This window comes from Pseudopipra pipra, chromosome 17 (genome assembly GCF_036250125.1).
Source record: "Pseudopipra pipra isolate bDixPip1 chromosome 17, bDixPip1.hap1, whole genome shotgun sequence".
NCBI classification, from domain to species: domain Eukaryota; kingdom Metazoa; phylum Chordata; class Aves; order Passeriformes; family Pipridae; genus Pseudopipra; species Pseudopipra pipra.
Window position 1 is genome coordinate 12,699,522 of NC_087565.1, and position 285,189 is coordinate 12,984,710.

Sequence of the window (285,189 nt, forward strand, 5' to 3'; positions counted from 1 at the left end):
TACAACTTTTCCCTCCACACATGCCCTGCACATTCATCCCTCTGTCTCTTATGGTCTTGCTTGAAATTCATCTCATTTTCTGGGAAAATGCAGAGTTTGGACATGCCCAACCCACTGCACTGTGAGTATCCTCAGCTGGCAAGGGAAAGGAAGAGCTTAACAATTAACCTGACCTCTCTGCTTTATGTAGTTGTCTTCAAAAATAACCTCAAAACCACCTCGAAATCATTCTGTAAATCCATCCTGAAGACTCCCCTTTGCCCTGGCAGCAACCCACAGCTCCTGGGTGCATTAAACCCACCAACCCTTTAACTAATAAAGTCAGGCTGTTTGCTTGTATTCCCTCCTCTTTCTGTATCCCCTATTTTATTTTCCCTTGGTTTATGATTACACTGTAAGTTTCAGAGGTGTTGTCTTCTAATCAGATTCCCAGACGCCATAATAATAATAATAATAATAACAATGATGTTGATGATACACATTTCCAATTAGTTGTGACAGATTTTTGCTTGGTGATTCCAGACTGGAGGAAGAAATGTTTAGATTACTTCCCAGTGGAATCACTAGGAGATTTTCCTTTGTTTTTTCACAGGTGCTGGCTTGTTTTGTAATATAATTTGGGGACACAAGCAGTGAGCCCTGTTACTGCTGAAACAACACTGCCATGCCACAGTTTTTTGTGGACTATGGCCAAAACAGTCAGGTCTGAGAGCCCAAAGGCACTTTAACTCAAGACACTGATCATCCCAAACCACTATCCATGTGCAAAGACATGTAATAATTAATACAAATGTGAGCTGAAAAGCTGCAGGAATTTGAGGGTAAGCCCAGCACTTACCCTGTCATTAATTAAGGTTATCTCTTTATTAGTCATTTCCCTTGTGGGGTCTCAGACAGCAACAATCCAAGTGAATAGAAGACTCTCTTAACCTTTCTCTTCTTGGCAGTTTGAGAAACTCTGGCTTATTGATTGCAAAGAAATTCCTACAACTGGTGCTTTAAGTTAACACGGGTAAAGAAATGAACTGCTGCAGCTCCAGAGCTCCCAGGTCCCTTTGTGTGCTGGGGGTATCCAGCCCCTTCTCATAAAATATGCTCAGGAACCAGCAGAGATAATGTTAGAAGAAGTGATGGATGGGTTTACCAACAACAGAGAGTGTGACTGATTTGGTGTTTTTTGGGCAGTGTTTGTTGAGTGAGTGTTTGTTGAGCACGTGGGAATGAATAGAAACAGCCACTGACTTTGAATGGCAACTGCTGTATTCTAACATTTAACACTTTAATGCTTGAATGCTCAGAGGTGTCAAGGTGCTCCTGGTTCTACCCAGGCTGTGAGAAGTAGGGAATGTGTAAAGAATTAGGGGCAAAAAGGGCAAAATTGGTTCCCAAGGTCACCATCACCCAACAGTGCTGGTCTCTTGCCTCGTGGTGAATCTCACCCAGAAGTGTGATTGTGAATAAGAGAAGAATTGCCCAAGAGGATTCCATGCCCAAGAGAGGGCATGGCTGCTGTGATTTGGAAAGGGGGAAGGCTCAGGAGCACCCACGGATTTTGCCCCTGGAGTTACCGTGGTGCCTTCTCAGGACAAACAGCTTGGTCACTCAAAGCAAAGTTCAAGGGCCTCTCAAGTTTTCCATCTTGCTAAAGGCTGATTCAGCCACAGAAGAAATAAAATTTTGGCTGTTGGCTGCTGGTCACTCCTTGCTTGGTGGTTTCATCATCCAGCTATGTAGGAGGATCTGTACTGTAGCACAGAGGTGAACCAGGACTAAGTGAGTAATGGGGAGCAAAGAGTGTCTTTGGATAAAGTTCACAGGATGAATTAATAAATGATTTTCATAGAGAAATAGGAACTATATTCTCCAAGGAGATTACTCACAATGAACAATTCGATCAGCTCCAGCCTGAAGAAAGGAAAAGGGTAAGAATAAATAGCCCTTCTCCAAAAGGAAAGGCTATTAATACTGCAGTGTCTTAATGGCTCACACGAGGACCATTGTTATCAAGTGTTTTTATTAATAGCCTGGATGCCTGAGTATTCATCTCAATGCATGAGCAATGAAAAGAAAATTGGTGGATAAATATGAGACTACAAGTAACGGTCGAGTCCTGAAAGCTCAGTTAGGAAATTCTGCAAGTTCCACCATGGGGCAGTGCAGGGGCTGGACAAATTTGGTGCATAAAAGGCAGAGTAATGCGAATTGAAAGGGACAATCTGAACTATTTATGTCCATTAATGGGTTCTAAATTGGCTGTAACTGCTCAAGAAAAGCCCATCATCGATGTGAAAATGCAGTGAGAGCATCGGCTTGGTGTGGTGTGCAGAACCTGTGAGCTTGGAAACGGAGCAAGAAAGACATGAAACTCAACAGGGTCTTGGAGGGTCACACTGCCAGAGACCTCTGTGCTTGGAGGTTTATGCATAGCTCTCACAGCCCTGTGCTGCAAACCACTCTTGTCACCTTCCCTGGAGGAGAGATCAGCCCCAAGTGAAGATGTTCTAGACCTCAGTCCAACAGGTGGGAGAGGTCCCTGTTTTCCAGCCTTGGCACAAGCATGTGTGTCTCTGCTGTAAGGTCAGATGCCCTCCTGCACAGTGGGAATTACTTATAGAATTATAGACTCATTTAGGTTGGAAAACACTTCCAAGGTCATTGAGTCCCACCATTAACCCAGCACTGCCAAGCCCACAATAAACCATCTACCCCTGGTGTTTTTCATCCTGATCATCCATAAATCAGCTCAGGACAGCAGCCACCAACCCTGTGCACTGTTGGTTCCACAATAACATAGAGGGAATGGTCCATAAACCACATTTGGTGTTTCCTCCCTCACCCTTGTCATTGGGGCCCAGCAATGTCCTTCAGCAATCCAGCTGCTTTGTCATCCTTTAATAGCACTAATTACCTGCTCACACCCCTTGGTGAAGCATTTTAATGTTTTAATCTCCCCTTCCCCATTCATTTTCCTTTGGAAAATGAATACCTGTTGCAAAGAGGGGTGATTGTTGTGATTGTTGCATGAAAACCCCTCCCCAGGCAGCAGCAAATCCCAGGTGGCAGCACTGACTTTGTGTCTCACCCCTTTCCACATGGATTCCTCCATCACCCTTTCTGCTTCTCTCCCTGCCTGCAGAGCTGTCTCAGCTTGTGGTTTTCACAAGTCTTTTTTCCCCCCTCACCTCAGCCAACAATAAACTTCACATTTTCTGTAGGAGCAGAGGCTCTCACCTCACCTGCCCTGACCCCCCAGTGCCCTGGGCTTGCCTTCACACCAGCACAGTCTGTCTGATTTGGGTGTTTGCAGCTGTTTGGGGGATTTGGGTTACGAAACTTTTACATTTGACTTTATCAGACCCTGAACTTGGGTGCTGGCTTTGTGTGCTGGCTGTTAGAGCACCTGTCAGCAGACAAGGAAAGTTCTCCAAGTTTCCTGCTTCAAAACCTTCCCTTCTCCTGATCCTACCACTGTGGCCATGGATGTTTGGCAGAACATCATCCTTGGAGCACAGCTTGTCTACAAGCACCTTCCATGCAGTGCAGCACTTAATACACACTGTGTAGCTCTCTTCCTTTTCAGCTGCTCCATGGAGTAAATTAAAATGCAATTTTATGCCAATTCCATAAACAATCTTCCAGCCAGTATCCTCTTCCTAATGTTCTCTACTCCCTGTTTGGGTATTTAAAATCTTCCATTACTCTGCTCCTTCTACATATTTTATTGTTTGCTCAAGTCACCTCCCAGTCCAGTTTTTTTCTCCCATCTAGGAAAGGAGAGATGGTTTTGCCATCTTTCCATTTATTGCATACTTATAAAATGTGTGGCTAAGCATGATTGAGCCCAACAAATGAAACACACACACACATACACATATATATATATAAGATACTGTACAGGCAGCACTGATAAATCCAAAAAGGAGGGTCCCAAATGTGCACGATTCCACTGGCTACACTGGAGCAGTGTAGTTTCACACAAACTGGGATAGATGGAAAGTGTTTCCAGCATTGGCCACATTAGAAATTGTTATTTTTGGGTCCTCTTAATAAGCTTGCAAAATGTTGTCCTTTGGGCTGAAATTGCCTATAATCAGCACCTATCCCATGGTGATTTCTTCCTTGTTTCAAAAGTTTCAGCAGAATTAGGAGACCTGCTTTTGAATACAGTAAAGAGGAAATTTTTTTTTATTTTTTTTTTAAGTCTTTCTGACCTTTTTTTCTTGGCAGCTCTACAGCTGAATTGGCTGTGGTTTGAAAGATGCAATTTGGCAGGAAAATAGTCCTCACTGGGGAGCAGTGCAGGGCTTTGTATTGCAGGAAATTGGGTTTGATTTGCCCATGCTACAAGCATTAAAAAACTGCAATCTGACCATATGCAGTGGAGGGCTTTTGCTAAGCTGATTAGAGGACATGGAGACCAGGGAATAAGACTCTGCATGTGTGCTGAGCCAGAGCAGGAGGAGTTCCTGAGGGATGGGCAAGGAGACTCCAGTGTGGTGGAGAAGGATGCTCAGCTCCTTCCACCCCAGAAGAATCCCAGAATGGGTCAGGTTGGAAGGGACCACACTGGGGCATCTGGTCCCTCCTCCCTGCTCCAGCAGGGTCACCCCAGAGCACATGGCACAGGATTGTGTCCATACAGTTCTGGAATACCTCCAGTGAGGAGACCCCACACCCTCTCTGGTCTCTGTTCAGAGCTCAGTCACTGCCCAGCAAAGAGGTTCTTCCTCATGTCCAGGTGGAGCTTCCTGGGCATCAGTTCCTGCCCGTTCCTCCTGTGCCATTGCTGGGCCCCCCCGAGCAGAGCCTGGTCTATCCTCTGCCCCCTCCTGCAGCCCCTGACACACCCTGGGGAGGGCCCCTCTCAGTGTCTGCTCTGGAGGCTGAACAGCCCCAGCTCCCTCAGCCTTCCCTGCTCCCAGAGATGCTCCATCCCTTCGGCATCTCCGCAGCCTGTGCTGGCCCCGCTCCAGGAGCTCCGTGTGTGTCCTGTGCTGAGGAGCCAGAGCTGGACACAACATCCCAGCTGTGCCTCCCAGGGCTGAGCAGAGGGGCAGGATCACCACTCTGCAGGAGGCAAGAAGGGCTCCTTTGGGTGATGATGGGATGAAGATGGGCATGAACCAAGAGCCACCCACAACCTGCCTTTAAGTCCTCAACAGCATTTCCCCCCAACTCGTACCTATGGTTTGATTTTCTGTGCTGAACAGTCCAATCTCTGCAGCCCAGTGAAAGTACAGCCATGCTATTCCCATGTATGGGAGCTACTCCACTATTTTCAATGGCTTTTTACTGGTTATTTAAGATTTTGTAGGATTAGATCCATACTGTATGATGAAATAAAACTTTCCTAGGCTGCCTCCAAGTTTGAACGTTGTGAAAACTGAGTCTGCAGCAATGAACAGAATCCATACTCCTGATCCATTTTAAACCAGAAAGGAGATTTTTCACAAACTTCCCCAGCTATAAGGATTCTTCAAATCCTCTTCAGTCCCTTTAAATATTAAATCATTCTCATGCACACACCAGGCATAGCCCATCTCAAAAAACAGGAAGACTGGCAAATCATATTCACATGCACATTCTTTGGAGTAGTTGTTAAACTTTGTGGGTGAGCTGACTGAATTAGTGGAACGGAATATTTGACTAAAATAAAAATATCTTTGGATCTGGCAACTGGAAATCAGTTTGCAACAGTGATTTCTGATAGACAGTTGTACTGCATGAGCAAATTCCATGCTAAGGGAAAAAGGATCAAGAGACAGGATGAATAAGAGATATAGTTAATAATAACTAAGTGTGAAAAAACATGGTCCTTCTGAAACATGGTGCTGGCCATCCTGGACTGATCTGATGTGGCTTTGCTCACTTTGATACAGAACTGTGTTTTCCTAACAGAAGCAATTATTTTTTAATTCAGAGAAAGCTTCAAGAACCCTCCTTCATGCTGGTTTGTAACTTACACTGAAAATCTCCCTGCTGAAACCAGAGTGGAGGGATAAACTAACTAGTGACCATATAAATATATACACGGAGAGAGGGAGAGAGTTGATTAAATTGAGTCTTTGCATTACAAACACCTTCTGTTGTGATTTGCTGGGGAGAGGAGGATGAGTTGTTGCATACAGTTCATCTGATCCATACCCTGCCCACGGCCTTCATCATTCATGGCCACTCACTAAGATGTGCAATTCATACATTTTTCCATTCTGCTTACCAATCCTTTCCTCCTTCCTTGCAGCATGGGAGTGCACAAAGCACAGGGAGGGAGGCAGTGCTATTTCTGCCCTGCACTGCAGTACAGAACCCATTAATTGCATTTTTGGCAATGAAGCCCAATGAGGTACGTGCATACAGGACCCAAATCTCTTTAAATATGCAGGAAATGTTCCCCTAATGAGGAACCTTCACTACTTTGGAGCTGCTCTGTGGAGTGACTTCTCTGGGTTCAGTGTCACTGGGATGGGTGACCGGGCATGTGAGAGCTGGGGCTGCCTTTTAATCCAGTTGTTAGGAAACCCTGTACCTCCAGGAGTGCTGATGATGTTGGAAAGGTGGATAGCATTATGCAGCTCGATATAAGTTATAACTCAATGAAAAACCTCCATCAGGCATCCCTGAGACTACACAGATGGTCATTCAGCCCCTCACGTTAATGCTGGGTGAAGCTGCCTTTGCTGTGTGGCTGCACGTTGTCTCTCCCATGACAAGGTAACTCACAGCAGGTTTGCTCTTCCTTTGCAGCCTTCCTTGCAGCCCCATGACAGTGGTCACACAGAGACAAAGACATGACATGGCTTCTCCATCTATGTCCTCTAATTTGGATCCACTATTCTCTTTTATTATCTGTCCTCAGTTCTCCCCATGGCGCAGATAAAGAGCTACAGGTTGGGTTTCAGGGTGAAAGAAGGTAACTGGGGCTCACAGCCAGACACAGGTCTGTGCAAGGCCACAGGAGCTTGGGATCATCTGGTCCAGCTTCCCATGTCCATGCTGTGCTTCGGGATCCAAATGTATTGTAACAGAAGGTGGGTTTAGGAATGAAACAGCAGCTCTTAGAACCAGCTAATCCTGGTTGTATTAAATTCAGAAATGGCTGCTGATCCAGAGGAACTGGGAAGAAGAGCCCTTAAGAGAGTGAATTTATATTCTGAGCTTTTACTTCTCACTCACAGCTGTCTGAAAAACATCACTCCCCCCTCCCCGAGCTACTCAATGAGAAGAGCACAAGGAGAAGGAGCAGCTCAGATCTGGATGGGCTGTTTGTCAGGTATGAATTCTCTCATCCAGCCACTCTCACTTCTATTCAGCACATGTAATGAATGTCTGAAAAATCTGGAAATTTATGTTCAGATCAATGGGAGCTGATTAATTACCTAAGATGTATTCAGATAACAGAGTTGAGAGGAAAAGCAAAGGCAATGCTTTCAAAAATGCTCAATGAAGTAAACCAAGTACATTGCAAATATGTTTAAAGGATAAGTGCAAAGACGACCCAGGCAAGCGGGGTATCAAAGAAAAGAGACATCCAAAAGCCAGTCTTACAATCAACAACATAGACATGAAGGAGAAAAGAAACCTCTAAAGCTATTAAAAATCTGGAAGCCTATTAAAAATGGATTAAAAAAGGTACAAGGAAATCAAATCAAGAGACATGGAGTGGTACTTGCGAAAGAAACCTTTAACGGAGTGGAAAAATTACTCTGTGATCCAAGTGAATTTAAATAGTGGCTCCAGTGATGATGGAGAACAGCACTTCCTCATTTCACAGAGAAGCAATTCACTGATGGAATGTTGGTGTGCCACCAGTCCATGGGAACACTCCAGGGGGTTCATCCTGCGTGTCCAGCCGTGGTGTCCCCACCTCAGCTGATCAATGATACAACTGATACTCAAAAATCCAGGCTCTGCTCTGCCTCCTGCTTCAACAACAGCATCAGCTAACCCTGCTCCTGTGTCAGGGATGTGTTTGAACTGGGAGGATCACCGTGAAAGCCAGCAAGAGCAAGGGGAGTGCAAGTGGAAGCTGAATCTGTTCTCCCAACTCCTTCCTGCACGAGTAACCCTCCCAACACCAGGATCTGCCAAGGGCCCCTCAGGGGTGTTGTGCCCAGCCTGCAGTGCTGGACACAGCTCAGCACTGTGTGGGTTTGAGCTCTTTGTCCAAGGAGCTGACTCTGGGCAATGGAAGGGGGAGAAAGCCAAGATCATATTCACACAGAGAATGGTTTTATGTCCGGTCTCAAAGTACAGCCCTTCTGCAAAGGACTAACATTTCATCCAAGACATGATGGGAAATCCCTTCTCCTGCAGCATCAGCTGCCACCAAACCCATCAACACCAGACCCAAGCACCAACACCTTGGATGAAAGCAGGCACTTGTTGAGGTTAAAAAGGACTTTCCCAGCCCTGTCCCTTCCAGGTAGATATTGCCCAGGTCTGACTTCCTTGTCTCTCCCAGATGAAAATCTACTGGCAGCTCTATTTTCCCCACTTTCTCACCTTCAGTTTTATTTTGTCAATAGGAACATCAACACCAACACCCACAACTTTACCTCAGTGGTAGAGGAATAAAAAAGTTTCCACAAACCAGGTGATTTTTCTAACGGAATCATGGGGTTTTATGTGAAAGGTTGAATGTGCAGGGACACCACGTGGGGGGGACCATCATCGCTGCACCTCCAGGAGGAGCAACCAGGAAAGTCTGACTGCAGGAGCACTGCCCCACACCTTCCACCTCCTGCCCAGCCACTTCTTTCACATCCCCTGCCCTAACTGTGAGACCAGAGGGGGAGAAAAGACCTCCATCATCCACACCCCAAAGCCCACCAAGAATGTCTCCATCTCTTCTTCAAGCTGAGGTTTGGTTTCCTCCTTCCTCTCATCTTCAGGAGACTGTTCCAGATCATTACAGCTCTTCTATTAAAAATCTCCTTATAAGTTCCTAAATGCTTTCATGGCCTGCCTGTTGCATTTGTTCCTGTTCCAAGACAGTCCTTTAGCTTAAGTAGCTTTCTTCCTCCTCTCTGTTTATTCCCTCTTCTCTCACTGCACTCAGGTCTCCCTTGGCCCTTGGTTGTTCTATTGCTCCAGCCAACGCTCCCTCTTTCCTGGCAGATGAATTCTCAGCCCACAGAGCCCCTTCCACAGCCTGTCTCTGCACCTCCCCGTCGCTGCCCTTCAACAGAGGTGGTGAGAGCTCTGGTTCTGGCTGTGGTCACACCTGGGCAGGGATGCAGTGCTCATATTCACTCATTCCTAGTGGGAAAACATTGCCTGGGATAAGCCTTTTCCCGAGCTGCACCGTGCTGGCAGCCCACCATCCCCTGTGACAGATGAGTGGCAACAACTTTCTCTCCTGCTCTGTCGTTTCCAAGTGATGAGGCCCAAGTTTCAAGCAGGAATTCACGTTATGAGTCCCAGCGTGCACAGCTCTGCACTTTGTACTATTACATTTCATTCTGCTTCTATTACTTCCCTCATCAGGATCATCCAAGTGTTTTATTTGTTATATTTGATCCGATTTTCCATTTACCTTCGGGTCTTTAATTATTCTTTCCTTGCAAATTTATTCCAAGCTTTGCATACCGTTGATGTCTCTAGTTGCCTGGATCCTTTATTTCTTTTTTTCTTTTAAACAGGAGAACTGGGTTTGCCATTTTTTCTGCTCAACTTATGTATTAAAAATCCTTAAGAGTGGACTCATGATTTCATGTGCCAGTTCTTTTAGGAGTCTGGGTTGGATTATTTGTTCCCCCTGGCTTCAGTGCATTAAAGCTCTTTCAGTTTTGCTTTCACCTTGGATGCTGAAATTTCCATTTTTATAAATCTCACGCCCATTAGCGATTGTCCCTGTGCCCTTGTGTCCTGAAGCAGCATCTTTATTGAAAACTGAAGCAAAGCACTCATTTAGGGTTTTTTTTCTGTAAATACATTTATTTTTTTATTTTATCCATCTTGCTTTCTTTTTTGTCTGGGTGACCTAAGATTTTTTTACTTAAAATATATATATTTGCGAGTTGTAACTCAGCTTGAGTTTTGATAAACCTCATTTTAGCCTTGCAGTTGCTGCACTCTGGGGGAATTCGTTGATCCATCTCTTCTTTTGTCCCTTTTGGGCTCTCTGCTTTCTTGCAATCTCTCTTCCAGGCCACCATTCCAGCTGTACATTAGCTCCCTTTGCCTGGGATGTGCCTTCCAGATAGCTTTTGTGCTTCTGACTTCCCAAGGTCTCTGCTGTAAAGAGCACCAGGACAGGTGGCTGCACTTTGCTCTGTGTATCCAACTCTTGCCCTTCCCAAATATAGACCAAGTGTTTCTCTTTAAATTGAACCAACCTGTGATCACCCCATCCCAGTTCTTCTCCACATCCAGCTGCCCTATAATCTCCTCCCTGGCTGGCCCAAACTATCAGTGAGGCCATTCCCCCAGCAGACCTCCCCATCTCCCAGGGCTCAGGAGTAGGATGGGAAGCTGCAGCTCTGGCTGAGGAGTCGGGGGTCTTCCCAGACTGGAGCTGGCAGCTTGGCCAGGAGAGAATCATGGAATGGTTTGGGTTGGAAGGGATCTTGCCATCATCTCATCCCACCCCCTGCCATGGGCAGGGACACCTTCCACTACCCAGGTTGCTCCAAGCCCCATCCAACCTGGCCTTGGACACTTCCAGGGATGGGGCAGCCACAGCTTCTCTGGGCAACCTGTGCCAGGGCCTCCCCACCCTCCCAGGGAAGGATTTCTTCCCAATATCCCATCTAACCCTGCCCTCTGGCAGTGGGAAACCATTCTCCCTTCTCCTGTCACTCTATGTCCTTGTCCAAAGTCCTTCTCCAGCTCTCTTGGAGCCCTTCAAGTGCTGGGAAGTGCTCTAAGGTCTCTCTGGAGCCTTCTCCAGCATCAGGAACATCTGCCATAAAGTTGATGGGACAATCCAGATTCACTGTCAGCTCATGGTCTCACCTGAGGAACATGCATGGCCAGGCCAGGAGGGGGGAATCCAAGGTCCAGAAAGTTCTTTTCATAGGTTCTGCATGTCACCACGACCCCTGTCCCTCTGGGAATACTCAGAGCACTTTTGACACCACTGGATGGTTGAAGAATAAGAAGCCAGATTCTCTTCTTCTGTTCTGATTTTGTAACAGTAAGAACAACCTCATTCTTCTGCTCACCCCACAGCTGTTGTCTCATGGCAACAATAGAATAAAAAACGACACGAGAAACTTTTCTAAGAAATTAGGGACCTTTTCCCCCGCTCATGTGGTTCCTGTGGTTTGGGTAATATTTAAAAGGGTTTGTGTTACTGGTATTGCAGGTCTGACCTGAGAGAAAAAGACCCCTCTGTCAAAAGCTGAGGTTCCTCCTCTGCATTTCCTCTACTTGAAGATTTCTCATGCACCTGCATGGTGGTTTTCAAATGACCAGAACCAACCAAAGAGAGAAAAAAGCAGTTTTAAGATGGGTCAGTGTTAAAGAGAGTCTGGAGAGACTTGTTCCACGCTGAGGTGTTCTGCAGCAAAACGGGGCATCCTGCAGCAGCCACCCCCATCCTCTGTTAAAGAGAACATGTACTGTGGAACATTGCACTTCTCATCTGCTTTGGGGGTGTTTGTTTCTGTTTGGTTGGTTTTTTTGGTTTGGTTTTTAATGAGATCCATTATTTCACTGAAATATTGAGGCTAGGGAGAGACAGCAAGCTCCACTCACTGTTAGAGTCCAGTGGGAAGCATTGCCCATCCCAGTGGGAATGTTAAAGACTTTCCTAATTTACACTGGGATGAAATCAAAAAGAATGAAGCATCATATCCCTGAGTTTAGGGGCACACAAATCTGGGCCCAGCTTTGGCTTTTCCCTGAGTTAATCCAGCAGCTCATGCCCAACATGATCCCGTGTTCCCTCAGGAGGCTCAGGGCTTGCTGTGCCCAACAATTATTCAATGTGCCAAGAGGGACAGAAGTCTCCACGTCCCCCACAGAGCCAGGGGAATGGAGGTGTGGGGTCAAACAAAGGGAACAGTGAACACCAGTGAGTGTGGGACTGGGATGGATGGGAGCAAACACCCCAGGCAGAAGAGGGGGCCATCAGGGTGGTGGTGATCCCCACAAAGGGGTTGCTGAAAGGAGGGGGAGGATAATATAAATAGGGGAACACAGGCACTGGCCAGCTCTGATGCCCAGAGATTTCCCAGGTATTGATTTTGCATATGGGGGATCCTCAGTGATGAACCATTCTGGGGGGGCAGTCCAGCCCCAGCACTCCTGATGGGGTGTAGAGGAAGGGTCCCCTCCTGCTTGTTCCTGCTGGATGTGTCCTGCAGATCCCATTTAGGGAGTTACCAAAGGCTGAATCCAACCCATGGCATAAAGCAAGATGCTGTTAGAATAACATCATAAATCTCTGTCTCTGGAACAACGAGGCAGCTCTAATGGAAGAGGGAAGAACAAGAGAGATGATTTTTTTAAATCCATTTGGTCAAGTAAAGAGTTTTAGTTTTTGTTCAAACTGTCGACTTTCTTCAGAGTGAAATAATTCCTTTACTAACGAGATCCAGCCTAAGGAAAAGAAAATTAGTTCATTCAGCCTTTGTTACTCCTTGGATTACCCAAAAACATGATTTCTAGATAGTGGTTCTTTCTTGTCAGATCTCCCAGATGCAATTATTTACCATGTAATAAAAGCTTTTTCTAATGAAATCCAATGTGCACTAATAAACACTAGATTGGCTTTGACAGTGACACCTTTTGCTCCAGTTCATGCAAAAAGTACCAGAGAATGATCTTAGGAGTGCGGGGAAGTTTTGGTGAGGGCTCTTTGACGTGGCTCTGTGCAGCAGGATTTTCCATCGGCTGCATTAGTGGGACTGAGCCAACACAAAGGCTCAGTCTGAGAGCTCATCACACACTAATTCACTGCAGGTCCTGCTATAAATAATGCATGCAATGGGGAGCTCAACAGCCCTTAGTGGAGTAATGCACTCAGGCTCCTTCCTCCCACAGAGGCCAAACTTCATGTCTGTGCTGGTACCACAGGAGAACTTCTTCAAATCACCTCGGTGACTTGGGATCAGGATAGGGAAAAACTCAGGGATTTAGCCATCTTCCATCTCAGTCAAGATATTTATGTCTCTGTCATTTATATCCCTGTATTTATATCTTCTTCCTTTATTGACAGGAAATGCTGGCTGACAAGCAGAAAGCAGTGCAGAAGATCTGTTTGGGTTTTTCTCGGGGAGGCGACGTGGGTTCCCTGCAGGGTTTTCCAGTCACTCCAGAGAGGGCCCTGCAGTGGAGGGGAGGACTGCCCCTAGTGCTGCTGGAGAGGCTGGTCTGAGAGCCCAGGATGCTCTTGTCAGGGAAGGAAAGGAGGACTCTTCCTAAACTATGTCTAAGCCCTGGGAGACGAGAAAATTATTAGCCAAAATTGGTTTTGAGGAACGTGGCTGAAAGATTTTCTGGAAATCCATCTGAATGCCTTTTGCCCCATCCAAGGGGAGCATCCAGGTGATCCAGTCTTCCTGGTATTGCGTTGCCTGTGCAGTCAGGGTGGAACCTGGAGCTTTCCCCCAGAGCTGTGCAGTCTGTGACTCTCCAGGTTTTCAGCACAGGGGCGGTTTTAGTGACAGACTGGATATTTTTGGCTTCTGTTCCAGCTCTTCTTTCTGTAGGATCTTAAAAGATCTTGTCTGACACCTTCCCTGCCTTGTGTGCTGTTTTGCTGGGTTTTTCCTCCTTATTCCTTCAGTTAACTCCCCCTTGTGTCCCCTTACAAAACCCTGATGGAATTTTGGCCTTTCCACCCACGAACAGGCCATGGCTGTGTGGGGCTCATACTGTTCATAATAAATAATGTAGATTCCTTATACTTTTCATTACTTCCCTTCCCTTTACTGGCGTTTCAACAGTGCCACAAATCCTATTGCAGACTTCCAGTCTGACAGAACAGGCTCTCTTGCTGCCTGTTTTATGGGTGTCTGTTTTGGCCCCAAGTCCCTGTCCCCTCTTAACCTGGGTTTCAAACACACCTGTTGCCTGCCATCCTCAATGCTCCTTTTTATTGGGCTAATTAAAGTTGGATTTCCACTTCCAGCAGGATGACTGTGGTTTAATTATTTCTTGAACTATCTCACTAAGTTTGGTGTTTTCTTCCTCCTTTGTTCCGTTCCTGCTTTTTTTCCCCATGAGAAGTTAAAGGATTTATGTACTTCTGAGTTATTTTTTTGTTGTTGTTGATGGTGGGGTTTTTTTCACTTCTCTTTTCCCCCTGTAATTCTGCTCTTCTTGGGAATGGCCCTGGGTGAACTGATGTGGTGTGGCCACATGGCCAGTGGTTTGGTGCCCACCTGGCAGTGGTGATCTCCACCCTGGGATGGTGTCCCCTGTACCACAGATCACCCTGGGGTGGTGCCCCCTGTCCCACAGCCCCCTCAGCCTTGCACAGAACGTGGCCCAGCAGGACATTGGGTCTAAGGTGCCACAATCAGCAGCTCTCCCTTGGTGTTCACAGTGTTTAGCTCCTGGCACAGGGCACAGCCCCGCTCACCACTGGCTGGTTTGAGCAGTTTTGGGGTGAGGACTGTCTGTCTCGGAGGGTTTCACCCCTGTGCAAAGGGCTGTGCAGGTGGGAGCACCATCCATGGCACCCATAAACTCTTCACTCAACACATGGATTTTCAGTCCTCCCTTTTTCATGAATTTCCAATTCCCCCATCCTTCACAAGGGTGGTTTGTTCTCTCCATGAAGTTTCCATGGGGCAGAAGAGGCATTTTCCCAGGCCAGGAATCAGTGGTGGATGTGAGGCCCCTACCCCAGGCAGGACTGCCATCCTCATCCCCATCCCCTAAACATTGATTTTCCATCACCTCCAGGGTGTCCCTAAGGCATGGAGGCTTCTTTTGGGGAGGGCTGTGAACTTGAAAAGCAAATAATGAGGGAGTTTTGTTGCATCTTCTACGTTGCCTTCATCCTGGAAGGGTGTTGTGCACATGCCTGTCATGGTGCAGGTGAAGGCACCAGGTGCCCAGAGATGGTGTTGATGGGCTTTTTGGGTCAGACATCCTCAAACCAGGGTCACCCTGGTGCTCTGCTGTGCCTGGGCAGTGCCCAAGCCCCTCATCACACCTTGGTGGCCAAGGGAATGAGCTGGATCCCCCAGACTCAAGCCAGGAGTGGTCCAGCAGATACACACAGAGGATCAGCAGGGCTGAGCCTGGGGCAGCAAGGGGTGCCAGGGGGTGCACAGGGTCATCACCTGGTGATGCAGTGCCTGAAGGTCATGCAAATATTCAGAGGTTATTTTTTCCTCCTGTAAACCCAGTTGCTCCGAGGAAAACCATTCAAACTCTCACAAAAACCAACAAATATCCAATACAGCTTCTTGGAGCCCTTAAGATGGGTCTTCTGTTTGTATGCCAGCATGCTTGAATAACAGCATATCCAAAGACCCTGAGAAACAGCCTCTTCACTGTTTCCCTCGGGGTCTAGTTTGAGATGTAGGCACACTGGGGGCCCACCAGCCCTGCAAGTTGCCCTGAGTATCCACCTGCACCCTCCAGGCTCCATGTCCACTCCCACCTGCCTCATGGCTCATCCTACCCCACAAGCTCCCCGTCCCCACAGCAACACTTGGGCCATGGGGCAAGAAGAACAAAGGTCCCACACTGGGAAGGGGCCAACTGGTATGAAAATCCAGCCCCTGAGAACTTGGGATCGAGTCAAATCCCTGGTTGCACCATCAGAGTCCCCAACTTATTAACCACCGAAGCAGCAGCCCAGCTTTGTTTGAGAGAGGATTTAGGAAATGTAACAAGCTGTTTTGCTGTTAGATGCTGAAAGGGGAAGAACAGAGCTGTAGTAGTCGTGTTGTGTTTGGTTGTTTTTTTTTTTCTGAGTCCCTTTTTATCTTTTGGCAGCCCTTTGTACAATTAAATAGCTCCACGGGGATGCCATATGTTGCCAATAGTTTTACACTTCTCAGTAGTGGGAGGCTGGAACACTTTCCAAATTGACATGATAGGAACCCATTACAAAATTCTTCTCTAAGAGGAACGGCTAAATGTTCTGTCAAGGAACTGAATTAAAAATAGACCTACTGGTATTGTTATCTCCCCAGAAGAATGCTCTTGGCATCACACAGAACCTGGTACATCTGGTGGTGCATCTCTCATCTTGGGGGCCTGAGCATGAGCCTGGTAGGGCCATGAGTGGTGAGAGGGCAGGGCTGGGTCCAGACCCCAGGGGCAGGGTGGTGGCTTTGGGATCTGTCTTCTATTCCCCACGGCAGGAACAACATGGTCCTGCCAAATCCATTGCCCTGGGCAATGTGCCCTCCCAGAGATGTCCCTGCCCGCCACCATGAGGGACAGCACAGGAGGACCTCATGGGACTTGCCTGAGTATTCCCTGCCCAAGCTCCCAGATAAGCCTTTTCCTGATGTGCTGGGGAATAAATTCACCCAAGTGCTCCTCAGGTCACAGCTAGAAAGGGCCAAATCCAACCACACTCCAGTGCAGTCTTTTGGTGCAGCACATAAAACCTTCTCCACGTGAATTTTACTTCCCTGTGAGGGTGGGGAGGCCCTGGCACATGGTGTCCAGAGAAACTGTGGCTGCCTCATCCCTGGAAGTGTCCAAGGCCAGGTTGGATGGGGCTTGGAGCAACCTGGGCTAGTGGAAGGTGTCTCAGCCCATGGCAGGGGGTGGAACAAGATAGGCTTTAAGGTCCCTTCCAACCCAAACCATTCTGTGATTCTACGAATTTATTTTCTCACCATTTGTTGCCTCCATGAAAACAGACATTTTTGCCCTCCCCCATCTCCACCTTATCTTCGATTGCCCTGTTCTTGACTTGTTTGCTCAGTGACTCCTCTCTGCAGGGCGGGTTATGGGTTCTGCTGTGGGGCCACTGGGGACACATCCAGCACACAGCTGTGGGTGGTGGAAGGGGGACCTCATAATAGCTTGATAACAGCTATTAAGTAAATACCACATACTGGAACAAAATGCTTCACTTCAACCTCAAACAGGGTGGGGTTAACTACCAGAACTGAGTTGTTTACCTTGGGCTGAAACGCCTGAAAAGGGGGACTTTGAAAATCTGCTCCCATGAATTACTGGTTTCCACACAGGCTTCTGTTATATGGTAGTGACAGCTTAAATAAGCAGAAATTTCTTGGAAAGATTTTCCCTTTGTCTCAGTTATGCCTTTCCTACAATCCCAGAGCATCATTCACACAATCAAAAATTGCCAGTGTGCAAGGTACTACAATTGCAGTCAGAGCTGCCCCTTTATTTACTCTGATGTTGTGTTGATATTGAGTTGGTTTGAAGGAAAAAAAAAAAAAAAGCCCATGTGATTCTTATTTGAGTTTATACTGAGAAACATCGTAAAACAACAGAAAAATAGGGAGCCTACCTGGTGACAATCTTGGGTCTGACTGGGAGCAGATCAGGGTAAGTGGATCTGCTTTCGGTGTGCCTGTCCCTGGGAATGAGCTGTGCTGAGCCTCCCTGGGTCTCTGAGATGAACCTGCTCTGGGGTTGTGTTTGTAGAGTGTATTCTGGGCACAGAGAAACTCTGCTGAGAGGGAAAACATATTAACCTGACTGCATGACATCTTAATGGGGTCTGGACACTTCTGTGAGCCCAGTGAACCTGTGTCTGTGCTTATGTACCTCTATAGGTCTGTCTGAAGCCCGAGTCCAGGGGCCAGGTGCAGGAGGAGGTCAGTAGTGAAAAAGACTGTCAGTGGCCTCTGCATAATTCAGACAACTGGCCTGTTAATGGATCATTTACCAAATCAGGGTATTTTCTTGTGAGTCTGCCAAAAAACCCTCAGAGGACAGTACTAGTGGGGTAGGACATTCCCAGAACTGTGCTATAGGAATGCCATTTTGGTAAATCAAAGGTTAGAGGATAACTGGTTTTTTTTCCCTTTTCCCCTGGGGGTCATTAGATCAAATGCCACCTCAGCAACTCTCTGATGCTCCTTCTTCTTCCTGCATCCCACCACAATGTCCCACAGCTACAGGGAGGGCTGGTCCCCACCCTGTCCCCCCACTGCACCTCATCACTGGAGCCCTGTGGGCTGAGGAGGTCTTTGGTTCACTCATTTCTGGGGGGATGCCACAAACTCTCCATGTCTTTGGTGGGAGCAGGTCTGGACCACGCTTGGCCAAGCAGGTTCCCCCAATCCCTGTGTCAAGTCCAAGTGAGTATTTTTCCTTCCAGACAGGATTAAGTGCCCACAGGTTGGAGTAGATGAGCTTTTCAGCCTCTGAGACCAAATCCAACCTCAGGCAGGTGGAGGATTTTAGGTCCTCCCCTCTGCACAGGAGGTCTCTTGCTCAGAGCCTGGCTGCTCTGGCTCCTCCTTGTGATGCTGCCAAATTTGAGCTGGGCAGAATTCAGGTCTTCAAGGACTGCACAGAACTGGAATGACTTCCCCCTCTTCTCCTTCCTGGACTGACTGTGGTCCCACATGGGAGGAACAAGCCACCCTTGCAGAAGAGAGACCCTTTGTGCCTTTCCCAGGATGTGCAGAGCTGTTTGGAGGCTCATGGAGGGAAAACTGAGCTATTGCTGTGCAGGAGCTCAGGCTGGATCATGGAGTTCTATCTGCTCTGAAGCTCAATGAATCTAGAAAACCATCTCCCCTTGTCATCCGTGCTAAGAGATTCACAGCACCTGCACAAAAGTGCTTTTATGTCTGCTTCATGCATATTGAGAGTTGACATTAAAAGAGAGAGAAAGAAAGAACAATCCATTAGGCTCTGTGCACTAAATCCTAGATTTCAAACTGACACATCTAAAAATACCTATGATATGAAAGCAGATACAGCATGATAATTATATACAGCAGGTCTATTGTACTATTGTGTTCTATATGGGATTCCAGGAGCAAACCAGGCTGAATAAAATGAAGAACAGTGCTGTTGCACTGATTAATATCACTGACATCCCAAAATCTCCCAGGCCCTGGTCCTGGGCTCTTCAGTTTGGAGTGCTGGGATTTGGCCCTGGGTAGCTGTTCCTTGCCCAGGTTTGATGTATTTCTTTAAAGAGTCCTTTGGTGGCTGACCTGAAACCAGTTTCTTGTGTGAAGTGGTTAGCAACTGTGCCTTCCCACTTTCTGGAGACATTTCTCATGTCCTTGGATGTGGTACAAAGCATGTGTCACAAACTCCTGACCTCGGGTTGCTATGGGGGGAGCCACCCTGACTCTGAATCATTTAACTCTCTGAAATGATGAATTCTGTGTTTCTGGCAATTTCCTGTAGTTACAGACTCCAGTGAGAATTAAGATTAAATTGCAGTCTAATTAGTTAATGATTTAATTTTATATAAATAAGTCCAGTAAATCATGTTCATTACTGTATAATAATATAATAATAGGTTTTCCTGTGTTTAAAATAATCTCCATAAGATGCACCATCCGTATCCCTGTGTACAAACCATCTCCCAGCTTTCCCACTGTGTCTCAGTGACAACATGGGACAGATTTGTCTAAAAATCAAGTCTCTTGTTAGAAGTCTGCTGCCTGAATGAGAAAAAATGGAATATCCTCTTCATCCAGGCAAAACAGCAAGGGGCTGGTTTGGAAACAGCCCTTGAAGGAGCAGGAAGGAAGAGGAACCCATGCTGCAAAGTCCCTGGTGTCACCCAAGTGTCCTTGATTTCTGTGTTGTGTTTCCAGCTTGCGATGGTTCTGAACTCCAAGTCCTGGGCAGGTGTGGTCGGTGAAGGTCCCAGTGGATTTGTGAGGGTTTTTGGGAGCCTCTGGCCGGCACAGCAGTGGGGTTCACTCATTTCTGCCATCCTCACCTCAACTTCCACTTCCAAGCGACTGTGACGAGCTGCCTCGAGTTCTGGGCTTAGTAGGTGGAGAAGCAGGCTGGGATCCTCCAGATGAAAGACTCTATAAAAAGGCAAGTTATTCCCTGTAATTTGAGAGTACTGCCAACCCCAAATGTTAAAAGATTCTGAGGTTCCCGAACCGCAGAACCAGCCAAACTGCCACAAGGCTTTCACTTCTAATTGGAGTTCCTTCTTATTTTCCTCCCGGTTTTGAGCCTTGTTGGGTCCTGCTCTTATTTGCAGGGAAAAGTCTCGACGAAGCACAAAGTGCCTGGTTCTCAGAAGTGAAACCTGAGCGTCTCTCTCGATCACGTGTCTGTCTCCGAGATGGGGCTTCTGTAAAATGTCAAAGGGGGGGGGGGAGCATCACAACAAGAGCACCAGAGCAGGTGCCTTTTTGCTTCGAGTTCAGTCTCACGGCGCTCCTCACACCTCTGCCCCACCACCCAGCGGGGAGCGCCGACCCCAAAGGCAGCTCTGTCCTTTCCCAGGGAGAGCCCGGGCAGCCAGTTCTGTGGGAGGAAATCACTCCTCCTGCCCTCTGAGAAAACCACCTGTGTTTAAGTGGGTCAAAGCAGAGCTGTGAAGTTCTCACGTCCCCGCTGTGAGAGCAGGGAGGGCGCGGATCTCACCTCTGGTGCTGAGCCGTGCTGGCAGCAGCGGTGGCCAGGGCAGGCTGTGTGGTTGATATTGGTGCTCACTGCCAAAATTGCTAGAAAACCCCCAAGAAGAGCCCCAGAGGAAAGCAACTACTTTTCATAACTAGTTTTTATAACTAGGTGGGGTTTTTTTTGCCTAACCTCTCCCGTGTCCACCCCTCTCCTGGCAGTGACTGCCTTGTGTTTTAGGGGTACTAAAAGCAAACACCACCCAAACACTGCATTTCAAGCCTGGGGTTTGAACCTGTGGCTCTTCCTGTGCTCAACCCACAGCTCATGCTCTCAGCTGAGCTTCTGGAGGCACCACATCAGGTTTGTGCTGCCGCAGACCCACCAGCTGGGGAACACAAGTGTTACAGTGCCCTGCCAGGGAACCAAGCCCTTTTCTCAGGAAGCGTGGAAAACAGGTCCCAGGTCTCCCAAATCCTTGGCTTGTGCATGTTACTTCCAGGATGTTGAATACCTGGTGTGGGCATGAGTTGGAAATGAAACCTCCAGGGACTGAGACAGGCAATTCCACACTCACAATGAGGAAAGGGCTGGAATGGGATTCCCCAAGGTGCTGTGAAGAAGCTGGACCTCTGTGCCTCAGTTTGCCTGTCTGTAAGATGGGCACATGGGTGCTGTTTGTGGAGGCAGAGGGCTTTGACAGGCATTCCTGTGAAATGCTGGATGAAAGGCAGCAGCAGCAAAACAGAGAGGGACAGAGCAAGCCCAGAGTTGCTCAATAACACCCCTGGCAGTGCCAGGATCTGCAAACAGTTCTCCAGTGTGGGAAGAGATGGCCCTGGGGATGGGATGCTTTGGCTTTTGGGTCTGCTTTGCTTTTACAGCTCTTTCTGTCAGGCTGCTTCAGCATCTGCCTGGAGCAATGAGGTTCTTTCTCCCAGAGGAGACACCTTCACTTAGCACTGAGCAAGACCCAGGCCTCAAAGGAGGAGTGAGAGAGCAAAAGGCTACAAGGCAGGTGAAGGCAAAACACAATTTCAGTGACTGTGTAACCCTGGCTGTCTCCATATGTTCTTCTTCTTGCTAGTCCTCCCAGCTTTCAAGGATCTGTCACAACAATTCTCCTCTGAAATACCTGTCCTGGCAGAAACCTTACTTTAGATGCCATTATTTGTACAATTTCCTAAGAATATACACTGCTTTAAGGACTTTCCTACTTGTTTGAGGTCACCCACCCTGCAGAGGTTGTGTGTCTCCCCATCAGTACCAGGTCCATGTGTAACACAGAGATAAATTCTCAGAAACAGGAGCTCTGAAATCAGTCCTACGAGGAAATTAGGACAAAGGGAGGTACTACACTTTCCCTTGTTATTTTGCAGAGCAAGAAAAAAAGTTGCAAAACAGGAAGAGAAAGGGGGTTGTGTGAGTAGAAGAAAGACAAATAAAAAGTAAAAATAATAAACGCAAATCAAAAAGAAAATGGGGGTGGAGATAGACAACATATGGGCATGGAGAAGGGAAAAAGGAAGGGATGAAGGTGGGGGAAGCCAAAGCCACCTGTCCCCGTGGGCGGTGTCGGGGCTCCCTTACCCGATGGCTGCACAGCAGCTGCTGCTGCTCCCTTATCCTGCCCTGCTCCGCCAAAAACCGCCCGTGGGAGCTCTGCCAAGGGCACCTGCCTCATCCCCGGGGGGGGGGGTTGTTTCTTCCTGTCTCCAGAGGATCTTTGAGTGCACGGTCCCAGATACACATGGCTTGTAAACCACCTGTGAGCAGAGGCGTTGGGCGCTGTCCTCGCCTGCTCCGGCTGGGCTGAAGGGGGGAGGGAGGGGAATTCGGCAGAGAAATGAGATAAAAATGTCCTGTGGGTAAACTCCAGAAAGCCCACGTAGCCTGGCTTGCTTTTTTATAGGATTAGCTGTTCCTCTGCACTATCACATGGGGATAGATGTGTCAAGCGACCACAGGTTATGTCACTGTTAAGGTCACCTGCAGGAGCCACTCCGGATTCTCTCCAATAGCACAAAACCCGGGGCTGTTCAGGCAACATAAAGTCAGACAGGCTGTGACAAATTTCTAAGCTACTTCCCCACTGCTTATCCCACCTCAGCCATGAATCCCTGCCCTCGGTGTGCTGAGCACATGGAGCAAGGACTGGCAGTGTAGGCACGGGCCAACGTACGGGAAAATCAGGCGTCTCCAGTGTTTGCCGACAGGAACTGAAATGATATTTGTTTTCTGATAAAAGGCCGGTACTTTGCTCTTTCGCAAGATACTTTCAAAAGCAGTTACTCTGGGGAGTAGTTTAACTCCTTCCAATAAACTCAGTCCCTGCCTCTGCCAACACACACGTAGGAGCTGATGTAAAACCTCGGGAAGCTCCTGAATGCTCAAAGATATCCAGATCACCTTCCTGAGGGTAAAAAGATCCACCCCAAATGAAAGGTATTATTGCTGAGGCTTTTGGGAGTCTGGCCTGACTGTGTCTCACAAAGCATCTCATCCCTGAGAGAAGTGCCACTGGGTCTGGTGCCTCTCACATCTCCCCGGTGGGAGGGGGGGCCTGGAAGGACCATTTGGGATGGGAAGCCCAGCCCCATGTGGGAACTGATTCCCTGGGGATTCACATCCCAGGGGAGGAGAGGAGGTGTCCCACATCTTACTCGAGGAGTGGTGGTGCCCACACTGTTTCCTTCAGAGGAGCCATTAACTAGTTAATCGGAGAAAGTCAAATAGGAAAAAATTATATTGGTGAGCACTCTCTGCCAAGAGACAGAAAAAAGATGGTGATTCATTTTGGGGGGTAACTGCAGTTCAAAGATCCTCAGAGAAGGTTAACTACTCATGACAATATGCCCAGAAATAATTTATTTGGCAGTGGATGAGAAGAGAAAAAAATACAAAAGTTGAATAAACTATTTTTGGATAGTGCTGGTGAGCCAGGACCACGGAGCAGAACGTATTGATGGGTCCGTGCAGCCAAACCCTGGGTGGGTGGTGGATCCCACATGCACCTGCACCCACAGCACCCTGCAGGGACAGGCAGGAGCTGGTCCTGCTCGGATCCTCGTCCCCATCCCTGTCATGGAGCGCCCAGCCCTGTCCCACTCCCATTCTCCAGCCCCCCCTGAGTTTTTCCATGCTCGTGGTGGGCACGGGGCCAGTTTGCTGGAGGAGCCTTGCAGAAAGAAACCCTTGGACAAGGGGTAAAATTACTTGGGAAGTGAAAGCTTGTCATGCCAGGCAGCGGCTGAGCCAGAGCAAGAAACCCCTGATTAGTATTCCTAGAGCTCTGCACTTTTTCAGGAGAGGAGCACCTAGATTTAGCAGGCAGAGTAAATATCATGCCTTAATATTGTGTGTTAATAGACTCGCTTTTGCAGCTACTGATGACTGTAGTTTTGGAAAATTTATTGTTGCTATAAAACGAGCCTCTCTCTCTCTCTCTTCCCTCTCCCTCTCTCTTCTGCTAATTGACAAAGAGGCCCAGTAATTAAAGGACAATAAAAGTTTTCCAGTAATTAGTTTCTGTTGTTTGGTTACAGGCCATCAATTGTTCTTTAATAATACCAATCGTTAGCATGCAGTAGTCAGTGGGCTCTCAAAGGCTTCTGGGGCACAACCACTTACCAACACTACACATTCCATTCCCATGAGGGCATCCTGCATCCAGCGGGAGATTAACCCTCTCCTAGGATGAAGCACTCCTACCCTGCCGTCGTGTTTTGGGGTAAACAGCTCACATAACTAATGACCAGGAGATGGCAATTAGGGTAAGGTAATTATCTGTACCTGAGGAGGAGCAGGGGGGTGAGGAGCTCGCTTGGATCTGGTGCAGGGCACTGGCAGCCTGGGATAACACACACACCTCTGTTGGGAGGCTGCCCTGCAGCATGTCCCACCCTGCTGAAATTTATTGCAAAAATCTCTTCCAAGGTCTGATTCTGCAGAGGGGCATTCCCAGTGATTTCAACAGGATTAAAGGGTAAAATACTGAAAGGGGGTCTATAATAAAGATGGGGACAAACTTTTTGGCAGGGCCTGCTGAGATAGGACAAGGGGTGATGGTTTTAAACTAAAAGAGGGTTGATTTAGGTTAGATATAAGAAGTTTTTTTACAGTGAGGGTGATGAAACACTAATATAGGTTGCTCAAAGAGGTGACAGCTGCCCCATCCCTGGAAGTGTTCAAGGCCAGGTTGGACAAGGCTTGGAGCAAAACCTGGTCCAGTGGAAGGTGTCCCTGCCCATGGCAGGGGGTGGGACTAGATGGCTTTTACAGGTCCCTTCCAACCATCCTATGATTAATGAACATTCAGACAATAAGCATATGCCAGTTGATTACCAACTTCACCCCAATGCTGTATTTTATGCTTCTGGCTCAGCATGTTTGTGAGATTTGGTACCCACCTAGGGCTGGCATTCCCTGCTGGCCTCTTTTCCTTTGCTGGACCCAGCTGAAGCTGCAAAGGGAACAGATTCTGGAGAGCTTGTCTGCAGGAGAGATCTCAGCACTGCAAAGATGATCCTGCATAAAACTTTAGCCACAAGATCCCGGTTTAAAACAGCCAAATGAAAGGTATTATTGCTGAGGCTTTTGGGAGTCTGGCCTGACTGTGTCTCACAAAGCATCTCATCCCTGAGAGAAGTGCCACTGGGTCTGGTGCCTCTCACATCTCCCTGGTGGGAGGGGGGGCCTGGAAGGACCATTTGGGATGGGAAGCCCAGCCCCATGTGGGAACTGATTCCCTGGGGATTCACATCCCAGGGGAGGAGCACCAGTATTCCCTAGTGGTGGAAGATCCCACACCCCAGGGATGTTGTCCCTTACAGCTCCTCCTCTCCACTGGTACTGCCTGGGCAGTCAGTCTGGATTGGGCTCCCAACCCAGCCAGGCTTCCAACCACCCACTTCCCAATGTCAGGAAAGGTGGATTTGAGGGAATTTTCTAACAGGCAAAGAAGAAATTCAATCCTTCCCCTCCACGAGGTTTTTCACAGGCACCTTATTTATACATCTGAGTCAGAATAAGTTTGGAGGTTCTCCCTCAAACAAAATCCTGTGTTGGTTCTGTGACTGCTGGTTTCTACATCACAGGAGTCCCTCAGAAGCTGTGGCTCCTGGGGGTGGGCACTGCCCAGAAGTGGCAGCCACCAATAAAAAAATAACGAAATAAAATTGAATCTCAGCATTGCAGAGAAAAGATTAAAAATATGGCCTTAAAATTAAAACCCCTTCCTTATTCTTCTTCACATGGAGATGTAGACAAATACTCATGGATTGTTTCTGTAAGGTAAAATCCCAGTTTTGGGGAGATACAACTCACAATTTTTGAATCCTCGGGGTTGCAATGGAGGGGAATTTTGCAGCACCTCTCCCCAGGCTGCAGCCTTTCACTAACATTCACAGCATGACTGGATTTAATATTTCCTTTTCATGTTTCATTTTCCCCCCCAGCCTCCTGCAGCAGGTCAGACGGGAAGTAGGAGCAGTTGTTTAAGGGCACACTCCTCAAACACACCTCTCTGATGGAGCTTTTATGGCAAACTTCTCTCAGGGCTGGGCTTGAACACCAACGGAGACTGTCCCCAGGGAGCAAAGAGTTCCCTGCTCCCAAGCTGGAGTCTTCCCTGGCCTGGAGAAGCTCCTCTCCTGAGGGCAGCTGCCTGCCCTGCCCCTCCCCATCTCTGCTTTCCATCAGAAATCCCTCACGTGCTGCTGAACAGCCTGGTAGCCTCCCATGAAAAACCTTGATTTTGCCTAATCAGAATTTTCTGACATTTCCTGGAAGATTCCCAAAGAGCACTCAGATGCTTCAGTAGCCTGGATTCTGGATATGATTTCTGTCCATAAATAGCCAGGCTGAAGCTCAGTTAAATAATCATGACATCCAACCGTGTGGCCCCTGCCAGAGCTTGGCATGGGCTTGTCACCCTGGGAGGGGTTCAGGGTGGTTGTGCTGGGGTGTCAACAGCCTTCCCTGGGTCTCTCTGGCTCCTCTTCCTCGTGTGTCCTTTGCACAGGCACAGCTCTTGCCCCGGGAGGTGCCATGGGAGCCCAGCCCAGATCTCCCACAGCACTCCAAGGCACATGTGCTTGGGTAGGAGAGGAGCTGTGGAGCTGCAGAGAGGGCTCTGGGGCACCAAGGTCTCCAGGGAGGTGGATGAAATGTGGGCAAGTGCCATGAAAGGTTCCTAAGGCTGATTCATCACACCCCAGGGCAGGACCCTTGAGGGGTGCACAGGCCCTTGCCAAGGGCTTGGTCCATCAGGCTCTGCAGGCACCTTCTGACCTCTTTTCTAGAGAAGATGAACCCTCAGCACAGCCCATCTCCCATGCAGATGCCAAAACCTTTTCCATAAAGTCCTTGGCATTGGATTTGCCCACAATGAGCCCAGGTGAAGCTGCAGAAATACCTTCTGGGGGAAGAACCTTTTTCTAATATCCAACTTAAACCTGTGATATTTATCAATATGATAAAATTATAATTATCAAAGCTCTGTGGGGAAAGCTGGCAGTGCAGCCAAGGTGTGTGAGAAGCTGCTGGATCAGCCCTGAGGGGACAGGCAGGGCTGCAAAGGGTTTGGACTGAGGCTGACTCTCCCAGCTCTCCCCATTCCTTGTGATGAAGCTTATGATGAGCTTCCCAATGTCTGGCTTTGGCCCTGCTGCTGGAGTCCTATAAAAAGGCTGGACATGCCTGTGGACTGTGCAGATGGGATGCACAGCCAGGGGTGGAATGTTTTTGGCAAAACCTGAGGCTTCTCAGGCAATCCATTTCTGAGACATGGGTCTTAGGGAAAATAAGTGTAATTCAGAGTGTTTGAAGCATCTCCTAATGCTTTTGCATGTCATATCTCAAAAATGGCTTGGCCTAGAAACTTCAGATTTGTTTAATTCAAGAGCCCTTGACGTAATCTAGCACAGATGAGGGCTTCTGAGAGGCTGCACTGCTTATTTGGAGTTATTCTCTTCTGAATTACGAATATATTAGTGTTCCACCAGCAGCTGTGACAGTGAAAAGTTAAGACAGGCTTTCTAGACATTGTCAAAGCATCCTTGGAGTCCTTTTCCAGGATCCCCGTGGCAGATCTGTTTCGCTCACAACCACTTTGCAGCAAAAGGTGCTAAGGTGCAGTGAAACCAAAGCCAGCCCTGATTTCTGCATCTGCCAGATCTCCTCAAACCTGCCTTTTTCCTCTACTAACAGGACTTTCCTTTCTTCTACCTTCAGTTCCCCACTGTGGTGTCACTGCTTCCTTGCCAGATGTATTCACAGAATCATCACAGAATGGTTTGGGTTGGAAAGGACCTTAAAGATCAGCCAGTCCAACCCCCTGCCATGGGCAGGGACACTTTCCATTATCCCAGGTTGCTCCAAGTCCTGTCCAACCTGGCCTTGGACACTTCCAGGGATGGGGCAGCTTCTCTGGGCAACCTGTGGCCCAGCTTCCATCCCCAAAGAGGCTGAGAAATGCCTGCTGTGCTCCCACCAGAGCTCCTCCAGGCACAAGAGCAGGGATAACGGGATAACAGGGGCACAAGCTCAGCTCCTGCTGATCCTTAAAGAAAACCCCAAAAAACCACTAAAAATACAAGCTTAGAAATGAGGCTATGAAAAGAAAACTTCACCAGGAAGTGCTATAATAGACAGGTTTGATGCTCAGGCACAACCTGGTTTCCCTCCTCCCAAATGACAGCTGCCCTCAGGAGCTTTTCCCTGGGATCAGCCACCAGCAGGACCCACCTTTGCCACCTTGCCACGCCTGTGCCACCCTCTGTTTGTGTCCCAAGGGTGGGCTGAGTTTCCACTCCTCACCCACATCTCGTTTCAGCCAAACCTAAATAAAACCAAAAAAGTGTCAGACAACTCCTGGCAACAATTCAGCTCGGAGAAGGAGGAGTGAGAGCCAGCATGAAATTTGGGAAGAGTTCTATTTGCAGTAATAAAACTGAAAGAGGAAAAAAAACCCTCCTGAAATTCATTTCCTCTCTAAAGGCCAGGGTGACTGGGGGAGTGTGGATTTTTTTTTTTATTTTTTTCACAATTATCAGAGCTAAAGGAGAGATGTTGTGGACGGGGTGTTAATTAGACCTGATATACTTGGGTATATTGCGTTTCATTAAGAGAGTAAATAACCCCAGCAGATTTTAATCCTGCTGGCAGCTTGCCAAGCGCTGCAGAGAGATTATCTTTGAGGGTTAAAACTAGGCCAAAGAGCTAAAAGCAGCCTTTCGTGAAAGGAGAAGGCCAAGGCTCCAGGTTAGAAGTGGGTAGGCCAAAGCTCTGGGATAATCAGATTGAATTCCTCGGCAGAAAGTCCGCTAAAAAAAATGAGATAAATCCCGATTGCCTCATTTCCGTGGGCAAACAGGCACCCGGGAGGGAATCTGGGAGCTTCCTCCAAGCGGAAGGAGAACGTGGTCTGGTGTTGTTTGCCTCGTGGAACCAACAGGTCTGACTGAGCTGCTTTGGCTGTGGAGGGTGAGGAGGGTGAGCCAGCACTGCTGCCAAGGCCCTGAGGGCAGCACAGACCCCTCTGCACCTCCTCGTTGAGGTTGGTGAGATGTCCCCCATGGTGAGGTCACCCAAAAAACCTTCTGGTACCTCACAGTGCTCTCCCACCCCCCGTGTTCGTGAACCCCTCGGGGTGACAGTTGCTCACCAGCAAGGAGATGCTCGAGGGAGATGAGCAGAGTGACCCTGGTTTGCTTTGGGTGGGATTTTAGGGCAGTGTTCGACGAACTGGGATTTAGTTCTTCTGGAATGAGTTTCTCTTGTAAATGCACACGTGGAAATGAAACCCAGAGGTGTAGTTTTAAATTGTTAGGAAAACAGGATTTGCACATGAATTTAACAGTTCCCAGTTCCACCTGGTGTCTGTGATGCAACTGCTCAGAAATTGGGGTAGCTGGCCTCATGTTCCTCCGTGGTTTATCACAGAGTCACAGAATGGTTTGGGCTGAAAGGCACCTTAAAGATCATCCAGGTCCAACCCCCTGCCATGGACAGTGTCACCTTCCACTAGACGAGGTTGCTCCAAGGCCCATCCAACTTAGCCTTGTTTACTGCATCTCCTTCTCAGGAGAGATCAATGTGAAGATCAATGTAAAAGATGCAAATGAAAGGCAAGAATAAGCTTGAGCTGTGACCTGCTCAGAGCCTTCAGAAAGCAGAAAGAGTTGAAGGAAGTGAAGAGGGTCTGCAGTGAGGCTGAATGGCCGTGTCCACTCTGGATCTGATTCTTCACTGTCAGCCAGGTTTAAATGTAGAAAATAATTTCTGAAAAAAATTCAAGTTTCAAAAACTTTTCAGCCTGCAAATGAGGGAGAAATTAATTTTTTGTCCTTTTCACTTGGGAGCATGAGCTGCAAATCACTCTGAGAGCTATTTCAGGGCAGGACTGGAGTGTGGTGATCTGGTGGCTGGATCACTGTGGCACAGCCCCATTCAATTAAAATGCAGTTGTTGTATCCTGTGAAGGGACCCAGATTCCTCGCCAGTGACTGCACAGAGGCTTGCATGGAAGTAGCCACAGGAGGGAATTACACCATTTTATGATCTCAGCTGTGAGCAAAGACGGGCTAACCCTCCAGTGCCCACGAGTCATGACATCAGTGCTGGTCCCACAAGGACACCTTGCAATCAGTAGATATCTCTGGTTGGAGAAACCACGGCAAAACCAGTTTGCTAAACAAATTAAAGAACAGGAGAAGAACACAACACATAAGTATCTCCATTCACCCCACTGCAGTGGGGACGAGAAAGCTTGGAGCTCACTAGAGCAGGAGTCACAGAGGCACCTTTGGTGTCTGAGGTTCCTGATGTCCTTAACTGGGCTGGAAATTCTGCTCATTTGTCCTTAACTGGGCTGGAAATCCTGCTCATTTGTCCTTAACTGGGCTGGAAATCCTACTCATTTGTCCTTCCATGAAACGAGTCCTTCCAGTCTGGATCTTCTCTAACATGTCTGATGTGGTGATCCCTTGGAAATGAGAGGGGAATGAAGCCACCCCAAAGGGAGGAGCAGATACCAGGGATGATTTTTGTATTTCTTGAGGGATCAAGCCTAGGAAATTGTTTCCTTCCCACATGGCTGTTTGTGAGTCCCCTTTGGAGATGGTGCTCCTTAATGCCTTCAGTGCTGTAAGGTGGATATGAAACAACAGCAGAGCATCTGTTAGGAGGTCTCAAAGTACCTCATGCTTTGACATAATAATTACTTCTAAAACTGAATAGGGATTTGGAATGTTAAAATTTGGGGAAATAAATTAAAGCTATCTATGGGAAAGGCCAAACTTCAATGGGGAAGGACCCTGACACTGCCTAAGATCATGACTGGATCAAATCAAGAGGTATCTGGTATTTAATCCTGGGTGTTGTTCAGCCACAGAATATTGCTAGAAACAAAGGATCAGCTTCTCCTGCATCGTACCTATGATATAGTCAGGATAAAAAATCCCATATGAAACCTGATTTTCATGATAGTTTCCTGAAAACATCGTGATTTAAGTGCTTGAAATGCCTGACATTGATGTTGCCCATGCCCAGCACTGCTCCCTGCAGCCAAAGGGGGGGAAAAAGGAGAAAGCCACACAGCTGAAAGGACAAAATCTTAATTAGGTACAAGGGCTAAACAGTTCATCACAGAGATGTTCCTAAAAGCACCAAACTGAAGAGGTGATGGATGAAAATAATAGGGAGCAAACGGCAAAAAGGGGGGATTTAGTAGCTTTTTTCACTGGATTACTCAAAACTTTCACCTGAGAGCCCTGACTCACCTGCTGCTGGGGAACACTGGGCTCTGCTTAACAGCCAGCCCTGGGCAGAGCTTTGAGCATCGAAGAGATCCTGGAAATGAGGGTTACAGCCTTGAGCCCACATGGTGGTAAGAAGGTGTTTTATTGACCATTGTTTTTGAAGGGCTCCATCCTCTAAAATAAAAAGAAAAGTAAATATAGTGTTAAAGGGAGCAATTCTCCAGCTTTGTCAGATGTGTGTGATTCCTCCTCTTGGATACCAGGTAGGTGTAAGCTACTGACTTTCTGTTGTTTTGGGGCTATTTTATGTCTTCTGGGTTCAAGGTCAGATGATGGTGCCTGGCACAGAGAGGGGGAAAATCAGAATGCCTTATGTACAACAAATCCAACTAAACAAGAGGGGGATAGAACAGTAAGTTTGGGAGTAGGGAACTGAGAGGATAATTTATTTAATATAAAAACCCCAACTTCATGGGAGGGAAGAGGACTCTGAAGAACCTCAGAAATGTTTATTCCCTGAAGTGTCCGAGTTGGAAGAATTCCTCTGGCCTGTAAAGCTCTCTCTGCTACTACTGTTAGTCACACAATAAACTAATACTGAACAATTAGGGTTGTTTGCAGGTAATGCAAGAGTGGAAAAAGTTCTCCTGATTAAGGAATTTTGGGCATCTAATTAGAGGTAAACCCAAATTCCATGTGATTTAGGCGTCCAGTCATAAGGCTTTTAAAAATAGTCAGAAAATCACTATTATTGAGGCTGCCTGCCTGTCCAGCCAAGCCCTACACTTTTGTTCATGGACTTCTCCAAACACCTTCTGGCTTCTGTCCACACCACAGTAGCAGATCTGACTTTAGATTCAATGCCCACCTGCTACCAACCAGGTTTGAAGCTTTGCTCAGTGATGGAAAACTCTTCATCCTGTGGCCTGGCTTGGGTTGATCCTTGGTGCACCCTGTGCCAATTGGGCTAAAATCAAGTTTTCCCACATTAACTCTTTGGGAAAGGGTGCTCAGGATGAGCTGCTAAAGGTGGGATGGGACAGGAGCACAGGTACTGGGTCATTTATTGCCCACCTTTGCCCAGTACAAAGCAATTCTACTTTGCCTCCATTACTCTCAGGATGTAAATGGAGAAAAATGAAGTCAGCTTTCAGGTTACTGGAGATGGATGACATTCATTCACTCAGGCATTTAGCTGTTTCTGTTGTTTACATTTGATGCCTCTTATAAATACATTATTTCTGATTAAGGGAAAATCTTTTTTTTTTTTTTTTTTTAAGGTTTGCTTAATTTTTCACTTCAAAGTCAATCTTTAAAAACCTCTCTGCCATTATCAAGCCTGCAATGGTTTCATCCTAATCCCTCTTATGCTCTCCATTCTTATCCTTTGCTGAGGGGAAATGATAAAAATTTTTCTGACACAGAACTCGGATCCAGTGCTGAAAGATAAGCTGTTTCAAAATAAAATCATGGATTTCAATTTCAAGCATTGGTTAATATTGCCATTTTTATAGATCCTTTCCTGCTGCAGATTGAACAAAGCACATTAGCTAAAGGGCCTCTCCTGAAATAGGAGCTCATACTTTTCTAAGACTCCTTCTTCATTCTAACTTTCCACTTCTAAGTATTGTCTTTCTATAGTAATGAACATCCAGAGATCAAAACCAGACTTATAATTAAAAATTTAATCAAAACTAGGTCTTGGAAACTTCCAGAGGGTGAGAAAGCTGTAGGTGAACTTAGGTTTAATTGCTAGGTGGTTTTATTTTAAGACTGTTTTAAGACACTTAAAGCTTCCCTGTTTTAAAAACTGGCATTCAGACTGGGTCAGACACACTCCCAGGAAGATTGAAAGAGGATGCACGAGTGGCCTTGAACACTTGTCTTTGCAAATTCAGTGCTCTTTCAGTGCAGTTTGCATTGGAGTAATGGCTGTGAGTGCTGCCAGTTAACATCTGAAAAGGTCTGCCCAAGGGTTTGGAAGAAATTATCTTGTCTAATGGAATGAACTGGCCTAGTGTGACCTGGAATAGTTTCACTAGAGTCAATGTTATCACCAGCTGAAGAGTCCTGAACCAAAAATCATACGAAAATGTAGGTTCTTAACACAAATTCAGCTAAATATGTGTGGTTTTAAGGGAGCCAGAAGGTGGAAGGTCTGCTCTGTTTATGCTCTGACGGCTTCACTTAATTTCTGGGGTGAAACAAAGCATCCCTGACAGTGTGTACACATACACCAGCCATGAGCTGTGCTCACCAAGCAGGATACACTGCTTAATACAAAATATTGAGTTTACTGCAGTGAGGGAATGATGGTTCTGGGGGTTCAGCTTTCCCTCACCCTGTCTCTCCATTCCCTAATGGACACTAATATGGAATTAGAGTCTGCAAACAGCCAGAAACAAACCCAGTGCCTTTGGGCTGCTTGTTCCTTGCTCAAGAGCCAAAGAGCCACGGCAGCAGCTGGAGTTCTCCTCAGCCCTGTTTGGATTGCAGCAGGACCAGGACCAGGACCAGGACCAGCAGGACCAGGGCAAGCCAAAGCCTGCCATTAACAGCCCCACGGATCACTGCTGTGGGATCCTGCCCACTGTGAATCCCAGAATATCCTGAGCTGGAAGACACCCCCAAGGATTGACTCCAACTCCTGGCCCTGCCCAGGACACCCCAACAATCCCACCCTGTGGTTGAGAGTGTTGTCCAGCTGCTCCTGGAGCTCTGCCAGCCTTGGGGCCGTGACCACTGGCTACAACCATTAAAGCATTTTCATCAACCAGTCTCTCAGCAACAGCACATTGCAGATACAAGTGGTAAATGGTCCTGGAAACTCACACCCAGACTGGAAGCTCTTTTCTTGAAATCCAAGTACAGCTGTGACCAACACCAGGTGTGTGGAAAACTGGGAAAGTCCTGTGTGGCTGGAAATTGTTCTGGTGAATGCTGGGCACTAACATTACTGTGTAGCTCAGGGAGGAACAGCTGTCCCACAGAACCTTCTGATTTCCCCAAAATGTTCTTGCAGTGGGACAAGTAAGGGGGCTTTACTAGTGTTTTGGGCTTTAGTAATGCTGAGGCAGGCAGAGATCCCAGGAAAAATCAAATATTCACTTATAAGCTATGGGACACCTTAAGTTAGATATGTTTCTGACCAGAAATGTGGACCTAACTGATAAACAGAGCAGATGTGGGGTAGGACCTCTGGATGCAGCCTTTCCCCTAAAACTCAGTATTCAGCAGAGGTGCATCAATGGGGTGGAGTGCCAGGACTTTCAGCTGTTGGTGTGGAAAATGAAGTGTAAAGTCACCAAATCAATGAAGGGCTTATTGAACGTGTGGAGGTGCTTCCTCAGGAGATAAGGGTGGAACTACACATCAGGAGCTCCCATGTCCCACATTCTGGTGTCTGTCCTCATCCAGTGTAGCTCATGCTCTGTGTTCCCAGCTTTGACCAGAATTTTCACTGCTGATCAGAGATATCTTTTCTCAAGCAAACGTTGTCAAAACCAATACATTCTCAACACTCAGATGGCTTCAAAATGTTTGATTTTTTTTTTTTTAAAAAGTGTCATCAAAACCCCAAACCCAGGCCCAGCCTGATGTTAATGAGATCTGAATCACTGTTTTCAAAGCATGAATTTGGTGATATCTGAAGCCTGAAAATGATACATATGCAGAAAGAAGAAGCAGGGCCTGCTTAGTTTGAGAGGGGGGTTATGTTTCACAGCATTGATGTGTCTGATTTGTTGTGTTTTACACATAAAACCTCTCCACACGTTAATGGGGTGATGTGAGGCACGTCCACATCGGAGAATTTTGGTTTCAGGTGTTCCAACCATCAGTTCACCTCCATTCCTGCAATGCTCCCTGTTTTCTGGTAACCTTTGGAAATTGTTCACTTCGATTTTATTCACGAGAGACAAAATGCTAATCTGCTGGCACTTCAAATGGTGAGGGGAGAAGGAGGGGAAGGAAGGAAGACCTGTGTGATCTATTCATTCATTATTCCACGGCGCATGGGAAGTCATCTCTTTACATGATTGACCCGCCTGGATTTGATTACAACACACAGCTAACCTTTTCCAAATCTGGTTGTGTCATACAAGAAAAGGGGTTGAAGGCTGTTGCCATGGTATTAAGGTATCTCTTGAGAAAGGGGGGGGGAAGAGAGAGAGAGAGGAAATGATGCTTCTTTACTTCCTAGCCAAGTATAAACAAGAAACGCAGGCACATGTTTTTGTTTTGGAAGAGCTTTCAGCTTCTTATTGAGTCTTATCTCTCACTGTGTTTCCTCGGGAAGGGAAGGAGGAATTGTCTGCTTTGCAGATCAGCATCTCTTCAGAGTGTGGGGAGGGGGGGTGACAATTGGAGGGAGGGGAAGAAAAAAAAAAAAAGAATAAATCAGTCTTGCCACCATTCATGATTTATTCATGAGACACGTGAGTTTTGCATTTAAATGTGACATTCTCATGATCTCAATATTGTATATGCAAATCTAAAGATTTCTGCATCTCTCCACATGCCCAGCTTTAGTCTTGTCTCAGATCCACAGCTCTGTAAATGCAAAACCAGAGAGGCTCAGGCAGCTCCTGCTTCGCTCCCTGTTTGTTCTGTGACTCAAAGAACAGTAACACTGAACCACCCTTAACAGCAGAGCTATAATTTAGATGTCGTTATTTTTTATTTTTTTAATGATAGTGAACTCTCACAGTCAGGAAATTACCTGTAGGTTTATTAATGGTTTAACTTTCTGAGGTCTTGCCTTGTCTGAGCTTTCCAAGCCCTTCTGTGCCAGGGCAGATTTGGGATTAGCTGAGCAGCCCTGAACAAATAATTTACACCTTGAGCAGTGCTTGCTGCGACACCCCAACAAGAATGTGTCAGTTGTCACTCAAAAAATAAGGAGGAATGACCTTGTTTGCAGGTGCTTAATTAAGATCTGATTGATACATTGAAACAGAGGTACCAATTCAAGGCCAGGCTGGACAGGGCTTGGAGCAACCTGATCTAGTGGAAGGTGTCCCTGCCCAAAGCAGGGTTTGGAATGAGATGAGCTTTAAGGTCCCTTCCAACCCATTCTGGGATTCTCTGAAATATGCTGATGTAGACAGGACAAGCTTCCCCCAGCAGTGATGCTCAGTTTGGGATATAGCCTGAACCTGGGTAACATCTGTTGGTCTTTGTCCCCAGCCAAGATTCCCACTCTGGGGCCACTCAGCAGCATGAGAGGTGTGAATGCAGGACTCTGCAAAGGAACACAAACTCTGTTCCCAGCTAAACCAGTGTGTCCCAAGTCCTGCCCACAAGAGACCTTTGGCCCAGTATTTGCAGAAGTGATTTGTGCAGGGAAACCCCCTTGGGTTCTTGGGGCTTTGCCTGATCCATGTGGATGGAGAGCTGCTTCATGATCTTGTTGTTACTTAGTGAACAAATCACAGTATAAATAATTTTCATGGGTTTTTTGGGTCAGCTCTGTCATTGGCTGATGCAAATATGCCTCAAATATATTATTGACAGTCACCACATTCATTGATAACAGTAAAATTTGTAGTTTTTATAGCACTCTCCTACATTCAACACTCACTTCCTGTTTTCTTGTCAGATTGAAGCCAGAACTTGCTGAACTTGATGGCCTCATATTCACCTTCTGAGGTCAGGGCCCATATAAGCAAAATTCTTTGTATTAGTTTAATTATATGAAAGCCATAAATATTTCCTAACTATCCATACAGCCTAATATCCTACCTCCAGCAACGACTGCTCAAGGGAACTGCAATAGAGACAGAGCTTGTATTAAATGGCATGTTACAGGGGTGTTATCTCAGACTTAAGAAAATATGAATATAGAGACTTCCTGATGTTATGTATTCAGGTCATCCCAACTAATTGCTTTCAAGAACTTGTTCCTTTTAAACCCACCTGTACATTTGTTCCCCCAGCACCCTGTGGCAATGAGCTCCACGATTTAATTTCCTATGGGGTGAATAACCACTTACTTTTGGATAATTTAATGCTGTCAGTGCCCACTGTTTTTTTCATTATGAGAGATAATAAAATAGTTATTCCTGAGCATCTTTCTCCACGCTGCTCATGATTTTAGGAGCCTGTGTTGGAACTTCTTCCATGATCTCCTCTCCAAGCAAAAATTCTTATGCATTTACCTATCCTATTAGGAGCTGCTCCTATGGAAGCAGCTCACAACTCTGATGCTTTAAACCTGTCTTTATAAATTTTCTGCTTCTCTAATATCCTTTCTGAAAGGGGAACATTAGGGCTGCCTGCAATATTTACGAAGATGGTATGGCAGGAATTTATGCACTGGCAAAATGACTTTTTCTGTTCAGCGTCTCGTCTGACAACCCCTGGGATCCTCGTTATGTTTCTGACCATCCCTGATTGCTGAGCTGATGATGTTTTTGAAGAACTGAGATCTTTCCTGAGCGGTGTCTGTGACACAAACAGCCACAGCTCTAACTCAGGGCTGGTGTTGCTGTGCTCTCGTTTTCAGTACCTTGTGTTTCTTGCCACTGAATTTCCCCTGTCACTGCATCTTGCCCTGTTATTTGAGTGACTGTCCTGCAACACCTTCTCTCCAGCAGCAAAGCTGGTCTAGGAAAAGACCTGAATACTGTGCACTGTGTGCAGATATCTTCATAGTGTTCATTGCTCTCCTTTCCAGACAAATGATGACCATGGTGAACCACCCATGTCCCCCACAGGGCTCTGCTGGCCACCTGCTGCTCAGGTGAGACCATCCTTTTGTTCCTGTCCTTTGTTTCCCATCTCAAAACAAATTATCCAGCTCCACAAGGCAACCTGCTTTTAGCCCATGACACTGGCTCAGAGCCCACAGTGTGACTGTGTTTGCCTCTCCCACCAAACTCAAACTTGAATTCAGCTAAAGACAGGGGAAGATTAGCAGGGGGAAAAAATCTCTGGAATTAAATATTAAGAAAATGATGTATAAGGGATTTTTCCATCATTCTCACATCCTCTTTTGCCATGTCCTCAGTACTGATACAAGCACCTGAACTAGCACACTTCAAAACTGGCCAGACTGGGAGCACTGTTTTACCAGGCAGAGAAAAGAAACTCATGCAGGGGTTCTATTGTTATTTAAAGATATGCTATCAGTTTTAGCCCCTATTTAAAAACTGAGAGGGATAAACATTTCTTTGCAGAGAAGAAACCAAACCTGTGCTAAATTCAGACTGACTTTTCTTGCTTTCTTGATTTACCCATGTTTAGCCTGGGTTTAGTGGCCAGGGCTGCAGCCACGCTCAGCAGGGCTGAAACAAAGTGGGGTATTCCTGGGAATGAGCCACTGATGCACTTTGTCCTGCCCTAGGTGCTCACTCCCTTCCCCTGAGGAATGCCAGGACCTGTGTGCTGAGGGTTCTGCTTGCACAAACTCTGAAAATGGGGGTTATCAACCAGCCAGGGCGAAGCCCAGAGCTGGGTGAATTGGGTGCCCTGCAAACCCAGGCCATGAATGACTTCACTGCCATGATTTCATTCCCTAGCAGTGGATGGAGAAGGCTTCTCCATGTCTTCCAGCTCCCACAGACCTCAGGCATGGGCAGCTCTGCCTCCAAACCAGCACCCTTGGACTTCATTTGTGGCTCAATTTATGACCAATCACAGGATCACAGAATGGTTTGGGTTGGAAGTGACCTTAAAGACTGTTTAGTTCCAACCCTCTGCCATGGGCAGGGACACCTTCCACTAGACCAGTTTGCTCAGAGTAAGAAAGAAAGAAAGGGGAATAAGCAGAGCTGTTGCACACACTCAAATGTGAATTAATTGTGCTGTGCAAGTGGGTTTCACTTGCTGAACTCTGCTCATGTCTGTGTTCACACGGAACAGGGGTGTATTCCTCACACAAGTGAAGAATGCACTGCCTTGCAGACCTTGGTTTCTGCAAACGTGGCCCCTGTGAATGTAATCAATGTTGTGCAGAGCTGCTGAAACCGAAAACAAAGCCAGAATGATCATTGTGCTAAGTTTGGGTTCCTCATTGTTCGTTGAATTACATCAGTGTTTTCTTTAGTTGCACAGTCAGCTGGCAAAGGTTTGTTTGAAATCTCGAGACTCTCCCCTTTCAGGGGAAAACATGAATTTCCGGAGATGTGGGCTCTGCTCTGCATCACCGTGCTGGGTCTGCTGTGGCCCAGGACATGATGTGACAGCACAGATGCCCAGGGGCTTCCCAGCCCACGGCCCCTCAGCCAGGGCTGCAATGCAGCCACAGGAAAAAGTGTTCTGGTAGTTGTTTTAATTTGTATTTAACTTACGGGAACTATTTAATCTACTAAAAAAAAAAATATTAACCATTAAAACTTATTTTGTAGCGAATTCCTCTGCCCAGCTCGTGATCATAAAGCAGTGTTTTGTTTCACTGCCATTTTGTTTGGTAAAAATCTTGCTTCCTCCAAAGACTCCCTTGGATGCAGAGGGTGAGCAGGGGCTGGCACAGCCTGTGCTCCCAGGGCACTTCCCCCTGCAGCAAAGGAATACCAGGATGGGGTGAAACACAGAGTAGTTTGGGTTGGAAGGGACTTCTAAGATTAACCAATTCCACCCCCTGCCATGGGCAGGGACACCTTCCACTAGCCCAGGTTGCTCCAAGCCCTGTCCAACCTGGCCTTGGACACTTCCAGGGATGGGGCAGCCACAACTTCTCTGGACAACCTGTGCCAGGGCCTCCCCACCTTCACAGGGAAGAATCCCTTCCCAATATCCCATCTAACCCTGCCCTCTGGGAGTGGGAAGCCATTCCCCTTTGTCCTGTCCCTCCATCCCTTGTCCCCAGTCCCTCTCCAGCTCTCTTGGAGCCCCTTTAGGCACTGGAAGGGGTTCTAAGGTCTCTCTGGAGCCTTCTCTCCTCCAGGCTGAACACCCCCAGCTCTCCAAACCTGTCTCCATAGCAGAGGGGCTCCAGCCCTCACAGCAACCCTGTGGCCTCCTCTGCTCCTCCACGACTCTTTCCAGCACATCCATGTCCTGCTGGAAGCAGTGCTACAGGTGGGGTGTCATGAGAGCAGAGTGGAAGGGGAGAATCACCTCCCTCACCTGCTGCTCCCATGGCTGGGGACGAGCCCAGGACACTGCTGGCTTTCTGGAATGGTCCCTTCATGTACAAAGTCCTCCAGCAGCCCTGGGACAAGGTGCTTCAGCCCCTCAGTACTGATGGAGTTTGGGTGTGCACCTGTGTGCTGCTGAATGGGAGCCATTGCTCATTTAAACTTAACCTGACTTCCCTCTAAAAGTCTGATTTTCATCATCCACAGCCTAACTTCCCCCAGAATCACAGGCACTTCCCGTGCTGTGCCTCAGAGCAAACTCTTCTGGAAGTTGAAGTGGTCAGAACAGGAGCTGTAGAGAGTGGTGGGGTCTGGCTTTGGGAAAGCTGTGTTTTTGTTTAACCCAAAGGATGTGCTGAGGGCTCAGCCTGCACAGCCCAACTGATTTTTTTAACTTCCATTTTTTTTTCTGCTTTTTTTTAAACTTTGTCGAGGAAAATAGTGACAAAATGGCAGAATCTAGGGTGAAGTCTTTTTAAGAGTCAAAGCAAAAACCCAGCATGGAGGAAGCTGCACAACATCCAGGTTGTGGAAGTTCCTTAATAAGCCCATAGAGCTTAAAAAACTAGGAAAGAAATTTTGTCAGGTCTCGTGATGTTGCTTTTATTTGGGAGGAGGTCTTGTATGACCACAGAGAAAAGCTGGTCAAGGTGGAACTCCAGCCCAGAAGACCAAGGAGAGGAGGGAGGATGGAGAACAGAGCACTTGAGGGACCTTCGGGGCAGCCACAGTGGGTAGGGGAGGAAGAACAGGGACAGAGACTGAAAGGAGGAGGAGTGTGGCTTGTTTTTACCAGGATGCCCAGAGCTGAGAAACAAGGCCTGAAGCAGCCAGAGCTCATTCTGGGACACTGATGGGAGGAGGTATTGCTTGGGGAAAACTGAACCTATCAAAGTTAACCAGTTTGTGACTCGTGTTAATTTTGCAACTTCTTTCTGTGGAGAAAGAGAGGAGGGGGAACAAATTGAAAATATTCAAAATATCTCATTTCATGTTTTAAAAATGAGCCATTTTCAGTTTTCACTCAAAAAGAAGGCCTCTGTCTCCTTAGTAATGTAATTATCTCATGATAGAGAGGGCAGGAAGTAACCTGACACTTAGCTGAAAGTTTTGTTCCAGACAGAGGACGTTTTCGGGGTTAACCCGTGATGGTTCCCCGCACCCTCCCCAGCATTTCTGGACTCTTTAGTTCTGCCATTGCAATGAAAATCCATTATTTGTCCTGCTCAGCTAATAACACTGACCAGCATTTCCACGGGCAGCAGAAACCCTGGAGGAAGGCTGCCAAAAGCCCGGGGAGTCAGAGTTCCTTTTCATGTTCAAAGCTTCAGACTCTGAAATGCTTTAGCAATGCCATTACAAATGCCTAATGTTAGACCTGTGTCTCTCCTCTCCTCTCCCTCACTCCATTAGCCCTGCAAGGACGATGATAAACCATCTGAAGAAGCAGGAGTCATCCCAGGTCAGGCTGAAAGAGCTGGAAACCTCTGATAATCCCCAGCTTCATTAACATTTTTGTTTTTAAAAAGGTAACTTTCTGTCACCAGGAATGTATGATATATATCTATATGTGTGTATATATATACACACACATATATATATATCAAGTGGAAGCTGGGATATAATTTTAGGCTCGATTCTTGAGGCGATATATTTTGGGTTGTCAAGCAAGGGGTGCAGCATGTGTGGGAATACATGTAAAAACATTTTTAAAGTGTACTATATGTGCTGCACTTCAGATCAGAGGCTACCCAGGGAAATTCCCACCCTGCCCCAAAATGCCCAGCGATGATATGTTGGGTGAAAGCAAAAGCAGAGGCTTAGAAACACTAAAAAAAAAAAAATCACAGCAATGAAACTGAGCTAAAATGCATTTTGACATTTAATCCTAGATCAACTGGCAAACCTCACAATAGATATTTTTTTCTTGTCACCCTGGCAAAGCAGAGCCATGGGAAACTGGTTTAAAAAAAAAACCACAAAAAACTCAGGAATTAATTTTCTAAATCAACCACCAATCCTCTTTCTGGGCTGAGGGTGAGCACGGGAGCTCCCTCGCACTGCCGAAATATTGAATGAGTTTAGGGAAAACCCAACTATTGCAAGCTCAGGAGATCATTTATAAAACAAAAGTCACTCTCTGCTGCATGGAAGAGCCTGAGTGCTGCTCTCAGGAAGATTAATTTTCTGGGGAGAGGAGGGGAGCGTTGGCTTCGCCCCCCAAAATGAACCAACGAGATGATTCAATTGCTTCCCTTTCCGAGCGTGAGCCCCAGACACTCACTCAGAGCGTGGTTATAAGAAATGACTCCTTTACTTTGGGAGGGAGAAACTGAAGAAACTGTTAAACTTGGTCACAGTATGTGACATCCTTGAAATCAAAAGCAATACTTCTTCTCAGCAACTGCACAGTAAAATTAAAGATATGAAGCCAAATTCATCTCTGGTGTAATTCTCCTGCCAGTGGCCAGGGAAGCACCTGGGATTAATTTCCTCTATTATACAAGTGGCACAAGACCCTGACAAATTGTTTGGAGTGTTTTTTGTAACACTCAGTTAACAGAAACCTTATTCCCTAAGTGTCCCACCCATGGGAATGGAGTGGCTCTGAGTTCTGCCTGGCTGAGGATGGGACCTGGGACTGATCACAGCCCTTGTGGGTGAAAGGTGGGCAGCCCATGTGAATTTACTCACGGAGAGAAAAATGCCTCTGTGGGGGATTTGGGGATCAAGGAGAGAATGTGGACCTTGGTGTGTCTACCTTGGTGAAGGGTCAGGTCTTTGACTGAGTCTATGGGCTGGATTGGAGGCTTGCTGCCCTTCCCCAAACTGCTGGGTCATCCCTTGCCACCTTCCCCAGATGGTGACAGAGTGAGCTCACCCCTCTGTTCCTGCAAGGCTTCTCTTCTTCTTTGAGGCAGAGCTTGCAAAGCCCATCTGTGCAAGACAACACCTGTATTTATGCTTCTGGACATAACCCACTCCTTTGCTTACAGTTTGCCTGCAGAAGGCTTGCATTTTCCTGGAGGAATTACAAATGGAGCCTGGTGTGTGGGTGCTCACTGTGCTGAGGTGAGATCTGGGGCAGCACTGTCCCAAACCCCACCAAGATGGATCTAGTCATCTTCTCTGAACAGCCCCAGGTCCTCACTCCTCCCCAGAACACAAGTTCCTCTCTCCTGTGCAGCCATCCTTATCTTGCTGCCCCACATTTGCAGGAGCATCCCTGGCCAGGCTGGGTTTAAAGAAAGCACATCCCATCCAGAGGCTCCTCCTCCCAAGCAGCAGCACGAGGAAAAAGGCAAGCTGTGGAACGAGGATACCAGGCAGCCAAGCAGGCAAATAATGACCAGAGTCAAATGCAGACTCAGGACAGACACGAGTACAGAGCCCGTGGTCAGGATTTTCAAGGAAGCCCCCTGCAGCTGGCTCCAAAGTGTGATCCTGCCAAGTAAATTCATTTTCTACACAGCTTGGTGGACAGGACCTGCTTTGATGCTTTGAAAAATCAGGAATGTCTACGGGTGTGGGTTTAGGGATGTGAGGTTAAGGACAAGGTTCTCTCTGCTTTAATAGGGAAAGGATTTCACGTTGTGTGTTGAAACCTCTGGCCAGCAGAAACAGCACATATGACCTTTGAGATGAAGGCTGCCCAGAGAAGCTGTGGCTGCCCCTGGAAGTGTCCAAGGCCAGGTTGGACGGGGCTTGGAGCAACCTGGGCTAGTGGAAGGTGTCCCTGCCCATGGCAGGGTTTGAAATGAGATGATCTTTAAGGTCTTTTTTTAACCCAAACCCTTCCATGATTCTATGAAGCACCTAGTTTTGATAAATCAAGGCATCTAAGCACTTGTATCATTTTGAACACAAGAAGAAATTTGGTGACATATTTTAAAGTATTGGAACTTTTTGGTTTTAGCATATTCATATCAATGGAAATCTCTTTTTTGGGAAAATTATTTTCTTATAAGCATCAGTCAGGTAGGTATTTGACCAAAGAGGAGCAGATATTTGACCAAAGGTGAGAAATTTTCTTGAGGGCAGAAGAAAAACGTAAGTCAATGTTGTGAGCATCCTTAATGCTTGTCCAACATGTTGGAGCTTGTTTTGTTTTGTTATATTTTGTTTTCTGGTATGTTTTATCCTATCAATGACATTAATTATGGAGTAATTGCCTTAGTAGCATGTAACAACTCTCCTCTTTTTTTAAAATAGATTTTCACACAATGTGTAAACTTTGCTGTATATGTGCTACGTTTCTTGTGTCATGAAATAACGTGTAGACAAAATAATGTTTTTCCTGTCAGAAATTCAATGGGCATCTAAAGCAAAGTGACAGGTGGTTAAATAGCTGCATTTAAAGGATGTCAAGAAGATTTTTTGGACAGGTACCAAAACCCAATGCCAAAAAGAAGGCCTAATACCATCTGTTTTGTTAGCAGAGAGATGCAATTATACATCAGATTTTAAATTACGTGAAATGCCAAATTCATAACCTTGATTTTTGGGTCAAATCTAGCTTATCTAGATTGTGAGTGTTTTTATTTACTAGTGCAGTTCCTGACCCTGAGCCCACACAGGTAAACGAAGATGTTTTCAATCAGCCCCATTTTAAAGCCATAGGAAGCTCTTGAGCTGCATTTAATGTTGTTTTGTATTACATGTAAATCCAGATGCAATGTGGATTTAATTAATCCAATTTCGCCGCATTTAAATGTACACATTTGCATTGTGTTTATTGGCAATTGGTTTTATCCATTTGTTCAGCATTTTTTATGACCAATGAAACTCCTGAATATTTAGAGATCTCTCTCCTTCCGAGCGGGAGCGAGGAGTGTAGCTCTGAATTAAATCGCTCTCAGACATAAACTGGGGATAAGACTAAAATGTCAAAATATAGCTGCATAATACAGCGGGGAAATGATATCACTATTTTAAAGTAATAAAGTGCACTGTGCTAAATTATTTGAAAAATCATTTCAGCAGGCTTTCTAGGTGGTTCGTTGAGGGGAGGAGGACCACTTTGAAACAAATAATGAAACTGATATATTCAGAGACTTTTTCCTGCCTCTGAAAGGTGCCTTGGAAATTATGATTGTTCAGATTTAGTCTAATATTTAGAAATACTCACTGCAGAGTTTTCTCTTCTTTGTGAGGAGTCCATGTGGCTTAAATGGGATTGCTGAGATAATCACACTCTGCTGTTTCTGTTCCAGGGCTAATGTTAGGCATGAAATGTGAGTTGTCACGTTGGGAGCTCCTCTTTCAACGACCTGACCAAAGCAGCTACAAACGCTCTGGGGTTTGTGAGGAGTCAGTTGGGAAAAGAACAAAAGGACTGGGATCTTTCCCTGTCTGTGTGTAGCTGCTCGGTTTGGCTCTGCTGGGAGTGCTGTGGCTCAGCTGGTGTCACTGGCTCTCTTCAGCCATCCCAGACCATTCCTTTCACCTTTGCTTGGCCTTGATCCTTTGTCTCCTCACAACATGTCCTGAGGAAATGTCCCCATCTTTCTTATAAGCCCCCTTTAGGCACTGGGAGGGGCTCTAAGGTCTCCCTGGAGCCTTCTCTTCTCCAGGCTGGACAATCCCAGCTCTCCCAGCCCGTCTCCAAAGCACAGGTGCTCCAGCCCTGGCAGCATCTCCATGACCCACTGTTGATCCTATGTAGAGAGGGACACCAAAGTGTTAGAGGAGAGCAGGGATTCAGCCAAACCTGCATCTCCTGGTAGACCTCCACTTGCTCCACAGCACAGGCACCAAAGTGCCACAGGGACAAAACACGTTGAAACATGGATAAAAACAGGCTGGAGGAGGATTCAGCAGTGGGTACAAATTGGAGGCTTCCTGAACACATGGTGAGGCTGAACAGGTTCCCCCTGGGGCAGCAGGAGCTGCTGATCCATGGGCAGAGAACCGTGGAGGCTGGAGACACCTCGTTGCCCAGGCCCTGGGCAGGGAGGATGCTCAGGATGATGCTCAGCTCCCCTGGGTTATCTTCTTCTGACAGTCTGACGAGGAGAAGCAGCACTGAAGACATGAGGTGAGCTGTGAGAACATTCATCTGATGAAGAGTGTTTCCTCTGCCAGCTTCCCTCAGCATATATATGTGTGTATATATATATATATAAAAGCATTCTGGATATTAATAGCAATAACACTTTGTGACGACGGGTGTTTCAGATCAGTCTCTGTTTGAGGTCTAACGGAGGCACGTGAACGTGCAAAGTTTGACAGGGCTGATTGTTGAAAATCTGAGGAGGCATTAAGAAAACAGGGAAAAATAAGCTTTTAAATGGTCTGAAAGGGATCGTTGGGGTGTCTCTGGCACTGAAAAGAAATTGGGTTGTATCTGCCGGGGAGATGCTGCACGTTTGGTGATGAAATGTGTTAATTTTTGTAGGAAACAACAGAATTAAATCCTGCTTTTAGTGGAAAAGCCAGTTCAGCCTTAACTGCAAAGCTGCTAGCAATGACTCCACAATATATGAAATATAATAATTATGATAATTAATAAAGATAATAATACAGTAAAACCTTGCTAATGACTCAGAGGCTGCTTACTAATTACTGAATTTTGTGGATAAACAAGCCAGAATAATGCATCATAAAATACACTTTGTTCCATTATTTTGACAACTCTCATTTAGTTTTAATTATTTATACTTCATAATATACCAGTCACTCTACTTGGGAGGGTTTTACAAAAATAATGAAGCTCTAATAATGTGACATGTCAGTTCAGTATTTGCTGAAACAGGGAGAGAGGGAAACCAGTCCTTTCTGGGTGTGTGTAAAGCAGGAAGGGCACAGATCAGCTGAGCACAGATATTCAAAGTTTTAATGCAAAATATTATACATCTCTGTAATGCCTTTGACCTGGAGCCCTGGAGCAGCTTGCCTGGTGAAGAACTCCCCCAAGCCGACCTGCTTCGCTGCTAAATGGAGAGGGATCGATGCTGATTCTCCAGAAAAATCACACCGTTCGAAAAATAATAATAAATGTGAAGCAGTTTTTGTGCCCAAGTCAATTTTTATCCTTAAATCAATTTTTTTCCACCATCACGAGGGCTGAAAGCTTGTTTTTAATTTAAATGAGAGCCACGATTTTTACATAATCACTTGATTCCTGGAGCTGGCATTCCCTCGAAACCCCAGCCCGCCTCCCCCTTCCTTGAATTTGGCAGGAGTTGGCCACGCTTTTGCAATGAAAGACGCTCGTGGAAGGACTCAGCATTTATTTAGCTCAGCTTTCCAGCTACAGAGAGTCCTGTAGGGTGCACATGGCAAATATGCCTTCGGAGTCATGAGGTTCTTAAAAAATAAATAAATAAACAAACCCATTTCTAGCGGAGGTTTGCCAGAAAACTGACTCCATCACTCCTGTGAGCTCTCTGGGAGCTTATGGATCTGTCGCCGTAACTTTCAAGCGCTCCCCTCTATCTGGGGATGGGATAACGTACTGCAAAAACACTCTGGATGTAATATTCTACCCCACCGGGCTGGTTGTCTAAAGGGATCTGTTGTGAGATGTTGGAAGGGAGCGGGAGAGCGAGGAAGGGGGACCCCTGCGCCTCCAGCCTGTTCCCCCTCCCCTGTCCCACCCTCCCTCCCCACGGCCACATGTGGGGGTTCCATTCTGCTGTGCCCTGCGAGTCCCGGCCCGGGGGAGTTGGAGGGGGACGGCAGAGAGGGTGGCCAGGGATGGGTGCTGCCTTCCAGCAGCAGGGTCCATAAAGACGGGAGCGTGGAAACCCGGGTGGTGGGAGAAGGCGGCTCTCCGAGCCTTGGGGGGCCGATGCCAGGTGCAAAGGCTGAGGGTGGCTGTTCCTCCCGGGTGGCAGAGCGCGTGGGGAGGGCGCTTCCAGAAACGGCGCACTTAGGGGCTGCGAGTGGGGGACCTACTTGGGGGTCCCTGATGGGGAGGGAGAGCATCCTTCACCACCGGGTGGGCGCCAGGTGCGGAGGGAAGCGCTGGGCACCGTCCTGTGTCGGGAGAGGGCACAGCGGGCACGGCGCTCCGGAGCGGGCTGGGGGGGTGGAGGGGGGCACACCAAATGTGACAGGAGGAGCGGGAAGCGGCGTCGCCGCTTCAACCTCCCCCTCTCCGGGGCGGCCGGGCACGGGCGAGAGGGGCCGCCCCGGGCCGGCTCCGAGGGGGCTCCATCCCCTCTGCCCCAGCCCGGGAGGAGCCGCCCGGCCCCGGCGCGAACAATAGCGGCCCCGGCGCGGGGCGGCGCGGAGCGGGGCGGGCCGGGGGCCGCCGCCCGCCCCCCCTGCGCCGCCGCCCGCCCTCTCCCCGCCCTCTCCCCGCGCCAGAGGCACCGCCGCCGCCGCAGCCGGGTCCATGCCCGCTGGAGCCCCCGCCTGCCGCCGCCCGCAGCCCCGGCATGGACGTTCGGTTCTACCCCTCCGCCCCCCCCGCCGTGGGCTCCCTGCCCGGCGCAGACCCCACTTGCCTCGGCCCGCTGGATTATTATCACTGCAACAAGGTACCGGCGCGGGGGGTCCCCCCCGGGGGCGGCCGCGCTCCCGTCCCGCCGCCGCTCCGCGGGGAAAAGGGGCAGGAAAGTGCCGGCGGCGCCGGGCTCCGGCGGGAGGGAATTTTGAAAGTGGTCTGGGAGAGGAGAGGGGGGAGCCCGAGGCCGGGGCGCTGCTCGGCGGGGCGGGCCGGGAGCGGAGCGCGGGGGGAGCGGTGTCGGTGTGTCCGTGCCGGGCTCGTTTAACCTTCTCCGCTCCGGGGGCGCTCGGCCCGGAGCGATGCGCGGGCTGGGGGGGCGGGGGGTCGGTGGTGGTTGTTGCGTTTGTTGTCGCGTACTTTTTTCCTGGTGTTCTTCGCCGTGTTGTTGTTTTGCACCTTCTTCACGAGCCGGGTCGCGGCTCCTCCCGAGCGGGGGCTCCGGCCCCGGCCCCCGCCTCCGTCCCCCCACCTGCCTGCGCTCCCGCGGAGGGGACACCCAGCCCCGGGGGGGTGAGGGTGTCTGTGTGCCTCCCCAGACCCACAGCACGGCGGCGAGACCTCCCTAACCCACATTTCCCCCGCTCGCTGCAGCCGCAAAGCGAAGCACCCTCCTCTTGTAACGGGAGAGGGATGCTCAGGGGATATTTGAGAGCGCGGAGGTGCTGTAGGAAATTTCCTTCATCCTAGAGGAGGCGAAGCAGAAGGGATAGATGCTCCTTCAGGGATAAGGAGTTCTCTGCTAGTATCGTCTTCCTTGGTGTGGGTAAACACCGCTGATGTTTCAGCTACAAAGCCGTGGGATACGGATCCCTTTGGAGGGAGGGGGATCATCCGAGACAGAATCCTTGCTGCCTCCCGGGCCAAATTCGGGTAGTTGTTTTGAAAAAGTTAATAAAGGGAGAAAATACTTTCCTGCATTGGGACGGCAGCTCGGGATGCTCTCGGCTCATCTCGGTGCTGTGATAGTTTGTGATCAAACTCTTTCGACAGAAGCAGAGGTAAACCTGTGTGGCTTTCCAGACACGGCAAATTAATCTTTATGTATCAGGGTATGTATTTAACTGTTCTCCGCCGCTTGGGTTATTTATATCTTTTTATTAAGTTGTAGCAAACCTAATAGTTCTCATTTATTTTGAGATGCCAGATTATGCACAAAGGAAACAACTTTCGTTGTTTTCGCCTATATCCGCGCACTGCCGGTTTCAGACTGGTTTATTATCATTGCCGTTGCTCTTAAAATGCTAAATATGCTCTTAAAATACTTGACGAGAGCTGGGTCACCTGGCAGCAGGACACCCGCGCCACTGAAACATCAGCCCGCGGTGTGCGAAAGCCGAAATCTGGGATCATGTGAGCGTGTGCCACTGGGAACTGCGGCTGCCCTCGAATCCTGCTGGCTTCAGGAACTCGATTTTACCAAGAAGTTGTTGGGTGTCAGCACGGTTTGGTTTGCCGTCCGGCGTTCCGTGCAGGAGCTGGGGCTGGCGGCCGTGCCCGCAGCGCCGTGGGGCTCGGCGGTCCCGTGTGCCCCCGGCACTGCCCACCCGAGCCTTGGGGCACGGGGCCCCTCGTCGTCAGCTCATCCGTGGCCTGAATCCCTGAGATTAGTCCCGGATTAGGCGGTCGCGATTGATCCGCGGGTCCTCGCTGCGCCGCGGCCGGGAGGCTGCGGGGAATCGCCTCCTCTGCATCCCCGGCGGGCTCAGCCCGGGCGGGCGAGCGGGTGCGATGGGTGCCGGTGCCGGCCAGGGTGGATGGGACAGCGGAGAGGAGCACCCCAGGTACTGACCACTGCCACCAGATGCTGCTGTTGTCACTGCTACGGAGGATCTTAAGGCAGCGGGCGAAGAAAGGAAGTGACTTACCCTTTGCTGATATTCAGGGCGCTTTTTTTTTTTTTCCTCCTCCCCCCCCCTTCTTTTCTTTTCTGAGTTATCAAATGACATTTGCTTATGCACAGCCGTGCACGTTTGTCTGTGGGATGAGGCTGCTGGAAGGCAGCCAGAGACGAAATGGTTGACTTTGTTTTCCCGGCCGAGTGCAGGTACAACGGCTGTAACTTTGGCGTCAAACCCTGGAGCGGGTGGAGGTGGCTCCTGCTGCCTTTGCTCTGGAGAATTCCGGCTGGTGTGGGGTGAGATGCCACCAAGGATCACCAACAGCACGCTGTTATCCTGTGCCTGCCACAGAGAGCACTGCCTGAGCACTCCTGCTTCTCGGAGCCACACGGAATACTCTGGGAAACTCCAGAACCTCACACCAGTCCCAACCCCGTCGCTCCTGCCTGGTGCTGGCAGCTCAGCTCAGAGCTGGGCTAGAACAGTGTCTGCCTCAAAGCATTTCCACTTCAAAAAGCTCCAGAGGAGGGTAGGGTGGACTGGAAAAATCAGAAGTTCTCCCACTATTGCATACAGATATCCCAGATAAAACCCATCTCTAGGAAGAACCCTGGGCAAGTAGCATTTACAGGCCCTTCGCTGTCTTCTGCTTCACTGCGTTTAGGGAAGGGCTCTAAAACCCTTTGATTGAAAAGGTTTGTTGTGTTCAGGTTCACCTTCTTTTTTTCTTTTTTTTTTTTATTCCAAAGGGCTGCTTCATTTATTTATTTATTTATTTGGGGAGAGGCAGTGAGGCTGGGAAGGACTGTGCCATGTCACTGTGCATAAATAACTCACTGGGAGCACGGCAGAGCTCTGCCCAGCCCTGTGAGCTGCTGGGGAGATGTGCCTGAGCCCAGAGCATCCTGAAATGTTAATGGAATTGTTTTGTGCACTTACTGGACGTGATGTAGTTTTGCTGGGAGGTCTCCCATCCCACCTGTGCCCTGCAACAAGCCACAGTTTCTCTTTGCAGCTACAGAGGGCCCTGTTGCGCATCAGCATTTCCATTTCTGAAAGGACAAGGGATGTTTAGAAGGATAATGAAATGGGAATGTATGTTCAGTCAGGGCCACCCCTGAAAGGGGGTATTTGCACCTTTTCTTTAATGACTTCCCCAGCATCCCTGTTTTCCCTCAAAGGGCTGGCCACTGGGAGTGGGATTGAGAGGGTAGCAAGGGATTGGACACCCATGAGTGGATAATGGGATCCCTCCCACCCTGTCGGGCAGGGTGAGAAGGAGCCTCCCCCACTGCTGCCTGTGTTTGGTGAGGAGTTCTGATGCATCAGGAACACCAGTGGCACCAAGGCAGGGGAAAAGGGCTCCCCGTGTAAACCAGTCCCTGTCACCTGATCCTGCACGGAGCTGCCTGCCATGGCAGCTGGGAAGTGGAGCCAACCCCAAACTTCCTGGTGCTCGCAGCCTGGAGGACTGATGCTCCTTGGCAGGATTTTTAGGGCTGCAGTGGCTCAGTGCAGGGTGTGGGGGTGATGAGGAGCAGCACCTTCCCGGAGCCACCCCAAAGGACACGCTGTGAGGAGTATTTCCCACGCCGGTGCCAAGCTCTCACCTCCTTCCTGTGAGCTGCATCCAGGACCTGCTCCACCACTGGGACTGCACAGCAGGAACACCTCTGGTGTCTGCACAGTGGCCACGAGGGACTGGGGATGTTCAGCTGAAAGTGGTACCGTCTCTGCAAGGAGCCCTCGTCCAGACCGTGACACCCGTCTGTGTCATCGGCCGCCTGAACCCTGCTGAAGGAAACACTTACCTCTCTTTTGGATTTCTCATTTAAGTCTGGGTCTAAATCCCCTTTTTCTGTTCCCTCTGGCCTTTTTCCTGGGGCACTGGTGTCTGCTGCAGACCCCCTCGTGCTCCCTTGCTGTGAAAGTGGAGCTCCCACAGGATATCAGGCTGCCCGTGTGCTGTGATGGTGTTGTGAGAGGCAGCGTGTTCCTGCACCACCTAAGGGCATTGTTGGTCTATGGTGGGGTATTTTCACATCCCTCCAGTTGCTTCAAGAAAATTTGGGGATTTTTTTTCCCCACTTAAGCTCTAGAGAGACTCTTAAGCTGTATTTCACAATAAGTAAACCATGGGAAAAAACCACACAGTTCAGTAACACCGGGGCTCGTTTTGCTCTTAGCAGAGCTTTAGCAACGGCGTGCTGGCTGACATACCAGCAAGGAAGGATTTTCCCAGATCCTAAATTGTGTGTGTGAGTCCACAGAGTACAGGAGGGAGTTTTTCCTTCTCAGCTCAGGAAAAATTGCCTTGGCAAGGGAGGCACGTGGCAGGAATCTTGCCCGAGCACGGTACCCTGTGCTCTTTCACACTGGGTGTGCAGTGGTACCGTGATGCAGGAGGAGTGATCCTGCTCCCTGCTCCCCAGGGGCATCTTTAGGGAGTGAATTAACATCTCTCTATTCTTCCTGCAGAAATACATTTAAATATAAATTCTTTGTAGTGCTTCTGGTGTTACAGTGATCAGTGCACGGTGCCCAGTTTCCACCGAGGGCAAGGACTGATTGATGGGGAGGAGGAGGATCCAGCCTGGGAATGCTGAATCCTTGCAGAGCAGGCACACTCCCGTCATCCTGGAGGTGCCTGTGGGGCTTGGGAATGCTGGGGAGCCCTGTTAACCCTGCAGCATTTCTCTAGGATTAAACAGCATCGTGAAACCTTTTCCTGGATCTTTCTAGTGGGACCCTCTGTCTTTGCATCTCCAAACACACCCTCTGTCTTGCTTTTTAGGCTGATAAATTGGCAAAAACTATTTTGCCAATACACCATCATAAATTATGGATAATTAAAATCTACTAGTCATGAGATGAGTATTAATCTGCAACCAATGCTCTCTTCTTCTTTTAAGAACCCCTCAGAAATGGGATCTGAGCTGCTGGTATGAGCCTGGGTCGATGTAGCAAATGCATTTCTGTGGAACATTCTGTTTTGACTTTCACAATAAATTGTACATTGCAGTGATAAACATGGTCCCTTTTTCCTTGTTCCAGAACAGCTTTGCCATTCTGGAAGATAAAATATATTCTTTTCCCTTTCTACTTTCGAAGCCAACTCTGTTTTGAAGTAACATAAATCTTTCTTTGGAGATGGAGGGTTTTGGATGGAGAACAAAGTCCGGCAGATTTTTAATTTGAGGCCCATCTCATTCTCATTTGGCAGGCAGCTCCTGTTCATTTGCAAATGTGGATATTTTTTATTTTTTTTTAGGCCCTGAATATGGGCAAGAGCTTCCTCTGAAAAGTGGTTGAGCTGCCCAGTGGGACAACCCTGTGTTCTCTGGAGCTGTCTCTGGTGGGTTGTGAGCAGAAAATGTTTGAAGCTCCATTTTGCCTTGGGTTTTAAGTCAGGGATTGGGAGCTAAGTAATGAATGTCCATCCATTCATAGAAATTGTTGTTCTCTCTGCATGTGCACAGGGAGGGCTTTAGTCTGGTTGTTTTTGGAACAATGTGAGATGTTTTGGAGACTGGTCTGACTTGTATGTAACAACATGTTTGTTGAGGCTGGTTCTGAATGACCTTGTCAAGGGCCTGATCCACAGCAGTCCCTGTATCAGAAGAGGCATCAAGAGACCAAAAATTCAGGATCAAAATTGTACAAGTTTCTCTGATTTATTTATGATTCTTCAAATCAATGATAAACATTGTCCCCTAAACCAGTGGTCCAAAGCCTGTGGGTGTTGTGCCACTATAACTGTGGGGTAAATCCACAAACAGCTCTAGATTTGGACATCTGAGCTTGCAGTAGGTGCTGGGATCAGTTTGTGCATCCCTAATGGAGAAAACTTCTCGTTCACAAATTGCATTTTGCTTGTAACACACCAGAGCATCCCATAGCTTGGATAGTGCATGGCTGATCCTCGTGCCAGGGCAGGGGGAGAGCACCTGGGACAGAGCCCTCCCAGCTCTTGCTCCTTGTAAGGATGGGCACTGCCAGCCCTTTTCCCAGTGGTTGTTGTCACCATTGTGATATTTCTGCAGCATTTGAAGAAAAATGTCTGTTTTCATTCTGCCTTCACTTTGCATCTCTGCTGCTGGATCCAAGGAGTGGGAGGTGAGGATGCTCCACCGGGACTGGCCCCACGGGGCGGGGGGAGTGTGATCCCCTCGAGGGGCACAGTTTTTCCCTATTACCTTTGTACTCCTCTGTTGTTTTACAAAACGAGCTCTAAATGCTTTTACCATAAGTTGGGTTATATCTTGCAGCATAAATGAAGCATATAATTGTGTTTTCCTAACAGCTCTACATTAAAAATAAGTTATTGTGTTGCTAATGTGTTTTCCTTGACAATTTTCCATCCGGTGAGTGCAAGGCTTCTGTCTGAACTGTCGTTTACCACCACCTCTGCCTCTTCTTGATGTCTTACTCAGTGTTTCTCAAGTCAGGGTAAAGTGTTAGAGTGATCAGAGCTTTCAGACTATTAATTCCTAATTGGAGGTTTAAGCTCTAATGTTCCACCTTTGTGATTTTATACACCTGTTTTAATATAATTAAATTATATAGTACGTAATATATATTCTGTAATACTCTACATAAATTATATATAACATACTATATGCTGTATTCTATAGTATATATAAATTATATGTATGCTCTGATCTATATTATAAATTATGTATTATATGTAATAATATACACACTATAATTCTATATAGTATATAAAATATATATCATATAGAATATATATTATATAAAATACATATTATATATAATTATATAATATATATTATATATAATTATAGTGTATAGTCAGTTCAGCTTCAGGGGGGAGAAATCTCCCAATACAACTTACTGAAACAAGCACTGATCAAACCACTCTTAAAAAATACAAATAAAGTGATAGAAAACAGCATGAAATTGCCCGATTTTGCACTTAAATGACCAGATTTAAATATAGTAATTGTCTGCCTCCCCTCCACCTCTTCCTATTGTTTCCCTCTGGAGGTTTTGTTCTGATGGATGCCATTTCTTCTCTGAGAAATGGCCCTGGCTGCCGTGCTGCTGCAGGGGAAATCTTTGCATTATGCCACAGAATCTCTCTCCTCCACCATCATCTTTTGCATAGATTGCTTGACCTCTGCAGATATAATTAAATCTCTTCCTGACGACTGTGCGGTTGCAGCTCAGCTCGGTGGTGAAGGGAGCTGGGAGGGAAGTGCTAACGGGGGCCCTGGACCAGGAATTGTTCCTGTGGAGAGATCATTTGAGCACTGGTTTGTGCTGGTTGCTGCATGTGGCTTCTGAGGACCCTGATCTGCAGGGATCTGCAGGGATCTGCAGGGATCTGCAGGGATCTGCAGGGATCTGCAGGGATCGGGCGAGTCTTGGTCCGAGGCAGTTCCTTGACTCTAATTCTGGTCTGGACCTGGACACAGGAGGCAGGATTGTGCCAGTGTTTAAAATGTAGATGTTTGAATTTTTTTTTCTGTTGGTTTAAGGACTCAGCCTCTTGCTCTCGTGCTGCCTCTTTTTTTTTTTTTCAGTGTTTCTAAGGATCTTGTGACTTGGCAGGAGCTGGAAAATGGGGGTGGCAGTACAGGGACCTGTTCCCCAGCAGGGTGGCTGTAGAACTTGCTTCTCCCCACTCCTGATGTGCATCTTCTTCCAGGCAGCAGAGACCCCCCAGTCCTGTGGAGAAGGTCTGGGACAGCCCTGGCCCTGTGGTGCTCAGGGGAGGGGGAGGACAAGCTCTGGGTGTGCTGCCACATGCCACCCTCCTCTCTGGTGACGCTTCACTGTCCTCACTGTCACCCAGGTTGTACTTTCCCCTGTGACCCCATGGATCCCATTCCACCTTGGTGATGGCGAGGAGCACTTTTTTATCAGATTAGCTGGGTCACATGAGCAGGTTTCTCTTCCCACAAAACCTACTGATGACTCAGAGTTTCCATTCCCGTCTGGACTCATCAGGGAGGCACCATCCCCTTTCCCTTCGGCTGTCTGCCTGTGCACCATGATCCTCCTCTCCTCTCCTCTGCTCCCTAGAAAAAACCATCTTCCTCTTCTTCATCTTCTTCTCCACCTCCTGCTTGCAGGGTGGAGCCTGCACTTGCCAGTGGTCAGGGTTGGGAGAGAAGGGCTGTGTGGTGCCTCTGCCATTTATCCTCTCTGTGATCCTCTAAGTCTCAGTCTCCAGAAGCTCATTTTGGGCACCCCAGAATTATTTCATGAATAATTCGAGCCATCCTGAGCGCTGAACATCCATTGCAGGAGATCTGGGTCCTTGGAGAAGTGCAAGCAGAGCCCAGGGCATCCCAGAAGTCTTCTCTTTTCCAAAGATGTCGATCTCCACTTTTATACCTGTGTATGAGCTTCGCCTTTCCAGCCAGGTTTACTCAGCAGTCAATGCCCTGAACACCTCCTCCCTCTCCCTGGGAAGGTGGGAGGTAAGGACACCCAACATAAGAAGGATGTGGAGCTGCTGGAGTGACTCCAGAGGAGGCCGTGAAGATGCTCCAAGGGCTGGAGCCCCTCTGCTCTGGAGCCAGGCTGGGAGAGCTGGGGGGGTTCACCTGGACAAGCAAAGGCTCCAGGGAGACCTGAGAGCCCCTTCCAGTGCCTAAAGGGGCTCCAGGAGAGCTGGAGAGGGAATTGGGACAAGGGATGGAGTGACAGGACAAAGGGAATGGCTTCCCACTGCCAGAGGGCAGGGTTAGATGGGATACTGGGAAAGGAATTCTTCCCTGTGAGGGTGGGGAGGCCCTGGCACCTGTGGCTGCCCCATCCCTGGAAGTGTTCAAAGCTGGGTTAGATGAGGTTTGGAGCAACCTGGGATACTGGAAGGTGTCCCTGCCCACGGCAGAGGGTGGAACTTGGTGCTCTTTGATGTCATTTTCAGCCAAACTATTCTATGATTTTGTTTCATCACTTACAGTTACTGAACCCAAAATTTTTTTTTCTCTGTCAGTAACAGTTCAGATCCATTCCTGTTTCTCACTTTTCGTGGGTACTTCTTTGAACAAGGGGTTTTTATACAGTGAGCCATCTCAGCACAGTGTGCCTGCAATGGAAGAATGATGTATTTTTGGGGAATTACATCTCTAGTCCCTCATGTTAGAAGAGGGGCAGCGTGCCCTGGAGTCCTTAACAAAAAGAAAAGAAACTTTGACGGCGTGGAAATCAAATTTATGAAAACTTCAGGGGAAGTTTTGTATGGAAACATTTAATTGAGTTATCTTGGTTTGTCCCAACTTACTCAATGGGCACAAAAAAGCATTTGGATCTCATGTGAAGAAGAAAAAGCAGAAATACTGGGGTTGGGGGCAACATAAGACAGAGAAACTGGGGCTTGTAGCTCTGGAAAATGTTCCTCCCCCTGATAGGATCCTGCTCTGTTTGTCCATGTTCAACCCAGGGAGGCAACGTTTCCTCTGCTGCATTATCTTGTCTCTAAATAGCGTTCAAAGGAGAAGAAGAATGTGCTGTTAAAAATATCCAACTTTTGGGAATGGCTGGCAGACTTTACCACTGATAAGCGTTGTTGATTGAAGATCAAACAGCCCTTGAAGAAAAAAACCTTCCAGCAAGCGCCGTGGGTCCAACCCTGCAGCCAGACAGTGAGGTCAGGCCTCAATCTGGGGATATTTAGGGACCAGCACTGGAATTATGGTCTGGGCTCCTCTACCCCAGACTGATGTTGGCGACACAGTGGTTTAAACATGATAAATCTGTTAAAGCTGAGAACAGCATTTATCAGATGCCAAGAAAACCAGAGTCGTGTCTGCATTACTAGGTGGTTGTTTTATATATATATATATATATATATATATATATATATATATATATATATTTATAAATTCCACACACACACTTAAGATAAAGAGAAAAAGCTGCAGGTCATAATGTGAACTGAAGACTACTGGCATTGGGTTTTTAATTATTTGACGACCTGCATTTCTGTGTCAAGGTGGCAAATTAATAGTGGGTGGCCATCTGTGTGCAAAGCAGATAGTTCTGTCCTGGCTGTGCCAAACAATATATGTGGAGTATTTAACCATCTGATTTAAATCAGACCAGAGGCTTGGTTTTTTTGAAAACTATATTAAATGAGTTTTTCCGCTTAAGAGTCGGGCTTTGAAAAGGGGAAAAATATCAAAATGGTATTTTTAGCTTCATAAGCTTTCAGCCCTCTAAGTGAGTTAGTTGGCATGTAGTGGCCTTCTTTTGGGAGAGGCCAGATCATGGTGGGAATAACAACATGTAGCTTCGTGGAAGTGGGCTCCCAAATTCGTGTGAGAGCACCAAAGAAAGAAATACATGCTTAAAATCATAAAATAGCTGAGGCTGGAAAAGAGCTCTGGAAGTGTATTTAAACTAATTCCAATAGCACCTTCTGGGATTGAGATGGCAGGAGAGAAAAATATCAATAGATTTGCTGCTCTGATACAGCGAGAGTCTCAGTGGTGACGGCTGCAATCAAATGCTAAATAGAAAGTTTGTAATAAAAAGGGCTTTAGTTGGAATTAATAAAATGTGAAATGCCTCGTTCCTTGGAAGACATGTGGTATTGACTGAGATTTAGAAACACATCCTGGAGGAGCAGGGATGGAGATTGCAGGCTCCAGAGCTGGCTCTGGCATCCTTTCCCTGCGTGTGTTACTATTATTTATTTATTTATTTATTATATTTTTTAAATTATTTTTTGCCTGGAAAGGTCACAGTGTGCAAATTTGAGAGGAAATTAGTGAAGAGCTGGAAACAAGGGCAGCCTTTTACAGAGTTATCATCTACTTCTCCCACTCTTGCACCTTCCTGTGCTGCCCATGGCATGAAATAGTCTTTAAAGTGCCTTCTAACCAAAACTGGATTCTAAAATAGGTTCCTTGTATCACAGGCAAATCCAAGTTTATCATGGAAACTTTTCTGCTTCAGTTTGATTTTGAGGCCTGCTATCCAGAGTTCCCCTCCACAAGCTGCTTGTGAAATCACAGATACAATTCCCATTTTCAGGAAAGCACTGCCTGAATTCTTTGGGAAATGTGGATTTCAACATCCTCTTGTTTTGAGGAATTGTCTCATGATTTTCTGAAGCTCGAGTGGAGCCTCTTATTTGCCACCAGAGTTGGAAATCTTGGGTAGCTCAGAGGCAGGAAGAGCCTGCTGCTGGATCTGGGGCTTTAGTTTGTGTCACTGTTATTGTGCCATCAGCATGGGGGCAGTGCCAGCTTGGAGGGGATCCTCTGCCTGGTACAAAAAGGTCCTGAGAAAGGGCTGTCTCCTTGCTTAGTGCAGTTATAGCATGAAGGCTCCAGGACCCAGGAGCTGCTGGAGCTCTTCCCATCACTGGGTCCCCAGCTTGGAGTGCTGAGGGACCAGGTGTCCTCAGATCCTGTGAAATAGGGCTGGGGGTTGCTGTCCCACGCTCTGAGCCTGAGCATGTGCTTCCAAAAACGTGTAGATGTGGTGACATGGGTTAGTGGTGGGCTTGGCAGTGCTGGGTTAATGGTTGGACTCAGTGGTCTCAGAGGTCTTTTCCCACCTTAATGATTCTGTGATTCTTGGTGGCAAGGGTGGCACCTACAGCAGGACAGGGGCTACCTTGGCAACCTGAAACTGGTGGCCTCATCCCTTTGGCCATTGCTGGAGCCACTGGAGAGGCTCCAGCCTCCCAGTGGGAGATCCAGCCTTCTTTGGGGCTCCTGCTTTATTTGCTGGATTTGTTTTGGGATTCTTGGGCTGTCCCGTGCAGGGCCAGGAGTTGGACTTCGATGATCCTTGTCGGTCGCTTCCAACTCAGAATATTATATGATTCTGTGATAAATGTAACATCCCAGGTGTAACCCAGCAACATCCAGGCTGAGCTGACTTAAAAATAAGGAAGTGTGACCGAAGGTTTCGGAGCCTGGCGCTTTGCCAGCTGATCCAGGCTCCTCAGGGCTGGTTATCCATGCTTTGGGTCCCTGCCCGGACACCACTGAGCCCCAGAATTAGTGGCCCTGGGGCTGGTGGAGGCTCAGCAGGAGCTGCTCAGCCCTGCCAGCTTTGCAGCCCTGTGGGACACGGCTCTCCCTCCGCTATGCTCGTGTTGCAGGCGTGACTGGAGCTCCGTGATGAAGCGGAAAGCTTCGTCCAGCAGGGGTGGGAAGGAGGCTACAAAGGAAAGTTTAATTCCCTTCTCATCTCAGCCACGATTCCGGCTCTGTTTCCCTTTGCAGAGGCTTCCCCTCTCCTCCTCTCCGCTTCTGTCGCGTTTGTTATTTATTTTCCTCTTAGCCCGGGGGCTGCTGCGAGAGGTGTCTCTTTGCTCCGCCGGCTGTTCCTGATGCTTCCCTCTCCTTGCTAATACCAATTGTTTCTGCCAAAAATCGCTGGGTGGTGTTATGTAAACCTCGAATCACGCACTAACGCCCTGATCCGGGGGCTCCCAAAGGATCGGGTTCGCCCCCGCGCCGGCTCCGCTGCCTTCGGGCACGTGGTGCCAGGGGAACCCTTGGCTCAGCACCCAGGGGTGGGAGGCCACTGGCCACGACACCCCCAGCCATCTGAGCCACGTCACTCTTGTCACTGGGAGTTTTAGTGGGAGGCACGAAAAGCCCCTGTGAGTTGCTCAGGGCTGGGATTCGAGCTGTTTGTGGAGCGTGGTACCTGCGTAGCAAAGCTTGATTTTTTTGGCACTCCACCCTATCCCTCCCTGTGATCCAGGGCAAAGCCTACCTGTGCTGCCCCTGTGCTTGCTGCCAGCCAGAAATGGGATTGCAGCTCCTGGAGCACCTTCGGTATTCCTTATGTTCCTTCAAGGCTGCTGGGTGGGCATTTCTTCTGTTCCAGATAGTGTAGCCCTCCCAGTCAAACCAGTTGTTTACCTGGAAAGTAATATTAGCAAAATCTGAGTGAATTTCCACGTGCTGCTTAATGTGATTTGTCAGGCAGAATTATTTAAAAAAAAAAAAGAAAGTAAGAGAGAGATCCACCACTGCTGTGTTTCCAACCTCTTCCCCATCTACTCCAGTGTTTTTGAGAGATTAAAAAGGGATTAAGTCCTGCTGAGCTGGCAGGTGATGCTGATGAATGTTTGGAGGGGATTAGGGTAAATCCATTCCTCCTTCTGATTTAGCTCAAGATTTGAATTCATTGATAAAATTTGTCCAAGTTTTACCTCTGAAACCCCCTTTGAGCTGGTGAATCTGGTGTAAATGAAGGCAGAACTTGTTTCTGGAGTAGAACAGCTAATAAATTAGCCTTTGTGAGGTTGACGAAGTCTTAAGGTAACTGTACATCTATTCCCCTTGCAGTGTCCAGTTAATGCACACTGCCACAGAATTAAAAGATGCTCAGGCTGGCTCCTTGGCTGGGGGAAACTGGCCTGATGCTCCTGCAGCATCAAAGCAGGGCTGTGAGATGAAACAACCAACCTGCATGTGCAGGACACTGTTTTCATGTGTCACTTGAGTTTCAGCTAAAAAATGCCATTTCTCAAACTAGGGATGAAGTGGAACAGACAAAACCATGAATTGGGGTTCAGGGGCTACATCCAACCCAAGCTGCCTTGGTGTCCTGGCCACTGTATGCCTTCTGTGGTGGCATTGCTGTGGGACTGGAGGTTAAAAGGATGTTCTTGGCAGCCTCCAGCAGCTGTTGGACCTTCTGGTGTATCTGTGTGGATCCTATGGCCTGGGTACAGGGGTGGGGGGATGGTCTAGTGGAAGGTGTCCCTGTCCATGGCGGAGGGGTTGGAACTGGATGAACTTCAAGGTCCTTCCAGCCCAACCCATTCTGTGATTGTGTGACACCAGAGCGTGTTCCTGTAAGGTGCCCCACCATCCTTGTGCTCAGAGGGGCACTGAAAGCTGCAGTGATGCCATCTGGGCTGAGGACCAGTGCTGTGACTGGCACCAGCAGCATGTACTGCCCTGTGCTGGGCACTGTGCTGGGCCTGCAGGAGAGGATTCCAGTTCCAAGGATATATTCTGCACAGGGCTCACTGAGCAACAGTTGTGGTGGGAGAAATAGTCTTCACTTCTTCTTCTCTGTGCTGCACCTAGTCAAATTAAATCCTTGAGGACCAGGAAGTCCTGCTGGGAGCACAGGGATGCAGTGGTGGAGCCTCCACCCTGGGAGAGCTTTATAAAGCAGGGCATGGCATTGGTGCTGGAGCTCTGCCCTGCCTGTGGTATCCACGAGAGATGACAGGGCAGAGAGGACGAGGCTTTGTGCAGTCCCACTTGGGTGTTTTTGGTGAAGATCTCCCACCTGCCACCCTGTTTGGAGCCCTTCCCCTGGGACTGCTCATGCCAGAGGGCTGCAGCATGGCTTGGGCATCTCAGGATTTCATCTCACCTGCAAACCTGTGCCCACTTTGGCTCCAAGTTTCCCTGCATGAAAAGAACCCCTGGAATGGTAACAGTGGCAGCTTTGGGGATGCTTCCCAGAAGGTGAGCAGGTATCTTTGTGCCACTTAATAAATCTGACATTTCAAAATCACCTTGATGCACGTAAAGTTGCCCTGTGGACTGATGCTGAGTGTGACCTGGAGTTCCAGGCTCTGTCCAGTAGGCCTGAGCTCAGAGATGATCTGAACAAGCAGTATTGTGGCTTGGAGGATACAAGGATTGGGCTTGCTCCCTGTGGAGCAAATCTCTTTGCTTCCTCTGAGCTCTTTTGGATTTATCTGGGAGTAGCAGCAAACACAACCCCCTCCCAATCCTTACACATGCTGCTGGGTTGGGTAGGAAGCCTGATAGCAGGTCACAGACAACTAGGAGTACTTTCAAGAACATAATAATTGGGAATAATTTAGAAAGAATATTTTTTTCAGTGCGTCACTGGAATATACATTTTTCTAGAAAGTAGGAGGAAAGAGAGCTTGAAATTAAATATGTTATTAAACAGAGCTTTCATAACTCTCATAAGGCAAAAGGATTTGGAGGGAAATGTTTTCCAGTTTCTTATCATGTGGCTGCACAAACGGGTATTTGCCAAGCTGGTGTTCTTGTCTCCTTCAATAAGAGCAAAAAGGGGAGTTAAATTCCCTAAATGGTGAAGGAGATTATTTGGTATCTATTTTTTGTGACGATGGTAGTTTGTTTAAAATGAAGTTAGCTATGTATTTGCTTAGTTTAACTCTAAACAGGAAAATAATGGCTGTTGTAATGTCTCTATTAGAGGAATATTGTTTGAAAGCACTTTGGGGTTACTTTAGTTGAGTGAAAAATGAATTCCTCCTCTGGAGCAAATAAACCCCTCTGGAGCTGGATGCTGGAGCTGACAGCATGATGTGGGGATGTGCATCACACGGGTCTCTGGGGGCTGGTTCTTGATGTAATCCTTCATGCTCCTTCCCTTCCCTCACGTCAGTGATGCTGCATCTCGCCCCAGCAAACTGGTTAAAGCATTTACATCTGAAACTGGGAGGCACGGGGTGGTTGGCAGAGGGGATAAGAAGGTTTCCAGCATTATAAAATGTAGACTCCCCATGTGTCAACACATGAATAAAGACTTGGGTGTAGTATCTTTTGTTTTTTTCATCTGAACCCTGACTTGCACTTGCAGTTTGGGGGTTTTCTGGTTTGATTTTTTTTTTCCTGACTGTATCTAACCCTGACACATGTGATGGGAAGCAGTAGGAAAGCGCTTCGCTGCTGGTGCTGTGTGTGTCAGGAATTGCACAAAAGCTCTTGGGCACGTGAGGTGCCTTGCACAGGCAGTCCCCATCACCCTGCACAGCCTGAGCACCAAAGGCTCCTGAGCACCCACACCCCAGCTGTGTCCAGAGCCAGCTCACAGAGCTGCACATGCACACACACAGAGCTGAGGCTGCTGCAAACTTGGCACAGTTTCACACCAGCAGTGTCCAATCTGCTGATCCACATCAGCAGTGTCCAGTGATGTGGATGCCTCAGCCCTGGAAGTGTTCCAGGCCAGGCAGGACAGGGCTTGAGCAACCTGGGCTTGGAACAGCGTGGTCTAGTGGAAGGTGTCCATCCTCGAGGTAGGGTGTGGAATGAGATGAGCTCTGATGTCCCTTCCACCCCAAACCATTCCATGATTCTGTGTGATACAGCAGGTGTTAGGAGACCAGCATCTGAGGGCTCTGCTGTCTGCACACCCATTGCAAGCAACTGTTCAGACCTGTGTAAATGTTCAGTTTAGTCACGTAACTGTGGTAGGAGACACACACAGTCAGGACCACCTGCTTACCTTTTTTCCTTTCACACAAAATAATGAGGACATTTTCTTAAAAAGCAGCTAAATGCGTTAGAAAGAGAAGTCAAGATCTCTTTGTGCAAAGGTGTTAACGTTTTTATTTTAAGCTTAATGTTACATTTAGTCCTTTATCTGCAAATTGTAAAACGCAGGCGGGGATGACTTGGATATCCTGCTGGAGGGATTAGTTCCCCACTGTGGCAGGAGGTGTTTTCTGTGCAGGGTTGTGTGTGATGTGCTGCTGGGACAGGTTTGGATGCTGGAGCTCCATTCCAGAGCCTCACCCAGGGTGCAGAGTTCCAGTGTTGGTTGTGGCAGCACCCCTTCTCTGCCCAGAAGTGAAACAGAGCTCACAGCTGGTGTGAAGCCATGGAACTATGGGTGGTAAAATGCTGTGCAAACTTGTGTGTTCAGTACTTAAGGGAGGCCTATAAGAAAGCTGGGGACAAACTTTAGGCAGGGCCTGTTCTGACAGGACAAGGGGTGAGGGTTTTAAACTAAAAGAGGATCAATTAAAACTAGATATAAGGAAGGATTTTTTTTTTTTTTTTTTACAATATGAATTGTAAAACACTGGCACAGGTTGCCCAGAGAAGCTGTGGCTGCCTGTGGATCCCTGGAATTGTCCAAGGCCAGGTTGGACACGGCTTGGAGCAACCTGGGCTAGTGGAAAGTGTCCCTGCCCATGGCAAGGGGTGGAACAAGATGATCTTTAAAGTCCTTTCCAAACCAAACCATTCCATGATTCTATTACTCTGTCTGTCAAGGGTGTGCCCGTAGGATGCAAACCTCCCTGACTGCTTTGCAGGCAAGAGTGTAGTGGTGGCAGTGGAGAGGCCCAGCTCTCTGTGAGCTGAGGATACAGATGAGCTCTGCTGACTTCCTTTGTGGCTCCTGTGGGTACAAGGCTTTGTTTAAACTTAGGAGATTGCAAAAATTTGTGTTGGGTATCATGGCAACTGTGTGTGGTCCAGCAGAGTTCTCAGGCCCCAGCTGAAATGGGTTCTACTGGCACTTGGGAAAAGATGGTCCCTAAAAACAAACAGCAAAGATGGACAAAAGGTGTGCACATGTAGGCATATAAAACAGAGAGAAATGATATTGCTACCAGGGGATTTCTTTCCAGGTTATTTTGTAGAAGAATCTCAGTGCTGTGAGTTCTCTATTACCAGCATGTCTGGCTTGTGCTGCCCAAGAGCAGAGCATGGTCCTGCCCTGTGTGCTGAGAGAGGCCCATGTCCAACCTCAGGCTGGTCCTCCCTGTCCTGCTGCTGAGGAAATCAGTGTTCTTGCACAGGCTTGGTGAGGTTGTGGCTGGGCTGTGGCATCTCCCTCCACTTTGATGGGGAGTTTGCACTCTGGGAGATCATTAGATGATCATAAAAAAGTACAGGTGTGATACAAGTGAGAAAGTGTGGTTTGAGCTCAGCTTTAGCTTCAGAAGACCTCTGAAAACATAGGTGTCATCAGCATCCTACAACTGTGTTACACATAGTTGGATTCAGCCACCAGTGGTTTGTGTCAGGCTGTTGTGTGTCAGCAGCACTGACCTCAGAAGAGGCTCTAAAACAAGTGGGGCTGGTCAGACATCCCTGGTGGGCTGCAGAAAATGTGACTTCAGACATCAATTCCACCTCTGAATTCCCTGGGCTCTGTGGTCAAATAATTTGTGGTCACAGGCTCCCGAAGCACGAGGCACAGGGTTTATGGTTTCACCAAAATCACCAAAGCTGGAAAATTCATCAGTCCTGTTCCTTCCTCCCAGTGACCACACACTTGGTGGAATTCCCACATTCTTCCTTCCTCTTCCTCTGTGTGTGGAATGCCCCACCTTCCCCTACAAAATGCTGCAGGCAACAGGTTTGGCCTGTGCTAGGGGAGCCCTGGGCTCTGCTCTGAGCCACACTGGAGTGGAGCTCCAGCTCTCCAGGCTTGCAGGGTGCTCACTGCTTAGCATGTCATCTGCTTTCCTTTGGAAAACTGGGGAAAAAAATAGTAAAAGATGAGCTCATGCACTTTCAGGCCCATTGCCTTGCTCCAGTGGTGAGAGGGTTAATGGGAAAGGTGGCCACTGAACTGGTCACCACTGTCCCCATGGGTTTTGCTGAGTTCCCAAGCAACGAACTTCACAGCTGGAATAAGGACCATATTGTTGGGGAATATCGTGGATTGTGCATCCGTCCTGTGTTTGCAGTGTGGTTTATGTGGGAAGGATAGTGCTGACTGAGGGAATTTCCCCAGGGAATGGCCAAGTGCCTGCAGAGCTTGTCATCAGAGGAGGGTCCCTCGGTTCCCCACAGGGGCCAGCACGTGGGTGTTGGCTTGAGTTGGGGTTTCTGCATCTGCCTGGGGATGAGGGAGCTGGGGAGGGGAGGAAGGGGTTAAGATCAATGCAGGCTGTCCAACAGGAGTGAGTGACATGTGAGTGTACAGACTTTTCTGTTGCATTGTGCTGTTTCCATACAAAGGATTGCAAAGGTCAACCAAAGCACAGACCCCACTCCTTTGTCCCTGGGCATTCCTCCCTGGCACAGAGGAGGTGCCCAGCCTCCATCCCCAGGGCTGTGTCTTGGGCATCCCTCCAGGAAGCTTCTCTGATACTTTGGGGCATCATCTCGTGCTACCATCTTCACTGATCTTGGGCACCAAGGCACGTGTGAATGGGAAAGGAGGCAGTTCCACTTTGCCCACGTTCGTTAAATCTGATATGAGCAGACTTTAATTAAAAAAAAAAAAAGAAAAAGAAAGAAAATCTTAAAGCTTGAAGCCCAAGAGATGGGTGGATTTAAAGGCTATTAAGAGATTACTGGTAATGCCCAGCTGTGTGTGTTGGTTCAGCTGCAAGGCAGCAGCAGCACTTCAGCAGCACTGTCTTGTTCCTCTTGCAGGTGCTACTTGTCCCTGGGCTGTGGAGCCCCATCTCCTCATAGTCAGGGGTGCCTGGTGGCCCCCATCTCCTCTACCCTGTCCTCTCTGCTTGTCCCACCTGTGCTCCATGAGCCCTGCCAGCAGCATCTGTGGGGATGGGAGGGAAGGTTGCCCTGAGATGTCCATTCTTGGGCCAAGATGCCACTGTCTGTTGGGTATGGACTCACAGCCCCAAACTCCTGGGTTTTAGGGCTAAAATAGCTCCTGGCACTGCTCCTAAATGTGTCAGGAGGCCATGGCCTGAGGCCAGTGTGAGGGGCCTCACCTGGAGGGGATGTGTTCACTGGTCCCTTTGCATCTCCTACCACAGCCCCTTGATGATGATGATGATGATGATGATGATGATGATGATGATGATGATGAGTGGTGCTCTCCACCCAGTCACTTTTGGTGGGGAATTAAATCACTGCATTTCCCCCCCCCCTCCAGTATTCAGTGTTCTGAGCTAAATTAGAATAGGAACCTTTTCAAACTGTTCCCTTAATAAAGTATTTAGTTAATAGATGATGCATAGCTCACAAAGCTTGCAAGAATCTGACATGGGGTATCATAATATTATGATATTTAGCAGCAAAACCTACTGCATTATCAACTTACCTCTATAGCATGGAGGAGGCAACAGCTGAGGCATAAAAACTAATGCTTCAGTATGACAGAGCTAAAATTGAACTTGGCAATTACTGCGTGCCTGATTCGCAGTATTGTGAAGTGAAGCTACTATATAAATCAGCTCCAGTAATCATAGGGTTTAAAATTAGTCAGTTACTATTAACTCTGCCAGTGTTAGCATATGCTGAAGAATTATAAAAGTGAAAGGTATGGAATATCTAAAGTACAGGTTTAAAGTAAACCACTTGAACAAGCTCCCAGTGGGAGGATTTGAAGTTCATGCAGAAGTAAGGTTTTGGATACTCTGACAAAGGGTTGTGGAACACATTTAATTGCACATTGCTGTCTAATCTTTTGAATGCTTAACATCCTTTCGAAAGCACCTTTTCATGTTCCCAAGACTTTCACAGTTCACAGAGGGTAGAGTGATGATTGAATTTAATTTTTCCTCCCTTACAGGATTTTTTTTTTTTTTCAGAGCAGCGCTATTCAAATAGTTTGCAGAGCTCTTCAATGCCAGGCATAGAAAAAAGGAAACAGCAGGATAATGTTTTAAAATCATTATGGGGAAGTGAAAGGCTGCTCTGAGCACAGCACAGAAATTAGCAACTGCTATGATTGCTAAATTTTTATTCAATGCAAAATTCATGGAATTTGCTGCTATGAAAAATAAGGGAGTCAAGTTACTTAATAGGATTCTAAATTATGTAGGATGCACAAATATTTTATATGGGGCAGGGAGTGTGTGTGTTTCTGTAGGAGAGTGGGGGTGGGAGCAGCTCTGCTGGGGTCAGGTGGCTGCTGCACTGTCCAGTCCTGTTCCCTCCCTCCTCTGCTTCATGTCAACATTTTCAACTTAATTTTTGAATTAACACTGCTTTGGTCTCGGTGACACACGACTGTGGTGAATGTGCTTGGGTTTACAACCTCTGAAAGCCTTCTAGGAAGGGTGAGGACAGGCAGCTGACTCGCTGCAGGGTCTGTGCCCCTTGCTCTGGGCTTGCTGCTTCAGGGGACGTGTCACCACATGACACCTCATCTGATCACAGGGACCTCGTGCTTGTGGCTTTTGTTGTGGGGGTTTTGCTGTCTGAATGACTTGCATCCAGTGTCAGAGTGATGGGGCAGGAGATGGCACAGTCCCCTCAGGTCTGTCAGCCTGCCCTGGGCTGCTCCTAAAGGCTGCTCTGGCACTTCCAAATGCTTCAGTCCCTGGTTTCTCCCTCCCTGCATCCCCTCCAGGGAAGGCAGGCTGTGCTCTCATGGAGTTTCCTGCTGGTGACTGACCCCATGCTTCCTTACCTCCACCCACAGCTCAGGTTGGGCCCCCTCAGGTGCAGCCCTTCCTCACCCCACAGCACCCCTGGTGCTCCTGCACTTCCATCCCTGGCTTTGCTCTTTCCATGTCTGACCTTCAAATCCTAACATAAGTCATGATGACTTTTGTGGGTTTTCCTTTTCCCTGCTTCCCTCCTGTCCATACTGTTTTGTTCAGTCACAGCCACATCTGGTTTTCCAGAATAGGCACCTTGTGTCTTGTTTATAACTCCAGTGAAGTGGAAACGTTGCAGCAAATCTGTGCTTTAGTCTTTCTTTACTTTTAGTCCCCCCATGTGTCCTAATTATTTAGTGCAACTTGTTCAGCCAGTGGTTTTGATGATGCTCCTGCTCTGGCAGGATAAGAATCTGAGGAGACTGTTTTTTCTGTCTTTCTCTTATTGTTTTTTTTTCATTCTCTCTCTTGCTTTTTAAAATAGAGAAATTGGAGGAGTGGCAGCAGCAGGACCATGCCCATCTCCTGGTTAATGTGCAAAGACCATGCAGAAAATGCTTTGTTAATCAAAGTACAGCCCGATCAGCTGGAATCATGGAATGATTTGGTTTGGAAGGGATTTCAAACCTCATCGAGTTCCACCCCCTGCCATGGGCAGGGACACCTTCCACTAGCCCAGGTTGCTCCAAGCCCCGTCCAACCTTGCCTTGGACACTTGCAGGGATCCAGGGGCAGCCACAGCTTCTCTGGGCAACCTGTGCCAGGGCCTCCCCACCCTCACAGGGAAGAATTTCTTCCCACTATCCCATTTAACTCTGCCCTCTGGCAGTAGGATGCCATTCTCCCTTGTCCTGTCCCTCTATACCTTTTCCCAAGTCCCTCTCCAGCTCTCCTGGAGCCCCTTTAGGCACTGGAAGGGGCTCTCAGGTCTCCCTGGAGCCTTCTCTTCTCCTGGTGAACCCCTCCAGCTCTCCCAGCCTGGCTCCAGAGCAGAGGGGCTCCAGCCCTTGGAGCATCTCCATGGGCTCATCTGGACTCACTCCAGCAGCTCCACGTCCTTCTGGTGTTGGAGGCCTTGCTGGTGGATGCAGGACTCGAGGTTGGGGTCTTACAAAAGGGGAGCAGAGGGGCAGAATCCCCTCCCTGTCTCTGCTGCCCACGCTGGGGGGGTGAGCCCAGGAGGGTGGGGAGGCAGACACCGAGGGCTGTTTGGGTGCTGCTCCACACGGGATTCCTGAGTTTGTCACTGTGCTCTGTGATAAAGATTGAAGACTGTGAAGGTCACTGTGCACTGATGAGCCTGTTTGCCATCATGCTGGGGACTTTGCATTTTGGAAATAGGCTCTGTTATTGGTCTCACCCTCAGGAAGGCGTTACCTTATCAGTCAGAGTTAAACCTTACTGCGTTCCGTTAAACGATTTTGAAATATATAATTTTCAATTGACTGGTACAGGGTAAATTGCCCCCCGTTCTCTCTGCCAATAACTTTAAGATTCATGAAGAATTTATCAGTACATTTAACACTTCCACTGAAACTCTATTTCGGAGGTTATGGAAATGAGCTACAAATGAAAGTCACAAGTCAGAAAGCAGGAAACATGCCTCTGAGTGAGGAAAAAGCTGTCACTGGCATTGTGAAGAAAGAGAGGTATAAATAGGGCACTGGGTTAGAAAGCAGGAAATCTGCGTGCTGTGGGTTTTACTTGGAATTTCTTCTGGTGACCCCAGATAAGATTGTTAACCCTTGTCTCTGCAGGCAGTTGTACGTGCTCGCTCGTGGGCTCTGGCTCTTGGGATTGTCTGCATGAGCTCCCTGTTTGAAAGGGGAGCCACTCCATCAATCATGGGCGTGTGGTTTTCGTGCTTAGGAAGGATCACTTTACCAAAGAGACTGGATTTCTCAATATTTCCTGTGGAGTAAAAATTTAATCTTGTCCCCACACTGAGTGGTCTGGGGAGAGGAGAGATCACTTTGAAGGGTCTGTCCCCGCAAGCGGCGAGGGGAGGGTGGGTGTCAGAGATAAGGGGACAGTTCCTACTGTGGATGATCCTGGTGCAGTCAACGACCACAACTTCATGTTTGGTTTTGTTTTAGAAAATAGAGAGAGTAAATAAAATAAAGAGTGTAAATCAGGAGGGACTTTTCTTATCCCCATGTTGGACCCCAGAAGACCCTTCCATGTGACCCGTTGCCGTGGGTATCGGTGTGTGTCTGTCTGGCACAGAACCAAACCTGAAATGGCTCCAGTCCTGACACAAGGCTGTGTGTCCTGGGAGATGTAAAATTCCAGCTGCCAGAAAAGGGCAGGTTTCAGCCCAAAAACACACTGTGATTTTTCAGTCTCCTACCAGCCCTGCTGGGTGTGGAGCAGAACGGGATCTGGTGTTTGTCACGTCCTTTGGTAGCACTTTGTTCAAGCGGGAATTAATTTTTTTTCCAACGTGCACCAGATACACCGAAAGTCTGGAGCAAACCCTCGAGGGGCATAGTTGCAGTGAGAAAGCCAAAGGGACAGGACAGGTTATTGCCCCTAAATGAGGCTCTGTGCAGCATCACACTCCGATAAGGTGTGGAGATGGGCATTAATTACATCATAGAATCACAAAATGGTTTGGGTTGGAAAGGACCTTCAAAACTGGTCTAGTCCAACCCCCCTGCAATGAACAGGGACACCTTCCAATAGACCAGGTTGCTCAGAGCCCCATCCAGCCTGACCTTGGACACTTCCAGGGTTGGGGCATCTTCCACCTCTCCGAGCAACCTCTGCCAGTGTTTTACCACCCCCATTGTAAAAAGCTTTTCTAATATCTAATCTAAAATAGATCACATTCTGTCAGTGTGAAGCCATTCCTCTTGTACTGTCACTTGAGGTCCTTGTCCAAAGTCCCTCTCCAGCTCTCCTGGAGCCCCTTTAGGCCCTGGAAGGGGCTCCAAGCTCTCCCTGGAGCCTTCTCTTCTCCAGGTGAACCCCCCCAGCTCTCCCAGCCTGGCTGTAGAGCAGAGGGGCTCCAGCCCTTGGAGCATCTCCGTGACCCCCTCAGAGGGGATGTGGCTGTGAGAAAAGCCATCCCACTGTGGCATTTAATGCCTTAAGAACATGCTGAGACAAAACCAATCCTGTGAGAAGGGGCCTGGCCTCCCTGGCAGCTGCTTTCAGTTCCCAGGCTGACAGTTCCAGTGCGTGTGTAAGTCAGGGGGGTCATGTGGGTCTTTAATGAAATGACAAGTGGCTATGATAGTTCTGACTGTTACAAGTTATAAATTTGGCTTAGGGAGTTATTTCAGGCTTGTGCAGCCTAAAATTGTCTCACAGCCTGAAATCACATCTCCAATAGAAATAATAACCTCCGATCGCTTGGATCCGTGTGTGCTCTGTAATAAACAGATGGTGACTCCCCCAGAGGTGTCATCCCGGGAGCACTGGTGTCAAGGAGTGCTTGTCTCACAGAGGAAATGCAGGAATCAGGATGTTTCCCATGCAGCTCGTGACTCTGGAGAAGTTGGTAGTAGTGGGGATGTTTTGGTCTTGGCTCTTGTTGTCTGAAGGTTAAAAGCAAAAGAAAAAGTGGTGAATGCTTTGTACCTGGGTAGGGGGGCCTGATTAGCTCTTGCAAGCTGAGTCTGAATCCTTCAGAGGAGAACATGAAGGATTCCCCATGTTTCTAATTCTTTGATGTCCCTTGTCCTCGTGCAACATCTTGCTAGAATCCCAGTGCTTTCATGGGGAGGTTCCGAGGGCCAGACCTGTGGGATGGTGACTCCACGCAGGGAGTCATTTTCCTGCCTCTGACGACAGTGAAACCCCCAAAGCTGAGCAGATTTTGGAAAAGGTCTTGCACAGCTTGCACGGCCCTTTGCAGAAGCTGTAACTGAAACCAGCAGGGACAGAGCAGTTGCACCCCCGTGCAGGCAAAAGCAGAATTTGTCCTGTCCTTGGAGTGCACAAACATTTGCTCTGTGGGCTCTGCTCTTCTCTGTGCACAGGTTGTTTTGTTTCCTGTGGTGTCTGTGCTGCTGTTGAGGCAGTTCCACGAACCTCCTGTTTCTCCCAGGGCTGTTTGCGTGGCAGGTGTTTGCTGTGATAAAATATTGATGGGGAGGAGGAAGGAAGGCTCTGTGCTCTGCCTGGCCCTATCTCTTGCTATTTTGCAGGTGGGAGGTACAGAAAGGGCCACATCGTGATTTTCAAATCAGCCAAGGTCAAGATGGAGAATCTGGAGAATTTGTGGAATTTGAATATAGCTGGGTTTTGGTGTTCAGGATAACTCTGTTTAATCCCTGCTTTTGGCAGAAGTTGGAGCTGGACACTGGCTGGTCTGGTTGGGCATGGTTAGAGGAGCAGGGTGGAAGATGCAGTGAGATATCCTGGGATGATTTTGGGTGTACAGTGGCATGTGCCAGCCTGTGCCACTGGATGTCCCAGCAGCTGAGGCCACCACACTGGTCTTCAAATGCTCCAAGTGTTCCAGCTCTTGTTGTCTTTGTTGATGCCATCAAACTGTAAGAAAAACTGTAAAGGCATCATAAAAACCAGTGGAGTCCTTGATGAGTAGAGCAGCTCACTGACCTCTGGCCTGCCTCCATCCTTCCATGATGCCTGCCCGTGGCATGTGGTGGGCACAGACTGAGCCTGAGCCTTGCCTGGGCACCTCCCTGTGGGAGAAGGGGTGGCAGCAGTGGGGGCTGTTGGATTATCACCCATTTGGCAGCTGGGCTGCATGAATGAGAACTGGTTGCCCACCTGTAGGACAGAGTTCCTGGAAGGCCAGCCTGTGGCAGGACTAAGAGAAGCAGGAAGTGTTGAGGCAGAGAGATGGAAAGGGAGACGTGGAGGGCTGGGACAAGATGCTACATTTACTTTACTTTTGGACTCCATTACATTGCTGCTTTTGTGCTCTTGCCCAATCCTCTCCTGCCTTTTCTTTCTGCCAGTTCCAAATTTCTTCCCCTGCAGGCTGAGGCTTCCCCAGGTGTAATTAAAGGTGGAGCACAGTGTGTGTAAGGTGATTTTTCATTGAGCAGAGATGCTGAGTAGTTAATACCAACCTGTAACCTGCAAGCAACAGAGCTGCTCCCCTTCCTTGAAGGTGGCAAGCTGGACAGCCAGGACCTCTCTCTGTCACATTTCTCTTTTTCTTCCTCTAAAGAAATATGTTGGATGCTCCTTCCCCCTTCCCAAGAAATAATAAACCCTTGATGCTTCTGGACCTGCTTTGTGGGGTATTGAACAACATCCATGTGACCGTAGTGGAATTGGGAATAAAGGGGAGAAAACCAAATAAGACAAGTATGGGGTTGGAGAGTCTCCTCTGTCAGGGGAGGTTGAACCTTGCTGCAACAAATGCAAGATTGAATGGGTTTTAAGGAGCTGTGGAAGTGTTTCACATATCAGGGCAGCCTCCAGTGATACCAGTAAAGCTCCCTGGGTGGGCATGCCTGCAGGCTGCCCCCCAGTGCAGGGCTGTCAGCAGGTTGGCCTTTGGCATTTTATTTTTAATAGAGATCTGACAAAAAACATGCCTTTGTCTTAATTGAAACAAAAACAGGAGGTGAGTGCCCTGGTAACTTCACTGTGCACAAGCTTTAAGTGGCTGTGGTTTTTGTTTCTAACTCCTTATATCTATCTGATGAACTGTTTCTGTTGGTTTATTTTTTTTTTTCTTTTCTATTTTTTTTTTCTATTTTCCCTGCACGAAGGAAGGCAGAAATTCTTCTGGCCAGTTTGTAACCCTGCTGCTCCCAGCTCTTGCCATTAGCAGCCGTGACCATCGTGGTGTAAGCGAGCGTGCTCCAGATCCGTGTGCACGTGCCGGGTCTGAATGTGACCTCCAGCCAGGATATTAAATGACTCTAAAAGCTTTTTTTTGCAGCAGTGCATGTGTAGCACACCGTGGGTTGGGTGTTAGTATTGACTGATGGCAACAGCATGAGCTGCAGCGTGAAGGCTGCAGGTTGCCTTGCCCGGGAATGGAATTTCCAGGTGCAGGTGGCAGCCAAGTACCTCCTGTATGGACATAAGGTACTGTCCAATTGTCTGTGTCCTGGTTTTGGCTGGGATGGAGTTAATTTTCTTCTTAGTAGGATAAAACAGTGCTGTGTTTTGGGTTTAGTGTGCCTGTAGTGTTGATAACACGCTGATGTTTCAGTTGTTGCTAAGTAGTGCTTACCCTAAATCAAAGGACTTTTCAGTTTCCCAATCTCTGCCAGGGAGCAGGAGGGAGCACAGCTGGGAGAGCTGACCCAAACTGGCCAGAGGGATATTCCATACCACAGACTGCTATTCCCAGTGGAGAAACTGGGGGGAGTTGCCCAGGAGGGACAGTTGCTGCTGAGGGATGAGCTGGGCAATAGTCAGTGGGTGGTGAGCAGCTGTATTGGGCATCACTTGGCTTTCTTGGGTTTCATTCCCATTCTCGCTCTGTCCTGTTCACTATTTTGCTTTATTTCAATTATTAAGCTGTTCCTAGTTTACAGTTAAACCCACAGGTTTTGCCTTCTTCCTGCTCCTCCTCCCCATCCCGCCGGGAAGGGGCAGTGAAGGAGCAGTTCCGTGGTGCTGAGTTGCTGGCTGGGGTTAAGCCACTGCATTCTGCCAAGGGTTAAATACTTGCTAAGAATTAAATCTCTCCTAAGGGTTAAATGTCTGCTGAGAATTAAGTAAATGTTCACTCACTCTCAGTACTAAAGAGAGACGTATCTGTGCTCAACTCAAAGGGACAAACCAGTAACTGATACATGGGTTTGGGGTTTATTTTTGGTTGTTACAGTGAACACTTCTGCTTCATACTTTTTTTTCCTCATTTCTATGTACCTTTGGACTTGCTGTTCCTGTTCCTTGTCACTCATGGGCTGTGCTGCCCAGGGACTGCTGTCCCCCAGCAAGGGCTTGTGAGAGCTGATCCCCAGTGTTGTGTCAGCCCTTTGCAATTCTAGGCAATATATGGTTTTAATTTATGTCTCTTTACTGGAAGAAAAGGAAATGCAAAAAGTGTTTACCTGGCAGCAAACCTAGATCTTGTTGAGAAAGGGGTTTAACAGCTTTTGCTGACTCAGGGAAGTGATATTCTGGCTGGGGTTGTCCTTACAAGATGTCTTAGTTTTCTCTACCTTGCACAGGTGTTAAGTCACAGTACCCAACTACCAGCATAATAAAAAGTGGATTAAAAATGCCTAAGTAATTATAAATCTTTGATTCTGGTATTCACAGAATGGTTTGAGTTGAAAGGGACCTTAAAACTCTTCTCATTCCACCCTCCTGCCATAAGCAGAGTCACCTTTCACTATTCCAGGTTGCTCTGAGCCCTGTCCAACCTGACCTTGAACACTTCCAGGAGTGGGACATCCACAAGTTCCCTGGGAAACCTGTGCCAGTGCCTCACCACTCTCACAGTAAAGAATATCTAATCCTAGTATCTAATCTAAATCTCTCCTCTTTTAGTTTAAATCCATTTTGCCAGCGACTGACAGAGCACCGATTCTTAGTTTAGTACTTAGTTTATACACAGTTGTGTTAGAAACAGTTGTGCACTGGCCTTATTCTGGTGGGGATGTTCTCAGTGTTGGTCATTACTTGTGGCTGGCACTGAAACAGGCTCAGGGAGAAGATGCTGGTTGGTTTGGTGGTGCTGCTGCTCCTGTGACACTTCGCTCCGTCTCCGTGTGCCTCACTGGAGCAGGGGCAGGGAGATCTCCTCTGAAGGTAGGCACATCCCCACAGCATGGGGACCCCTCTGTGCTGCCCTCTGCTCAAGGCCAGGTCACCCCTGGGGCAGCAGGTTCTGCTGACTCGCTGTGTGCCCGCCCCGGGGAGATGCCAATTCCTGCCGTCACTGGCATCTCCTTACGGAGAAACGTATCTGCGCCTTATCGGATAAACGGGAGAACGTTCCTGATAAAGATATAAAGACAAAGCTCCCAGATAAGATCCGTGTGAATTACGAGGTCCCTGAAAATAGCTTTTTCTTAAAGGTTCTCACCCGCGGCTCTCGCGTGATGCAAGACAGAGAGTCCTTGTGCGTCAGCCCCGCAGCAGATGTCAGCTGAAGGACGTGCTGAGTTACGGCCGGTCCCTGTGCCAGGAGGACCGGCCAACTCTGGGCTTGTCAATGAGCTCCCTGTGCCACCGACTCTTCTCTCTGCTCACAAATTGGGTGTCGACGACGCCGTTATGTTTTATTGACCGTGTTTGCCTCGAGGCATTGTTTGAGGGGTGGTTTTGTGTGGCCGAATCGGACCTGTTGGGTGTTTGCAGGCAGGCTGGCGTGGCTGTTTGTCGGGGTTTTGTGTGGCTCATGCACAGCTGGATAAAGGAAAGCTCATTCCTTCGAGGGTTTGCACGAAGCAGCTCGGAGCCAGCTGGAATGAGCAACCTCAGCTGTCCTGGGCTGCAGCAGGAGAGGGGAATGCAAGGTCCCTTCTTGCGAAGGAAAGAGAAGAAAATAGTTGTCTCATTAATAAATCTTGTTGGCAGTTTTACGGAATTTTTAAACTTTATTCGAAGGCTCCTGACACAGCTTACCCCCTCTGCAGCCCTGGCTGGCCTCTCCTGCCATGCCTGCTGTTGCTGCCAGGTGCCCCATGCTGGGTCATGACTGTGCCCTCGGCCAGCTCAGGATGTGGGGGTCAGCACTGACAGCTGTGGCAGGTCCCACTTGGTGCAAACCAGTTGTGTACCACTCCTGGGGGCAGTGGCTGTGTGTGTTGGCCCCATGAAGCTTCTCTTAATGGCAATACTGTTTATTGCATAAAATAATAAGTTAAAGAAACTTAACAATAATAAGACCATCACATTGTGTGTATGCCCATCCTTGTCCTGCTCACCTTGTTTGACCATCCTATCTCTGGTGGGTTCCATCTTCGACGTGGCTGCTGGGATCACTCACAAACAACTTGTCCTTCCTGTTCAAAGCTAGCCAGCCCTTCCCCTGTTCCTGGGGTGTTCAGGTGTGAGCCCTTGACATGAGCTTTGTGCTCCTCTGGCTTGTGGTGCAGAAGCACGTTGGCGCCTTGCGGTTACTTTCTTATGTTCTCTCTCTCCCTCAGTGGGAAGGATGCACCCTTTGAGGGACCAAGGCACAGCACCCTCATTGTTTTGGTCACCACACACACCAAACACTTGAAGTCATCACTTGCAGATCGTTATCCTGCAGTTCTGTCACCTCCTGTAACCACCTTCCTCTTCCGATTGCAAGAGCACGAGCACAGCGCAAGATCTGGTGGTGAAGGGCAGTGACTTCCCAACAGAGAGGGTTTGAGGGTTTAAAGACAATTAGTTTTGGTGCTTCTGTGCATGGCACATGGCTTTTGGACCAGCATGGGACTGGGAGGGCAGTGGCCTCCCAGCTGGGAGTGCTGATTTAAGCTTTTCCATAAGGCATGAGGTGTTCACCACTTGTTAGTTTAACAAACCTTTAGAGTGATTGCTGCCCTGTGAGCCATGCAGGATAACTCCATCCCCTCGGGCAGGCAGGTCAGCATCCACACTGAGGAGTGTTAGTGGAAGGAGGGCATCCCTGTCTGAGCAGAGGAATGAAATGATGCTCAGACCCACGCGAGGGGAAGCCCAGTGCTGGCAAGCGTGGTGGGCTCCTCCCTGAACTGGGCTTCAGGTGAGCCCATGGCCACATCCATCTGGATGAGATGCAGTGAGCAGGGCTCTGTCTTGGTTGGCAAAGCCTACAAAGAGCACATGTATTATTTATGCAGCCCGGATCGTGGTGTGACGGGGTGCGGCACAAAAGCTAAAATGACAGTAATTAGAATGGATCTGCACTCAGTGACCCAGAGAGAAGTGAAAACCCGGGAAGATAATCACGAGCGAAAGAGGCAACACACACACACACCCCAGAAAACGGTGACTGTTGCAATTTGAATGAGGAAACGAGCTCTTAAAGCAAACTAGCTCCTGGAAATCCCATTAACGCTGACAAATATCCAGCTCCAGGATTCGGGAAGTATCACAGCGAACATCTGTTCAGGTAAATAATGAGGACGAATCCAGTTGCTGTTTGGAAACGCTGCCTGCTCCCCTGCCTGAGGTGAGGCTGTTAATGTGCACTGCCTGGTAAAGCTCGTTACAGAGCTAACAATTATAATATTCTCTGTGGTGGGGGATTATGGAACACCTGGCTCCCGCATTAACTGCGGCGCGGCACCGCAGCCGCTCCCGCCACGGCGGCGCTGGGGATAACCCAGCCCTCACGTTAGGGGTGATGGATTGCCAGGGAGGAGTTGGGGGAATGGTTTAAACTAAAAGAGGAGAGATTTAGATTAGATATTAGGGAGAAATCCTTCCCTGTGAGGGTGGGGAGGCCCTGGCACAGGTTGCCCAGAGAAGCTGTGGCTGCCCCTGGATCCCTGGAAGTGTCCAAGGCCAGGTTGGACGGGGCTTGGAGCAACCTGGGATAGTGGAAGGTGTCCCTGCTCATGGCAGAGGGGATGGAACAAGATGATCTTTAAAGTCCCTTCCAACCCAAACCGTTCTGCAATTCTCTGATTCTATGAAAATGGGTGAGATTCCAGTAAATTCAAGTTTGATAATTTCTCCAGACTGCAAAGCACTAGAGGTCATGGTGCTCTGTGCTTCATGCTCACTTGGCTTCCAGGAGCCTTAATCCCAGCAAGCATTCAAACAACAACAAATTCAAGTTCTGCTTTGCTCACTGCTCCATCTGACTTTTTCAGGTCGGGTTTTCTGAACAGATTTTGTCCTCGGATATTTCTTGAATCTGTTTTGGGTTTGTTTGCTTTTCCTGAGGAGGCCCCAGCTCATGAGCTGAAAAAGACCTGAAAGGCCCTATCTGAAGACAACTTTGCCCTGAGCTGGGTGGAGGGACTCGTTCAGCATCACCGTTTTGCAGACATCCAGCATAGATAATTTATAGCCATAAAAACAACCCTGAGAAGGAGCCCTACTAATCCAAGAGGGCTGGAAGCATCTCATTGGCTTTGGACTTGACAGTCCTGTGGACTCTATGAGGTTTTTCTGGTTGGCTTTGAGGTTTTTGAAGGTAACTGGAGGTGGATGAGAATCCTGACTCCTCTTGTGTGCCTTTGGAGGACAGGCTTGCAGCCTTGCCTCCTGCATCCTTGGTGATACACCAAGTGCTGCTGTCTTGGCCATGGGAAGAAAATGACAATCTGGTCTGAGTTGCCTCTTGGCCAGAGAACAAAGCTGTACCTGGATGGGCAGAGCATTCCAGGCTGCTCTGCATGCACAGGGGGTGGCGGTTGATCAGGGCTGGGTCAGATGCTTTTCCAAGGCTTTTTCCAAGGCTTTATTCATGTGTGAGGCCCATCCATGTGTAAAGGAAATCGATGTTGCACTGGCAGCACTGTGTGTGAGTCGAGTGCCCCGGTGCTGCCATCCCTTTGCCTCTGCTCAGGTGGTCCTGCCCCCCACCCCATGAGAATCACAAACATTTTGGGAACAAAAACTGCTGCTTTTCAGGGTGCCACTGAGAGCAAGACCTGACCTCTCACCCAGAAGTTGACTCCTGTTTCATTTTCTCCGTCGTGAGTGCTGAGGGGCTCATGTGTCCATCCTTGGTGGCCCCAGCATCCCTGACATGGTGGTTTCACCAGGGGAAGGCCAGATTGACCTTCTTGGCCATGACAAGCAACACAACAGCAATGGTCAGTGGGGCTCAACCAACCAGGATGAGAGAGCATTAGGGATACCTGAGTGGGGGGGGTTGTAACCCCTTATCCAAAGGCCCACAGGATGTGAACCTGTGTTAAGAGAGAGAGCTGGTGGGTGGAAAAGGGTAGTGACAGGACAAGGGGGAATGGCTTCAAACCAAATGAAGGTGGGGTTAGATCAGATTTTAAGAAGAAATGTTTCCCTCTGAGGGTGGGGAGGCCCTGGCACAGGTTGCCCAGAGAAGCTGTGGCTGCCCCATCTCTGGAAGTGTCCAAGGCCAGGTTGGACGGGGCTTGGAGCAACCTGGGCTGGTGGGAGGTGTCCCTGCCCATGGCAGGGGGGTGGAACAAGATGATCTTTAAAGTCCCTTCCAACCCAAACCATTCTGTGATTCTGTGATGAACTGCCATGAAGGGACACAGATAAACAGCAAAGGCTTTTTCCTGAGTTGAGCTGTTTTGGCTGGAGCATGATATGCAGAAACCAGCTCAGAATGAGCAAAGTGGGATCATTTTGATCTCCAGGGCAGGGGGGGCCACGGTTCCAGGACCTGATGCTATCCCTGTGCAGGCAGAGCCTGCTTTCCATCCTCCATGGGGTTCTTTGCCTGCAACAAGACTCCGGGATTTCTCTCTTGGCTCTGTTTTGCTCACTGAAGGCAGTGGTTGCAACAGGACAAACTGCAGGAAGGAAGAGCTGGAAGAGATCCTGCTTATTTTCTATTGTTTGATGCTTCCAGTAGGAATTTTTTTTTTTTTTTTTTAATGTGAAGTGTGTTAAATGTTTCAGAAGTGACAGGGCTGGGATGGGACCCAGCACATGCAGAGAACAAAGCGTGTCAGCAAGTCCCTTGTCTCCAGGCTGGCTGACAACCCTCTGTTCTGGCTAATTTTTGGTGTCATCAATCACAAGAACCAAGACAGCAGCCTCACGGTGCCCTGTGTGCACTGCAGAGCTCATTGAGTGACCTATTAGTGCTTCCAGTTAATTCTGGTGACATATTTATAGCAGGGAGATCTACAGCACCGATTTCCTACAGGACACATCAGCGTTTGACATCAGATTAAGTTATAGAGTACCTTTTCCTGGCTGGATCAATAGGCAGAATCAAACAGAGCCTCGTCTACATGCAGATGAGGAGGATTAGATTTAAATCAGCAAATGTCAGTAATGGCTATTTTTCCCACCAAGGGAAGAATAGGCAGGGAAAAATTTCCATCATTAATAATTGAAGTTTGTGGGGAGGGGGGGGAAGGTATCATGTACCACTCCTGCAGATAACAGCGCCCCACTTTTGCTGATAATTCTGTCTGGCAGACAAGTGCTAAAAAATTATTATGATTATCACTGGGTTTTTGAATCTGTTATGAGTCTTCTGCAGTCGTGGAATATTTTAACAAATGCCCTTTTGTAGCAGAGCTGAAAATACTGTCGGTAGCACAAAAGTGTCCATAGAAAAATAGGGACAAAATAGTTGGAAATGAGTGTTGGTATAATTTGCCAGAATGAGGAGAATGACAAATTCTGGTGTGGACTTTGTAAAGCAGGGTGACTGGAGTGGGTGGCCACCTCCCTCACCAGCTCCCAGCACTGGAGGATGCAGAGGGGCACCGATGAGAAGTCCTTCTCCCATCCCGTGGGAGAGCCTTGGGGGATTGCTGGGTGTCACTGTGGTGCTCTGAGAGGCTGAGGCTGCCCAGGGGTGAGCAAAAACCTCCAAAAGCGGCTAGAAAAGAGCTTTTTCTATCTTATTTGCTATGCGAAGCTGTATTTCTGCAGGCTTGAGAAAGAGTTTTCTGCTCTTTTTTGTATTTTCAGGGGAAGGCTCCCAGTGGTAGAACAGGGTTTACATGTGCAAGCTGTACCCGTCGATTGTGCTGGCAGGGCCCCACGTTCCCATCATATGTCCATAAAACATTTTGGTTTTTCTTCATTCCTGTTGCTGATAATTCCTCCAGACTGCAAAGCACTAGAGGTCGTGGTGCTCTGTGCTTCGTACTCGCTTGGCTTCCAAGAGCCTTAATCCCAGCAAGCAGTCAAACAACAACAGCCCATGTAAATCACGCAGGAAATAATACAGGGAAAGAAGTCAGCATGAATTTCTAATTAACTAAATTTGCAACTGGTGCACACAAGTTAAAGGGCATGTGATTTATCACCTGTCAGTAAAAATATTGGTTGTAGCTTGTGCTTCCAGTACTTTAGTGTGTGCAGAGCTCAGCTGGGGAGTTAAAGGGCATCTGATTTATCACCTGACACCAGCCATACTGGTTAGAGCCATCACAGCTGGGGTGGCACAGGCACCATGTCCTTTTTTTTCACCAAATAGCTCTTGGCTTGGTTGTTGCTCCAGCAGAGAGATGTGTGAAGGACTTTATTTTTGATAAATACGTAAGTAAAAGAAAGTTACGGCAACAGCTGCTCTACCGAGTTGAAAAGGGAGCACTGGAGAACAGTCACTGTGGCACAGTGGGACATCCTCAAGGATGTTGGTGCCAGTTGCATCCCTGAGGGTGTCCAAGGCCAGGTTGGATGGGGCTCAGAGCAACCTGGGCTGGTGGAAGGTGTCCCTGCCCGTGGCGGGGGGGGGGTGGTGAAATGAGATGATCTTTAAGGTCCCTTCCAACCCAAACCTTTCTGTGATGATTCTGTGACTTGGTACAGATGCAGAAGTTCAGAGCAATTTTAGCATGACCAAATCAGCCCTGTTGTCTCCATATGTCAGAGCCAGCTTACAAGGTGCCACGAAGAAATCCATGGGAACAAAGTGTTCACCATGCATGGGAGGTTGGCCAAGTGGGATTCCACCCTCTGGTGTGAGCAGATACCTTTAATTGTCACCCCTTATTTCTGTGTCTGCAGTCTCCTCTTTTGTCACCTGGTAGACTCAAGGAAAGTTTTGAGTTTCACATGCTTTTCTCAAGGATTAGTTGCTCTCTCAGAAAAAGCAGGTGTAGCTAGAAATGGAATAGATGAGTTTCTGCTCTTCCTTGTGAGCCCACACTGTGCTGCTGTAGAGGTCTAGCTGTGAAATGCTTCTTCCCAGCTCCTTGTGACCTTCAACAGGCACAGCACCCTTTGGGTAACCCATCACCTTCCTGGGGTTTGGTGTGATCTGCCACAACTTCTTCGTCAGGTTTAGTGATTAGTGGTGTGAGAAATTACACCAACACAGTTCACACAGCTGGGGTCCACCAGAACATCAGCCTGTTGTGTTTGGATCTTTCTAACCTTGGCTTGCCATTCAGTAAGATGAATTGGGGGGGGGGGGGATTTTGTGTGTGTATGTGTGTGATGTGACAGTTTTTGGAGTATCTGGTGTACAATACTGAGAACTTTTCTCTAGATGTTTGAGTGTGCAGTCACTGCTGTTGGCTACATCAGCAGAAGATTGGTGAGAAAGCTCTATGGACCACAAAAACCTCATTACATAATGTCTGGAAATACAAGATATACACGAGTTCAAGTAGGAGCTACAGTAAATCATGAGGCTCTTGAGGATGGAGGAAATTTTTTTAAGTGGGCTTTAATTACCAAGCTCGAAAAATCTCCTGACCCAACGCTGAGCTGACTGGAAGGGTTGGGTGCTGAACATGATGTTTTCCGCTGAATCAGTTCCTGGATGAGGCTTCCAAAAAGTGCTTGGATGATGAGAAGAAGCTCAGGGTGGTGGGAAACTGTGTTCCTCACCTCACTCCTCCCCATCCCGTGGCCACAGGTGAGTTAGAACGGTACCAAAGATCCCAAAGAGGACAGGGAGTGGAGCCCTGCCTCCAGCTCATCACCCAGCTCTTCTCCTGGGCTCTCCACTGTAGTCTTGCCCTAGTTCCACTTTTATCCTCTGTCCATCTGTTTATTAGGTTTGGTGCTTGTGCCCCCTGTGACCCACATGTCAAGATTTAGTTGCTGTGGGGTTTGTTGTTTTTTTTAACGTTTTTAGTCTTCCTCTTTTTTCGTGCTCCTCTTCCAAGTGTTTTGCAAATCTGGGCAATGAATTATCACTGCAACCAAAGTGCCCTACTATCAAGGGAAATATTCCATCAGCTTTGTGTTTTTTCTACATAAAAATAGAAGTCTGGTGGAGCCTTTCCCATATCCAGGGTCTTGGAGGGAGTGAAAGAATGAAAAATGGGCAATGCAATAGCATTCTGTTACTGCCTCAGCTGGAGGATGGGAGGAATCAAAGTAACACATTTATTTGACAGGGAATACTTTGTGTACTTGTGTGATCTGTTGATCTGAAAATTAAATCACTTTCTTCTTCATCTTCCGTGCCATTGATCTTGGAGTCATTAGTGAAAGCACGAGGTGTCACAGTGACATGTCCCCTGCCTCTCACAGCCCTCACGGAGCACAACGTGCATCAGCAGATGATTTTATTTGTGTGACTCAAATATGGGTTGTGCTTGTCCCAGACCATGTTAACTACAAGGGAAAAAAAAAGAGAGGAGCTGGAAGACTCTTACAAATTTTATTTATTTGCCGTAATAGTTGCCTTTTCCCTGTTTTTTGGAGCTGACTCCCAGTCAGCCCTGCTGCCTGCGAGCTGGGGTTTGTGGTTTTACGGTTGGGTGCCTGTGGCTGTGAGGAGTGGGGGGGAGTGGGGCTGTATTGGGGTGCAGGAGGCTGCCCATGCACCCACCTGACCCCAGGGCTCCTGGATTCCTGACCCTGTGCCAGCTGGGTTGGTACAGCAGGAGGGGAACAGATTGAAACTGGGGGCTCAACGTGTGTGTACACATATTTGGTTATATTTGTGGGGCTATGGTGTTATATATATATATATAAGTGAATATAAATATATAAGTATATATTTACTAAGTGTGTGTGTGAATTTACATGTGTGTGTAGTATATGTGTAATGTACACAACATTTTGGCTCTGGTCAGCCTCACTTAGAATGTTTTCTAGTTGTAGAAACGCAATCCATTTGTGCTTTAGAGAGGCAGAGAAAAATGAAAATTTGAGGAAGTCCACTGGAAGACTTGAGGAATTGCTTTATTTAAACATTTGCTCTGCAAACAGGATTCAAGGTGACCTTATATTTAGATTATATTATATTTAAATATTTAGATTTAAAAGGGGGGGGATTTAGATTAGATATAAGGAAGTTCTTAACTCAAGAGTGTGGTGAGGCCCTGGCACAGGTTGCCCAGAGAAGCTGTGGCTGCCTGGAAGTGTTCAAGGCCAGGTTGGTTGAGGCTTGGAGCAACCAGATTTAGTGGAAGGTGTCTCTGCCTTGGGAAGGACATGGTTTTGGTAGAAAGAGTCCCAGCCTTGCCATCCATGGTGGCAGGAGTGGCCATGGGCACCTTGCCACCACCTCCTCCCAGGCCTGGCACTCTCTCCCAGCATGTCTGCTCTCAGCTTTCCAGAGAGCAGCTTTTGTGCTGCTGAAGCTGTTATTTAAAGCCCTCTTCTGCTGGTTTATTCCAGCTGTGAGTGGTCCCTTAGAAACCCCAGTTGGCTGTTTGCCTGTGAGTGCTTTTGGGATGAAGGCAGGGTGAGTGAGACCTGAGCATGGCCAGGGACTGATGCACCATAGATTGGAATAGATTAAAGGAAGGTGGGTATTGAAAACATTGAGCAAAATAACACAGCACATGGCATTTAGGATTGAATCCCCCAGCTGCCCTCCTGTTGTTTTAGTGCATTTAATCACTGTCCCACAGGGATGGACACTGCCATAAACTACAGGCTCGCTCCCCGTCGTGCCTGCAGCCTCCCCTACACCATCACCTTCCTCCTGAGCTCCCAGCTGGATTTCCCTCTCGAGCAGGGTGCCAGGTAAGCAGGGACTGGGGCCAAAAATCAGCCCCCCGTTCCTGCTGGTGCAGAGCATTGCCCTGGGAAGCAGGGCAGGCAGTGAGCACATCCCACGCTGCCGACACGGGGCTCGGTGTCTCCCACCGCTGGGAGGGATCAAGAGAAGGGGAGATGAAAGGAACAATAATATTTTTACACTTACTGTAACTCGGGTTCAGTTTCGTATTTCATTAATTATTGTTTTGTCATGTTAGGAGCCTGGGGAGGAAAATATTAATCACAGGTTTTGCTGAGTGCTGTTTCAGTAAGTAAATTAATTTCAGACGGGAAACTTGTTTGTGGATGTTTGGCTCCTTCCCGCTGTCGACAGGAGAGCTCCCTGTGCTTCCCAGCACCCCGCCATCCCCTGCCTGACAAGCTTTTTGGCACGTTTTGGTTGCAGCATTCACTGTCACCACAGTGAGCAGAGCTTGCAGGTCCTCTTGGGTTTTGTTTCGCTTGGTTTTGTTTGCTTTTTGTTCCGTCATAACTTCTGGCATGAGCCAAGGCAAGGAGGTGCCGTGTGTGGCTGGGGCAGGAGGTGGTAGCAGCCATGGGAGGCTGCAAGGATCCAAGCTGGTCTGTGCAAAACTGCTTTGCCCCGAGGCAGCTGTGTGAGAGGAACCTAAGGGGCAGGCAAGGGCATGGCCCATTGCTCCTCTCCCCTCTCCATCCCCTCCAGCCCAAATCACTGCTCACCAGTCTCCGACAGTATCCCACATCCCTCTCCAGGCACAGGGATGCACCAGGGCTGTGCACCCTTCTGTGCAACATTCGTGGCACTGGGGAAAATTCCAATGACATTTTTCCATCTTTTTTATAAATCAAAGCCAGTATTTCTTTGTCAAGGAGGAGACCCCCGAGGTAGATCTGATTAATGGCACACAGCATCTTCCCCTCACCAGGGATTATTCCCTCCCTCTCTTAGAAGCAAGTAAGAAGCTGTGTTGTCTGAGCATGGATCAGAGCAGTTACATCTCAGCTACCCAGGTGCTTATTTTGGGAGAGGGCTTTGCATCCTTTCTCACTTCTGGAGTCCGTGACCCCAGACAAAAATAAATACCGTCTAACTGCTCCTGCTCTGGGTTATTTCTGGCAGCATCGCCAAGTAACTGAATTTCAGAGGGCTCTGAGTGTGTGTGTGTGTGTGTATAAACCAGTAGATCTCAGTAAGATAATCAATTATATGCAAGAGGAAACCAGAACTTTTTCCATTGGTTTTATCAGATATTGTGGTCAGTTGAGGCAATTCAGAGCAACTCGGAACCCGATTACATTCATTCTTCCTATAATCACTCCATCTCTGTTTACCATATTCAGTTAAAGTGGCTTGTTTGCTACATCCGCTCTGCTGCCAAAATAACCTCATTTACTCCTGCAAACGGCTTCTGCTGCTGCTGCTGTAGTGTTCCTGCATTGCAAATATATTCTTGGCCACAGCCCTGAGGTTTGGATGTGCTGTTCTTTGAATCCTGCCGGGGAGTTGATTGGTTGGCATCTCATTCACTTTCAAATACCATTTGAATGACGGGAGGTTGGTTTGGTTTTTTTGGAAACACAGGCTTTGCTTTCACCTGCTGTGGAGCTGAGCAGTCTCTGAGCTCCAGGCTGCTTCCTTGGGGTGGTGGTGCTTTGTTATTTTTTTATGGTTGCCGTTGTTTTTGTTGGTTTTGCAAATTTAATCTTCAAACAGAAGAGTCTGTTAAAAATACTCGGGTTGCTGCTTAGTGGAAAGTTGGACCCAGAGCTGGCAGGAGCCTGCTCTGGCTGCAGCAGTGGATGCAAGGGAAGGGTTTGCCTGCAGTGTGCAACCACCAGCAGCCAGCAGCCAGTGAGCAGCCTCTGCTCTGTGGAAATCTATCATTCCCCTTGTTCCCTCCTGCCCCTTGTTTTTGCTGGAGTCACGCGTGTGAAACCCCTGAGATGGGTCGGTTTGGTGCGAGGTGTTTGGGTGATGTTGGAAGAGCTGTCCTGTTTGGGGAAATTCTAGGATGGTTTAGGTTGGAAGGGACTTCAAAGCTCATCTCGTTCCACCCCCTGCCATGGGCAGGGCCACCTTCCACTAGCCCAGGTTGCTCCAAGCCCTGTCCAACCTGGCCCTGGACACTTCCAGGGATGAGGCAGCCACAGCTTCTCTGGGCAACCTGTGCCAGGGCCTCCCCACCCTCCCAGGGAAGAATTCCTTCCCAATATCCCTCTGGCAGTGGGAAGCCATTCCTGTCACCCCAGGCTCTTGTCCAGAGTCCCTCTCCAGCTCTCCTGGAGCCCCTTTAGGCACTGGAAGGGGCTGTAAGGTCTCCCTGGAGCCTTCTCTTCTCCAGGTGAACAACCCCAACTTCCTCAGCCTGTCTTCATGGGGAGGAGAGGAACAAAACCTGGCCAAGTGGCCAAGACCTGGGTTTTTGTCTTGCATTCTGTGTCTTTGCTGTGGCTCAGCCCTGGCTCCTCACCCTGCCGTGTTGAGTGAACCTGCATGAGCATTGTTGGTCCAGCCACAATTACCTTGACCCAGCAGCTCCCTGGTCCCCAAGGACCATTTGGGCAACCTGGGCTAGTGGAAGGTGTCCCTTGCAGGGGAGTGTTGGCAGGAGGGTTGGAGTGAGATGGTATTTAAGGTCCCTTCCAGCCCACACCAGTCTGGGACTCTGTGATATAACCGTGTGCTGCTCCGTTTTCTGTCACCACGCATGGGACGGGGGACGCAGATGGTGCTGAGCACCAGGAGACTGGACCTCACAGTGGGATTTCATGTCTCCTTGCTGTGCTCCTGGGTTTTCTCCCCTCCCTCCTATCCAGGCTTTGCTCCCCTGTGGGAGGCAGTTGAGGTGCCACCATCACTTGGTGACAAGAAAGAGCTTGGTCTCCTTGAAGCTCAGGAAGCTGCTGTGGAAACCAAGCCCCCAGAAGAACCCGAAGCAGGGATGGTTTTATGGTGCTTAAGAGTTTCTCACGCTTCCTGGCTCAGAATGTGATTTTAGTGCTCTGAAATGAAACTGTCTTGAAAACATTGTGGGGGTTTTCTGGTTGTTTAGGTGGGGGGAGTGAAACTTCTCATAGATAAAAATCTAAAGCCAGACATGAATTTGTCCCCTTTTATTTTCCTATGTCTTCTGCTTCAAGATATATAAGTATTTTTTTATCCTGGCGTGCTGTGAAATCCTGCTTTCAGTGATCAAAGCCCTGATTTGTTTCACTGTGCATCGTGGCTCTGACCCAGCCCCGGGTGGGAGCTGCATCTGTGTTACAAAACTGGTTATTTGGGGATCCGAGTCTGGACTGGCAGGACAGGAGTTTGTTTGCAGAGGGGTTCTCCTTCTAGTGAGCATGTGGGGACGGAGTGTCTCACTGCTGTGCCACAGATGAGTGTGATCATCTGCATTTTACATTTGGGGGCATCAGTAGCCTCTAAATGAGCCCATCTTTGGGGAGATTAGAGCAGTTTTTCATGGCTCACTGGAGGTCCCACCAGCTCCTGCTGCTGTGCTTTCCCAGGGAGCACAGGAACTATGCTGGGGACTGACAGCATTGCACTGAATGATTTGCCAAAATTAATGGTTCTATATGTTGTCATCAGGTCTCTGCCACCTCCTTTTTTGACAAAACAAGGCCCTTTCCCATGAAATGCGTCTGTGTTTCAAATGTCCTCTCTTGCCCCAGGGCTTTGGTTTCCCATCTTTTTTCTCTTGTTTTCCCATCTCTCTCTGCTGAGAAGGGGTGGGGGAGTGGAGCTGAATTCAGCACCTGAAGCAAGTGTGTGCTGACAGTTTGGATAACAGCATTACAGGATTTTCTGTGTTCTTTTCTGACCTGTTATTTTTGCACTCTATCATTTTGATGTTGCTGTGCTTTCAGTGGAGGTTTGCATGGGGCAGCTGACATGATAGTTGCTCTTATACTTAATGCTCAGTTAATTTAACCCCTGCTAAAGTCTAGAAGGATTTCAAACCCCTCCTTCCTGCATGGACTGTTCTCGATTTGTCAGCACAGGGTTTCTCTTGCTCTGATGTTCCCTTCTGCTTGGTTAGGTGGCTCTGAAATTCCCAAGACTTCGTCATTTGTAATTAACCTAAATAATGTTCTTTTCATCTGCAAACTTTGTTTCACACTGCAGCCTACTTTTCAGATCATTAATAAAGATATTGAGCAACAGGAGACCTGGGTAAATACTTCTGTTGGTGTGTTGTTCATTATTTCTGTCTTGAAAAACGAATCGTGGGCATAGTCTTGTCATGGCCCTGAGCAGTGTCGGGTCTGTGTGCAGTGTCACCCACATATAAAGCTCAATTTTGGTTAAACCAAAGCACAGCTTACCATGGAACTCTTCACGCAGTTGAGATCAGCCCTATAATAATTTAGGCTTAAGTTAGTTCCTCACAGAACAGCTGTAATCAAGTGAAATTTCGGTTGAGAGCATCCACGGCAGTGGAAGTTGCGACGAAAACACACCTTTGTTGACATGGGTTGAAACTCGAGTTGAGGTGGGTTCAAAGCTTTACGTTTTCTTTGTAGAGGGCTCTGAGAAGAAACCTTGGAAAGCATCAACATACCTGAGCAGCCGGTTCTCCCATAACCCTCAGTGGCTGAGGGCGAGCTCAGGGTGTTGTTGGGGACCATCAGGATCTCCTACACCTCCTCTGGGTCTGTTTTGTTGTCACCAGTCCCCTCACCCTGTCATAAGGCTTAAGTTGTCCCAGTTTGCAGGTTTGCTTTCCAAGTCTCTCTTAGGGACAGTGTAGCATTTGCCAACCCAGAGCTCTTCTGCAGAGCAGCTGCTTTTGCTGATGATTTCGTGCCTGTCCCCTTTTATAGGTTCCTTTGGGACTCTTGTGCTTGGAGAGGCAAAGCCTAAAAATGTGACATAAGCAGGAGTTTAAGCTGCTGATAAAATGATGGGATGTTTGGGGTGGGTGATCTGAATTGAGAGACCCTCTACCCTTGTCCTTATCCCCCAAAATCATTGGAAATCCTGGCTGGGACCCTCAGAGAAGGGCAGAGGAGGGTGATTGTTGCTGCCCTCTTTGCTGGCTGATGAGACTCCAGCTTAGCAATGGTGAGAGAGCAGAAACTCCCCAGGAGGGACACAGGGAGCCTCATTTCTGAGTTCAGAGGAAAATAATTAAATACACTCAGGTGTCATGCTGGGTCTGGGGACTGTCAGATGCAGGCAGGGATTCGTGGACAACATATCCCAGGCTGCTCTGGGACCTAAGAGATGGATGGATGGATGGATGGGAATGATGTATCAAAATGATGATTTCTGTGCTGCCTGCAGTAAATGTCTCCACACAGACTGAAACAACAGCCATGGCAGGCAGCAAAGGTAGATGTGATCTGGGGGGTTGTCTGTGGCAGCACTCACAGCCTCTCTCACATCCACGTCGTGTGTTGTTTCCGCTACGACTTGAAAAGATTTATATATATATTTTTAGCCTTAATATATGAATACACTTATTTTTCCAAGAAATATAAGCTATGAGCTTCCTGCACTCTGGGAGATTCATTTATGTTTTGTTTAAAGGAACCAAACTTGTTTTCCTTTCCAATGAGCACACAAGTGTCTGGTCCCACTTACTGACTAGAGAAGGTGATTAATTCCTCTGTTTTTGTAGTCAACAGCGAAACACGCTCTGGTGAGACGTAACCACCCTGCAGCCTCGCTGGGGCTGAATTATCTGGCACAATGGAGCCTATAATTAGCAGGTGGAGAAGATGCTGCACGTGGAGCATTAGAGGATCACAGAGGGACAGGTTGCAGGGCAACCGAGGGAAACAAGAGATTATGACCAGGCAGTAACAAATTAAGTGTTTTCATCTCTCCAGGATACTTAAATCTTTATAATACCAACTCGAATAAAGAGAACCTTCATTGATGTGGAGGAGTTCAACCGAAGCAGAGTCTGTGGCTGTTGTACCATGTAGCACTGGTATAATTCCTGCTGCTCCCTCTGTGGGTTCAGACCAAGGAGAATTCTTTCTCTTAACAGTTAGGAAAAATTTGAAAGTGGGGAAAAAAAAAAAAAAGGTATCTTTTATAGAGATGTGGTTGAAATATAAATGAAACATATTCACTGGAGGGTCTGAAATCTTGATGTGACTTCCCAGATTGTGATGCAGTGTTGGTAGAAATCACTATCCTCCACTAGATGCTTTTGGAGAAAGCATGGGAGAATAATCCTGTTAGCTAGTAAATGTGATTTTTTTTTTTAGGTGTCTGACTTGGGCACCATGAGGACCTGAGCAGAGAGTCCCAGTCTCTGGAAACATGGGGTTCAAAATGATGTCATGAGATATCAAAGCTGAACTTGAGTGTCATCTCATTAAACCCTGGAGGGTTTTAACAGTGCATCCTCCCCTGATGCAGAAGGACCGTGTAACCCCTCTCAAGGGGGTTTGAGCAGCCTGGCTGTGGGGTGGTACCCATCCTGTGGGGTGGTACCCATCCCTTGTGGGCATCTTCTTGCCCAAGGCCAGGCTTCATGGCAGCACTGTGCAGATAATTGCTCCTTCGTGAGCTCTTTGGGCAGTGGGTCTGGCCTTCTGGAGCTGGATGAACCACTCTTGATCCTTTGGTTCAGGAAGAAATTGCAGCCAAGAAAGAGGGAAAGGCTGCTGGTGGTACCCTGTGCCAGCATACCTGCTCACCTGGGCCATCCTGGGTTTGACAGCCAGCAGTTAATGAGTCTCAAAAATGAGAGCATGAACTCTGCCCAGAAGGGTTTGTCACTTTGTGCAGTGCCTGGTGAAGTGTTTTAGTGCTTGGCTGGAGTGGGACAGTCCATGAACACACCAGTTATGGGACAGTGCCTGCTGCTCAAGCCCACTGGTGCAGGTGGGGTGGACAGTCTGGGAGGTGTGCAGTGGGGCTGGGTACCCAATTCTCAGGTTTTTTATGGTACCAGGCCTTACCACCCCTGCTTGAAGGTGTTGGCTGAAAGTGTGCTTGGGGCCAGGATCCACCCCAGGGCTGAAACTGTGCTTGTGTGGATGTCAGCTGGATCCAGTGGATCTGTACCCAGCATTCCTGTGCTGGTGGAAAGTGCCTCATGGTGAGGAGTGTGATTGCAAGGGCCCGGCCCTGGAGTCCCTTTGGTTCTTCAGATGATGTTTCCTCCCCTGGAGAGGGGATGAAGCCCATGCAGGAGCTACAACCCACACGACCATGGACAGCAGATTTCCATAATACCCCTCACAATCGTTCCTTTAACAGGCGTTGCTCGGATTATATGCAAGAATTACTAAATATTAGAGTGGATTTAACAGAGTGGATTTAAGAAAAAACCCCTTTGGTGTTGGGAATTGTGACTGGCAGCCACCACCACCACCGAGCACAGCTCCTCTGTGCGTCCTGCAGGCTGAGCAGGAGCTTCTCCTCTTGGAAAGCCCCTGTTGGACTCCTCAGGGCCATTCTGCTGGCAGCTCCAGTGTCACTGCTGTGCCTGTGGCCTCACGGGAGGGATGCACAGTGCTGGGGCACAAGGATCTCAACAGGGGCTGATGTTTCCCTTTGCTTCATTAGCGTGGCCGTGGTGATTAGTGCCTGCACCCATATAACCCCGACAGCCAGGGTGTGGGGGTCTCTCCCCACGGTAAATACAGTATCTGAGGAGTTCCAACAGCCCTGGAAGGGGTAGCACAGCCATAAATCCTGCGTGATCTGAGGATGAGGGGAGGAGGATGGGAATTCAGCTTGTCAGGGGAGTTTTTACATTTTCCCTTTGTCAGCGTGAGCTGATGTTGAACAGGGCAAATCCTTCCCCACAGAAGGAGCCTGGCAAGACCTTCCTTGTGAATACATGAATAGCAGTTTGGTAAACAGTGCATCTGAATTTATGAATGATCTGACACTGACAGGCTGAAATGAACTCTGTAATTTTATTGTGGTAGATTTAGTAGGTCAGATGTATACCTGCCAAGTCAAAATGACCTAGAAAACCTTTCTAGGTCAAACTATTGCTTGAAAAGTTGTCTTTTTCAAAGGCAAGGCCATAAGTTTTCATGCTTCCTCGGACACATTTTCCTTCTAACAGTGCAACCTTAGTCTTCAGGACATGACTTGTCATGTCCTACACTGAGAAGAGAGACAGAAACATGAACAAGGGGGATACTGCTTTCTTAATGAACCAAGGCCTCTTCTGGCCATCTCTCTTGTCCAGAGATAGTATGTTGGATACCTGGCCTGCAGGAGTTTAGGGTAGAATTTACAACACTGGCACTGTGCTATTTCCAGTGATGCTCAAACCTTGAAAGCTCCTAGATCCAGCAGAAGCCTGGAGTTTGCAAGCCTGGAGCATTCACCCTTGGAGCCCTAACCCTTAATTAGGAATTTATTTATTAGGAGCTTTTTCTCCCCTTGAAGAGGTTCAGGGGAGGCTGGTGAGGTTTGCGTGTGGTGACTCTCATCACTGAAGAGATGGGATGGGGCAGAGCCACTGACCTGGGCACCACAGCCTGGGAGCCACGGGCATGGGTGAAGTTGGAAGGACCGAGGTTGGAAGGACCCAGAACCTTGATGTTGTCCTGCAGCTCATGTCTGCTCTGCTAAAATCTTGCAGTCTGAGAAAATGCAGCTTTTGTACTGGAGGAGGAAGCCTGAGCTTCTAATAAAAGCTTGGCTGTTCGTGTGGGTTACTTATTTCAGAGGGCAAACATCACTGTGGCTGCAGTGAGAAGCACAGAGGGCTCCCCACTGCCCTCACTTGGTTTGGGGTGGACTGGAAGCTTGTGGAGATGCTGTGAGATGTGGCTGGATGAGGGCCTGGGACTGGGGCAGGACTGGAGCCCAGGTGTCAGCAGAACCAACCAGATGCTGGGCTGAGCCGGCAGCATCCACAGAGGTGCCCAAATCATGGAATCATTAAGGTTGGAAAAGACCTCCAGGATCATCAAGTGCAACCTTCAGTCAAAAGCCACCGTGCCCACTGAGCCACATTGCAAAGTGCCACATCTGCTTGTTTTTTTAACACTTCCAGGGATGGTGACTCCACCACTGCCCTGGGCAGCCTGTTCCCAGGAGCAGCTCCCAAGCAGAAGTCCTGCTTCCCAACCAAAGGCAAGCAGGACCTCTGCATGCTTTTGTCACATCACCCCCCCACTTTACTCCCTGTGAAGAGTGGGCATTCATCCTGTTTCCCATCCCGTGCCCAGGGCTCCCCACTGCTCCCCTCCACCTGCCCAAGGCCAGGGGTGTTGGAAACAGATGATCTTTAGAGGTCCCTTCTAACCCAAACCATTCTATGAATGGATGAACTAGAGGGTCTTTAAAGGTTCTTCCAACCCAAACCATTCTATGAATGTGTGAACTAGAGGGTCTTTAAAGGTCCTTCCAACCCAAGCCATCCTATGAGTGGATGAACTAAAGGACATTTAAAGGTTCTTCCAACCCAAACCATCCTATGAATGGATGAACTAGAGGGTCTTTAAAGGTTCTTCCAACCCAAACCATTCTATGAATGTGTGAACTAGAGGGTCTTTAAAGGTCCTTCCAACCCAAACCATTCTATGAATGTGTGAACTAGAGGGTCTTTAAAGGTTCTTCCAACCCAAACTATCCTACGAACGTATGAACTAGAGGATATTTAAAGGTTCTTCCAACCCAAACCATTCTATGAATGTGTGAACTAGAGGGTCTTTAAAGGTCCCTTCCAACCCAAACCATTCTACCAATCTATGATAACCCCAAAAACAGGGCTTGGTGCCATCACAGGGGGCATCCCACCTGCTCCCTGGTGTCCAGCGATGGTGCCCCACCGACATTCCCACCGGAGCAGCACAACCCCAACTCCACAGGTTGCAGGCTGGTTTGTTCAGCTGAGCCGTGACCTACTTGAAAGTAGCTTTTGCCATCCCGGGGAAGTGGGTAATGGGAGGCTGCAGTGCCTTCGGAACAATTACAGCTCACAGCAGTCCAAATGAAAATGTTTGTTGAAAACAACATGTGCATAATTAAGGCTTAATGAGCCCTTGTCTGTTTGGAATCTGCAATTAGATTTATAATAGAAAATACCAGCAAATGCCAAATAGCTTTAAAAGAAGACGAGATAAAAGATAATTTTGCTGCAAATCTATAGTAATACTGTAATTTAATGAGCTGGAAGTGGTGCAGAGAAAGACTGTAAAAGCTTTGGACAAGTTTGTATTGTGTGTGTTTATCTTATCTGCCCATTTCCCTATCTATAAAGCTGTCAGTCTTGCTTTGAACTGCTTGGAAAAAGGCAGGACTTTGCTAAAATCAGGAAGACTCCCTTTGTTTATTTTTATTTAAGTCGTTAATTAGTCAGGCAAAGCTGCTCTTTTCTCTTTCTCATCAGCATGCTTTAAACTTCTTGTTAGGGTTAATAATAGTAATAATAATAATAATAATAATAGTAATAATATCGTTATTCAATTATTTACAGTGAGGCAGGGGCATAATAATAACAATCAGAGATGCTTCTTTCTGATTAGTTTCATTAATTTTGATGAGTTTTTAACATTTTTTTAAGATGTTGAGAATTTTCAGCACTAAGGGGGATATTTAACAAGTAAACCTGAGGCCAGCTTGACTGTAGAAAGTGCAAAATACCTTTTGCCCCAATGAAAAAGTTACATGGCAGTAAAATCTGGCAGGAAGATATAAAATGAGCAGAGAGAGGTAGCAGAAAAAAAAGAAAAGAGCTTAAATTAGAAGTGTTTGAGAGAGATTGTTTGGATTTAGGGGTTTTTTTTCATACTCAGTAGTTGAGGTTGGGAATGAAGTGGTACCAGCATTGGGTTCAACACGTGGACCAAGGGAATCAAGGTCAGGGTGATGGTGTGAGATTCACAACCCCCTGGAAATGCAGCCCAGCAGCTTCATGTGACAAACCTAACTCAGCACTTCATGAAACAGGCCCTACAAGGATGTGGTGGTGCTGCCTGTGGAGGCACCTTTCCCATGTGATGTTACTGCCCGTGTGAAACGTTGCTGAGCTTCAGCTTCTGTAAAACCCTGGGTTTGCATGTCCCGAGTCTCCGGCGTGTGAAGTCACGGCGCTGCTGCTGAGTTTGCAGCCCGGGGTGTGTGCAGCCCCTGCAGAGCTCTGGGCTGTCTCCCTGTCACCTCCCAGCCTGTGGCTTTCAGCTCCAGCCTCTGCAGTGCCACTGGGTGCCTGTGCACCTTGTCCATCTGCACCTTCCCCACCCTGCTCCTGACCTGCTGCAGCCACTGCTTCCCAGGATTTTGCCCTTCTCAGGGACGTGGAACCACCCAGTCAGAGCATCCCCACCAAGAGCAGAGACTCTTTCCTCTGGATCAGGTTGCCCCATCCAACCTGACCTCGTAATTTCAGAAATTATCTTCCCGTTGCCCTTGTTTGGGGATTGGATATTTTTTTTTTGGCTTTAAAGGAGATCTCACTTTTCGTTAGTTTTGCTTTTTTAGACTCTTAAATATGTCTAAGCATGTAAGGTGAGGCTGTGAAATGGATTTTACTTTGTCAGCCTTTTTTTTTTTTTTTTGCAAGTCATACTATGCACTGCTGCAAGGGGACATTTGCATACAAAGTGGAGTGCAGAACCACAGAAAGCAGGTTTTTACTGGTGCCAAATATCTGTGTGTTGGAAACTATTTTCTAAATGACTGGCATGAAAGCTCTCTGATTTATTTTTTTTCCCTCCCAGCCAGGTGGTTTTGTGTAATGCTCCCCGTTGTCTTGAAAATTGATTATTCTTCTCCCTTATGCTTTGCAACAGAAAAAAATAACATGAGATCTTGAATTCTGGGGGGCAGAGACGTACTTTTGCTTGAAAAAAGGTTTGGGTTGGAAGGGATCTTAAAGCTCCAAACCCCCTGCCATGGGCAGGGACACCTTCCTCGAGACCAGGTTGCTCAGAGCCCTGTCCATCCTGGCCTTGGACACCTCAGGGATGGGGCAGCCACAGCTTCTCTGGGCAACCTGTGCCAGGGCCTCCCCACCCTCTGAGTAAAGAGTTTCTTCCTAATATCTAATCAAAAACTACCCTCTTTTAGTTTAAAACTATTGCCCTGTGTCCTGTCCCTCTCTGTCTGTGTAAAAGTCATTCTTCATCTTTTTTATAAGCCCCCTTTAGGCACTGGAAGGGGCTCTAAGATCTTCCTGGAGCCTTCTCTTCTCCAGGTGAACCCCGCAGCTCTCCCAGCCTGGCTCCAGAGCAGAGGGGCTCCAGCCCTTGGAGCATCTCCATGGCCTCCTCTGGACTTGTTCCAACAGGTCCATGTCTTTCTTGTGCTTTGTACCCCCCAGCTGGACACAGTGCTCCAGGTAGGGTCTCATGAGGGAATTTAGAGGAGGGGAGGTAATTAGCAAAGTACTTGTGCCTGCAGCTGAATAGTGTCTGCCCTGGGCCGTGCTTCAGGCTGGCTGTGCTGAAAGGAGAGGGGCTGTAGAGTGAATTAAAGTTACTGTTTCCCTCTGTGAACGTCGACGTGTGATTTTATGAATTATTGGAGTGAGTTAGGAGGTACCTGGGAGCCGGGTTGTTAACCTGTCCAGCTGTCAGCAGGGTGTCGGGATCAGAAACATAATGCACGGTCTCAGAAAGGGAACAGCTCTGAGCCTTCTCCCCCTGGCTCCTCTGACAGCTCCGTTCCTCGCTGCAACGTGCCCTTCTGGGCTTGGTTATTTATTTGCTTTGCAGCTGAGAAAAGACAAACAGAGATTTCCAAAAGCATTGCGCGTCAGACCCGGCGTCACCCGGCGTGTGCCGGCAGCTGCCGCCCTCGCTCCCTGAGGAACTGCCTTTATTTCCTCCAGGAAGACACTCTGGGTGTGCACCTGAGCATCCCTGCACGCTCCTTAGGCAAAGGGGACAGAACTGTAGGTGGGACAACGTCCCTGCTTCAGGTTTGTTTGTTCCCAGCTGCGCCCTCGGCTGTTCCAGTGGCCGCCTGTAGTCCCTCTCCAGTGGTACCTCTGGTTGTAGCCAGGGCTGTTGCTCTGCTGTCGAAATCAGCATCTCCATAAAAGACTCCCAGAGCGGAGCCTTGCTTGTAGCTGTTTCTGAGGCAGACAGGTATAAGCTCTATTTTTATCTCAACCCTGAGGTTTTATCTTGCAGAAAACAATGTTCCTCGGTGCCTTTGACGCTGGCTCTGTTCTAGCACAGACCCTCCGTGGCTTCTCTTAGATCTCTGTATGTTTTCTGCCTCAGTTTCCTGCGAGTTACAAGTGCTGCTGGTGGAGCAGGCAGTGCAGTTAATTCTCATTAGCACTTACTGTATTTATTTCAGACACAGTTGGCCAGTGCCAGGAATGTGCTGCATCCCTGTACCCACCTCCCTCCCCAACAGGGCACTGGGTGCCTTCAGCTCTCCCGCTTGTTCAGCTGCTGAAGGGTGAAGGACCAGCTTAGCAAGGGCCTGGTGTTTATTTTTTTGCAGATAAACTCCTCGAACACCTGTGATAAACAGCTCAGGATGTGCTTGTTGTTGGGTTTCAAAAAGGAAGTGATGTACATGCCCGAGCCTTGCAGCAACACCGCTGCAAAATAAACAGCATTGAGCTGGTCAGAGAAGGGCTGGGGAGGTCCTGGGTGAGAGCAGGGGGGGCTGCTCACCTCCCAGCAGTCTGTTTTCCTTATCCATGCCCAGACTTGGAGAGAAATCTGAAAGGGTTTGGTTTGGCCAGAGCTGCAGCTGCAGTGGAAGAGGAGGATGGAGATCTCCTGAGCACTCAGTGGCTGCTTGAAGCACCAGCAGCACCTCTCCCCGGCAGCATTACATCAGGCTAAAAGCTAAACACAATCATCTGAACACAGTCAAAAGGTATTAGATTAAGATCTGCCCTCAGGGGCAAAACTTGCAACTTGCTAAGCTGAAAACCCCAACCCCTCCTCCATGCACAGCAGAGGTGTAAGTGTGAGCAACTTTGGCCTTTAAATCAATCATCCTTTCTCCAGGCATAGTTCTCCTCTCTGCAGCTGAGTGAAGGAGAAGAGGCTGGATGGAGGATTAGCTGGTCTGGGCTGCTTTCTCTTCTTTTCAGAGCTGGACGGGAAAGGGTTAAGCAGAATTTTGATCTCGGCAATATTTTCATGCTTATACATTCTGTTTCTCATTTCCATGACAAAGATGGTAGGAAGAGCAGAATAAGGTACAGAATTTGCAGAGCAATTTTAGGACTGTAATGAGAACAGAAAATAGTAGGGGGAGAAGAATTGTAATTAGAATATGAAATGGGAAAAAAAATTAATCTATTTCCATGTCAGTCTTAAGACTAAATTCTGCTGCTCCCCGTAGCTTTCAGTGGATGGATTTATTGTGAGTGTGTATGTGAAGAGCTTGAACTCCTTTGCAGGCTCTGAAAGATCCAGGTAAATGAGTTTTAAGTCCTCATTCCCCCCCAAATAATGTAATAACAATAATTTTGTGTGCAGTGTTCACAGAAAACCAGCCAGTCTCTTAGACAAATGAGTGCTGTCACTCGAATACTGGTGGCATTTGAGATCTGTCCAGCCTCGAGCTCAGGAGAATGAAGGGGGATGCTGGAGATGCTCTTGGAGTGGGGTCTGTGTGGCTGCCTGGGTGAGCACCACGTGGTCATGGATCAGAGAAACACCCAAACCCCAAATATTGCCAGTCATGAGGGACATCTGTGTGTCCCAAGCCCCCAAGCAAAGCTGGGCCACCCAGATGGGGTTGTGCAGCACCTGGTCCAGCTAAACCCTGAGTATCTTCAGGGAATGAGATCCCACAACCTCGTGGTTTAATATTTGACCACCCACGTGCTGGGAAATGTTTTTCCTGATGTCCAGTGAGGTTGTATCTGCCCACAGAGCTTCCAGCAGCCCACAGGTAGGGGTTTGAATGTACTATTCATTTCTCATTTGCCCAGTTGTTATTCTTCTAGGCCACAGCATCCTGCAGCAAGAGGTTTTCTTGTTGGGCCCAGTATAAAGAACTTTTCTGTAAGGTGTTTAATTCCACTTGCTCATGATTTCTACCTCCTTGGTTTTAGGCTGTGAGAACCAGAGAAGAGCTGTTCCCTGTTCTCATCTCATGACTTCATGTACATCTTTACTGAGTCCCTCTATCACTCTTCTGTCCCTCTATTACCCCTTTTTCCATGTCCATGTACACCATTCCACACCCTGGATTCCCCCTGTAATTCCCCTCTCTCCTCCTTCTAGTTGTGCAGGTGGTAAAATAGTGCTTGATCTTTTATTCTTTGCTCTTTTCCTAATTGCTTCTAGAACTTGAATGGCAGTTTTGGCAGCTGATGATGACTGAGCAAAAGCTGGAACTGAACTCTCCAAAACAGTTTTTCTTCTGGACAGTAACAGCTATTTTAAGGCCCATTGCCGTGTCTGTATTGTTGGGATTGCTTTTCTCCAGTGCATTACTTTGCATTTATTGACATTGAATTTAATCTTCCATTTCCTCAGTGCCACTTAGTGCTGCAAGAGTCCTAATGCAGAGCTGTTCAAAGTTGCTTTTAGTTTGGCTACCCTGAATAATTTTTGTCTCATTAATAAACTGAACCCTTCTAGATCAGTTATATTATGAACTGGAGAGATTTTAGTGCAGACACATTGTGGACCATGATCCTCCACTTGCTAAAACCCAAAAAGTTGGGTATCTTTTCACTGCCTGTGAGCAAGAGAACCTTCCCCTGGGTCCCATGACGAGCTGGGGTTTGGGTTTTAGAGCTGTTTTTCGAGGAAGTTCAACCAGAGAGATCACTTCACCTTTTCTAGGTGCCTTTTGACCTTTCAGCAAACACCAAAGTGGGCTGTGAGGCACAGCATCCCTCATCTCGGGTCCCGCCGTGCTGCCCCGGTGGTGTGCTGCTGCTCCAGCTGGTTTCACACAGAGGAAGTTGGACATGCTGGTCTGGCACCTTCCCCTTCCCGCTCCTGTTTGGTTGGGAGTGGAGGCAGAAGGTTGTGCACTGCATTTAGAATCATTAAGTTTGGAAAAGGCCTCTAAGGTCATCAAGTCCCACCATTCCCCAGCAGTGCTAAGGCCACCTCTAAACCATGTCCCCAAGTGCCATATCTACACAGCTTTTGAATCCCTCCAGGGATGGTGGCTCCACCACTGCCCTGGGCAGCTCCTTCCAATGCCTGACCACCCTGTCAGTGAAGAAGTTTTCCCTCATATCCAGTCTAAACCTCCCCTGGTGCAATTTGAGGCCGTTTTCTCTCCTCCTGTCCCTTGTTCCCTGGAAGCAGAGCCTGACCCCCCCAGCTCTCCCCTCCTGTCAGGGGGTTGCAGAGCCAGAAGGTCCCCCCTGAGCCTCCTTTTCTTCAGGCTGAGCCCCCCCAGCTCCCTCAGCCCCTCCTGCTGCTCCAGCCCCTTCCCCAGCTCCATCCCCTTCCCTGGACACACTCCAGCCCCTCAATGTCCTTGTCATGAGGGGCCTGAAGTTCCCTCTCATTGCTTTAGAGCAGGTGGGTGAGAGTCACTTGGCCATGTGGGTTCCTTAATATTTTCTTGGTTTATTTTATATGTTTTCCTACTGGCCATCCCAGTGTGAGAGCTGCTCAGATGGATCTTTCCAAAGGAGATGGTCCAGTTTGGCAACTACTGAATAATCACTCCACCAGTGTCCAATCTGATCATTCCTGTCTTTCCCACCTGGTTTTAGTTTCTTTTCAGCCTCTACCATGCCTTGGGCAGCCCTTGGCACCACCAGCTCTGCAGGTTTCCTGCTCCTGGTGCATTTGAGAAACAACTGCTATTAGGCTTTTACCCTACTTGTAAATTGTTTTTAAAATAAACAAATCAGCCAAACAAACCGCTTTTTACTGTAAGGTTTTAAACCTTAAGGCTTCGACTACATCCATCTGAATTTACCCCGGAATAATACATGAGAATATTGGCTGCTGGCAGAAAACTCGGCCCCTTAAACCCCGGTGGGCTCTGGTGGATGCCACAGCTCGTGTTCTGCCACTGACACCTGCTGTGGGGTCGTGCTCCCTGCTAATGCCATTTGTCCCGGAGCAAATCCCGGTGTAGGGCCGGGGTGGAGATGCCGAGCTCCCCTCGCAGGGAGGTCCTGGGGGGAGCCGTAAATCTCCTGCTGAACTCCTGACCCTTCTTGACAGGATCAACCGAGGGGCCATCCCAGCGTTTCAGCAGACAAATAAATAATGCTAAGTAGATCACTTCGGGCCAGAGGTTGTGTAAAGACCTTAATGGGGAAACTGCGGTTAAAGAGATTAAGCCAACCCCAGCCATGTATTCCCTGAAGAGGCGTGAGGCTGAATTACTCCTGCAGGGAATCCCGGCGGCAGCGCTGCCAGGGGCAGGGCTGGAGGGAGCACTCCACATCCCAGGGATTAGGCAGAGATTGCACTGGTAAAGAGGATCCTTGCCAGAGCCAGGATCCCTGGGTTTGGAGCTGGGTGCCCAGCACACCCATGGGGCTGAGCCTTTTGTGCAGGGCTGGAAGTACCGTGGCCAGACTGCCCCAGAATGTGGTTCTGCCACTCAAATAATGCTGATAAAAATGAACTGTGGGCAAAACTACTTCTGTAACACTTTCTAAAGAAGAGTTATGTTTCCCAGTGCTGGGCAGGGTGCCATCAGAGACAGCTGAATGAAGCCCAGCAACACATGGGCTGCAATTATTGTATTATTATTATTTTAAAATGAGAAGTATTAAATATGGCGTTGGCTGTGTTATACAAGTTTTCTTGTATCCTAACTCTTTTCTCACTAAAAACCTGAAGGCATTTCTTGCATGGCATTATTGTGGGTCCCTCTGTGCCTTGTTGGTAGTGGTGGTTGAGGTGTAGCTCACTGGACACAAAAACCAGCTCCTACATTCCAAGCATCTCTGGTGAAAGGTGGTATTCCCAGTGCACCCAGTTTGGAAATGAGGTTGTCATGAGAGGGAACCTGCTGCCCATCTCCCATGTCCTGGGCCAAGATGTTTTTTGTCTTTTGGAGGCAAATTTCTGCTCTGGAATCCACCTGAGACTCCTCCCAGGCATCTCCTGAAGCGTTTTCCCATCTCCTCTTAGGAGCTGAGATTCCCAGGTAGCAGCCCCAGACTCCTCCAAGGAAGGTACCCAAGATGATTTTTCTCTTTTCATGAAACCTTCTGTATTCTGGCACAAGGAGATAAAACTGGGAGGCAAGTGCTTATAGCTCTGAGCAGTAGGAATCATTGGAAGCATCCAGTTTGTTCTTAACTGGTCATTTAGTATCTCCTTGAAGATGATGACTTTTAGTTACTACTGGATTTGTATTAACAGGCCCCTTTTTCCAGCTCCAGATTCTCAGTGGACTAAGCTGCTCTGCTTTTAGTATTGCCAACAATCAATGTCAAAATTTAGGTAAGACCCCTCAAAAAAAAAAAAAAAAAAAAAGAGAAACAACCAAAGAAAAAACCACAAAACCCCAAACCCACTGCATATAAATTAAAATTATATTATATAAAAAGTTTGGAAGGTTTCTGAGATCTTGCAGGTATAGAAGCCATTCTGGCATGAGTCCTGCCAACATATTTCTTACAGAGTTGAGGTTTTCTTCTCAGCTCGTGGCTCTCAGGAAATAAAAGGATGTGATGAGATTCATAATAAATTGTACAAGCTGGCAGTGCCATCCATGAAAAAGTAACACCTTCTTGGAATCTTGGCAGGAGGTTGTATTTCTTTCCACTGGGTCCTTCCCAGTTAGCAAACATTTGTTCTCCGTGTTTGCTCAGAGCCAGAGATCCCACAGCTGCTTTGGGGTCTGTCCCAACTTGCTGCCTGCATTTATTTTCCTTACTCATTTTCATCTTGCTAAACATGGGACCCATGTGACCTCTGGGCACATTTACAGGTTTGAAAATAATGTTGTAGGGCAAAAATAACAAACCAAAGTGAGTCTAGAAAAGCAATCAAAATTAAAAAAGTGCTTTGTACAACAACGTCTGAATTGAGCTCCCTGTAGGAACTGAGCTCTGCAATGCCAGCTGCAGCTCCTCTGGAAGAGGGGAATCCCTTCCCCTTCCCTTTTCCCTTTCCCCTTCCCCTCTTGCCCTTCTCCTTCCCTTCTTCCCCTTCCCTTTGCCCTTCCTGTTTCCCTTTCTCCCTTCCTGTTTCCCTTTTCCCCTTCCCTTCCTCTTCCTTTTCCCCTTTCCCTTTTCCTCTTTCCCCTTCCCCATTCCCCATTTCCCCTTCATTTCCTCTTCCCCTTCCTTTTCTCTTCCCCTCCCCCTTTCCTCTTTCCCCCTTTCCCCTTTTCCCTTCCCTTTTTCCTTCCCTCCTCAAATTCGTGCTCATTTCATGCAGGAGAGGGTGAGAATCAGCCACAGCCACTGATTTGTTTAATAGGCTGCTCCTATTAGCCAAAGAATAATAAAATTGAGTAATTACAACAGAGCAAAAGGATGATTAAGACAACTGCACAAGAGTATTTTCCTTTCAAATTAGGACTTGAAAGTGATACCTGCCACCTCACGTGTGCACCTTGTCCAGTGCAGGTTGGATCAGTTTTGGGGTACAGAGGGTGATGAATGTCTGCACCAGGTCTGAAAGCAAAGGAGAAAGGAAGTGTTTATAACCAAAGAGGAATATTAAAATGTCTGTTTCTACTGTAAATCTACCTGTAATGGTGGGGCTGATTGTTTTGAAGTGCATTCTGTAGCAAAACAATAATGAGAAGAGGGAGAGCACATTACTTATCTTCTCTACCTGGCTGGTGTATAACAGGCAAACATCTAATTGAAAAAATATCCTGATGGGAGAATTTCTAATAAATTTGTTTGCACCCTCATAGCCTGGAGGAGAGGGAAAAAAAATCCAATCAGCAGTGGGGAAGTTCCAAAGTTTCCATTGCATTTTGAGTCTTGATTTTCAGGCTCGCTGCTCAGCCTGGCAATCAGAGGAACAGTAATTCTGAAGGCAGGATTCATTACAATTGTTATGAAGGCAGCAAGGGCAGAAGGAAGTGTGGAGTGGAGGTAGGGGAATAGTAGAAAGCCATAAAAAAAAAATACCTTCTGACAAACAGAAAGATATGGAGAAAGAGGGTGTTTGTCCTGCCCTGGACCTCCCCTGTGAACGAAATTTTTTGTTTGCTGAATGTAACTTTCCAGGTGACTTCTGTTTTCTGGAGAAATAGGTTGTAGCCAGGTGGGGGACGGTCTCTTCTCCCAAGAAACAAGTGACAGGAAAAGAGGAGAGTGATCCAAGTTGTACCAGAGGAGGTTTGGGTTGGGCATTAGGCAAAGTTTCTTCACTGGAAGGGTGGTGAGGCTGCTCAGGGCAGTGATGGAGTCCCCATCCCTGGAGGGGTTTAAAAGCTGTGTAGATGTGGCACCTGGGGACATGGCTTAGTGCTGGGTTAATGGTTGGACTTTTGGTGGTCTTAGAGGGCTTTCCCAACCTAAATGGTTCTGTGATTCTCTCTCCACTGACCTGTGCCACCTCTTCTTCCCGTTCAGCCGTGTCTGCTGGGGTTGGTGGGGTTGTCAGGGGGTACAGAGGGGTTGTCAGGGGGTACAGAGCTGGTTGTAGGCTGTAGAGCTGGTTGAGCCTCCGTGCCTGGAAGCACAGCAGCTCCAGCTGGAACTGTGCTGGCAGGAGCTGGCTGTGCCAGTGGTCATTTAACAGGTGGAGGGACGTTCAGTTTAGAGTGGGTGGCACCTGGCTGCCTTCTGGGAGAGCTGCTTGTCCCAGTGAGCCCATAGTGCTGCTGGTGGTCGCTGCATCCCACAGCTCCTGACAGATTTAACAGAATCCAGCATTTGCACAGGGATCCCCTTCCACCCCGCTGCAGCTGCTGCTGGCATTAGTTAATGAGTGTCACAATACCTGCTCCAATTTTGCAGCTTTTAATTGGTTTGCTCTGCTATCCCAAAGGATAGTTTGGCAATTAGAGGGTGTCTGAGGCCGAGCAGAGCAGTGTTACCCCCACTTGGCTTTACTAACTCTGCTGACTTTAATAGCTAATCCTGTAGCACTCTGAGAAATAGAAGTGTAATTAATTGTCTAGGCCGAAAATCTTCACCTGGTTTTATTTAGATTTCGCTTTTATTGCTCTTAATACAGCCAATTTCTGTTAAGGCATAACTGGTATCAGCTTCATATCAGAGAGTGAGAGGACACGCAGGGGTGAACAACCTTCAATTCATCATCCTGCTCATAAGGGCAAGAGGGCAGGTTCTTCCCCTTGTTAAGTACAAGGTGTCACTCACAGCTGGTACCTCCATCCTCGTCTTGGGAGTGTTTTATGGCACAGCCCGTTTTATTGCCATAATTAATTTGTGAACTCAGCCTTGAGGACTGGCCCCAGCCATACTTTGAGCCGGAGACAATCCTGGAGGGCTTTTTTTCCTTCCTTTGGAATCGGAGCAAGTGAAAAGCTCCCGTTGTAGCTAATTAATGAGGAGAGTTGTCGTTCTCCACAGGGGTTTTGTAGCCCAGTAAGTGGATTAGCAGCCGGGTGTTTTCCAGAGTTTTGGGGACAGGGGCGGATGCGCAGCGCTCGGGCTGCTCGGCCTCCTGCCCGGCCGTGGAGGCACAGTCCTGGCAGAGCAGGCAGGGAAACAGGAGGTGGGGGGAATGTGCTCTGGCAGCCAGAGTGTGCAAACAGCATCACAATCAGGGTGGGAGATCAGGCTTTGCACACAGACCCCCCTGTACACTCCAGAGCGATTCCGCGTTGCTGCAGGAGCTTTGCTTTGGTGTTAAGGGGTACCCAGAGGTCTGGGAGAGCACTGGATGGGACCTGCCTGTCTTGGAAATTTCCATTAATGGAAGCTGGCTTTTTACAGCTGATTAATGGTCTAGTAGGAATTTTAGCAAGAGCTTTTTTTGGGTGATCTTTGCTGCAGGGCACATCTGTGGGTTTGCACACATTTGGCTTATTTGTTTGAACTTGAGTGATTCATTCCTTATTTCACTAAAAAAATGCCATAACTGTGCTGTGTTACCACGTCCCACTGCAATAACCAGGATGTAAGTGTGCTCATACATGCTCCAGAGTTTTAAAGGAGCAGCTCAGGATTTTCCTCTGGGAATTTTGGCTCTTGATATGAAGAGCCAGGAAGGCATTTGGGATGCACGTGACTGTGGTGTGCAGATGGCATTTCACTGACTCTCAACTTTCTTTTGCCTCTCTAGTTTGATGGAGAGAACATGTACATGGGAATGAATGACAACGCCCAGGAGTTTCTATCTGCCAATCAGGTAAGTGTTGGTTTGCTGGGGTGGGAGAGTGGTGAGATTTTTAGGGGAGTCAGGCTATGCCCAAGCACAAATTCTAGGAGCTGTCTGTGAATCTGCTGCTCTGGGGCATCAGAAGTGTCCATGGGAAGGGTCAGCCTGGCTGCTGCCAAGGAGCAGCACTGGATGCTCTCGGTGCAGGTACAGGGAGTGGGATGCACTTGTGTGCCAGTGCTGCTGTGAGTCACCAGAGCCTGGCTTAGCCACAGCTCTGCCACCAGGGAGGCTGAAAAGCTTTGCCTCACCATCCTTCACTCCAGTTGGTGTTTCTGGACACGGTGAAGTTTCCAAGTATTGTGTGTAGCTCAGGTGTCTCCTTCCCTCATGCAGAGTATTTCCTGTAGCTAAATAGATTAACAGTTAGGGGAGAAAAAGGAATCAAAGGTTTCCTGTTTTGGAGATATAAACCCACACGTGGAGGACCAGAATAGAAGGTGTCTTGCAGGTGCCTGAGCCTTCTCTGGGCTTGGGTGCACATGGAACAGACATGTCCATTCACTGAAGCCTTAAACACATATGTGGGTTGGAACAAGATGATCTTTAAGGTCCCTTCCAACCCAAACCATTCTGTGATTCTATAAAGTTAAGCCCATGCTTAGGTCCTGCTGGGAGGGGAGGACTTCAGGACGTGCCTACCTGTCCTGCTGACCAGGAGATGAGACCTGGTCCCATGTGCATCCCTCTGGCATGGGTAGAGCCTGCTGGGTACTCAGGGCACATTCAAGGTGCTGGAAGCATCTCATCACATCCAGCCTTGTGAGGGAAGGTGAAAGTTCATTGCTAATACATTTCACCATCCCATTTTTGGGTTGTGTTGGGCCATTTTGTTGTGGGGGCCTGTTGACCACGGACACACCACTCTGTGTCCCTGAGGTTTGCTATGGCAGTGCTGTGGGTTACCAGGCAAGTCATCCATGGTGAATGTAACTCCAGTAACAGTGGGGATTAAACTATGGATATTACACTGGAAACAGGATGAAAACCTGCAGTTCACCTCCTTAGAGTGTGGCAGCGTGTTGGCTCATTTCTTGGAAGTGTTGTTCCTGCTCTGGAAGCAGGCACTTGAAGCCCCTGCTGCTCCTGAGTGGGGAGAGGTTGTTCTTGCGTGAGAAGCATTTCCAGGGTGGGGAAGGAACAGCAAACTTTGTGCTGTTGAGTGATTCAGCAGAAACAAATATGTAGTCAATCAACAACGGCGTGTGGTTGATCATTAGAGCCAGGAATTGCCAGAGGTTGAGTAAATACAGAAAGGAACAGGGTGAGCCCAAGCTGCCCCAACCAGGGGTCAGCCCTGTCCCCCTCCCCAGGCTGAGCAGAGCCCACGAGCAGGTGGTGGATGCTCGTGGGGCAGTTGTCTTAGACACTGTGCTTTTAAAAAGCCCCAAGGGACAACTATTCCACAGCCTCATGAGGAAGGGTCGTCAGTGACCAGCCACAGTCCCTGGCCACGATGTCCCTGCAGGATCAGACTGGTCTTGGGCAGAACCATGGCCAGCACAAACCATTTGTGTTTCCTTCTCAGCCCCTGTCACATCCCACTTCCCCCATGGGTGGGCACAGGAGGGGAGTCAGGAGTGATGCTGCAGGGTTTGGAAGAGTTTGCTGCAGCACAGTTGAGGAGGAGAGTTGGCTTCCAAAGAAAAGCAAAGGTTATCATGTGGTGGAGGATTCATGTACTGGGTTTGATCTGGAGAAGGATCAACCAAACCAGCTTAGATCCCCGTAACCTGGGAAACAGGAGTTTATTCTTATTTGTTCTCTATTTACTTTGGAGTAGCAATTAAGGATGAAAAGGGAAGAAGTATCTTTCTCTTGGCAGAGGAGGAGCAGGTACCTCCTGTTACAGGGATGGTTGTGTGCATGGAGGGTGTATTGCTGCTTTCTCCATCAGCAAAGCACCATAGGAAGGGACTTGGAAAACAGATGGGGAAGTTTGTCTTGTCTTGCATCTCCAGTTCTTCTCCCTGTGCTAGTTTTCTTGGGACAGTCAGAGAGGAACTGGGAGTGGGACCAAGGGGTGCAAGGGCAGAGGGTGGCACCTGGGGCTCTGTTGGGATGGGTACCCCTCTGGGATGCTGCAGTGACCCCCCATAACCTTCTCTGGGGTTGCAGGAGGGTAGTGGGAGGGAAGGTGAGGATCCCAGTTCATGCCCTGAGGGGTGTTAATGGTGGTTCACACCCAGCATGAGCTTTGGCCCAGGAGGATGGGGAGCAGCCTTCCTCCTCACCCTCACTAGCTCATCCTCTCCCCTTATTTACCTGCACATCAGGGCCTGTTTACCAGAGAGCACTTGATAGCCCCCCCATGCCTTCAGTGTTAATAACACAACTCTGTTATTTAAATGGAGATTCCGGATGAATTTTTATTGTTTGCTAAACCTGTTGTGACCCGAAGGAGTACATTAAACAGCAGGAGTGGGATTTCACAATCCCTCTTCAGAGGCTGCTAAACCACCAGCCCTGCACAGCACACATGGGATGTTGCTCAGAGCCTTGGGATCTGTGGGGACAAAGGCAAATCATACAGAATCAGTACTGGAACCATCACACTGGAACAGATAGGCCTGGTAGGTTGGGTTCTTTTCCCCAGTCAAGATCCTGCAGCCCCCTGGCAGCAGCCTTACCTTGTCTGGTTTTTGATCTTGAGGAGGTTCTGTTGAGCCTGGAGGAGAGAAGACTCCAGAGAGACCTTAGAACCCCTTCCAGTGCCTAAAGGGGCTCCAAGAGAACTGGAGAGGGACTCGGGACAAGGGCCTGGGGTGTCAGGATAAAGGGGGGAATGGCTTCACACTGGCAGAGGAGAGGGTTGGATGGGATATTGGGTAGGAATCCTTCCCTGTGAGGGTGGGGAGGCCCTGGCTCAGGTTGCCCAGAGAAGCTGTGGCTGCCCCATCCCTGGAAGTGTCCAAGGCCAGGTTGGACGGGGCTTGGAGCAACCTGGGCCAGTGGAAGGTGTCCTTGCCCATGGCAGGGGGTGAAATGAGATGAGCTTTAAGGTCCCTTCCAACCCAAAGCTTTCAGGTTTCTCCAGTTTCTCATGGCAAGAAGCTGGGATCAGGGTTCACTTGCCTCTCATTCATTATCCCCTGCCCTGCACAGCTGCTGACTTGGGGGGAAGAATTAACAACAAAACACCGCAAACTCCTCATAAAACCCAAACAAAGCACCATCCAAAACATGTGAAAGCAGGTGACCTGCTCCTTCCCCTCATCCTCCTCGTTGGGATGGCTTCTGTGTTATGGCTGCAGTTCTTGTCATCCCAAAGGGGTTGGTCTCAGCTGAGGATGAAATGCAGAAATAAGGGAGCCAAAAACATAATGAGAGCGCTGACTGATCCAGGCTCACACCAGAACAACCTGCCTGGGGAAAATAATTCCTCTTGTTCTAGCAAATAGGAGGGACATTTGACCCCAGAAGTGAGTCAAATGTGAAATGTAATTCAACCCCAACAGAGGCCAGAGTATAAATGCAACTTGACATCTGATCAAACCATCGCAGACATTTGACCCCCGAGATGAGTGAGGTATCTCTTGTGTCTCGTGGAGTTGGCAGAGCATCATTCCTCACCCCTGTCAATTTTCTTTCTTTCTTTCCCGCTCCTCTCCCCAAACAAAGACAAGGAACTAAGTAATGCAAAAAATCCCAAGGAATGGGCAGATTCCCAGCCACATGATGTGCTCTGAAAGATGAGTAAAAATGCAGTGGTGCTGGTAAAAGAAATAAAAACACACACAAAGTCAGTAGGAAAAGACATTTACCAAGACCTTTTGTGATAAGGACAGTAACACTAGGAAGGGGAAAGACTGGGAAATTCCACACGTCGTTGGACAGGAATGAGGTTGGTTTAATTTGGCACCAAGATTTTTGCACTTGTGGGAAGAATCCGTTATAAAAATGGATTAACTACAGCTGGGAATACCCTTGCAAGAAGGTGTCATCCTATCACATTCTGGGTGAATAAATGCAGGAGGTGCCTTGCTGGGGAGCTGGGGGTGATGTGATGAGGGTGTGGGAACCGCCAGGCCCTGGCACAGCTTTGGAGACTGTTGTCCCTTGGCTTGTTGGGAGCAGGGATGTGACTCTACCCAGTCCATGGGGGGACATTTTGGAAAGCTTTAGGGTGGTGTTTGTCATATTTGTCCTCTCTCCATGAATATCTCTGGCTGCTGGCAGGGCAACGGGCAGCTTGGAAGGAGGAAAGAGCTGAGTATTTATCAGTGGACAGTTTGGATCCTGTGCTCTGACTAATCCCAGGAGCTTTCAGTGGGCAGCTTATTCCAGCTGAGCAATCTGCCTGTTTCTGTACCAACAAGTTAATTTGTGTGATTCCTCATGGAAAGCTGTTAAACATCACTATGGTTTGTTCAGGCCAGGGAGATGCATCGGCATAAACAGCTCTGGGCTTTCAACAGTCCTTAACAGTCCCTTCCAACCCAAACCATTCTGGGATTCTGTGACTGAAAAAGCAGGATTTCACCCAAATTAGGTGTCCTGGTGGGACACCTGATGCTGATGATGTCAGGTGTCTCACCTGGAGTGTAGAGCAGCAAAAAGGGCTTTAATTTGGGCTGTGGGCCTTAGGGCAAGACTGGGTGACTTGTGAATGGGGCTGCTCACACTCAGAAGGTAAATCCAAGGGCATAAAGACATTTGGGTGGGGCAGCACGTGTGTGGAATAGAAGGTGGGTTTTCTCTGGCTGTGTGTGAATCAGGGAGCCCCAGTGAGTGCAGGGGTTCTGCTGACACCCCGAGGGAGATGGAGTTGGGAGGGATGGTATTTGTGATGTGCACACACACACACAGCATCTGTCTTGATGTGCTCCTGTATAAATGTCAGCGTGGGGTTAGACACGCCTGCCCCTTCCTGCACACGTGAAATCCATCTGTGGCTGTACCTGTGTGCTTGGATGTGTATAAATCAACATTTATCTACTGCATCTATTGCCCTTTATCTCTTTACCTCCATATATCTCCGAGCTGGGGCCTGTATTAGCCATAATAGATACAGTAAGTCGCTGATCTGGTGGGTCAAATGGTCAGGGCTCTTTGATCAGCCGTCAGGATCCATTACCAGCGGGGCCTCCGGTGGGGCTGGAATTACAACTTACATTTGACTCATTTCTGGGGTCAAAACGTTCCTCTTATTTGATCGAATGACAGAAATTGTGTAATTTGTATATATCCCTGAGCCATATGTGCTCTGAGTGCCACTCTAATGTGTTTTATAAAGGCACAGCTGTCTTGGTGACTTATTTAAAATGGGATTTTGAAGTAGTGTTCTTGCCATTTAATGTCCTCATTCAGGGTTACACAAGGTTTATCAAATAATAAATAACATTTAGAACATTGGTTTTAGCATAACAATGGGCTTGCTGGTTATAAGGAACTGGACGGTAGAATAAAGCTATGTTTGGTAAATAAGCAATAATGTAGAAAGCAAGTGACAGTGTAATTAGAAATTAATGATGTGAGGGAAGCTATGGATGCCTTCCTCATGTTCTGCTAACACTCCAGACTAGACAGAGCTCATCTTGGCAGCCTCAGCTATAAAATATGCCTTCAAACCTTGTCAGAATACTGGCAGACGTGCTGTCCTCCCACCAATCTCGACTGAATCGCAGCAAGATGTCAACAGTTGATAAAATAAGCCTGGGTCTGGGGGAGATCCACGTGAGTGCAGGGGGTCCCCATCCCTGCTGGGGATGACTGTGGTCCTGAAGTGGCTGTGGAGCCCTGGACAGTGTGAGGGTAAATGAAGATGTGGGTCATCCTCCCCTCATTCTTGCTTCTTCCTCTCTGGTAGGAAGCTTTAAAGTGGAACTTTGGGTTTCCCTCCATCAGTGGCCTTGGTGGTGATGCTCTGGCGCTGGCAGTGAAGCAACAAGATGCAATTGCTTGGGCTTAACATGTCAGTTGGTCCCTGACCTACAAGCTGTGTGAATCTGGGGGAGTTTCCAGCATTTTGTTCATCCCATGAGGTGCAGCAGGTTGCTTATGGCCAGCACAGCCACTGCCTCGAGCCTGGGATTGCTCCAGAAGAAAGGCTGGAAGAAACCAGGAGCCCATCCATGTGGCTGAGCAGTTCCTTACAGTGATCCTTCTCTGGAGCCTTAAAGTCTGCACGGAACATCAGAGCCCAAAGAGAGGTTATTCTTTGTGCAATTTCCACTCAAGTCCCCTAATGAACGTTGGTGTTTCTAATGAGTCCAACAGCCTTTGCACATGAAGAAAGTTGTTTCAACTTTCATAGCATCACAGAATGGTTTGGGATGGAAGGGACCCTTAAAGGTCATCTGGTCCAACCCCTCTGGAATGAGCAGGGACATCCTCAACTAGAGCAAGTTGCTCAGAGGCCTGTCCAAGCTAACCTTGGATGTTCCCAGGGGTGGGACATCCACCACCTCTCTGGGCAACCTGTGCTGGTGTTTCCCCACTCTGTGAGGGAATAACTGGGGACACAGGTTTTGGGGTCTCCACATTCTGTTGGTTTTGGCTGTTGGCTGGCTCGTTGTGTTGATCACAGGGACAGATGATAGTCAGAGGCTGGTCGGCGTCAGAGGAAATCACTTATCTAAGTGAAGGGTTTAAAAAAGGAGGAATTTATCCCCCTTTTTAAGGAGAGCATGGAGAGCTCTGCTGCTCCTGGATCTCCAGCAGTCTTCTGCTCCTAGGACTTTACTTTCTTGTGTCTGTGCAATGTCTTGGTCTCTTCCAATCTGCAAATAGTCTGTATTTTTGAAGTCTAGAATTAACCACAACAAGGGCAGAACACACCTTAAAGTAAATAACTGATGACTCCCCAGTCCCTTTACAACGATACATTGCAAATACTGCAAGAACATACATATATACATGTATAAAGACCCCTACTGAAGAGAAGTGAGAGGTTTATATAGACTCAGGGTTGAAAGAGGATTACACAGAGTTTGGCAGTGCTGGGACTGCAGGCCCCCATGCTAAGATACAGATTTTGCTCTTTCCCTGCTGTTCTTTGGGTAATGCTGTATAATTTCATGTGTTGTGCTAGAGAATAAAAAATAGAGGGAAGACATTGATAGATACTAAATGCCTTTCTCAGCAGACGATTCAGGAAGAATCTCATGTACTATTTTAGAATGAACAATAGAGTGTTACATGTCATTTATTATAATCAGCAGCTAATGGAAACCCTTCCAGGCGGGGTTTGGGAGTTGATCACAACTCCAGCTGATGATCCAGGCTTGTGAATTTTGCATGAACTCCTCTGTGACAGTGAAATTTTTGAAAGGTACAGTCAAGAAGTGATTCCTGTAGCTTTAATCATATCAAGAGAAGTTTCTGCTGCTGATGGAGGGCTGGCTGTAGTGCTTAAATAAAATAATAATAAAAAAGTCCCTTGGTGTTACAAGCAAAATGAACATAATCTTCAACCCTTGGTCTCAGGGGACTCCTAAGTTATTAGCAATAGGGTGTTTGAAAAACAGCCACCAAGCATCACAGAGTGAAAAGCTAATGTAACTGAGCAGTTCCTAGACCAAAATGGATGGTCTCTGCTTCTGTTGCATTTACTCTGGGGGGAAAAAAGAAATAGCATCTTCAACAGCTGAGGATACCTGTCAGGTACCACAGAGTGTCTTGTAGGGACAGAAAACACTGAAACTGTCGTGGTGGTTGAATTTCATACGTAGACATTTCATCAAGGACATGAGGTTCCTCAATAGGTTTAGGTTTAGAGGCAAAGGCTGGAGGGAGAAGTTGATCCTCGGGTGACTTGGAGCATCCACACCACACACTCTGTGACTGAGGCTGGGCTCAGCACCCACCACTCTCCAAGGTCTTCCCAGGTGACCACAGCTAGCTCTGCCCTTGGGTCAGTCTGAGCAGTAACCTTTCCTTCCCTTCCCTGAGACTTTCCGAGGTTTTCTGGGATCCGAATCAGCTCAGAGATTGTTTTTGAGCCAGTGGTAAAGAGTGTATGTGTTAAGCAGCACACCTGGTTGCAGCCCTTGGTCTGTGAGGTGTGGCATCAAAAGGTGCCTGAGGCCCTTCAGCCAGAGCTCTGATTTCTTTTGGGTGAAGTCTGTAAGCAGTGAAACATTTAAAAATTGATAATAAAAATCCAGTCAATGCAGAAGAGTGGCCCAGGGCTGGAGGCAGCACAGCTGGAGCCCTGGGGGCTGGGAATGTGGTGGGTACCTGGGGGCTGGGGACGTGATGGGTACCCAGGGGCTGGCAGAGGGGGCAGCAGCAGGACAATGTGCATCCCCCTGAGAAACAGCATTTGCTGCTGCTGCGTCTTGATCTAAAGGTTTACATACAGAAAATATTGATACCCAGATGAGTTATGATAGAGGGTTGGATGTGGGTGCTTTTGGGTGCCAAAATGCCATGATGGCCACCAGTGGGGCTAAAGGAAAAGTGGACCCTAGATTCCAGAAATTCCTGTGTGAAAAAGATGGAGTAACTGGGACTTCTTCAGAGCACCGTGGGGCACAGCTGAGGTCCAGTCAGACTGACCAACACTGAAGGGGATCTGCTGATGGGGAGGGTGACTCCTGTGGTGGGAGGACACATGGGCTGGCTGTCCAGCAATGCTGCTGAGCTCATAAAGCCAACAGCTCATAAAACAGCAGCAAAGGATAGAGGAAGGCAGTGTGCAGTGTCCCTCAGCCAAGAAAGTGTCACTTTATCAAAGGTTTCCCACTGTAAAGGACCTACACGTGGTGTACCAGAGCTGCTGCCCTTGGAGTCAGCACAGCCCAGGGCAAGGTGGAGACCTGCATGTGGGGGAACCTGGGGCAGCTCTGGAGGGAGCAGGTCACTTTTGAACAGGTGTCAGGTTAATATGGTGCTTATATGTGCTTTAAAGCCCTGACAGTGCCCCTTTGCTGAGCTGCTGCTGCTCCTGGTGGGGTGCTGGGCTGTCCTTGGGTGGTGACTGTCACTTCAGCCAAAGGCAATCCTGGAGCTTTTATGCACAAGCTGTTTTTGCCTCCGGATCCTCCAGATCCTTGTGTTGTGCTAATTCCTCACTGCATGTCTCCTGAATTACCTGCTGTGACACAGTGTGACTGGAAGCCAGGTCTGGACATGCTGGATTGATGCTGAGCTCTGAGAGTGCAATGCCAGCTGTGATGAGCAAGGATTTTTACTGTGTCCGGTTGGGGGGGGATTGGGTTTGGCTCCTGTAATGAACCTCTGGGGAAAACTCTGTTTATTTGTGGAAATGTAGCACCATGGGCCACAGGAATGTGGAAAAAAATACCCAGCCTGTTGCTCTTGGGATTTCCTTTCCCAGCTGATTGATTACTTCTTCCCTTCTCATCGGAGACCCAGCCCGAGCCAGTGTTTGGGTCTGCTGTCACAACACAGTGATTAACTGAGGAGCCACTTAGTTCCAGCAGGAAAGCATTATTTTCCACTTCAGCTCTGTATGAAGAAAGGCAAGTCCCTCTGTTGCCTTGGCTGACAAGAGAACGAGCCCTTCTCTCTGTGTCTGCTCTGGGGCTGCCCTGGGCACGTGCAGGGATGGGCTCCATTCCAGCCCCACGAGGGCCTGACCATCAGCAGAGCTTCTGAATCATCCATAGCCTGGCCAGCAGGAGCAGGGCAGTGATTGTCTCTCTGTACCTGGCACTGGTGAGGCACCTCAAGTCCTGTGTCCAGTTCTGGGCACCTCATGACAGGAAAGACATTGAGAGTGTCCAGAGAAGGGAACGGGGCTGGGGAAGGGGCTGGAGCAGCAGGAGCAGCTGAAGGAGCTGGGGGGGCTCAGCCTGGAGAAAAGGAGGCTCAAGGGGGACTTTCTTGCTCTTTTCAACTCCCTGACAGGAGGGGGAAGCCGGGGGAAGTCGGGCTCTGCTCCCAGGGAACACGGGACAGGACAAGAGGAAATGGCCTCAAGCTGTGCAAGGAGAATCTCAGGTTGGACATCAGGAGGAATTTTTTCATAGAAGGGGTTGTCAGGCATTGGAAGGGGCTGCCCAGGGAGGTGATGGAGTCCCCACCCCTGGAGGTGTCCAAGGAAGGACTGGCTGTGGCACTCAGTGCTCTGGGCTGGGGGACAAGGGGGGATTTGGGCACAGGGTGGACTCGGTGATCTTGGAGGTCTTTTCCAACCTGAATGATTGTGTGACTCAGTGATGTCGGGGCTCTGCAGGTCCTGGAGGATGGTGTGTGTCCTGAGTGCAGCCATCCAGCCCCTTACACTGAGTCAGGCATTCACTCTGACCACTCCTGAGGTTGGGCAGAGCAGTGACCCAGACTGGTTGGGAACAGCATGCTGCCAGTCCTTTGTGCTTCCACCCCCTCAGAGAAGGTTTAGATGTTTCCCTCTCAGGTGACACACTGGGCCAGGCCGGTCAGAGCTACGATGGGAACCAGAAATCAGAGGCAGATAGGGATGCACTGGTCTCTCACAAGGCTCTGTGCTCTGGCACTGGATCCAGCTGACGGATGGTCATCACAGCAGCCTCAGCTCCTGCTGTCATGACCCAGAGTTCCTCCTTTGGTCCGTGCTCCATCACCTGTGTCCCAGTTCTGCCGAGGACCCTGCTGGGTCTCACCCATCAGTGACACTCTGCTTCCATGATCAGCAGCCTCTGAGCAAGCCTGAATTAGATTTATCTCAAATCCAGCAAATCCATCAGCAGCCATCAAAAGTGCCGGATGTGGTGCTGTATAGCTCGTGTCTGTACATCTGTGTACACTGTAAAGGGCAAAATATGACTTGGCTTTTATTACTTTAATTAAAACATGAGTGAAGAGTATGAGATTCATATTAAATTGCATTTTCCTGGCTGCTGTGTGAAGGAGCCAACTGATCTGATTACCATGAAGATTACAAACTATCAAAGTGAAAAAGAGCTTTTTGCAAGTATTTCATATTAAACCTTCAAACATAACACTTTAAGAATAATTATAGTTGTATTACTGGAAAATGATTCATGAATTCTGAATAAATATAAGACCCTTAAAGGGAAATGTTCCAAGACCATAGTTTTCATTCCAATCTGATGAAATTTTAGTATCATTTTGCAGCTGTAGAATAAAATGAAAAAAAAAAATATGTACATATACTGTATTGAGTATATGTCAGACTAAACTAATGAGATTTTTTTCATCAACTCCAAGCACGCACACAGACAAATGGAATAGCCATCCTCATTTTCTGTAATAGAAAGCATGGAAAGAGAAGGCAGAAAGGATCTTACTGCTCACAAGTCTTTATTCTACCCTTGATTGTTAAATAATATATTTTAAGTTCTCATATCTTGCCTGCAGAATGTTTGAACTGACACTAATGGGTATATAAGAGAAAAGAGTGAGCTTAAAGAAAAAAAAGTGAGGAAGGGCTAGGATTGGGAATTTTATTAGTATTCCCAGTGGGCTGTAATAAAGATACTTTTCACACAATACAGTGAATGTTTACAGCAGACAATTTAGTTTCCTTCCAACAATTATGAGAGAAATTGAATCTCAGGAAATGTTAGTTTTTGCTAAAATTAGACATAACAATAAAGATACCCCTGGAAGTTTATTAAGGGAGGGGAAAAAAAAAAGAAAAGCCATCAGTCTCTGGAAGACAATTTAGCAATTTTATTTTAAGAATTCCAGATGACTTCTAAACAAAACCACACACCTACGTGGCGCTGAGAGCTCAGGCTCCCCGTGGGGGCTGCTTTTCTCTCGAGGAGCCTTTTTTTTCCCAGGCTTCAGGAATTCCGAGTGCATTTTGGCAGCAAATACCCAAAAGGTGCCTGTTTCCAGGCTAGAGAGGGATGCCCATCACTTCTGCAAGTAGATGGGGCACAAGGTAGCAGCAGGTCATGTGCAGGTCGGGGTTCTGCAGGCCTGGGAACCCACACAGGTATCAAGAGCAAGTTATAGGGCATCTGAACGCAAGTTCAGGAATTAATTTCTCGTGCTCTCACAGAGATGCTGGGGATCAAAAAAGAAAAGCTGCTCTGTAAAGCACAGAAAACTCTGGAGCTCTCTGAGCAGCTCACGTGATGGTGTTTAATTTTTGAAGCACTGCGTGGTTCTGCTTGCCCTGGTTTCCAGATTTCTGTATCAAGGAATGCTGCAACATCCCTGGTGGAGACAGCTATTTTCTTCTACTTGTGTGATTTTCCTTTTGCCCCTGCAATCCTTGGTTTCCGACTTCTGCCTCACTCTGTTCCAGTCTGGAAAGAGATTCCTGTTATTTGATGTCGAAATAGGGAAGGGAGGAGAAATGGTAAAAGCTGATACAGCTTAGTTTGAGGCCAGGCCTCTCTAGTGATCTTCCTTGAAAGGATCTGTCGCATTTTGATTGTATTTGGGGCCACACTGGGCTGATACTTTATGGCAACACCAAGTGGGACTCTGGAGATGCCCAGTTGGGTACCAGTATTAGCAACAGAAGCACTTGGCTCTGGGTTGTTACAGGTTTATGGAATTTTCTAGGCTTCGTGTGGGCTGGGATTTGAAAGCTGGCAGATGCAGCCCTTGAGTACACTGGGAAAATGTGAATTTTTACCATGGGGTCGATGTTTTGGCTTTGTTACCTGCGGCCCTGTTGTGGTCAGAGCCTCCCCTGCCTCTCCATCAGCATCTCTCCCTCTCATTTTGCCTCTTCCACTTCTGCCCTTTTCCCTTGGAATCTTTCAGGTTCTACCTGGCGGACTGTAAACTAGTAAAAATAATGGAAAATCCTCTCCAGCTGCTCAGTGAATAAAATGTTTCAGTTGGTTTGGCTTCCAGCTAGTTGGGCTTGGTTTTCTCTGCCTCCTTCATGCCTTGCATGTTGGGTTGGGTCTTGTGGTCATGTGGTGAAGGTTGTGCTGGTGTTGATGTGAGCCCTCTTGCACCTTCATCTCCTCTGCAGAGCTATTCCCTGTGTCCACAAATGCTGTCCATGACCTCTAGAGCTGTCAGTGCCTACAATGGTCCTTTCTCACCACCAGCCTTGGTTCCTGCTACAGGCTCCTGGCTGTGACCAGCAGATTGCTGTCCTGGCTGTTTTTCTAGATGGAAATTTGTCATTACTTTAGGAAAACATTGCTATTTTGATTGTTAATGTAATGGTTTTCCTTTTTGCCTTCCTCCTGAAAGGACGGTTCCTACTCTCACTGCTCATTTTGTCCAGATTGCTTAATGCTTTAGAAGGAATTTGATGAGTATCTGTGATTTAGGACAGAGATGATCCCCCCACATCAATGTGTGTGTTCCTGCCTTTTTTAGATACCATACATAAGCCTGGCTTTAATAAAGAAAAAAAAAAAAAAACTTGTTAAAATTGTTAAAGATAAAATCTGTTTGTTTCCCAAAATTCCTATATTGGAGGCTTAAGGCTGAGATTTTCACACCTACACTGGGGCTTTGGATACTTGGCTCTGCACCATGTTCCAGTTCTCACAATTTTGACACAAGTCTCTTGGTGCTTCCTGCTTTCCCTAACAGCCCAGCACCTTTGTGCTCCTGTGACATGACAGCTCCTGCTTGGGATAAGTGAGGAAAAGAGTAAAATTCTTGGAGTTGTGGTTGTGGAGGAAGAGTCGTAATTGTGGCACTCAGGAACTCAGCAAATGCAGCGGAGGTGGAGAGATATCCTGGGTGATTATCACGGAATCATGGAAGGGTTTGGGTTGGAAGGAACCTTAAGACCATCTTGTTCCATGCCCTGCCATGGGCAGGGGCACCTTCCACTAGCCCAGATTGCTCCAAGTCCCATCAAACCTGGCCTTGGACACTTCCAGGGATGGGGCAGCCACAGCTTCTTTCACCTTGACCATCTCATGGACTGGGAGGACTGGATTTAGTGGGCATGATGGTATTCAGTCAGAGGTTGGGCTTGGTGATCTTGGAGGTCTTTTCCAGCCTTAGTGATCCTATAATTCTAAGATCCTCTGACTGGCACGTTGATGAGCTCTACATGTTTAGGCCCTGTAAGGAGTAAGACATCCCAATCCCATGAGGGAGTCCTGCCTCCCTTGGCCAACCAAACCCAGTCACTGAGACTGGAATTGGGTAGATGCTCTTCCATCTCATCTCAGGGTTTGCTTTGGCAGAGCTGACTCAGAGGTATCTGGCTTTGGCACTTCTCCCCTGTGCCCAAGCCAGATTCTGGGGCTGAGGGTCTTTGGGATAACGTGGGAAACTGATTTATTACGCTGGTGATTTCAGTTAATTTCCTTTTCCCATTTTGGCAACTTCCTGGCAGCCTGAAATGTTTTGCAGTGGATGGGTGGGTAAAGAATTTCAAGCTGCTTTTGGGGATAAAGAAGAGGGAGGGGAGGGAAGAAGGTGGCATTTTACAAAGCATTGGTATGTTCTTAATTTTAATAAAATAAATATAAAAAAAGAGGTAAACAGCACCTCAGCTGCTGAGGCGACAGGCGCTTAAGAAGCACTGAATAAATACATAAAATATATTTGCTGAAGGCATTTGTTTTTGGAAGTTTAAACATTAAACATGCCTGCTTCGTCTGATACCATAATAAAGCAGGGATGTTCAAAGAGCCATTCGTGGGGCTCTGACTACAGCTTTACATCTTCACTCATGTTCCAAGGAAGCTGCATCACATCAGCAATGCCTCAGTGAGTTTTGCCCCCAGAAGGGAGAGTAAGTGAATTCTGGGAGGGATTTCAATGTGGGCTTGGGGTTTTTTGTGGTGCATTTCCCCTTTCCTATTGATGGACGTGGATGTTTTGGTATTGTTCCCTTGTAAAGTGCTGGGGCAGGTCCAGGGGAGGCAGCAGCTCTGCCTTTGTCCCTCTGTCCCCAGGCTCAATAAGTGCTGGCTCAGGGCCTGATGAGACAAATAAACAGGTTTGTGTATTTAGGTTTTTAAATTACAGGATAAGGAGGAACACAGATACTCAATCCATTAAGAAATAACTAGGTGGGTGATTCACTACCATTTGTGTAAATGGCACTAACTCTGGTCTGCCTGCACAATTTATTAATACTTCACGGGAGGAAAAAAAAATTATTTTAATCTCATAATGGATGATGAGCTGTGAAATTGCTTCTGCAGCAGCTGGGCACCCTGGGGGAGGTGCTGGATTGCACCACATTATGCAAGCCATCCCCCCATCTCTGCCTCCCTCGTGCTAATCAGACACGTCAAACCTGGGCAAAGGGGAGGGAGGGGCTCTGCTTCTGCTGGGGTTTATTACTTTTTTAGGTTTTAGCATATATAGTTTTCTTCTCAGTTTGCTTTGGGGTCCCAGGTCTGACTTGGGAAGCATGAGGGCTCAAATCTGAGCACATTTGTTGTGGGTGATGCTTTGGGCTTTCATGGGAACATGAAACAACGAGAAATTCAGCAAATGTACCGGGTCTGACCCAGGTTGTGATGATTTAACCTGGCTCATACCCTTGCTTTGCAGGGGAGGGTACCAAGCTGTTACTGCTCTTTGCTCTGCCTTTGTAGCTTTGGACTGGGACCATAAACAGGACCAACACTCTTTGAGTGCTGTGGAGTTTCCTTGGAGCACTGTAAGGACAACATGGGGTTAAGCACTTTGGTTCTGTGTGGGAAGATAATGCATCTGTGTAGTGATGGGAGCAAACCAGGGGTAGTATAGGGCCATTTAGGAAAAAAAAAATGAAGATTTTGCCCCCTTAGGAAGCATGTGATGGAGTGTTCTCAGGTGTACATGTGTGTATCTCATGCCTTGTACACACCAGTCCTCGTGGCTGCAGGTGTGCAAGGACTGCACAGAGCTTCAGTTCAAACTTTGTGTTTGCTGAGAAGAGCAGAACCTTAAAAAAAAACCAAACAAAAACAAAATAACAAAAAACAGGAACATCTGGGAGAAAAAAGTCTGGGTTATAGATGGATTGTGTTGCCATTGTGGCTTTGCTGGAGCATCTTGCTGCAGACCTCCCAGTAAAGGCATGTTTGCCAAAACACCCATGGCACAGGGCATGGCTGTGGTGGCCAAGTACTGTGAGTAGGACATGCCCTTTGAGATGAAACTGTGAAAAACTTGGTGCAAACAGAGCATCCATGCGAAGTGTGGCTTAAAGGGGTTTTTTTTTAATCCCTTAACCCCACACCTTCAGTTTGGAGCATAAGGGAAACACTCCAAGACAAAATCTGAAAGGGGACAAGCATGGTACAGAGTGTAGTTTCCTTCCTGCTCTGGGTCCTTCTGGCTTGACTGAGGGCAGGCTGAATTAATTTCTTAGAGTGCTTTTCACTAATTCTTCCTTGCCTGAGCTCCATTACTGTTTTCAGGCCTTCTTATCTCCTGACCTGCTTACAGTGCATTATACATCATTGTGTAACATACCCCGGGCTCAACACACACCACCAAATCCATCCAGCCCAACAATGGATTGCTGTGAGTGCACTGAGCTTATTATGCAAGTTCAGTGTGCCATGAGACAAAAAAAGGCAATTATGTAAAACCTGTACTCAAATAATTCCCCGAAATGCGTGATGTTCTTGAGTGGAATATGATATTCCTTGTGTTCACTTCCAGGCAAGATATGAGGAAAGAAAAGAATTTATATGTGTCTGGCCTAGTCAGACTAATTTTAGATCCCATTGGCTCCTGTCTCACTGGATGTACAGTGCCTTTAATAAATTTTAAAACCAGGCAAAAATCATTATAAACAATTTTAAGGAGGCTGATTGTGAGGCAGATGACAGAGGCTGCACTTTGCCACCATGGAGCAGAGCCTGCACATCTCCTGGCTTTCCCTGGAGCGCTGCCATGTTCACTTTGAGAGACTGGAGAAGAACAGCCACAAAAAAACCACACACAGTGAAATGAAACAGTTCTCTTGTCAGTGTGGGTAGGTCACTTAAAAATAGATGAAATTAGATATTACTACGGGTAATCCAGGAGCAACTGTGCATCAAATGTGCCTCACAGCCCTGGCCCTGCTTGTGGAGATACAACAAAGGGATTTCAGGAGCTCTGGTTATTGCTGATGTTTGTGTAAACCAATATTGAAAGCTTCTAAAACACTGTCAGCAGACTTTGAGCCTTACTATCCCAACTGGATGGGGCTTGGACCAAGCTGGTCTAGTGGAAGGTGTCCCTGGCCATGGCAGGGGGTTGGAACAAGATGATCTTTACAGTCCCTTCTGACTCAAACCATTCTGGGATTCTGTGATCTGCTTATTTGGAAGTGGAAGGTCTTTGTTAGAGGGATGTGGTGTTGTCATACAGGGTTGAGCCTCCTGAGCTGGAGATTGGGGGGTTCAGATGTAGCAGCTCCACGTGTGCCATAATGTGAATATCCCAGCATGGATCAGGGCAGAGGAAGGGGTTGCCTGGACATGCTCTGCCTGGTGAGAATGGCATTTTAGAGAAGTAACAACAGCAAGTCTGCAAAGCAGTACTTTGGGGCTTGTTTTGTACCTGGTGAACTCCCTGCTGCTAAATGTTGATGTCAAAAGCTTAATAGAGGTGCGAGGAGGGGAAAGGACCATAAAACCACACGAGGCAGGTGAAAGGATGGGGTGAATTGTTCTGTTCTCTGGGATTTTTGTCTCTCCCCCAAAATGCTGGCAAGCTTTGGCCAGTTTCTAGGTCAGCATGTTGACAATCTGCTGGTCTGGTTGGTTAAGTGGGTCTTCAGTTCTTGGGAGGACAACATGTGGTCGTGGGTTTCCATTCCTCCTGCAAGTGGTTTAGAGAGCTTTTCTCTCCAGGATGTACCTGGTGGCACGAGAAGGTGGATCTGGAGGGCCAGTTGGTCCAGCAGGTTCACGTGGAGCTCCCTCTGGGACATGCTGGGGGTCTGAGAGAGTCCTACTCTGCCCTCTCCTACGAGGCAGTTGCTGCCTTGCCATGAAGGAAGGAAAGGCTGAGATATCCGATTGCATTTTTCTTCCTCTTTATTCCTGGGGGTATCCACTTTTCCAAAACTCATTTTTGCCTTTGTCACCGGGGAGTTAGAGGTCTGTCTGTCTCTCTTCCCTCAGAAGGATAAACACAGCATTCCTAATCCTTTGTATACCCTTGCCTGCTGCACTGCTGCTCCATGCATGTGTATCTGCCTTTATGGAAACCGTAACCTTTTCTTGAACCAGAGATTTTCCTGAGCAAGAGCCCTTTGGGATCTGAGTGGGCTTTCCTGGATACATTTTTAATAAACACAATAATTTGACTGCAAACCCATTACCTATCCCCTGTTTTTTCTGTGGGATAGTCATTTCCATGCCTGCAAAAACCACTAACTCACAGGGCAATCAAAGCAGGAATGACAACCAGGATAAAATTGGTATGTGTTGTGATAAACCAGTCCATCTTCAGTATCGTGCACTGTAGGTTTATATATTGCCTATAAATAATGGCCTCAAAAAGATATTAAATCTTTAGAAAAGATCAAGCCTAATTGTAACTATATTTTTGTTTTCCATTTTGGTTTATGTACAGTATATGACTTCTGCAGAGACATTTTTATTCCAGGAAAATGACAGGCCAACAAGAAGCCATAATTGCACTGATTTTTAGAAGTGCCTGCATTACTACGGATCTGATGTACTGCAAGACATGAATCAGAAAAATTCTATTAAAAAATCTCTTGAATGGCTGACACAGGAGTATTATCCACGATGATTAATTTGACTTGGTCATTATGAACACAGACAAGTCTGACAAAATTGCATTTCATTCCCCACTGAATTCATAAAATCACTATACACATAATAAGAAGTTATAGTTCTCTGCTATCCACTATTCTTGACAGGATTCCAGTTCTGGATAAGATACTGATTAAAAAAAAAGAAAGTGGAGGGAGAGAGAGGGAGTTGGGAGGTTTTTTGAAAGCCTACAATAGGGCTGATTTCTTTTGCTGTAAATTGTTCATGGGACTCCATTGTTTTTAGCTTTTTTTTTTTTTTTTGTGAAGTGGTGATGCAGGTCAGTGGCAGCTTGGACAATATCAAACCTCACTGTGAGCTTTTAGTGACACGGGAGGGGATGCAGCAGAATTGTTCACGTGTTTCACATCACGAGTGCCAAGAAGCCCTGTTGGGCTGTGTCTGAGGACGTGGAGCAGGACCATCACTGCTGCTGCCTCTGCTCAGCCACAGCCACAAACAAGTCCTTGCCCAGGTTGAATCTCAGGGATTTCCCATCATTCACATGATTAGTAAGAACTGGTACCTTGTTCTTGGTTTCCCACCCCCATAACAGAGGTACCAATGGACAGAGAGTCCCAAGAATGTTGTTTCTGGCTTTGGTAGCATGTAAAATAACCCCCAAAAATTCGGAATTGGGTGCATGCCTCCCAAAAACTTTGTATTTCTGAGTGAGCTGAGATTTTCTGTTCCCTCTGAGTATTGCTGGCTGGTTTCCTTCGCAGCCCCATCCCGCTGAGCACCACAGCACCACACCAGAGCCGTCCCTTTGCCACTGTGGCAACTGCCCAAGGAGATCAAAGATTATTAGGGCAAGCAAGAATGTTTAGGACCCTAATACCTCCCTTCTGGGCACATGTGGTTTTATGAAACACACACATGGTTTTATAAAACTGGTAGAAAAGAGACTTTTTTTTGAGCTGTCAGATTTGGTCGAAACCATCCAGCAGGCTCGGCCTTGGGAAGAGCTGTGGCTCCAGGTCTGCGTGGGATCTATAGGAGATGGGAAAAAGTCAACTCATGTGAAGTGTAAAGGTATAAACATCCAGCTAATTCAAAGCCAAAGCTGTCCTGGAGTGCTGGGGTTGAGCTGAGGGCTGGCTTTGAGCTGCAGGTGGTTATGGGGTGCAGAGTCTGCATCGGAGCAATGCCCACACAGTGGGAGAAATGGAGAAAAACAGGGAATGTGGAGGGGTGGGCTTGGTCTTTGGGTCAACCAGCACTTGTTTGGGATTTGTGAAGAAAATAGTTGGGGTTGTTCAGCCTGGGGAAGAGAAAGCTCCAGGGAGAGCTTAGAGCCCCTTTCAGTGCCTAAAGGGGCTCCAAGAGAGATGAAGAGGAACTTTGGACGAGGACTTGGAGTGACAGGACAAGGGGAAATGCCTTAAAGCTGAAGTAGATTAAATTTAGCTTAGATGTTAAGAAGAAGTCCTTCCCTGTGAGGGTGGGGAGGCCCTGGCACAGGTTGCCCAGAGAAGCTGTGGCTGCCCCATCCCTGGAAGTGTCCAAGGCCAGGTTGGATGGGGCTTGGAGCAACCTGGGCTGGTGGAAGGTGTCCCTGCCCATGGCAGGGGGGGTTGGAACGAGGTGATCTGTAAGTTCTCTTCCAACCCAAACTGTTTCTCTGATTCTGTGATTTCAAACCCCACTACTCTGGATATGGAAGAGGAGCACAGAGGAAGGCAGAACCCACTTTCCCACAGGTCTCCTGCTGCTCTGCTGTGCTCCAGACCTCTTCCTGAATATTGTGCAGGCCCTTCCAGGGTACATTTTATGTTCATGCAAGAACTCATTTTTCTCTTTTCAACTTCCTTCCCATAGTAAAAAACCCGAGCATGTGAAAATTAATGTAGCAGGGGCTGGGAACACTTCAAAGACAATTTGTAGATTGTATGTGACTGACTGTTAATAAATACTTCTTTACAGTATTTATCCACCTCTGCCCACATAATTCATTGGCCCTGCTATTCACTCTCTGGACTCTGTGTGCAAGGATGAGGCAAATCAATTTTCATCCCTGAGACCCAGAGCTGCTGACGCGGAAAATCAGCGCTGCTTCCCTTCTTGGCACGGGGCTCTGGGAATCACAGGTGTGAACACAAGCCCTCTGGCATCCCTCCCTGGAGAAGGGGTGCCAAAGGGGTCCATACCTCTGCCCACAGCCCCCCTGGGTCACCCCACAGAGATCTCCCCTCTGTTTCCCTTGCTGGCCCCAGAGCATTTTGCTGGACTTTGCAATGTCCGAGTGACTCCCACTTTCTCCTGCCACCTCCACTGACATTTCTGTCCCTGTGGCTTCAGTGCCTTGAATGAACACAAAACCTCCATGGTTCCCATGATGGAATAATGTATCAAAATCCCCTTCTTGCAAATATGACTGTACCTGTGTGAGTAATGCGTGGTAGGAGATGAGTTTGGAGGCTTTTAAGGAAATATGGGTAGTTGGTCTTCAGGAAGCTTCGATTTTAACTTTTCATTGTGTTTGGACTCTTCCTCTTTATATGGCCCAAGGTCTTCTGTCAACTTGATGTGTCCTGCAGCTGGTGTGGCACATGGTGAATCTTTTAGGTGTGTGTAAGAGAAATAGGGAATGTGTGTGTATGGCAAAGCCATCCATGTGCTTCTCTGGCTTCTGGCGTGATCTGATGCATCATCCAGCTTTGGTAGGATCAAGATACCCCCAAATCCACCTGGCTGGTTGTCTGCATCCCCTTCCCAATAGAGCATGTGGTGCCAGTGAGAGAGTGCTCTCCCTGGCACAGCCCTCAGCCCTGGGATTGGGGTCCTGCTGGGATTGGGTTGTGGGCATTGCCATCACTCCTCATGGGATATCGTGGGCACCCCATAAGCTCCATCTGCTCCCTGGTATTTGTGCACACCAGGAGCTCAAGCCATACTCCTTGCTCACACTTCTCAGCCTCACAGACAGCAATGTTTTCCTCACTTTGCAGGTTTGCCAGGCTGGTTTGGGTCTGTTTAGTCCATCTCATCTCTGGAGTGTCAAGAGCTTTTGCATTGGCTTCAGGAAAAACCCAGTTAGTAGATGAGAGATGGTGCCAGGTCTGTGGTGGTTTGTGTCATCTGGATAGATCACACAAGCCTACGTATTTCCTTGTACCTTACCAAGAACAAATGTTCTCTCTTAGGCTCATATTTACTGTTGAATGTTATTTGACAGGGCAAATATTTACCTGCAATAATACTACAAATCTTTATCCTCCTCACTGGGAATAATATTTCTCTGAATCAATGCTTGGCTGCAACTCCTGGATCCTCACAGATAATCACACAGAACATGACTCAGTGGAGAATTGGGGTCACTGGACATTTGCCATTCTGCCAAGGAGGAGAACAGTTTCCCAGATCCTCGGTCACGTCCTCTGTGATTAATACCAATGTGCAGTGCAGACATGATGCTGCCTGGCTGTGGAGTGTTTTGTAGAGGAGAATGGTGCCTTCCTTCCCTTCCAGGAGGGGAAAGGCAGGAGAAAGCAAAGGACTTCATTTATAGAAGTGCTCAACACTAGTTACTCCCTCCCCAGTCACCTGCATGCAGATTCCTAGTGTCTCTTAGAGCGTGGCTGTGGCTTTGGCTGAGGCACAGCTGGTCCCTCAAGAGCTGTGCAGCATTAAGATGTCTGGACATCCCTTGGTTTCAGACCATCTGGATGTGTGGAGCCCGTGGAGCCCCTGGGTGCTGCACAGGGGTTGGGGCAATGGATCTAAACCAGCCTTCTCTTCACTGTGGTTCCTGGGAGCGCTCCCCCGGGCTCAGGGAGGTTTGGTTAGGGGGTGGCTGGGGGGAGCTTGCCAGGGCTTGGCTTTATTTGAGTTCAGGAGGAGACAGCAGCACAGGAGGAGAAGATGAAGCAGCAGCAACATCAAGTGTGGTTTCAGCCCGATGGCAGAGGGTGTGCTGGGTCACAGTGCCCATCTCATGGGGCAGAGGTGAGGGGCACCCAGGGCACGAGGATAACTCACAGATGTGCTCCATGTTTGCAGCAGAGATGAGCCACTTACCATCAACAGACCAGTCCCCAAAGCTGCCTCCTGCCTGAGAGCTTTCTCCTGCAGGTCCTGGGATTTGGGGTGCCTCGTATCCATCTCTCCCTCTTCTGAAAAGCATCAAGGAATGCGGCAAATCCAGGAGATGTTGGCACATTGTCCCAGTGGTGGGGAGCAGCACTGGCAGGAGGCCACTTTGGGGTGTCTCCAAGACCTGATGGTGCTTAGGAGCCCAGGGTGTGCCCCAGCAGTTCAGCAAGGGGACCTGGCTGTGTTCTTTTACACAGGGTTTAGGAATTCTGACTTTCCTCTCGAATGATTATGAATAGCATGTCCCTGACCCTGTGCTGTGAGCTGTGAGGGAGCAGTCAGTAACTTGGTTAGCTATTCTAACTCCTCTTGGTCCTGGACTGGACTGGGTGTCACCTTGCCAGGAATCAGCCTTTCTTTCCAGTACAGTCCCCTCACATCACCTCCCCTCCACTCCTCTGTGCTGTGATGCTGAACCTGCAGGTGGATGGAGATGGTCTAGGGAGCAACGTTCAAATTTGGTTTTTAAGAAGGAAAAATTGTTTTAAAATATGATTTTGCTGCTGTTGGAGGTTGGTTGTGCCTGCTGCAATGCCATCCCATGCCACTGCTGTGCAAGGATGGGGCATAACCGTGGGTATGAGGCCCTGGCACAGGTTGCCCAGAGAAGCTGTGGCTGCCCCTGGATCCCTGGAAGTGTCCAAGGCCAGGTTGGATGGGGCTTGGAGCAACCTGGGCTAGTGGAAGGTGTCCCTACCCATGGTAGGAGGGTTGGAACGAGATGATTTTTAAGGTCCCTTCCAACCCAAGCTATTTTATGGTTCTGTGATAACCCTGGGGCTGCGCTCAGGGCAGTTTGGTCCTGTACAGCCCCTCTAGCTGGGGCACAGAGCTGCTCTGGGGGCTGAGGGCAAGGAGGGACTCAGAAAAGGGGCACTGCCCCCTCTCTGAGAGGTTCCTGGCTCCATCCTGTATCTCCATCCCTCTGTAGGCTGAGGCAGGGGGTTGCCACTCCCAAGTACCACCCATGTGCCCTCCACTGCGAGCCGCGAGAGGCTTTGCAAGAAGAGGCTTGTTGTTTCAGCTGATTTCAGTGTTTTAATTTGAAGGGGAATAATGTGTAATCACAACAACTGTCATCTGTTTGACAGTGGAAAATCCCAGATCTCCCGTGCTTTTTTGTGCCCCGTGCTGGGCAGCCTTTCAGCAGCACGAGCTGCTCTGCAGTCACATTTGTAGCCCTGGTGGGATGAATGGGTTCAGACCAGCTCACTAATCTAATTTGTAATGTATCCTTACAACGTATAATTGGCTGTTTAATTTAATTCAAATTAACATAAGAATGGAAAATACAATCTGCTGTGTGTCCCACATGGTGGTGGGAGGGAGCGTTGGGTGTTCCTGCAGAGGGCTTGAGAGGTGGCTTTGTGAGACCACCCTTCGTGGGGGTGGAGGCGTCGTCTCGGACGTGTCAGTAGGCACCGTGTGTGACAATAAATCACTCCCTTTCCCCAGCCTTCCAAGTGCCTTATCTGTCTCATCTCCCTTCCTTATCTTTCTAGCCATCTATTTAAAACACATATAGAGTGAAGGCGGCTTCCTCTGGAAAACTGTCGGTAGCGACAGGGTGTGAAAGCTGGCAGGCGCCGGGTCTGATTATGTTGATTGGATATTGTCTAATCTGATTTTGATTGTGTACAGCTTTGATTGTAATTTTGATACGTCTGCAAAATGCTGTAGCTGTTTGGAAAGCTTTGTGATTTAAACAGGTCTTTTTTCTTTCTCTTTTTTTTTTTTTTTCCCCCCTGGGTTGAATAGAACAGAGGCAGAAACGTGCCAGGGGGTGAGCGGGGCGACGGGGCTTTGGCACTCCCTACAAAACCACCTCAAAGCCCTTGGGTGAGCTGCTCTGCAGCAACACAAGGAACTCATAGTTTTGAAGAGAGCTTTAGGAAACTTTGAGTGGGTTTTACATAATTTAGTTAAGCACAGCAAAGCCACTTGCTTATATACCTGATACCAAAATAAACCAGTTGGAGAACAAGTTTGCTGTGTGATGATTTATTTAAATCCCTTTCTGTAAAGCATGGAGTGAAATCCTCTTAAATAACTGGGAAAGAATCGGTGTACCTCGAGGAGCACAGCCCGAATGGAAACCTTGCTAGCAGACATATTAAATGGGATCTGTGTGTCTGCTGTTGTGTACATCCCCTCAGCCCGCTGCCTCCTCCCTATAATAACACTGTTAGACAGAAGCTGGCTGGAAAAGTAGCTGGGCTTGAATTTCCCCTGAACAATAACAGTTGGTACAGAGCTATCAGGGCCCAGGCTCTGTCTTGTGTTTCTGGCATGCTCTTGTTTCCCTACAGCTGGTGGGAATCTCAGGCGAACATGAAGGTTCTGGGCAGATATGCAGTACCTGCTCTTGAATCATCAGATAGTTTGAGTTGGAAGGGAACTTAAAGGTCATCTTGTTCCAATCCCCTGCCATGGGCAGGGACACCTTCCACTAGCCCAGGTTGCTCCAACCTGGCCTTGGACACTTCCAGGGATCCAGGGGCAGCCACAGCTTCTCTGGGCAACCTGTGCCAGGGCCTCCTCACCCTCACAGGGAAGAATTTCTTCCCAATATTCCATCTAACCCTGCCCTCTGGCAGTGGGAAGCCATCCCCTGTCCTGTCACTCCATCCCTTGTCCCGAGTCCCTCTCCAGCTCACTTGGAGCCCCTTTAGACATGGGAAGGAGCTAAGGGCTCCCTGGAGCTTTCTCTCCTTCAGGCTGAACACCTCCAGCCCTCCCAGCCTGGCTCCAGCCCTCAGAGCATCTTCATCGTCTCCTCTGGACTTGCTCCAGGAGCTCCACATCCTTCCTGTGCTGAGGACCCCAGGGCAGGAGGCAGCACTGCAGGTGGAGTCTCACCTGAGCAGGGCAGAGCAGCAGAATCCCCCCCCACCCGCTGCCCACGCTGTGGGACGAGCCCAGGACAGGGGGGGTTCTGGGCTGTTTGGGTGCACACACATGTGCAGCCTTTCCTCCACCAGCACCCCGAGTCCTTCTCTCACAGGGCTGCTCCCAGTGAGCACCTCTCCCAGTCTGTGCTCTGCCCGGATCACCCTGACCCAGGGGCAGCATCTTGCACTTTGACTCCTTAAACCTCGTTCTTCCCAAGCTCGTCCGGGTCCCCCTGGACATCCTGTCCTTCTGTTCTGTCAGCAGTTCTTTTCTTTGTCTCTCTCTGCAGTGGGGTGAGGGAAGGGGAGAGGTGGGGGTTCAGCTTAGCAGAGAACAAGCTGCCACCAGCCCCAGTTTTGGGGTGAAGCAGGAGCGACCCCCTGCTCTGACACCCCAGACAGCCACAGCTCTCCCTGGCAGTGCCCTTTCACCAATCCACAGATCCCTCCTTGCTCTCTCCTGCCTCTCCCACTGACTTCTGTGTTCTGGTTAAATATGGGCTTTAATTTATTTTATTAAGGGCTTTCTCCCCACACTGTGGGGTGATGAAGAGCAGGAATCTGAGGATGAGCCCTGGGACAATGGATTAATAAAGCCTACAGCGCTTAACTGGTTTTTTTAACATCTGGGGTTTTGCTCTTAAATCAAGTATTAAGTCAAAATCCAACCATGAAACTAGGTGATCAGGGAAATTTAGCTTAAAATCCACGTGTATAATACTATGGCTAATCAGAATTTCATATGCTATAATAATAATATGTGAAACAGTAGATGTTTAGAATCAGCCTCCTCTGCCAGAGACTCATTATGTTCTGCATTGATAATTAATAATTTTGGATAGATTCACACTTACATTATGAAGCAAATATGTTTTTGTCTGAAGCGAAAACGATTGCACAGGTGCAATAACATATTCTTTATATAAATTGGAACGCTTAGAAGTAAACAAGCCTCCAGAAAAGATGGGGAGCAGACGGAGTACTGACATCTCTGTGTGTTCGTGTCACCTCGAGGCAGCGTTGGTAGGGGGGTGAGGGAACACTTCTCCAGATGAAATTTGGAAGGGGATATGAGGAAGGACAAATCTCCATGTGTGGTGAAGTCATGCAGGCTTCCTTTAAAGGATTTTTTAACAAGTGATGGCTGTGTTTGCATATCTCCCTCCCTGGTTGTAGCTTCTGTGCTGGAGTTTTTGAGGACTTGACAGGAATTAGGACAAGAGGGAATGGCTTTAAACTGAAAGGGGGAAGAGTTAGATTAGGTATTAGGGGAAAATTCTTTACTATGAGGGTGGTGAGGCCCTGGCACGGGTTGCCCAGAGAAGCTGTGGCTGCCCCATCCCTGGAAGTGTTGAATGGGATTTGGACCAATCTGGTTAGTGGAAGGTGTCCCTACCCACGGCAGAGGGTTTGGAACTAAGTGAGGTTTAAGGTCCTTTCCAACCCAAACCATTCCATGATTCTTTGAATATTGTTCCCAGGTAATTGTTATTTCTACAGATCTAATTCTCATAAAAACTCTTAAAAATACCAACTGTAGGTACTGTAAGAGCTGAGCTGGGTGCCCAGAGAGAGACTTTGACTTACAAATGCCTTGGCTGGTCGGGAAGCAGCTCTGCCATGGTTGTGGCTCTGCAAGCATCCCTGGCCTGGCTGTGGTCCAGGCATGGAAGTTTCTGCTGAGGTTTTGGCGAGTTAAAGATGTGCAAGAGGGATGAGGGGAGCAAGGGGATGATGACCTGAGTGGATCTGAGGTGTGTGAGGATCCGTGGTGTCCCTGATGGATGGTGGTGCAGCACTGCCACACTTTGCACCCTGGCTCCCGCCTAGTTCCAACCTGGTGTGCAGTGCTTGAGTTATCCTTTTTATTACAGCAAAACCATTTTCACTGGAATGTGCTTTTGTATTTCTTACACAAATGATCATTTCCTTTGCTGAAGCAGCGGGACAGTGACAAAATGTTGCAAAATGTCTTTCTCCCGTTTCAGACATACAACAGCCAGAATGAAAACAACGAGGACTATGAGATCCCTCCCATAACGCCTCCTAATCTCCCTGACCCTTCCCTCCTGCACTTGGTGGACCACGAAACTGGATATCACTCTCTGTGCCACAGCCTCCCTCCCAACAGCCTGATCCCAGCCTACCCCTACCAGAACATGGACCTGCCAGCCATCATGGTCTCCAACATGTTGAGTCAGGATGGGCATCTCCTCTCCAGCCAGCTACCCACGGTCAGTGCCTTTCCCCTCTTGCTGCCTTTCATCACAGCTGCTCTGTATTTTGAGTTATGGGTCAACTGAGCATGGAAGGGTGTCGGTGATGAGCTGTTTGCCTGAGGGGGTTGGCAGCTCTGTGGTGCTGCCCACCAAGGCCGGGGTGCAGTGGCAGAGGCTGGAGTCACCTGAGTGGCCATGCACATGGCCATGTCAATTCTATGTTTCCAGTTTGGTGTCTTCCTGAGCCTCATGAACCACTCAAGAGCAGGGGAAGGTTGTTTTCCTCTGTGTATTTAACATCCTCCCTGAACCAAGCGAAATGCACGTGCTCCATCCCCCGTGGGAGTGTGACCAGCCAAAGCCTGGAGTTCATAGCCCTGCATCCTTTCTCTTCATCCCTGTGTCCTGCTGCCAGGGTGGCCCCAGTGGCATCAGCAGGAGGAGCATGGATGCTCCCTGAAGGGAAAGCTGTGTGATTGATTTCAAGGGGAACAAGATCCCTCCTTGCACTCGCAAGCTCAAATTGCCTCTTGCCTCACGCCGTGGCAAGGGGATACCTTGGGAGGTTTCAAATGACTCATCTGGAGGGATAAACAAGGCAGGGATAATGAAGTTGAAGTGCAGCTCTGGGAAGAAACTTCAGGGCTAATTAGACCTTACGATGCTTCTGCATCAGCAGCAACCGAGGAAAGGTTGTGACTTGATTTTGACAGTGATACTGAATTAATACTGTTGCTGTTTAATAGCATTTTTCTCTTTAGCAGATTTAGCCCTGTGGTTGGGTTTCGACATTGTTTCTCTCTAAGATCATTGATTTTGGATGGCATCGATATCAAACAGAGTTAATTTGACTTAAAGAGCATGGCTGGGAGGCTGCCCCTGCCTGGCTGGGGAGCTCTTGGTGTTGATTGCTTGACTAGATAATGGTCTGAAAGGTAGTGATATTTAAATATTTAAATGGGATATTATCTCTTAGCCTAGGAAAATCCCAAGGCTTTCTAAAGTCCTGATGAGTCTCCAAGTTTCATTGTTAGTGTGTTTAAGAAAAATATCATTTTCTGCCCATCAGTATCAAACAGAGGCATATTTCTATGGAATTAAATATTACTTAGGGCTCTGTGTTAGCTTCTAGGTTCTTAGGTGATTAAAACGTTCATTTCTGAGACAAAAAGAGTCAATTTCAGCTGAAATATTTTTCCCTGGTTTAATTTAAAGCACAGCCCCTCTGCCTGACCCCTATTTTCATAACACGATAATTTTATCCTGTGTTGATTGTCTCATTTTTGGAGGTGATATTGCACTTATAAATCACTTTCTAAAATACCTAAAGAAAAAAAGAGTCGGGGGATTTATTAAGCAGCTTCCCTACGTCTGAAATAATTTATTTTGGAGTAGTCCTTGGGAAATGTTCTCTTTCTTACTTTATGGTACTGTTTTACAAATGCAGCGTGGTGACAGTAAATCAGGACTGAGCCAGAGAAGATAAGAAGGGGGCTTAGTGGGCTGTAAAAGTAGAATAGAGAGATTAAGATTTGTTTACCCCTTACCACGAAAATAAAAAAATCCAGTGAACCCTGAATTTCCCAGCCAATAGTGAATTGAAACTGTTTGGTTTTGAGTGGAAACCCTTGGAGCTGTAATACATCTTCAGAGGTCCTGACAGCAAAGGGAGGGGATCAGGGAGGGAGCTGTGTTGCACTTTTACGTCAGAATTAAATCCTGCCTTACCCTCCTGCCAAAGCATTTTTTCCCCACTGAAAAGTGACACCTTCTGTCCCCTCTTGGGTGGGGGATGGAGTCTCCCCTTCCTCCAGCACCAGCCCACGATGGCAGCGTTTGTCCCACAGCACACCTACGGCTCCTGCTAGTGCTGAAGGGAGCAGCACATGCACATGAGGACACAATAAAGCCCTGGGGAGAGAGCAGATTGTAAACTCATACAGTTAAGACCCTATAGCACCTTGCAGTACCTAAAGGGGCTCCAAGGGAGCTGGAGAGGGACCTTGGGCAAGGGCATGGAGGGACATGACAAGGGGGAATGGCTTCAAACTGACAGAAGACAGATTAGATGGGATATTGGGAAGGAATCCTTCCCTGGGAGGGTGGTGAGGCCCTGGCACAGGTTGCCCAGAGAAGCTGTGGCTGCCCCATCCCTGGAAGTGTCCAAGGCCAGGCTGGACAGGGCTTGGAGAAATGTGGTCCAGTGAAAAGTGTCCCTGCCCATGTCAAGGGAGTGGAACTAGATGGTCTTTAAGTTCCCTTCCAATCCAAAGCATTCTGTGATTCTTCACCTCCTGCCCACCTGCCTGTCAAGCCACAGCTCATGGGGTGGTGTCCCCGTGAAGCCAGAAGTGAGTCAGGCGTCGCTGTCTGATGGCACAGGGCACACGACGGGCTCCAGCCCTGCCAGAGTCACCCACCACCCATCTCCAGGTGGGTGTTTGCAGCAGGAAACCTCCACATCAAGAAAGGGGCTTGTTTGCCAACACTTGCAAAAGGAGAGGGTTCATTGGCACACGGGTAGTGGTGGGAAACCAGTCTGGGGCTGAGCAGTGCCTGAGCACAGAGGAGGTGGCTCAGTCTGGGGAGGTTTTGTCTTTGTTCCAGCACCAAGGTTGCTCATGCAAATGCTGGAGCTGGAGCCTCTCTCCTCTCTCCTGCTCCTTGCTGTAGTTCATACAGGTTTTTGCATACACAGCTGTTTCCTGCCTCGGCTGCCATGTCTTTTGGTTTGAATATGGTGACAAATGACAAGCAATTCCACGTAAAATATTAAGACATTGGTCAGACTTGTGCTCTAAAAATGTAACTTGAGCCTTGGGATTTTTTTAAGGCATCCTCATGAAAAAAATCTCAAGCTGCTGGAAAGAGGTGAGTCCTAACTCCCAGAGAGCCATGGGATTGGAACTTTCTTTAAGAGCTCAGAAGTAAATAAAGAAAATACAGGTGCAGGTTGCTGTCCCCTGGGATGTGTCTCTTGTCCTGGGATGTCCTGACATTACCCTTGGATTGCATTAAGCCTCCCAGTGCCTCTGCCAGAGATGGGCTGCTGCTCCCACTGTGGAGGTGACCAACTGAGAGTGATTTTAAATCAGTAAAGAAGTTCCCATTAGCAGGGTGGGAGCTGGAGAGTGGAGGTGGATTTGCTGTGTGCCAGACCCCACTCCTGCCTCCAGCCCACCCCCAGGCTGTCAGGAGCTGCAGCCCCTTGTTCAAGCACAGCAGCTGTGCCCTGATGGGGAAAACCCAAATCCACCACCACTTCTGTATTTCCTTATCCCCTCAGGATCATCATCCAGAGCACCCTCCCCACCACTGGCCTCTGCACACTGTGCTCTGCCCATGGACCAGCTCTGCATTTCCATAGCGTGGTTATTCACTGCTGCTTCTCTCACTTTATTTCTCTTCCCCCCCCCCCCCCCCGTGAGTTTTTGGAAGTTGAGGGAGTTTTTAATCACTGGATGTGGGGTGCAGGGAGCTGGAGAGGAGGGAAGCAGGGATGGACAGACAAGGAATGGCACAGGTTGTGTGGAGGATGGTGGAAGGGGATGTGGGGAGGTTGGGGAGGAGGCAGGACTGGCTTGTTTGGGGAAAACTTGTTATTTTTTGCGTAGTGACAAGAAACAAACAGAAAATTCTTACTACAGTGGATTTTTTTTTTCTACTGGCCTCTCTTTTGCTATGGGAAAAGAGGAAGGAAAGAAGAGGAGTGGCAGGAGGGAAAGGAAATAGGAGAAATGTGACTGTCGCTGAGAATTGGAAATACTTAGGAAAAAATTGTTTTCCTTGGGAAGAGAATGACTTTGCCCACTGTGACCATCCCAACAGTGTGGACAAGCAGCTGCTGAGCCCTCCAGGGATCCACAGGGAGTCCTGCTGGGCTGGGACCACACTGGGGCTGGGATCTGGGGGCATGGGGGAATCGGGGCAGGGGGCAGAGACATGCTGTGGATCAGTGGTGAGATGGGGGCCTGCTGGGTTAAGGAGCTGCTGTGAATAAATGAGATTTCAGAAGGGATTTGGCAGAACATGTTTGACAGAAACAAAGGCTGATCAAGGTCAGAGCTCAGGAATCTCCAACGCAGCACAAACATATTTCCATAAATATTAAATAGCAGCCAAGTGGGCTGGGGGTGTCTCTGCTCATCAGGTGGGACAGTGCTGGGCTGGAGGGAGCCAGGAGCTCCTGGTCAGGGGGACAGCACTGCCTGGAGCTCACCACAGCTGCTCCAGAACCTCTAAACTGTGCGGTCCCCCAAGCCTGGTCAAAGGAGGTGGCTGTGCTGGGGCACACCAAAAAACCAGCCTGTTCTCCCAGGGTGCACATTGTGGGCTGCAGCTGCTCCAGCTCTGCCATGGCTGGGGGGAAGGAGGGCAGAGCCATGTATTTCTGTGTGTGGAAAGCATTGTTTTGGGCACGAGGCTGCTGTTACGAGCCAACACAGGCTGTGTAGATGTACAGTTTGGTTGGAGCAGCTGGTGGCTCTCCCTGTGTCTGCATCTACCCGGTGCTTCTCATGATGAGAGATCCTTGTGAGTCCTTTAAATGCACTAACACTTCCCTGAGCCCAGTGGGGTGACTTTTTTCTGCTCACAGAGAGCTGGTGCAAGGGCAAAAATGCTGCAGCCACAGCCTGAAAGTTCTTAGTTTCTGTTTGTTGACTGGAAACAGATTATTTGAAAACTGTTAAAAATCTTCGGTGGCAAAAAGCACATCGATTCTGTAAAATGACAGATTTCCAGTTAGCTGTGGAACCTGTTTATGCAGAGGGGAGGGAGTAAAATGGCAGATGGGGGTGAACTGTAGTAGCAAGGCAAGTGCCAGGCTGAAATTCCTGAAGTTTTCAGTTGACTTTGCAACCTGAATAGCTGTTTCCCAGCACGATAGGGCTTTGGTCTGGAACAGAGAGGAAACCAGTAAAACAACTCAGCAGTAATCCAGCTGCCTGCCCTCCCACAGGAGAAGTGGAAAGGGAAGGCAGCCCCTTCCCAGAGCTGGGGTGTGCATGCCCGAGCTGTGGGGTGGTGAAGGGCTCCTTTCTGGTGCTCACCAGAAGACCTTGAAGAAAGTTTTCCTGCAAGCAGCTTGCAAGGCCATGCCCTGGCCAGCTCTCTTGGTTCTGTGGGTCTCTCCCCACGTCCCAGCCTTCCCTGAGGTGGAGTCAGTGGGAATCCCAGCGCTTTTCTCCGGCACAGCCCTGGGAAGGCAGTCGTGGTACCCAGTGATGGGCAGCACAGCTGGATGTGGCTGTACAGAGCTGGTGAGCATGGAGGTTTTCCAGCAGAGGATCACAGAATCCCAGAATGGGTTAGGTTGGAAGAGACCTTTTAAGATCATCCAGTTCTAACCCAAATACTGTGGGCAGGGACACCTTCCACTAGCCCAGGTTGCTCCAAGCTCCGTCCAACCATGACCTTCAGTGTTCCCAGGGATGGGGCAGCCACAGCTTCTCTGGGCGACCTGTGCCAGGGCCTCCCCACCCTCACTGTGAAATCTTCTCCCTTATATTCAGCTAGATTTTGTCACAAAAGCCAAGTAAGATGTGCCAGTCTTTTCTCTAAGTCATTGGAAATCCATGATCCCAGTAGGCAGGACAGCAAATACTTCCAATACATCAATATTTCACTAATTTTGAATCTCTGCCTGTTGAAATAAGTTATTTGAAATAATCCATATCCCAGTGCAATGTACAGGCAGCAGTGCCCTTTAGAGCAAGTTCATGCTCTTGGAAAGAGCCTGAATAAATAAATATATCAACAACAGCAGTGGTTGGGTCACCAGCAGCAAAAACTTTGCAGAGTTCCCCCCGCTTCAGTCCTGGATAAGTTTACAGTGGCAATTTTGTGTTGTGTGCTTTCAGGTTTTGACTAATTTGGCTTTCTGCTTATTAATGGTTCAGTATTTAAAAACTAAACTCCAAAACATGAGCCCTTGGTGGAAAATAGTAATAACACAACCCTACATGAAGGGTTCTTTGTATTAAGCAGAGCCCTGTTTGCAATTCCCTACTAGTGTTTTTCTCAGAGGCAATAAATGAAAGAAATATGTCTTTTTAAATTTTATAAAACTCAGAAAAATGGTTTTAAACAGCTTTTCTTCACCTCCTATAATTATTTATTTTCAAACAGTCCTTCAGGGTAATGTTCCGTTTTCTTATTTCACACTCCTTTTTCTCATAAATGAACCATCACTTCAATAAATCATTATGAAAACAGAGACTAACACAAACCCTGAAAGGTTGAAAGATTTATGTAACACATTTATGTTTTCCATTTTCTCATTCTGGTACTCCACTGCTAAAGCTAAGCTAATAAAAGCTGCTATTAATATTTCTTGTTGCCTGGCAACCAGAGAGAGGGAGTAATAGCTTTAGCTAGAAAAATAGATGACCGATAAGGAAAAATTCAATTCTTTTATTATCTCAAGGGAAAATGGGCTTTTACTGGAACATTATGATGTACGAGTGTGAAGTTGAATACAAAGGATATTTTTTCAGTTGTTTTTCTATTTTTAATGAACGTTATTTTACCTTCACAAACTCGTTTAAGGCATTTGCCCCACCTACTTGCAAGCTTAATTTAGCAACACCCACACATGCTTCTGGCTTTAAGTATCTGTTGGCATTTTCACTTGGAAGCCCCTTCCCACCACACCTCCCCCCCGAGCTTGAGTGCTCGGCCATAAAATTTCACTCCGGGTCGGAACCTGGCAGACAAGATTCCCAATCAAAGAGTAAATTGTTCTTGTGTGTGTTTAAAACACGCTTTCCCAGAGGAAGGGGCACGTGTGGTGAGGCACTCTGTGAAGTTTTAGCCGTGGTGGCTGGGCTGTGTGTGTGCTCAGGGAGAGCAGGAATGCTGCTGCTCCTGGCCGTGCTCTCGGAGCGACTGCGGATGCTGAGGGACAAGTGCAGAGCTGGTGCCTGCAAGCAGAAGTGGGGGTGCCTGTGGGAATACCAGGCCAGGTGCTGGTGCTGGACCTGGGTCAGGGCAAATGTTATCATTCCAGGCTGAATCTCCCAGGCTGGGGGGGTGAACAGGCTGAGAGCAGCCCCTGGAAGAAGGTGCTGGTGGATGAGAGGCTGGACATGTCCTGGCCATGTGCTGGGCTGATCCCACAGTGGGGGAACAGGGGAGGGGGGAGTTTTGCCCATCTGCACTGCTCAGGTGAGACCCCACCTGCAGAGCTGCCTCCTGCTCTGGGGTCCCCAGTGTCAGAAGGGCATGGACCTGTTGGAACAAGTCCAGAGGAGGCCCATGAAGGTGCTTTGAGAGCTACTCTGGAGCCAGGCTGGGAGAGCTAGAGAAGAGAAGGCTTCAGGGAGACCTTGGAGCCCCTTCCAGTGCCTAAAGGAAAGATGGAGACAGACTTTTCATCAGGGTGTGTTGCAACAGAACAAGAGGGGATGGTTTTAAACTAGAAGAGGGTTAATTTAGATCAAATGTAAGGAAGAAGTTATTTACAATGAGGGTGGGGAGGCCCTGGCACAGGTTGCCCAGAGAAGCTGTGGCTGCCCCATCCCTGAAGGTGTTCAAGGCCAGGTTGGACAGGGCTTGGAGCAACGTGGAATAATGGAAGGTGTCCCTGCCCATGACAAGGGGGTTGGACTAAATGACCTTTAAAGGTCCTTTCCAACTCAAACAGTTCTATGATTCTATGGATACAGGTCCTCTACTCCTGTGGGAGAGGCCCTCCCTGATCTTCCCAGTCCAAGCACTAGCACAAGCTCTCTGTGGAGCAGCAGCCTCACTTTACACATGGCTGATACAGATACTTCTGAGTGGTCTCTTGTCAAGCACTGCTGGGAGAGAGTTGGGGTGATGTGGGTCACACTCAGGTCCCAGCTCAGTGAGTGCTCAAATAACAGCAGAGCTTGTGAGGGCTGGGCTGTGTATGGGAAGAGTGAACCTGAGGGACCAAGCTCCTACCAATATGCTTGTGTGGTTGGTGTCCAGGTTCACCCATGAGTATCCTGTTTCTGAGACATGAGAAGGGTGGGTGTCACGATACACCTTTCACACAAGGGAACTGTTGTGACAGCCGAGAACCAAAGCAGATGTGGGCCTTGCTTTGTAACTCAAGAATTTCTCCCTGAACAAGGGTAAGGAAGAGGGCAAGGTGTCACTTGGCCTGCCAGGTCTGGGAGAGGGTGACTGTCACCTGCCAGGGTGGGGATCTCACGTGGGAACCTGCCTTTTTTCCTGGAAAACTTTAATGGCCACCTCCCTGCAGCAGAACTGCTTCTCAACAGGAAATCCCTTCCAAACCAAACCATTCTGGGATTCTTGTGTCCCAGGGCAAGGGGATGCAGGAAAGCAAAAAAATGTGCTCTTCCCCACAGCACCACATCATACCACACTGGAGGGGCCTTGCATAGCAGGAACCAGTGTGTGTGTTTAAGTCTGGCTGTAGAATTGTCTCTGTTGCCTGTGTCTCTTTTGATTTTCTGCTGCAAACAGGGTCCTTATCTCCCCCTAGCCCTCACTTGGTCAGAAGGCAGCAGGTCCCATCCTGAGGTGCTGTAACAGCTGCTCTCAGTGAAGCAGCACGTCTGTGCCACGTGGCAATCCTCGCATTCCCCCTCTTAACTGCTCCATAGAAATTCATCCTCTTAATCTTTCCTTTCCTCTCCTTGAGTTGGTCACTATCTCTCCGATAAGCCGCTGCCCCCGGGGCAGCCCCACCGGTCCAAGAGCCGCCTTATCGGCCGTAAAACACCCGGGGAGGGAGCGCGGGAGTTGTCCCCGGAGCAGATGTGTAAAACACCCGGGGAGGGAGCGCAGGAGTTGTCCCCGGAGCAGATGTCAGATGAGGCCGTGCCTCTTGTTTGCTCTGCGCCTCACCTGCCATTAAGCGCCGGGGGCAGGGTTTGGTTTGCCTTTCCCGGCAATTCCAAACATTGCGTTTCAGCTTGGGTTTGACAAACTCGTCCGGGGCAATGATGGGCGCTGGGAAGGTTTGCGTGAGGCCGAGGAGGAGCAGCGCGTGTATCGGCGCTGTAATTAAAATATCAATTACGCCGTGTTGACAGTTTGCCAAATAACCGGGCGCTTTCGCGTGCAGCAGATTTAATCACTCCAAAGTCTGCTCACAAGACCCGATGCAATCTCGGGGCCGAGCTGGTACAGCACAAACCCGGCGTTTGCTGAAACACGGCCTCGATATTGCTCTGCGCGGTGACGGTGCCGCGCTCCGTAGCTGGTATCGTGTTCTGAAAATTATCTTTTAATGTACAATTTGTATTGCTGAGAAATGTCACTTTACTTCGCAGAACGTCTCGCCGGCGTAAAACCCAAGATTTATTCCTGTCATTTTTTTTGTCTCCTCTTGCCACGCTGATAATAAGAAGTCTACTTTATGTGCGTAACGCTCGTGTCAGTTTTGAAATTTGGGGTTTCACGAGAGACGGTGGTATAAATAAAACATGATATAAATTAAAAATATAGTGGAAAATAAAATCTGTGAATTACAGTAGCAGATGAGATGAATGCGGCATGAAGGAGGTTTTCAGAACAATATCAAATAACTGGAGTAAATATGTTCAAGGAATGGGATGGATCTTTTTTAAGACCTGATTCTGATCTTCAGATGTGTTTGTCTCTAGTGTACAGACTTGCAGAGGGATGCCTGTTACTTAGCCCTGTTTCAACCCTTTAGATTTTGGTTCTGTCCTGCAGGGTGGCATTTTTTCCCCTTCTTAGCAAACAGTTCCACTTCAACAGTTTTCCTGGGCGAGGTTAAAAACACATTATGCCCACATAGAAAAAATTCTGCAAATGAGAACATGCTTTGAAAAATGAACTAGAGATTTGGAAGACGGTTTCTTTGGAATCTGGGGTGTGGCTTTGGGGAAAGAGTGCCCCAGCACGGATGATTCCTCATCTCTTCATGGAGGATTTGTTGCCTTGGCCCCAGGAGCCAGGGTTGGTGCTTCAATGGGTTTTCCTCAGCTCCTTGGGCTCTTATGTCCTGTGGTACCATCTCTGCCATCTTCTTCCTTCCTGTCATAATTTGTAAAAATGTAGGCAATTATGTCAAAAGTTAGCATTAGGAAAAATAAAAAGATGGAACAGACAGATAATGGTGAGAAAGAGCTGGGATTACCCTCGTCCATGCTGACTAATTTGGGGCATTGTGAAATGTGTTGCCTTTAATTGCAGTATGAGATAAATGATACCAGACCATCTCTGCTTAAAGGCTGGTTTTAGGTCTGTTTGGACCTCAGAGATCCCAACTCCTTTGGAAACAGTAGGTAAAGTTAACAGGAATATGGTTTGTGCAAAAGCTGCAGTATCTTCCTCCTTCCTGGAAATGTCCAAGGCCAGGTTGGACGGGGCTTGGAGCAACCTGGGCTAGTGGAAGGTGTCCTGCCCATGGCAGGGGGTGGGAATGACCTGAGCTTTAAGGTCCCTTCCAACCCAAACCATTCTATGATTCCTTTGCCTCTTGCTGAATATACTCAGCCCTCTTGCAGCTGATTAGCCAGAAACTGCTTCCACCCTCCCCAGAATGCTGTCTTTGTGCCTTACTTTGTGCATGTGACTCAATGGGGCAGGTTATCCGAGGACTTGTTTTTGTTTGGGTCACACACAGGAGAGCAGAGTCATTTCCAGGCAGGAATAATCCCCAAGGCACGTGTCTCTGCACCTTCTCCTGCATCCCATTCCCGCTCCCTGCCTGTTGTAGTGGGAGTGCAAAAAAAGCTGAGCTTTCATTGCCACCTCTAGACTGACAGGAAGGGTCTAATGTAGGGAAGGTGGTTTTTCCAAAGAGATGGAGCTCCCTCCATCCCGCTGGTCCATCCCTTGCACCATATATCCACCTTATTTGCTGTCCCTTCTGCCCTGTGCTTCTTCCCTCTTTGCTCATTTCTGTGGGAATAACGAGGAGATGTGGTGGCTGCAGGTCTGTGCCATGCAAAGAACCTCCAAAAGGCGAGTGAAGGGTTTTAATTTGCAACATAACCTCTGCCACACCGTCGTGCTCCCATGCGTGTTCACACCCCACGTCATAGTGCAGCATAAAGTCTCCTTTGAAGTGCATCAAGTAGCTGTAAAAAGAATAATTTTTGCCAGTTTTTAACCAGCAGCACCTCTGATACGGGAAAAACCCAAATGGCACATCTGGCAACTCTTTGCCATCCATCCTGCATGTTTTGGTCGATGTTGCAGCCCATCTTTAATTGCCCTTATCCCTCAGATCAATCATGTTTATCTCGTGGCTGTCACTTCCCTGCTCCTCTCACGTTCCCAGGTTGCATTAACCTGCTCCAGCAATCCCTCATCCCCCTGGGTTTTCCTTAAGGACGGGGAGGGCCAGTGTAACTTCGAGGATCATTTCCAATCACACACGTGCCGCGTCGCACCTTTCGCCTTCAGTTGCCTTTCCAGAAGTTCCAACCCCGGAAGGGCCTTGTGGTTTCTGTCCTCATTGCAGTTCCCAACTCCCACCCCGGGGCAGGAGAGCACAAAAAGCATGGAAATTTCCACGGCTTTTGTTTCTGCTGTAGAAGTTATGATGACTGTAGGTGTGTGTGTGCGTCGAGTGAGTCTTTTTGTGTTATTTAAATGGGAGCCATTTTTAGAGGCAAATAACAGAAAGTGCTGACAATAAAAATAATGGGGCTGTAACAGGCTTTGTTGTGCAATGAGGGGATCAAAGGGCGGCATCAGCCACTCAGCTGAGTGACAGGAGGAATGGTTCCTAATTGGTGGGTGAGATTTCCTCAGCTGGTAAACAGAAATCGGAATCCCAGCCCTTTCAGAGGAGTTTTCTCCTGCCGGTGGGCTCACGGGGGTTTGCTCTCTCCCTGAGAGGAAGGGAGAACACCAATGGGAATCCTGAGTCAGATTTCCTTTCTGCAGTGAACACCTCCATCCTCTACCTGCATTTTGAGGGCGAATATTGGAATATCCAGATGTCAAATTCAGACCCCCCCCCTCCCAGGAAGGTTTCACCTGGGAAGCACAGCCTGCAAACACAGCTCCAGCAGCCCTCCCTTCCACCCGAGTGGTACAGGCTGAACCACTTCACATCCCCGTAGCCCCGAGAAATCAAAGTTACCATTTAAATGAAGAGTGCTACTTGAGTCCTGCCTCTGTGAAGAGGTGTGGGATGCAATGTCAAGAGAAATTATAGTGATTGCTACAGATGCAGCTTGTCACAGAAAGAGAAAAACGTTTCTGCATCTGATGCGTGGCAGCGAGCCACTTGATAACCTTATATGTCCGAGTGTTTCACTCGGGCTCTGCTGGATGGAAAGCATTCCTTAATGCTCTGCCTGGCTGTTACATTTGTCTCCCAGCTCTGCAGAATCCCATTAGGAACCGTCCGTTTCCACCATGGAAATGGTGTGGTCTCTGCGGAGGGAGGGAGCGGGGTATTGCTGCAATCCTTCAACATCCCTGGGAACTGCCGGTGTTGTACTTCTCACTTTCCTCTCCTGCCACGAGCATTCCTCACCGTTCCAGGTGTCCTGGAACCTGCAGCAGGCTGCTGTTGGACACCACGGTGCTGTTAGAGGGAGCAGGATCTGCTCCCTTCCTCCAGCCACCCAGTGGAGAGGCACTGATGTCCATCTCCCTGAAGCCTGGCTGTCAATTTGGAGTTAAAAGAGTCCAAAGTGCAGTGACCAACACGGGCATTGCCCATGATGGGCATCGTGCCCGTGCCACCAGGGCTGTGTTAGACAAGGTCCCCCCAAAAGATTCCCATCTGGTCCCTTTGGAAATGGGCAGCAGAGCGAGTGGAGGTGATGGGCTGACCAGCAAGCTGGGAGGAACATGCCTTGTCCTTGTGCTGACAGAGGCAGAGGTGGATGAAATGGGGGCAAATTGGAGGTGCTGCCACAAGAAAAGGGACCAGCAAAGAGCGAGGTCAGTCAGGGAGTGGCTGTCCTGACCCAGGACAAGCACTTTTTGCCAATCTCTCTCATCCTTTATTATGTTATTTGGCTAACACTAGAAAAAGCAATGATTAAAAACTCACACACCTTATGATTTGGGGAGGTATCTGAAGGTTGTGTTGTTGCCCTGGCTGCTCTGTTGTTTATGCTTGTTTGTTAACAATGCTGAGGGTAGGCAGAGAGGAATAAAATTTGAGGGTGACACAAAGAAATTGGACATATTTGGGGCAGGAGAAAGGAAATTTGGAGAGATGTAAACATAGGAGGGAAATGGACTGCAAGATTGCAAAGGCAGTTTGTTCAGTGTTGATAAATGTGAAATTAATGCATGTTGAGGAGAAAAATATTCACTAGTCATAAAGCTTGCAGTGCTCTGAATTGACTGCCAGAAAGCACCTCAAAAAAACTTGTGCAGGGATATGGGGTTAGAGAACAGGAGACACTCATGGATGGAGGTGGTTTGGAGAGTTATATACTCTGTACAGTGCTGGTCATCCCATCTCAGGCAAGGGGAAGATAAAAAAGAGGCTCAAAGGCTACAAACAGAAATTATCATGGGTCTGAAAAGATCCTCTGCAATGGCAGATGCTAAGTTTAAGAAGGAGGCAAATAAAATAATTGGAATTATAACAGTGCACGCGACACACAAGTGAGGACAGCTACATCAGGAATGTCCCTTAGCTGGGGAACTGCATGGGAATTGAGATTTGGGATCCCAGAGCAATAAAAGGGAATAATTTTATCCATACAGGCCAAGATCAACACTGGGACTTGCTGAGAGGAAAATGAAAACACCAAAAAGATATTTTTAAAAATGTTTCTGGATCTACCAAAAACATGAGGAGCTGCTGTAGTAGATGTTAAAGTGCGTGTTGGTGGAGAGGAGGAGGTGGTTGTTACATGTAATAATTCCAAAGCTGATTTCTGACTGGAATTAATCTGAAGCTGGGGAGCATCAGGTCCAATCTCTCTTGTATTGTGTCTCATCCTGGGGAAGGTGAGGTGGAATTGGATCATCTCTGCTTTGGGCTCCTGGCAGCACTTCACACCTACTGATTTTGCAGTAAACCATTGTTAAAAAACAATGACTGAATCAATCCTGGCTCTGCTGTCCTTGCTCAGTGTGAGCCAGATCTGTGTTGTTTCCCTCTGCACTCAGAGCCTGGATCCTCTTTTCTTTGTCAGAGACATGGAGATTTGGGCACATTCCCAAATTAAACCTCACAGCATTAATAACCTCTTGCTTGACATTTTTAATGTCCCTCATCGATGCCACCTTCTCTAACACAAAGAGAAGGTCTGTCCCAGTGCTCTTTTCCAGCTCCTGCTGATGCCAGCCCGTTGGGACAGACCAGCCTTTGCAAACCATCTCCTTGGAGGTGCATTTTTCACCTGTTTCTGGGTCTGCATGTGCAGAACTGGGCTCTGGAAGACCCAGTCTCCAGCTGTTAGCACAGCACAGTACAGGTTTCATGTTCTTGGTGCAAAACATCCAACAGCCATTGCCAACCCACCTGCTCCATCCCAGGAGGTTTCTGCAGACAATCCCACACACAGCTCCAAGTTTCGTGCTGGTTGGGCTTTTTCATGGCTCGTTTCCAGTTCTGTATCAGTTCTCTGTGTCTGTCCTGGAGACTCTCTGATTATTTCAGCCTGTGTTTTCTAGCAGCAGTCCACAGGCAGTTGGCCATCTGGTTAACATTAATCTGGAGGAGGAGGTGGCACGTTTACCTGCAGGAAAATCACTTCCCTTTCCAAATGAGTCCTGTCAACTTTCATGTTCACGTTCAGCTGAACTGAGAGCATCCAGTTCTGGCAAGAGAAGAAACTGGGATGGCTAGGACACATCCCCTGCCCAGCTGTCCACTGCAAAGCCCAAAGTTGGGATCAGCAACTGAAGCTGAGTTTTTGCTTTGATTTCTGTGTCTTGGCAGGCATGATGAGGTGGAAGGTACCTGCCTTCTCACCCAGCATGATGAGGCAGGTCACTGCTCAGCCTCCACAGCCAGCTGGTTTTGGTTTGCTTGGCATTGTGCTGGATAAGTTCTCTCTTTGGGAAATCCCATTCCTTCTTAAGCTTACATTTCATGATGGCACATCATCTTGGGGTTGTCCTGTGCGGGGCCAGGAGTTGGACTTTGGTGATCCTTGTGGGTCCCTTCCAGGTGAGGATATTCTGTGATAGGATTTGTGGTTACCACAGCCTTGCTCCCTTGGAACTGCCCTGGAAGAAAATACATTTGGGTTTGTTTTTCCTATAACAGAGCTGAGGGTACAGTCAGAGCTCTCTGTGGGATGTGGGAGGTCTGGAGAAAGGTCCAGAAATGAACCACACTGAGGAGCTCGGAGCTTCTGTGGACATTGAGCAGATATTTACTGGCCACAGACTTGTCTTCATGTCCCTAGAAGTCACTACAGGGCTCTCTCTGGGGTGTCTTAGGTGTAAGGCAGCTGTAACTGAAGCAGCAGTTTAATTTTAATGCCTCCACACAGGAGATTGAAGGACAGAAATATTTGTACTTATGAGTTCTCCTGTTACCTCCATCCCATCAGCTTGCTGAGAAGACTCAGCACTTCTTGCTCAGCTTTATCCTCCTGATGGGCTCGTTTCTTCTTCATCATCTGCCTGTTTCAGCAGAATTTCAGCCCTGTCATGGTGCCCAGTAGGTGCTCTATGGCATCTACAGAGCATCTAAGAAAGAGTTGTCCTAAGAATTAAAAAAAAAAAAAAAAAAAAAAAAGAATTGCCCTGAGAATTGAATCCAAACAATGGAGTCAAAGACAGAAGGAAAAGGGGGCTTTTATCCTTCCACAAAAGCAAAGACTGAACTGGTGGAGCCCTGGTTGTGGTAGGAACCCCTACAAACTGTGTCAGGGAATTTGCCAGGTGGATTAGCCATCCCTGTCCCACCTGGGGGACGGCTGATTTTGAAAGTCCTCCTTTTGTAATTGAGCATATGTAGCTCTGCCATGGCCATGCTGTTTCACAAGGCAGAAATCCAATTGCTGAAGGGCTGGAAGCCAAAGTTCAGCACGGAGTATTATGCCCTGATGAGGGGACCATACTGATGCCAAGTGGAAGAGCAATTCCACTGCTGATTTATGGGATGTGTGTGTTTGTAGCTGAGCAGCGTGAGGTTGTGAACATTTCCCCTGCTAGCCCAGTGGCTGCTGGTTTTGCAGGGAATATCTGTAACATTAAGCTGGTTGTGGAAAGGCTCCTATGTGGAATTCTGCAAATCCAGCATGTGAGACTTCTTTTAGAAGTGTTTTTTCTCTGGCTTCTCCCGTTTGCAGAGTATTGGTGAAATGTGACCCAACAGAGCCTCCCTGGTGTGAATTTCCAAAGAATTTGATGGGACAGAGCCTGAATCCTCTAGGATCACCCAGAGCTGCATTCCAAGGCCTGTTTTGTGTGTGTGTGTACACGTGGCCATTGTGCACTGACTTCGGGTCTGCACAGAACTCTTGTCTGTGGCAATTCTGCCTTTGGATTTTATGCTTTGGGTCTTAACGCCTCAAAAATCCAGGACTAAATTGAGGCCCCTTTGACAATTTGGGTTTCCTGATCCATGATGGTTGATTGGAGCTGGAATTCTCCTGAGTGACAGTTTGCTTCATTCCCTTTTGCTTTGCTTTCTCACTGAAGTAGAAAAGTCATATACAGTACAATGACTTTAGTGCAGTCAGCAACAATTCAGCCATGCTGATTTATTGGAGCCATTCACTGAGAAGTTCTGGACTGCTCTGCAAGTGCTGGTGCACATGAATTTCGTGTTGATTTTTACTGTTGCCCATGAACGGTCAAAGGTTTTAGTTATTACAACTGGATTTTTTGCTCCTGTGTCCTCTGGGTGCTGCTGAGCTCCGTTATCCAGCTGTCCTTGGAGGATGCATGGGTGCAGGTGGAGCTGGCTGGAAGTTGCTGCGAGGAGCTGGGAACAGGCTTCTTCCAATAATTTTAAATCATGTTCCATTGTATTTACATTTTTGCAGTCTCTGCGTTGTTGTTGCCGTATGATCACTATAAATAAGTGTGAGGAAGTGACCAGTAGCGTTTTTAACACCCAGTTGATCACTGGACACACTTGGATGCCATGTACACCAGGAATAATAATAACTAGACCTCAGTTAGGCCTCACATTGAAGATTCACTGGGGAGAAATTAGAGGGATAACTACAATTATGGCTGTAGCAAGATGGCTCCTCTGTAGTCCATTATCTACAGTAATTTAAAAACATGGATCATTAAAATCAATACATATTGCAACCAGACCTTATGAGCTTGATTTCCCCTTACACAGACGTGTCAGTCTTGTCAAGAGCTGAAAGCCAAAGTTATGGGAAACAGCGTTAGCTAAAGGAAGGTTGGGCTTCCTATTTCCTCTAAGAAACATTCCCCTAGTTCACTTCTTTCCTGTGTTTATCACTGGATAGAAATGCAAGAATTTCATAGAATCATAGAATCATTTAGGTTGGAAAAGACTCCTCAGATCATCGAGCCCAACCATTAACCTGACGCTGCCAGGCCCACCACTAACCCCTGTCCCTAAGCACCACAGCTACACTGGTTTTGGACACTTCCAGGCATGGGGATCCCAACATTTCCTTGAACAGCCTGTTCCAATGCTTGCTTCACCACCCTTTCAGTGAAGAAACTTTTCCTAGTATCCAACCTGAACCTCCCCTGATGCAACTTGAGGACATTTCCTCTTGCTCCAAACAAGAGCAGAGTGGATTTCTCAGCCACTTTGAATTCAGCATGAAATTAGTGCAGCCAACATTGCTGACAAAGTAGACAAGGCTTGAGCTTGCCTCTGATTTTCTGAGATTTGTGTGAGGGATTTTTAAGTTAGGTCATGGGATTGTAAGACCTGGATCCATGAGCCCTTTCCTTTGGGATGAGTGCTGTGGGGTTGCCTGTTTGGGAGGAATGGGAAGCTGGTCCTGCTGGATGGTGCTTTGATCAGCAATCAAACATGATGTGACATCAAGACAGCTATCATGGGGCACCATGGAGCAGCAAGTCTTTTTGAGTTGGGCAGACTTGGTTTTATTGAGAAAGGACACTGAGCTGGGTGCTCAGAGCCTGCAGACTGCAACACCTGACTGCCCACCATGGGCAAACTGAGGGCACCTGGTCATAGCACAAACAGACATTTAGGTGATTCTTCAATGCCAAAAAGGCTAAGAACATGGAGATAGAGGAAAGAAGGAGAAACTCCCTGCCCTGATGGATATTGGGCCAGAGACAGAGTACAGACAGAGCTCTTCTTGAGTTATGGGAGGTCTTTAAGAGACAGCAGCTTGCAGAGCCCTTAGAAAAATAATATCTTTATGAAAAAACAGGTTTTCCAGCCAAAATCAAGAGCAGGATTCCCAAGTACAGTGCACTGTTGAGTAAGGAGTGTTAAAAAACTAAGCCTTGAGCCTGGCTTTGTTAGAAACATTGCAGTGGTGGAAAATGCCACCTCAATACGCCAACTTAGTGGAGTGATACCCAGGGTGGGCCTTAATGAGTCACCCAGCTTTCTTTCACAGTAAGAAGCTCTTCTGGAGTGTGATTCATTGGACCTGTCTGAAATACCTTCCCTGGGATGAAGGGAATGTCTCTGCAGGGATTCTAGGAGGAGTAGATCCCCAGCTCAGACGTGTTAGCCCACACTTTAGGTGCCTGTGTTTGCACAGATGTTAATTTTCCCAACTGTTCAGCAGAGAAGAACAGTTTCATGTTGGAAGTGAAGGTGTTCTGTCTTTTACTGAAGAGACATGAGCAGACTGGAACGTGGCAAGGAGCAGCTGAAGCTGGGAGTGAAATGCTGCTGTGGGCAACTGGTGTTGGTCCTCAGTGGACAGGCAGTCAGGGTGTGGGATAAGCAGTGGCTGAGATGCAGGAGGGAAGGGGTTGGAGGGATAGAGGTTGGCTGATGTGTGCAACCTCTTCACCTGATACAGGAGAAAGTTACTTCATAGAAACATAGAAAACTGGGACAACATTTGTCAGCTCCCAGCCAGCCGGGACCTCTCCGGATTCCCAAGGCCACTCAGAAATCATCGAGAGAGGTTTTGAGATGGCATCCATAGCTCTTTGAGGATTCTTGGATGCATCTCATCAGGCCCCAGAGATCTGTAGGGATCCAGCTGGAGCAGCAGATCCCACACAAGTTCAGGGTCCACTGGGAGTTGATCACTCTCGCAGTCACGGTGCTCCAGCTCAGGGGTGTGAGACCCCCTTGGTCCATCATCTGTGTTGAAGACAGAGGCAGAGAAAGCATTAAATACCTCTGCCTTGTCTCTCTCCCTGTTTGGGAGGTGACCAACCTGTTATTTTTACACTGCCTTTTTGCCATTAATACACTTGAAAAAACTTGGCAGCATTCCTGCTGGCGTCATAGGAAGGGACATTCCTTGGTCCATCAGCCCCCTGCAGCATTGGCTGCAGAGGCAAAGCAGCAGGACATGACCCTGCAGTTGTGCTTCTGGGGAGGTTTCCTGTCTTCACCTTGTGTTTCTGAAGGGTTGAGGCAGCCAAGAGGGGCTGTACCAGGGGGCTGCAGGTCAGCCCTGCATGGGTGTTGTGGTTTAGCAATGGGGGAGCCACATGGAACTGTGTGTTCAGGAGTGAGGTGACCTCTGGTGACATACAAACCAGAGCTGTGAATATACACAGAGTGTATCTTGCTCTCTGGGACAGTCAGTGCAGGCACAGAGCAGCAGAACATCCTGGGAGATGTTATCACCCGTGGGAGCAGGTCCAGTCATGGGCAGCCCTGGAAGCACTTGAACTTTGCATCAATCCCATCCAGTTGAGGGAGAATTTTAAAAGGTAACATTGGCAGTGGCCCACAAAACCTGGTCTCTGCTAAAATGGCAAGAACTAAATTCTTCCATAGATCAGGAGTTTGCTTTCCACTTTCTCCTACGTTTAAAACCTGCCAAATTTTACTTTCAATGGGCTGTCTGTCCTGCCTCTGCAGATTCTGATTCTGGGGTGGAGGCAGCCATGGGAGCCATGAGTCTCACTTGGTCCATGAGATGAGGAGGTCCAAAGGGGACCCATCCCATTTAGGTTGCTGGATACAAGGATCTACCCAAAACCCATTCCTCAGGGCTTCAGGGAGAAGGTGCTTCCAGCCAAACCCAGTAAAGTGGCATTTTCCAGTGTATGTGAGTGCAGATTGCAGTGCTGGGTGAATTATGGCAGAGTCTGTAGGAGCTGAGCCAGCTCCCCCCTTCTCAGGGAAGCAGAACGAGCCCTGGATCTGGGAGCATAAAGGAAAGCATGTCTGAATCATGCATTGACATCACCGGGAGCGCTGCAGCTCTCCGGCTCACGTCAGAGCTGAATTGATATGGTTACAGGAGACTGTGTGGTTTTTAGTATTCTGGGAGAGCTGCTACAGTGGCAAAGAAAATTATTCATGGATCAAAAAAAAAGAAAGGCATTAGCAGTACAAAGTGTCGTGATTGTCTGTGTTCTGCTGCAAGGTTGAAACGAGGTGCCAGCTGTGGTACATGAGAAAGAGCTTGAAGAAACACCAACGAAAATGCACAGATTAGTCCTGAAAGACCCTTGCAATTCAAGCCAAGGTATCAGTTACTAATTTATGGGGAAGTACAAGGGGTGCACAACCCTCTGCTGACTCACAGGCGGGTGATCTGGAACAAGAGGTGTCGCAACAGAGGAGCGGAACAGTCGGATGCTTTATGTCCCTGGAAATAAAGGTTGAGGTGAACAGATGAACTGCCAGCAACAAAGCCATAATTAAGAGGTGCCAAACCAGCTTTTTGTCCTACAGGGGGGAAAAATAGGAATGCAAAGATCACGGAGGAGACGGTGGTTCATGCCGTGCACACGGGGGAGTAGAGGAGGGAATAATCTTCCCCACAAGGAATCAAATTCATATTCCCATAAGCAAATGCTACACTGAACGTTGAGTCCTGTGGTGGAAGCATATCATGGCAAAAAGTGCATGGCTGCAAAATTACCTTAATGTGTAAAATCTTTTACAAGGCTCAATGGCTGAGTGTTAAGTTTGGCAGGGTGAGTATTGCCAGTGCAGCTGTGGGTGGTGAGCAATAGTCCACTGTCTTCGCTGGTGGAAGTAAAACTGTGCCTAAAGTACTTGTAGATGTCTGCTGGAGGTATAATGAATTTCAGGCTTATGAATATCTGAATACAAGAGGAGCACATGTGGATGTTACTTTCCTTGAAACTGGGTCTAAAATCCTTTGAATGCTCCCAAGCCAACAAAAATGTGTCAGCACAGTAATAACTTTATAAAAATATTTTCGGTAAACTTCTGCATATTTGAAGTTGTTCACTCAGCTGATCCATCTGGAATTAGCTTTTGAACCCTTTGTAAATATCCATTAGCTTTGCCACCCCTCTCGCAGAGGAAAATTGGTCTTGGTACCCAGGAGGGGTTGGTGGGGATGTCTGAGCTGATGGGAACCCTCCACCAGCTCTCCCTGCAGTGCTGGGCTCACCTTGGGACACAGAGCAGCTCCTGGTCACATCAGCAATCAGCAAAATCTCCTGCTGGGATAAACTGCTTGGCCTTTTTACTCATCCACTGGTTAACAAGATTACCCCACGTGGCAGAGGGACAGCACTATTATCCCCTGAGCAAGCCGGTGGGGTTTGTTGTGTCCCTGAGAAAGTCCTGGCTGGGTGTTCACTCCAAAAAAAAAAAAAAAACACCCTGATTTTTCTGGGAATAAAGCAGGGGTTGCAGAAGCTGTTATTTCCTACCTGGCAGTTCTGATCTGTACAGGGGAAAGTCAGCACACAAGAGGGTATGTTTGAGTCCGAGGGGTTTTCCTGCACCTCTCCACCCTCCACAGCCCCGGGGGGAAGCTGAACCTCCACCACTGAGTCTGATACCTGCAGTATCATATCACCAGCTCTGTTTGCAAAGGATGGCAGTTGGCAAGGGAAAGATATTTTAATTTCTGAACTAACCCATGTTATGCAGTGCTGCTGAAAAGCCACAGACATTGAGTCCCATGGTGTCGTTTTTACAGTCTCTGGTCAGAGGGGGACCACGCTTTTAAATGAAGGAATTCAGGCTAAAAATAGAAACCCACACCAAATTATACAGCCACTTGAGAATTATTTTTTAGGGCTGCTACTAAAAATGCCCCATTAAAAGACTATAAGGTGCTGCAGAGTGTCATCAGGCTGCCACACACAGGGATTTTATTGCCAGCTGCATTTTATTTCCTAATTTTGGCAGGCCAGAGAGCAAATACTCACAGTATCTCTAGTTATCTCTGTATTTCTGTGTTCTGTGCAGTGGGAGCAGGGCAAGCAGGGGGGCTGGGATGCCAGCTCAGCCAGAGTCCCCAGGGGCTGTGGGGTACCAGGTGAAGCATCACTCGGGGCCACTCCGTGGGGTCACCCTGGGATTCGGCGGGGCAGTTGGAAAGGCTGCGGTGCCAAAGCCGTGGCGTGGTTGGATGTGCCAGGCTTTGAAAGCGTGCCAGTCCACGTGCTCAAGGCAAACAGGAGGGAAAGGAGATCCACCCAATATTAATTATGACTTTTGAAGCTTTGCCTAATTACATCGTCTCTCTTAAGACGACGACACAAATATTTATGAGTGGGACTTTTTATTCTCATTGTAATCAGTGACATAAATAGGTAACACCTTTATAAAGAGTTAATAAAAATGTGTCAACACAAGCTCGAGCACAAACTATCGAGCAGTGTGCAGTAAAACATTCCAGTGTTTATTGTGGTAATTGAATATTCATGAGATGCCAATTTAAATTACAGTTCACAACTGTTGCTGTGTCTAATGAATAATTTAAACAAGTGTGGCCAAAGAGATTTCAACGCTGCATTAGCAAACTGCAAGGGATTAAGCAACAGAGAATTTATAATTAGCTTTGTATATCCTATAATAAATTCATTGGAAAGATGGTTTTAATTATCCCACATGTTAATTCAGAATTCAGTGCATTAATTTTCGATTGAAAAGTAACCCTTTCTTCCCAGATAGTATATTTAGCTCTTCTTCATCTTCTGCATCTCAAGAACAGGGAATTGCAAGTGTGGACGGGGCTGATTCTTGCAAATCTCATCCATCATGACTCAGCATTTGTACCTGCCCATCTCAGGTCTGGAGTAATTCCTTTTTTACCATTTCCAGCTGGGGAAGCTGAGACCAATGAGATCAAATCCCTTCCTGCAAATCAGGATTCCAGAATCCTGCTGGAGCTTCTCCCAGGTCAATCTGCTGTGGCATATCCTCTTTGATACACTTGTGGCTACTTGGGAAATGTTGTCTGTTCCTCGAAAACAAGCCTGTGAAGGTGATAAAAGTTTTTGGCAGTCATGTCCTATAAGCAGCTTTAAGGTTTTGTTTAACAAGCGAGGATGTGTGTAGATAAAAGCCTAGAGCCAGGGTTCAAGCTGAGGTTGCTGCTTTCTTTGGAGCAGAACAGGGAGAGTTTTGTCTCTTATTTGGCAAGTTTATCAAGGGCTTTCTCTGTGGGAGAAGGACCCTTTTGCCCATGGCAAGAGGGGCTGCAGAGTCCTGACCACTTGCCCCTCTGTGGGGCAGAGAGGGCACCAGCCCTGTGCCTGTGAAGGTTGGGATCTGTGGTGTCAGCATGGCTTTGACCTCAGGTAGCAGTGTCTCCAACAGCTGAGGTCCTCATCAGTTGTGAGCCCCCATGTTGATGCTCAACCCTTAGACATGGTGAATATTCTCTGTACTTTCCCCTCCACCCATCACCCATTCTCCCCCTAACCCATCCCTTCACCATGCTGGCCATCTCCAAAGCCTGTTCATATGTACAGAGACAGGTGAAGCTCTTGCAGAACCCGAGCACTTGTGGTGAAACTCACTGGACAGAAAAGAAAACCTGGGAAGCATTCCAAGGCACGTAAATCCTTACACCTCCACAAAGCCGCCCATGCTCAAAGCTTGTCTGGGAAACTCAGAAGGTGTCAGGGAGGAAAGCTACTTCCTTTCCAGGTGGTTCTGTGTAATTCCAGGGCAGCAGGTTAATGAGATCTCTGGGATATGTGATTTGATCTGGAATGTAAACACACGCTTGGCATGTGTCCTTGATGTCTGATCAGATGGAAATGCAAATGCGGCGCCGAGCGTGGCACGCCATCCAAAATGTTTTGGTGGCACAATGTGCAAGACAAAATAGTGATCACTTTTTTAAGAGCCTAATTGAAATGTTTTCTGCTGCGTTTGAGCCCTGCCATATCTATCAAATCAACAGCCTGGCACCGAGGGGGAGGTGCCTGCTCTTGAGGTGGTTGTGTTGGGAGCATCGAACACCCAGGGTTGTCCTGGGTCTTCCCCTAAGACCTTAATTGCTGTTTTAGTGCCTCTTGTCTTTTGGGTGACTGGAGTTATTTAAGTTGATGAATGGAGAGCATCGCTGGAATGCAGGATGTTGTCGTTGGCACTTATTGATTGAACCTCAAGACTCAATTGATCACACTCCCCAGTGCCGGCGTGTAATCCCAGGGGAAAAAATCAAGCCTTTAATGGGGTTATTCATTACTCTTGGTTTACCACTTGGGGTTATATGTTTTTGGAGGGAAGGAAGTGTTTTTGATGGCCTGGATCCCCGTCGTTACCTGGATTAAACGAAGACTGGCAGTAGAAACACTTGTTATTGTGGCAATCCAGTCCTGGGCAGACCCAAGCCTCATTTAATAGGGCATATTTCACCTTCAGGAACTGAGTGCCTTGCTGCTGAAAGGAAATAAATGAATCTCTGAGGTGTTTGTTATCCATCATGAAGATGCCCAGGAGGACAGAGATGCTGCTGGACTGAATATTCTTCCCCTGCCACCCCTGAATACACCACAGCTAATCTAATAAACTGTATTGCACAGTGCAGGCAGCACAGCACCTCAGGTTAATGCTGCTGCTGGAACCTCAGAGAGCACTTCCTTCATCTGCATGGCTTCAGCTCTGCATTTAGGTGGGTTTTTGCCTGTCTGTAACTCGTGCTGGAATAGGAGCTGCAGTTACATTGGCTGGTTAAGGGGTGAGAAGGGTTTGCCATCGTCGGGAGTCAGCACAGAAGCTACGGCATCTGGCTCTCTTGTAGGGAGTCGGCACTCGAGTTTCTCTTCTCTGTTCCCTCCTGCAATTAATTTTGAACACACAGAGTCATTTGGGCTTTTCACACCTATTTTTAAAGTGTTCAGCATTTGCTATAATTAGAGACAGGCAGATAACAGACTGTGCCTTCTGTTAACAGTTGATGTGACACAGCAGGGTCGTGGCATATCCCGCAGCTCTCGGAGGTTCCCCTCTGCAGAGCAGGGAAGTGCCATGATCACTGTTGAGCTGGTGGGGAACTGGTGTGCTGAAGATCTGGTTCCATCTCAGACTGCTCTGGCAGAGCTGGGGGTTGAAAAACCTATGGTTTCCCAAAGAATATTCAGCCACAAAACCATCCTTCTTCCCTGGATACTTGTATTCCTGGTAATAGGAGACTCATGAAACACTTACTCCAGACTAACACAATAATCCCAACAATATCTGGCCACGGAGGGAAACAGAGTGGGGGCAAAAAGGGGGCAGCTCATTTCAGATGTGTAGGAGAAGTGCTGTGGTTTGTGTGCAGATGTGGGATCAGCACTGGGACCTAAATCTTTCTAACACCACAGCTTTTCTTACGGTGCTTGAAAAGTGGGCTGTTAGACTTTGCAATAAAAAAAAGAAAAAACTATTAAAATTCATTCAGAGAGTTTAATCCCACTGGGGTGAGTTTTCTATCTAGTCTTCCCAGTTTCCTGTTGTGTTCTAAAATTACTTCTTTTTTCGTTCTTCTCCTTCTTCTCCTTTAATGCTCCACGCAATAAAACGTGGGGGTCTGTCATTACCTGCGAGCCTATTGCTTTATGTGAATGCAATATCTAAAATGTGTGAGAAGAGCCAGGAGAGACATAAAGCAAAGGGAAATTGGCTGGGCAGAAAGGCTTCAATAAGCTGCACGAGCACAGGGAGGGGGCAAGAACTGCTGTGGGAGATGAGGGGGCCAAGGTGGCTGCAGGTGGGGTGGGGGAGTGTGGAGTACAGCCATGGGGGAGCTGGTTGTGGGAAGTCCCCTGGGAGCTGGAGAGGCTCTTGCCAATGATAGTTTTTATCCCCCTGAGAAGCAAACACCATGCTGCTGTCCCATTGGGCAGGCAGGGTAACAAAAACTAAATCATTGGCCTCCAGTCCACCTGGAACAGGACTTTTGTCCATCCCAGCAATTCAAAGTCTTGCCAAAAGGAAGGCTGAGCTGTAACACAGGATGTTAAACATCTAATGATGTCAAGGACCTGCTAACCCACCCCCTGCCCCCCCCAAAAAAACCAAATTCCTCTGTAAAGCTGGAGATGTGAAGTGAAAAACTTTCTGTTTCTAGTATTTTCCTGCTTTCCCTTTTTTTTTATGCCTAAGGTTATTTGCCTTAAAGCAGGTCTCTGCTCCCCAGGAATCTATTTGTGTCTCAAATCCTGTCTTTGACCTGTGGGATGGCTTTGCTGGGCAGGTGATGGTCTCATGGAGTGCCCAGCTTAGGAACTGCAGTCAGCAGGATCCTGACTTTCCATTCATGACAAAAGGGGCCTTGGACGTGTGGCCAGGGACCACCTGTAGCCCCACACAACATGTGGTGTCTCAGCCCAGGCCTGGAAAGCATTTATAGAGCTACTTATAGAATGTTTAAACACTGGCTTCTGAATCCATCTCCCCACCAGTATCTTCAGGATTAGAAAGAGAAAGCCAGAAATGAAAGAAAATCTGATGTATAAACAGCTCTGGTGCTGAAAGAGATTTTCCCCTTGCTTGGGATGGCTTTGTCTCACAGTTGCATCCACATAAAGCAACAAAAATGCTCCATGAGATAATTTATCTGCTCCTCCATCACCTCGAGTGTGGAGACAGAAATCTGGACTAGGGAATGGTTCTGAACGGGCTCCAGGGCAGGTGCAAACCCTTCCCTGCTCCCAGCACCATCCCAGCCCCCTCAGTCCCTCACCTGCACCCCTGAATTTTTTATCATCTGACCCCTTTGCTTCTTTTCCCCTCTGTAGCTGCTTCTCCTTGTCTTTCCTCCTTTTGCCAGCACAGGAAGGGGATGTAACAACTTGAATAAGTTTTATATCCCCAGTGGGTGGGAGAAGGGCTGAGGGTCTGGTGCTGTTTAATTACCTCCCACTGCCCATCCCAGGGGAATTCTGGCCCCAGCTTTTGGGCTGTGGTGGTGTTGTGCCTGGATGAGCAGCAATTCCCTTCCTCTGCAAATGGTTTTTACAAAACCTCTAAATAATGTATTCAGAAAACATGCTGGAAATTAATGGGATAGATTATTTGCAAACATGTTCACTGAATTATCAGGCTTGTTCTTTATCCGTAAAATAATGTACTTTAAAAAAAAAAAAAAAGGAAGTTGATTGAAGACTTTATTTACAGACAGTTCTCCAGCTGAGAGCTGTGAGAACACCAGTGGAGCTTTCCAGTGCCACAGCATTCTGCTCCTCCAGACAGATCACAGAATCCTGGAATGGTTGGGGGTCCCTCAGAGACCAGTTCCACCCCCCTGCCACGGGCAGGAACATCTTCAACTAAACCAGGAACTTTGTCACGAGAACCAGAACTTTGTTCACATTTTCCTGGACTGTTTTGCTCATCCTTGACCTCGGAAGAGTGAGTTTGGCAAGGGACACATGCTGTCCCTCCCTCAGTCCCCATGGGAATAGTCACAATGGTTCCTTTCCTTCCCCTAAGACTCAATGGTGAAGAGGCAAAACACCTGGAAAAAAAGTCAGTGGAAGGGTTGGAGCAACCTGCTCTAGTGGGAGGTGCTCTAGTGCAAGGGGTGGTCTTTAAGGTCCTTCTAGCCCAAACCATCCTGTGATTCTGAGATTAGGCTATTTTGTGTGGTGTTATTATGTTGTGGTGCCCAGCTCTGGGAAGCAGTGAAGGATCATTTGGTGGTTTAGATCCCAGGGATGGTGTGTCCCCAGGGCAGCACATTGCCCTGACTGAAAGGGATTGGGATGGGTGGGAACCCTCGCCCTCAGAACCACATCTTAGGGTAGGGCAGAAGTCTGAGCTCCTCATGCCCAGGAGCAGTCCTGCCACCAGCCTTGGTTGCTCGTGCAGTTCTCCTGCAGAATCCATCCCATGGAGTTGTTCCAAGCACCTCCAATGCAAGCAGCAGGGTTTAACCCTCCCTCTTGTCAAAGGTGATGTGACACTGGTGTGCAGGGACAGTGTCACCTCTGTGCTGGTGATGGGGCAGCTCAGGAGCGTGAAGGAAGCCCCAGGTCAGCTCTGGGGTCTCCATGGTGCAGGTGAGGTGGGGTTGCAGGGCTGCAGGAGCTCAGCTATGGGAAACATCCCATGTGCTCAGCTATGTGAAATGGCCTCAAGTTGCACCAGGGAAGGTTCAGGTTGGATATTTCAAAAAATTTCTTCACTGGAAGGGTGGTCAAGCCCTGGAACAGGCTGCCCAGGGCAGTGGTGGAGTCACCATCCCTGGAAGTCTTCAAAAAACATGCAGATGTGACACTTAGGGACACAGTTTAGTGGTGGACCAGGCAGTGTTGGGTTAATGGTTGGGCTCGATGATCTTGGAGGTCTTTTCCAGCCTTAGTGATTCTGTGGTTCTGTGCAGTTAGGGTTCCCACCTCAGCCGTGTGGTTTATCCATCCTCACATGATGGTGGGATTTGTGTCTCAGGATGGGCCAAGATCTTACAGTACTTTGGTCACCTGCTCCAGAAGCAGCATCCCAGCTGGGGCTGCAGGGCTGCAGCAGGGCTGAGGTGGAGGGCAGGGCTGGAGCTCCAGCTTGCCCAGGGTTGTCATTGCCATCTTGACTTCCTTTAAAACCACGACCTCTTGCAATCTGTGTAATAACTCCACTGGCCAAGAGAGAGGGAGACACACACTGGAGCAGGACTCCAACATCCCTGGCACTCCCTGGGGGTGGGGATAAGTTGGATTTTGGACCCTTGTGGGCATCTCTGGTTTGCAAATCTCCAATAATGTTCTTGTTGGCAGAGGGGGTTGTATCACAGGAGAATAACACAATTCAGCTCCTGCTGTACCCATTGGTCTGTTCCTTCTGGCTGTGCCCTTCCAGCACCGGGAGTGATGAGGATATGAATGAGAAATATTTGCCAGGCGGTCTCTATCCTGTTTAACACCCCTGTTCTCCCTCAGAAGTTACAGTGCTTTATCTCCTGATGAAGTGTTAATTGTGTTTGGAGGGTTCTTTCCCCCATAATAGCAGGATGTGGTAGCACAGGATCACAACCTGCCAAGGCACCGAGCTCAACCTGTCAGGCTGGTGCTTCCCAACACCAGCCCTGGGTCCTGCCCACCCCTGCCAGCACCCAGGGGCTGCTGCTGCAGGGAACTTCTCTCTGGGGAAAGAAACTCCCAACATGCAGAGATTGGTCGAGGCTGGAAAAGATGTGGAGCAATTTCTGCAGTAACAGAAGCAGATCCCAAAAAATCCCCACAGAGAGGAGACAGATAGAATTATATATAACCATAGAATGGTTTGGGTTGGAAGGGAACTTAAAGACCATCTTGTTCCACCCTCCCTGTCTTTGCCAGGGACACCTTCCACTAGCCCAGGTTGTTCCAAGCCCCATCCAACCTGGCCTTGGACACTTCCAGGGATGGGGCAGCCACAGCTTCTCTGGGCAACCTGTGCCAGGGCCTCCCCACCCTCACAGGGAAGAATTTCTTCCCAATATCCCATCTAACCCTGCCCTCTGGCAGTCGGAAGCCATTCCCCCTGTCCTGTCCTCTCCAGCTCTCCTGGAACCCCTTTAGGCACTGGAAGGTGCTCTCAGGTCTCCCTGGAGCCTTCTCTCCTCCAGGTGAACCCCCCCAGCTCTCCCAGCCTGGCTCCAGAGCAGAGGGAATCCAGCCCTTGGAGCATCTTCACGGCCCCCTCTGGAGTCACTCCAGCAGCTCCACGTCCTTCTTACTTTGGGGACCCCAGGGCTGGAGGCAGCTCTGCAGGTGGGGTCTCACCAGAGCAGAGTAGAGGGGCAGAATTCCCCCCTCACATGCTGCCCACAGTGCTGGGGATGCAGCCCAGGGTACAGTTGGATTTCTGGGCTTCCAGTGCACATGGCTGGGTCATGTTCAGCTTTTCATCCACCCAAGTGCTTCTCCTCAGTCCATTCACACATAAACACAACTGGGAGAAGCCCTGGGAGCCTTGTCTGGGGACACTGTGTGGCTTCAGGGTGAAGCTTCACGTTTGAAAGCATTGCATTTGGAACTGCCAACATTAATTAGAAAGGTCAGGGTTTCATTTAAAGCGTTTAAAGCCAACCATAAAAGTTTCTTCCCTCATATATGTCTGCTCAGGTTCCCTCTAAGCCATCAGGCTGAGCCAGCTTGTCTGCACATGGCTTCAGATAACTGACTGAGGAGCTCTTGGTGCTGCTAATGCTGGTATTTAGTAATTCTTGGAACATTGGGGAAGCTCTGGAGGACTAGAAAAGAACTAATGTGCAAATATTTAAAAAGGGAAACAGAACAGCCTGGGTAATTACAGACCTGTCAGTGTGTCATCAATCCTCAGCAAAATAATGGAGTGGCAGATCCAGGCCTCAATTAATAAAGAATTAAAGGAAGGTAATATAATTAATGCCAATCAACATGGGCTGATGGAAAACAAATCTTGTCAAACTAACTTGATATCTTTTTTGATGAGATTACAGGTTTGGGTGATAGAGGTAACAGTGTTAACATAACACACTTAGACATCTGCAAGACATTTGACTTGGAAGCACAAAGTCTGCTGAGAAAGTTGAACAATACAAACCCAATGATACACAGTTTTGGTGGGCTGGATTGTCACTCTGTCTTCCTGGAGTTTGTCATATTTCTGCCAGAGGAAGAAATTAAATAATTGCCAGTGGAGCTGGTAGATGATGCAGTGAGCAGGGAAGCAGCAGAACACAGAAATGCAGAACTGTTGGCATGACCTGAAAACCTGATCCCCAGTAATGAATATGTGTTGGAAAACCAGTATTGTCCCACCTGCAGGAGCAAAAAAAGGTCTTTCAAGATGAGGACACCTCTCTTTAGAGATGGTGGCTCTGGAAAAGAGATGTGAGATTCTTCATGGTGGGTGCTGCAGATGAAGGAGTCCAAAAAGCATCCATAGCAAGGAGCAGGGTGGGGAACATGGAGAGGGTGCAGAGGATCACTCCTGCACCTTTGGCCAAAGTGGAAGGGGGTTGATGGTGATCTGCAAGTGCTTTGGTGCGGGACAGACTGGTGAGAGCCTGGCAAGCACTGGACTGTGAGCTCTGGGTGGTGGTGGCTCAGGGTGAGCACACAGGCTGCACTCAGGGCTTGCTCCAGGGATCACCCACGAGGTGATTTGACAAGTGAATCCACCCTCCTGGGCAGCTTCTGAACCCCCCCTGTCAGGGAGGGTCTGGGCAGTGGGCAGCACCTCCTTGCAGCCACCCCCTCTCCATCCCCTCCACCTGCAGTGCCCGAGTCGTGCCCCGCGGGCTCACAGAGGTGCTTTAGATCCTCTGTGTCACAGCCACTCAGGGCTGGGGAAAGCTGTGCCTTCAAATCTGCCCCAGGGCATTTCTGTGCCTCAGAAACACTTTTTTTAAATGATGAATGTGGATTCTTTCTCTTTGCTGCCTGGCTCTGAGTTCAGAGATGCTCCTTCGGGTCGTGTTTGCAAACCTGAGTCTGTGAAACCTTTATTTTTTTTTTCCCACCGTGTTCAATGAAGAGAAACAGCAATTTCAATATGGTTCCAAAAAATTTCCATGTGCCCAAACTCTCACCAGTTCCCATGGGCTCCTGTGCTTTGCTGCCAGCAAAGCCACCCCACAGCAGCCCAGAGGGGGTACAGATCCCTGGGAGAGGCAGGGGGGTGCCTGGTCCCTCTGGGATCTGGGAGGGAGGCTCGTCCCAGGAAATGACAAACACAGCTGGGAACCCCCCTGCATACAGAAAACCCCTGCCATATGATAAATGCCCCCCCATCTCTACAAAAATAAATTGCTTCCTTTTTTTAAATCCTTTCCAACTGTTCCCCTCGTACTCGTAATAGGATGATCGGTGGAACCAAAGATGTGGCTGTTACTTTAAAGGATAAATTAGTTTGACTCTTAACTCAATAATTAAAACTGTTATGGCTATGAGCCTGCAGGGATAATGTACTATTATTATAGTCATTTGTTTCAATTAAATGCTTACTGATTTTACAACAGCAGCTGGGCACCTGTGTGAGATAGCTATTACTCTGAACAAGACATCTCAAATTCCAGCAGAAATTTGTCACTGCACTAAAGCATTTTACATAGACCATGAAAGTTTATTAGGAGCAGTTACAAATCGGGAAGAGGAGGGGTGGTAATTGGGGATATATTTTCTTATCAGCTTCTCTCTCTCCTGCTCTCTCTCTTTTTTAAGTAAATCATCTTTAAGCATTTCAGCCATGGTGATGCGTTTACATTTAAACTTCAATGCGAGAAAAAGCCTGCTGGGAAAACTTTGCTTCAAAGCTGTTCAGCAGATAATTTCTCTCCCTGGTTGATTGTGACTGTAATGACTTGTTCTTGGGAACAAACCCAAGGAGAGGTGAGCTGTGCTGCCAGTGAGCCTCCTGGCTGCCCCTGGAGCAGCTACTTGCCTTGTCTGGGGAGGAAGACCCCGGTCAGGGAAGGCTCTGGCAGTTCTGCTCAGCCCACCTGTGTTAACTCACCCTGGGAAGGGTGAGAGTCATAGAATCACAGAATGGTTTGGGTGGGAAGGGGCTGTTAAAGACCATCTTGTTCCACGCCCTGCCATGGGCAGGGACACCTTCCACTAGCCCAGGTTGCTCCAAGCCCCGTCCAACCTGGCCTTGGACACTTCCAGGGATGGGGCAGCCACAGCTTCTCTGGGCAACCTGTGCCAGGGCCTCCCCACCCTCATCCTAAAAAAGTTCTTCCTTGTCTCTAGTCTAAATCATCTCTCTTTTAATTTAAAACCATTACCCTTTGTCCTGCTGAAAAGTCTGTTCCCATCTTTCCTATAAGCCCCTTCAGGCACTGGAAGGGGCTCTCAGGTCTCCCTGGAACCTTCTCTTCTCCAGGTGAACCCCCCCAGCTCTCCCAGCCTGGCTCCAGAGCAGAGGGGCTCCAGCCCTTGGAGCATCTCTGTGACCTCCTCTGGACTCGCTGCATCAGGTTCACATCCTTCTGATGCTGGGGACCCCAGGGCTGGAGGCAGCACAGCAGGGGGGGGTCTCACCTGAGCAGAGCAGAGGGGCAGAATCCCCCCTGACCTGTGGGATGAGCCCAGGACACAGTTGGTTTCTGTGCTGTCAGCACAATCCCCAGGGCATGTCCAGCCTTTCATCCACCAGCACCCCCAAGTCCTTCTCTGCATGGAAGCCTGGTGGTCCCCATGTGCTGGTCTCCCTGGAACATGGAGCAATGCCCCTCAGTGGGGTTGCACCACCTGCCCACTCCTGCTCATCTTGGCCATTGTCTTTTGCACATCCCAATTTGCACAGCTTTGCCTCAGCTCGGGGGGATGCAGTGCAGTGGGGTCAGACAGCGTTATGTGGCAAACTCCAGCCAAGTTTCTTCTTTTCCTGCTGGGTTACCATCTGCAAGTGGTTTGGCTTGGATCCCACCCAGGATTGCAGCCCAGCCAAGCAGCTGGTGGGGTTGGAGCAGCTTGGAGCATCCCTGCTCCACCTGTGCAGCAAGGGCAGAGCACACCATGGGGGAATAACACAGAAACTCTGAATTTGTACTTCTGCCACCACAACATGCCTTCAAGATGTGTCTGAGACCAAGGGAGATGAGAGGAGGAGCAGAAAAATCCCGTGGAAAGCAAAGACAGAAGGTGGTTATAGGGGTGGGACCTGCCTCAAGGCTTCAGTTGGGAATTGGGATTTTGCAGGAGAGGACATTCCATGAGAGCAACCATTCCTGGAGCCTGAGACCTGAGCCCCAGGTCTGCTGGCTGGTGCTGCATCCTGTATTGCTGGGAAGAGCTGCTTTTTGCGTAGGAATTTGGGGGGGCAGTTAAGTTGAAGTTTGGTTTGAGACATTTCAAACATAATCTGCATCAGCAGAGCTCCCTGTTCCTGACCAGGCTCTTCCTTATGGCATTTATCACTCACTCTGGGTTCCCCTTTTCCCCATAAACAAGGAGTGCAGAACATGTGCCGTTTGTCAACCTGTTTTTCTCTCCTTCTTAGGATTAACTGGAGCATTTATGGGCTTGATATGCATATTCATTAAAAGAATTGAAATATTGTGGAAAAAAAGAAGCTGTCTTTGAGTTAGCACAGCCTTTGGGAATCTGCTAAGTAAGATGCACTTAATTACTTTAGCTATGACTACATCACATTTCACTCGTGTTTCCTCTGAGATGCAAAACATCTTTTCAGCAGAGGCTGGCAAAGCCATCCCAAACCTTTTGCAGCACCTCGTGGTGAGTCTGCTGTGCTGAATGCCTGGGATGGAGATGGGATCTGACCTGGCTGTCGCAGCCTCTCCTGCTGGTGACGGAGCTGATCACATTTGGAGGGCAGTTATTTAATTACACACGTGCTTCTCTTGGGCTCTGTGGGGATCCTGAGTGCTCTGGGGAGGGGAAAGGCGTGAGGCAGCCTCAGTGAGCCCAGGGCTGGAGCTGCATCCCACAGGACTGGGGGGTTATTTGCTCTCACAGGGGGAACATTGCAGTTTTTTACCTTCTTTCACTTCAATTTGCCATCATCCCAGTTTCATTCATCATTTACTTGCCTAATTAGCCCCTTTGCTGCAGGGGAGCATCTCAGAATCCTGCTCCTGGGTCTGTCTTCCCTTGGGTCTTTTGTGAAGGGATATCACCTACTTTTGGGTGTCTTGGGGTCCTGCAGCAGGAAGCAGGACTAACCCCTACCCCTTGAGCCAAGGCCATTGTCACCCCCAAGCCTGTGAAAGAAGCTCCAGAGCTTCACATGAACCACTCACCTTCATTTTCACCCCAAACATTTTACATCTGGAAAACACAAATGCCTTTTCCATCACTTGCCCTGTCCAGTCCTGAGGACTCCAGGGAGATGCAGAGGTGGCAGCCTGGCCTGTTGCTTCCAAAACTGCATTTTTTATTTAACTTCAAAAAAAAAAAAAGGGAAGTGGAGAGAAATCTAGTGAGTGGCAAATGTTAGGGGCAGTTCCTGCCCCTTCAAACAGTGGCCAGCAGGGTACCTGTGAGGAGCACAGCTGTGAGTGTCCTTCTGCAGAACCTCCTGGTTTGGGGGAGAAGAAATGGAGACTTGGGAGAGGGTGTCAGAACCAGCAATATTCAACTAAAATCGGTTTTTTATCATAGAATTGTAGAATGATTTGGGTTGGAAAGGACTGTTAAAGCTCATCTCATCCCACCCCCCTGCCATGGACAGAGACACCTTCCACCATCCCAGGTTGCTCCAAGCCCTGTCCAACCTGGCCTTCAACACTTCCAGGGATGGGGCAGCCACAGCTTCTCTGGGCAACCTGTGCCAGTGTTTTACCCACCTTCATTGTAAAAAAACTTCTTCCTTATATATAACCTAAATCAACCTTCTTTTAGTTTAAACCACCCCCCGTTGTGCTCTCACCGCAGGCCCTGATTAAAAGTCTGTCCCCCTCTTTGTTACAGCTCCCCATTCATGATGTAAAGAAACAGGCAGCTGCTTGGGGGGAGGCCTCTGGGCCAAGATACCCTTGGAGGGGGGATGTCCCAGGAAAAATGCAGTGTCCAGGCTTTTTAAGAGGGGGCTGTGGTGGGGTTGTGCCAGCAGGAGGCTTCTGCCCGAGTCCTCTGAGCCAGGGCTCAGGTTTCTGGTTTTTTCCTACTAATTTTCAGAAGCATTTGCAGCACGTGGCCCATATCCATAATTGCACTCCTGGACTTGTTCTGCTCTGATGCATAAATAACATGCACTGTAAAGAAAAAGTGTATGATTACATATTTAATGGATAAACGGAGCCGTTGTGGTCTATTGGCCACATAATAAAAGTTTCCAAAAAAAAATTGTCTTAATACAGTGTTTCCCCAGGAGACTGCCGTGGCTGAAACGTGAGGGAGCTATTTTAAATTTTAAACATTTTTTTGAGCCACGTTTCATAGCCTTCCCCATTTCTACAACACCCGTCTTCTAAACTTTTCCTTCATTTAAATTTAAAATAAGGACAATGAATTATTCTTTTCCTTAGCAGCTGGCAGATCCTCTCCAGCGTGAAAGGTCTGGATTAAGGTGACAAAACCCCAGACAGACATACCTTTTCCACTGGAATTTGGGAAGCAGCTTGCTGCTCATGCAGCAGATGGGTGCCGAGCCGTCTCCCCACCTTTCATGCCCCTCATCACTGCCTGTCCCACCTTGGCCATTCCCATGACTTTGGCAAATTCAATTGCAAGTGCAGGAATTGCCTCTCTGGTGCCTCCTGTGCTGCCCAAGCCTGGTGTCCATCCCCGTGGCTGCATCACCCTCGATGTCTTTGTGACCAGGATTTCCCACACCGTGGCCAGGAGAGGCCAGAGCTCTGCAATAAGGCACATAGTGAGGTTTTAAGGGCACATAAATCTTGCCAGAGCAAAGCCAGCCCTGCTGCCTCCTGGACACCACCAAAGCCAAGGGGAGCAATTCAGAGTGGCCTCTAAGTCAGCCTCAGCCAGGCTCCTCCTGCTGTTGAAATGCAAGACAACATTTAATTCTTGTGAGTTAAATCCCTTCGCTTTGTAATTAATACAGAAAAAGGGCAGATCTAGGAAAACTTGTCCCCCTGACACCACTCCTCTGCTGATGGAGAATCCAAAAGAGAGCAGAACATGCTGTGGGGTGTTGTGTAAAGCTCTTGATTCCTGACCTGCAGCAGCAAATCTAGTTTTGCATTTGGATTTGTTTCCTCTGAAGCCTGCTGAGCCCTCACTGGTCTTCCCTGGGTTTCCTTCTGTGTGTGCTGCTAATGGAGTTGGCAAACCTCCCCTGGTAATGAGAGATCACACCTCAACAGGCTTATCAGGAATGAAGATTGTTAATAAATAAAGCTCGGGTCTTTAAACTCGTGTTAACGTTAATCAGATTAACATGAAAGAGAAAAAGCCTGGAAAACAGTTCAGGCAGGGTTTGCCTCCCTCCCACTCCATGGCTGGAGGAGGCTGTGTGGGAGCTGGGCTCTGCCTGTGGCTCTGAGTTCTGCTGCTGGGGGTGACCAGGCAGGGATGGATCTTGGGGGGGAAATTGGGTTTTCATGGAAAATACTACAAACTGGAAATAGAGTCTTGGAGCAACAAACAGCAGGTTTGTCCCCATCTCATACTTGCTTCTTGGTAGACAGGGGGTGGATATGCTGGAAGGAGTCCAGGAGAGGCCACAGAGATGCTTCCAGGACTGGAGCCCCTCTGCTCTGTAGCCAGGCTGGGAGAGCTGGGGGGGGGGTTCACCTGGAGGAGAGAAGACTCCAGGGGAGACCTGAGAGCCCCTTCCAGTGCTTAAAGTCCCTCCAGGAGAGCTGGAGAGGGACTGGGGACAAGGGATGGAGTGACAGGACAAGGGGAACGGCTCTAAGCTTAAAGAGGGCAGGGTTAGATGAGATTTAAGTTCTTCCCCGTGAGGGTGGTGAGACCCTGGCACAGGTTGCCCAGAGAAGCTGTGGCTGCCCCATCCCTGGAAGTGTCCAAGGCCAGGTTGGACGAGGCTTGGAGCAACCTGGGCTAGTGGAAGGTGTCCCTCTCCCTGGCAGGGTTTGAAATGAGATGACCTTTAAGTTCCTTTCCCACCCAAACCAATCCAGGACTCTGTGATTGCTGCTGCTCCCTCCTGACCCAACCACTTGAACTTTGGTTTATGCCGTGGCACGGGGAATATACACTTCACAAGGTATTTTTATGATGTCTAATGCAGCATTCAGCATTCCTTATTAGACACATATATATATATATATATATATATATGTTTCATTTCTCCTTCCAATCTTTCAAGGGCAGTGGGCTCAGCAGCCTCAGGAGGCAGCGCTTGTGCCTGCAGCCTGTGCCGTGTCCGTGTGTCCCTGCAGCTGTGTGTCATTAGTCACCTTTCAGTCCCATCAGATGTTCCCTCTCTCTCCCATTATGAGAACAGATTAATGGGTATTAGGAAACTCCACAATTTTGGGGACAGCTCTGTCACGTGGCCTCTTCCCCTCGTCTCTTACCTCCACACGTGCACACACATACGTCGCTTCTGGCTCCTTCCTTCACTGGGAGATCTTAACAAGCAGCCCATAATGGGTTTTTTTCCCTTGTCTGGACTCTTTCTTCCTTTATTTTATTTTCTACATTCATTTTGAGTGGGATTGGAACAGATTGTAATATTTAAAAATGGAAGAGTCATCTGGAGATGGAGGTGGTGGCCACCGGCAGATCTTGCTTCCACACCTTGGGGTCCAGTCCAGGGAGAGCTTGGACCCCCTTCCAGTGCCTAAGTGCCCCAAGAGAGCTGCACAAGGGCCAGGAGTGACAGGACAAAGGGGAATGACTTTAACCTGAAAGAGGGCAGGGTTAGATGGGATATTGAGAAGAAATTCTTCCCTGGGAGGGTGGCGAGGGTGGCACAGCTTGCCCAGAGAAGCTGTGGCTGCCCCATTCCTGGAAGTGTCCAAGGCCAGGTTGGACAGGGTTTTAAGCAACCTAGTGTAGTGGGAAGTGTCCCTCCCCATGGTGGGGGGTGGAATGGGATGATCTTTAACTTTCCTTCCAACCCAAAGAATTTGATGGTTCTGTGTTGTGATAGAAGCTTGGGGCTTCTGGAGCTTGGGGATGTACAAACCTCTGCTTTGAGGGTGGTGTCACAGCTCTGGGCAGATTGATGTGGTGGGAGCAGGGACCTGGGGCTCCCACTGATGGATTTTGTGCTTTCTTGTTCCTAGGTTTAACCCCAGTAGCACAAGTGACCCAACAGCCCTGCAGAGGGTGCAGGGGGGGTTGGTTGTGGTACCTTCAGATACTCAGACGAGCAGATATTTTTTTCATCTCTGCAGTTACTAAATGTCAGCACCAAGTATTGCTCAGAAAGACCATGTTTGGGATACACAGCTTCTGATGCTGCATTCCTGATGTACCAGGGCTTGTCCCCAAATACCCTGGCCCCAGAAATGCCCAGTAAACTGCAGTGCCGTCCCTTCTCCTGGTGATGTGGCAAAAAAATTGCTCATTTATGAACATTTTGGTTTTATATCCCCGGTAGATGCCAGGCACCAGTGGTCCCTAAGGCAGGCAGGGGCACCTCTTGGGCACACAGACCTATGTACAGAGGTGATTTAGGACCTCTCTGCAATGCTCACGGGCAGGGGGATGGCAGGAGCTCTTGCTCTTGGTTTTTTTTGGTAGGGGAGCACGAGGAAGAATCTCTCCCAGCCACGGGGGGACAGTTTAAACAATAAATCCATCAGAGCTCGTCTTGAAGTGATTCGACGGCGTAATAAATCCACGGGTACCTTTTGTAATGACGGGGTGATCTTCTCCCCACTCAGATCCAGGAGATGGTCCACTCGGACGCCGCGTCCTACGATTCCAACCGCCAAGTGCCCCTGCTCAACCGCCCCGGGATGCTGGCCGGCCCCATGAGCGCCCTCAGCCAGTCCCAGCTCATCTCTCAGATGGGGATGAGGAGTGGTGTCGCCCACGGCTCCCCCTCGCCCCCGGGAAGCAAGTCTGCTACACCATCTCCCTCCAGCTCTACTCAGGAAGAGGAGACGGAGTCACATTACAAGGTACGTGCCCTGTTTCATGGAGGGACGTTCTTCAGCGAGGGGTAAATCGTGCTAAATAGGCTTTTATTTTGAATATATAGAGTTCTTCTATATATCACTTCCCCAAGGATGAGGTGACTGTTTCCAGCCTAGGGTGAGGCCCAGCACTTACCCAGAAGGTTTGGAAATGGGAGCTGGGCTTCTGCCTCCACATTTTACCAGATCCATCCAGCTGCAGAGTTTCTTCTTACGAAGTTCTTCTCCTTTTTTGAGGAGCAAAGCAGGTTCAGGGCTGAGGGTCCTGCAAATGCTTGAGGCAAAATTAGGTTTCTAGTGGTGGGTAGAGGAGACTAAAACAGGGAATAAAATTATCCCGTGGTGGGATTTAACTGAGCTCAGCGGACGTGGCTTGCTAAGGTAAAAAACCCCAGAAATTAAAAGAGGAAGAGTCTTTTAGTTCACCCAGGTGGTGTTTTAAGTAGTCAGCAATGTCTCAGTGGTCTCTACAGCCAACACAACTGCTGCTGAGCATGGCATGAACAAACCCAAGGAATTCCTAGGGTTTGGGGCACATCTTGGTTGTTGCTCATCTCTCTCAAAATGCACCAGGAGAGCAAACAACACGTGCTGTGCTCCAGGAGTCTGCAGCTGTTGCTTATTGAGGGCAAACTCCAACAATTGCTATGTTGGTGCCTCAATACGTGGTGTGTCTCTGTGCCTTTGATTAAAGCCTGTCATGGAAAACCCTCTCCTGGAAGGTGCTGACCCAAGGCACTGGGGTTGTAACCTTGTCCCACTAAAACAGACTGTTGTGACAGGATTTGAATGTATAACCAGAGCAGCAAACAGTGCAGACACTGGAAAACTAGGAGAATGCTAGGACTGAGCAAAAACATTTCCCTGTCTGTGGAAATCCAGGAAAATGGATTCCCATTTATCCATTGGCAGGTTTCACTTTAGACAGGGGCATTTCAAAGCAGAGTGCAAATGTGGATGCAAAAGCAGCTTCAGTGGAATACAGCTGTAAAAAGAAGGGATACACATGGTTAAAAATAGATGGAGTTTTTCAAACTCTCTGATTCCATGTCTGGGGTGCACTACAGGCTGGGTTATGCTGCTGGACCCCACAGTCTGCCATCTCCCAAAGCCTGTGTCACACAGCTCCAGGCAATGACCTGGGAACTGAAATATTTCATATCAGCAGAAAATTAGTTTCAGCTTAGTGACACACCAGGTTCTCTCTCTGCCTCCATCAGCATCACCAAGCATTTCCTCCCAGGCAGCCAGGAGTCCCTGGAGCTTTGGGGTTGCACCTTCTGTTCTCTTGAGCCAGTGGTGCCCGTGGGAGTAGGAAGAATTTGGAGACGTCCAAATTTGCAGAGATCAGAATTTTTCCTAATCCTTAAGGCAAGCCCCCTTGTTTTTTCTGCCTTGTAAACTCCCCATCAAGACAGGTGGGACAGGAGTGATGTGTTTGGTGGAGGAGGAGCCCCTAAATGTCAGGAAAGCAGCAGAGCTGTGTTGTGGCCTGCAGGTTTCTGTTTGCTTTCTCTGTCTGCACAGCTGCTGCATTCACCCACCAGTCATTTTTCATGTGGCCATTAAGGGCTTCTCTGCAACAGGTCATCAAAGCAACATCTAACAAGCAGAAATTCATCTTGTGAGGAAGAAGGTCACACATTAAAGAAATGGGTTTGATGCCAGCAATTACTTCAGGTCCAGCAGGTCCTCTGAGCCAGGGACTTTATGATTTTAGGAGGTCTCCCAGCCCCACTGGTGCATTTACTTGCTTCACTGCTTTGGGGTACCCATGCATGGGAAGGAGAGGTTGTTACAGCTCAAATTCCAGCTGGATTAGTGGTCGCCCTCCATAGTTATTAAAATCACAGTGTCCATGGGGTTCCAGCTCTTCATGGGTTCAACATCTAAGAAGGCACCAAGGTTATGGGATCATATCTGTCACCAGGGAATTGCCCCACATCTGTCCACATCTGGTGTCAAACAGACCTGCTGCTGCCTCTCCAGGGCTAGTCCATACACTTCATCCTGCTGCCCAAGCCTCCAAGGGTCATCCCCAAGGGGATGCTCTGGGACCACAAGGCTCTGCTTCACTGGGGTTTGGTTTAGCCACGAATGTGGCTTTGGTTGTTCAGGTATCTTTTAAGGTCCAGGGCCAGGCTGCTGTCTCATCCCAGCTGCATCACAGCTGGAAAACCCTATGAAAACCAGGCAAAGTCTTGATCTGCTCTGCTCCCTCCTGGGCACTGACAGCTCCTGGCAGCCTCACAGCGTCTGTTTTCCATAAATCCCACGTGCTCTTTGGTGCTGCCTGAGCAGGACTGGCTATAAACCTGCCTGGGGTTGTGTTGGTCCTGTTCCAGCTCCTGGGCTTGGTCGGTGGCTGTGAGGGAGGAGGTTCCCCTGTAGCATTTCAGTGAATCAAAGGGGATCACAGTTATTTAAAATACCATCTCACTTCCTAATGGGTTGAAGCCCTGTCATGCATTTTTTTTTTCATCCTAATAAGCTGGCCTTTCACCTCCAGGCCTCCCATTCAAGCCCAATTGGGCAATTTTAAATTAAATGCAATTTTTTTGAGCTCACTGCTCATTCACTAATGGTCACTGTCTGTTTGACAAATGTCACTGGGCTGATGCTGAAATTAATGGCCAGTCAAGAGCTGCTGAGCAGGGAACAGGAGCACTGCTGCCCTTTCCTCCCCGTGCCTGCCCTGTGCCAGCTGAAGGGGAGCCTCTTAAATCCTGGCACTGCCCAGTACGTGGTTAAATCAACAAATCCATCAGGAGAAGAGGCTGTTTACTCCCAGCTCAGCGGGAGGAAGTGTGTTAACAACATCTTGATGTTTAGACCTGTGTCTTTTTAAGAGATACAACAACCTGTGCAGCTGGTGGAGCAGGGACTGACACAGTTGGGTACTGGCTGAGCACTCAGTGCTTGAGCTCAGGCTCTGCAGGTGGAGGGGCTGGTGCCCCATTTGCCCTCCTGGGTGCAGAGATCCAGCCTGCAGGCAGTGATTTTATTCTCTGCCGTGTTTAACCTCCAGGGTATTTAGTTTTTCCTTCACTGTAAAATAAGGACAATGGTGCTTTCCTGTAGCGTGAGCTTTCACTGACCACACGTAATGTGTTAAGAGCTTTGATGGATGTCCAAGTGCTTTCTAGGGGTGTGTTCCTTCTCACACCCTCACATGGAGACTTCTGCACTCCCTTATATTCATAGAATCGTGGAATATCCTGAGTTGGAAGGGACCCACAGGGATCATCCAGTGCAGCTCCTGGCCCTGCCCAGGGCACCCCAACAATCCCACCCTGTCCCTGAGAGCACTGTCCAAACCCTCCTTGAGCTCTGGCAGCCTTGGGGCTGTACCCACTGCCCTGGGGAGCCTGGTCAGTGCCAACCACCCTCTGGGGGAAGAACCTTTTCCTAACACATTGCACAGGTATCCTGATAGAGGCCAATGTAGGATCTTCTTTCTGTGCTACCTTCACTGGAAGCATCCCTGTTTCCTGACCTGCTATTCTACTTCCCAGCCCAGTGGCAGCATCTTGTGCTGAGCAGCCACAAAGTCCAGCTCCTGTTGCCTTTATCCTGCTCCCCTTGGTTCCAACACCCTCAGGGCACTGAGCATGGGTACAGCCAGACCTGGTCATCCAACTGCACCCAGATGGGTTGTAAAGAGTGAACAGCACATGCAAAGCATTTAATTCATAAGATTAAAACAGTTCCATTCCTGGATATTTTTCCTGTTAGCAGAGTGAAGCAAATTTTGGATGGCCCCAGTGTGATGGTTAATGTGATGCTGGTGCTGCTTGGTCAGTGCTCACAATCCTCCTGGGAATGGGGACACTGAGCCACTGGCACACACGTGGATAAGGGAAATCAGGAACAGCTTGCAAAGGGGGCTTATTGGGGTGGAAATCAGAAACCATTTGGAAGCCAACTTCGGAAAAATTCATGGATGGGTAAAGGGATATGGCTGGGAAGCAAAGCATGTGGAGAGGTCCCAGAAAAGTATCAAGGAGTGAGTGAGCTTGTGGTGCCAGGGAGGAGGAGGGGGAAGGAGGGTGACCAAGGGTGAGTGCCTGGAAAGCCCAACTCTTGGAGCAGGTGCAAAGGGATGAACCCAGGCTGTGAGCTGGTCTGAGTGGAGTCACCAAGCCAGGCTCAGGCACCCACCAGCAGTTTGTGTAATGATCCAAGAGGCTCCTGGGGCCAAAGAGACCCCGAGGGCTGCTGCCCCCCTCTCTCCATGCTGGGATCCCTCCCCTTGCCATTCCCCCTCTCATCTCCTTGGCTGTAGCAGGGACTTGTATCTGACCACTCCCAGCTGACTGCTATGGTTCATCTCATGGTTTTGCAGGCTACTGGAGAGAAAAGACCATCAACAGACCTGGGCAAGAAGCCCAAAAGCCAAAAGAAGAAGAAAAAGAAGGACCCCAATGAGCCCCAGAAGCCCGTGTCAGCCTACGCCCTGTTTTTCAGAGACACACAGGCAGCCATCAAAGGGCAAAACCCCAATGCCACCTTTGGAGATGTGTCCAAAATCGTGGCATCCATGTGGGACAGTTTGGGAGAAGAACAAAAACAGGTGAGTGACTGATTTATTTACTTTTATTTTTTCTTTCAGCTGTTGAAATGTGTTTTTCCATGGCACAGAGCATCTCCCCAGGCACGGTCAGAGTGTGGCCAGGCTGGAGTGTGTGGTCAGGAACAGAGGCTGTGTTCAGGAGCAGTGCTGAAGTGCCAACTGTGAAAAATTGCTGTTGTTGCATTGGGAAGAGCAAATTTTTATGACAACTAATTATTCTTGATAAGTTCGTACTCTGCAAAACCATCAATGGCCTTTCCCTGACCTGAAGTTTTACAGCCTTAGATGGGAGATGGGTTTGTGTTTGCTTATTTACTTACAAGGAGTGACAGTACACTGGCTAAACACTGTTAACTCCCTATATTGCTGCCTTCAAATCCAACGGTCAGGCTTTAAAACCTTGGGAAGGAGATGTCTGGAGTGGCCTCACAGAGGAAACCTTCCTGCCCCAAAGCTGTCAGCCTCTCTCTGTTTGCTTCACAGGGAGAACTCTGTGTCCTGCTTTCACTGTTTTGTTGCTGCTGAGTCTGTTACAAAAGCCTGTAATTGCTTGTTGCCTATTGAGAGAACCCCAGGGAACACTTCCTGTAGCAAGGATGGCTTTTTATCAAGCAGAGTGAGATCTGACACTGTGAGATGTGTCCTGGATCCAAACAGGCTTTGTCTGGGAGCCCTTCTCCTAGAGCCTGGCTGCCAGCTCCTGTTGGGTGTCCATGGCCAGCATTGGAAGCACCTATGTCTGGAGAAGGAGCAGCAGAGAGGAAAAAAGCCATTAGGCTGGAATTCATGCTAGGAAATAGCCTTGCTTTCCACCCCACACCGTGTTGGGAATACGAGCAAGGCATCTTCTGGGATGGCAGCCCTTCTGCTGCTCCTTTTGGAGCCTCCATTCTGTGCAAAGTGGTGCTCTGATGTTCTCGTGATCCTCCCTTTTCTCCTCTTTGGCTGGATCCCTGGTGGGTCGTGCAGGCAGGAGTTCCTCACGCTGAAGAGGGGAGGAAGGTCCCTGCTTGTGCAGCAGGGTGACCCCAGCCCCAGGCAGCTGCTGGGCAGGGTCTGGGTTTGGGCTGTTGGGGCAGGGTGTGGAGGTTCAGGAGCGTGGACGAGCTTTCTGTCACCTCTTTCTCCTGCTTTCATCCCTCCCAAACTCTCGTTCTGCCTCTGCCTTGCTCTGCCTGGTTACCAGTGTCTCCATAGTTTGGGCACTGAGCTCGGCTGCAACTGTGGCTCAGAGAATGGAAGCACTGGTGCGACCCTGACTCAGCTCAGTGCAAATGCTCAGCTCTTAATTAACAGCAGGGATTAAACCAGCCCGTTTATCTTCCCTGCTAACTCTCCCTCCTTCTCTTTTATGAGCTTGCAGCAGCCTTGCTGTCTCTTTACACACGCTTTCTAAGTGGCTCCATTTCTCCCTCTGTAATTGATTTAATTAAGTCATTTGTTCCTTGTCTGAATGCTTAAATATTAACTTCCTGGCTTTGTCTCCAGCTGGATACTTCTCTCCCACAACAGTTACCTCCCTGCCCGGGACTCTGGCTGGAGGGACTCTATTTATCTTTGGCTCTGGGACTGTGTGGCTGATTTGTGCAGTGTGGCACGTTCTCTCTTGAAGTGTCTGGCTGCAGGAGAGTTTATTTAGTCCCTGTTTGCTTTCCTCCACCAGCATCCCCAGACAAGTTGTGTTTTTTTTTTTTTTTAGATTCACAAGGCAATGCAATGGAAAGGGAAAAAGGAAGAGAAAATTTAAAAAGCGTTAACAAAATGTCTTTAATACGTGAACAGAAGTGCCTGGGCTGTGCTGTAGATCTTTCTTGCTGAGGGCTGCAGGATAGGGTGCACACATTCCCAAGGAAGGCAGGCAGCCCATGCTGAGAGTTCTCCTGGCACATCTGGAGAGGGGACAGGGATGGAGCAAGACAGCCACGTGGCACTGGCCAAAATCCTGCAGGGACCTGGGAGTCCAGATTCCCACATGGCTGTGCCAAATCATGGCTCAGCTCATTGCCAGGCAGGAGCATCATGCTCTGGGAAGGAGCAGGAATCAGGAAAAGGGAAGGGTTTCATCTGGGACACTGCTCTTAGCTTTGTTGACAGCAGTGGCTTCATGTGCTCACTGCAGAGAGCAGTGCAGAGGACAGGCTGGGGAACAGCCAGCACAGGGATGGCACAGCAGGCAAGCAAGAGCCAAATCTGGGCGTTCTGCCTCAATTATGACCAAGGCTTTAGTTCAAGAACACTTCCCCTCTTCCGCACATGAGAAAAGAGGGTGGATTTGAGGCTGTAGGATCCATCTGGAGCTTGTCCCACACCTGGATCTCTCGCAGCCCCCAAGATGCTCATGGTGGGGCTGGGGCATCCCATCTCCAGAGGGGCAACATTCAGACCCCAGCCCCACCAGGGATTATTACCAGTTGTTTCCATCTCTGCAATTTATGCTTCAGATGACTTTTACAAACCTTGTTCTTCACTTTCCAGTGGGCCCAGAGTTTCCTCAATCCTGGATGTGTTTTAGTTCCTGCCTTGTGGGAGAGCAGCAGGCAGGGAGCAACAAGGGAGGGGCTTCAAGGGAAGCTGGTCCATAAACCCACCTGCAGCCAAGGTGTTTTGGGCTTGTGATTCCCCTGGCACATGTCCTGCTGTCCCTGCACTGTGTCCATCAATCATCCCATCACAGGGGTTGCACAGAGGTGGAGTTGCCACCATGCCAGTGCCAAAGGGATGAGGAAAGCCCAGTGCTGATGGCTTGTAGCCATGCTAGCCAGTGCCCTGGACTGGGGTGGATTGCTCTGTGCCCCCTCCAGAACCTCAGCCCCTCTCCAAGGATGCTACATGGAGCATTTCTGCCATCAGCAGTGAGATGCCACCCCTTTGCCAGGTAGCCCTGCCCAGCACACAGAGGGTTAATCCTCTGCCATTTGTGCTGCTAATGATTATATGCACTGTAATATCAAAGCTGTAGCTATTTATTTGCCATTGAGCAGGTGCTGCTGCTCCCACAAAGCAAATTTGCTTTCTCCTCCTGATGAAACAAGCAAAATAAAGGTTGCTCACGTCCCATTTCAGATATGTTTTTTTCCCTGTGCACCAGCTGAAAGACAAACACAGAGAGGGAACCAGAATGCATATTATGCAAGAAACCATATAATCTAGGAGCATCTTTGATTTGGCTGCTGCTGTCACAGACATACATTTCACAGAGAGGCTTTTCCCCCCCTCTTTCCTTTTGTTCTTACTGGTTTATCATTTGTGCCTTTGTCATTTTGTTCCTTCTTCTCAGCCTCTTCACAATGAATCTTCATTTTCCCTCTGACACACTTGTATCTAAATTTCCTTATTTCCTGCCTTTTTTTATTTATATCTGTTGCCTGGTGATTTGATCATGCTGTGGAATACAGGATTAGCAATCTCCGTGTCCTTGGGTACTGCTCAAGGACACCTGTTCTGCAAAGCTCCGTTTTCTTCCCCATTTTAACCCCTTCCAGCGTGTGGAACAGTAATAAATAACAATACCTTGAAATATCTCCAGCTCTGCGTTGGCAGGACATTGTAATCTTCATTCTTCAACAGCTGGCGTGGCCCTTTCTAAGAAGCTTACACGGGAATCTGAAGAATGTGACTCGGGGAAAAAAAAATATTAATACATCCTCTTTGAACTTTGCAAATAGTTTAGCAGCTGTTCCTGCAGAGATAGCTTAGACTCTGCTGGAGAGGGAAATGCTAATTCAGCCATTAGCATCAAATGGGGTACCTGTCCTAGGAATCTGCCTGCAGCTCCGGGTCCCAGCTCCAGGCTCCCAGAATCCTGTGCCTCCTGTGCTGGGAGTTTTTTTCATTAGCAGATCTCAACCTGGCAAGGTTTAAAAGGGCTGCCTGATTTGACAGAAATTAGAGGAATTTGAGGACTAGATTGGAGCAAACTCTGCTAATTCACTAGGAAGGATTTTTCCCTGGCAGGGGTGGAATGCTGGCAGGCTGGTCCCAGTCCTTGCCACCCTCAGCCCCCTCATCTCCTTCCACAGGGCCACCAGCAGAGCCATCTCTGCTCAAGAGCTGGTGACACCAGCCCTGGTGGCTGTCCTCCCTCAGGGGGATTTCCTGAGGGTGATAAGCCTGGAAACTCTCTGGAGTGTATTGAGGAGTCACTGGTGGGATTCGCTCTTCTCTGCCATGTTCTTATTCCCTTTCTGGGCATCTTCCCATTGTAGGGGAAAGGACTTCGGGTTGGAAAGTGGTGATTTTGGAGCGTGGGATATGCTGCCAAGGTGGCATTTGCAGATGTCTCTGGAACCTGCTTCTTTTGATCAGGAAATCCAGCCATAAAGTCAAAGCATTGGTCAGTGTTTCCCTTAAACCCTGGAAACCATGGGCAGAGAAATCAAGGAACTCCAGAGCAACCTGCTGAGTGAACCCCAGGCTAACCCAGGACTTCCCATCCAAAATGAGCAGAAGTTGGACAAAACCAACATTTCCAGTTGAGTTTATGAGTCTGGAGACTCGCTGGGGACACAAAGGTACTGGGGATGGCAATAGCCCTGCTTCACCAGGACCAGTTCAGTAAGGCCAGGTCACTCAGTAGCCAAATGCATATGGGATTTTCCCAAACAAATGCACAGCCTAGAGAACTACACAGCTCCAGGGGAAAAGTCACACTCCAGGGGTAAATTACCCAGCAGAAAAATTGCTCACTCAGCAGAAAATAATAGATCACCCATAATCAGATCCATCTGCTCACTGAACCTGATACCTCACCCGGTGACAGGGCACTGCAGGTATCTGTGGTGGGACAGAGGCATCTTAGGCCAACTGTAAAGGTGTTTTTATGGAAGAGCCATCACAGGGGAGAGATCCCATGGGAATGGCATGCAGCAGGTGCTGCACACTGGCCAATTCCAGCACTGGAATCAGTGCTGTCAGTGCTGGAGCCACCATGGGTTGCAGTTTCTTCCTGCAGCCCCAGAGCCCTGGCAGTGAGGGGCTGAAGGGTCCAAGCAGTCACTCTGGCCTGAAAGGAGGTTTCAGCATCTTCTGAGCATCAAGGAAAGCTGGAGAAGCATCAAAGCACCAATCCCAAACAAGGTTTCAAGAGAGGTGTGGTGGAGGGCGGGATAATGATAGAGAGGATGTGAAGGGTCAGATCTTTTCATAACAGCAGCTCCAAGAGTGTGACTGCTCTTCTTGGAGAGCGGGATCAGAAGTGTGGAAAGATGAGTGTTGTGTGCTTTTCATTGGAGGTTAGGGGTTGGATCTGTGAGCCTCCTCCTCTGTTTCCTTTGGAGTCTTCCATGGGCTGCCCTGGGAACACTCTTGGTGCCCTCACATGGAGTGATAGGTGACTTACACCCTGGTGGCACCGTGAAGTCAAGGCAGAGGAAGGCAGGAACCTTTCAGGATGCTTTAATCACTGGTAATTGCTGCTTGATTACAGGTCCATCCATTCACTGTCCAAAGGACTGCTTCCCAGCACCATGTCTCTGCCAGGATAATGGGAAAGCTCTCCTGAAACTGTGCAAATAGTTCCCATAGCCAGGGCCTTTTCAGGGGGTGTGACTGACCCCAGTAGTGACTTTCGAGTCATCCTGTGAATAAGCCATAAGTTATGGTGATCCCAAGACATATATTGCAGGAAAGTGTATAATAGTGACAAGAAAAAACCTCCAGATTTACAAGCAGAATAAACCCCAAATTTATACATTTGGGAGAAAAAAAACCCGCAGTCATGGAATCATAGAAAGGAGAGCAAGGAGGGACTTAAGAGGTCAACCAGACCATACTGCTGCCTGAAGTCAGGATCATCTCCACTTAAGCCATTCCTGATGGATGTGTGCCTAATCTGTTCTTAAACCCTCAGTGGTGGAGATTACACATCTCCCCAGGCAATCTCTTCCCGTGCTTAATTATCCTTACTTTCCAGTGCTTAGCCAACATTTCCCTTGTTACAGTTTAAGCCTATTGCCCCTTTTCCTAGATGGACAGGATCACTTGGTGCCTCCTTTGCTGCGCTGTTTTTGGACACGTGGCTACTCTTGGCCCTCTCTCCCAGCTTTCCTCCCAGAGACCTTTCCTGCACTCTCCATCTCCTCCCTCCTGACAACCTGCCTCTCTTTTGGAGCAAACTCCACCTGGGATTGGAGCAGAGAGACCTTTCCGCTTGACACCAGAGCACCCCTTGATGCTCTGGGGGAGAGTTTGGAGTTCTTTCCGTCCTTCCCCAGGCTTGGGAAGCAGCATTCCTGCTGGAGCAGGCGGGCTGGGACGCAGGGGTTGCCGATAACAGCTCCGGCTGTCACTCAGTGCCTGCGTGACACGGAGCCGTTCGTGGGCGTCAGCGGGGTTTGGAATAATTGTCTTCTCTAATTAACTGGTTATCAAACAAGAACATTTCATTACGGTACAATTACTGGCTGCTTTGCTGAGACACAGGGGTGTCAGGATTACGATCCCAACATATGCTTCTTACAGCTCTGATTTTTTGTTTTCATAATCACTAACCGTTTTTGCTTCCTCTCCCCCACCCCCTCTTTCCCCAACCCACCCACTCACTTAATGACTAATGAATCCTCCTGCTAATGAATAAGGAAAATAAATCAGTGGGCATGGCAGGTTAGAAAGAAAAACATGCAAAATGTTTTGAGGATCCTTAAATCTGATAAATTACTTTGAAATTAAAATCCCTGGGAGAAAATGGGATTTAATTAGAAAGTAACATGGTTTTGTCAATGTTTAAATTAAAATTTTAAAGGTTATAAATGAGGCACTAGAGCTGCCTTTACACAGAGGATTCGTGGGAAGTTTTGTTCGGAGCTGCTCTTCCCACATCAGTGTGGCAATTCCCCAGGGATGGGCAGCTGGGTGTCCTGGGTGGAACACTGTGTGGGTGCAGAAAGCCCCCATGGCAGGGGCAGGACTGCAGAATTTTCATCAGGAGACCTTTAGGCATAGTTCTTTACAGTGAGGGTGGTGAGGCCCTGGCACAGGTTGCCCAGAGAAGCTGTGGCTGCCCCATCCCTGGAAGTGTCCAAGGCCAGGTTGGACGGGGCTTGGAGCAACCTGGGCTGGTGGAAGGTGTCCCTGCCCATGGCAGGAGAATGAAACTAGATGGTCTTTAAGGTCCCAAAACCATTCCATTCCAAACACAAACCATTCTGTGATTTTATGATTAAAAATCAGATAATCCACTGGGAACCTTCCAGAGCTGGAGGGAGCTCAGGGGATCATTGGGAGAAAGCACCTCCTGGACTCTCCCTGTCACCCTTCTCAGCAGCCCTGCCCGTGGCCAGGCTTGAGCCAGGGCTGTCCCAGCAAGCCTGGAGGCTCCTACTTGGAGCAATCCCCTGGTCCCTTCAGGAGGATTTGCCACTTGGCTGTCCTTTCCCAGTCTTGCTGCCCCAGACACCACCCAGCAGCACATCCCAATTCAAGGGAGGTCCAGTGCCCCCCTCATACCCTAAAAAAAGACAAAGGCAGATGAAAAGTGGCAAAAAAAAAAAAAAAAAGGGTTTAGCAGATAAAGCAAGTGGTGGGGATGAAGATAGGCGAAGACTTTATTGGTTATTCATTTATTTGCATTTGGGTTTAGGAAGTCTCATTTACCTGCCCTCTCACTGTCCAGAAATTGCAGGTTTTTCTCCAGGCAAGTCTTCCTGATAATTGAATTTGGTTCTGCATAGCTGTGAATACTTTGATTTCTGACCATCTCAGATCAAAAAAAAAAAAAAAAAAAGAAGGGGAAAGGGAAAGGGGGAAAGGGGAAGGGGAAAGGGGGGGAGGGGAGGAAAGGGAAGGGAAGGGGAAGGGGAAGGGGAAGGGGAAGGGAAGGGGAAGGGAAGGGAAGGGAAGGGAAGGGAAGGGAAGGGAAGGGAAGGGAAGGGAAGGGAAGGGAAGGGAAGGGAAGGGAAGGGAAGGGAAGGGAAGGGAAGGGAAGGGAAGGGAAGGGAAAGGGAAAGGGAAAGGGAAAGGGAAAGGGAAAGGGAAAGGGAAAGGGAAAGGGAAAGGGAAAGGGAAAGGGAAAGGGAAAGGGAAAGGGAAAGGGAAAGGGAAAGGGAAAGGGAAAGGGAAAGGGAAAGGGAAAGAGAAAGGGAAAGGGACCGTTGTATTTTGATATTACAGAGTTAAAAAAGAAATTAAATATGCTTTCAATACATCAGCACCCAGCTGGGGCCGCTGTTCATATTTCATTTCTGTGCTGGGTACCAAATTTAAGAGCTGGGTACCACATTTAAGAACATCCAGCAGCAGAGCTGGTGGATACAGTACATGCTGTGGTGGTGGTACTGGTGCTGCTGCTACAGGCACAAACCTGATCTAGTGGAAGGTGTTCTGCCCGTGGCAGGGGGGTGGAACTGGATGAGCTTTAAGGTCCCTTCCAACTCAAACCATTCTGAGATTCTATAATAAAAGATGTGAAGATTGTAGAGGAAGGTAATAGCTCTTATTAAGGGAACTGATACAGTTTGAAGAAATAGTTGCTTTTCACAGGCAAACTCTTCTTCAGGCTGACATTTTGAAATGTAGTTTTGTTCTGAATGGAGCAAATATAATATTTCCTGAATACCATAAAGCCAAAGACAAACTTAGGGAAACGCTTCCATTTCAGAAAATTACCGTCTGAGACCTCCAGTGTGTCAAGTCAAAAAGTTTCATTACAGGAGTTGCTGTGATTTAGCAATGAAAATAAAGCTTTCCAATCCTTTTTTGATAGAATTCATCTGTACTGATTTTAAATTCAGGTAACTGGATAGTTTGACTGCTGGAGATTATTTTCCTTTCCGAGGTCAATGTTGGGAGGGAGTGGGGGGTGCTGACACGGAGCTAAATCATAGAACCTTAGAACTGTTTTGGTTGGAAAAGACCTTTAGGATCATCCAGACCCTTCCCCCAGCACTGCCAAGGCCACCACTAAACCATGTCCCCAGGTGTCACATCCATGTGGTTTTTAAACACTTCCAAGGGTGGCGACTCCACCACTGCCCTGGGCAGCCTGTGCCAGGGCTGGACAATGCTTTCCATGAAGAAATTTTCCCTAATATCCAGTGTAAATCATCCTGGACAGAGATGTGCCTGTGAAGCTTCAGCATCTCAATTGTTGAAAGCTCTCATTGGTTTTAAAGCCAAATTAAATGTATGCAAATTTGTTCTAATAGGAATCAACATTCAGTGCACTGTTTGAGGAGGGGTTTGAGTTTCCAGTGTGGAAAAGAGGGCTGGTGGGTACTTTTCTTGGGAGTTTCTGCCTTCATCCTGAAGTTTTTATTCCATTTTAAAATATTCTTCCCACTCAGTCCCCACAATTACGCAGGATCCCACCACTATTTTATTGGAGGTCCTCCATCTCCATGTGTGGAGGACCAAGCTCTGGGCAGAAAGGGGACCAGCACACCATCATGAGGCATCTCTCATTACGGGGAGAGATGGAAGAGTAACCAATAATTCACTCTTTAAAAGCTTTATTATGTTTTTTTTCTTAGGGAAGTAAACTCTCCTGGTACTTGCTGTTTCCCACGAGCCCCAGCTCAACAAGTCTTAAGATTAGCCAAAAATCTCAGCTTTTATATGATGAGAAAGCAGCTCCCTGCTGTCCAGACTGCAGAGAAGAGCTGGAGCTTTGAGCTCTAAATAATGGGAGAGCCAAGAAAACAAATGGATAGTTTAGGATTTCTGGATGTCTCACCTGTTTTTAAGCTAGTCATCATCATAGGGTCATAGAATGGTTTGAGTTGAGTTGGCCTCAAAGATAGTCTTGTCATCTGAGGATTTGGGCTTTTGTCTTGCTCTTCCAAGAGCCTGGATCATTCTTTGCCCTGGCTCCTCTCGGGAAGTGGTTTCATTGAGTTCACCTTGTAAAATCAGGCTGTGTCTCTTACAGCAGACATGTATAAATTCCTGTCTAGGCACATAGACTACTCTGACCTGTGATGTCTCCCAGAATCCCAGCGTGATCCGATCCAGGGGTTTATGTTCTTGGTTTGGGGTAAATTCCTCACCAGCAGAGTTTTTCGTCCACGTGGCCCCAGTGGAGGGGATCTCACTGAGCAAGCAGGGTGCAGCCAAACCCAGCATCACCCTGTTTTACTTTTCTAATTATTATCCATTCCCTGGTCCTTTCAGGCATACAAGAGGAAAACAGAAGCTGCGAAGAAGGAGTACCTGAAAGCTCTGGCTGCATACCGGGCCAGCCTCGTCTCCAAGGTACCTTGCTGCTGTGGGACAGGGCAGTGCTGTGAGTTGCAACTCATGGGAACCTCCTGGAAGGAGCAAGTTTATAGGAAATACCATGTAATTGTGATATCAGAACCGATATCAGCATTGGCACCTTCCCCAGGCTTTAGCACCCTGCAACAAAACCCAGCTTTGGGTTGGTTTCATCAGCAGGGGAGGGGTGTCCCTGCATGGGGTGTTGTCCCTACTGCCTGTCCCCACCACCAGCAGCCGTTCCTCACCCAGCTCTTGGGGTGTGAGTGCAGCAAACAGGGGCAGGAGGACGAGGCTCAGCGTGGGTGACACTGGGAGCCCAGGGGAGGATGACACCTCAGTACTGGGCTCACCAGCCAGCACTGGTACCAGCATCCTGCTGCACCCTGCTCCTGCTGCACCCTGCTCCAGGCACTTGGGCTGTCCTGGCTGCTCAGGACCCCAGGTCCTGCACACACAGCCTAGAGCAGATTTTTGGGGAGTGGGACCCATACCTGTGTGTTGATGACCATGTGAGCGTGTACGTGCTTAACCCTCCACTGTCAGGCCAAACCCAGAGAGCCCATTTCAGTGCCTAAGGGTGAACTTGGAGAGCATTTCAGGCTCATACAGGAATGATGGGCCAAATGCTTGCAGATCCCAGGGGACCTCACAGCTTGCCCTCCCCTATGCCTCCAGGGAGGGGCCATGGGCTTTTGCTGCCTGTGGATTTGGGGTGGCTCCTGTGGAGTTGGTAGGTTTGCTGGCTCAGGGGTAATGCTGCCCTTGGGTTGTGAGTAAATGTATCAGGTTGGTTTCTCTTCAAAGCTTCTCCTTTGTACTACACCACATCCTCAGCACTTAATCATCACATCCAGCTGCCATGGGAAATAATGTGATGTCCCAAATCAACCATCATCTGCAGGATCCGTGTGATGGTGGTGAGCTGGAAAGCCTCAAAGTCCCTGTGCAGACTGTTGGCTGTCAATTTGCAGACAGAAGAGCAGCCAGGACAGAAAAAGGGAATGGGAAAGACTTTTGGGAGTTTAAAAGCTCTTCTTGGACCTTCTGGAAACCTGTGGGGGTCCTGCCTTGACCATGCCTTGCAGCAGTGTGGGGCAGGAGGCACGGAAGGCGTGGGCTCTGTGGCTTCATTTTTTTCCAATTTCTCCAATGACCAGTTCTCTGCAGAAGAGCAACTCTGTTTTTGAGTACAGCAGCACAGTGTGACCCTGGCTGATGGGTGAGAAAGGATCTGGAGTATCATTACAGAGCCCATCACAGGACAAAAGCCTCATTGTCCAGCCCAGAAAATTTCCCCTTGTTCTTCTCTTTTTCCTGACGAAATGAGGGCACCATTGTCCAGTGCATTATAGACACACCAGGGCTGCAAGAGGGCACAGGATCAGGAAAGCAGAGGTTTTACAGACCCATTTGTTCTCCATTGGAAGCAGAATGTGGTCACCCACCTCTGTGGACTGAAGCAGTGAGCTGCTGGTGGGCCCTTTGCCTACTCACTGGTTAGTTCCCTCAGGTGCTCCAGGCTCTGCCAAAGGGGTGGTTGAGTTACTGGACTTGAGTTTTCCAGATATGGATGCTGCACCCAGCCTGTGGACACCCAACTGCTGGAGGGGTGGGAGTTCATGTGCTGGCTGGTGGGAGAGGAGCAGGAGCCGTGGGGTCTGGGCAGCTCGGTTGGACAGACGGACATCTCGGGACATGTAACCACGTTTCCACTTTTCCTTCCTCATCACCTCCCGTTCTGTTTTCCCACAGAGCTCTGCCGACCAGGGGGAGACGAAAAGCGCCCAGAGCAACCCCCCTTCCAAAATGATCCCCCCCAAGCAGCCCATGTACCCGATGCCTCCACAGGCTTCCTCGCCCTACCCCGGCCTGGGCTCCTTCCTGTCCCCGTCGGACCTGCAGAACTACCGCGGCCACCCCCACGCCGGGCTGTCCCGGACCCTCAGCTCCAAGCCCATGCTGCCCAGCATCAGTGCCTCCCCCCCGCCCTCCTTCCAGATCAGCCCCCCGCTCCACCAGCAGCTGTCCTTGCACCACCCGCAGAGCTCCCTCCTCAGCCAGCCCCTCAGCATGCAGCAGGTCCCCCAGCAGCCCCTCCTGTCCCCCCCCATGGCACTACAGGTACAGCCCCCCATGAACGCCTCGCCTCCCGGGCAGCAGGTGGGTCCGGGGGGTTCTGGGGGGCTTGGGGGGTCTCGGTGTTGATGTTGTCCCCAAGGGAGTCACGGAGTGTGTCCAGGGAAGGGAACGGAGCTGGGGAAAGGGGCCGAGGGAGCTGGGGGGGCTCAGCCTGGAGAAAAGGAGGCTCAGGGGAGACCTTCTGGCTCTGCGACTCCCTGACAGGAGGAGGGAGCCAGGGGGTTGGGTCAGGCTCTGCTCCCAAGTAACCAGCAGTAGGACAAGTGGAAACGGCCTCAGGTTGCACCAGGGGAGGTTTAGGCTGGATATTAGGGAAGATTTCTTCATTGAAAGGGTGATCCCTGGAACAGCTGCCCAGAGAAGTGGTGGAATCACCGTCCCTAGAAGTGCTCAGAAAATGTGTAAATGTGGCACTTGGGGACACGGTTTAATGGTGGCCTTGGCAGTGCTGGGTTGATGGATGGACTCAGTGATCTTGGGGGTCTTTTCCAACCTCAGTAATTCCATGATTCTGTGACTCCTCCAGCACAGGGGTTGAGCTTTAGCTCTGCACAACCAAAAGTGGCTTTTGTAATTTGGTGATAGCTTGTGCCCAGAAAAGAGCATAAAAGGGGATCCTCACAGTCACTTTAGTTGGGGTAGTTGTTGTCACTGAGGGCAGCATTTTGTGAAACTTCATTCCACATAAATTTGTGAATAAAAATTTTAAGTCAAAAAAAAGAAAACCCACATTGCCCTAATTGGGCTATTTTGGAGAAAATCATGTTCTTGGTCAGGTGCCTACCATGACTCTGGTTTATATACATTGCCTAATTTTAACTAATTAAAGCCACCCCCAAAAAATGGGGAAAGCTGATCAACTTTCAGGTGAAGCAGCCCCACAGTGTCCTTGTTGAAGTGCCAGCAGTGGCAACCATTCCCACCTTCCACAGCCATTCCCTCCCACCCAGAAGGGAGGTCCTGACAAACACCAGCAGGGAAGAGGGAAGTAAAACGTGTTGCTGCATTGACAATTGTTTGCAAGAACTCACAGGTCCCACCGTGGTGGTTTGGGGTCATGGGCCTGGACTGCTCCCTCTGTCCTTGGGGCTCCCCATGCACATTTTAGGGACAATGCATGTAAGTGTGTTTATGCACTGCTATTAGATCTGCTCTGGATGCTCCTGTAACCCTCCCTTTCCTCTCCACTCTGCAGGACTTCTCCCATATTTCGTCTGAGTTTCAGAACAGTGTTGGACCCCGTTCGCCCGGCGCATCAAACCCTCCAGGAAGCACTGAGTGGGACAACGACTACCCCAGCAGAGAGTGTGGGGTCAACCACTGCAGGCCAGTAGACAAAACAGCCTATTGCTAATGCAGTTCCTGTGATCTGAGCTGTGACAGTGGACAAGAGCTGGGAATCTGCCCTAAAATGTACAGCAAGAGGGTAGGCTGGTTATGGTCAGGGAAGTTCAAGGCTTCCTTGCCTCTGTAGGCTCACCTGGAAGGAGGTAGCTTAAAAATCATGGATAAATTCTTCACTGGACATGAAGAGATTTCTCTTTTTTTAGATTTCCATCCGATTAGTAACAGAGGGGTTGGACACATTTCCTTCTGGAGCAGACCAGGGAAGCCCAGTCTCCCAAACAGGGTCCTTGGAGGTTTGAAGGTGGCCCTGTCCATAAGGCCAGGGAGACCTCATTGAAGCCTTCCAGTATTTAAAGGGAGCTTATAAAAAAGAGGGAGAACTACTTTTTACATGGCTAGAAAGTGATAGGACATGGGGGAACAGTTTTAAACTAAAAAAGGAGAGATTTAGATTGGATATTGGGAAGAAATCCTTCCCTGTGAGGGTGGGGAGGCCCTGGCACAGGTTGCCCAGAGAAACTGTGGCTGCCCCATCCCTGGAAATGTCCAAGACCAGGTTGGACAGAGCTTGGAGCAACCTGAGATAGTGGAAGGTGTCCCTGCCCATGGCAGGGGGTGGAATGAGATGAGATTTAAAGGTCCCTTCCAGCCCCAACCATTCTGTGGTTCCATGTTAAGCAACATCTGTCTGTTCCTAAAGCGATTGCTCTTATCCCTGAGGCTACAACTTCCCATAATTGTCTCTACCAGCAGGTCCACAGACATCTGCACAGATCCTCTCCCTTATGCCCTACAAGCTCTGGCATGAATGTGCCAACATGAAGGTCCCTTCAGTGCTGCATGAATTCCTCAGTAAATAAAAACCTCGGGATGGTGTTGAGGCTGGGGAACGGGGAGGGTGTGGAGGCCATTTCCAACCACTGCCTAATCCACTGCTCTTGGCTCAGCTTTAATAGTTTGGAGATTCTATTGTGCTCTGTGAAACAGGCCTGGGGTTTGCAGGGGGAGCAGGTTGGGAAGGAGGCTGGGTACCTTTGGAGTATTGTTTGATTCGCTAGAAGTACTGGAACACGGTGCTTTCAGAGGAGATAATAGCCAGCTCCCAGGCTTTTCAGAGCACAGCTCCTGTCTGTGCCAGCAGAGCACTTACAATTGCTGGGCTGTACAGACTGTACAGACATTTATTTCTTTCAGGGAGATAAATAACTGGCTGATCCATTAGAATATCTCTGCTGTCTGCCTGCCCGAGGGGGCTCAGCGACGTGGGCTCTGACAGTGACCTTTGCATGGTCCTTCCCAAAGCCTCTGCAGACAACCTGAAAGAAGGAACATGTTCAGGACTTGATTATAAAAGTCACTTTAAATGTTGTTGGCAAAATGCTAAAGGTGCTGGGTGGGTTGTGGATCTCAGTTTCCAGAGGTGCTGAGCAACTCCCACAGAAATGAGCCCCCCCAGAAATAAATGTCATTTCTTAGGGGGTCAGCTGGGAAAACACTTGATTCCCTCTGCAAATCCCACTGCCTGGGCCCCGTGCAGAAAGCCCAGGATGCTCTAGAAATGGGTGTAATGTTCCCATAGCAGTCAGGACTGAGTTTTATGTTGCTAAAACAAGCTCTGTGACATCTGGCTGGAGTGCTGCATTGTAAGCAGAGGGCCCATGCAATTCATGATCAAAGCTCATGCATTTCATGCCTTTGTCACAGCAGAAATATCAAATTTCATGGGTTTATCGCAGCTTCCTGGAAAAGAAAAATCATTCTAAACCCAAACAGATTATGCAGAGACTTCCAGATAATTATTAGAGTAGATTATACCAAGGAACTCAGATGGATATAGATCAGTACTGCAGAGAGTGCTTAGTGCACTGAAAAATATCATACTGGCTGTTAAGGATGCCCCATCCCTGGAAGTGTCCAAGGCCAGGTTGGACAGGGCTTGGAGCAACCTGGTCTGGTGGAAGGTGTCCCTGCCCTTGGCAGGGGGGTGAAACAAGATGAGCTTTGAGGTCCCTTCCAACCCAAACCGTTCTATGATTCAAAGACTTTCCTTCTGTGCTGCTTTCTCTGATGTACTTTGTACCAGTTTCCACCCAATGTTCAAAGCTGCCCTTGGGCTCCTCAGTGGCACCTTGCCATGAGCTGGGTGGGTCCAGCCATCAGCAGGACCTGGGCACAGCAGTGATGAAGGGAAGGCAGACCTCGCTGGGTTTGATCTGTCAGTGCTGTTTTGGGTGTAACTGGGAAGCCTCTGGATCATGTAATTGCCCATTTCAACCTCGAAAGTGCCTTGAGCCTAAATGCAATTAAAGCAGCACTCTGAGGAGCAAAATCAGCTGCTGGCTGGAAAGAAAGGGGATTATTCACTGATGGGATGTGAGTGAGCTGTAGAGTCCCAGATTCCTGAGAGAGGATGGTCCCACCCTCCCCAGCACACAGACAGCCCTGTCCTGCTCTCTGGGTTATGATTTTTATTTCATGTCTAACCTTGATATTTCTTTAGCTTCCAACATGTGTTGGCACTGGGTTAGCTGGGGTAAAAACCTCCCAGTCCTCATTTTCTTTTGTGTTTGTCACCCAGACAACTTCTGGAAAACTGACAAGGTTGTCTTTCTCTCCGTCCTTCTCCATTAATAAGGGAACTGCTGTAGGGATTTTTGTTTCCCAGCCTATCTGTGCTATTTAAAATGCCATTAAATGACACTTCTTCCCACATGCCCCTTAGATTCTGGGATCCTGTGAGCAGGCACTTCTTAATTCATAACTCAGCCGTGTTAGGGGGAGAGAGAGAGAGAGAGAGTTTTAAATGTTTCTTAGCTCCTGCTTTCCCCATTCTTAATGACTTTTTCCTTACTGACTTCCATCCAATTTTCCTGGCTCTTTCTGGGCTGAAGCCCAAGCTGTCCTAGATTGTGAGCAAAGACATGGGTAGCATTTCTCAGCTCCTGCTTGGTGTGTGACTGTCACTTCCCACAAGTAACTGCAGCATACAATTTTATTGCTTTTTTGCCATCATATCACAAACTCCTTTCATAGTCCCCTGTCTCCCTCACCCGACAGCCTGATTCTGGCACTTGCTCTTTCCCAGGCACTGAATCCCTCTGTTTTGCAGTGACTTTCTCTGAGGGAACTGGCTCACCTCTGTCAGAAGTGCAGCTTGGTTTACAGTCGTGTGCAAATCTTTCTTAATTCCTTAATTAAATCTTATTTCCTTGAAGCACCTCACTTATTTTTTCTGCCTTGTTTTCTGATTACAACTCTTTTCACACCTTCGGTGGCTGGGTCCTTTCCATCCTAGGACATTCTGTGATTCTATGATTTACCTTTTTCTCCTCACATTTAGGTATTTTTGGAAAAACACTGAACTGGATTCATCTCTTCTTGTCCTTCCTCTCATTTGCAAGGCACAGATTAGGTTCTTTTTCTGTATCATCCTTCGACCTTTCTCCCCTCTTCCCACTCTACTTCAGACTAAAAGATAGGACACTCTCCATTATGTCTTGTCCAGACACAGAAAAAAACATGTACAGCCACTCCATCCAGACATTTATAACCTCCCTAATTCCTGCTAATGACAAAGTGATCCTCTCCAAATGGGGGAATTTTCCAAACCAGAAGCTAAATGAGCAAACACTATAAAAAGGCAAGGATAACCCATCACAACTGCACTTAGTTTGGATTCAATTATTTATGTTAATACTTTGTAATGAACTGGGAAATGTACTGTAGCATGTTTTGTAAAATTAATGAAGTTTTAGTACTGGAATACCTTGCTGCTGCTCGGTGGCATTAAATCTTGGCTGAGTGCAGTAGGGAAGACTCTGCATTTTAAATGCAGATTATAAAATGTGGAGATTAGCAAAGGGCGGGCTCTTCACTGTCACGAGGCAGCTCTGTCAACAGCAGCACTGCCTTGCTGACTGCCCCTTCCCTGTTATTCCACTCACCAGCACACCCACACCAGAATCTCCCAAGGCTTTGCAGTGTTCTTCATCACTTTTTAAGGCCAAGATGTCCTTATGGAGCCAGTGATGTTTCCCTCATGAATGTGTAGGCAATAAACCCCAGTAAAATGCCTGGATTTCAGAGCCAAACCCACACAGGACATCAGCCAGGGGAGAGGGGTTTCAGTCACTCCTCTCCCTGCTATTCCATGAAAAAAAAGAGCATCTGGTCTCCCTTGTAGGACACTGCTGATGGCAAGTTAGAGTGGTCAGGGGGTTGAAATGCCAGGTGGCACAGGCAGGGAAGGGAGCAGTGGTTGCTTCTCTGCACACCCTGCTGTCCCCATGAGGGCTGTCTCAGTGCTGTGAGCTGATTTCCCCCCTCCAGAACGCACCTGGATCTCTTGACATCAAAATCATGGTTTCAATAACGTGATAATTCATGATCTGCTGTGCCAGGGATGTGCAGAGCACACAGCCTGGCTGCTGTCCCAGCAGCCCTCCTCCGCAGCCTCCTTGGATTCCTTGTTCCTCCTACGGTCTTCTTCAGGCCAGCTAATCCTGCTCTCTCCAAGATTTATTCCCCTCACTTCTCCATTATTAATTTTTTGCATTTCACATATTTGGGGGAGAGAAGCATCGAGCAGATGGGTGTCTGCTGCTCCCATGCTCTTAAGCCATGAAACATGTAAATCCTCCTCACAAGCATCTTCAGGCATAAGCCCCTCAGTCACATTTTTGGGACCCTCTACTCCTTACACAGAGTCAGAATGATATATTTTATCCAAATTCAGGTGTACACTTCCCAAAGCTCCATGGTTCAGCCTGAGGACAGCGTGTGATGAAGCAGGGGATGGTGGCCCAGGGGCTGATCCCTGGCACAGCATTCCAGTATCCTACTGGTGTGACCTGCAGGGACATCCTGCCCTGCAGCCCCAGCAAGAGGAAAAGTTAAGCCACAGGAAGGAATTTATTGTCGTAGCCCTTATTGTTGAAATTCAGGAATAAATAAAATTGCACCAGGCTCTTACTCTTACTCTTAGTGGGGACCTTTTTGCTCTCTACAACTACCTGAGAGGAGGGTGTAGTCAAGGGGATGTTGTTCTCTTCTCCCAAGTGATGGTACAAGAGGAGACAGCCTCAAGTTGCACCAGGGGAGGTTTAAATTGGATATCAGGGAAAATTTCTTCACTGAAAGGAGGGTCAAGCATTGGAAGGGGTTGCCCAGGGCAGTGGTGGAGTCCCCATCCCTGGAGGAATTTAAAAGGCGTGTAGATGTGGCACTTGGGGACATGGTGCAGTGGTGGCCTTGGCAGTGCTGGGGGATGGTTGGACTCGATGATCTCACAGGGCTTTCCCAACCTCAGTAATTCTGTGACTTTTACGTGCCTCTGCCTTGCCCCCCTCTGTGCAAACCACATGTACAGTTTCAGCCTTGCCATATGGACCATAGAGGAATGAAGCCTAGACTGACTTTATTTCAATTAGAGTAAGGCAGTAACCTAAGTATCAATTTGAAAGTAAGAAGTAAAGCATTTTTGATAATACAGGTAACGAATTGTCCTTTTGATTTTGGTTCAAATTGCTGGGGAAAGTGTTTCACTCAGACAACAGAGGTACTTCAGTTATCCAAGCGGAAATGTACGGACGTGTTCTCATTGCAGAGCACCAACAATAACAAATAAACACCAATTACAAAACCCCCTCCTGGTGTGTTCCAGGATCCTGCCTCACCCTGCGCCTCTCGTTTCTCTTACAGCATGCTGCCAAGGGACAAGGCACTCTACCTCACCTAAGGCTCACCACCCCTTTTGGAGGAGGCTCAGAGGAAGGACACTTGAGAGGGTCTATCCCACGGACCACCCCGGGCAGGCACGAGCAAGTCCTACGGGCGGGAGAGCTGCCACTTGCACCTCGTCGCTGGCTTCATTCCCAGGCTCTGAGAGCAGTTTTGGGTTTTTTTTTTTCTTTCCTTATTTTTTTTTTTTTGGAACTCTAAAAAAAAAAAAAAGTCTACTAGTTTTTGTTTGTTTTTATTTTTCTCCGCGGAAGCCCAAAAATAAAATAATAATAAAAAAAAAACAAACCACACCTCGTGAATCGTAAAGAACAAAAAAAAAAAAAAGAAAAAGAAAGAAATAAAAGCTAAAAATAATTAAAAAAAAATTAAAATAAACGCAAAACCAACAAAAAAAAATAATAAAAATTACCTGAGGACACCGTTTTTCTGCTTGCCATCAGCTTAGCTACAGACTGTTTTCCTAGTGAACTGCTTTTAGACGCAGCATAAGCCCAGGTCTGGTGTCCTACAGCATTAGGCCAGCTCAGTAGGAGGATGCACTCTTTTGACTTGCTAACAGCACTAAACTTTGTGCAAGAAAATGTGAAGTTTGTGTGAATATTGTACATGCAAAGGCCTTGGATGGTCTGGCAAAAAAAAAAAAAAAAAAAAATTACAAAAAATAAATAAAAACTATTCCTAGGTAGGTGGGGGGAGAGAGCAGAAGGCAAAATACGAGCAGAAAAATGTGAAAAAGATCATGAAAATATAATTTGTTGGATAGTTGTAAGTAGTTTACTAAGTGTTTTAGAGCTGTGCTAAAGACATCTTTAAGATTTTTTTGTGAAAGAAATTAGTAGTTTACTTTATAGTAAAAGCATTTTATATTAATTGTAGCACATTTTTTAGTTATACATAGAAGGGAGATGTGTATAAAAAAAAAACCAACAAAAAAAGCCTGCCAAACTTGTTTCTATTATTTGTACAGCAAGAAATGGACAATTTATATCCATGTTGTATGGCATTATTATTTTTTTTCGGCCATATGTCCATCTATTTAAAAATTGCTGACAATGATTTTTGTCTATTTATGAAAAATTAGAGAGCATAATTACAGTTTCTCATAAGGTGCATTTTTGGGGTTCTTTTTTTTTTATTTTATTTTCTATTTCGTTTGACGGCGCTGCTTTGGCAGCACCTGGCACATTCGGTTCACAATGCTTATCTTACCTTTCTTTATAATAAAACATATGAAAAGTAGAGCTGAAGCAGTCTCTCCTTATTCTGGGGGACACCCTGCAAGTGTCCTGGCCAGCGAGATCCCTGCCTTGTCCTCCTCCTCAGTTTTTCCATCCCTCCCTCCTCTCTCATCTCATTCTCACCTGCCCCAGCTCTGTTGACCCGATTCCAGTGTTTCCTTGGATGAGGAGGACACGAAAAGGATGGAAAATTCCCATGGTGTAAGGATGGAACTGGCATTTCCAACCTTCTGTAGCAGGGATGGAAAATTCAAGTGGTGTGAAAAATAGCATGATGTGAAAGTTCACCCCCTGGGCCACCTGCCCGGAGGAAAACTTTTAATTAATGTACCATTTTAAGCCCATTTGTAGACACAGCTTGGCTGTAGGAGTCTCATCATATTGTGTCACAGAAGGGTTTGGGTTGGAAGGGACCTTGAAGCTCATCCAGTTCCACCTCCTGTCATGGGCAGGGACACCTTCCACTAGACCAGGTTGCTCCAAGCCTCATCCAACCTGACCTGCAGCACTGCTCCAAGAATTTGAACAAAACATGGTCGCTTTGATCACCTCATGGTCTCACAAGTGCTGTAAAACCTTCCTGCCAAAGAATGCCCATCAAAATACCAAGCCCCAGCTCTTGCTGCCCCACAGGCCACTGGGCAGGGCAAGGAACATGTTGTGGGAGTTGTCCTGCTGCACCCTCTGGTTGACACCTCATCCTACACACCCTGCTGGCACGTCAGACACCCCAAATCCCACCCAGAACTGCCCACCCTGCATTGGGGCAGGGAGGAAAACCTTCTGAGATAGAGGGAGGGTTTGGGGCATGGTGGGTTTGGACCAAGCAGCCCCCAGCAGACCACCCTGGACACCAGGAGAGGTGGAGATAACAGCACCATGGCAAATCCCTGGAGCTTCAGGACCCCACAGAGGCTTGAAGGTATCCAGGTAGGTCACAAGCTGCTCCTGCAACCATACTGTGGAGCTGGGCAGGGTTCTGGATGAAGCTTTAGATGTGGGGCTCTGCCTCGTCGCTGGCCAGCATGAAGCTCCCCTTTTATCTCTGCAATCTTGAGGCATTTGAAAATAAAAATAAAATGCATAAAAAACCTTCCTAGGGAGCAGCATGAGCAATGGCATTGGCAGCCCAGCTTAGTGAGCTTGTGCTGAGGAGATAATTACCCTGCAATATCAGAGCCAGGAGATTTCTTCCAAATATGCAATTATTAAAATAAGGGGGAGAAAATAGAACATTAAGATGAAAACCTTCCTTGAGTTATCACAGCGAGGAGATAGGACTTACTCCAGGGAGAGTTTCTGGAATGTTAATATTTTGTGTGTGGCAGGTAAGTGGCCTTGAGGCTCTGAAATCACAGGGAAGAGGTTTCTAGCCCTGGGAGAAGGTCTGGAAGGAACCATCACTGGAAGAGTTGCTTTGCTCCAGGTCCCTGTGGTTTGTCCTTTCTGGAGGAAGGTGCCATCCATGATGCCCAGCAGCTCCCTGGCCCTGTGCCCCAGCTGTGTCACCTTTGGGTCGCTGTGACAGTGGATTTGGAGCACTTTGGAAGCCTCCACGGAGAAAGTCTCCTCTATTTGTGGGACCACAGTGCAGGGAGCCATTGAAAGGTGACCTTGCCAGTTTAGGATTAACTGTGCAGAGCAATAGCCACATTTTTAACAACTTTCTGGCCGTCCACCCACATTTCTGCAAGGCTGCTCTGCTCCCTCTGCTTCTCTGCAAAGGGCTCGTGGCCAGCAAGGAGCAAGGACCCACTTCCATCCTTGGTGATGTGGGAGCCACCTGAGGAATGAAGGGCAGTTGGCTCTTAGAGAGCCTGAAGCTTTAATAAGAAATTGTGAGGCATTCCAGACCACTTCAGTCGCTCCTAATCTCTAAATTTGCATGATGGCAGCTGTGCTTAAATGGCATTCCAGCTGTTAGCTAATTGTCATGGACCTGGAGTTGCTCCAGGGAAGCAACTGGGAGCTGAGCCTCCCATCCACCATCACAGCTGGCTCACAAAATCATAGAATCCCAGGATGGTTTAGGTTGGTTCTGGGACCTTAAAGGGCATCCACCCCCTGCCATGGGCAGGGACACCTTCCACTAGCCCAGGTTGCTCCAAGCCCCGTCCAACCTGGCCTTGGACACTTCCAGGGATGGGGCAGCCACAGCTTCTCTGGGCAGCCTGTGCCAGGGCCTCCGCACCCTCACAGGGAAGGATTTCTTCCTAACATATAGTCTAAATTTCCACTCTTTCAGTTTGAAGCCAGTCCCCCTTGTCCTGTCACTATCTGACATTGTAATTAGTTGTTCATAGTTTTTACAGGCCCCCTTCAAGTAATGAAGGGGTTCATCCAGTCTCCACCAACGGGTTCAGCCCCCCGAGGGTCAGCACCAGAGCCCTGGGCTGGGCACCAATGACATGACTGGGGGAGCCTCCCCTTGCCCTGAACCTTGGTCTATAATTAACATGAATAGAAAATGCAGTAGCCGGGTCTCAAGAAGCCTCAGGGCAGGGTCAGCTCTTCCTGAACCCTGCCTGAGTGCCTAAAGTCCCTTTAAAAACCTTTAAATTCCAGGCAGATAACCTAAATCTCTCTCCCTACAAAGCAAATCCCTTGCTTTTGAACATAGGGAAGAATTTATTGCTTTCCTTGTTGCGGTAATTTTTTCCATATTTGAAGAAGGATGTTGGCTCCCCCCCACCTCCTCTCCACCTGCCCCAGCTGTTGCAATGGCAGAGGTCGTGTTCTGGAGCAGGATGAGCTGTGCAGCTTCCAATTTTAGTCAAAGAGCACCAGTTAGATCCTCAAAAGCCCCTGGAACAACTTTGGGGCCGGGGGACTCACAGGGCAGGGGAAGGGGCAGGACCAAGGCAGGCATTCCCAGGGATCAGGCTAATGATGGAGAGGGATGTTAAGAGGCAGGAGCAGGGAGAGACCTGGCTAATTGACTTTGGTTTATGAAGACATAATTAGCAGCGCTGCAGGATGTAATGGGGAGTTTAACAAACCTCATCAGCGGGATCCCGGTGATGTTTAACCCTTGGAGCGCAGCCCCAGGCAGGTGGGGTGGGTGACTCCAGACAGCCATGCCTGGCTCCCACAGAAACAGGGATACCACCAGCATCCCACCACCCCACCAGGACACAGGCTCCTGCATAGCCAGGGTGGGGAAAGGGCCCGCTCCTGACTTGTGGTTTCTCCTCAGGCACCACCCTGAGCTGTGCCCACGGCCACGAACGCCCCGGCAGCGCTGGGAGGAAGCTTTGTCTTTGTTACATCTGTGTTATTATTATCAAGATGATGGAATGGAAGGGAAAACAGCCCTGACAAGCAATATTGAGGGGTTTACGCAAGAGGGATCAAAGGAAAGGACTTCATTTGATAAATCCTGGGTCCCTGACAACTGCAGCACGTGTGAGGAACAGCAGCCTTGTGCCAGCCCCGGCGAGGTCCTGGTCCCTACCGAGGGCAATTTGCACCTTGGCAAGTGTCCATGTTCCCAAAGGTCCTGTAGGGGTTGGGAATGCTGTGGTGAGAGCAGCAGTCCTCACTGTGCTCCTGCTGGGAGCAGAGTGGTCAGACATGGAGCGACTCCATGGTGGTGGAAATGTGCTGCAGCACTGGGACCCAGCTCTTGGCACAGCCCCCACACACGGGACAGCAGGACCCCCAGTGCTGTGCAACCAGGCAAAGGGGTTGGATGTTGGACCCAGCACTGGCTGTGCAGCACCTACAGCTCATCACCCAGACGTGCCTGTGCTCCACCAGAGTTGTGGCTACCATCACACACTTCCACCCAGCCCATGGATGCAGGCATGGGATCACAGAATCATAGAATGGTTTGGCTTGGAAGGGACCTTAAATTTCACCTCATTCCAGCCTCCTGACATAGGCAGGGACACCTTCCACTAGCCCAGGTTGCTCCAAGCCCATCCAACTTGGCCTTGGACACTTCCAGGGATGGAGCAGCCACAGCTTCTCTGGGTAACCTGTGCCAGGGCCTCCCCACCCTCACAGGGAAGAATTTCTTCCTAGTATCTGATCTAAATGTACCCTCTTTCAGTTTGAATCCATTCCTTTTTGTCCTATCACTATAGTTCCGGAGGAAGGGTCCCTCTCCGGTTTCCTTGTAGGTCTCTTGAGATACCAAAAAGTGCTGTGAGGTCTCCACACAACCTTCTCTTCTCCAGGCTGAACAGCCCCAACTTTCCCAGCCTGTCTGCAGAGGGGAGGTGCTCTAGTCCCCTGAGCCTCTTGGTGGCCTCCTCTGGCCTTGCTCCAACACTTCCATGACCTTCTTATGTCGGAGGCCCCAGAGCTGTACACATCACTCCAGGTGGGCTCCTCCCTGCGTGGTGCAAGGGGTCGAGGTGCTTGGGGTGTGAGTCTCACTGGCAGGGCCCCCTGTGCTCCCCCTGCCTCTGCCCACCACTGCCCTCAGGGGGTGGAAGGGTTCTGCCCACCAAGCAAACATGGCATGATGCACCTTTGCCATCTTTCTGAGGGCAGAAGAGCCCAGAAGAAGGCCTGTGTCTTGCATGGATGAACCACAGTCAGTTTGCTTCCATTCCACCCTGTAGTGGGAGATTTGTGAGTCCAGGTCCAAAATACAAAACCATCCCCCTGGCTGGGAATCACACAGCACAGGCAAAGTACTGACTCCAACACACAAGGAGTGCAAAATTATCAGTTTGAACCATGATTTTTGAAGAAGATGAGAGGAATAACAATTGCTCTGGATGAAATACTGTGCTGGCCAGAAGGGTAATTTGGAGTCGGGACTGAGATCAGATGTTTTATCACTGTATCCTCAACTCTTCTTGACTTTCAACTGCAATTTGATAAATCAGCATAATACCTTGCACAGTAATTGCTGTAGATTTTATTCCTAGTGGGGTTACTTTATTACACTGCAAGCACATTAGAGAGCTTTCTGTTGCTCTGCCATTATTATTGTGGGGACAGAGGTCGAATAATGCAGAACTGAGTGGGTGGGTGTTTTTGCAGATGATACTGGTGAGCTCGTTTGCAGGTATTTGTGCAGCTCAGTGACTCCAGCAGGGCTCAGCCTCTCCACCTCAGCACCTCTGTGGCTCCTGCCAACGCCCTGCTTTGCTTTCCTCCCTGTGTTTATGCTCCCATCATGGCTGCAAGGCAGCAAAAAGGCTGAGTATCCATCAGGAAGCCTCACCCAGAGACAGGAGAAAGGACCAGGAGATGCTGCTGGGCTGTCCCTCTTTTAAGGTCAGCCAGGTTGGGCACCTGCAGCTGCCTGAAGTCACTGCCAGCACTCAGTCACGGAGGCAAAATGCAATTCCTCAGCCACTAATCCCATTAAAATTTTATGATGAATGAAGCCACTTGCACTGCAAGTCTGTGGGAAAGTGTAACACTTTTACTGCTCTTCAATATGTAATTAATGTACATTTCATTGCTTTCCAGATGAATTTTCGGTCACAGGAGATAGTTATGACTATAAAATGACAGTTACTTTAGATGGGATACAGACCAAAGGTCAGAGTCTTCTGCAAAGCCAGGAGAGCTGTGTGTGCCCTGGGCCATCCATCTCCCATGGAGCTGGTGAAGGGAAGGCAGAGGGAGAGTGAGGATCCATCTGTCCTAGGGATTCTTCTGTAGTTTGATGTGTCCTCATCCTCCTCTTACACCCCCCATGGTTGAGCATCCCTGCCCACAGTGCCTGTGCCACTGGGATACCCCTCAGCCAGGCAGCTGCTCCACGATGGGCTTTGTCAGATCCTCAGCCCCTCCTGTGGCTCCTGACAAAGGGGGGCTTTAAAAATGACCCCTATTAGCGACAAGCAGCAGAAAATCAATCAGGCCTGTTGGTCTGTGAGAAATACCCGGGCAGAAATGGCATTTATGAAATCACAGAATGACGGAATTGTTTGCATTGGAACGGACCTTAAAGTTCATCTCATTCCACCCCCTGCCATGGGCAGGGACACCTTCCACTAGCCCAAGTTGCTCCAAGCCCTGTCCAACCTGGCCTTGGACGCTTCCAGGGATGGGGCAGCCACAGCTTCTCTGGGCAACCTGTGCCAGGGCCTCACCACCCTGACAGGGAAGGATTTTGTCATAACATCTAATCTAAACCTACTCTCTCTCAGTTTGAAGCCATCATCCCTTGTCCTGTCACTACAGTTCCCCTCTGGATTCCCTCCTGATCACCCACAGGCTGCTTGTCCCTCATTGTAGCCAAATCTGGGAAATATGGCTCCCTCCATCCCGGATTCAAACCTGCACTTTGGTTCCCAGGGGATTACCAGGAGCCTTGGATGTGCCCTACACCTGATGGTGAGAGAGCAAGGAGAGCTGGCTGGATAGAGCCATCTCCACCTCAGCCAGCTCCATGCAATATCCCTCTGCACTCCGTGCAGTGCTGGCAGCAGGAATCTGGTAGCTGGATGTCCAAAGTCAGGCTGCCTTTCTCCATCCCACCGGGGCACTCAGAACATGCAATCATTTCTGTTTCCTGATTAGGAGCTTGTAACTCTCACAATCAAAACGAAGGCTGGAAGAAGTCCCAGGGATTTGGGATTTCTCCAGGAGACAGAATGGCTTGAGGGAAGTTAGGAGAGAAACAGGATAAAGGCATTTCAGAACATATTGAACTTTTTTTTCTTTTTCTGGAGAGCACAGACTGTCAGAACACCAGAAACCATCTCCGGAAGCACTACACTGCAAGGAGATTTATTGGCTTGCAGCACAGTTTATACTAAATTTTTTCTCTAGCAATTTACACAAAATATTTCTGTAGTTATGCAGGGGAGTTTTTATAATTAGAGCTTTATTTGACTGCTTTAATTGTGGCTGGTCTTTTGAGCAGTCCTACCCCTCAGAAAGCTCATCCCGTCTCCCACTCACCCGAATGAAAACGTGGGATACAGAGGGAAAAAGGCCACAGGTACTCCTCCAGTTTCCCTGTCAATACTCTGGAAGTGGCACGTGGAGAGGCTCTTTCAGCTTCTAAAATTATCAAAGGGAAAAGGTGGGACAGGACGGACTTGAAGGCCTTTTCCACCCTCAAAATGCATCTCCCGGGAGTTCCTCGTATCGTCTCGGTCGGAGTGAGCCTTGGGAAGGACCACGGCTTTGCTGCCCTCTCTAGGGGAGAAGCAGCCTGCAAAGTGAGAATGGATTAATAAAGCCCAGAGCAAGTCACACTAATTGCCTGACAACGGGCAAAATGAGCTTCAGCCCATGGAAAGTGCCCCCTGCCACCATCACCAAGGTTGGCAAGTCCCAGCTTCCCCACCGGAGCTTCAGCAGCACTCAGAGGGCACCTGGCTCTGTCCCAGGACTGTCCCCTTCCCTGGCTCAAGTAAAAAACAGCCACAAAAACTCCCCAGATTGTGAGGGTGTTTCTGCCAAAACACCACAGACACCCAGGGCTTTTCTGGGGAGTCAGTAATGTTTCCACTGGAAACATTCACAGCTCCAAAGATCAAGAGAAAATATAGTTAAATGTCTTATTTTGAATATTTGAAAAGCAGTCTAAACTCACATTGCAAAACAAATGCACTGTTCCCATTCTAGAGGTTAGAAAAATTTGGTTTCTTGACTTCCCTCAGCAATTCAAACTCTCAATCAAGAGCTTCGTGTTTCTTTGTTGTGTATTTTCCTTTGACCCCCTCATAACACTGAATGCATTAAAGCAAGAAATGCCCAAGAATTGATTTCTTTTCTCTCTCTGCACCGAAGTGTCTCAACACTTCACTTTTTCCCTTTCAAGTTGCCATTTTTTACACAGTTTCTGGCATTATTTAGAGCTATAGAGTTGAAAAGACTCAAAAACCTGGAGAGAATAAGTCTCCTCTTCCCTATAAACATTTGCCATCCATCGCTTTATATTCTCATCTTTGACACAGAGGAAGAGAAACAGAGAAACGAGAGAGAGAGAGAAGGGAGGAACTGGAGACATGAATAATTTCTTCTTTCTCAAAACTCAAAATGAAAAGAATACAGAATGAGACATAAACTTTATTTTTTTTTTCTTTCATCTAGGAATTTACCATGAAAAGATAATAATGTGCCTCCACTGCATCCTTCTCTTCAGTTCCTCCGACACACAAATCCCTCACAGCCCCAGCAGGAAGGCAGGGGAGTGCTGAGCTTCCCAGGGGAACAACCAGAACCCTTTGGGGTGTCTCTTGATCTGGATTTGCACAGACATCAGCACCCTGGAGACCTGGTCTCTGCAGGATGCTCCAGGTAGGGCAGCCATGCAAATAATCAGTCTGGCTCTTTGAGGGTGGAGTGAGCACAAAATGGGTCATTTCTTCCATGCTTGGATATTCTCCTTGGGGACACTTGCTTCACTAGAGTGAACTGTGTAATATTTCCTTTGGGAGGTGGAAATGGCCAGATTCTGCTTGATGTCAGAGCAGAAAGGTGTGTTCCTGCAGGGTTTAGCACAGGATCACAGAATGGTTTGGGTTGGAAGGGACCTTAAAGACCATCTCATTCCACCCCCTGCCATGGGCAGGGATATCTCCCACTATCCCAGGTTGCTCCAAGCCCCATCCAACCTGGCCTGGGACACTTCCAGGGATGGGGCATCCATTCTGTGCCAGTGTCAGAACACTCTCTGAGTAAAGTATCTCCTCCTACCACCTAATCTCAATCTCCCCTCCTTTATTTAAAAAACATTCTCCCTTGTCCCATCACTGTCTGCTTGTATAAAAAGTCCCTCTCCCTCTTTTGTATGAGCTCCCTCTAAGTACTGGAAGGCTCTATAAGGTCTCCCCAGAGCCTTCCCTGCTCTATGATGAACAACTCCAGCTCCCTCAGCCTGTCTTTGTAACATCATTGATAAGAGCAGGTGAGGTTTTAGCTTCAGCACACCCTGTGATGAGCACCCTGCTGTCCACACCTCATGAGCCTGTCCATCCCTGGGTCATGCTCACACTTACTCCATAGTTAATCCCACTGATTGCCTGGGCTGCTCCCCAAACCCCAAAATTCCATGCCTAAGGGTGTAGCAACCCAGCCTGAGCACCACAGGCCTGATTCAAAGCCCACCACAAGGAACAGCTGATCCTTCAGTGCTTCTGAGGGGTTTAGATCAAGTCAGCTCTATGTTGTAGCATGTTAACATGTGAGCACTATGCTTTGTAAACCACCAGACAGGTTTATTCACCTGGTCATGAAGTAGGTTAACCCATGGCCAACCCACCACAGCACAGCAGTGTCTGGGCTTGGTTTCTGCACAACATTTTAAGAAAGTCAGTTCTTTTGGGGAACAGAAAGAGTTTGTCTTGGTAAACTGGCAGCTGGGCTGGCAGCTGCACTCAATTTGTCTCCCCAGGACGTGCCATGGAAGGGGTTGGTGTGGCCATGGTACAATTAGGTTGGATATTAGGAAATATTTTACAGAGAGAGTGCTCAGCCATTGGAATGGGCTGCCCAGGGAGGGGGTGGATTCACCATCCCTGGAGGTGTTTAAGGTGAGACTGGATGTGGCATCAGTGCCATGGGCTGGGAACCACGGCGGGGTTGGATCAAGGCTTGGACTGGATGATCTCAGAAGTCTTTTCCAACCTGGTTGATTCTGTGATTCTATGAATTAGGTGCCATCAGGGTTACAGACATAATTCCCCATCCTGGAGACTGAGTGGAATGGAGGCATTCCCATGTCCATGCTCAGCGCTGCAGCTGCAGGTGCCAGTGGAGAGCACAGGGAAGGGACTGCAGGAACACAGCCAGGCCCATGGGCTCTCCCAAAATAGCATCAGCCAGCACTGCTTCTGCAGACACAGACCATCCCTCTGACCCTGTCCAGCACAGGATATCAGCTGCAGAGAACTACAGTGGCACTCCAAGCTCCCTTGGAGCCCTGCCTTTTCTTATCAGGATCTGAATATTTGCCCCAGGATAACCTCCAAGAACAAAATTCCATTAAGTGTTGCCTGTCTGGGAACTGACTCGACCTCCCCAGGTGCCTCCATTTCAGAGGTGCAAGGGAACAGTTTGGCTGTTCCAAACCAACCTGAGCGAAGGTTTTCCTCGAAGCTGGATAATACAGCACTCAGCTGGTAGTTCCTGGAGAGTCATGGGAACCTTCTGTTCCTGCAGCTTTTCACTGTTCTTCCTAATTAGGATGTTTTAGGAATGAAATATGCTCTGGGGTTTCAAGCAACAGTGAGTATCATCTTCTGCCAGCATGACTTTGAATGCACAGCAGGCTCAGCAGGGCAGGGCTGGGGACAGGCAGGGCAGGGCTGTCACCCCACAGGGAGCTTTGGGGCACACAGCCCACGTGGTCATCATATGTTTTATCCCCACATCTCTTTGTTGCTCGTGGTGGGGTAGAGGTGACATTTCAGAGCCCCCTTAGTGGATGTGTGGAGACCTCAGAGCACCTGGTATAACCACAGCAGGGTTTGTTCTGTATTTATGGAATCATATCACAGAATCACAGAATGGTTTGGGTTGAAAGGGACCTTAAAGCTCATCTCATTCCACCCCCTCCCACGGGCAGGGACACCTTCCACTAGACCAGGTTGTCCCAAGCCCCAGCCTGCACAGGACAGAGCATCCCTGCCTGGTGACTGTCCAGGCCTCAGTGACTTGTGTTTGGGGGCTGGGAGAGCAGAGCACAGGCAGCACTGCTGACCCACATCTGTGCAAAACGTGGCTGCAGACAGTCACACGTGGGCAAAGCCTGGCAGGTGCATTTAGCTCTTTCTCTTGGCCTTGTCTTTGTGAAAACCCTGAGGAGGGGAAGTGCCCTTCCTTACACTCAGGGGGAAGAGAACCAAGAGGAACACGGAGACAAAATGCTTTAGGCTGGGGACACTTGTGAAAGTTGTGGATGCTCCACCCCTGGAAGTGTCCAAGGCCAGGTTGGACGGGGCTTGGAGCAACCTGGGCTAGTGGAAGGTGTCCCTGCCCATGGCAGGGGGTGGAACAAGATGATCTTTAAGGTTCCTTTCAACCCAAACCATTCCATAATTCTGTGATAAACACAGAGCTGGGGCAGAGGTGGCCCAACACCAGCCGAGGGGGGAAAAGAAACATTCAGAAACTTGAATAAAAAACCTCTCTGCTAAAACAACTGCCAAGAACCCGGCGAGGAGCTCCCAGAAACAGAGGAGCCCCATCAGCCACAAGTCCAGAGCGAGGGACACGATGACCAAAAAGGGCTGGGGAAGGTCAGGAGCCCGAGCAAGCTGTGCCATTTGGGGGTGAACAGAGTTATGCAAGCGGCAGGACGGAGGTTTCCGGTGATATTTGCAGGGGGAGGTGGAGTGCCCGAGGTGCAGGGTCCACCTCCCCCCACAGACCTTTCCACTCACGGCTTCTGCTGCTCAGTTTATTATCTTGCGGTTTGAAACAATACAGGAAGGACGTAGGTGTTTGCAAGAAGAAAGGGAAAGAGGAGGGGGAAGGGAGGAAGGCTCAGCAGCCACCGCCGGGCTCCTCGGTGAGCGTCGCGTGCCCAGAGCCGCTCACCCACGCGCTTCATCAACGGTGGGGAACTTAATTTGGGGGAGAACGCAGCACAGAAGGGTGAAGTTCCCACCAGAGCCCAACTGGGAGGGACAAAGACACCCCCATGAGCACCCTCAGCCGTGGGTGATGGGTGTCCTTCCTGGCAGCCCGGGCTGGTTCCTCCGCTGACGGGGAATGCAGCAGAGACGGGGGGGAATTGAGGATGGTTCTAATTAAACTGGCCAGGAGCAGGATGAGGTGCAGGCAACCCAAGGGCTACAGGAGGCCCAGCAGTGGGCAGAGAGCCTGAGCAAGAGGCTGGCAGGAGCCCTGGTGGTGTGGGTCAGCCCCCATGGATTTGCCATGGATGGCCAAAGGGATGGATGTGGCTGGTGCAGCCCCACAGGTCCCAGTGAACTGTGTCTGCCCCGCACTGGGAACTCTGGAAGGGACTGAAAGCAGGGTGAGGTGAGCACTGCACCTCACCTGCTAGTGGGGAACATCACAGGGGCAGCAGCAAATGGGTCTGAACAGGAGCATTCTGGACAAACCCTGTATTTCCCCCACATAGTGGAGTTCTGACATATCTCCTAAAGCAGAATTGTCCTGGTTTTAGCTGGGATAGAGTTAATTTTCTTCTCAGTAGCTGGTCAGTGCTGTGTTTTGGATTCAATATGAGAATAATGTTGATAACACACCGATGTTTTAGTTGTTGCTAAGCAGTGCTTACCTTAAATCAAGGACTTTTCAGTGCCTCATGCTCTGCCAGCAGGAGAAACCAGGAGGGAGCATGGCCAGGACAGCTGACCCAAAGGGGCCAGAGGGATACTCCATGCCACAGAACATCATGCCCAGTATAGAAACTGGGGAGGGGTTGGCCAGGAAGAACAAACACTGCTGGGGAACAGGCTGGGCATCAGTCAGTGGATGGTGAGCAATGGTATTGGGCATCACTTGTCTTTCCTGAAATTCATTCCTCTCTCTGTTATTTGAGTTTACCAGCTGGCACTAAACCACAACAAGAATAAAACCAAATATTTTTGTATAATTCCCCATATTGTATATAGCATTTCCTCTGAAGAAGAAATCTCACCAGACCAGCATCATTTTGAAAACTTCACTTTGGGAAAGCACTGAATTGCTTTTGGGAAAGATATCCTTATATTTAGAAGTATTTTATTGCATGGGCTTTATGTTGCTGTCACGTTTAAAGTTGGCCTTGTAGCAAGACAGCAAGAAATGGGCAAACTAGTTTGTTTTTTTTTCCAAGAAGGTGCACAGACTGCTTCTGGCAGGCACCCCATGCAGCTGAGCATCCCCCTCCCATGCCCCTCCTGGCTGAGAAGTCTTTGCCATGATGATGCAGTTTTCCTTGCGGGTTTGTGTCCCAACTCCACCAAAACAGAGCCTTGGCAGAAGGGCAGAGCCTGGGGTCAACACACAGCCCTTGAAACCACAGGACACCCCAGCTCTGCCTCAACATCCCAGGACATTGCTGACCCCATCCCACAGGAGGGGCCCTGGCGCCGGGAAGAGAGCTGGAAGAAATCCAGGGTGGGATTTGAAAGGTGTATCTGTGCCTCAGTGACATGAAAGCTGTTCTCTTGAGCAGCGTTATCTCATCTATTTTGCAAATACAAATGTGATAGAAATCTGCAAAATAAGGAATATGCATTAACTTCTGAAAAGTTTTGACTACATATCATTATCTGTAATTTCACTGCTTTGATTTGCATATTCATAAAAGAAACATGCAGCTCGGATGTGTCAAAGGCTTTCAGATGAGCACGAACAAAACCAGCAGACTTGCAAGCTCAGAGCTGAAGTAATTGCCAAGATGCCTTCGCTTTCCCTGATGTCAGGGTGAGATTGTGCCCCTTTGTGGGCTGGCAAAGCACTTCCTCAGGCATGCTCTGGTGTGCTGGGCAGGAAAAGGCAGCTCTGGTGGAGAACACACGGGCCACAGGCACCAACAAAACAGCTCAGGATGCTGGTTGCCCAGAGAAGCTGTGGCTGCCTCATCCCTGGAAGTGTCCAAGGCCAGGTTGGACAGAGCTCAGAGCAGCCTGGAATAGTGGAATGTGTCCCCCCATGATAGGGGGTGGAAGGAGATGGACTTTAAGACCCCTTCCAACCCAAACCATTCTGTGATTCTCTGCTGTTATTTGGGCTGTCCCAGCTCCAGCAGCACTGAGCACCTTCCAAAGGAAGGTGACACGACAGGAAATGCTGGGTGGGTGGGCTGACCCCCAACAAGATTTAGGTGCTCAGGCTGGACATGCCTCACCCCACCTCTATCAGGGGGCACTTTCAGGGGTGTTTTTGACCCAGATTTTTCAGCCACGTGACAAAACCAGGCAAACCTTGGCCTGCTGTCCATGCAGGCACAGAGGAGGCAGCAGCATCTGTAGCTCAGCTGATAAAAACATGATTAAAAGTGCAGGTGACTCTGCTTTTAACTTATTTCCATGCTTTTAAGGTGTTGAGTAGGTGAGGCCACTGCACCCAGCCACCCTTTGTGCTGCTGCTCTCAGGATCACAGTGATGTTATTCCTGTGCTTTTGAGGCACCTGTGGTTCTTCCCTGGGTATCTCCATCTTTATGAGATGCCTGTACCACATTCTTCCCTTCCTTTTCCTTATCCCCTCCCTTTCCAGAGGAAGAGCTCATGGAGGTGGGATGCCATGCTTTTGCTGATGCCCCTGGGGAGATGCAATTCCCTGTTGTGTTTGGGTGTGCCCAGGATCCCCCCAGCTCCAGCAGCACCCGCTGGCTCAGGGCTTGTCAGGACGCTGGAGAAATGGCAGTTGCTGTGGAAGGAAAGCAGGTGTGGCAGCAGGAAAAGGGGAAAATGCTATTTTTCAATTTCCCTCTGACATTTTTCAGGCGGGAAGCAGTGGGGTTTCTTAACAGCAGAGAGCAAAGCAGAGCTGACAGGCTCAAATACACCCTGGCCTTCAGTGTTGGTTTGGGTGGAGAGTGTGAAATTTTGGTTACAAAAATAAAGTGTTCTGGTTTCAAAAGCTTAACCCTTTCCCCCCTCCCAACCACCACAGAGTCAACCTCAGCTTGGGGCTGAAACATTCTGGCACCACAGCACCTCCTGTCATAAAAGCATCCCAGGTTGGGAGGGAAGGTCCAGAGTGGAATCTGGCATCACTTCAGTGAAGTCCTCCTGTCGTCCCCATCACCACTGCAGCCTCCCTGGCAAGGGGACAGGATCATGTCACAGCTGAGGGAGCCAGTCAGCAGTGCAGGAAACAGCCTGGGGGGGAAAAGGTCCCCCCAGCCCTTCACCCAGCAGGCTGCAAGCAGAGCCCTGTGAGGGACAAGAGCTGAGCCAGACCTGCCCCACTTCTGCTGCAAAAGCTGATGTTAAACCCATCCCTGAAAACAGGCTGCTGGTCCCTCTGCCTTACAGGGCTTGGCACTTTCTTTTTCCATGCAGCTGCAAAGTCCCTCCTCTGGCCAGTGGCCACTTACTTATGTGATGGCAAAAAAAAAAAAAGCTTTTGGTTTGAAAGAGAAGCCTGAAAATGGAAAGGCTGCACGCTCAGAAAGCAAAACCAAACTCAAGATGTTGTGAAAGCAACCCAGAACTTAAGATGTGTGACTTTAAAACCAGGTTTTTCTAATCATTCAGCCAATGGGTGTCATGAATGAGGGTTTCTGAACATTCAGCATCAGCTCCAGGTTACCAAGCTGTACCTGCAACTGCCTATTCCCAGGAGCAGTGGGAAATGGGCAGTGGGAAAGTGGGTCCAGGAATGTGCCCGATGTGGGGCTGCCCTTGGCTACAAGAAGGAAATGGAGAGGCTGGAGCATGTCCAGAGAAGGGAACGGAGCTGGGGAAGGGGCTGGAGCAGCAGGAGCAGCTGAGGGAGCTGGGGGGGCTCAGCCTGGAGAAAAGGAGACTCAGGGTGACCTTATCCCTCTCTGCAACTCCCTGACAGGAGGGGGAAGCTGAGGGGGTGGTCGGGCTCTTCTCCCACTGAACAAGGGACAGGATGAGAGGAAATGGCCTCAGGGGAGGCACCAGGGGAGGTTTAGATTGGATATGAGGGAAAATTTCTTCACTGGCAGGGTGGGCAGGCCCTTGCACAGCTGCCCAGGGCAGTGGTGGAGTCCCCATCCCTGAAGGGATTTAAAAGACATGGGTGTGGTGCTTGGATACTTGGGCTAATGGTGACCTTGGCAGTGCTGTGGGAATGGTTGGACTCGATGGTCTTGGAGGTCTTGTCCAGCCTTAGTGACTCCAGGATTTCTGATGCAGTGGGACTGCCCTTGCAGCACCTCAGTGGCAGCACCTCCACCCTCACACTGCTCCAGCACTTGGCCTGAGGCTGGACACGTGGGCTTTTTGTGGCTGGAGCATTGGGCAAGAGCTGTGCTAATCAGCAGGGACAGGGACACACACACGGTGTTTCTCAGAAATCTCACCTGGGGCTTTCCTTTTTCTCACAGCAAGAAGCAGCCTGGGAAGGTCTGGGCCAGGCTCTGGGCTTTGTCACGATGTAGTGGGATGCACCAGGGTCCCTGGGGCAGCAAGGAGTAGGCAGGATGGACTACAGGGTACACATCTACAGCTAAAAACTTCTATCCCTGTCCCACTTGACCTGTTGGAGCTCTTTCCTGCTCAACAGGACAGGATGCTGAGATCATCTTTCTCAGTACCAGCCAGTTCTGTCCCCCTTTTCCCATATTCATCTATCTTGATCTTTTCACCTCCTTTGACCCCTCCCCTAAATATCCCATAAGCCCTGGACAAGCCCTAGGCTCTCTAATTCAGTCCCAAACTTCCATAAGAAGTTCACCCCTTCCTTTCCTGGCATGGGTCCCTGGTGAGCAGCTCCTCCATGGGACCCCACAGTGACAGGGACAGTGTCTTCCTTGCCACCCCCAGCAGCCAGAGAGCACAAGGCTGGCCAGGTGCCTCCTCCAGCTCCTCTGAGTCTGATCTCTGCATCTATTTTAGCCATTCCCCTGTGTCCTTTGCTAATAATCACATGTTGTATTTTGTAAGAAATCACAAGGAATTCAAAACCTTTTGTTAATATGAATAATTTCTTTCAAACGAAAGGGTGGTGTTTTAATTTAACTTTTCAGCAGCAGAGAAATAAAAAAAAAAGCACATTCAAGAGTTTTTGAAACCGAGGAAGTTCGTGTTAAAGCAGCAAACTGACCAGAATCACCTCCTTGGTTTTGCAACTGCAAAATGTGCTTTGTGGTTTCACATTAAAAGCACCCTCAGTGCTGACAAGGAGTCACGAATATTTTCTAACCACCAAGCTCCAATTCTGGAGCACAGTGCCCAGTTCTACTCTGATGTGACATTGCAGTGACAGTCATGGAGCTGCTCCAGGTGGGACCTGCCCTTAACCCAGTGTGTGACCACCAGGAACTGGAAAGTGGAATCACTGAACTCCCCCCCACAGGCCCATCCCTGTGGACTTCCAAGGCAAAAACAAGGACTCGATGTGTATCTACACCCACTCCTGCAAGCCAAGGGCTTGGACAGCCAGTTGTCCTCATTCCTGCCCCAAACCAGCATTCCTGTGTGCACTTTTCAACCATTTCTGCTGGTCTTTGTGTCCTCTGAAGCTGCTCAAGCCATACACATCTCCAGTACTCCCAGCCAGGGCTGAAGTTCCTGCAGCAGAAGGAACTGGTCCAGCTGGCAGTGGGAACAATCCAAATTGTCATTTTAAAAACAATTTTCAATTTATTCCCTTCTCAGTGCCACTCAGATGGGAGTTAAATTGATTTTTTTACACTGCCTTCATTTAATGTACACAGCTCTTTCTCTCTCTCTCTGCATCACTGGAAGAAACCTATGAAAATCAGTTAAATAAACACGTCTGTGCTCAGAGCCCTGGAAACACGGAGTGGGCGACTCACTGGGGAAACCAGAGGGGTTTGCAGGGGCCAGGAACAGAGCTCCCACCTACAGGGGGGCTCGAGAATCTCACACCCACACCAAGCCACCTGCAACTACCTGGAATCACCTGCAGGGAGGGGATCCTGCCCCTCTGCTCCCCTCTGCTGAGACCCCACCCTGAGCACCTCCAGCTCTGGGGGACCCAGCACAGGAAGGACATGGAGCTGTTGGAGCGAGTCCAGAGGAGGCCACTGAGCTGATGAGAGGGATGGAGCATCTCTGCTGTGAGGAAAGGCTGGGAGAATTGGGATTGTTCAGTCTGGAAAAGAGAAGGCTTCAAGGGGACCTAACTGTGTCCTTACAGTACCTGAAGGGGCTGACAGGAAAGATCTAGAGAGGCTATTTACAGGATCCTGGAGTGACAGGACAAGGGGGAATGGGTTCACACTGACAGAGAGTGGGTTCAGATTGGATATTAGAAAGAAATTTTTGCCTGTGAGGGTGGTGAGACACTGCACAGGTTGCCCAGAGAAGCTGTGGCTGCCCCATCCCTGGGAGTGTCCAAGGCCAGGTTGGACGGGGCTTGGAGCAACCTGGGCTGGTGGAAGGTGTCCCTGCCCATGGCAGGGGGTGGAATGAAGTGGTCTTTAAGGTCCCTTCTAACCCACACCATTCTATGATTCAGACCTCAATTTGAGACATGAACTGGGAGAAGCCAAGGATATCATAGCAAGGTCCTTGGTCTTCTGCTTCAGGTGGTGCTTGGTGCCCAGATCCCGATGTGCAGAAAGCACAGTGCCACCCAGTACCAACCCTGGGCGTCGGCCCTCAGGTCAGTTTTAGGACCTGAGCTTAGTTTTGGACCTCCACAACTACCAGACCTCCTCCAGCACAGCTTATGGCTGAAGGTCAACTGCTGAGCTTAAATGGAGCTCCTGGGCCAGGGGTGTGGCTGGAGGCTCCAAGTGAGGTTGCTCAGGGCTCTCAAGGCTTATGAGTGTCCTCAGGCTCTGACAGTCCCCTTGGAATAGGATGATACATGGAACTGCTGCTCCCATTGCCCTGGGAATCAAAAGTTTCAACCAAAGGTTTCAACCAAAGGCTTGTGGACTTTTATGCTTGGAGGAACACGATGACACTCTCGCAGGCAGGTCCCAACCTCATGCCCACGGTGCAAAGCAGGTGTAAGTGGGGGCCAGTAGCTCTGTGCCCCAGGAACAGGCATCTCCTGAGGGCAGAGGGAAGGAAGGAAGGAAGGGAAAAGGATGATCTGTGTGGTTATGGTGACAACATGGCTTGAAAGAAGGTACATCAGCTCCAGGGACCTGGGAGTGCAGGAGCACCTCCCTGAGATGGAAACCTCTCCTGGATTTGCCCTCCTGGGCCTCAAGAAGTTTTGTACACAGCAACAGATGTCTGAAGGGAGCTGGGAAGAACACAAAACTCCCTCTTTGGGGCCTGTTTTCCGTGCTAGCCATAAATGTTTGTTGGATGAAGACCACGCTCCCAGAGCTATGTACCTAATGGCTCTCAAGGAGCCACCATCTCTTTGCTGATGGTTTATAAAGCTCAACTATTCAACCATCAGAAAAACATGAACAGGGACTTAATAAAGGCATATTTCCAATATACAAAAAATTAATGAATTTGTACTGTATCCTGCCTGCAAGATACATTAATTTCGATGGACAGCACTCAGGGCTTTAAGAGCCGGTGCTGCAGAGGGTGGACAGAATGAAAGCAAAGGAGAGTAAACAGAGGAGAGATTTCTAAGTGCCCATGACATTTGTTCAAATACTTTATTTCAATCAGCTTAAAAGGGAAACATAAAGCTGAGGTTGCTCCTAGGAAAGGCAATGAAATTGAAAACCGAGTAATGCACTGAGAGCAATTCAAAGGGAGCAGGGAGGCAGCCATCTGCTGCAGAGAGGGCACCAGCCGCCCTGCCGAGGGCTGCTTTGGCTCTTCTGATGATATTTTTGTCTCCCAAATGCCATCTCATGTTGTCTTGTCAGGAGAAGAGAAGCCACTCCAGCGCCTGAACAGCACTGGGAGAGTTTCACCTGCACAGACTAAGTGATTTCACGTTTATTTTGCCAAGTCCTTGGGGTGGGAGGTCCAGACCGGACGGAGGAAGCTGCCCTTCAGGAGACCATCCAGGGTTCAAAGTTCATGTTTAATTTGCTTTAGGAACACCAAGGACCATTAACAGGAAAAAGAAAAAAAAAAAAAAAAAAAAAAAAAAGGAAGAACCAAAATACCATGTTGAAAAAGGTGTGAAATTCCACTTCGTGGCTAAAAATTCCTCTTTCCGCTTCTCCAGCCTCTTCCACGTGAGCTGGGAGCACACTGAGAGGAGGAGCAGTGTGTGATGCCTGAACTGGGTGTACTTTCCTGGGCAAAATCATCTGCTTCCACTCTGAAGCAAGACTTGATGAAAGCTGCTCTGATCCCCACCCCAGCCCCACCACGTCCCACAGCGGGGCAGGCGCTGGGCTGTCCTGCTGCCTGCACGGCATCAAACCACAGCTCCAAGGGGGATATTTAGGTGGAAAAGTGGATTTGGGGCAAAGTGATACTTATGGCTTGGTTTCCAAGGAAAGTTGTGATTTTCTTACTTTAAAAATAGAAACCCATCAAGCTGGGAGGGAAGGAGAGAAGGCTCTTTGTGACCACCTTCTACAGCAGACTGTGGGGTAAAAAGTGTATTTGTTCAGCAATGTAATTTACTTTTAGTAACAGAAGAAAAAGGTGAGGCTATTGATTTATCACTATTTTTTATTTGTTTTCTCCTTTTTTACATCCATTAGCTCGCTGGGTTTCTTTTATCTGGGAGCTGCCTCTGACAGGATTCAATACGTTCAGCATTTCTATAAATATGTAAATATAAGATCTGTATGTGTAAACACACCCGCATAAATAAAACGGTAATGATGTGTGTATCTATATTTGTGTACATAGAAAAGCTAAATTATCTCCAATTTATCCAATGCCCTTTATAGCTCCTATGTGCATTATGTTCCTATGTACATACAATCTTCATATTTATATGAAAATGGCACCTATGAGGAATACAGATAAAATACTAAAGGGTGTTTCTGGTGGATAAGTCACTCCTAATTCCTTAATTTCTTTTTGCTTGTTCCCCTGAGCAAGCAGTGGAAGATACATAAATAAGTCTGCACATATTTATTTAACCTCCTTGTTTAGCCAGTTTTCGTGGGGTTCGTGTCCAAGATACCTGCACTGATGCCAAGGGGAGGGAGAGACTTTCCCAGGAGCTGGTACTTTGGTCCTGAGCCAGAGCAAAGCTTGGAATTATGAGCAGGAAAATAAGGATGCACCAAACAAGGTAAAGGCTGAAAGGAATTAAAATACCCCAAGGAGACCTTGAGCTGAGTTTTCCTTGAGCAGAGCGTTCCCTGAGCCCAGGGAAGATGGGAGGCTCCCATGATCTCCCACTGATCCCAACCCAACTGCTGCATCCTGGGGACCTTCCCCTTTTCCCCACACACACCTGAACCATCTCTGGCTGGTAGGAAAGTAAATCAGATGGGAAAATTCTCCATCCGTGTTAAAAAACGTGAGATTGCCAGGCAGTACCCTGAGATCCAGACTGTCTCCCAAAGGCTGATGCCTCAGAGCCATCACGGTCTCTGCTGCCACCTCCACCCTCTGCCCACTCCTGGGAAGTTTTTGCTGGGAAAAGGAAGAAAGATCCTCCAGTAAAGAGTAGCCCACAGTCTGGGGTGTTTTGTGAGTGTCACCAAGTGGCACTCAAAGGGCCAAACAGAGATTAAAGGGCCAACTGTTGCTCCTGACATCAGAGAGATCAGTTCAGATGGTGCATGAGCAGCATAAGCCCAAAAATTACAGCTCGTTATGGCTTGTTTCAGGATACAGCAGTGCAACCTGTGCAGTGTCTCACCACCCTCACAGGCAAAAATTTCTTTCTAATATCCAATCTGAACCCACTCTCTGTCAGTGTGAACCCATTCCCCCTTGTCCTGTCACTCCAGGATCCTGTAAATAGCCTCTCTAGATCTTTCCTGTCAGCCCCTTCAGGTACTGTAAGGACACAGTTAGGTCCCCTTGAAGCCTTCTCTTTTCCAGACTGAACAATCCCAGTTCTCTCAGCCTTTCCTCACAGCAGAGATGCTCCATCCCTCTCATCAGCTCGGTGGCCTCCTCTGGACTCGCTCCAACAGCTCCATGTCCTTCCTGTGCTGGGTCCCCCAGAGCTGGAGGTGCTCAGGGTGGGGTCTCAGCAGAGGGGAGCAGAGGGGCAGGATCCCCTCCCTGGAGGTGATTCCAGGTAGTTGTAGGTGGCTTGGTGTGGGTGTGAGATTCTCGAGCCCCCCTGTAGGTGGGAGCTCTGTTCCTGGCCCCTGCAAACCCCTCTGGTTTCCCCGGTGAGTCGCCCACTCCATGTTTCCAGGGCTCTGAGCACAGACATATTCACTTAACTGTGCCTCCCAATCCTCACAGGGAAGGATACCTTCCTAATATCCTCTCTAAACCTACTTTCTTTCAGTGTGAAGTCATTCCCCCTTGTCCAGTCACTCCTCGAACTTGTCCAAAGTCCCTCTCCAGTTCTCCTGGAGCCCCTTTAGGGACTGGAAGGGTCTCTAATGTCTCCCTGCAGCCTTCTCTCCAGGTTTTCTCAGCCACCGGCTATCATTGACCTCCCAGAGGGGCTGTCCCAGGCGGCAGCGGGATCATTCGGAGCGAGGCGTCCTCATCCTGAATTTCTCCTCCGTTAGCTTGCAAGACAGGGAACTTGGGCTCGGCTGAAGCAATGTTCTCTGAGCAGGAGGACGAATCCCATCGGGATGCGGAGGGATGAAGCTGCCGCACGGCACGAGCTCCCCCTGCAGCGCCCTGGGCAGAGCAGCTGCGCCCGGGCGAGCGATGAAGTTAAACCAAAAATCGCCTGTTGGAAGCAAAAAAAAAAAACCAAAAAAATCCCCCTTGCCATTGGCATGATACCAGTCCGGAGCACGAGTGACCCCCGGGGGGAAGGGGGGCAGGCGATGCTCGCAGGATCTCCAGTCCCTCCTCTCCCACTTTACGCCAATTCCCGTGCCCTTTTCCCAGCATCACCCCAAGGAGAGCCACAAGGTTCTGCTGGGAGGGTCCCTGTGGGGGGGGGTGGGCGGGGGACTGACCGAGCCACCGCATCCTCCCTCTGCCACCCCCCTCCAGCGTCCACCTCCCTCCTTTCTGCTCCAGCCAAGTTTCAGGAATACTTTGACCAACTGCACTCGTTTTGTGAGTCTGGGGACTCACAGAAATGTGTATTTTGACTCCATCCTTTCCTGGGCTTATCCCAGCAGTTCCCTATGCCTATAGATCTAATGGAAGAGAAAGAAAAAGCCACTGATATTTTGGGATTCCTGAAAGAGACATTTCCTAAATTTCCAGTGCCATGGGATAATTTTGGCCAAGAGAGCCACACTCCAGCCTGGTGTTGGTGGCTTTGGATGCAGTTTTGGATTTGCTCTCTAATGGAGCAGGGAGGTATTTATGTATTTATATATTTATAGCTCTGCTGGGCTGTGCTGGGCATTAACACTTTCCTGGAGCCAAGAACTTCAATTCCTGCTTTAGGCTAAAATAATCTCAGCGCCAGCCCACGAGGGAAAAGGGGAGCCTGAGGGTGCTGAAAATCCTGCTTGGTGGGATCCAGAGCAAATCTCCCCTTGGCTGCAGGATATGGAGTTGGGGGCTCAGCCCAGGTTTATGGAGTTATAGGGATTCCCCAGCTCCCTGTTCCCAGAGTTTTGGTGGGAACATGAGCAAAGGCTGGCAGGGGGTGCTGCACTTGCCACTGGCCACAGTGGCACTGCCAGGGGCTCTGCAGGCAGCTTGTGCTGCTCTCCAAGATGCCTGTGGGATGACTGCTCCCTGCTGCACATGGATGCCCACGGAGGGCAGGTTATGTGAGCCCCTGCTCTGTGCTCTCCTCTGGAGAGGGATTTCTGCCAGGGGCACAGAGCACCAGCAGAAACCAGGGATGCCTTCTCCCTTCCCTTGGTGCCCAGGAGGATCCAGAAATATTTCCAAGTGTTTCATCAGGAGAGGTTTCCTGGGACGGGTGCTGTCAGTGTGCCCTGGGTGTCTGCAAGTGTGGAAGGGATGAGTCACCACAGTCAGTGTGCAGCAGGAGGAGGGAGAAAGAACAGTTTGCAGAATCCTAGAATCATGGAATATCCAGTTCATAGAATCCTAGAATCATGGAATATCCTGAGGTGAAAGGCACCCACAAGGATCATAAAAGTCCAGCTCCTGGCCCAGCACAAGACAACCCCAAAAATTCCAATGTCTCTCATTAGGGCATCTAAGCAGGCAGAGAGATCACAGCAGGGATGACACAGCCTAAAACCCTTCCAGGGTCTTTCCCAGGCAGAAGGTGAGGTTATTCCCACCAGCAATCACTAATGATCCTACAGGAACATCAGTGGCCAGGGGGACAAGTGGGAAATACTTGGATCTGCCTCTGGGGATATGGTCATGGATGTAAGAACAGCAGGGAGATGATGGCCAGGGAGGAGGGGGGCAGTGAGATGGGAGTCTCCATGTCCTCCTCCTCCTCCAAGCCCTGGCTGCCCAGCTTCACTGGGGACTCACAGAAATGTGTATTTTGACTCCATCCTTTCCTGGGCTGATCCCAGCAGCTCCCTTACCCATGGCAGGAGTGATGCCAGACCAAAACACCAGCTGTGGCAGGGCAGGGCCAGGGAAAGACACTGGAAAGAGGAGGACTAAGAGCAGGAACATCCCTGGCCAGCTGCCCTCACCCAGATGGGCACAGAAATGCTGAGCCCCTGCCACTGCCCTGGATGGGAGGGAGCTCACTCACAGAGAGGCTGTTTCCCCCCAGATTTGTGGGAAGCAGCACAAGCTGTGAGCTCCCCCCAGCTCTCAGTGGGCTGTGAGTGGGGACACAACTGACCCCCAAGTCCCCTGACACCTGAAGCTCCTGGGACAGGGCCACTCCTCTTTGCACTTATATTTTTGGGTCAATTTTTTCCCTTAATCTCTCCATTCCCAGATCAGCTTCCCTGCTCCACCCTGCAGGGAGCACCCAGAGAAAGGGTTCAGGCAGGGGTTCCCCAAGGAGGTGTTTTTACCCAACACCTTGGTGCTGTCAGCAGTCAGGACCCCAAGATGCACCAGACTGAACACCCCAAAACCCAGAGAGAGCCACGAAACAGCCCCAAACTGCTGAGCAGTCCCAGCACCTGAGGCTGCCAGGACATCCCTCCTTCCCCTGTGCTGCAGGATCTGCTCCTCCACTGACCATCCTGCAGCCACCAGGACAGGAGATGTCCCTTGTCTGGGGATGCCAGGGCATGGGCACGGGGACATGGAGGTTCAGCCAGGTGCTCCACACCTGGAGCAGTGTGTTTTCCACGGGGTATTCCAACCCTGCTTCCCACCCCAGGATACCTGGACTTTTCCACTGAGCAGCTCTCACCCACCCCTGCTTCTCACTGGAGACAAAATCCTGGGTATCCTATGGGGGAAATACAGCTTTTATTTTTTCCTCCCCTTTTCCCAAAGTTTCCTGCGAACTTCAACACATCCCTTTTTCACCACTGGGGAAATGCTGACTTGCCAGCACCTGTTTTTAGCTTCTTTACAAAATTCAAACCCAGGGAAAGTGCAGCCAATGTGCTGATTCTTCACAATTTTCTCTTTGCCAAAACCTCCAAGCCTTCCCCAAAAAGCTGCTGTAGCTCATTGCTGGCCACACGTGTCCCGTGCAATCCGGGGGGATGTGATGCCATGAGGATGCTCAGTGCTTACTGACACTGGGGCTGGGGCTGCTGCCACCAGACCCCCCCAGGGCTCCCCTGCACCCCACACTGCCCTGCACCAGCACAGCCCCTCCATTTCCAGCCTTTGCCACTGGATTTGCACCACTCCAGGTACAGGGTTCACCTTCTCCATGGTGGTCTCCAAGTCACGTACACAGGATGATGGAGGCAGCCAAGTCCTGGATGGCAGAATATCCTGAGCTGGAAGGGACCCACAAGGCTCATCGAAGTCCAGCTCCTGGATGTGGCCATGGGATGCCCCCCCCTCCTCCTGCTGGGGCTGCATCCCCATCCCTACCTGCTGCAGGAAACAGAACTGCCAGGATCCCTTTCCAGACTCCTCTGGCTCTTTCTTCACTTTGCTGCACAATATTTCATCACCCACCTCAGTGAAATCTATATTTCCCTTTTAAGAGCTCTCCTAGAATAATATATTTTTTTATTATCGTGACAGTGAGGGCTCCTGTTGCTATGGCTACGTGCCCTTTGCTGGAGCAGGAGCTTTCTGGGTGTTGGAAACTCCGCTATTTTTCCTGATCTATGTGATTTGATTTTCTTTCTTTTTAATTTGATGTTTACTCCCATTATCGTCTTCTGAAACAACAGGTCATTTATATTGCGTATGAATGTGTCACCAGTACAGCAAAGCCTTCAGAAACAACCTTCTGCTTTCAGAAGGAGTTGTTTTGGGGCGGAAAAAATCTACTGTGCAGCATCGATAATATACATAGTATAACAAAAACATGGGAACTCTGAAAGGGTCTCATCTGTACCTCACCACATCATACATTAAATCCCAGTTTTGAGTTCAGGACTCTTGAATGAGTGTTATAAAACCAAGTCCAATTTTCTGTGGTTTTCCATCCTGTTGCTGTAAAACAAACCTTTATATTCTGGTTGTCAATTGAGCTGCCTTCCAGTCCTGAGCCTCTTGAAACCTCATCTATTTGAGAACACACAGAGGTAAAGGAAATGGATGTATTAAATTGAGATATGGATGGCTGGGTAGATAGATAGATAGATAGACAGACAGACAGATGATAGATAGATAGATAGATAGATAGATAGATAGATAGATAGATAGATAGATAGATAGATAGATGATTGATAGATAGATAGATAGATAGATAGATAGATAGATAGATAGATAGATAGATAGATAGATAGATAGATGATAGATAGATGGATAGATGGATAAAACAAATCAGCTTTTTACTCCAGCATTTCCTTACAGGCAAGTGCTGTAACATTTACATTTGGAAAGGGATCACACATGCACAGAGACATTACAGGAACTTTTCCAAAGCTTTTCATGCCTTGGGATACTTAATGGTGAAGGACTGTGCTCTGATTCTGCTGTCAACACACACTGGGAGGGAGCAGGAATGGGCCTGTTGTACAGGAAGGGAAAATGAGGCACAAAGCCAGCCCATCCCTGCTCCTGAAGCAGGTGAGTGGCAGAGCTGGGGTGAAAAACTCTGGCTTTGTGCTGAATTTTTGCTGTGTTTTCAGGGACAGCATCCACACCACTGCCTCCTTGTTTTATGGGGAGGATGATGATCAAGGCATCACCTGTGGGCTCATTTCCCTCTGTCCCATCAGGACCAGAGATGCTGCATGAGACCCATTTGCTCCCCTCTCCCTGCACTCCTGCCTTTTTTTGTTATTCTGTTTTTAACTAGAAATAGTAGAAATGAGTGAAAGCAGACCAACACCACACAGAAACTCCCAAAACAGCAAATACTCCAGAAAACCTCCAAGATTTGCCTACAACAAGGCAAGAGCTTTGCTCCTGAAGTTTTAAAAGGCAATGGCTGCAGTGAGGTGCCAAGTGGATTTAACAGTTTATATGAACTTGCACGAGCAGATGCTGATGCAGATTGGGTTCACAGGTTGGAGCTGAGTGGGAGGTAGTTTAGGTGGTGTCCCCAAGCCCCAGTGAAGCCCCTCACCCTCCATGAGGCACAACCAGCAGCCATGCAAGGGACCCCCTGTGCCCAGACTGGGCATCTCCTCAGGCATCGCCCACCACCCAGGTCTCTGCAGCATCCACAGCCCCCAGAGACAGCAAAGAGAGGGGGGAGGATGAAAACAAGGAGGTACCTGGAGGTACCATCCTGGAGGGCTCAGGAGGCTGCTGGAAGAATCTCTATGCAGTGGCTGGGACACAGGAATGCCCAGGTGATGCCAGCAGGGAGGGAAAGGAGGCACAGAGCCCCTTCACCTGCAGCTGGACCACACAGGAGCATCCTGGGAAGGGATGTCAAGCTCCTGGAGAGTATGTGATGGCAGGGAAAGAGCAGATGGGAAAGGGAAATAGGGCCCAGCCCCATGGAGAAACTGGGGGAGTGGGAAACCAGGTAAAAGGTGTTTATATTCCCAGATACAACTCGTGATGCTGCCAGAAACAGAGGCATGGAGAGGTGAAGGGATGGCCCAGTGGTGCTCAAAGAGATGCAGGAAAAGCTCCAGATGAACTAGAGGGTCTCACCTGGGCACAGCATTTCCCTTCCCACACCAACCAGCTCCGTCCCCACTCCCCAGACAAGCAGGTTCCCACCCAAGGATGTGGCTGAAAACTTCCACCAGCGGCTGCCCCGAGGGGTTTTGGGGGAGATTCTCCCTGAGATCATCACATGTTCAAACATCCCCCCCCAGTCTGATTTACCTCTGACCAAGGGGAGAAGGGGGTGGTGACCCACAGCTCATTTCTCCCACCATCTGTGCCATTCCACACTCTGTTCCCACGGAGATGGCACAGGAGGTGGCTGGAAGGGGACTCAGCAGCTGGCACAGCACCCAGCACCGGGGACCAGGGAAGAGGAACAAGTATTTTCCATAAGGAGTGAAAGGAGGAGGAGCATGAGAGAAAGCAGCAGCCCAGCAGGCACAAGGGAAATTATTAATTATCAGGATGCAGCAATGAGGAGCCTGCAGGCTGGAGGCACATCCTTGCCTCCCATCCCTGGCCTCCAGCAGCACCCATGGAGCAGGATGGGGTGTTTGGGTGCCCCAAGCATCACCCCACATGTGAGAGCTGACCACATTTAAAGTGCAATTTTCAGGTGCAATTTGATAAAAGTGAGAAATAAGCATTTAAATATATATGAATATATAGATATACATAGCTTTTTCATAGAATCGTAGAATATCCTGAGTTGGAAGAAACCCACAAAGATTATTGAGTCCAAATCCTGGCCCTGCACAGGACAGCCCCAAGAACCTGTAGTTGCAGACACAAATGCTGATCCCAGTTCTCATGTCAAATCACAATGGGATGTCCCCACACAGGAGGGGCTTCAGGAAAGCAGCACATGGAGCAGCACTGAGAAAACACAGCAACAAGTGTTTGGGACAGCTGAAGCTCTGTTTTCTGTAATTTAAACAATATATTAATTTATTCAAACCTTGTATTAGCAAAGGGAGAAAAGAGTCCTGATTCAGAGTATTTTGGACTGTTTAAGCCTATTTATGGGACAAGGCTGTTCCTGGGAATGGCGAGGGGAAGCTGTGCTGTTCTGGTTTCCAGCCCATCTGCTTTGGCTGCTCTTTGCAGGAGGCAGGACGAGCACTGAACATGGTGAACAGCAATGTGGGAAACCTTGTCCAGACTTTTTCTTAATGGATTTAACTTAATCAAGTGGCTCCAGTGGGAATTTATCACACAAAAGGAGAAGACACAGCCACTGCTATGTGAGGACGAGCTGGGGGAGCCACAGTGGGATCGGTGCAGGACCTGGGGGCTGCCATGGGTGTTCTGGCTCCCAGTATCCCACCAGCCCTATATCCTCACCAGGCAAACACAAGTAAATACTCAGGGCTTGGATCCCTCGGAGACAAGGCTGGAAAAGCCCATCCTTGTGCAGGGATTTGCACAGGGATGGCACAGCCATGCTGCCACTGCGGGGCACGTGTGGGGCTGTGGAGGCACCAAGGGATGTGCCAAGGGATGTGCCAAGGGATGCACTGAGAGGTGAACCCAGGGATGCACTGAGGGATGCACTGAGAGGTGAACCAAGGCCAGCACTGAGGAATGTGCAGAGGGATGCACTGAGGGATGCCCCAAGGGATGCACCCAGGAATGTGCCACAGGATGTGTCCAGGGATGCACAGAGGAATGTGCCAAGGGATGTGCCACGGGATGCACCAAGGAATATGCCACGGGATGCACCAAGGGATGAAACAAGTGCTCGCTTTTCAGGCAAGGATTCCAGCCGAGGCTGAACGAGAGAAAACATCCTCATTACTGCCTTAGATCCTTAACTTTTAACGCAGCTTTCCCCGCTCCCACAGGGCTCCTGCCTGTGTAAGATCACTCCTGTTTACACCCATTAAACACCAAATACAGCTTCCCCATGCCCCAGTCGGGTGATGTCCCTGGGATGCACAAACTCCAGGTGAATATTGACTTTGTACTGAGAAGGCTCCAGTCCAAATACCACCCACTGCACGGGGCGGCCAAGGGGGCCGGCACGCCCGCGATCCAGCGATGGAATGATTTGATTCCCCAGCCCTGCAGCATTCTGTCTGCGAGGAAATTTTCATTTGGTCTCTCCAACTCGAGAACCAATTGTAAATGTCAGCGCTAAACGCTCAGATTTAAGTGTTGGGTTGTCTTGTTTGATTACGGCACTAAAAGGTCAGGGCTGACTAATGGAAAGTACAAGCGGTATCGGGAGGGAAACTGTGTTCTGCCATGGCTGAGCAAACACCTGGGGACAACCTAATCACTCTTCCCGCTGCATCTCTCTCTTCCCTCTCCGGTTCCTTCACTCAGGGCTGTTTTTTTCAGGTCTTACAACCTGGAAAAGCCATTTCTGGGGAAAATTCCTGCTTGTGACGTTGCTGTCGGGGATGCCGGCAGTGCTGGGTTTCCTCCTGGAGGAAACAGAGAGCTCATCTCGCCATGGCCTGGCTGGATTTGCTCCCAAAGGGGAAGGGATTGCACCAGAGCCAGGCTGCAGCCACCCCCCACTGCCATCACTCACTTCTCTCCATGGGTGGCACCGAAGTGCTTTGGGTGCCAAAGTTTCTCTGCATCCATTCACATCCCCATTTTGGCCTCCCTCTGGCAACCAGCATCCCAAGAGCTCCACGTAGAGAGCAGAATAGGACTTTTTCCCTCCTCCTTTCCCATTTGCCATCCATTTTCCAACACTTGCAGCACCTTTAAATTCCCCCTTCCCTGAGTTGTTCCAGTCATGGTGGCCAAATAAAACTCCAGTCGCCTCAGACTGAGCTGAGGAAACTGCTTTTTCCTGAGCCCGTTCTCATCATCCCAGCTCTATAAGCAGAGTTCGTTATGTTTATTTTAAAGCTGCTTTCAAAAATGTTAGTCCTTCTGCCATAAAAGTGCCTGGCAGAACAAAACCCCGAGGAGCTGTTCCCCCTCTCTGGGGAATACTGTGGTGGGCCCAAGCAGGAGCACTCATTCCTCCATACAGATGCCATCCCACACTGGGATCTGGTCCCTGCTGCCAACCCTTAAACCCCTCCAGGGATGAGGACTCTAGCACTGTCCTGGGCAATATCTTTCAAAGCCTGACATCCCTTTTGGTGGAGAGATTTTTCCTGATTCCAAATCTAAACCTCCTTTGGCACAACTTAGGCCATTTCTGTTTGTTCTATCCCTTGTTCCCTGGGAGCAGAGTTCAACTCCCACCTGGTTCCCCCCTCCTGTCAGGGAGTTGGAGAGAGTGAGAAGGTCCCCCCTGAACCTCCTTTTCTCCAGGCTGAGCCTCCCCAGCTCCCTCAGCCACTCCTGGTGCTCCAGATCCTCATTATAAAAGGCAGTTGTCTTATTCACAGGTCCCTTTGCAGGAGTATCCCTGGGGAAAGGGTCCCATTAAGCAGAGGATGGTGCCAGAAGGATGAAGGGGCTCAGAAACCACCAAAAATACAGGAGGGGAAAAAGTCCTCACACCATCACCAATATCAAATGCAAAGAAATCCAAGAAAAATATCCATCTCCAAACTGAGCTATTTCCTTCACAGTCCAGGCATGGAGTGGGACAGAGCCTGAGCTGCACTGGGGAAGTCAAGGCAGCTTGTGGTCTGTAAGATTAATAGGAAATCTGTTCTGGACTGGGAGTGATTCCCTCTTTTATTGCAATGAACCCCAAAGAGTAATGGCTCTAGGGCAAGAAGAGGAAGGCAAATTGCAGTAATAATGTGTTTCCTTGTGCAGACATCCTTTTGATCATAGAATATACCATCTGTTTCTAAATTACTTGTATTGATTTAACAGTTAGAAACGTGAGGGGAGATCTTTTTTTTTCCTCCTGCAAATCCATTTTGTGAGGTCGCCTGGAAATCTGACAGTTCTGGGCAATAAAAAGTACGGGCTTGTTCATCACAAAAGATTCCTGCTGCCAGGAATGGGGCTGTGGTGGGACATCCCCTTCCTCTCCATCACCCTGTCCCACAGGGAGCTGAGCACCCAAGTCCTGATGCACCCCATAAGAACTATTTCTTTACACCAAATAAGATGTTCTTGTGTTTCTTCTTCCCTGTGAGGGTGGTGAGGCCCTGGCACAGGTTGCCCAGAGTAGTTGTGGACGTCCCATCCCTGGAAGTGTTCAAGGTCAGGTTAGATGGAGCTCTGAGCAACCTGTTTGTTCCCACCTGAATCCTCCCATAGTGTCCCCAGCACTCCCAGACCAGCACCACCAGCTCACAGCAAAGCCCCACAGCCTCCACACAAACTCCTTCCTCTCCCTGCTGGAAAACTCCCCAAGCCCAGGCATCGTCCACAAAACGACTTTCTACTTCTCCAAGTGAAATCAGGAGATGGATCTTGGCTCCTGCTGGTTGTGATCTGCAAGGTTTATTCAACCCCCCCCCCAAAAAAAGAAAAGGTATTTTCATGCAGAATCTTTTGGTTCATAGAAGAAGTTATTCTGCAGCAGCCACCTGACAACCCTCCCCCCCAAACCGAGAAATAAAGTGACTCTGGAGTGAGCAAAGCCGAACGCGCTGTCCAATCCCGACACACAAAAGTGGTTCCTATCATTTCGTACAACATGGGGAAATTTGGCAAACACAGCTGATCTGCAGTTCCCATCTCTTAAGCACTTTGGGGCTGGCTTTGGCCTCCAATCCTCGGGTTGCCTGTCTGGAAAACAGACACGTGTCCTTGTGCTGCGGGACCTGGGGACTCTCCGGGGGGAATCCAAGCCAGGTGAGGGAAGAGCTGCCGTGTCAGCGTTTTTAAGTGGGGGATATAAATATAAAACATGGATACAAACGGGTTCTTCGTACACAAAATATCATCTCTCAAGGCACTGGGGTGACGGCCCTGCTGCCACTCGTGGGCTCTCACTGGGCTTCTGCAGCTGCTTAGGAAGGAGGGGAAGAAGGGACCGGAGAAGTCCCAGTGCTGCCATCCAAGGGGGATTTCACCCAGACACCCCAGGAGGGAGTTTTCCCAGCGGATGGTGCTTTTCCTTGGTGGGGGTGGTGTGATCCCACAGGGGCTTCAGTCTCCTTGGGATGGCTTGGGGCTGGGTTCGGCCAGGAGGGAGGTGCATAGATAGGCCAGGGGCTCGGGCTGCTCTGCTCCCTCGTCATGCCAGCAGCCCCAGCCGGGTCACCTTGGCTGAGAGGAAGGAGTGGATGATGAAGACGATGGTTTTGGGGCAGGAGTGAAGGTCCAATTGCTGCAAGAAAGGAAGGGAGGGGTGTTCACAAAGGGGAAGGCTGTTTCTGGAGCAGCTTTCAGCCAGGGACCACCCAGACCCCCCAGTCTCTACCACAGCCTTACCCTGGGGCCCTGGGAAGAGCTGTGCACCCTGGCTGGGGCAGATGGATGGGCCATGCCTCACCCCCAGGCCAGGCAGGATGGGTGCTGTGCACAGGGCAGGTTCTCTGCTCCCCCTCTCCCCTGGGACTGGTGGGAGTGTGGGTGGGGGGTGCTGAAGGCAAAGCCAACTCACGATCTCTCCCTCCGGGCCACCAAAGTCCAGGTAGAGCATCTTGGTGCCGTCATCCGAGGACATCTGCAGCTTCTCGAAGGGCTGCTGGAGCAGGATGGTCCTGCTGAGCCCGGGCTCCGTGGTGGAGATGGTGAAGCCCTTGTCGATGTGGACGGTCAGAGTGCACTCCTGCCCCTTCCACGTGCAGGCTGGGGACGGGGAGGGGACAGGGGTGAGCCGGGGGTCCCCCCGCACCGCCCGGCCCCCCCGGCCCCCCGCTGACCTGCCGACACCTCCTGGGCCAGCTCTGCGGCGCCGTGGGTGCCGTCCACCAGCAGCCGCGTCCACAGGGCGAGCTCCCGGGGGCTCTCCAGGCTGAAGAGGTGGGTCTGCACGCCCAGCCGGCTGCCGGCGCGCAGCGCGAACGAGCGCTCGGCCTCGTACAGCGCCGAGCCCTTCGCCGGCCCCGAGTGCACCAGCCTGCGCCAGGGACAGCGCTCAGCACCGCGCCCCGCACCCCTGCACCGCATCTCAGCACCGCATCGTCCCAGCATAGCCCCAGCACCGCGCCCCGCACCGCCCCAGCGCCGCACATCCGCATCGAAACGTCCCGGCGTCGCCCCCCCGCACCGTACCTCAGCACCGCACAGCCCCAGCACAGCTCCGCAGCCCGCACCGCACCTCAGCACCGCACCTCAGCACCGCACAGCTCCAGCACAGCTCCGCACCCTGCACCGCACCTCAGCACCGCACCTCAGCACCGCACAGCTCCAGCACAGCTCCGCACCCTGCACCGCACCTCAGCACCGCACCTCAGCACCGCACCTCAGCACCGCACAGCTCCAGTACAGCCCCGCAGCCCGCACCACACCTCAGCACCGCACCTCAGCACCGCACGGCTCCAGCACAGCCCCGCAGCCCGCACTGCACCTCAGCACCGCACCTCAGCACCGCACAGCTCCAGCACAGCTCCGCACCCCGCACCGCACCTCAGCACCGCACCTCAGCACCGCACAGCTCCAGCACAGCCCCGCACCGCACCTCAGCGCTGCACCTCAGCACCGCACAGCTCCAGCACAGCCCCGCAGCCCGCACCGCACCTCAGCGCCACACCTCAGCACCACCCCCGCACCGCGCTCCACAACGTCCCAGCACCCCGCACTGCTCCTCAGCACGAAACTTCCGCACCGCACAGCCCCGGCACCCCGCACCGCACCTCAGCACCGCACAGCCACAGCATCCCGCACAGTATCTCAGCACCGCACCTCAGCCCCAGCACAGCCCCAGCACAGCCCCAGCACAGCCCCGCATCCCGCACCGTCCCAGGCCCGCATCCCGCTCCGCGGTGGCTGCGCAGCGGGGCCGGCAGGGGGCGCTGCAGCCCCGCGGATGAGCCCCCGCAGCGCCCGAACCCCCGCACGGAGCTCCGGGATGAGCCCCCGCACCGGCCCCGGGACACTGCCCCCGCCTAGGGACACTGCCCCCGCCTAGGGACACTGCTACCGCACCGGGACACTGCCCCCGCCCCGGGACACTGCCCCGCCTAGGGACACTGCCCCCGCCCCGGGACACTGCTACCGCCCCGGGACACTGCCCCCACCCCTGGACACTGCCCCCGCACCCGGACACTGCCCCCGCCCCGGGACACTGCCCCCACCCCCGCACTGAGCCCCGCACCAGCCCCAGGGCTCTGCACCACCCTGGGACACTGCCACCACCCTGGGACACTGCCACCACCCCGCACCGACACCCCGCACCAGCCCCGGGGCTCTGAGCCCACCGTCCCCAGCGCCCTGACACCATCCCTGGACATTGTCACTATCCCCAGTGCCCTGCAAACACCACGCCCAGGGCTCTGCCATCATCCCCCCACTGCCCTGCCACCACCCCGGGACTCCACCATCACCTCAAACGCCTCTGCCACCACCACGACCAGCCCCTGCCATCAGCCTGGGGCTCTGCCCTGACACACAGCTCCTGCCACCATCCCTGGTCACTGCCACCATCCCTGGTCACTGCCACCATCCCTGGTCACTGCCACCACCCTGGGGCTCTGCCACGCCCCCCGGAGCTCTGTCCTGACTCCCAGCTCCTGCCACTGTCCCCATGCAGGGCAGGAGGGCACCGGGCCAGTGGCCCCTACCTGGTGGCGATGAGGGGGTAGCTGTGCGTGGGCTTGCCCAGGGCATCCCGGCTCTGGGGTAGGCTGCCGTACAGCAGCAGCTCCTTCTCCGTGAGGACGGCCAGGAGGTTCCTGGTGCCGGCGCTGGGGAGCTGCAAAGCGACTGGGTCAGTGCCACCAGCAGCGTGGTGGCCCGGGGCGGTGCGGGGGGCGCGGGGGGTACCTGCTCGGTCAGCCAGCCCACGTGCTTGACATCCCGTCCGGCCGCCGTGCCCGCGCCCGCCAGCTGTGCCCGCAGCTCCTCCTTCACCCGCGGCAGCAGCGCGCCCGCGTTGGCCTGGATGGCGGCGAGCCAGGACTGCGCCGTGGCCTCGTCCTTCGCCCGCAGGAAGAGGGCGACGCGGCCGTCCGCCGAGCACACCTCCAGGTACCTGCAGGGACACGGCCCCGCTGGGTCCCCGCCGGCCCTCGGCCCCCCCGGGCAGCGCGGCGGCATCGCCACCCCCCCGGCCCCGCACGCTGACCTGTGCTCCGGGTCGGTGGGGAGGCACTTGCGGGACACGTAGCACATCTTCAGGGGCACGGTGCGGCCCTCCCGAGGGGGCAGGACGGGGGAGGATCGCTTCTGCGGGGCACCAGGAGAGGGGTCCCAGCTCACCGTGGCCCCCGCGGGGTTGTTCTTGAAGTAAGGGGAGATCTCCTTCATGTACTTCACTGGAAGAGAGGCAGCACCCGGCTGAGGGCACAGCATGGGCCAGGGCAGCCTCATCCTGCCCCGCTGAAACCCCCTGCACCCTCCCCCTTCACTGGAGCTGGTGTCCCCTCCATTACCTCCCCAGAGATGCCACCCATGGGTGCTGTGGGTCCTATGCCCTGCACCCCTGTGGTGGATGAGGTCACACCAGAGGGGGACACAGAATCACAGAATGGTTTGGGTTGGAAAGGACCTTAAAGATCACATTGTTCCACGCCCTGCCATGGGCAGGGACACCTTCCACTACCCCAGGTTGCTCCAAGCCCCATCCAGCCTGGCCTTGGACACTTCCAGGGATGGGGCAGCCACAGCTCCTCTGGGCAACCTGTGCCAGGGCCTCACCACCCCCACACGACACCTAGGACGCTCCTAGTACCTCTGCTCCACCATCCCAGCACAAGAAGCCCCCCAAGAGGGACAAAAATGGCCTTTCCCCCCTTTTTTCTTCCCTTTAACCCAGATTAGTTCACAGACCCAAGCCTGATCAGGTCCCTGGGGCAGCACACACAGGCAGGGGTGGGGAATGGGAAAGAGTCCCAGGCCAAAATTACAGTCCAAACTGTGCTGGTACAGCCAGTCCCGCTGCCAACTGAGTAACAGCTCTCAAATACCCTGGCCTGGCCCCAGGAAAAGCCATGGAGTGCGTGCTCAGAGCTCAACCCTGCCCCGTGAGCCTCAAACCAGGGACAAGAAATCAGCTTTCAGTCCCCAGTGAGCCTGGCTCCAGAGCCAGAGCCCTCAGAGCCACGCTGGGATGGCAGCCGGCTCCTGGGGTTTAAGGGAAAGGGGAGATGAAAGGCACCACAAATTGATGGGACCCCACAGCTACATCCTGAGAATGAGTTCTGCAACACTGGCCAGAAAACTTTGGCTGAGCAGGCGGGATGCCAGTCCCGGTCCTGCCCTGGGGGAATGTGGAACCAGCTAAGTGGCTCCAGGGAAAGGGCTTCCCTTTGGAGGTGCTCAGGGAAAACAGCACGGGGCAAACACGTGCCTGCTGCCACGTCCCCAGCCATCCCTGCTGGTCCCACTCCAGCTCCAAGTCAGTGGAGTGGGTGGCAGCAGTGGGGACACGAGCTTGGCTTTCCAGCCAACATCTGTAGGTGGCTGGATGGGCCCAGCTCCAATCGCTGCAGCCAAGCCATGGCAGCCTGAGGTGCCAGAAAGGAGCCCTTTTCCCATCAGGAGAGAGTCTGCACGCAGAGCCCTCCACCCCCAAACTTCACCTGCCCACCACCAGCCACCTTCCACCCCTCTTCCCCAGGGAAGGGGTCACAGCACCAAGCCTGACAGCTCAAGAAGCATTTGGACAATGCCCTCAGGCACGTAGTGGGGTTGTTGGGGTGTCCTGTGCAGGGCCAGGAGTTGGACTCAATGATCCTTGTGGGTCCTTTCCAGCTCAGAACAGCGATTCTGAAACCTCCCCCTTCATTCCTATCCCGGTGAGCTCCCTAAAACCTCTAAATCCTGACACCCAGCAGGAGCTACGGGGAGGCTGGCAGGACACAGCTATAAAAGGCCACGCTGCTGTGACACGTGGGCCGGGTCAGCCCGCGGTGGCCCCGGGGCCAAGGCGGCGGCGGGGGCCACCAGCCTCGTGCCCTGCGCTTCCCGCTATAAATAGGCGCCGCATTCCCGCAGGCATCCCAGCCACGCGGGATCCCACCCGGGCCATTAATCTTGGCAGCAGGGACCTGCCATTATGCCGGTGCCTGGGAACTAATTGGAGTTCAGAAGGATATCATTCAGCTGCTGAAACCCGAGCGCTGTCCCTGCGCCAGCCCCTGGCTCCCCCGGCACGCGGGGACGTCACCGGCGTTCGCTGGGAGACGGTGGGGTCACGTCCCGATGGAGCCACGGAGGAGAGGAGCAGTGCCCAGCCCAGGATGGGGCACGGGGAACTAGGGAATGGCCCAGTGTGTGTGTCGCTGGTATGTGGCTTTAAGGAGGATTTAAGGCCAAGAAGCACCAATGGGTTCCCACAGCACTGGGGGTCCTGAGCCAGTACGGGGAGCTGGGACGTGCTGGAAGCTGTGGGAGTCACAGTCCCATAGGAGCTGCTCTCTCCTCCAGTGACCCCAACATTGGCTTTATAGCAGGTGACTTACACTTCCACCAGTCCCTTCACTGCAGCTGGTATTGAATGATTAATTAACTACCTCCATCTCATTAAAGCACACAACTCAGACCATATTACGCATCACCTCTGCTGCCGGTAACTGTAATTCCTAAATTATTTTTTCCTTCTAACTAACACTGCTGGAGCTCCTGCCTGGTCCTTGTTTGTTAGCCTGCACCCTCCAAAAACCACTTGGCAGAAACACTGCCTCACTGCTGTTGACTTAAAGCCACCTTCAGCAGGCACACAGCCATGGGTGGCTGCTGGGCTAATCCACACAGCCCCCAAAGCCACGTGGGCTCTCCACTTCCCAGGAGAGACAGCCTGTCCCACTGATCCTCTCCAGGATGGAGGAGATGGGACAAACAAACCTTTAACTGCTCAGGGCTTTCACTGAAGAACGGTTTCTGGGGGACAGTAAAAGTCTCTGGGCTTGTGGCCACCCGTGCCAGGATGGTGCCTCTGCAGGGGGGTGGTGGCACAGGGGCATTGCCAGAGCATCACATGTGCCCTGAACCCTGGAGCATGTTGCATCAGGGACATGGTAAACCAAAGGCCCCCTGTCTGCCCTGCTCTTCCCTCTGTGTTGCAGTTGGGTTTTTTTTTCCTCCTCAGCAAGCCAGAAAGGACAGAACCATCAAAATTCCTTGAGTTTACTTCTTGGGCACAAATTCTCCTTCTCCTCCCAAGAATGGAGAATAATCACAAACCAAACACTCCTGCACCCTCAGTCCTGAGCCTGCATGATGTGCCCCACACACCTCCCATGGCTCAGCATGACCAAAGCCAAGCTCCTGACCCCAGAGAGCTTCACTGAGGAGCCACAAAACCTCCTCCAGGCAGGAAAACAGTCCCAGCCACACAGACACCCAAGTTCAAGAGAACCCTCCTGCTGCTTGGCCCATGAGTCTGGTGCTGGCACACTCTGCTCCAGCCCAGAGATCGTGGCATGGATTCAACACAAAGCTTCAGAGCAGCGAGGTGTGGAGGGGGGAGGAGGATGTGGACCCTCATCCTCTCTCTACATCATCTCCAGGCAGGTCCAAAAGCCTCTGTTTCTGCTTGGGTTCCATCCCATGGTTATGGCAATCAGCCTGATGGAGCTGGGTATCCCCAGCCCCACTCTCTCCTGGCACCCTCTTGTTTTTCTGAATTTCAGGCTTCCAGGCTATTTCTTGGCCAGGCAAGTCTTGGAGAGCTGCAACAGCCCCAGGAGCATCCCTGTGGCCAACAAGCCCTGAGCTGCCCCGGATTTGAGATGCCTGAGGCTGCCCCAGCTCCTCCTCCCCAATGCTCCCAGTTCTCCCCACGTGACAATACAGCAGAGGGGCCTCCCCAGGAAAACCACTTTTGTCACCAAAGCCCTTCCCAGGGCAGCTGGAAGGATATTTATCAGCCTTTCCCCTGCCATGGAAAATCTCTGGATTCCAAGCAATGAAAATAAGAAAAAAAAAAAAAAAACCAAGGGAAAAAGAAGGCAAGAGAGAGCAACTCTCCCTGAAATAACAATGTAATATAAATACAGTCAAACTCCTCCTGCAAATATCAAGGGAGTAGTTTGGCACATCCAAAAAAGAATCTTGGCAGGACACACCGAAAGGTATCTGCGTGTCCTCACGCCTGGGCAGCAATGACAACCCAGGGGCCAGAAGCCAAGCTGAGCAGCCTGGGGTGAGACCTGGCACGTGGAGCCACTGCTGATCCTCAAATTAAAACACATCACCTCCCAGCTCTGCTGCTTTGGAGGGTCCCACCCCAGCTCACTGCCCTGTAAGGAGGTGCCAGCTCTCCCAGATTTGTTACCTGCTGCAGTGCCACTTGCAAGCTATCCAATAAACTCCTAATCCCAGGAATGACTGCAGCCAGGAGGAGCAAGGTAGCAGACACTGGCTGTGCCAAACTACTCTGCTTTGATACTTACAGCACCGTAAGGAAAGCTGGAGTCACACTTGGCAGCATGAAGGGACCAGGAAGTGTCTAAGTGATGTTAAGGTGTTTTTCTCCAAACTCAAGAGCGAGTCCAAGCAGGAGAAGAGAGCAGGGAATCCCCCTTTAACACCCTTCAGGCACCTTTAGGCCATCCCCTGCCCTCCAGCCCTGCCACTCTTCCCCAGGGCAGGACACTTGGCAAAGCAGCTCCTGGAGAGCCACCAGGATGGCAGGTACAAGGCAGGGGACACCCTTTCCTGAGGCAGGGCCATCAACTCCACAGGGCAGTGACAGCCTGACAGGAACACTGGCACAGTGCCAGCCCAGCCATCTTCCATGGGAAGGGCTGTACTGTGCCAGCAAACCCAGAATAGGGAGGGCATGGAGATGCACCGTGTTTATAGGTGACATTTGTGATCAGATGAGCAGCAGAGACCCATTCCCTGCTCCAGCTGTTGCCTGGAGCACCCCAAGCAACACCACAATGCAGAACTCCAACAGCATCAGCTACCAACTTATCCCAGAGTCTCCAGAGTACTGTGGCCTCCAGCCACAGTGCAGAGTCTCCAGCCCTGCCTCACTCTGCTCCCAAGGTACCTGCTGGGAGTTTTAATTAATTCAGAAGCCCAGTAGCTCATACCTGAGCTCAGCGAGCTCCAGCAAAGGCCCTGCCTGCAGCTGCCTCACAGGAGAGCAACCTGGCAGTGCCCGGCTCCCAGGGGATGGAGGAGGAGGAGGACAAGGGGGTTAAGGGAGAGAAATTGTTCTCTACAGAAAGGGCAGCTCATCTCCACCTCTGGCAGGACCTCTCACAGAAAGGAAACCCACACCAAAGTAAAGGATGGACAGAAAATAACAAAGAGAGGGTGGTCCAAGAACAGCGGCTAGGGGGAGGAATTTTGCAGACTCACAAAGAAAGAAGCTCTTGTATTTCTCTTTGGTCAGAAAAAAAACAACAAAACCACCCCACCACCAAGCCTATCTGCTCCCAGCAGCTGTGCAGAGCAGCACATTCCTCGGGCTGAATCGTGGTCCTGCGGCTCCCAGGAGAGGAGGAACCCACAGCAGAAAGGGCTGAGCGAAGCTAAAAATGAAAATCTGGAGCTGAGACAATCTGGGGAAGGCAGAGGAAAGCAGGAGCCACAGTGGTTGCTGGCAGCAGAGCATGCAGGACTCTTTCTTTGTCCAGGGACAGCCCAGAGAGCTGCTCCCAAATCAAACCTCCCTTTGGGATCTGTACTGGGAAGGGTCTTTGGTGCCAAGACCCTCATGGTTAACCAGGGCAACCCTACAGCTGGTTGGAAGAGAAGGGAGGGAAAGGGTCCTGTCCTGAGGGGCAAATCTGGGGTGTTCATCCCAGCCTGGCCAAGCTGGCAGGGGGGTGGGCAAACACGGACAGATGTGATGTAAAAGACAGTGGGAAAAGAACGGGGCCTCTCCCTCAGCACTCCCATGGTCACAACCCACCACCCTCACCCACTCCTCAGGTGGGGCTGGGGGGCTCCTGCAGGGCTAGGAGACCCTGGAACTGGCTACCCAGTAGCAAAAAGCAGCCCATTCCGAGGGGACCAGCCCCAGTCTCTCCCAGGATGGAGAAAGCTGCATCCCTGGGATGTTTGTAGCCTCATCTGCCAAATCTGGGGTTCAGCTGCCAGGGATCCCATGGGTGGGCAGCCCCTGCAGCTGCACCCCTGAGCTGGTCCTGCCTCACTCTCCACCTGCTCCTCCTGCCTGCCCCAAACCCACCCAGCAAATCCAAAGCTGCTCAGCAGAGGCAGGGGACCAGCACACCCCCTTCCCACTGCCAAAATCCCAACCAGGGATGTGGGTTTAAATTAAAATTGGGAGAAAAGCAGAAAACGTTTTCTATTTCCCCAGGACCTGCAGACCTTGGAGTGATGCTGTGCAACACAAGAGCCCCAAACCCCTAAAACCTGTCCCACACCTCCCACCACTGCCTGACCCCAGTCCCGTAGCAGAGAGACGGAGCTGCTGGACATTGAGCAGTGGCACACACGTCTGATATGCCACCCCAGCACCATCCCAGTACAGAAGGACCTTTGTCACTCCTTGCACCCTTGTCTCTTACCTTCCAATACCACCTCCTTGCCCGTCTTCTTCAAGGCCTGCACGGCCTCGTCGTGCGTGGCCTCGGACAGGTCGGTGCCGTTGACGGAGAGGATGGCATCCCCCACGTACAGCGCCTCGGTCTGATCTGCTGCCAGCCCCTTAAAGATCTTGGAGATCAGGATGGGCATTTTATTCTCTCGGCCACCTCGAAACAGAAGAGACAGGAAGCAGTTGTGGCTGTTGGAGCTCATGGAGAGCAGGTGGGGAGGGGGATGCTCCGGTACCAGATGGCCCTGGTGAGGCTGAGCCCTTCTCCTGGCACTCAGTTGTGCTGGGTCAACCCCCTGCTCATTCCCTCAGATGCCCACAGGACACCTGTACCAACCACAGCAGCCAAACTACCATCAGGCTTTACAGCAGATGAAGTGATTGCTCCAAACCCACTAGGAATGATCACAGATTAGTCACAGAGTGAACATGTAAACCTGGCCATCTCCCCATCAATTCTGGCAGGAAAGCATGTCTTTATTTGCATTATTAATCATGTGTGCTGAGAGACTATCCTTGCTCCAAGGACTTCATGATCTCAACAGATAAGACAGCTGAACGTTTTTGGAGAGGCCAAAGAGTCAGGGAGAGGTGAACCAACCTGGCTGCGTGTTCCTTTCAGCACAGCAGCCCTATCTTACCTGCTGCTCTCCTGACTAAAAGAATGCTATTCAGACTCCCGGCGGCTTCAGGAGATCAATTTGCACGTTAACTTTTGAACCCGCCAGGAGATCCAAGCTGCCTCCGTGCCAGGGAGCAGGGATGCAGCAGCTACTGCCCACGGCAGCCGGGGATCAGCAGTCCCCGAGACGCCCTGTGCCCCAGGACAGCCTGTCCTGAGGAGCCTCCAAGAGATATTCTTCACCCCAGAGGGAGAGGTTGAGCCCAGCCTCTTGTCACTGCCCGCCCCGAGGCTGTTCCCAGCCAGTGCCACAGGCATTTCCTCGCTCAGCCGCCTGCCAAGCCCTGCGAGGGCTCTGGTTATCAGCTGTCAGAGGCCCCGGCGGGGGCTGCTCCGTCCTTGCGGCAGCGGCTCCTGTCCCAGCTGCCAGCACTGAGAGTCCTGCCAGGGCCCAGAGCCTCGGCCAGCACAGCTCTAGCTCAGCTTCCTGCTGTCCTGCCAGCCCAGCACCCCCAGCACCCAGACCCACACCCCATGGCAGGACACCTCACCCACAGCCCGGGTGGCGGGGAAGTGTCCCCGGGTGAAACGTGGTTGGCACGTGCACAAACAGGGATGTGCCAGCAGCCTGGAGAGGAGGAATGATGTCCTGTCCTACCAGAGCTGCCCCACCACTCACAACAGCTTCTACTGCCCAGTTCTAATGGCAACTACTTCTTTTCCACATACGTCACTGCAAAAATAAAGTCTTGACTGAACCAAGTGTAGTTTCTCCTTTCCTGGGAGAGCCACGGAGCAAGCAGTAACTTGGCAGCCAAAGGGTCGTTACGAAAGGGGTTTTATCCTTCCAAAAAAAAAAAGGGTTGGCAGGCTGGGGCACCCTGGAGATACGGCCAGCAGTGTCGATCCAGTTCCAGCACACAGATATCCACATAGCAAAACCTCCCGACTTCAGAGGGAGCCGGAGGCTGCGTCCGTCTCCTCTGAGCTGTGAGGAGAAGCCACATCAGGAGGCGAGAGCTGCCCTGTTGCTGCCCCCGGGGCTGCCGAGCCCGCTGCCTGCCCTGCCCGCACACGGAGTCACGGCCCCTCACAGCCACGCTCCGTGACAGACCTTTCCCTGCCTCTTTGCTGCCCTTTTCATCCTCCTCTCCACCACGCTCGGAGCCGCGCGAAAAGCAAAGGCAGGCGGGACGCCAGGAACGCCATCCCTGCCCCAAGAAGTTTCCAGCCTGAAGTTCAGGCGAGTCACCAAGGCAGTTTGGGAAGGAAAACAAGGATTACAATAGGGAGGCTTCCCGCTGCTCGGCTTCCCGGGAGCAGACGTCTCCAAGCCCGAGAGCGTTGGTTTAACAGCCCCAGAGCCTTGAGATCTCCAAGGGCTTTACATCGTTTATCTGATAGTTTAAAAGGGCATCTCCCAGCTCAGGGACACGGGGGGACAAGGACACGCCGGCAGAGCCCTCGCTGTGGTTACAAAAGGGCAGCTTTTGTATAACTGGGTGCCCTCTGCACCCCATCTGCCTCCTGAGACACCACCCTAGCCGTGGGCGCGGGGGGACAGCGGGAATCTGTCCCCTCCAGCCCCCAAACGCCGGGGACCCCCACTCCGGCCGCGGCACGGCGGGCAGGGCTGGCCGCTCCCCCTGCACCCCGAAGCATGGCCCCCTCCGTAGGGGGTCCCGTCAGTGCCACGCGTCCCCCTCCCCATCCCGCGCAGGGGCTGGGGGGGTGTGAGGACCCCGACCCCAGCTCCGAGCGAGCCGCGGGACGGCGGCAGCAACAGGTCGCGGTGCCGGTGCCTCTCTGTCCCCGCCGCCCGGGGACCCCCCTCCCCATCCCAGCCTCACCTTTGATGCTGATGCCGAGCCCCCCCACGTCCTGCTTGACGACGCGCACGGTTCTCCTGATGTTGGCGAGCGCCTCGGGCGCGGCGGAGCCCGGCTCGCCTCCGTTCAGCTGCGCCGCCGCCGGGGCCTCGGGGCCGGGGCCGGGGCCGTCAGCAGGGCTGACCCCCAGCACGTCCTCGGCCAGGGTGAGCAGGACGCGGAGCCACTGCCCGCCGGGGCCGCGCAGCTCCAGCAGCCCGGTGCGGGGGGCGCGTCTGCCCGCCGCCATCTTCGCGCCCGCCGCTCCGCGCCCCGCACCGCCCCGCACACCCTGCACCGCCCCGCTCACCCTGCACCGCCCCGAACACCCTGCACCGCCCCGCACACCCTGCACCGCCCCGCACACCCTGCACCGCCCCGCACACCCTGCACCGCCCCGCACACCCTGCACCGCCCCGCTCACCCTGCACCGCCCCGCACCGCCCCGCTCACCCTGCACCGCCCCGCTCACCCTGCACCGCCCCGCTCACCCCCTGCACCACCCCGCACACCCTGCACCGCCCCGCACCGCCCCGCACCGCCCTGCACCGCCCTGCACCGCCCCGCACACCCTGCACCGCCCCGCTCACCCTGCACCGCCCTGCACCGCCCCGCTCACACCCTGCGCCGCCCCGCTCACACCCTGCGCCGCCCCGCTCACCCTGCACCGCCCCGCTCACCCCCTGCACCACCCCGCACACCCTGCACCGCCCCGCACCGCCCCGCTCACCCTGCACCGCCCCGCACACCCTGCACCGCCCCGCACACCCTGCACCGCCCCGCTCACCCTGCACCGCCCCGCACCGCCCCGCTCACCCTGCACCGCCCCGCTCACCCCCTGCACCACCCCGCACACCCTGCACCGCCCCGCACCGCCCCGCTCACCCCGCACCGCCCCGCACCGCCCCGCACCGCCCCGCACACCCTGCACCGCCCCGCTCACCCTGCACCGCCCCGCACACCCTGCACCGCCCCGCTCACCCCGCACCGCCCCGCTCACACCCTGCACCGCCCCGCTCACACCCTGCACCGCCCCGCTCACCCCGCACCGCCCCGCACACCCTGCACCGCCCCGCACCGCCCCGCTCACCCCGCACCGCCCCGCACACCCCGCACCGCCCCGCACACCCCGCACCCCCCCGCACCGCCCCGCACACCCCGCACCGCCCCGCACACCCTGCACCGCCCCGCACCGCCCTGCTCACCCTGCACTGCCCCGCTCACACCCTGCACCGCCCCGCACACCCTGCACCGCCCTGCTCACATCCCGCACTGCCCCACTCCGGAACAGCACGGGGCACTGGGAGGGACCGGGACCCCAGCCCCTCCCCGTTCCGCTCTGGGATGGGACACAGGGGTGCTCCCCAGTGCTCCCCGCACCGGCCCGGGACGGGGCACCGGGAACAGGCACGGCTCCTCTGTACTCCCTGCTCCACCCTGGGACGCAGCAGCGGGAAGGGGCACGGCTGCCGGTGCTCCCTGCTCCATCCCAGGACAGGACAATGGGGAGGACACAGTGCTCCCCGATGCTCCACAGCGCTCCCTGCTCCAGCCCGGATGGGAGGGCACCAGGAGGGACATGGTTCTCACCAGTGCTCCCCATTCCTGCCTGCGAGGGACACAACCTCCCAGGGCTCCCCTCTCCAACCTGGGACGGAGCGCTGGGAGGGATCCAGTGCTCCCCATTCCAGCCTGGGATGGGGCAACAGGAAAGACACAGCTCTCCAGTGCTCCTTGCTCTGGACTGGATGGGGTATGGGGAGACACCAGGACACTAGGGCCCCACTGCTCCATCCTGGGATGGGGCACTGGCAGGGCCTGGTTTTCCCCACTCCAGTGTGGGACGAGGCACCAGGAGGGGGCATGACTCCCCAGTGCTCCTTGTTCTGGCCTGATGCAGAGCCCCAGTACTCCCCAGTGCTTCCCAGTGCTCCCTGCTCCGGCCCAGGATGGGACACAGGGAGAGACACAGGCCCCCAGTGCCCTGTGGCTTGTCCCACCTCTGGCCCTGGACATTCTGGGGGTCCCTGGGTCGCTGTGCTGGGGGTCTCCATGCTGGGCTGTGTCACAGGAGGAGCAGCAGGAGCCGGGCAGGGGCTGTGGCTCAGCCCTTCATGTGTCCCCAGCAGCCACAGCCAGGGCAGGAACCTCCCAAGAGTCCCAGTGGGTGTTAAACAGGAGCCAGGCACAGGGAGATGGTGCCTGCAGACACCCAGAAGAGTCTGCATTGCTTTTCCTTTGCTTGTCCAAGATCTTGAAAACAGGAATATTTTGACTCCCTTGGCAGACCTGCATTTTTTCTGCATTAATTAGGAGTAGTAAATAACCTCCAGGAGCAGCAAATGCCTCTTGGCACATCCCCTCTGCCCCTTGAAAAGTGCTTCAAGCAGCTCCAGAGGCCTCCGGGATGGGGCTACTGAGGTCTCAGACCCTCTGAAAAACACAAGGATTTGTAAGAATTCAGGAACATTTACAGTAGACTGGGAAGGGGATGGAGTGAGGGGCTCTGGGTGCATGGGGCAGGGGGGCTGCAGCGTGTGCTGCTCTGCACAGCCCTTCCCAGCTGGGGTCTGCAGCCAGCCCTGAGCATCAGCCTCATACAGAGGGGAAAAATGCTCCCCAGGCTCCCTCCCACGCAGCAGCAGCTGTGGAATTTCTTGAGGTTGCAGCAGAGGAAACCCTGAAGGTTATTTCTTTACAAAACAGACGGTTCACATATTCCTGATTTTCTTTCTGCTAAAAGGTCCAGGGATTGGCTTAAGTGACTCTTTGCGGTGCGATGCTGCTCGCTGTAGCAAGCAGTTCTACAGCACCTCAGAGATATTCCCCTGGGATCTCACCCCCTGCACACCCTGTGGGACTCTCCAGCCCCGCTCTGGCTGCTTGTGTCACTGGGTTCGTGTACAACAAGGGGAATTTGGTCTCTTGGTCCTTGAGCGCAGACAGCTCATTCCCCCTGTGCCACTCACTCTGGGAGCACTCACTTTATTTGCCAGCCAGGCAGCTGCAGTCAGCAGTTTGTCCAGCTGTTTTTCCTTCCCAGGGCTGCTTTTGATAATTCCAGCCTCTAAGGCCACATTCCCCTCTGAAACAGCAGTGGGAGTGCTAAATATTGCTTTTAGTGCAGCAGAACAGCACCGTTTGGGTTGTTTCATTTCAGCTCTGTGCCCGGCAGCACGGATGCTGAGAAGCATGGCCTGGACTCATGGAAGCCATCCAGATGGTGCCAGTGCCTTTCCCTGTCCCACTGCTGGGATGGAGAAATCACCATGGGCCTTGGAGCCAGCACACAGCACTCTGACTTCACCTCCCCTGGGGAAAAAGCCACACCCTGTGGGTGCAGTGAGGAAGATGGGCAGTGATCCACAGTAGAGAGCTCATCCCACAGCCACTGCTTCTGCCCTGGACCCCCTGCACCCCCTTTCTTCAGTTGGATGCACCCCCTTTCTTCTTAATTATGCTGGATGGAGATCCAAGGCAAGTATTGCAGGTGGTGTCTTCTAATGGAAACAGTGGGTACAAAGTGACCTTAAAGCCCCTGATCCCAAACTGGGAGGCTCACCCTGAGCAGGGGGTACGTCAGGAGGGCAGCAATAGGGCTGGAGACTGGTACAGTACTGCGGGACTTGGCTCCAGCACTGGGGGGGCTTGGGTTTTATCAAAGACAAAAATCATCTGCTGGCTCCTCTGCACAGCTGGGTCTGTAAGAGCTGAGGCCATTTGGACATGCCAGGACGTTCCTGGGAGTCCTGGTGCTCCCCCAAGCTGTTCTGGGGACTTCAAGCAGGCTTGGCTCTCCCAGGCTCCTTCCCCTCTTCGGAGCCCCTTCCTGTCCCAGGGCACACGGTGAGCACCGGGAGCGCGGCACACGGAGCGGTCCCGGCTCCATTTGACCCTCTGCAAGACACCGTGAGCGTAATTCCCGTGACGTGGAGCTGCAGGACAGGCTGTGGGACGGGAGGGCGGGGGATGGAGGCTCTGTCCGGGGCTGGCAGGAGTGAATCGCAGCTTCCAGGCATGCCAGCGGCGTTCGTCAGGGCTCCTGCCGATGGGGAGCGGGCGGGGGAGGAGCTGCTTGAAAAATTGCTATTCACAGAAATAGAAACTTCCTGCAGAAACACGTGTGCGTCGGTGACAAAAGCCCAGCTGGGAATTTCTCCCTGGCAGCAGGAGCGGTGGGAGGGGAAGGGGCTGGGGAGCATGAGGGGCTGAGGTGCAGGACTGGGGGTGCTGCCAGGGCCCTGACCCCGGCTCTGGGAGAAATCTCTGCTTTTTATCCGGAAAAAGCATCACTTGGCTCCATAGTCTCCAAACTGTCTTCAGGAGCAGGACCTGCCAGTGTGGCAGTGATGGGCTCCACGCCCCCCATGCTGAGCTGTTCCCTCCAGCAGCACTTCCTTGGCCTCCTGTTTGGATGCTGCAGAGGGTGAGGAGGCCCTGGCACAGGTTGCCCAGAGAAGCTGTGGCTGCCCCATCCCTGGAAGTGTCCAAGGCCAGGTTGGACAGGCCTTGGAGCAACCTGGGCTAGTGGAAGGTGTCCCTGCCCATGGCAGGGGGTGGAATGGGATGAGCTTTAAGGTCCTTTCCAACCCAAAGCATTCCAGGAGTCTATGATTCCATGCTTCCCTAGCTGATTTCCATGGCAGGGTTGAGCCCATCCCGGCATTTTCTCTGCCTAATCTCTCCAGCCCCCTGAACTTCATCGTTAAGCAGCTATTATTAGTCTCATTTCTTGGCATAGCCAGGAGCTGTGTCAGAACCCACCAGCCTATTTATAGAGTGCTGTGAGCAGCTTTGTTACTTGTGTTAATTAGACTGATCCCTTCTGAAGCAAAGTAAAAGACTTTGAGAGCTCAAGTTTAGTCCCTGGGACAACATTCCCAAACTGTGGGGATCCAGGTAGCATCTCAGGCTGCTGGATGCCCTGACAGTCCTTAGCCCTCAGCACCAGGGAAAGTCTGCTCTGCTCAGTCTCCCTTGGGAATTTATGGAGGGGGATGGCACCAACCCTTGCCTGCAGGACTGAGCCCCATGAAACCCTGCAAGAGATGGGATGGAAGGGAAATAAAACAGCTTTTCCTATCTAGATAGGTTTTAATCTAGATAGATTTTAATCTAGATAGGTTTTAATCTAGATAATACTAGATTTAGATATGCAATATGTATTTAAAAAATTGATTAATCCTTTACTATGAAGGAAATGTAGTGAAATGGCATTATCTGGCTTTAAAACCACTGGAATCTCTGAGTCCTTTAACTTGAGAGCACTTTCTGTTTGCTTTGGGGCATAATTAGTCCCTACAAAGTTTTTTCCCCTCTCATGAAGGCTCTTCTCTTTCCAGATCCCTGTAAGATAACCACAGTCAGCTGGGCTCTCACAGTGGGAAAATGCTTATGCTACTACATGGCAGATCATATGTTATCAGGGCAGGATAATTTTATCAAAGAACAAGAGACGGGACGGGGAAAAAGCAGCACCCTGGAGCTAAAATAACTTTGGAAAGGCAAAAGTTGTCACACATTAAAGCCCAGTCCTCACTGCCTGCTGAAGCTTTGGCTCTCTGATGCTCCAAGACCAAGTGGCATCAGTGGCAGGGATGTCAATCAGCCCCTGGGGTAAGTTAATGGACAGAAATTAATCATGAAATCAGCACAGGAGCTGCAGGTTGTAAAATCCACCTTCACATTTGCAGTTCAACTGGGTTGATTTGCCTCACCAGTGTCTCCCACAGGGAATGGGGCAAATTCCCTGTGTTTTTGGTAAATCTGCCGCTTGCAAACGAAAATGCTGCTGCCTCCCTGCCTGGCACTGGGAATAGGCATCTCTTGGACTGCAGAGTTTGTGAGAGGCACTGCTGGAGATACCACCCATGATTCTGTATGTCCCCTGGCACGGTGGCTGCAGTGTCTGTGGCACCAGAGCCAGAGCTCGTGGGGAAACTGAGGCACGGAGGGAGGGCAGGTCCAAGCTCCAGCCAGGATTGCTGGGCACATCACTCCATGATTCCTGGCTCAATGGGTGATGCACAGGGGCTCAGAGATGGCGTCTGCTGGGCAACACTTGGGACATGGCCTCTCCTGTGGGCATGGGCAGCCTTTTCCCCCTGGGCAGTGCTGGGGTGTTTGATCTCCAGGTGCTTTATTTAGTGATATCAAACCCTCCCCTGCTTCCCAGCTGCTTCATCACAGATTTAATCACATTCTACGTGTTTGCTGGGGGGGGTGTTGCTAAAATGCTGGAGCAGGTTGTGAGTTCAGGGGGGTGACAGACAGATGAACACACTTTCAGTCAAAACTACAGAATCACAGAATATGCCAAGTCAGAAGGGACTCACAAGGATCATGCAGTCCAACTCTTATCTCTGCACAGGACCATTCCCAGGAGTCACACCACCTGAGAGGACCATCCAAACCCTCCTGGAGCTCTGGCAGCCTTGGGGCTGTGCCCACTGCCCTGGGGAGCCTGGTCAGTGCCCAACCACCCTCTGGGGGAAGAACTTTTTTCCAATACCCAACCTAAACCTCCCCTGACACAGCTCCAGAACCCTGGGGTTCTATCCCTGGTCCCCCCAGAGCAGAGCTCTGCCCCTCTGCCCCTCCTCAGGAAGTTGTAACTGCAGTGAGGTCTCCCCTCAGTCTCCTCTTCTCCAGCTGAACACACCAAGTGCCCTCAGTGTCCTCACACGGCTTCAAATCAAGGCCCTTCAAATTCTCCTTGTCCAATGCAGCCCCATTCATGAAGGGGGCTTCTGGATGTGGCCGTGCAGACAGTGACCCCACACCCCTCTTTCGGTGCCCCTGAGCCCATCAAATGCTGCACACCAGCAAAGCCCTGTTTCCTCCTGGCTCCACCATCCCATCAGGATGCCCATGGGAAAAGGCAGCTCCCTGGTGCAGGGCCCTGCAGCTCCTATCAGTCACAGCTCCCCTGGGCTTTTTGTAACTCAACAGATAGAGCTTTGAGAAATGTCACTTCTCCCCACTGCTGTCATTTCTCTCCAATGGCCTGTCAATGTGACACCACCGAGGCTGTGGACTCTCCATCCCTGGAAGTGTCCAAGGCCAAGTTGGACAGGCTTTGGAGCAACCTGGGCTAGTGGAAGGTGTCCCTGCCCACGGCAGGGGGTGGGATGAGATGAACCTTAAGGTCCCTTGCAACCCAACCCATTCTGTGATTTATGATTCTATGAGGTTGTCTGGAACACCAGGAGACCTTGATGGATGTGATTTTGTTCCCTGGCTCAGGGGATGCTACAGGAAAGGCCTCCTGTCTGAGCACTGCCCAGGAGGGATGGGAAGAGCCTTGTGTCCTGGGAAAAGGCTGGGTTTGAGCCCTGAGGGATGTTTGCCCTCTTCTAGCTGGAAGGCCACCTTCAGCATCAGGTTTTTGAGTTAAATGCATCCTTCTATGGAGCTTCAGCTCCCCTGCAAGGGCCATATCCATGCGGGACTCTCCTGGCACATGGTTGGGTGATGGACCCATCAGCCCAGGGTCCTTCTGCTTCCCACGAGTGCGGCGAGGACCATCTCTCCGCCGAGCTTCGGTGTCGCTCCATGGAAACAGCAGCTGCAGGATCTCACGCTGTCAGCAGATGCCAGCAAAGAGCCGCTCTGCAGCCACCGGGGGCTGCCGTGGGCTGGGGGTGGCCGGAGCCCCCGACCCTCAGCGCTGGGGCACCTTCTGCCCCAACCCACCCATCCGGCTGGGGCACAAACCCCTGCGGGGAGCTGGAGGAGCTCGTTGGGGCTTTGCCACCAGCTGAGAACCCCACACTCAGCTCACAAATTGGAGCACCTGCAGCTGCTGCAAAACTGGTGGCACCAACCAGAGAAATGAGGGACAGAGTGACCCTCTGGCCCATCTCACCAGGCATGGCTTTGTGCCTCAGAGCCCCAGGCCAGCCCCCATGGGGGACGGGGGACACGCTGCCCCTGGCCTGGCCACTGCCTGCTCAGCCCGTTGGTTATCAGAGTCACAGAGTGCTTTGGGTTGGGAATGACCTCAAAAACCATCTGGTCCAACCCCCCTGCCGTGGGCAGGGACCCTTCCACTAGATCAGGTTGCTCAAAGTCCTACCCAGCCTGGCCTTGATGTCCCAACAACGGGGCATCCACATCTTTTCTGGGCAACCTGGTCCCGTGTCTCACCACCCTCGTCGGAAAAAAATTCCTTGTCTATCTGGCTTAAGGGGACACTGGAGAGGAATCCTCACCGCTTCTCACTGCTCGGTTACTCTGGGCGCTGGGCTGGCCCCAGCCCGGGTTTTTGGGGGGCGGTGTCCAGCAGGATCCTCCCACATGCCCTGACTTTCTGCTCAGCACCACGGGCACAAACCCCACCCTCCCTTTAAACCACCTTCCCCTTCCTCACCAGATTCCTCCTCTGAGGTCTCGGGAGGCGCCTGGTGCTCCCTCCCGGCTTGGCAGGCAGCCGTGACACTGCTGCTCCACAACAAGAGCTATTTTTACCCGCTAATGCATGCACGCTCCCCGGCTCAGCCTCCTGCCCTCCCCGTGCCCAGCACCATCCCTGGTTCCTGGCTGGGTCCCCGCTGCAGCTGGGACCAGGCTCTGCTTGTGTCCCCACGCACCCCACGGCCGGGGGGATGCAGGAGGGCCCCCTTCCCTTCATTCGTGTGCATCATTTCTGTGGACCCCATCCACTGCTCTGTGAAAAGCTCTTTTTCCAGCCTGACAAGTAGCTGGAACTTGTTTTATAGGAGGATATATACATATAAATGTAGTCCATCCTATTTCCCCTTTGTCCCCTGCTATTTCCCCCTTCCCCATGGACTTTTCAGGTCTCTCAAGCGAGCTCAGGGCTGCCCAGGGGATCAGCACTGCCCCTTTGCCAGGTCTTTTTGACAGTCAGGGAAGGGTGTTGGACCTAGAAAAGCCTCAGTTCCTTGGACTTGAGGGCCAGGCAGGGGCTGTAAGCACTCCCCATCCTTTCCCAGGCTGCTGGACCCCTTGTGTCTCAAGGGGATCCACCACAGCCCCGAGCCCTGGGGTGCTGCCAGCCACGGGACACACGCTGCCCATGTCAGTGCTGCTTTTAAGGGCTCCCTAAACCAAGCATCAGGGCTCCAGGAAGGCTGAGCATGGGGGTCCCTCTGTATTCCAGGGTGAATGCTCCAGGCACGAGCCCTCAGGGAGCTTGTACAGAGACCAGAGGGGCTGCAGAAGGGGAATGGGGGGCATCACCCCCACTGTGAGCTCTCCATCCAGGTCATGGCATCTCCAAAGGAGCCCCCCCAGCACGAGAGGGAAGCCAGTGGAAGGACACCCTGAACATCGCCCAGGCTGGCCCCTGCTCACCTCTGATACAGCCCTTTGCTCCTCTCCAAAGGGAGGTTTTAATTTACCCTCTTGGCTGGCGAAACCCTATCCCGAGCAATTCCCCAGCCGTTCCTCCGAATCGCAGTAACTACCTCATTACTTTGATATTAATAGAACTCATATGGCCTGGAGAAGATAATTGAAATTAGCCCCGTGCCGGCGGCGAGGGGGAGCGGAGGGGGTGGTCTGTGCCAGCCCTGACCCCTGGCCGGATCCCGGCCTCCAGAGCGGGTCCTGGGGCCAGCAGTGCCCACGGGGCTGCAGCTCTGCCAGTTCCAGTCCCAGGGATGAAGTACTGCCTGCGGTTTGCCCACTGGTACCAGAAGTGGGAAGCAGGATGGAGCCCATCCCGGTGTCCATCCTGAGTCAGACCAGGAGGATGCCTGGCCAGACCCTGCCCTTGCTCTCAAGCCACTGACCCTCTTGTTGTCCCCTGCCTTGTCCCCTACTCCAGGCCAGGTCATCCAGCAACCCCCACCAGCACCATGGGGCCATTCCCATCTTTTCGGGGTAGGAAAAAAAAAGAAAAAAAAAGAAATTCATTATTTCCAGAGGCACAAAGGCAGCCCTGTGAACGGCTGTCTCAGGCCGTGCTGGGCCCGCAGCCGGTGCTGCCCGACGGAGCCGTCCCGCTGCCCCTCCGGCCCCGGGTCCCTCCGGCTCCCACCCCACCTGCTCCCCGTCAGATGGGAGGTGACCCCGACAAAGGCTGGGGCAGCGTCTGCCACCCTTGGGCTTTGCCCTGACACGTGTCTCCTTAACCTCTTCCTTGGGACCAGCTGCTACCAGGGGACCCTCCTTTGTGGCCCCGGCGAGTGGCAGACGAGTCTCCCCATCTGGCCGGCGAGGCCTCGTCTGTTGGAGACCCCCTGCCCCGGCTTATAACGGCATTAACCTCCCCCTGCACCCTGCCCCGCTCCCACCCCCTCAACTGTCACCAGGTCCCCATGGGGACATCGGCTTAGGGACAGACTGCATCCCACAGGGCCTTGTCACATCGCTCACCCACCCCTGGCACCTCACAGGGACCCCTGCCTGCACCTCTGACCCTGCCTGCACCTCTGACCCTGCCTGTGGATATCCCTGCCTGCACCTCTTGCCTTGTCTGTTTGAATAGACAAGGCAGGACAAGGCAGGATGAGGAATTTGCCTCCAGGGGCTTCAAAGGATCCCTGCACACCTGTGGCTGCAGGTGGGCTCAGTCCAGCCTTGCCTCCCGCAGCACTGGGGCTCAGGACCAGGAGCCCCAGCACAGGGTCTCCATGCCAACTCACTGCCATTCCATATCTTTGCCACTTGTTTGGTCCAGCACTGAGCTCCCGTGGGAGCTGGGCAATGCTGGGGCACCCCAGGATGCCTGGCAGGTACGGGACCGTCTGTGATGGGATGAGAGGAGCAGCAGTGTGCAGGGTCAGGCCCTGGAGCAGGTCAGGTGAGGGAACAGGATAGTGACAGGATTAATCAGGTGAAGGAGCCGAGGTGGAGGCTGGCATTCCCTGACTGCCTGGCCAGCGGAGTCCCCAGGCCAGGACATGAAGAGGAGAGACCCCACCATCACCACCACCTCCCTCTCCAGCCATCCCCCAGGAGGCCTTATCTGCTGCTAATGCTTTGCAGGAGCCTCCCTCCCCAAAGCTTGTGGGCTTGGCAAGACGCTCTGAGCCTGCATTTGCTCCAAATGGATTGTATCAGGGGGAGAACAAAGCACTGGAGACTTTTCAAAGCGAAGTTGCGATCGCAGCCCACAGGGGAGGCAGCCGGTCCCCTCTGGCATTACCTCACTGGGGACTCAGTGGGGTCCAGGTCCAGCCCCAAAGCCCACCAGGCAGCGGCTGGTGCCCCTCAGCTCTCCCTCCCAGCCCTGGCTGTGCCATCCCAGAGTGCTGGCCAGGCAGGGGTCACTGAAAAAGTGCTGGCCAGAAGACAACGGCTCCATTTTCACCAAAAAATGTTCTGCTGCAAAAATCTGGCCTTGCTCCAGCTGCAAATGAAAAAATTAGGTTGGCTCTTTTTTTTTCTTTCCCTGCTGCAAAGTTTCTTGGAAAGCTGGTGTGAGGCAGGCTCTGGAGCAAACACTGGCCATGGCACTGTGCCCTTGCCTGCTTCTCTCCCCATCCCTGGTGCAGGCAGCTCCAGGCAGCACAGCTGGCAGAACATGGTTTTGTCCTCCAACACCTCAAGAAGTTGGTGAAAAAAAGGCAAATATTCTCTCCTCTGTTGATCTGAGCATAAATTGCAGTCACAGTGTCAAGGGGTGTTAACGTGGAACTTCCCCTGCCCAGCCTGTGCTCCAAACTCATCGGAAGAGAAGAATGAAGGGGCTGCCAGGACTGACCCAGGGCACAACTGCCATGTGTTGCATGAAGCAGAGTGTGCTCAGTGCCCGTGGTGAGGTGTCCCCAAGGGAGCACTGGCATGCAGGGAACTGTGTTTGTCAGGAAGGGCCAGAGGAGAAGAAGGAACTGTGTGGGCAGAGCAAGGAATAAGACCAAAAAGTCATGTTGGCTTGGCTTCCCCTCCGATGTGCAGAAAAGATGGTGTCAGCAGTGAGTCAGCTCCGGGAGGTATGTGAAATCATAATGGAAGTATGCTGAGAAAACACCAAAATCCCACCAAAAAAAAAAAAAAAAAGGAAAATGTGGGGGAAAAATATCCCAACAACCCTCAAATAAAAGCAGCAGTGCTGGGGCAGATCCTGGAGCCTCAGCGCTGGGCAGAGACATGAAAAACAAGGGGTTTAGCAACTGGATGCACTTCAGGGTGCAATGGGATAACTGCAGGACTGCATCAGGGATGGGGAAGAGGAAAACAAGCCCAGGAGCAGTGGCTCTCTGCTGCAGGACAGCCCCAGGGCACAACATGGCCCTGCAGCATCTGTCCCCACAGTGGTGAGAGCCCAGAGACTCTCCCAGTGCATTCCCAACCCACAAGAAATATCACAGCCACGAGGGCTCCTTTGGACAAGTGTCTTTGAATATCTGGGGAAACAATACAGCTGCCCAAGGCCAGGCTCTGTGAAGTGCCTGATTCACACACCATCACATCAGGAACTACAGAATCATTTGTGCCAGATTAGCAGGAGGGACAGGGGCAGGCTCCAACATCCCCATGACCACAGGGAGAGAGATGCAGAGCAATTGAGCAGCCTCCTGGAGAAGGATTGGGGTGGTTCCCTGAGAACCAGAGCAGAAGGACATGGGAAAATCAAGGAGAATGTCACAAATTCAGAAACTCAAAGGAAAACGAGGTCTGTGTGTCCTGTGGGGAGATGCTGTGAGGGGAGAGCAGCATGGAGGATGGACAGTGGGGGGATGGGGACAGGAGTCCTGCCCATCACTGCTGGGGATCACAACCAACCCCAGCCTTCCAGCCCCCCTGGAAAGCCCTGGACACCTGGCTGAGGAGGGGAGCTGGGATCAAAGGCTGGGATGTTGACAGTCCCCGTGCAAATGCAGCCCAAAGCAGAGAAACAAAGCAGAGAGCCAAAAGATCCAAGCAGCACCAAAATGGCACGAGAGTGAACTTTGCCTGGGTGTCCATGTAAACAGGGCTGTGAAACCTTCCCCTGCACACTGGACAAGGCCAGAGGGGTTGGGAAAAGCCCGATGAAACCTCAGTGGTGACATAAACCCAGACCATTCACACCAGGGAGGGCCTCAGGCTGCTGCCCCATCACAGCACCACCATGAGCTACATCAGGTGAGATCAGGTCACAGCTGGGGACAGGAACTCATCCATGGAGACACAAGCCTCCCTTGCCCTCTGGATGCCCTGCAGCATCCCCATGGAAGTGTGAGCTGGGCACCAAACCACAGCTGCAGAGTCCCAGGTGGGAACAGGAGCTCAGTGCTGGGAGCCAAACAAGTGTGAAACAGCAACAAAAATCTGCTATTTTGTTATTGCAAGTAAATCAAATAATCCATCCAGTTCAATGTGCCCTTCAAAGAGTGTCCACTGGACACTGAGATGCTGCTCAGAAGGGCTGACATATTCCCAGCACTTCCCTCCGGAGGTGGACACTGGCCACAACCCCTGGAATGAGCAAAGTCCTTGGCAGAGCTGTGGCTTGGTGCTGGATCCTCACTGGGCTCCTCAAGGCTGGAACCTGCCTCCAAAGAGCTAAAAGCAGTGTTGGAAATGCCCAAAAGGATGCAGAATAGGGAGGCAGGACAGGTCCTCCTCTGGTGGCTGGAGCTCCTGTGTTACCATCTGTGACAGATTTCCCCTCCAAACTGTCCTGGCCCCACAGAGCTCTTTGCCCTCAACAGGGAGGATGAACAAAGAGGTTTTACATAATCCCACATGATCTGCATAAAGCATGGCCCCAAAACCTGCTGCTCTCACCCACCATGGCACAAGGAGTTCCTGGATGTTTCTCTCTCTGCTCAGCCTGAATCCTATTCCCTGGCCATGCATCGCAGCCAGGGAATCCTTCACTGAGAGCTCTGCCAGCCCCCTGGGCATGGATACCCACATCCCAGCATGTTTGGGGGTGCTGCCAGAGGCACCCACACCCTGAGGGGAAGCTCTTGCTCCAGCTGTGAACACCACATGGTCAGCTGGGGAGAGACCAAGCATGAAAGCATGTGGAGACATTTTCATGGGGACCCTCTGGGTGTGCCACAATTCCCATGGCTCATCCTGAAAGGTCCACATCTCCACTCCCCCCATCACCTCTATCCCACCTCCAGGAAAATCCTGCTGGAGCTCCAGTGCTGAGCTTTAGCTGGAGCCGAGCATTTCAGAACCACAAAATTCAGTCACCTCGAGCCGAGGAAAAAAACCCCATCCCTTGGTGATTGCTGGTTTTGCTTAAAAATACAAAAGCAAAGCAAAAATCAAGCCTCAGCAGTCCCTGCTGCTAGTGGCTATGATGCAGTGCCTGGTTGCTATGACCAGATGTGTTTGGAGGGCTGGGAATGGCTGGGAATGGCACATCCCTTCACCTCACTGCTATCCATGATGACAACTGTGAGATGGACACCATGCAGCTGGCTGTAATGGTGCCACGTGGAAGTAGCCAGGCACAAAAGCAGCTCTTTCACCAAAAATCACCCCAAAGGAAGAGTCCAACTCACAGCACCCAGCTGGGCATCACCTTAGGTTGCAGCAGGACGGGCACAAGCAGAGCCAGCAGCATCTCAGCATCTACAACCGTCTCCAACAATATCACCCCTAGGCTCCAAAATGTTGAGGGTGAAATAAATATAGCTCAAAGGAGGCTCAGAGATCGAAGGGAAGTGGCCATTATCACCCCTCCATCTGCAGTAAAGAGCCAGCCATGTCCGGCACTCTGGATCTAATGGGTTTTTAATATTCTCGTGGCACGCACTGTGGTGTATATGGTAAGAGACACTTGGAGGTCTTGCATGAGCACCAGTACTCGGGGGGTTGCTCACAGAGTTCAGGCTTTTCCTTTCCTTGCCAGCTGCCTTGTAGTTGTAGATGTTTCAATTATTCTGTCAAGCTGCATATTCCAAATTAAGGCCAGAGAAGTGTCTCTGTCTCATATAGAAAGAAAGGGAAAAAATATATCCCTAAAAGGAAAAGAAATGAACTCAGAAATTAATAAGGCTGATTGACAATGCTGCTTTGGAAACTCTGGTACCATATGGCATCCTTGAATGGCTGCAGTGCTGTTAGGATGGAGCTGACCAGCTGGAGAGTTACTGTGGGTTGTTTGTAATTGTAATAATGGATATCAGATGGCTGGTGTGGAGCAGTTTATAAATGAGAACAGACAATGAGCCGCACTGTTTGTCAGGAAATCATTGCTGATATGGGCTTTGTGCTACCCACCACTCCCGGGTGGAGCTGCCTGCTCCCAGGGCACCCTGTGCTGCCCGTTGGTCTGGCTCCAGCCGGGAAAGGCACGATCCTGGGGCAGGTACTGCACCGGCCACCCAGCAGGGTGGTCCGGCCACGAGAACCGGCAGTAAAACTCCTCGCCCTCCTGGTACTTCGGGCAGAGCCCCAGATGCCACTGGGAGATGCCAGCAAGGCTGATGTCCTCCTGCAAAAGACGTGACGTGCGGCCAAGGGGCCTCTCTGAGGAAGCCAAAGCAATGGGGACCCAGCCGGGATCCGCCACAGCCTCTGGAGCCAGCCAGGCTCGTGGGGGGCTCGGGTACTGACACTTCCAGATTGGTTTTTGTGCTGAACAGCCAGAAAAATCACGGCATTTCAGAATTTGCCAGTTAATGGATTTTATTTTTTTTTTTTAAGTCAGTAACAGTGACATCCATTATTTCAGTTTCTGCTGATCTCCAGCTCTACAGTTTATCACATAAAGCGAAGCCTGAGTTTGGAATGAAAATGTCACATTCTTGCTCCGTTGTCTTTTCCAAAGTGAAATTCCATCCAAATTAACACGGGACATTTCATTGCCCAGCTGAAATGTCCCCTGTGCTCCAGCTGAAGCCACCCTGTGCCACATGGCCTGGAAGCCTGGGCCAGTGAGCTCCAGCCCGGGGGCCCCGAGGCAGGAGATGGCTGGGAGAGGGGGCTGCATTCAAGGCTTAGATACTACAATTATTTTTAATTCCTTAGTGGTCCTGGATTATTTTTTATCCTAAATCTTATTTAAAAAGCCCATGACCAAACTGGATTGTGCACATTCCCCTGGCACCTGAATCCCCGGTGCTGGGGGCACCTGACAACAGCCAGCTGAGGATGTGGCAGGGCAGGACGAGCACACCCACCTGTCCTTTCACACTCAAGCCCAAACACAGCTGGGTGCTCTAGCTGGTCTTATTTTGGGCTCACAGCCCCGACCCAGGGATGGAAGGAGTCCTGGCACTGCTGGGTTTCTCCCTGCTCAGCTCCAGGCTGAGGGCATCTCCGGTGCCGGGGCCAGAGAGCAGTGGGTGCTCCCAGACTGGCCATTGGGCAGCAGGGAGAGCTTTCTAGGAAAGCAATCTCCGTGGGAAGGCAGCCAGGACTGGAGCTGGGGCCATGGCATGTGTCAAGCACCAGGCAGACATGCCCCTCTGCAGGGCATCTCCACAGCCTGGAAACAATCCTACCACTCCGGCTGGCTGCACGGAGCCATCGTGGGTGCTGTGGGGGTGACTGGGGACCCCCCACCCAGGACACTGGGTGCCCTGTGCCACCCTGCTGCTGTGTCCAGGGTGCACAGGGAAGGGTGGGCAGAGGTGCTGGCTATGGAAGGGCACAGCCTGTGGGGGTTGTACCCAACTCAACACCCTTGGCAAAACCCCTCCCTCAGCTCCATCATCCTCGCTACCAGTAACAGAATTGCTGCTTTCTGTGTTTTTTTTTAATAAGATATTAAATATTTAATATATTTTAACATATTTTTATATATTCATATTTATATGTTTTCTATATATTCTTATTTAAAGTTTTCTTTTATACTATTCTTCTGTAGTACAGAAACATTTCTTAGAAACCCCAGGGTGCACAAGTCCTCACACAAGTCTTGGTTAAGCTGGAAACAGCCAGGGCAAAGTGATTAAAATCCATGATAGAAATCAGCAGGCTGGAAGACTTGCTCTAATCCATCACCCCTAACCAAGCTCTGTGCTTAATTCTCTGAAGAAATAGGGAGTCCTACTCCCAGTTCTGAGAACATCCCTGTTTATACTGGGAAATAGCTCTTCCTCCAAAGTCCAGTATTTCTTTTTTTCCAGTTCAGAGAGGATTATTTGAGTCTGCTTACTCGCAGCCTTGGTTTCTAGGCTTTCATATAAAATATGAGTTACTCATTCATTTTAATAGCAGACATTCAAGGTTGGTCTTATATATGTCAACCACTACTTAGGGAAAATTTGCATTCCATTACCATGCACCAAACATCATAATGAAGTTTGAATTTGTAAGGGGATGCTGAGGTGCAGTGCAGACACAAGATATGAGAGTGTTTTGGACACCCCCTCTGGAGCTGGACCTGTTCTGGGAAGCGGGAGAGCTGTTGGCATCCCCCAGACTGATCTGTCGTGTCCCATCCCATGTCCCCACACACCTCCCACTGACCGGACCACATCCTTCCAGTTTTAGCCTGGAGTTGTCAATTGATAGGAAAACTCTCCTGCTTTCTCCAGCTCAACTTTGGCTGACCTCATCAGCAACCTGAACTAATTGAAGGAGGAGAAGTGGGAGAACATCCCCACAGACCTTCTTGAGGGGGCAATTGCTGTCGAAGTGTGTTGGTCACATCTCCCAGTCCTGATCCCATCACCCAGTCCTGATCCCATCACCCAACCCTGATCCCATCACCCAGTCCTGATCCCATCACCCAGTCCTGATCCCATCACCCAGCCCTGATCCCATCATCCAGCCCTGGTCCCCAGCAATGAGCTGCAGGTCCCCATGTGACTTTGTCAGGGCAGATGCATTGCTTACCACTCACTATCACCTTTTCAATCACCTTCACTGCAAGCCCTGGCAAGCACTGTCAGCAGTTTAAACGCAAGGAAGATTAGATTTCAAAAGAAAGAGGTGTTCAATGTGAATCCCTACTCAAATACACTAGTTTTTATGGCACGGCCATTCTGGAAACTCTGAGCACCCCGGGCTGGGTGCAGCCCTTCAAGCATCCTTTAGTTCATGTGGTTTAGCGGGCTCAGCTGGGCTTCACATGGCTTTTGGGGTGTCACCCGTTTAATCAGCCCCCATCACCCCCCGTTGCCCGTGGAGGAGCCCCTCTGGCAGCCACGCTGGCGGCACCGTTGGTTTTTGTTTTACTGGGGTAATAGAGCCTACCCACATCCTCCCGGGCCGGCCCACCCCGGCTCCCACCCACGCTCTGCCGGCGTTAATGGGTTTACTTTGCCGTGCCTGGCAGGTAACGGCCTCCCAAAGTCACTCTGTCATCCCCAGACGGCAGCTGCAGGGCGGGCGAGTGGCAGGTGGCAGCCCCGTGTCCCCTCGGTGTTCGTGTGAGCTCTGTGTCCTGGAGGGCTGCATTCGGGGTTCCTGCCTCTCCACTCCCATCCCCAGCCCCATTGGCTCCCCATGCCCCTCTCTCCTCTTCCATGGGAGGCTGGAAAAATCCCTAAGAATCTGCTGGAGGGAGCTGAAAATCCAGCTGAGCCCCAGGATGGGCACACGGTGGCTGTGAGAGTCCCCACACAGCCACACCAACCCGAAAGCCTCGGCGAGCAGCAGGGTGGGACGAGGGCACCCACAGCCAGAGGAGAGATCAGGAGGGGATGAACACCACAGAGGATGAACACCACAGAGCTGTCCCCAGCTGGGAGGAAGAGGATGAAAGTACTGAACCAGGGATGAAGGTGCTTTAGGAGCAGAGGCCAGAAATAAAATCGAACAGTGGGTGAGGGTGAAGTGGCGAGCTTCAAGAGGCACTGAAAATTCCTTCTGCTTCAGACATTTGCAAAAAATATCCTGTTAAAACCAAAATTGAGCTCCTACCCCGGCCTCCCTCATTCCCTATTTACTGAGATCCCAAACAGCTCCATGGTGGCAGCTGACTTCTGTTTTCTGTCTGTGTGAGCACACGTGTCTCATCGCTGTAAAATGATAAAAATTGGTTAAAATAACATAGCAAACCCCGGAAAAGTGCTCGGTGCTCACACAAGGATAGGAATGGCCATGAGATGTCTTCATGGAGGAGCAGCAGAGTTCAGGGGCACTCCAGCAAGCCCCCATCCCCGAGCCTGGCTGTGCTGACAGGGGCTTTGGCTGTGATTTGCAAAACGATCATCACTCCTCGGAGAAAGGATGGGATTTACCCCACAGGTGTAGGTCTGGCTGGAAATGGAGCACAGCTGCCTGGCTGGTGGCGATTCTGCCACCCAAGGAGCCACCACGGGATAGCCCTTCTGCCTCCCCAGAGCCCCTCTGGACAAGGGACCGCTCCGAGCATCCCCAAATCCTCCGTCCCCAGCCCATCCCCAAATCCTCCGTCCCCAGCCCATCCCCAAATCCTCCGTCCCCAGCCCATCTGCTGCTCGAGTCCCGCTCCCGGCTGCAACGTCGGGGTGGCTCCCACTCCTCATTAGAGGTCGCAGCCCCTGAGCAAAGATTAATCTGGCACTTGTGCGAATTTATCTGCTTGAAAAGAGAGGGACAGGCTCTGACCTCGCAGTCTGGAGACTGGTGGGGAGTTTACTGTCCCCTGAGCTGTCAAGCCAATTCCCTGCAGTACCAAGCTGTTGTTCTTGGCATCTGCTAGGCAGAAAGACTGTGAAACACCCCAAATATCTGTTTGTTTTAAAAGGTAAATATTAATTTCAGGATGCTGTTTACATAAGCAGACTCTCCGAGCTTGAACTCATTGCCTTTTGCTAGTGTCACATGGTATTACTGTGTATTTAACATTTATTTAACTCTACTTGGTCCTGCTTGTGCCAGATGGCAAACAGCCTGCACAGCCAGGCAGGGCTTAGCTCGGTGCTGCTCTGAGCATGACAAGGGGGTGGGCTGAGACTGCAAAGTTAAAAGTGTGAGCAGTTTTGTGACTGCAGGCTCCTGAGTGACACCAAAACACACTGTGGCTCTGATGTCCCTGAGGCTGGGGGATGACCCTGCCTCCAGGAGCGTGGCAGAAGCCAAAAGCAAAATGACCAGGGAATCATCCTCTGACAAGCCCAAAACAGTGCAAGGGCTGGGCTTTCCTCAGCCCTGGCCGGGCATCAGTCTGATCACCTTGGCCCGATCCTGCCTGGCACTGAGCTCCCTCACTGCTCCATAGGGAGCAGTCCCTGCCAGGCCATAACAGTTTGCATGCACTGGGTGGGAAACCCAGAGCTGAAAGGCTGAGCTGCACAAGTGGGGGGTGCCCAGCTAGCCGGTGACCTGGAGCAGATGACATGGCAGAGGACCTGCTCACTGGCTCCTGAGGTCCTGAGTTTGTTCATCTCAGTGTAGAGCTGAGAGATCTTGCAAAGTGATGCACAGCCCCAGTTCTGGAAGCTCACATGTCTCTTTTCTGTCCCTCCTGTCATTTACTCTCCCAGCACATTTTTGGGGTAATGCAGCGCTGTCGGTGTCACTGCTTCCTCAGACAATGAAGAAATGTAGCCAGATGGCCTCTGGAAAACAAATATGGTATTCAAGACAGTATCACCCTCTTTCTGGCTGCAGCAGACACCCATCAGCTTGAAAACACAAATGAAGGAGATCTGAGATGGTTTCAGGGGCAGCATTACAGCCTCTAAGTTGGGCTAGACACTCTCATGCTTCGAACATTTGTGTTTGAAGAAAGGGACCTGCATGACAAACAATGTCCCCAGGTTTTATCGCAGAATTATTGCCTGTTTGGGCTTGATCTCTGCTGTGTGCTCTGCTTCCTACCTGCTGAACAGGACCCATCCCACCCTCCTCTCCTCCAGCAGTTCTTCCTCAATGAGATCCCATCCTCCTCCTCCCAGACACGCTTGCCTCTCTGGGCAATGCTGACCACTCACATTGTGCCAAGAGAAACATTGACCAGACACCAGGACTGACCTTGGGGAACCACCAGCCTCCAGACCTCCCTTCTGGCACCATCTGCCTCCCTCCCCTTTACCTTAGTTCTCACCCATGTTAATGATGCTTGTACTAAACTTCTTCATTTTGCCTTGTTTTGAAAACCAGTTCCCAGCGAAGAAAGCAGGCAGGTTACTCTGCCATGACCTGCCCCATGAGATAAACCCTTTATCTCACTTCCCACTCATTTTTATGACAGTAATTACTCTTTTTTCGACGTTTTTAGAGCTACACATGCTCATGAGATGAAAGATTTCTAAATAACGTTCCCTCTGTCTCTTGTGTTCACTGTTCTTTGATCGAAGCCATTAATCCTTGCCACTAGATTTGCCTTCCTTGTAGAGGAAATGGGAGGACCAAGTTGGTGTGGGACCTGAGAGGGGACAGCAAAAGGGTGAGGAAGAGGCAGGACAAGGATGTGGGGAGCAAGAACAGGCATACATCTTTGCCTGAGTGAGCTTTTACCAGCTAAGGGCTATGGTCATCAGCTGAGACCTTCTCTCCCTCCAGCTCAACGTCCTGCTCCCTGCTCTTAACGCTGGTCTGCAGAGAGAACAACCTTCAGCTGCCCTCAGGTACCTCAGCAACTGCAGGGACAGAGCACCTCAGACCTGCTGGTGTCTCACCTCACTGCACACCCTGCTGTACAGGTAAGGACTCACACAGAGCCACTCTTTGGAAGAGCAGGAGCAGGGTTGCAAAGTCCTTCTCCCAGAGACGGAGCTTCCCACTCGCAGCCACCTCTGTCATGTTGGTTTTGTTCAGAGGGGCACTCAAGGCCATGAGGTTTCATAGGGCCATGGAAGGTTTGGTTTGGAAGGGACTCCCCCTGCCATGGGCAGGGACACCTTCCACTAGCCCAGGTTGCTCCAAGCCCCATCCAACCTGGTCTTGAACACTTCCAGGGATGGGTCAGCCACAGCTTCTCTGGGCAACCTGTGCCAGGGCCTCCCCACTCTCACAGGGAAGAATTCCTTCCCAATATCCAATCTAAACCTATTCCATCAGTCTGAAACCACCCCCCCTTGTCCTATCACTCCAGGCCCTTGTAAATTGTCTCTCTCCATCTTCCTTGTCACCTCCTTTCACGTACAGAAAAGCCACAATTAGGTCACCCCAAACCCTTCTCCAGGCTGAACAATCCCAATTCTCTCAGCCTTTCTTCATAGGGGAGGTGCTCCATCCCTCTAATCATCTTTGTGGTCTCCTCTGCACTCCCTCCAGCAGGTCTCTGTCCTTGTTGTGCATCCTGCTTCCTTTGGCAGGACCTTTGCAGCAGCTCAAGGAGCACAGTGAGTGGAAGGGGACCAGAGTGGTGCTTCACATCAGTGCTTGGGTACAGCAAACACAGCTGAAAAAAACACCCCCAGAGCACAGCTCCCTCAGCACGGCACGAGCTGAGGTGTGGGATGCCAGCAAGTAATCAGAGCAGGTGCCAAATACCTGCTTGGACAGCGAGCACTGCTCCCCATGTGCACCAAACAGAGAAGTACTCCATGGAAAAACAGTCTGTGGCTTGACTGTCTGATATCCAATTAAATGTGCTAAAGATGGTGGGAGTATTTCTTGACTTGTGGAGGGCATGTATTAATATTTTTGTGGTTTCCTGGCCATAGATATATATCATGTATAGTGGCTGTGTATTTTTAGTCCTAAAAATGCTGTTTGCAAAACTGTGGATGCTCAGTCGGGTGTGATATATGTATATAAATACTTAGACATATATATATATATACCTCTCTAGCATGTGTCCCCACGTACTGCACTGGGCTGAGAAGTCTTTTTCTTGTCCCAAATACATTATGTTTAAATGAGAAAGAGGGTTCCAAATAAAGTCCACATGCCTGTAGAGCTTCTTCTCTAACACACAAGCCTATTTCAAGGACATACAGAAGCATCAGCTGAGTGAACAGGTGTTGCTCAGTTGGACACAGCACAGAAATCCATACTCATAAAGGCTGGGTGTTTTTTTTTCTCTTGGAGCAAATAAACCCCGCTCTGTCTACTAATGTACCAGCAGAACAAAAATTGCATCTGACACCTTTGTTTGATGGCTGTTGATGTTTCCCAAACTCGACTCCAGCTCCAGAGAGCATGAGACAAGCTCAGCCCACTGTATGGCTTAAAATCTGGGGGGTGGGAGGTGGGGAAGGGGTGCTCCCCACAGGACAGGCTATGGCTGTGTGTGTCTCACAGAGAGATCCTGTGTCTCAGGATCTGGGGCTCATCCTCCCAACATGACCATGCCCACGCCCCACGTCTCACCCACAGCCCTGGCACCACTTGCCTCAAATATGAGAAAGAGCACAGAGAGCCTGTTCCTTGCTCACACCTCTCCCTCTCTGTAGCAGACACTTGCTGGAGGAGCAGCAGGATGGCCACATTTAAAACATGAGCTTGCTTCTGTGGGGAAGTCACATATACCTACGGAAATGTCCCCAAAACTGCTGTCTTGAGCAGCTACATCTTTCATTGGAATTGAGGCCTGCAAGATCAAGCCCTATGTGCACCTTTTCCTGGCATTCTGTATTATGTAGACAATCCTCTCCTCTCTGGGGTTTCCCTCTGCAGCTGTTCCACCTTTAGAAACCAAGCAGCAATGCAGACCTTGCAAAAGAGCTCCTCTGTGCCCACCGTGCTTTGCCTGGGGCAACATGAAAGCTGTGGAACAAAAAGGAAGAGGAAAAATAAATTTGCTCCTCCTTCAAAGCCTTCCCCAGCACATCCCAGTTCTCTGCTTTGTTTTCCCAGCTCTCTTCACCCTGTTCTCATTCAAGGCCGTGACACTTCACACCAGGGCATGTCCCTCAAGGCTGTGGTGCTCTGGAGGGATGCAACACAAAGCAGGGCAGCAACAGCCCCACACCATCATCACAGCAGTTCCCACCTCCTCCTCTGCACTCAGGCACACAGAGCATGGGGGAGCCTCAGGGAGATGCCAGGCTGTGGCCCAGGAGCATGTCCAGGTGGCTCAGGAAGCTGCTCCCATCACGCTGGACTCTGATAGAGCCCAGCCTGCCACTCAAGGGGTTTCACAGGCTTTGAGGACCAGCTAAATTAAAAAAAAGCCCTTATCAGCACCCCACACAAGGGCCCCTTCTGCTCCACCAGTGTGAATTTGGCCACAGAGAGGCTGTAGATGACACTGGGATGAAGTGGTGGTAAACACAGGCCAGAGCCAAGCTGCAGGAGGTGAGAGCAGCGAGGGGGATGCAGGCTCTGGCAGACAGGGCTCAGGGAAGCACTGCTGCCTCACAAGGAGGGGAGGCAAACACACAAAGTCAAAATGAGGACAATGGGACTAGAGAGATGGTCCTGTCGTTTTAGTGCAAATTTGGATCTGCTCCATCCTGGGACATCTGGGCCCAGGAGATGCCTGCTCTTGGCCAGCAAACTCGAACGGAGCCTGTGGCTCCCTGGGAATCCACAGAGAATCACTGCCAAGCTGCAGTGCTGGGCTTTCCACAGGCTGCTCCCCTGCAACCACCAGCCCAGGGGTCAGGGCAGGTCAAACCCAGTTTTCTGGGAGCACAGTCCTACTGGGAAACAGCAGCCCTGACCTGTGTGCCCCTTTTTCCCCAAGTAGGGCTCACAGCTCTCACTGCCTTGATCATATAGGCACCGACCTGAGGGGATGGATAGTGCCTTAGGGCAGCCAGTTTGGATTTCCTGCCCCATTCCAAGAGCTCTCTGTCACTGGAAGTGAGCTCTGCCAAGGCTGAGCCAAGAGATGGCAGAGCATCAAGAGCCACACTGGTACCAGCATGACTTGCTAACTGGTGGGAAACTGGGTCCTGGCTCTGCTTCCAGGATCACATATGTATTTTATTGCTGGGAAGAGGAACCTCGCCTATAACCCAACCAGCAGACATTTCCTTCTCCCGCAGCTACTTCCAAGTGTTTTGGGACATCCCTGACCGAGCTGGCCTATTTGCAGTTTCTCTAAGGAATCTACCATGGCAAATCCCTCCGAGATGGGAGCAAGGTTGTGCTTGGTTTTCAGATGCCAATCAGACTTCAACATGAGGAAAAGGTTCTTCCCCAGAGGGTGGTAGGCACTGAACACTCTCCCCAGGGCAGTGGGTACGGCCCCAAGGCTGCCAGAGCTCCAGGAGTATTTGGACAATGCTCCCAGGGACAGGGTGGGATTGTCTGTGCAGGGCCAGGAGCTGGACTGGATGATCCTTGTGGTCCCTTCCAGCTCAGGATATTTCATAATTCTTTGAGGCTGCAGCCTTGACAAACCCCAGGTAGGATTCTCAGGCTCTCAGTGAAACTCTCATGATCCCAAACTCTGGCATTTCTGGGCTTTAAGGCACCTACCAGAAAGTTTTAATTTGTAGGAATGTCTCAGCTCTGACATGGATATTTGGCTGTGGCAGGACTCACTGGGACATTCTGTGGATGTGGTTTAGTGGTGGAATTGGAACATAGGAAGTGTCAGGAGGGAGCAAAACCACTTTGGTTACAATACCTGTGGCCCTGGGGCTGGGCTGCAGATAAACATATTCCTCCTCAGGTATTGTAACACCTTTGGGGAGGGTGTACAGGTATTGTAACTCCTTTGGAGGGGGTGTACAGGTACTGTACAACCTTTGGGGGGGCTGTGTACAGGTATTTTAACACCCTTGGAGGGGTAGAAGTATTGTTACACCTTTGGGAGATATAGGTATTGTAACACCTTTAGGGGTATGTACAGGTATTGTAACACCTTTTTTTGGGTTACAAGTACTGTACCACCTTTGGGGGGGTGTACAGGTATAGTAACATCTTTGGAAAGTGTACAGATATTGTAACACTTCTGGGAGTATATACAGGTATTGTAACACCTGGGGGGTTGTACAGGTGTTGTAACACGTTTGGGGGTGTACAAGTACTGTACCACCTTTGGGTGTGTGTGTACAGGTACAGTAACACCTTTGGAGAGTGTACAGGTGTTGCAACACCTTTGGGTGTGTGTGTACAGGTACAGTAACACCTTTGGAGGGTGTGTGTACAGGTATTGTAACACCTTTGGAGGTGTGTGCACAGGTATTGTTACACCTTTGGAGGGTGTACAGGTATAGTAACACCTTTGGGGGTGTGTATACAGGTATAGTAACACCTTTGGAGGGTGTACAGGTATTGTAACACCTTTGGAGGTGTGTTTACAGGTATTGTTACACCTTTGGGGGTACAGATATTGTTACAGCTTTGGAGTACAGGTACAATACACCTTTGAGTGTAGAGGTACTGTACAACCTTCGGGGGGCGTGTGTACAGGTATTTTAAGACCTTTTGGGTATAGGTATTGTTACACCTTTGGAAGGGCTGGGGAGACCTCAGCGGAAGGCAGCAATGGGGCCAGACGGTTCTGAGGAGGGTACACAGCACAATCAGGCTGAACTCCATCACTGACCCGACACACCCCCCACCTCCCCTCCCCACACATCCCCTTCCTGCCCGGCTCCCGGGGCGGGCCGGCCAAGCCGCGCCCCCGCTCGTCACGGGGAAGGGCCGGGCCGGGCGAGGAGGCGCCGAGCAGCCGGGCCATGGTGGGGATCCCGGGAAGCGGCCAGTGTAAGATCCAGGAGCGGGGGAAGGGGAGGGGAGGACCGGGAAAGGCGCCGCGGGGCCGGGGGCGAAGGTGCGAGCGGGGCTGATCCCCCCGAGCGGGGCTGAGCCCCCCGAGCGGGGCTGATCCCCCCGAGCGGGGCTGATCCCCCCGAGCGGGGCTGAGCCCCCCGAGCGGGGCTGATCCCCCCGAGCGGGGCTGAGCCCCCCGAGCGGGGCTGCGGGTCCGAGCGGGGCTGAGCCCCCCGAGCGGGGCCGCGGGTCCGCACCGAGACCCGCCCGGGATGTGCGGTCCGGGGGGTGCTCAGCGGGCTGCTCCGTGCTGCTGGGGGGGACCCCGGGGAGCCCCGTCCGCGAACCCAGCCCGGCAGATGGGTTTGTGTTCCATTTCCAGGCTGCATGGGTGGCCGGGAACAGGGATTTGGTGGCCGGGAATAGGGGTTTGGTGGCCGGGAACAGGGGTTTGGTGGCCGGGAACAGGGGTTTGGTGGCCGAGAACAGGGATTTGGTGACCAGGAATAAGGATCTAGTGACTGGGAACAGGGGTTTGGTGTTCGGGAACAGGGGTTTGGTGTTCGGGAACAGAGGTTTGGTGACCGGGAATAGGGGTTTGGTGACCGGGAATAGGGGTTTGGTGGCCGGGAACAGGGGTTTGGTGACCGGGAATAGGGGTTTGGTGGCCGGGAACAGGGGTTTGGTGTTCGAGAACAGGGATTTGGTGACCAGGAATAGGGATCTAGTGACTGGGAACAGGGGTTTGGTGTTCGGGAACAGGGGTTTTGTGTTCGGGAACAGAGGTTTGGTGTTCGGGAACAGGGATTTGGTGTTCTGGAACAGAGGACTGGTGACTGGGAACAGGGGTTTGGTGTTCGGGAACAGAGGACTGGTGACTGAGAACAGAGGTCTGGTGTCTGGGAACAGGGGTTTGGTGTCTGGGAACAGGGGTTTGGTGTCTGGGAACAGGGTTTGGTGTCTGGGAACAGGGGTCACCATCGCAGGCTGTGAGTTTTGGCAGTGCCAGATCTCAGGTGTTGTGACCAAAGTGGTTTTGCTCCCTTCCTGGTGCTTCCCACATTCCAAGCCCACCACTAAAGCACGTCCATGTCCCAGTGGGTCATGCCACAGTCAAATATCCACGGCAGAGCTGAGACACGAGTGGTTTTTCTTCCACCATCCAAAGGCACTCGGATTGGCAGTGACCTGTGTGCGTGTGAATCCTGTGTACATGAATCCCGTCCCTTGCAGCATCCTCTCCTGCCTGGAGCAGGGAAGGTGAATATCTCCAGCTCCATTTTCCTTAATTTCTCAAAGCAGGAGGTCTGTTGCCAGGTCTGTGCTCTCTGAAAGCCGCGAGGTTGGTGCTGCTGCCAAGGAGCACAGCGCACGGTCAGTCTGTGCCTCTCACCATTATCAGCCTCCTGAGCGTTTTCCTCATCTGTTTATTTTTTATCCACATATGCATCCATATTGTTTATCCACAATTTGGAATGGAGGGTGAGCTATCCCAGGATGAGGTGCCGGACAGAGCCGTGGTGTCCGTGGGTAGTGGCTGTCCAGGCTGGCAGCCTGGATGGGCCATTTATGCACAGGCTGGATCACAGCCTCCAGATGACTCTGTGGGTAAGTCATAGGTCAGGGAAGGAAGAAAAGCAGTTAAAAGCACATCCTAAAGCTCAGGAAATGAGGGAATTTTAAAACGAAGTGTGATTGCTCATAGGGAAGCAACGTAAGATAGTTACTGATGCTAACGTGGAAACCACCCTGGAAGCTGCATTCTCAATATGGAGAAGGAATTACCAGGTTACAGAAGTTGCAGAGGGTGGTTTTATACTTTATTGTGCTGCTTTGTGCAAGGTGTGTGGAGACGTTTGGGATGAGGTTGTTACCCCTTAAGGCAGTTACAAATATTAGTCTGCCAGAGCATTTGGACTTGACACAGCCGGGGGGCCCAGATGGCTGTGGCAGGAGGAGGGCACAGCAGTGGGCAAGCTGTGCCACATCCATGTGGATCTGGAGAGCCCTGGAACCTGGCTCCCAACCTGGCTGCCAGGGAGGGCTCTTCATTTTGTCAGCCTTGAAGAAAAGGCCCCACAGAAGGAGCTCGTGTGAGATCATCTGCTTTAACCCCGCTGTCCAAAGTCAGCCCTCTGTGCCTGATCTTTCTCCAAGCTCCCTCTGAAGTCACATCGGAGAAACAGGCCCTTCTGAGGGTGATTCCAGTCATGGACACGTCTCTTTGGATGAGACAAATGACACACTGGAGGTGCCTGGGCTTTTTCATTGACTGCAAGGGGAGTTCAGGAGCTGGCTTAGGCTTTGGCAGCGAGGACTTAGATGAAACAAATGCCACCCAGCGTGTCTGCTCACGGTGCATCCTGATGATGTACAGAGAGACTGGTCAGATTTCCTGTTTCTCTTAGACTGAGCACTGGGAGGAGAGACAGACCTTTGAAATCCTGCTTAAAATAATTGAAGCTAAGGGAGAGAGGGATTTTGTCCCTCCATCACAGCTTCAGGGTGGGTATGTCAAACCGGTTCTTCTCTCAGCTGTGACACTTTCTGCAACACTGGGCAAGTGGTTTGAATATTTTATTGGATTGTGGCAGGAACGTCTGGATGTATATGTGGCTGCTCAGTTTTGCAATCTGATATTGAGAAGAAACACTTCCCTGTGAGGGTGGGGAGGCCCTGGCACAGGTTGCCCAGAGAAGCTGTGGCTGCCCCATCCCTGGAAGTGCCCAAGGCCAGGTTGGACGGGGCTTGGAGCAACCTGGGATAGTGGAAAGTGTCTCTGCCAGCTGTTGGACAGGCTGAATGCTGGCACAAGACATCACTTAGTTCTTGGGCCTGGTGTCTGCCCAAGAACACTTGGGTTTTATCTTTGGTCTCAAGAAAGTGAATAATCAGCTGTAGACTCCTAACTTTTATAAGCACAAATTATCTGTATTGCCTTGGTTATCTGCCCAGTGATTTCTGCTGTATTATAAACACAGATCCTGGCAGTGTCAGGAGGCTTTTGATTTCTTTGGGCGTGTGTTACAGAGAAATGGATCAGTGCTCAGTGTGAAACTAATAATCGGGAAAGAAAGAAGAAATGTGGGACTGCTTTGAAACTTTGGGATGTTCCATATTAATTTAAGGCACACACTGACTGTCATGAATATGCTTTTCTTACATAGATATTTCCAATGGGCAGAAATTAAAATGGATCATTTGGGGACTTAGTCTTGATTTTCATATGCTGTAAAATAAAAGGCTTAAGGTGTTGCTCTTCCCTTGTGCCAGTGTTCAGGAGAGTGAAATAAATTCACTTTTTAAAGCAGTCAGAGAAAAGAAAAAAGAGTTTGATTCAGCTGCAGAGGTGTCCTGGACATCATTTTGGCTATATTTGTGCACTCCAAGTTAATTGACCCTGACCTTAGAGCTCAGCTAAAACAGCCTTTACTCCATTTCATGTTTTTCTAGAGAGAGCAGCACTAACTTCTACGGGTAGTAACATTTCTGGCAATTGGACTTTGAGGTCAGAATCTGCACATATGTTTTCCTCAAAGACATGCTTTGCAGTCTTGGTGTGATTTAAAGGATCAGACTGTTCGGGCAGGGTTTTTCTCCAGTGTAGATTTATGTTGGTATTTAAGATAGTTGTTGCTAATAGCCCTCAGCCTTGGGTTGCAGGGGTATTTTCAGAAGATAAATGGCATGCTCTTGGCTTGACTTTAGGTCCATAAGTGACACTTTGAAGCTTGTTGAAAAATATTTCAAAAATAGTAGAGAATTCTCTCATTGCAGGTATGGTTTTGAATGGAAAACATAGCATTAGCCTGTTTTTCTGTAGAAATAAAATAATCAGACAAATACTTAGTGAATGCTCACAAACTTACTACTGCTTTTCCCTAAGTGGGCTTGACAGACACACTGGTTTGTTCACATCAATACCAGCTTCTTCCTGGTTATCTGTATTTTTTAATCCTCGTGATCTCTGGTGCACCTGGTTGCTGTAGCAGGAAGTTCCTCCCAATATATCGCCTGGGACACTCCCAGGTGATATAAAACTGGGCGGTTTATCCCGCCTTTTCTAACAGGAGGCAGCAGGAGGTACCAAATCCTGAAGGAAAGAAAACAGGAAGGCTGTATGTGAGGGTGGGGTGGTCTGGCTAAGGACTGGTGAGGGACGGTCGGGTTGAGCACTGGCACCGGTGGGACTGGGCTGGTGGCAGGCAACAGCTTGGCAGCGCTGAGGAGCCAGTCCAGGGACCCTGCCTGATGCCCACCTGGCCAGCAAAGCCTCTTCAGTCACCTGAACAGCAGTGGTGAGCACACGGGTGAGCCTGATAACTCATTACATCCCAGCTATCTTCTGCCTGTCAGCCGGCAAATATTTGCTTTGTGCCTCTGAGCTGTGCATCCTGCCTGCGGAGCCTCTCGGGATCTGCCTGGAGGTGTTTGATCGAACGGAGGGGGAAGAGGGGCTGTGGTGTGGGGTCCAGCTGTATGGTCACACGTGGTCCTGGGCAGGCAGAGCTCCTGGTTGTCTGCCTGGAGCACGGACAGCTTCCTTTTCTTAGGGGAGTGTTGTGGGCTGCAATATTCTGTGGCTGAGAGCGAGCATTTTCCTGGGTCTTGGCTAAGCAGAAACTTAATTTAACACCTCTTTAAAGGCTGGGGATATCTCAGCCTGCGGCATTTCCAGGTGCAGGTGAGATTAATTTGCTTATCTTAGGTGAGGGCAGGTAATTGCTTGTGCAGGGGAGGTACCGGAGTCAGGATGTTAAAATACAAAGGAGTCAAATGGCTCCTCTGTCCCTCCCCTGCTGTGCAAACTCGTTTGCATTAAAACACCCCGTTTAGCAGAAATTCTGCAGGGTCCTCCCCTCCTCCTGCCTGATTAGCTTTGTTGGGGGCCAAGAAGCCACTGTTGAATTGTGACTGTGAAGCGCTGAACTTTGAGGGGAGATGAAAAAAACAAACCCTTCAGAACTTTTGCGGCCCCGGCAGCGCGTCCGCGGGTCGGTGATGGGGGTTCGTCCTCTGACATCACCAGGATCTCCTGACATTTCTAGTTTAGAAACAATAACTCGCCTTATCCGTCGTCATGTTTTTCTAATTAAAGACAAAGCTTGGTAAATATTTTTTAAATGATTGAATTTCCCAAGTATGGAAAACACATGTGGGGAGTCAGCCTGGCTGCGTCCGACGCGCCTTTTCCCATCGTGTCCCTCGGAGCACGCGAGTGCAAATGCAGATTTAGAGCTCCGGGTGACAGGTTTATCTGGGATGACTGGCAAGGATTTATAAACCAGGAGGGGATTTACTTTGCTCTCCCTCCCTCTCCTTCCCCCTTCTCCCCCTCCCTGCCTCCCCGACCCCCGCCTCAGAAATAGGAAATTGGGATCACATTAAACCCTAATTGGTTTGGCTCCAGCGCTAGTTCGGTGGCTGCCAAATAGTTAATTTATTGCGTGAGAGTTTGGCCATGTGTTGAGAGGCAAATTTGCTCGAAGCAAGGCATCTCTGTAAACTCTACATCCATTCCCGTGCCAGGTCCTGTTTACGGCATCTCCAGAGTGGGGTGCAGGAGGTGCTTTCCATACCCATCCTGGCAGGACAGCGAGGGGGGACCCCGCCGTGGGGCTCTGCCTTCCCCGCTCCCCTGCCAAAATTTCAGGAATTGTTGGCCTAAAAGAGCTTAAAGTGGTTTTAGCTGGACTTGGAGACAGACCTTTGGGAACAGCCAGCCAGATAAGGCAGCCAGATAAGACGTGGGAGGCTCTCAGGAGAGTGAATCCATGTTTGGGAGACAGCAGCAGGCCTGGGCTGTCACATCCCAGCAGGGCCAGCTGGGACGTCCCCAGGGGTGGCAAGATGGCTCTTCCTGGGTGATGTGAGGAGGGGAAATGGGAAGCAGGCATACCTGGCTGGCTCCCCAGGGCCCCACACAAGCGCTCCTTGTTCCTGCCCTTCTCCATGAGGCCGGTGGCTGTTGGACATCCCGGATTTGTCATCACTTGCTGTTGGACTGGAGGCACCTAGTTGTGTTTGTCACCTGGGAAGTTTTCCTGGAAGTTGGGCTCCAGTAGAAGAGCTTGCATGGGCTTGAAGGACGAACATCCTTCGTGCTCCATTCACCAGCACTTGACAGGGAGCTGTTTGGATTTAAGAGGATGCTGCAGCCAGAGTTAAAGACTCTCACTGTTAGCCTGTCTCCAGTTTGGATTGTGATTTGCAAGAGGCTGTGTAAGGAATAAATCCATGGCTGTGGCATTTTCTTTCATTTCTCGCTGAGTTAAATAACAAACTTTGTGTAAGGGAGCTGCTTCCAGCTCCGAGGCAACAGAATTATCACCATCGGGCTCAGCAGAGCCCTTTCTGTGTCAGCTGCTATTTCCATTGTGAACTTGATACCTGAAGGCTCAATATTGTGACCCTTTAATTTTCAGCTGCTGAAACGTGCCCTGCGAGCTGGCTAAAGAGGAAGAGCTCAGAGGGGAATTTGCAATAGTTATGCAGTGGGAGCAGTGTGTTTCTTTGGGTACTTCTTAAGTGCTGAATGTTGAGGAGAAATTGATAGGTAGTAGCAAGGCACATTTAGCAATACTTTTCTGTAGCTCTTGCTTCCTGGGATGTAATAAAATCCATTAAGTTCTATTTATGATCCACGGCTCAGTATAGTAATAGTTTTATTTGGATAATTATGGCTGTTCTCCTGATAATGAGAATACTGAACATTTCCAGGCATACTGCAATGTTTAGAGGGGTACTGGGTTGGCACAGCCAAATGTTTGCCAGTTTTACTGAGGAGTCAGAGAGACACCAATTGAAAAAAAAAAACAAACTGGATTAAGCCAAGCCTCTTTGTAGGAAGGCAGCTCCTGCCCATGGATGCCACGTTGGGCTGTGCTGCCCTGGATTTGCCAGCCATAGCATGGAGGTACAGCAGGGTTAGACAGATCAAAGGGAGACAAATTGGACAGGTAATTTGGAGGCAAATGTGGTGGTTTGTTTTGGAGAGCACCTTTTAATCCCCAGGTCTGAAGGCAGGTTCAACATTCATCAGGGAGCAGCCACTCCCCACTTGTGTATCTCCTACCTCGTTTGAAATGCAGCCACTTCTGGGATGAGCTACTGTAATTACTTTAAAGTACATCATACTTCCACTGCTTTTGGCAGGAAGGAAGGAGGAATACTGTGCTCCATCGCCAGACAAAATAGAAATCAACAATTGGGATTTTTCTCAAAGAGCGGATCTGTCTTCCCTGCCATTAAATCCGAGTTGGATGGGAGCCTTGTACCCATTTTGCTTTCACGGTGTGAGCGTGGCGTTCTGCAGCACACAGCCCGTGTTCACACGGAGATTTAAGGCAGCAAACTCGAGCCAGAAATTCTTTCTAGCACTTTGCTTTCCCTCTGCTGTTTGCTCCCCTCTTCGCACTACAGATGCTGATGGATCACCTTCCGCGGTGGGGAACGAGACGCGCTGTACTTTACGTTGTGCCGTGAAACTGTGTCATCTTCCAGCTTCAGGAACGTTCTTCCAGGGAGGCATTCCCACTCCTGAACCATCACAGCTCAGGAAGTACTAAAAACCTTTGAGCTTAGCTTGAGGTCACTTGCGTCACCTGAACACCTTCCTCCTGTTTGCACCTGGGCGCGTTTCTGAGTGTGTGTCCGTGCTTGTGCCAGGGTTGGGGGTGTGTACAAGCAGATGCATCTAGGTTTCTAGCTTCCTTTTTTCCCTAATCCCTTCTCCTCCATATTCACAGATGGAAATTGTGTTAAATTTGACATCCTTTTTATGGAGCCCTCCACTTCCCTGAACCAGTTAGACTTTCGCTCTCTACAACTCCCTGAAAGGAGGTTGTGAAAAGACAAGAGGAAGTGGCCTCAAGTTGCACCAGGGGAGGTTTAGATTAGATATTACAAAAGATATTTCACTGAAAGAGTGGTCAGGCACTGGAAGAAGTTGCCCAGGGAGTAAGTGAGGTCACTGTCTCTGGAAGTGTTCAAGAGGCACCTGGATGTGGCAGTTGGGGATATGGTTTAGGGGTGATAAGGGTGGTGCTGAGTTGACAGTTGAACTAGATGATCCTGAAGGTCTCTTCCAACCTTGATAATTCTGTCATTCTGCAGTGGTTGGGGTTTTTTTGTCAGATCTGCTTAGAAATGGAGAGAAAAGGCAGCGATCTCGAGGACGGTTTCCAGAAAAATATTGGGCAAATTTGTGGTGACCCTGAAGCAAACTAGTTTAGCAGATCTGGGAGGGCATCCCCAGGACCTTCACAGAGCTGGAATGGTTTAGGGCTATGGGATGGAGAAGCACAGGGGCAGGAACAGATCCTTGGCCTGTTCTCTGCTCTCATCTGTGCATCCATCTCTTGGGAGCCAAGCCACCTCTCACCTGTGCAGTTGTTCCCAGAAAAGGGCAGCAAGAATTCACAGAAACACGCAGTGGTGTGTTCACAGCTTGTAAACCTGACTGTGGGCTATCAGGGACTGCAAATCAACATCAAACAAAATGGAATTTTGGGTGGATCACCTACATCCATTTACTGCTGTTTGTTTACCCCATGCTGCAAACACCTGACTCCAGGTTACTGCCCTTGGTCCACCTGAGTTTCCACATTCCAGAATACACTGGTTGGCCTTTTTTCCCCCCAGGGGATGATTTTTTCTGTGAAATCTCGGTCTTACCTCTTTGTCTGCACCAAGAAGTTAATTTTATGGAATCTTTTTAGGAAGGAATAATCTTGGCCTTGCACTGGTTTTGCACTGCAGCACTCTGAAAATGTTTCCAGGCACTTGTCTGACCATTTTCTTCTTGAATATATTTGTCTCATGGAACAAACCTTTTTTTTTTCCCCTGTGTAGTGAGGGAAAATAAAACCTCTTTGGGCATGTGAATGGGTAAATAACTATCAGAACCCACAAACTGTTGAGCAGGTGATTTTTAGATCTTAGATTTTAAACTGCTATGAGTTTAATTTAAATGTAAAGTCTTCAGTCCCTGCAGCTACTGTGTTCATCAGGTTTTATTTCCCATTTAATAATTACAGCAGTTTCCCTCGAGCCCTATACCTCTAATTAAGAAAGCTAAGTCTGAGATAAAGTTAATGAAATGAAATTTGTTATGTTTTTATGGTGAAATGCATTCACAAAAAAAAAAAACATTTGTAGACTTCATCACTTCTCCTGAACATTGTTCACCACATCTCCTTGTTCCTCCATCAGTGCTGAGGACTGTCCTGGTGGTGTAAGGACAGGTGAGCATAAAAGACTAGGATCTTGTGGATGCAGGAATTGTTGCCTTTGGTTTCACAGGTACCAAACAAGATGGTTTGGCTGGCACAGGATCTCTGCTTTTTCTTGTGTATGTGTCCATAAGAATTGCCTCAGTTTCCAGAGCCCCTTTTGGTGAAAGCCAAGGCGAGGAGGAGCCGGTGGACAGATCTCCCTGTGCACGTGCAGCACACCAGGAATCTCAATCTGTCACTGATGATCCCATCCAAGTGGCTGTGCTGCTCCCAGCAGCAGCTCCCTGAATGGAGATGCACCTCTTCACACCTGTTTTATAACAACAGAAGCAAAATATTCAGGGCATCCAAATAGTTTATAGCCCAACAAACAAATTCTGGCAGTGGGAGCGCGAGTTTCCATCTCATTAAGCTGTTGGCAAAGCTCTGGTAATTCCAGTCACTGATACAGTGCAGGAATTATCCCTCGACACGACTGGCTGTGTCAGGTCAGAGCATCACTGTTCTTTCTCAGCAGTTGTGTGTTTGTACTTGAGGGTAAAAGAAAGTGTTGAAATGTCAATTCACTGGGTTCTTCTCTGGTGCTGGAGCAAGGTCTTGTGAGGTCAGGAAAAAAGTGTCTGAGGATTTCTGTACCACGGGCATAGAGTGGATTTCTACACCTAAGTTGTAATGAGGAATTTTTTTCAAATCTAATATTTTTTTTTTTTAGTACAAAACCTGACAGAGATTCTCAGCTTGACAGAGGCTAGAGGGTTCATCTTGGAGCTCAGCAGCCGCACTCCAACACAGATTGGCTTTGACTCAGTTCCTGCCATCTCCCAGCTCTTCACTGGGCTGTGTGAAATCAGCTGGAGCTTTTTGATCCACTGTCTGGGGGCAGGTCAGCCATATCATGGCCATTCCCATTTTGGGAAGTGTGCTGAGAGATGGAGTTGGATGAGCTGGAGACTGTGATGTCCTCTGGCTCCTCCGGCAGGCAGAGGATGAGGCATTTTGTTGGAAGGGTGGCACGCAGATGTCTGGAGGCATGGGAAGTGTGTCTCCAGTGCTGTTACAGATTTTATGGTGTCTTGCAAACAAGAGAGAGCAGTTTGCTCTCCCTGCCACGTGTTAACCTTCCACAGCTTGAGACAGGCACATGCAAAATTCATTTCAGAGGTTGCTCGTCCAGTCCCAGAGACTAAGGAATGTTGTAGTAGGGCTTTTATAAAATTTTTATGCTTTAGCAAAATTCCTATAGTTTCCTCATTAAAGCAGGATTATCCTTTTGTGATTAGCTGCTCTGCATGGGTGAGGAAGACAGCCACACTCCACTTTCCTAATGGACTTTTCCTGCCTGCAGAGATGTGCTGAGAAAGGGGAGAGGCCGAGTTCCCAGGAGACACAGGGATGCAGGTGTTTGGAAAAGGGACCCAAGAGGAGCTTTTACAAATGTCTGCTTGATTTGACTTGACTCCTGAACACACAGAAGAATTGTAGCAGGCTGCACCTCCAGCACTTCCTACCATTCAAACATCCCATCTCTGAGACTTGTCCTGGCATTTAACAGCCTCTGTTGTTGGCATGAACCTTAGGGAGTGAACTTGCAGCTTTTCCATGTGCCGAAACAATCAGGCAGGAAAGCCTTTCAATTTGCATAAGGATGTTCCATAGTCAATAGAAGCTGATCCTGCAGGCTTTCTGGAACTAATTCCCGTCAGTTTGGCTTTGCAAGATCTAATGTAACCCTCAAATTATCTCCTTTTTTCCAAAAGTTAATTATGTAGAATCACAGAATGGTTTGGGTTGGAAGGGATCTTAAAACTCATCCCATTCCAGGCCCCTGCCACGGGCAGGGACACCTTCCACTAGACCCAGTTGCTCAGAGCCCAATCCAGCCTGGCCTCAAGCACATCTCATGGATTTTTTTTTTTCCCAGTATGACTACAAGTCTGAATTCAGTTCAAGTCATCTAAAAATCACTGCTAAGTAACAAATAGCTTCTTCAACTGATGCTGTAGTTTCCAGACATTTGGAGCCGATTGGGAAGTGGGTTTGCAGGTTTTTTTTAGTGCACTATCTGCCTCTACAGCCTGTAGACACATAGTTACATACTTTTGTGTTTCTAATATAAATATTACCATCATTGACCAAGGACCTGCAGGAAAATGGTGCAGAGAAATGCTGAAGCAGCACTGCTAACCTGGTAGATGTATTACACTGCTGCTTTGTGGTGAGGAGCCTCCAAGAAGAATGAACTGTTGGACCAGAAGCCTGCCCAGACTGCAGTTTTAACCTCAAGAGAGGTGTTATTTGACATGACTGCTGTAAAAATCCCTCAAAAACCAGTTTTAGTACTTCTCTTGCTCTGCTGATAATGACATTCCCTATAGGATAAGTGTTTGTCATCTGTTTTTCTGGAGCAGTAAAATCCCGAGTACTCACGCTGTAGCTTGGAGCATCGGGTCAGACATCGGCAGTGAACAGCAGGATGCTCTTCCTTCCCCTATCCCAACTGGAGCATCCTGCCAGCCTGGAACCCATCAGGATGCCTGGGCACAGCTGCAGCTGTTGTGCTGGTGGGGTTGGTGCCACCCAAAGCTGTTGTGTGAGGGGTGCAGCTGGTTGTGAGTGTACAAAGTCTGGGGCATCTCATGGTGGTCTGCTCTGAGAAGGACCAGTGGTGGATCTGTCACTCATCTTCACACCTTCAGGGGCTCCTTTTTGTTGAAAAGCTGCCCAGCTGAGCTTTTCAGGTCCCACGGGCTCAAAGCAGGCAGATTATTAACCACAAACACGGCATTTACAACCTGAATACTGACAGGGCCTTGAGTAAGGCAGGAGCTGCTGTAACTCTGATCTCCCCCTGCAACACGGGGCAGGGCTGTGCCTGGCCAGGTGTTTGCCTTTAACTGCAGCTGCTCCATCTGCAGGAGCAGGTGGAGCCGTTCAGCAAAACACAGCTGGGAAGAGTTAAGAGCAGCCCTGGAGGTGCTCGTTCACCTGGGCAGAGGACACCCCAAAGCAGGATCACAGGCAATAAACTTGGCTTCACCTCAGCCACGGCTCTGGGTAGAATTAATGAAATGAAGAGGAAGTAGATGTATGCTCAAGCTGTTTTAGTTTTTTG

General features: G+C 49.8%; 3 protein-coding genes across 5 annotated transcripts in view; 2 read left to right on the forward strand and 1 right to left on the reverse strand.

The window, feature by feature from the left end:
* Positions 1-48,605: 48,605 nt before the first annotated feature.
* On the forward strand, positions 48,606-201,896 carry TOX2 (TOX high mobility group box family member 2). 3 transcript variants are annotated; one of them, XM_064674286.1, is made up of 9 exons: positions 48,606-48,780; positions 109,107-109,172; positions 136,752-136,997; positions 176,411-176,650; positions 181,011-181,238; positions 191,343-191,423; positions 193,182-193,589; positions 194,764-194,894; positions 200,616-201,896. In XM_064674286.1, exons 1-9 carry the CDS (start codon positions 48,679-48,681, stop codon positions 200,650-200,652), a joined length of 1,539 nt encoding a protein of 512 aa, XP_064530356.1. In that variant the 5' UTR covers positions 48,606-48,678; the 3' UTR covers positions 200,653-201,896. The 3 variants fall into 3 exon arrangements, with proteins under 3 accessions (XP_064530356.1, XP_064530357.1, XP_064530358.1); XM_064674288.1 differs by lacking the exon at positions 48,606-48,780 and adding an exon at positions 49,495-49,798; XM_064674287.1 differs by lacking the exon at positions 109,107-109,172 and having other exon boundaries at positions 48,611-48,780.
* A 31,949-nt stretch (positions 201,897-233,845) lies between these two features.
* SNTA1 (syntrophin alpha 1) lies at positions 233,846-246,777 on the reverse strand. Its single transcript, XM_064674290.1, has 8 exons — positions 246,469-246,777; positions 243,968-244,153; positions 237,601-237,790; positions 237,300-237,507; positions 237,098-237,228; positions 235,238-235,434; positions 234,976-235,163; positions 233,846-234,699 (listed from the first exon to the last, which is right to left on the reverse strand). The coding sequence occupies exons 1-8, from the start codon at positions 246,734-246,736 to the stop codon at positions 234,607-234,609; spliced, it is 1,461 nt and encodes a 486-aa protein (XP_064530360.1). The 5' UTR covers positions 246,737-246,777; the 3' UTR covers positions 233,846-234,606.
* Positions 246,778-272,733: 25,956 nt separating this feature from the next.
* Positions 272,734-285,189, forward strand: part of CBFA2T2 (CBFA2/RUNX1 partner transcriptional co-repressor 2) — a 60,342-nt gene continuing 47,886 nt past the window's right edge. The window contains exon 1 of the mRNA XM_064674307.1: positions 272,734-272,835. Coding sequence (XP_064530377.1) covers positions 272,808-272,835 — 28 coding nt within the window. The 5' untranslated portion in view covers positions 272,734-272,807. The remainder of the gene's footprint in view (positions 272,836-285,189) is intronic.

Excerpts from the sequence above, each read along its gene's own strand:
- TOX2 (XM_064674286.1), top strand. The coding sequence starts at position 48,679 with ATGGACGTTCGGTTCTACCCCTCCGCCCCCCCCGCCGTGGGCTCCCTG. Across the intron at positions 136,998-176,410 it reads TCTCCAGCCAGCTACCCACG|ATCCAGGAGATGGTCCACTC; the intron begins GTCAGTGCCTTT and ends CTCCCCACTCAG. Across the intron at positions 181,239-191,342 it reads TGGGAGAAGAACAAAAACAG|GCATACAAGAGGAAAACAGA; the intron begins GTGAGTGACTGA and ends TGGTCCTTTCAG.
- SNTA1 (XM_064674290.1), bottom strand. The coding sequence starts at position 246,736 with ATGGCGGCGGGCAGACGCGCCCCCCGCACCGGGCTGCTGGAGCTGCGC. Across the intron at positions 237,791-243,967 it reads CAAGGAGGTGGTATTGGAAG|TGAAGTACATGAAGGAGATC; the intron begins GTAAGAGACAAG and ends CCTCTCTTCCAG. Across the intron at positions 235,164-235,237 it reads GGCCCAGGAGGTGTCGGCAG|CCTGCACGTGGAAGGGGCAG; the intron begins GTCAGCGGGGGG and ends CCCCGTCCCCAG.